Raw genomic sequence first — 288,358 nt, forward strand, 5'->3', positions numbered from 1 at the left:
TTGTCCCGATACTTTACAAAAATTTGGCTTTAAGAATGTACAGTGTACATAAAATATAAAATGCAATCTCCTAGAATTATAAAAATTAGCTTGTCCATCATAACAGCTCATTAATCAATCTCTTTTGTGTAGTAAAAATATAATTAAAGTAAAAAATGTACGACATTAGCTTTGGGTTGCTTAACAAAATATTTCCGTTCCAGTGAAGTGAGAGTTTGTGTTCACATCTACAACACTTCATCTATGACGTCACACACTGGCTGCTAACACGGCTTAGAAACTTTATCTGATACTCTAACGTGACTGGATACGTACTCTTAGCATCAATAAGTTAAGCACAAGATTACAATATTCAGCGTACGAATCTTGGAGAATCTGCTGGACTCAGGGCATTAGTCAGGTGTGTCGATGTACTGTACCCGCTTGGTTGGGTGTACTCTCTACTCCCAAGCACCAGCTGGGAGAGAAATCACAAGGTCCGTCCTCCCGGTCACACACCTGCTTATCTCACACCTGCGTCACACCTGTCCCCGTGGTGTATCTGAAAGTCACATACCTACTAATTCCATAAAAGTGAGTCATGTACATCAAAAACTTATCCATCACCCCTCGTCATCCATCACCCCTCGTCATCCATCACCCCTCGTCATCCATCACCCCTCGTCATCCATCACCCCTCGTCATCCATCACCCCTCGTCATCCATCACCCCTCGTCTCCATCACCCCTCGTCATCCATCACCCCTCGTCATCCATCACCCCTCGTCATCCATCACCCCTCGTCATCCATCACCCCACATCTTACTTGCCTTTCATTGTATGACTAAAATCCTACTAAATAATATCAATGTGGACCTAAATAATAACGTACTCATGTTTTGGGGAAGTCATGCTATCGCCCTTTGTTAAATTTAAGTTAACAGTTGGGTTTGTTAAATAGGCAGGGTGAGCCGATCAAGCTTGTGGGAGGCGAAGGTTTAACTCTTAATTTGACACAGATTATATTATATACAAAATAGGGCAGATAGATGGATATATATTTAATCCACTTGTTACTATTGAATTAACGACGTATATTCAATTGTTCAAATAATCTCTGTAGCATGATTAAGTTCTTATGAAGATTAGGAACTCCCGTTTATTTCATATGATGATTAAATACACTCTAATGCTAACCTTACCTAACAGAATAAAACAGAATCTAACATAACATACCTCCCAAATAGAGTTAGAATGTTTAATTACCAGGTTAAATAATCTTAGCAAATACAATCCATATATCACATTTTGAAATCCTACATACAAATATTTCAAAATAAAGAAAATTAATAAGTATACAAGTAATAAAATAACTGCTCTGGGAAAGATGACAATCCCCTGTGTATATTTCGTTAACTGACACCAGAGAATTATATATCACTTTGTGTATTTGTATTTTCTCTCTCTTTATACATAACTATGATATTACATGTATGAGTAACCATGTGCTATCCTAATAAGCTTAAATAAATAAGCAAACAACCAAAAAACAGGGCACTCATTATACTGCCAGCGGAGTGAGTCAGGTAACCTCCCTCTCTCTGCTCCACATCACCATTCCTCGAACCTTATAGCAACAGCATAAATCCTGTTTTAGGTCCTTGCTTCTCATTTCAGCTCTTTGTTGGTGAAATTGAGATCCTTCGTAGTGTTTGTGTCAGCACATTACAAACTGTCGAGGTCAAATGATCTGTGGGGGTCATGATGGGGTGACCTGTGACACAACCCCTGTGAAAGTTTAATTATGAACACCTGATGTGATGTAAACACGGTCTTTGCTTCAACTATTCCAAGATATGATTATTATTTTATATATATTTGACTTCGAAGATTGATTAACTATAATGGTATTACGTCCTTATTTTGGCATTCGGGTGTATAATTACAAAATGCTGATAGCTGCCATCGTAGACTCAGCTGTAATCTGCTGACCTAGAATTTCCAGTACCATTCGCATACTTTCTCTTTCTCTAGCATCCTAATTATTACCAAATATAGACATTTAGAAGTATCTGCAGGTGTTTTAATACTCAATATACACTAAAAGCTAATTAAAATCACTGGGTATCTATTATTTAGTAGTTAAATGAATGAAATAAGACCATATTGTCAGATAATGAGATGTGAGTGTGAGCGAAACTTTTGGTGGTTGACGTCCGGTTGAGGGAGGTAGATGGCAGCAGCTCCTCGCCCCGGCCTCAGTGCTTAGTCAACACCCGCCGCTCTCCTTGGACTCTTGCTACTTCAACCCCACCACACAAAGGTAAGATATTATTGTATAGATATTACCATGCTATTAATTATCTACTATGGATGTAATTAACCTGTAGGAATATAGATCTAGGGGATAGAAAAGGTATTAGTAAGGTTCAATGTTTTGGGGCGATGTGTCATCTTGATTCCCAAGAGGATGGGGTTCGGGGTGGCGCAGTGCCTCGTGCCACACCCTCTAGCTTTCTCTAAAAGGTGTGCACTTATTGACACTTACCTATTAAATTAATATAAAAATACCGTAAACTTTCCCTAGTTGCTATTATTTCAAAGTTAAAGGTAGTAAAATTTCTAGTTTGTGTCTTAAACATAGCTGGGCCTGTAGTCATGGGGGGTCCTAGTGCTATCTTTGTATCTGCTAATTTGGGTAAAAGTGTAAATAATAAGCTCCACTTTAGTATTATTTTGAAATTATTTATATAATTCATGTTTATATTTAGATATTTGTTATATTATTTCAGTGGTAAAGGTGTAATGTAGGTTTGTATCCTAAATATATGGAATGGTTTGTTTTCTTTTGAGTTGTATTGGAAACATTTGCTTTGATGTTACATATATAGAATTAAAACCGAGGGAGCCGGGAAAAGACTTAAAACTTACCTAAGAAAGGGTAAAGAGATAGTCTATGGCCTCTGTACTGTCTGATTCTATATGGAATGAACCACTGTGCTGCCTAATTTGAATACTGTTAATTTTGCTGTATACGTACAGTAGTGGGAATAGGTACGGCGCCCCTACGTAAAAAATCACACTGAATATTGGTACGGCAGCTGTATAATGGACTGTGTTGTTAATGGTTAGGTTAGGTTACATTAAGTTAGGTTTCATTAGGTTAGGTTACATTAAGTTAGGTTACATTATGTTAGGCAGAAAGAAGACCATCTTAGTAACTATCACTGTGCAGCATTAGACAGCCATGCCAATAAACAGGACGTTTTACACATGGCTGCTGTACCTGTATCCACTGCCTACTATATATTCCGAAGTGGTTCATTCATGCTGAAATCAGACACAGTTCATTGATGGTTTTTGTCAGCATTTCAAAGTATATACTGTAAGTGTTTTGCTGTAAAAAAGGAAGACATTTACGCCCGAAGTTTTAATCACTCTTCCATGAGCAGGGGGTCATCATGTTTCAACCAAAATTAAAAAAAAAAATCGTGAAAGGCACCACTATAGTGCTTAATGGGGAGGTGTGGTGATAAAATTAACTTATTTCAATCAAATTAATTTATAATACTGTATTGGAATTAGTCATTCATTTTACTGCCACACCTCCCCGTCAAGCACTGTAGTGCCTGTGTCCTTTGTGACTTATTTTTAACATTGGTTGAAACACGACGACCGCCGTCCATGGAAGAGGCTGATCATAACTCCGGCTGTTAACCCATATTAAAGCCCTGAGCCTATAATACATTTTCATATTTTTGTGTCAAAGGCTCACAGCCACCACCTTCAGACACCTAGCTGTACATTATGCTGTTGCATTTTGTCCTCTACTTGAGTGTGTTATGGGCCTTGGGCTGTCATTCTGGAGGAAGAGGGATCATTCTTCCATCAATTGTAGTGTACAGTACTGTGTACATTTTAACATACGGTACACTGTTAACCCCTTGTATACGGGGCTCCCTCTGAGCTGAATAAAATCATCTGGCATTAGCCAAATAAGATATTAAAAGTGGCGCCCTGTAGTGAAGGGGTTAATGCCATTAGTCTTTAGGGAGAAGCTTTTGCAAATGGTTGACAGGTACAGTGGTATGAAACCTTTTAGAGGCATGTCCATGGTTATTAGGTTGATGAATCTAATGTAAGTTTCACTGTCAGGAGTGGCCTTGCATTACAGAGCTATTAATCTAGCTGTGACTCCCAACTGCAAGTGTGAGGTGAGGAGGCCTTACAAGGCCCAGCCCTTGTCCTAGACACAAATACTTACACAAAAACGGAAGCTTCAGCCTTCTATTTCTCAGGTCATTTGTGATTAGATGATTGTCACTTAGGATCACTGTTTCTCTTATTTATGGCATCTCCTTGGAGCTTAAGATGATGAGGAAAGCCTTGGGATGATCATTATTTTAATACTATTTCCGTGCTCGTGTGTGTTAGCCACAGATGCCCTTATCGTAGCTCTCCATGTTGCACAGTCTCTTGCAGTCTCTAATCAGCCTCCTAACCACTCATACCTTGCTCTTAATTCAGTGGTGATATGAATACCTGTCCCATTGTTGAGGCTGGGAAAGCTTTACAAGACCTTCCATTTAATTTTCCATGGTCTCTCAATGCTGTTGTGGGTCAATCTTTAATAGAGTACTGTACTGTACTTGGGGTCTCAATAAACCAATTTCCTATTGCCAGGCCTGGAAATATTATTTCACCAGGATGGAATGGGATAATGTTCCTCTTAGAATATCTAGGAAGTTGAATCAGGATGTGTGACTCGGATTGTGAAATAAAATAGTTTTGAAAACTACAGAATCCTTCACCATCATACTGGACTCAATAAGGATCACTCATGGAGTGAAGGTATCCTTAAAAGGGAGAAGGCTGAAGAGGGTTGCTGTTAATATAAACATGCAATACAATTCATACTCTGATCCACCAGTTCAAAAGTGGGTACAAATTAACATCACAAGAAGATTCAGTTGCACCGCTACACACAGGACTGCTCAATACTTGTTCTATTATTGTAGTAGCTAAGTGTTTATTATTATTTTAAACACATTTGGTGTTTACTGCCACAAATTCAGGTTGTTAATTGTATATGTACATTACTGTTCAGTATATGTTTATAATGCAGTGCACATGTGTTTGTTTTCTGATTCAAGTTACTTGAATAACAAGCAAGTTAGTAAACAGAGCCAACATATATGGCATTGTGGTCATTAAATATCCTGATATATTGATCAACTTAGCTTCATAAGGTGTATAACTGAATCCCAGATGTGGGATCTAGTATCAGGCAGATATGATAAGTATTTTTTTCTTTTGGAGTTGTCTGGTATGGACCTTCAGACAAGTTCCATTGGGACGTTTATTGATTACAATCTGGAGAGTATTTAATTCAGGCTGACAGGATTTTGAGAAAGTTATCTCACCAGCAACATATTTCCCCTAAAAGTCTCAACTTAGTTTCTTCCTATTAAACAGTCTGGCCACCCCAAAATTTCATCGCTGTGTGCCTGGCTAGTAGAGGTTTTACTGTACTAGTGAGAACAGTCTGGTTTTGGCGAAAGCTTGCAACTGGAAGGACAGGTTTGGCTCTTGCTACCTGCTGAATAAACATGTACTAGGTGACCAGGATGAGTTAGATGGACTGTAAGAGAGACATGTCTGTTTAGTGGCTACATCACCTCTGAAAATAGAATCCCCAGTATAGAGTCACCTTATACACTAACGAGATCACCTGATTACTTAATTGACCACAACATGTTATATAAGATTTTAGGCAGCATATTTGTGGGTTATTTCCTAATTAATGCTGAGGAATCTAGTTTGGGTTTGGTTAGGTTAGTTTTGAGTTTGTTACAGTATTTTTAAAAAGATTATGAAGCTGCTTGTGGAGTCCATCTTTAATCCTCTTCAGTTTGTTTATTTCTTGAATATTTACAAACTCATTTCCTTTTTTGTATTCATGGGTTTTTGCCACTATTCCTTGCGTGTGTGTGTGTGTGTGTGTGTGTGTGTGTGTTTGAATATCTTTGGAATTTTCTCTAAGTACTGTCAGCCCTGTTGGTATTTTTTATTTATTTTTTTTTTACGGGAATTAGCCCACCCAGGCACAGGTCACTGACCCACATCGGAGCCTGGGGGGCGAAATAATAATAATAATAATAATAATAATAAAGAACCACAAAGAAATACAAAATGAAAAAAAAAATCAAAAGTAAGAAAAACAATTGAGACCCTGCAATTGTGTGTAAATGAGGCAGAAAGTCAGATCAGCAACCTGGGACTTGGTCACAATTTTCGTGATGCCATGTGGCAGCAAGATCTACCATAGACAACACATTCTGCTTCCAATATCTTCCCAGGCGGTAGTACCTCCCTGTTTTGTAGCTGTTAAGAATGTCTGCAGCATTCCCTTGACTGTTTTTCATACCAAATATAAGATTCACTTTTCATTTAATAAATTTACCAAATTCTTGATAGTTCATTGTTCCACTTTTTATTTCCTGTACAGATGACAAAACCTAACACTGTTTTATGTCACTCAGATTGTGTTAGATCTTGTCTATTGGATTAATGACCAGAGATCCATTGTTTAATTTTATTACCGTACCATAAATGCCAAAATACTGTTCACAAATTGTAGTGAAAATCGTAAATACCTGTATATGGTCAAAGAATTTTTGGGCATAGCTAATCAGTAAAGTTTATGAAGAATGTCTTTGACTTCAAGTATATTTATATACACTAAAGCAACTCCATTGGCAGAGCTGTTGTGTGTTAAAACATACCTCTGATGAAGCACACCTTGTATCTTTCAGTCAAAATGTCGTCCCGCAAGGCTGGAAAGAAGACCGTGAAGAAGCGCGCCCAGCGTGCCACTAGCAATGTCTTCGCCATGTTTGATCAGGCCCAGATTCAAGAATTTAAAGAAGCCTTTAACATGATTGACCAAAACCGTGATGGATTTATCGACAAGGATGATCTCCATGACATGCTGGCATCCCTAGGTCAGTGCTAATACAGTCATCAGTTGTTCTAGCCAGTAAAAGAAACTCAATACCATAAAAAGCTGACTCTTTAGTAGAAGCCTTGCAAGAAAAAAATGGTAAGCTTGTAGAATGAGATAAGTGTTTAGGATGTTATGCCATATAATTTAACTGGACATTACTCCTTAGGCAAGAACCCCACCGATGATTATTTGGACAGCATGATGAATGAGGCTCCTGGACCCATCAACTTCACCATGTTCCTCACACTGTTTGGTGATCGCCTCCAGGTTAGTTTATTTGGAATCGTTTATACTAATTAGTTTTCAGGAGTGTAGACTATTTATTACTCTGATTCTCACTGAAATTTAAGTTCCCTGGGATTGAAATTCGGAAAAGTTCCATTTCATCATGTAACCTGCCGTCTGTAGTGATCAAATCGACGTGTGATATTTTTATTCTTCTCCATTATATCAGCCATTACTGTACAACATAGGAAATTTGATAATTGGTTTTCAGAAGACTGGGTTGTTCAGTGGGGGGGCTAGTTGGGTTGTGTTTAGTAGGTGAGATGTCCTGCTTGAGTGAGTTCCAATATTTTTTTAATAGTGGCTTCCATACACCCAGGTCTATTTTTCTAGGTACAGTAATTCACCCACGTAGAGGGTTTTAACGGTTCTTCATTCCCACGCATTATATAATCAAATGAAACTGGATTATTTTATGTAAGACAGTTTGAAAATAGATAGTGATTTCAGGTAGTGATATATACTGTACTTTAGTCATTATTTCAGGACTGATGATTAATAGTTTATTCATTATTATCATCCATTAAATGTATTCTCAATGTTTATCTCTTCACAGGGAACAGATCCCGAGGATGTCATCAAAAATGCATTCGGCTGCTTTGACGAGAACAACCAGGGCTACATTAATGAAGAGCAGCTAAGAGAACTCCTTGTGTCCATGGGCGATCGCTTCTCAGATGAGGACGTAAGTTTTACACACGGTGACTTCTATCCTGGCTCTGTTGTATAGCTAGGAGAATGTACTGTATCAGTGCTTGTATTATATGATGGCTGGGCATTAGTGTGTTGTAGGATCATGGGGTGTAAGGGTATTGTGAAGCCCAGGGGATTAGTAAGTGTATTGTAGGATCATGGAGCTTAAGTTTTCGTATTGCAGAATGGTGAGGCATCGGTCTTTGTTATGTTGGTCGGCCTGAAGCATAGGTATGGCTCTGTGAATATTATGTAATGAAATATGTTTGACCCCCAGTATCTTTTAGGGAGGTTAGCTAGTTTATCCGATTCTGCATAGAACTTTTATTTTATATACCTTGTGTTTGTAATTACATGTCTTAGTAATATTTTTTAATACAATGTCTTAATTATTCTAATATGGAAAAACAGAGCAGGTGACATTAGAAGTGTATGTCTCAAGAATATATTTTTGGGTTGTGGCTGGTCTAGAACTCTCCCGGAAAATATATATTGTGGAGTTTTACGCTTCACCAAGCTCTTCCAAAGAGACTGTTCAAGGTATTATCAACAGTATGAGAAATATACAAAATTGGTTGGAAATTTCAAATGGTTATAACAAAGGTTTTGTGTCTACTTACTTCACTCAGTCTGGGTGGTACTGTTGTTACTAAAGGGGGTCACTATGTACATTTTGGTCTCCATCCATCTGTCACTGGGGAACCCTTTTGTTTTAGATTATTGTATTAGCTAGGAAGGATAGTGGAAAGAGACATTTTCCATTTAAGTTTATTCAGCAAGGACGTGACACGAGGGCACCTGCGTTCATCCTATTTTCTAACTAGATAACGTTGAGGGGGGAGGGGGGGGATGGAACTCACTATACACCCACAAAAACTAAAGAGAAAACATTAGGTACACATCACTCACCGATCCTTCAGTATCGACGGTCGCCGGGCCCCACACAGGAACCTCACACCCACACTTCAACAGCCAAACTGTCTGTCTTTTCCTTACACTCCTATCCTGTTGTTGAGGCCTTTTTCAGTCTCCAATCAGAGTAGGTTTTTTCCAAGGGTCCTTATGTTCTGTAACCCTCATTGGTTGGCACACTGTATGGGCGGGGCTATCTCCATGGCACCCCATATAGGTTATTTCCTTGAGGCTGTATCTAATTGTGTCCATTTGGTCCGACAAGTGCCATAAACATTATAACGGGCTTTCACATGGGTGTATGGGTGCCTGCCTGTGTGGGTGTTCCTGTTTATTACATGGTAAATTAATAGGTCTAAGAACTTGCCCTTAGCTGGTGAGAGGACATTGAGAGAACTGAGAGATTAATAAGAAGAAGAATACATATTGTATTAGACAATATGACACAATAGACGAAGGATTTTGGCAACCCTACTGAGACAACAGAAGCCACAGTGTTCTTTAAAAAATTCATCGACCACCTTAGTAAAGATACAGATAAGCGGTACTGGTAAGTGTAAGAGGAGAACATTTTGTATTTTTTCTTTTTTTATATAACCTGTAATAATATCGGAACCTACTTTTCATTGATTTAACGGGAGAAGAAACTAACCTGCCTTCTTTCGGCAGGTCGACGAAATGTACCGGGAGGCCCCAATCAAGAACTCCATGTTCGACTATGTGGAGTTCACGCGTATCCTGAAGCACGGTGCCAAAGATCTGGAGGACCAGTGATAAGTGAAGAAGCTGGAGTGCTCTCACACTACAGTACATAATAATTAGCTGAATTTTCATTGAGGGAGAGGTGGTGAATGTCAGGTGTTTATAGGGAGGAAATTTTTTTCAGTAAGAGTTTCCTCATAGACTTTTTGTATGCAGAAAGAAATTCAAATATGTTATCTATTTACTGAGTTTTACATCACGTGCAATGTATAAGTTTCTTTACCTTCATTGTTTAATAGTATTTGGATATAATTAATTCAGTTTGTATTGAGAAGTTATATAGTGATGTTCCTACAGTAATGACTGAAAGGGTTAATATGCATAAGCCTCAAATATTTATATAAAAAATTAACTTCCTGCAACATAAAGTGTGATATTTATGAAGTAACTTAATGGTGTAAGTTATATCATGCACAGTTATTATAAAAAACATGTAAAAGTAAGACCTGGACTCTTACAGGGTAATAGTTTCCAGAATATTACATTCACTGAGTACTTTTGAAGGACTAAAAGTGTAAGACTGTTAAAGAAACATTATTTTTACATTTATTTTTTTTTGAGGTTGTCCGAATCTTTTCCGATGCTAGTACAGTACATTTAATCAGGTTGAAATAAGGTGAAAGCACTAGTGACTTAAATACTAGTTGAACAATTGGATGTGCTTGTATACAGTATTGAAAAATCGGTTTCATTCAAGCATCCCTAATGTAATTAATTAGTACTGTGAAACGTGAGCTCACATGTAACTCCTATCGAGGGACTTAATTTGCTTTATATTGTATACAATGATCAGAGTACCAGACCCTGCTTTAACAGCTCTACTTTAATTCATATTAGCTTGCTATTTATTGCATTGAGAAAGTATATCTTCATAATCAAATGACTTATTAGTACTATATAGTGCCTTAGCATGAAAAAATACTAATAGTTACAGAATATTTACAGTTTTGTTAACTAATGTAGAATCCTGCTTGCTATTAATTATTTTTTGCAATGATACGCTAAAGTTTTCATTCCAGTAATGTATTGTATTTGACGTTCCTACTTTTTCATTGTTGAACGAACCATTTTGTTATATTCCCAACTTTTGGATTACATTTTCTATTGTGTGAACTCATTCCAGTGCAAAATTTTATACAAGGATTATACTCCGATCTTTCTAAAATAAATGTAAAATTTTTGATGGGCTTTTATCCTAATGCAACTATGGTATTTTGAAAAAGTCAAATGATTTGCAGACCATTATCAAAGTAATATATATTTTTTTCTTGTGTGTCCTTACCTGGTTTGTATCTCATGTGTGTTTGATATGTGATGCTTGTGTATGGAATGATATTGGTTGACCATGTGAAGTACAGGACAGTACAGTCAGTATGCCCTTAACGTACGTACATACATGTGCTATTACGTATATTTTATAATGGTAACATACATCTGAGTGAACTTAAAGTACACACATCCACAGATACGTACAGTAAATCCTCTGTGTCAAAGTTAGATTGCATCATATTGCTTAACCATCACCAACATATTAAATTGCACTGTTTTAAATTAAAGTACAGTAATGTTGTTTTGACGTGAAGCGATGCAGGACAACCACCATGCTATTCCTGACACCGAACAAAACTATATAGTTTTAACTCTTAATCTATTTTACATACAGTATATGGCACCATCTCCACACAATATTCACAATCATTCGGGGAACAGTGATTGGCACAGCCCCTGAAACTGTGCATATCAGAGAGGACATGACCCATAGCATCCCCTCACACCATACTCTGTTTCACCCTACATTACCCCCCACACCATATTCTCACAGCATCCCCTTCCTGTTATATAAATACTGTAACTTTCATGTAAAGACAATAGAAATTACAACATACACTCAAATTTTGTAGGTAAGCATAAACTTTTTTTTTTTTTCATGGCATCTCTGGCAACAGTTTGTAGCCTCACTCACCCAGTTGAGAGAGAAACACAAAGCAATACACGTCCATGCTCCTGTACACAGCGAGGATGTCACACACTACCATACATATACTTTGACTTAAAATAATAAAATCTTAATACCTCCTGGTTTTTATTTGCACATATGTGGTATTATTTATGCTTGTCAATGCTTGCTTCAAGACTGTAACCCTCTTGATATTAGTTTGATCATTTTTCTTCAAAGTATGACTAAAAATACCACTCTCCATCTTGTCTCCCATTTAATTTATAATGGGGAACACAATCTAATTCACAGTTTCACTTAATATTGTGTTTTCTAGGAATGTATCCACAACATATATACAGTAGAGGACTTACTGTACACTCCCTTGTGTTGAACCCCTACACACCCACACCTAGATGCTCATCACTTAGGGTTTACATTGTATTTTATATTGTTCCTGTACTTTATATCCTACAGTACATTTTAATTAAGACTCGATTTCAGTAACGAGTTCTTCATTTGAGCTGAAACTGCACCCTGACACTATAGTACTGGCAAATTCGTGATATCTGACCCCATTATAATTAATTAAATGCAAATTAGTTATTTTTAATATTACTCGTACCAAAATTTAGGTAACGTCTTAGTGTTGCCAGACCTGGAAAAAGTGCCATACATCATTTGACAACTAGATAATGAACTTGAGTGTTTGTTTCTCCTGTTTACAATTATGAAAGACTAATAAAATTTTAAACAGCTTTGTTACTTCAATAAAATACTGTAATTATCAATGTTTAGAGATAGGAATCCAGGTAAAAAAAATTTAAGGCAAGTTCTGCAATGTACTTGGACTTCTAGCAGCTGCTTAACATACAAGGTTTTCAGGAATGCATGCAGTATAATAAGGCAATGCTGACTGTACAGCATATCATGATTGCTTGAGATGAAAGTGACAGTGATTGAATACAAGTGTGAAATACAGTATTGTGATTGTCTGAGAAGGTAGTTTTTTGTGTGGACTCCTTTTATCTTCAGATGATTAGTACAAGTGACAAGATGTTAATAAAATTAATAAGTGTATGAAATTAAATGAAACCTTCACTTGCTACTAAGAACCTCAGAAGGAAAAATGAGAAGTAATTGTAAAGTAATATATTTAGGCGAGGACAAAGTATCATAAATTCATCCTCAAAAGAGTGTCTATTGGTCCATATAAAATTTATAAGAAAATCACTCCACACTGAGCAATATGACAGCTTGGTGTAATGTGGGGTCTGAGCACATCTCTGAGAGTGTGGGACATGAAAACACCAAGAAGCGTCTTCCACAATATATGGTCGAGGGTAAGCTGTTTAATACAAGATTAAAAAATACCTCATCTACAGTCAATAGCTAAATTATAGTGTAGTTCAGAAGCATTTTTAAATTGTATTTAAAGCAATGGGAGTTTGAATTGTCATGATGGTGTTTCTTGGTGACCAAAGAGTGGTGATTGGTCTGAAAACTTTGCATGATCAGCTTGTGAAGTCTCAATTCATGGTACTGTATATTCTTAAGAGGTAACTTTTGATTCAAACACAACTCGCCACAATCCTTCGCTCAAAGACAGTCACTAATGAGTAACGACTCATGATTCTTCTTTCAACTCCTTACACAATTTATCGCATGACTCATCACATGACCCATAACATGACTTATAAACTATAACATTATATGACCCATTACAGTGGTATTTAGTATCACGGTAACCAAATTTTACCAGGGATGCTGAATATTAATTATGTTGCCCTAGATATGGGGTGCTGTACCTCCACTTCAAGTAAATTCATAAATAATAATTTATGAATTTACTTGATTCATCATTCATTACTCATGACTCCTGTTGTATATATGGCCATACACGATTCATCACGAATGAATCCTCTGACCAGGTGAGGATTCGAAATCTTTCAAGTTAATTACACGCAGGTGTGCACATCCAGGAGATACAGGGTGTTCATAAATGATTATCCTAAAAACAGTATATTCTCATGTTTTAATCAGGGTAATCATTTATGGACACCCTGTATTTCGGTACATTTATAGTCAAAAGTTGCTTAATGACCAGTTAATGTTAATGGATAATGACTAACACACTTGCACATTAACATTACCATAGGTATTTATGATTGCTGAATCCATAATCAATACTAATTAAACAACAGTGCTTAATGTTCACAAATGTGTACATACCCACATACATACTCCACTCGTACACATGGATGTACAAAAACGCAAACAAACAGATACTGCACATCCATTCTCAGTACACACGCAAACACCCCCACACACTTTTCACTGCACACCTGTGGCCACACACCTGGTAACAGACTAGTGCAATATGTGATCAGGGATCCCAACTGAAGAATGATCACCCACACACCACCACCTGGTAAATTGCTATACTTTTGAAGGGATGGTCTTTCCGGGATAAGCCGCCCGAATCACTTCCTGTACTCTTCAATATTTAACGACTAAAGAATCAAGATTATATATTTTTCTTAATTATAGTGGTAGTGTGGGGTATGGGATTGTTTGGTTCACACTCAGGATGGAATGGAGAAAGGAAACTCACAATGTGCTCTCTATATACATGTTGTATTGGATGTACAATGCAGCTTGGTGCTGGGAAGGCAGCATGGTTACAAGCGTGATGTAGAGAGAGCTGGTTGGTGAGGACGCTCAGAGAAGGACAGCTTGTGGGTCGCCATGCTCGCCAGCGGGAGCGAGGGAAGGCCGCCAGGCAGCGGCGGAGGAGGTGTTGCTGGCTGCGGCTGTAGGTAGAAAGAGAGATCACCACGAGGTCAGGTCTTAAATAGCGGGGGTAGGCGTGGCTTAGCAGTTGACCCCCGCTCCGTGGTGTATGGCGGCGCTGGTTGACCTAGACCACGAGGCATACACTGGGCAATTGGTGGGGTCGGCTAGGGAGCGACAAACAGCGTTTGTAGGGGAGAATTCCACTACAGTAGTTATACTCCACAACTTGTAACCTAACCAGAGCAGAATGGCCTAATTATTATTCTAAGCACGAGGTAGGAGACGTGTACAGTTGGCTCCACTCCTGTATTTACCACCTATCGTTGCCACTCCTCTCTCCCTGAAGTGTGAACTCTGAACTCTGACGTGTGAATGCGAAACTGAGTGTAATCGTCTAGCGCTTGCCACATGAAAATACTAAATAAAAAAATGTACCAACAAATTTCCACCAAACAATATTTGCCTATGAACAATGTCCCACCACTTAACACAACACCTAAGAAGTGTGGTGGGGAATTCCACAGCTCAAGTGTCTTCAAGTACCACTACCCGGTAAGGTTAGGTTATTTTAAGATTGTTTAGGTAAACCTTTGTGAAAGATTAATACCAGACCCTCGGCTCTACATATATAAAGTCAGCAGCAAAAAGTATAAAGTGAAGTAAAGTATAACCCTAACAATAAGTGAACAAGGGGCTCATTCATATCTTATCTCCCCGCAGTCATTCCACCTCCTCACTACGTTGAGTGAATCCGGCCAGACACTGATAAAATACTCACACATCTAACTGCTGTACGTATAGCCTGTTTCATTTTAGCCAGCAGTGTGACAGATCATGGGATTAGAAACCTTTATTATGTCTGTCATTGATAATACTTAGAAAATAAAGATATATTTAGTGCCATATTTACGAGCATTTAAGTCGATCGGTTCACCATTGTTCCTCGTGGCTTCTCAAGTTATTCCCAAACATACACACTTCAGGATTATTCAAATTTAACGTCACTGGATTTGATATAATTTAAGCGAAACTGATATATGCTGAGTAGTGTGCAGTACTGTACTAGAAACAATACAAGGTGTACATCAGGATAATATCATTCTTGATTTTCATACTGATTCTCATTATTCTATTGTCCTAGACTCCTATTCCACACCTCCAATACAGTACAACACGAAGAGGCAGATGAAAGAACTCTCTTCGTACTACACTCTTATCTACAGCTCACAGATAGGGTGACTCATTGTATAGAAGTCAGTAATACAGATGCGATTTTGTGTTTGTACGATAAATTAATACTTTCACAAAATCATGGCGAAGAGGATAAAAGTAAAAGTAAAACAAAGAAGCTAGGGGGAGCACCAAGCAGGCACACTCGTCATTTTATTGGATATCTGGTTGACGTTGATTGCATTTTATTTCATTGTCGATTCAGAATTAATAAGACGTCAAGACAGCATCATTATCCCGCTTATTGCTGGGAGAGAGCAAAACCACTGTTGTCAAAGGAAGAATGATAACTTAGGAGGGATATCTAATTTCTTCTTAAAGTGAAAATATATTCGTGATTATTATATGAAAACGAGAAAAACCAGGACTGCTCCGACTTTGTAACTCTCTTTTTAGTTAAGCAGTGATAACACATTAGGCTGCTCACCGCCTCACACTTCTTACGCTATCGCAAAGATGTAATACAAACGCCATGAGCTATACCTGTAAATAACTATAATTAATTACCAACAATTCATAACTCTACCTTTAAGTTACCATATCATCAATGCCAGTTATGAATTAAGGAAGATTATGTACAGAAAGTAAACTGATTTGAATATATCAGTTATGGCAGCCAAGCTCAGCTCCACCCTCCCACTTCCTTTCTCGTCCTGAGTGTTGGCATCACGTCATCACCCACAGCACACTCTCTCTTCATAGCGGCCTCTGACTTCTTTCGTGTATTTTTTTCTTCTTGTAAATGATCATAACACCGCTTTACACACTGCATAGCATAATCTCACTTTCCAATTAGTTTACTGCAAATAGAAATTAATATTCGGGGTACCATGTAGTTTAGTGTTTCTATTTATTTCGTTACAATGGCATAGAATCACCAGGAAATGACTTGCTAGGATCAGAACTGCATCAAGTCATTGAGGTATAGAAGAACTTTTATATTTGTCATTGCCTGTTGTAATGAAGAATAATGTAAATTTTTAAAAGGTCATCAATCAGCGTACCGTCCTTATATCTGAGGGTTGGCGACCACAGTCCTCCACTCTAAACGTTCTCGGACCGTTTTTACCAATTCTCCAAGGTTTGTATATCTCTCTAGGACCCAGTTTATACTTTCATTCATCCATCCTAGACTGTGCTTTCCCCTGGCCCTCCTATCCCAACTTTGCCCATTAATACTTCTGTTAACATTCCCTCCTCCCTAATTGTATGACCAAAGTATGTCATTTTCCCCTTTTCTGTACATTTCAAGATTCTCTTGAGGTTTTTGCTAAACTTGGTACTTGTTCATTTGTTTTCCTGTTAGTGTAGCTTATTCATAGCATTCGCACCACCACTACTACTACAATGCCAGTGTAGGCTAAACTGTCAGAATTTGAGACTGGAGAAGCACAGTTAGTAAGAGTAAGATAAATAATTTTAATGAAAAAAATCATCAAGGTTTACGGGAACTCTTGGGTCACAGGGTAATAACAATAATGACACATACTAATATCTCTATTCTATTCCAGAATGTATACGTGAAAAACTACTGTATGATACTATTAGAGCGCATAGCGTGAAAAATACAGTAGTCAAAGTATTACACTGTATTATTTATGTCTCCCAGACTAAAACATCCTCTTAAACTTGGCGCCAGGAATTGTACTTAAATCCATACGCAAAAACTTTTACCCATCGAATACACAAATATACATATAACGTTATAAAAATCAAGAATACAATATATATAATAATATGGATGTAATTTTAAGCCATATTTTAGGTATATTAGCTTGAGTTAGTGGTATATGGAGGGACTAGTTTGGTGAGCGGCGGTGGAGGGAGAGGAGCCCAAACATCGCGTGAGGTGAAGGACGCCATTCTGAGCCACCCGTGTACACACCTTACTGAGGAGCCGGCCACAACCTGCCATGTCTTACGGAAGAGGCAACAACGAGTGTCGCATTTATGTGGGGAACCTTCCTCCGGACATAAGGACAAAGGATATCGAGGATTTGTTTTATAAATTCGGCAAAATCGTCTTCATAGATTTGAAGAACCGCCGTGGGCCTCCGTTTGCCTTCGTCGAGTTTGAGGACCCAAGGTGAGTGGCGTCTTAAAGATGCTACCCTTCACTATCTCCTGTCAGGCCTCCTTCAACTGTCTCTTTCACTATTTATAACATTAAAAAAAATATCTAGAGGTGTTTTAAATACATGCGATGAGGTTATTGAGTGTGTTTAGTGTAATCCATTGTCCGTGTACACTGTGAGGGTCTGTGTGGCGCGTGGGGGGATGGCTGGAACTATAATTGTTTATCTCCTCTTATAATATCTCTTGTGTGTGTTCCCTTTTAGATGTGTATTACAGTGCTAAATGATGGCGTAATTGTTAATGGTAGCGTTAAGTATAAGCGGTTGATAGTAACAAAACTGATTTAACATTTATTTAGTGGTAATATTTGTGGCGGCATTGTCGGAAATTTTTGTTTGTGAGTCATATTAGTATGGGTGGTTTAAAGTTAAGGCATTGCTGTCACTTAAGTTTCTAGACATAAGTGAAAGTTTTCTATTGGTGCCAGTCGAGTTGTTGTCCAGTCAGCGATCATAATAAACTTCATTATTGGTGACAATGAAGTTAGATCTTAGTGTTGATGTTAATTAAGTTGTCGATTGGGATGTGAAGTGTAAAAAATAAATAATTTAGAGAAAAGGGCGTTTCCATACTCTGAGTTGCTATTTCAAACATTAACCCCTGAATTTACTTGTTTGTTAATAAAATACAACCACAGGTTTCTTTACTAATGACAAATCGTCTCATATCTGCTTGTATAATCGAAGTGGAAATTTGCCTGGCTATTTGACCGGGATCCGTGGGGATTGTGTATGATTTTAATAGGTTTCTGGTCAGTGTGGCTGTGGGCACTACACTAGTCATTACACTATTATATAAATGTTGATTTAGCACTAACTTCATTAATGGTCTTCTGATACACAGATGTCCCACTTCTCTCATGCACATAGGTTACAGTATGTTAAAATTTTAGTAAAATACTCACATGGTATAATAATGTGTAACAATACACATTAAGATTATGCATAATCCACAGTGGTTATGTTAGTAAAAAGAAGGCCATCTTAGTAACGATCATTGTAGTGTCTGCCCTCCATGCATGCACATTAGGCTGCCATACCAATAGACATAGACGTTTTACATACGGCTGTTGTACCTGCATCCTGTGCCTTAAAAATTGGGGGGGGGCCTTGTGTAGCTGCTTCCCCCACTGTGTATTCTTTAAAATAATTAAGTTAAGTTGATAATGTTCCATGTGTGAGTTATGAACACCAAGCTTGTTACAGTGATGTATTTTCTTAATTAAGGCACAGAAGTTGCAGAGGCCACTTGCTGCATTTTAACCAACACACCATTGTACAACCAGGTTATCGTATTATGAGTCTGAGATGTCATAACCGACCTGGTCACCTCTCTATTTCATTGGCTGAGAAAAGACATTCTACTCCCTGATTTCCTTTTCCAATATTTTAAGTGGTGCTACCAGACTCGTGCTGGACTACTTGTAACCCATCAGAACATGTCAAGTCGTACCCAATTACAAGATAACTCTTACCCAATTACGAGACAGTTCGTACACACACACACATATATATATATATATATATATATATATATATATATATATATATATATATATATATATATATATATATATATATATATATATATATATATATATATTATATATATATATATATATATATATATATATATATATATATATATATATATATATATATATATATATATATATATATATATATATATATATATATATATATATATATATATATATATATATATATATATATATATATATATATATATATATATATATATATATATATATACATATATATATATATATATATATATATATATATATATATATATATATATATATATATATATATATATATATATATATACATATATATATATATATATATATATATATATATATATATATATATATATATATATATATATATATATATATATATATATATATATATATATATATATATATATACACACACACACACACACACAAAGCTAAATTGCATGGTATAATTGCATGGTATATAAGTCATGCGTCGCTTAACGTCCTAGATACGTTCTTGGAAACATGACGTTAACCGAATTGGACGTTGTCCGAACTTCACATTGTGGACATTGTATTTATACTTACATCTTGATAAAATCACACAGGGAAAGGGAAACAACGTGTGATTTTATCAAGATTTATCTTATCCACATTTTCGTTGTGGATCTACATGTTATACTTACATGTATGTTGAATATTGCAGTGTACTTGTACTGTACAATATTGACTAAATTTACTTGATAAAGTACACAACTAATGAATCACAGAGGTTAAGAACATAAACCAGTAACATAGGCATTTCTTTTATCTATCAAAACATATTATGGATATATAGTTACTGTACTGTATCATCATATGCCTGGCAGCACAATCTATTTTGTTTAAGAACACGTGATGCATGCATGAGCGCGCCCGCTCTAAGGCCACTTACGTCCGCTACGTCCCGTTGTCTGAACAGGGTTTTTTTTTATCCCCATTATTTTCTTATTTTTATGGGCCACGGACGTATATGCGATCGGACGTTGTTCGGATGGACATAAAGTGACGCATGACTGTATATAGTATACTAATAGGTATGGATTATCTCTTGAATTGGGTGCAAGTAATCTTGGGTACGACTTATCTCGTGAGTTGGGTACGAGATGACCCTAACCCCCACCTGACCTTGGTTAGTCGATACCCATGAAGACCACATGTAGCTCTGTGTGTGTAAGATCAGTCATGTGAATAATATTGATCAAGGAAGGTTAATGGCTTGTTGAAATTTGAAATAATTTTAAATTTTCAGCAAAATAAGAGCAGAAAGCACAGACAATGAGGTGAAACTTAGTCTGTTTAGTTGATCACGTTGAATATGACTTTGGGCAGTTAGTGGAGGAAAGAATACATATCCATATGTTTCCGCTTTTAGTTAGTGTAAAAGGATCAAAGCTCATATTATTAACATTAGCTGTGTTCTGAAGTGTTATAGATTATGGTCATATGGATTGTGATCACTGGCAACTCTACTTGAACAACAACATTTCAGGTGTGGCAATGATTGGACTTGGGATTTTTTGAGAAAGGAAACTTTGGAAAAACAAAATACTGTAAATAAGGTGCAATTCCTTGGGTGGATGTGGGTTACTCAACTTACTCTCAAGGTAAAGAATAACTTTCCTTCCTTATAAAGTAATGTAGGTGTGCAAGATAGGTGAAGTATAAGATAATTGTTTACTCCTGTTCCTGCCTGAACCAGCAACTTGAGGACATTATAAATGCTTTTTTTACCTCATGAGAAGCCCAAAAAGTGGACGATGGTAATGTTTTTGTAATATGCATTTAAAAAAAATCTCGCCTGGATATTTTGTTCATGTTGACTATTTTATCTCTCAATTTTGTAGTCTTAAATTTTATCCTTCAATTGAACAGGGATGCTGAAGATGCTGTGCACTCTCGGGATGGATATGACTATGATGGCTATCGTCTACGAGTGGAATTTCCTCGGAACAGCCTACCTGGAGCTGCCAGGGGAGCTTCTGGAAGGGGCAGAGGCAGAGGACCCCCAGCAAGGAGATCTCAGTACAGAGTACTGGTTACAGGTTAGTCTGGAAAAGTGCAGTACTGTAGCTTCATCTAGTTGTTGTGGGAAAAAGCTTAGACTAAAGTGTGATTTTTTTGTGTCCAACTAGAGACAAGTTTAGAGCATAAGTAAAATTTAAGTAGGAATATTATGCTCACCATTTTAGTATATCTAGTAGTGTAAACCCAAGACTTATTGTTTCCATACTGCTACACAAGGTTCACTGTATGCTACCAAATGTAATTGTCATCATGTGGTTGAGGGGTGTATGCAGTCTGAGTCTTGCTTTAGACATGACTGCCTGCTTTTAGAATGACTACCACCTTATACAGAAATTGATCCCCCAGCCCTAAAATTATTGCAGTCTGGAAAGGTGAGCATGATTTTGTTAAGTAAAATTGTGCCAAAAAATATAGTACAGTGGTCCCTCGGTTAACGAACACAATTCGTTCCAGAGGTCGTTCGTTAACCAAAAATTTTGTTAACCGAAACCATTGTTTCATTGGAATTTTGGGTAATTGGTTCCAGATCACCGAAAATTACATACAAAGTAAAAAAAAATGCAGTAAAGTACATTTACTTTGAGGTGTGTATGTAGAAGGTTCCTGGTTGATGATGATGATGATGGGAATTAGAAGTGGGGGTGGAGGAAAAGGGAGTAGAGAAGGAAGTGGGGGTGGAAGAGAAATCACCCCATGCTTGATGCCGTCATTTCACCCATAAAATTTTACGTTCACTAGGTGTAATTCAAGATTATTTTCTTTAAATCAACACCGCACTATATATTGTCAATATGTTAAATAAATGTTAGAATGACCAATAATTGTACTGTAAAAACAAAAACATAAAAATAGTTTTGTTCAAGAGAGCCACAAGCAAGATGTTACCTCCACTGACCAGAGATACAAACTGACGCCTTGGTGGGCGAGTCAAGTAGCTGATTGGCGCACCAAAAACTAGTTTCCTGTACTGCAATTATGTTAAATAAGTGTTAAAATTACAAAAAAATTTAATATAAAACTTGGAAAATTATTGAATAGTACAACCTTCTTGATATTTACTCAAATGGGGACGAATTTAAGCCCTAGAACCAATTACTGTATTGGCGGACTAATATTCCAGCTGGTGAGCAAGCAAAAACATGTTGACATGATTTTGTAAGATTTTTGTTAACCGAATTGAAGATTCTTATGGAAGTTAATTCGTTAACCGAGGGATCACTGTACTCTACTGTATATCATTAAATTTTCGCCAAAATACGCCAGTTGCCTCTCACACAGGTGCACACTATATGCCACTGTAATACTGTATGCAAGTAACCACATAATTTGTATAAATGTCGTATGAATGTGCTAGTGTGCCTTATGAAAAAAGAAATTACTATACGTATATTGTGGAGTGATGTAATAGAAAATTTAAGAGAGTTGGGGTATATTCTGTGTGGGCGATGTAGAGTATATTCGAGTACAGTAAAGCCTTGAATAACAACGGTAATGTGTCCCCCAATATTGCAGTGTAACGTGAATCATTAATTACCATTGAAATAAGCAATAATAATGAGATGCGTTCCCAAGTGTGACCTTTTCATATCTTTTGCGTGGCTTTTTACCCTCTTTCCCCACAAAGCAATAAAATTGGTGAAAATCCTAACTATATTCTTTAAATAATGTTTATGAATGTACCTTATACAATATAAATCAATAATAATATGCACCGCCATTGTATTCATTAGTGTTTACACCCAGGACAATGTATCTACATAAGAAACTGAAGAACATAAGACCCTGGTTGTAGCTGTAATAAAATTAATGTAAAACAGTACTGTACAGTGGTCCCTCGGTTAACGAACACAATTCGTTCCAGAGGGTCGTTCGTTAACCGAATCCATTGTTTCAATGGGATATTGGGTAATTGGTTCCAGCTCACAGAAAAGTACATACGTACAAAGTAAAAAAAAATGCAGTAAAGTACATTTACTTTGAGGTGTGTATGTAGAAGGTTCCTGGTTGATGATGATGATGGGAATTAGAAGTGGGGGTGGAGAAGGGAGAAGAGAAGGAAGTGGATGTGGAGGAGAAATCACCTTTTGGGGGACCAATGCTTGATGCTGTCATTTCACCAATAAAATTTTACGTTCACTTGGTGCAATTCAAGATTATTTTATTTATATTACACTGCACTGCGCTATATGTTTTCAATATGTTAACTAAATTTCAGAATGACCAATAATTTCAATGTAAAAATGCAAAAATATTCAAGACACCAACAAAATAGATGTCCACTCCACTGTCAACAAAGCCCAACTGACGCCTGGTGGCTGAGTCGAGCGTCTGATGGCCGCACAAAAAACTAGCACCCTGTACTCCATATATTATCAATATGTTAAATAAATGTTAAAATGACAAATAATTTTAATATATAAAATGCAAAAATATTAAAGAGCACAACTTTCTTGGTATTTACTCCACTGGAAACGAATGTAACCATAGAACAGATTACTGAATTGGCAGACTAGCCCATCAGCTGATCAGCTTATGCTCACAACAAAACGTGATGTTCATAAGGATTTCGTTAATCAAAGTTTTGTTCGTTAACCGAATCGAGGATTCTTATGGGAGGTAATTCGTTAATCGAACCGTTCGTTAACCGAGGGACCACTGTATATTTTAAGTAATATTATTTAATGTTAATAAATGGAACAATAAAAGTAGCTAACCACTAATGGCAAAGAAAAAAAGCAAGATGGATTGGGGACGCCAACACATGTAATTGCGTACATGTGAAAACATATCATTATTTCTCTACATAAGAATATGAAAGCAACACTTATTACTGTTCATATATGTTTTAAATAATCCTTGCTAATGTAAAATAAAAATTCTACTCACCAATGGTGGTAAATTCTAAAACATAAGGACAACCAATGATGTGTGAGTTTTTACTCATGATTCGGATTTTCCCCCGAGGGGGCTAGTTTATTGGGCACCCCCTTACATCCTGTGCAAGGTGAAGCGCAGAAGCGTTTACAGTGCCCTTCTGGGAAGAATGCAAAGTTCATACTTGCCTTTATGACTCGTACATTAAGGGCGTAAAAGCCCGAAGGGTCATAGGTTTTGTCAAGTTACATAAAGTGAGAGAATGATGAGTGTGTGGGGGGAAAGTTCCCGGTACATTTCATCTGTTTATAGCAAAGTGTGGCAGGTCCCTAATAATGTCAAGTGCCAGGCCTGTGACTAGGAGGAGGGATATCTGGTCAGGGAGGGAAGAGGTGTTGGTAACAGCTGGGGACCTGTAGGAGGAGGAGGTCATAGAACAAGTGAGGATGTAGTGAGAGAGGGTGTTAGAGTCGGGTTGGCCACAAAGTTTACAAACAGTGCGGCCAGGCTCAGGGTTGCCAATATACTGCCATAGGTACCTGTACCCTAGGCCCAGTCTCATGTATATAATCTGTTGAGATCGAGTCAGGGATTGATACTGTTTGTAGTGGTGGTTGTCGTCACTGGTTACAGCGTCATAGTGGCATAGTGTTATGCTACCCCGTTGTTTCAGGTGTGTCCAATTTTCGTTGAATGCCTCTCGTTGTGTGGCGTGTATGCGAGATTTGAGATGATTCAGGGAGAGGGCGAGAGTGGCTTCAATATCTTCTTCTTGCGTGGCTTCTTTGGCAAGCCGATCAACAGTGTCACAGGCAGTTATTCCTAACTGTGACGGGATCCAAATAAACTTGACACGGATGTCATCAGTTTGTTCTACCCCGGAAACGGCGGCTAGGGTGTGTTGGGCGGCAGGGGAGGGTAATTTGAGCCTTGCTAGTGCAGAAGTGCTGTCACTGATTATAAGGAGGTTCCGGCGTTCAGTGCGAGCATAGGCCGCCCCCTCATGAATGCCCGCGAGGATGGCTATGCTTTCAATATCAGTGGAGGAGGCCCAGTCGTGGACCCTGATTTTCCTGCAGGCCTGGCGCTCAGGAATCCACACAGCTGCTCCAGCGCTGCCCAGCGTGGTAACAGACCCATCACAGTAGACGAGGATAGGAGGGTGGGAGGTCTTTAGAGAAGAGGCGACATCATTAATCTGCTCAAGGCAGTTAAGTTTGAGCATATACCTCAGTTGGGTGGATTTACGACCAGGGAAGGTGTGGGCGACAACATCAACACACGGGGAAGTCCAAAGCGGTAGAGGCGGATGAGTGTACTCGTGAGGGAGAGAGGTCGAGGGTTTACTCATGATGAAGTCATCAGGTTCAACTCTGGTAGAAGCTGTAGCTTTCCATAAAGATGTCATAGTTGTTGCTGAAATTGTTACTGAACCTGAAGTTGCTGATGAAGCTGCTTATGATGCTGAATTTGATGGTTTAGGCCTTCGAATAATAAAGCTGTCAAAAGAACCTTGCACAGTTGCTTTCTTTCCTCATTATACATCTTTATGTAGAATTCATATGCATTTTTCATGTCCGTTAATTTTAATGCTTTGTTCTATCAATGGATCCACTTCAGAAAATATGTTCATTGCTTGCTCCATATAATATCCACAGACCTCTCACCCTCTTCATATCGTTTTAACACCTAGTTTCTCGGCTAAGCTTATATACAGGGTACTTTCTTTTAGCTTTTAAACCAGCACTACCATTACCTGCTCTCTTGCTCATGTTGAATAGGAACACAAAAATGCCGTAAGAAACCTGAGAATGTTTTTCTCCCTTTCCTGTTCAGATGAGTGAAAACAAAGGTCTGCCAGCTGCTACTGTTTATGCTAGTGATGCTGGCATCACCACTCACAAGCCCGGCAGCCTCCGTGCGCAAGGCGTGTTTTTATTTTATTTGCATAATACATATCGGGATTTAGATATTACAGTAAAACCTCGATTAACCAACCACATACGAGGGGAAGGGGCCGACGGATAATCGAAAAGGTCGGTTAATGGTACATAAAGTCTATGGAAGTAAAACACATTTTCAAAGTACCTTTTCCCTAACCTACCTCATTCAAGTCCCTCTATTCATTTTTGTTCATTTGCCATTCATATTTCAATAGAATTTGCTTTAAAACATTAACCACTTTAGTCAATAAATATGAACCAGCACAGAAACCGTGAATAAAAAATGGGAAAGTCAAAGAACATATATCATCAAAAAAATTGTGACCAAGTCCCAGGTTGCTGATCTGACTTTCTGCCTCATTTACACACAATTGCAGGGTCTCAATTGTTTCTCATACTATTGACAACACAACATACCTACAGGTACATTGTTTCTCACTCTTGATTTTTTTTCATTTTTGCATTTCTTTATGGTTCTTTATTACTATTATTATTATTATTATTAGCAGTCCTATATTAACCAGGGTCTTAAATATGAATGGTCGTTAGTAGAACCGTTGTTATCGAAGGCTTTCCTGTACAGTAGTAAGCAGTTTGGCAACAATGATTCACTTGACTACTGTATACCTTAGTGCTCACATTTAATTCTAAGAAGTGTTGACACCCAAAATTTGTAGTTTAGATCACCTTACTCAGTTCTTATATAATGGAGGGATTGTATGTAAAGAAATGGGGTGAAAAAGGTACAAAACTATGTCTGGGTGTGTAGCTGGGGAGAGGAGGTCACGGAGGAGTGCCGGCCGGACTGAAAGGACAACTCTCCCCCCTTATCAACTTGTGATTCCTTTATAATGACAGTATGCACTCTTACCATAATTCCCATATTATTTACGTTCACTTGGTTCCGGGTTAATGAACATTTTCGTAAAATAATAAATTTTTGTGGAAAAAACCACTCGACCCTAGATGAGTTAGTCATACTAAATTCCTGGCAGCTTTGTTTATATAGCACAAACAGCTGATTGCCCACACTGTCCTCACCACAACCTATGTCTTTAATGCAGAACTTATTAAATGATATTGTGTATTTATTAGCATCTAATAAATAATATGGTGTTTTATGCACCTGCACATACGTACACTGGTTTATTAATTAATCAGTTGTCTTATTGTACAAGTCTGCTTACCATATCTTTGCTTCAATAAAAAAAATACTGTATATTTTATGAATATACACTGAAAGTTTGTTCAAGTGTGGTTTTGAGGATCATGGTGCCTTTTATAGTGAAGTTGTAGACCTTTTAAGTTCTAAAATGAATTATATTTCTGCAACACTATCAGTTAAGGGAGACCATTTGCTATTATCTACTCACCCTGTATGATGCTGTAGTGGAAAAAACATTTGTGTGAGTAAAAATCATAGATTTACTTTTTAGTTTATTACCCCAAAAAAGATTCTGTAAGTATACTGTGATCTAATTTGTTCTTTCTATTAACAGAATCTTTGTCAAAAAATTCTTGTGGTAATACTGTAGAAATTTTTATATTTTAGGTTTACCTCCAACTGGCAGCTGGCAAGATTTGAAAGACCACATGAGAGAGGCGGGTGATGTGTGCTATGCTGATGTGTACAAAGATGGCACAGGTGTTGTGGAATTCCTCCGCTATGAGGACATGAAGTATGCCGTTAAGAAGTTAGACGACTCTAAGTTCCGTTCACATGAGGTGAGGACCTGGAACGCAACTCCCGGTTATTTCTATGTTGCAAAGTGTTTATGCATACTGAAACATTTCCCACCTTCTTAGATTGTGGTTGTTTTGTTATGTTATTCACATATTCAGAGTGTGTTAATCCTTCTTCAACTCATCTTTCAGTTAAATCTTGATGATGCTTAAGGAAACTCATTTACCTACCTATTTCATGGTTGTAGTCTGGCAATAACTGAGATATATACGGATGGTTCTACTTTCATCTGTTCTCAAGCATTGCAGGAATGAGTTGTGCTGATAGTTATGGTTTTCTGTAAATCTGAAGAAAAAAAGGCTTGTAAGGCCCATGTTATGTAAAGGGGCAGCTAAGTGTACAAATGTGTGTGTTTTTACGGTGACAGTGATGCCAATACAGTAATGTCAAGCAGTGAGCTCTCATTATTCACCCGCATTGCTGGATCATTTTGTGTTTAGCCTTTAATGGTATCTTACATTGGGTTAGTTTCCAGGCCTTAGAAGCACTCCATGGTGTACCTGGGTTGAGTGTTCATGACCCCAGGTGCATTTAATGACTGGGTGAGCCCAGGTGACTATTGGGTGACCATAATGGCCCCCAAGTGAATAAGTTTAGTTCTTAATGACCCCAGTAGCTCATAGGTTGACCCACGGGAGATAACAGATCATTTCAAAGTTGCTCATGGTGATGCAGAGTGAGACATCAGTGTACTTAATGATGACAAGTATCTAGTAGGTGCTTAAAATGTTTCAAAGTGAGTCACAGCTGCTCCTGGAACCCCCCCCCCCCCAGTGAATCAGTGGGACTTATAACACCTGGTTCTGATGATAACTCCAGGTGACATAAGTTTTAATAATGAACCGAGATGCTCCTAATTACCTTAATGAATCATATGCGTGTGATATATATGTATACACAAGAAAATCAAGTGCATTTAGGGTGTTCATAACGTACCTATTGTTTGTGGCAATAAAGGTCAAGGTCGGTTGGTACTGGCATAAAGTTTTCCCAAAATTATTTCCCTTTCAATTTTATGCTTCTCATTATATATTTTCTATGACCATGAGCTGAATGCCACATACTGTATCTATGAATGCAATTTTATTTATGTGACTGAAATTGTGTGGCTACTGATGTTGGATGTTATTAGTCATTGGGCATAAATTAATCCCATTCAGTGCCATGCTTTGTAATGAATCTGATTCTTTGAGTTCTGATTGTCTGAAGTTTACCTTAAGATTTCATGAATATAAAAGCTTTGAATAATCTCTAGATCGTCGTTTAGAACTGACTTGAGAAAACGAGACTTATTTGTCAATTTTGTTTTATTGCAGGGTGAAAATTCTTACATTCGTGTGAAAGAAGATTATGGAGGATCTAGTCCAGCCTCGGGTGGTGGTGGCGGCGGACGTGGGCGGTCGAGGTCCCGGTCACGCTCACCCAGGGGTTACCGAGGCTCTCCCACTTATTCTCCAGTGCGGCGATCGTACTCACGGTCACCCTCGCGGTCTCGGTCAAGGTCCCGAGAGCGCTATTAAAATGCACTCATTTGGGAGTGGATTACCTGGTTAAAGTCTTGGGTAGAACTGACTTCGGTGAAGAATGTCATAATCCCATGACTGAACCTGGTGAAGTTACCCAATTATGTGATGGGTGCCAAGAATTAAGGCTGCAGCAACCTATTCGGGCTCATCTTAAAATGGAGCACTGGTCTCCATACTGACCTCGGATGTCCTGAGCTGACCTGACATTGTCTCCGGACCCAATACAGCCCTTGGCACTGGACTGGAGGACGTCAGGTCTGCACTGTTGCCAGTCAAACGTCCCACTTGCCCTTTGGTCAACTGGCTGTCCTTATAATTTCAGATATTTCATTGAAAGGTCGTCAAATGTGTGATAGTGTGTGGCACCATTACTCATAACTTACAGTTCTGAAGGATCAAGTTAGTTAGTGAAGTGCCACATTTAAAGAAAGTTTGGACAGCCAGCTAAAAAAAATAGTGGCACATTTGTTTTGTGAAAATGCAGCCTTGTGAATTTTTTTTGTACTTTTTTTACGATTTTTTTATTAATGGTGACTAACAAAGATTTTCAATTTACATAGGTGTATGCAGTCTATTCTGTGGTCATTGTTCAGTATTAAGGAAAGTTTCAATGTCTTCGTATACAAAGGGCAAGTTAAATTTTAGATTTAATGCAATGCTGTATTATGTTTACAAACGATAAATGTTCAGAAGATAACATTGTTTAGTGGCAACTATGCCATTATATATTAAGTTTATTTAGTGGCTGCTATGCCATTTCAGTTTAATTGTTTAAGTACTGTGCTAACTGTTATCTTATGTTTTCACATTCCATTCTGACTCCTCATCTGAACAAACCTTATATCTGATATTTTTCTTAGTATTCATTGTGTAAATACACCTCGTACATTTTAATAAAAATGTTCAATAAAAAATTGTCTTCAACTGGATTTTGTATTGAATGAAGCTTTACCTGTAGGTTATAGACATCGCATTACTCGAGACTAATTGTTTGTTTTTCTCTCTACACAGTCCCGTAGCTAGTAGGCTGCTGCAATATGGCCATCCTTCCTGCCAAATTATCGTAGATTTTGGAAAGCTAGGATTTGAGAAGTGGAGGAGGAGCATTCACAGTGGCATGGACGAGAGGCTCAATCAGGATCAGAGGATCAGGAGGATACAATGCTGCAGCAAGCTAGCAAGGGGAGGAACACACTAATGGATTACTTGGATGACAATGGATGAAATGCTCTCATAAGGATCTCACACTTGGCCTTACCAAGGAGACAAAAGGATTATGCGGGGACAGGTTCTGCGCTTGGAGGAACTCACTGGAGGATCATGGATCACTTGTGGATAAGGATTTGAATCGGTCAAAGGATTCACCAAGTAGCAGAGGACTGGATTTGTGAGTTAAGAATTCACCTTCCCTCCCCTCAATTGCCTGAACTTGATAAATTAAAGTCCCGCCATAGTCCTCTAGTTAGTACAAAGTTAAAGTTGCCAGTCTCTGACATGCATATGAAATCCTCTAGGTTTTTTTTTTTTTTTTTTACTTCATTGGGGTGGTTCAAGGAGAGATTTTGATAAAATATGAGATTTTATTGATCACAGAAATATTTCCTCAGTTACAAATAAGACGTATATTTTATATCGTAAGGGGAATTTGGCAAGGGCGAACGATCTCGGTACTTATTAATCAGATTTTCTTTTCCAGCAGCATTAGCCTTGTGGGACATCTGTTAAACAGCAGTGATTCATCAATAAAATATTTATGTTATTCAGAGTTTCTTTAATTCATGCAAAAATTGGGTGCTCCTCCGTCACTATATAAAAAAACAATACCGATAGCCAGTGTGGCTGTGTCCTAGGTGTACAAGTCTTAGCAGACAGAATATACTACCAAAAATGCTAGACTGACAGAAAATTGTAGTAAAAGTACAAGAATTAAAGCCTTTTTGTATAAAGGTGATATTTAGTATATTAATTTTCCTTAATATGCTATTTATGATGACATAGAAAGGTAGCCTTCGCAGTCACACCATCCCATCCATATCTCGTTCATTTCATGGCAATGCTCGCTAGCTACGTACCTCATATTTGTCTCCTGTAGGCATTAAAAATGTGTTATGTATCCGAAAATGACAATAAACAAAGGTGTTCATCCTCTCTGATCTGATTGAAGACTAGGATAGTTAATTGAAAGTAAACAGTACTGTAAAGCAGGCTGCTACCGTCACAAAATGGGCTGGGGGCAAAAGCATATCCTCGGTAGTGTTGCAATAGATGCCCTTAGCAGCACTCTTGAAAGAATATTTTGGCATTTTTCTGAGAAACCCCTTGGTGTTGAGGGGTTTAGTGTGATAATTTAGATACTCCTACTAGGATTGATGTAGGTAGTGTTTCTGCAGAAACATTATCATTATTTATGGGGTGCAGCGTGATAAACTTGTACTGTAGGTTGCATTTTGATTTCGATCAAATACCAAGACTAATATGCTCATCATATAAAAATTTAAATGGATCTCATTTTGATAAAAAGGCTGGATAATTTTTAGTCCTATGAGTCATTTAACTCACCTTAAACTCTTAATATTGATTACTGTTAATGTATGAATACTAACCCTGCCCCTACAGTCTTGATATCATTGTTATGGTTCAATGTTTTGTTGCTAAGAAGTGAACTTATTTGGTACCCCCTGCCTCTACAGATTGCAGTGTTGCTAAGAGAAGAGTTCATCCCAGCTTATGAAATAATACTGTATCTCCAAGTTCAGCTACTAGTAGGTACTGCTAGATTAACTTATGCAGATTCCCCCCAAAAAGACAAATTATGGTAAATTTATGCCTCTTTTAGGTCTTGATGAATTTTTACAATAAAAAATGAAAATTGATTTGGATACAATTCATAATCTGAATATTTTTCTGACGAGCCTTCAGAACTATTAAGGATTGTTTTTTGTTAGTACAGTAGTGTTGGATTGAAGATATAATTAGTGGAAGATGAGTAATGAAAGTGTATAGTACAGTAGTTATTGGTGGATGGTAGAATGGAGGATAAATATATTGTGATTTAGGGAATGCAGTAGTTTACATTATTAATACATTATAATAAGTGTAACTAGAGTGTATATACAGTACAGGTAAAGAGGGTAATGAGAACTATCAGATGTATTACAACATGCATCCTCTTACCACTTATGATCTCCCACGCCTAACTGAGTGACACTAAGTTGCTAAATGCCACGACTATTATCCATAATATATTAATGATTATTTATGTACAGTACAATAATAAACTACAAAGTGAAATACTGTATACATGCATTATAGATACTGTAGGGTGTCTCAGAAAAATGTCCCTGCCTGCTCCCTCCAACATAGTGTCTCGGTGAACAGGTAGGGTCTTTTTTCTGGAGCACCCAACATACTTTGATTTTAGTACAGTTTTGAAGTAAATCTGATCTTTGAAAAGTTAGAATTTTTTTTATGAGATGTGGGAAAGTTTTAATAGGATTGGATATACTGTAGTACACTCAACTTTTTGCACTGATTTCAAAGATGGTAGTTGAGCTGCTTGCTTACTATGGCATTTTCCAGGGATGCATTATTGTGAATAGGAATAGTGTACCTCTTAAATAGTTGAATTAATTAGGGGAGTGAGATGTTTTTTATTTGGTCATACTTTTGGGGGGATGGGGTGGTCACGGGTAATTAATAGTGGATAATATGTCTTGTCTAAGTTAATTTGGAGTAGCCTCTCAAGTAAGCAATATCTGTAGTCAAGATTTTAATGTAAAAAAAAAAAACTAAGATGGTATATAGTACAGGTGTACGGGGAAACAAAAACACTATTTACAATATCCTAATCTACAATAGTGTGCATTAATGATGCTGATATATTAAGACCACTCCCCTATTTGTGATGTAAACAAACTTACATTAACGATATGCATCGTCCCGCCAACTGGAAAGCATCATTCACTTCATTTGTCAGCCGAGGCGTAATCTACCTGAACGTGGCCATGTGGTGAACTACAGTCCAGGCGTTGTTTCTTCTTGGTTGTGTGTGTAAGATTTAGAGCTTAATGTATATTGGTCATTATCGGTGTTGTTATTTAGCATCTATTTTTTTTTTTTTTTTTTACAGTGAGAGGACACGTTTTACTGTTTTGGTGATTGTGAAGTGGTTTTTATGTTATATGTTATTGTTTTTCCCTTACAGTTACAGGAAATTACAAAGTTTTAGTGTACTGTACTATACAGGTACAGGGGTACTGTGAAGAGCAATGCCAGCTTTAATGACTGAAGTGCTTTTCTTTGCTTTGGTGATTATGCAGTGCTTTGCTCTTTTTGTGACTGTCAACTGAGCAGTGTCTGGAGGTTAAGCAGCATGAGATTCCCCAGAGGCTGTGAGGGAGTCGGAGTGGCATCTCCACTCCACCTGCAAGAGTCCCCTTACCCTCAAAGGGGACATGTGATGCCAACCAGGCTTGTTTTTAATGATGTGGTGAGTGTTGTTTAATTGTGTTGTAGTGCTGGTAGTATTCTGGGAACTTTTTTTTTGGTGAGACATATAGGTGTCTGACTGGCCAGGACCTTGTCCCATTGAACCCCATGTTATAATGAACCTGACCTATGGTATTTCAACCTGTGATTATATAATTTTGCAGTACAGTAAGTCCTTGTCATTCGCGGGGGTTAGATTCCAAGGAATGGCGCAAATAGACAAAACCACAAATAGCAACTATTCTACTTTAGTGCACTACTGTACAGTACAGGTACTCCTCGACTTATGACCTACTTGACTTACAACCACCTGGACATATGACCGCCGCAGTCGTACCAAAATTTTTTCAAATGTATTTTCGAGTCCCGATGTTAGTAATTGCGCTGTGTACTAACAAAATTTTCGTTTGTAATTCCCTTTAAAATGGCTGGCAAGCTTAAAAGTGACAGTTTCGTGGTGCTGAGAAGAAAAAGAGACACCCATTTTAGATTTTCTATGTATTAATTTTGCATTTTCAACTTACGACCAATTCGACTTACAAACTGGATTTGGGTCCCTAACCCTGCCGTAAGTCGGGGACTGTATACCTATACCAACCGACCAGTCGCGGTAGCACTCTTACTCTCGTTTAACTTATCCAGTAATTGAAATTTCTTTGTCTGGGTCATCATTGACTTCTGCCTTTTGCATTTCATTCCACTAGCACTGACACTAGGCAGTCTTTTAGGGGCCATTTCACACAGAAACACTTAAGTTTTGAGAGTACAACACGAGATGCTGCGTCACAGGCAATAGTTGAGTGCAAACAAAGGGAGAGGAGACGCTGCGTAGGGTGACTTGTTGTGCTGCGGGAGAAGGCTCGCAAGCCAACCACCATAGCCACCATCTGCTTACCGTGAATGGCAAGGATCTACTGTACTATCTCTATGTATACTGTATGCCTTATAAATAGAAAAGACAATGCAAGGTATATTTTTTTTTTATGCAAAACTGTGGTGCTGTGGCTGAGTGGATACAGTGTCTTTTGTCCATTTGTGGAGGTGAAAGCTGTCAATTACAGTGTTGGCCATACCATCCTTGTGTATAGAAGGCTTAATATACAGTGTTGCATTCACACTGTCCGTAATGAGCAGTTATGCCTCTGGGACCCATTTTTGCATTTATCTTACACTACTGAGCAATGTCTGGTGTATTCAATATCTTTCACATCCTTGTTCTCTTTTATTTAAATTTTTTATATCATATCCTTCTATTATTTATAGTGGTAACTTGAATGTCTACATTAACATCTTTATAATTTATATTGTTTACTTGGTGTAGTTATATAATTTGCATAAGTATAATGTTGTTGAACAGAACTGGCCATTCATAGCTTTGGGGCTACCAAGTGTTTCAGGCTAAGCAGCTTTTTCTGACATGTTCTCCCACTCAGAAATGTTACAGTACTTTTTTCTAACTAAACATTTCCCTGCAGTTGTATCTCCTGTCTTTATCATTTATCTCTTTGGTAGGAAGAGGGTGTACTGAGTGAGGGTCCCTTCCTAGCCAATAAAAACCTGTTTAGTTTAGTTTTTAATACTGGATAGGTTTGGTTTGTTTCCTGATAGTACAGTATAGGGGAATTAATAACCACAATCTCTCTCATGTGTTTTTTCTTGTCAGTGAGGTTCGCATACATCCTCTTGAGAAACCTTATACAACTAATTGAGAAACATTATACCCAATAGTGTTAAGATATCAAGAGGAATAAAAATCATCAACTGGGTGACTAACAATGTAACAAGAAGTAAATTTTCAGAAATGTTTTATTTGTACATAAACAAAGAAATACAAACTGGATAGGAACATTGACTGTAAAGTTTTGTATTACAGTGTTGTCAGATTTAAAGTACAGTATATATATACAGTGTGGGTGAGGAATAAATGACACGCAGCAATCTTGGTATGGACAATGTGTGTTGTGTAACTACTGTAGTGATTATTCCATGTACAGAATGCATTGATGTTGTGTAGTACAGTATGTATGATGTATTTTTTTTATATGTTGATGTGTAGTATGTATGTTTTATAATGATATATGATGATAATGACAGACTTTTACCCGAGTTTTAATATGTGTCGGTAATTTCTCGCCCACCCTGTATAAAATGCCCCTTAATTAATATATTTTCATTGTAAATAACATCTAGGAAGAGAAGTCTATCAGAATCAATGCAAAAATGGTTTCATCAGTCAAATAAATATGTTGATACAGGTTGACAACCCTTTATCCGAAATTCCGAAAACCGAAGAGCTCTAAAAACCGAAAGTTTTTTGTGGGGCTCTTTTTTTTTTTTTTAACAGGGATTATTAGCTCAGCCAGGCACAGATCACTGACCCACATCGGGGCCTGGGGGACAAAAATGTAATAGTAAAAAGTAAAAGTAAAAATAATAATTATAATAATAATAATTATTCATAGTAAATAAAATTTTTAATAAAAATACACCAAAATAAAAATGATTACAATAATAATAATAATAAAATATAATAATAAAATTAATAATAATAATAATAACAACAATAATACTGTAATAATAAAATAATAATACAGTAAAGAAATACAAGAATGAAAAAAAGATCAAAAGTGAGAAACACGACCTAGACCTATGAATTATTATTATTATAATTTTTATTATATTTTAGACCCCCAGGCCCCAATGTGGGTCAGTGATCTATGCCCGGGTGGGCTAATACACATAAAAAAAAAAAAACCTAACCATTCTGAAAACCGAAAAATTCCGAAAACCGAAATGCCTCTGGCCCCAAGGATTTCGGATAAAGGATTGTCAACCTGTATTAATATTACAGGTATAAAAATGGACATAGCAATCACACAACTGTACCTGTAATCCACTTAGTCTTACTTGATAACATACTATTTGCCACAATGTTGCAACAAATCCTAGACAACTCTTAAATTCAGACCAGGTGATTAGTCTCTGTGACATGCTACAATAGTATACCAGATGATAAAGGCATTTATTAGGCTGACACTATAAAAAAAGGGTTATTTTAGAATTCTCACTAGAGCATTTGAGTTAGTGCATACAGATCTAGTGTGGGAATATGGGGAAAAAACAACGTTGAATTTGATGAATAAGCTGTAGAAAGGCTGTGATCTGTGCAGGTGCTTTGACAAATTAACAGAACTCCCCACATGAGTAAATATGATTTCAGTCAGTTCATTAAATATTGCAGCCATTGTGTTAACCTAAATATTTCACTCTATTATTGTTTGACAAGATTTCTGCATTTCTGTACAAGGATTGAATCTTAAAATGATTATATAGCAAGTTTGTAGCTGCTGGCTGTTAATATGCAGTAAGCCATTTGGTTTTATGAATGCGTGTGTGTGTAGATGATGACAAAATGAGGCTATAACTAACTTTGTGATATCAATTGGTTCTGATTAAACTTGTTCATAATCACAGCTAATCCATCCCAATATGAGAAAATGGTAATAATGATGATGTGCCAACACTGACAGGTGGAATGTCTTGTACAGAGCAGCTGACTTAAGAGTTTTATTGTGTTTAAAATGCCTGAGACACCATTAACCTTCTTAAGTAAGGTAAAACTTTCCTTACAGAAACCACATTCCCCAAATTCATTATTTAGATTCTGTAGGTTTGGGTAACAATCCTCAAACAATATCTTCATGTGTGTTAATCACTAAGTGTGTGAATCTCCCCTCAAAAGAAGACAAACATGATTCCAGACTGATCGAAAGATCAATTAATCCCATCTCGGCTTGTGAAGGTCAAAGTTAAATAAATAGAACCTGAAGTTACCTAAAAAGCTGTGTTTGAAATATGAATGAAAGATTAGTTATCTATTTTACATTAGTTTTCAATGATAGCAAAAATACAAAATCCTACTGAGAAAGTAGCTTTGTTCTTGAATAATAATAATTAACTGATAAAAATTATAACTAACAAAAATAATGACATACTGTAATATTCATATCTCACAGCAATCAACACAGACTAAGCTACCTTTCTGGACATGCTATGAAGTATATAGTGTGTGTGGTGGTGGTTTTATTACTTTATATCTGTTCTTGTAGATGGTCACGACCACTGTCCTCATCAGTTTCAATATCATTGCTGACCTCGGCAATATGACCTCTCTCTTCCATGAGGGGCAGACCCATGCTAGAGCTTCCAGAGCCTGGGGAGGGTGCCTGTATTTTATCTACATCCTCCTGATCGCTCTTTAGCAGTGCTTGTTCCTTTGCCTCCCTCAACAAGTTCTGCAGCTGGTTAGGGTTTGGTTTGGGGAGATCTGCCATGAGAGCAGGATCTAACTCATCTTCTCCAGGTTTTGCATAGGCCATATGTTCCTCAATTGTGTAGCCATAAAGTTGAAAATCCATTTTGTACTTTTTATATAACTCCAGAACTTGTGCCAGAGTGAGTTCAGAGAAGTACTGTCTGCGGACTTCTGGTGTGAGGTTGTAGACAACATAGTCGGTGGTATTGAGTGGACCAATACCAGCTCGCTTCCAAGCCCATTGTACATCATGCCACAGTGTCTCATAGTGTGTTATCATATTGTATCCTATATGGCAGGGTGTGCAGTGGCGCAATGTGGGCCGCCAGGCTTCCTCCAGGTGATGTGTATCATGATCTAATAAAAACCTGATAAACTCTTCGAAGGTCGGCCCTTTGGTGTGTGCTGGCGCCTTACGATAGGTCCGAACAATACGACGTCCGTAGTGCAGGTAGCCATGGGAGTTTTTCTCTGGGTCCTCTAATACTTGGCGATAAGATGACAGAAGTCGGTCAAAGGGGTGACGTGCCATTAAGATCGTCACTGATTTTGCCAAGACAACCGGGTACTTCTCCCATGAGCTTAAGTATGGGAAGTTTTGTTTGGCAATGGCAGCTGGGGGTTCATGTAATCGATATAATTGCTTCTCGTCAAACCTACCCGTAAGCTGGAGGAAGCGACGGGCCAACCACTGTACCCCATTACGAGCTGCTGGGCACACTGCCAGGTGATCTTTCTCTGACACAAACAGTGCTTGGTAAAGTGGAGATTTGGGCATAAAGGCCAGTGTAGCTCTTTCCTCCTCAGTGATATTGGTAGACTCTCCGGTAGACCATAAACCCAAATTCCACCTGACAAGAAATAATTAATGGAGATAAAAAAAATACATTACAGGTGTATTATATTATTCCCTAAATTTCACTAAATACTGACACAAGAGAATGTGCAAATTATTTCCTTTGTTTCCATGATGTATAAAGCGAATTCAGGTCTATGGCCCTACTATTGCAATCGGTGGCAATGCCAAAAAGACTGCAAAATTTCAGAAATAAGGCCTAATGGTGTGACACAAATGTGGATGGTGTAAATCAGACTTGAATAGTGTGGCTTAGGAATGGGTGGTGTGTATTAGGTTTGGTAATAGTCAGTCAGTCTGAAGGATGGAGGTTTATTTTTACCTTCTCATGTGGAACCTGCTCAGACCAGACCTGTAAAGTAGCAAGTTAATATGCTGACTGCCACAGAGTGCTCACTGTCATGTGTACCTCACTTACTGCATTACAATAAAATAAAGAAAAATTTATTCTGAAACTGCACAATGATATCGCCCAGACATACCTTGCACAAGCTTTATGTAGAATGTTGAGGCGTTGACGTTGTTCCTCCTCCATGATGTCATCAGAAGGTGGGGTTACCGGAGTAGTAGTGGTGGTGGTGGTGGTGGTAGTGGTGGTCGTAGATCTCCGTGTAGGTCGTGAGGCGCGGCTATGCCCTCCACCAGCACGTGTCGTCAGGTGTCCGATATTTCTAGAGCCCGGCCGTTGTGTTGCTGATTCCGAGTTGCCGAAGCGACCGAGCGAAAACTTCTTCTGAATTCTGGTGAGGAATCCCTGTGAAGTAATCCAGAGTTAAGAGCATTTGTTCTGGCTGTTACATTAGATTATTTTCCGGTGTCATAATGCAGAACTGATGATGTGATTTCAGTCCATTTGGCATAAGTAAATTTGATTAAATGTGATGATTCTATTTCCCAATTTTTCTGCATCTGATAGGGAAATTATTCACAAGGGCTTTATCTATGTGACCTAGTGATGAACTGTGTGACATAGTGGTGAACTGTGACTAAATATTGTCACCCACACCTAAGACACTGACCCTCACCTGAGACAACCACCTTTACCTGAAAACTCACCTGGGTCATAAAATGGAGGAGACAGATGATAACAATCGTCTGGAGGAGGGCGGGGAGACTCTTGTTCACCTTACGGATAACTCCAGGGAACACCATCTTGCCAGGGACACTCAAATCTGTAGGGGACAACACGGTAACTGACGACGAGCTGGCAAGTTACTGTATATGGACGGGAAGGGGTGATGGAGGAGAAGGTTCGGACGAAAATGCAACTTTAATCTCTCATATTATCAAGTCGAGGAAACATCTATAAGCTTTTATATTATGAAGTCGATGAAATATCTTAAGCTTTTATATGAAGTGGATTTGTGAGTAGTTATTGTGTGTGAAGACAGTTTACTCAATGGAACAGTTATTGTTAAGGTGACTGGTAAAAAATTACAAACATTTAATATGACTGGCAGAGTTACTAATAGTGAATGTAGCTGTACCTATCTCAGTGTAATGCTACCCTCACACACACACACACACACACAAATATATTCAGAATTATATAACGCTATAACAGTATCTTGACCTGTATAATTTTGTCCATTCGTCTCTTATGTTAACACGTTTGCCAAGCTGAACACCTGCTATGATGAGATAAAACGTTATCTCTTGGCTTGGTGTGTCCGTGTCTTGAACAACTTCAAGTAGTGACCCCTGGGCTGATAGTGCAGGTAGGTATTCTCCTTGCTGGCATACTTCTTCCTGACATTTCTTTATTATCTTATAAAGTTTCGAGTCTGGTAGTGGTGGTTGATGGCGTCTCACGTTTTCTTCAGTCGGTACAGGAGTCGGTTTCAAGTTGTGCGTTACCCCACACTAAGAAGACAAGTGACAACATATGACTAAGAAAATAACTCCTTGTTATTCTGTCGACAACAAAAATACATCTACCTCTTCCGACTACTAGATCTTCTACCTCCTCCTTTCTATTACCAACATTGCCGGTCATATGACTCTCTACACAAGGCCCTGACTTGTTCTCAAACTGGTACTGTTAGGAGACGTTTGGTTGGGGTCTGGGCGGCCTTGTGTACTGGACCAAAACAACCTCAGTCCCGAGATATTCCGTTAAGGAGGATTTCAGGAAGGACACTTTCCCGCTTCAGTCCCCGCTACTCCACCTTCCTGCCAAGAAATTACTTGTAGGTAATTTCAGTGTTTATCAACATCTTCGTGACAAGTGTAAAGTACAGTGGTGGAGGTGAACCACTGCATTTGTACTCTAACTTCTCTCTTGAATAACGGCAGCGTTAGATGAGCGACTTGGCACCCTTACATCACTATATACCTGAGGAGGCAACATTTTCAAATATCACGTGGCAAGTTTACGGCAATAACTTACCAATATTTTTTTCTCACATGACTGACGCATCGGGATCCGCTCCTGACAATCGATTCAATTTTAAGACAGCAGATTCGTAGTTACACCCAAAGGCACCAACACAAACTAAGATAAGAAACACAGAAAAATACATGTCCTGCGGTAACAATATCTAACACTTGACCTCTACAACCATCGGTAAGGCAGGAGTTCCACAGTAGACGTTAGCAAGTGAAGCGGAGCCCAGGCACACCGCGTCATTAAGGAAAGCCGGAGGAATTCGCTTCGACTATTCAGAGGTCCCATCTGCTGAGGTCTGCTCCGTTATTACCCGGATCAAAGCCAAACAGTATTATTTCATGTCAGGTTGAGAGATGAAGACAGATTTTTACATCCATTTCAGTTTATTTGTTCCTTTATCCATTATTTCATCAGTTATCACCAAAATCAAGATATAAGATCACTAAGTACACCAGCAACCCTTAACAGACAAACCCAGCGATACTTCTCTTATAACCTTTATTAAATACTGTTTAAGCTTTCTCTTGTAGGACGGGGTGCGGTGGACGAGTGGATACAATGATCAGTTCCTGTCCCAAGAGACGTTGGTTTGAGCCTCCCGTTCACCCTTGATTAGGTAAGATAACTGAATTGTTAAAAGTTGTGTTGTTTATATTAAGACCTTGGCAAAAAAAATTATCTGTAGAAATGGACCCCAAGGAAGTGTGATCATCTACCTACAATTATATCCTGAGTTGACATCAGCCACGCGATGACCCCGACTTCTGGCCCCTCGCTAAGGTCTTCAAAGTAACGTTAATAGAGGGACATTTCTACAGGTTCAATGGGGTAGTGACGTAGGTGTAGAGGGGGGCAGCTCTCACCCCGAGACTGTGGTATGGGGAGGGGTTGACTCGTCCAACAAACACGTCATATCATGAAATCGTGGTTATTAAAAATCCCAAATTGTATTTTATTTATCTAAATATTTTGTAACGGATGGTAGAAAAATGTTTTTAGTGGTGAGGGGGCAAAAAGAATGCTACTATTGTAAAGTTTGGGGGGACCGGTGGTAGAAGCGGTACCGTTCTTGCCTCGCAAGCGAGATGTCACGGGTTCGATTCCCGGGCCGGTGGAAGTTGTTTGGACTTACTTCCTAGCCCCCATTAGTCCCTGTTCACCTAGCAGTAAAGTAAGTACCTATTGTAAGTCGAAAGTTGCGAATTCGTATTCGGGGACAAGTTGTTGGAGCTTCCAATAACTTGACATAAACCACTGACTCTTCAGGCTTCTACGCCCTTAACTCATGAGACATAAAGGCAAGCACGAACTTAGCATGATTCCCTGTTGGGCGCTGTAAACGCTTCTGCGCTTCACCTTGCTCATGGATGTAGGGGAGTGCCCAATAAAAGAAAAAAAATTGTAAAGTTTACATTCTCACCCTAGGTAACGATTTGTTTTCTTCACATAATGTAAATCTGGCTGTGGGACAAGGGTTAAAATAACGTGGAATTTATTAACAAACCGAGAAGTAAGTAGGTTGGACCTCTGAGCCTTTAGCGGTTTTTAAGTCATTAATGAATTTGTTTTGATTTTAGCAGGAACTACTGAGCATGAAACAATCGCTCAGTGTTCGTTCCTGCTATTATCAAACGGTTCAGTGTAAGCCAAGGCCCCAGAAACGCAAGCATGTATATATTTCATGTTATTACAGGGTAACACATAGCCTATACCAATGACAACACCAATATGAATGCTAATAAGAATAAAGATAAAATAGTTATCTTACCTTGTTACAGAAATATTTGTATGGGTAGGATGGAGGGAAGAACGAGTCCACTGTATAGTACCTCCTTCGTGCTGCTCGACGCTGTCTACCCCTCAACCCGGTCACTCAGACACACTCAACATCCTCTTAAAACTCTCGATCGCTAAATAATTGTCCTGTTTTGAACTCCAATACGAATGAAGCCAAGACGCGATCTCTTCACCTACGAGTGTTCCACCTCAACTGAGACACCCGAGGAGTCATGACACACACACACACACACACACCTGTCTTTCCCTGACCCGCACTAACGGTGAAACCTGTTCTCCAGACCGTCCTGCCACGCTCCCCAAGTTGTCTTATATTTTTTCTTCAAAATCCTTCATGTCCTCGTCGTTTCATTTAATTCGTTCGTATGTTATTTTTGCTTACTATCTCCATAACGCTATAATAATGTGTGGCATAAAACGATCTTACCTTAGAGGTACTCAATGTGTGATCATATCATACATAAATCAGGAATATAAATTGCACTTGGCGAAACAGTTTTTATGTAGTCTACCCACAAGACTCTAGCTTTAATATACAGTATTTGTATATTTCAGTAAACGAAAACTACAATTACGGGAAAGAAGAGACCCTAGATGCCTTTAATAGTTCTTATTGTGTAAGCGGCAGGAAGTCGGCAAGTCTCTCTGTGTGTCTTGGGGGCAGCGAACTCTGCTGGTGACGGTCAAGATCATAATGGCAGTGCTGGGTGTATTTTACCGTCCCACAAAACATCGGAATTGACTATGGCTCATACTATCCTTCAATAAGGTTCTCGTTTTTTCATAATGTAAGTTAAATCATGAGAAAGTCAAAAGCTTATTATTGCTACAGTTTGTCAAGAATTACCCTTCGTTTCCTTAAATGTAATAGTACCCTGTACATGAAGGCATTGGTAATATTTTGTCGTCTAGAAAATGAGAATATTTTTGTATTTCATATATTTTAAATTTATTTTAGTGTTAACATTTAATATGTAAATTTACAGTGTACAGTCGCATCGTTTCATCCTTAGAAATTCTTAACAAGGCACTATTACCCGAAAAAAAATATCGTAAAAGAAAAATGAACACGGCTCTATATACTAACTTTATCATGCGAGTGGAGTGAGTTATGTAGCGCGTATGCATGACCCACAAGAAAACCGGACAACAATATTTGGTAGAGAAAAAATATTACCGTTAGAAAGCGACCGCGAGTTGCCAACCCTCAGCGCCTTTGTTTACAGAGAATTTCCGAGAATGTAATTACAAATAAAAGCATTTCAACAACAATTCTTCAATCAGTATCATAAAAAAAGGATCAAACATATTCTAAGAAAATAAATATATGATACACTATTTTATCTGAGTTTGGTTAACAGTTCCCGACTTTTCTAATAAATATACAAACGAAAATGGAAATAAAATAAGATGTCTGGTTAAAGAAAAGTAACTAAATTAAGTAATGTTGAGAAGGTAATGAATTTATTGCTAAAGCTGCGGCCCTTGTGGGATATTATCAACCACAGCCAGCACCACCCACCCACCCTCTGCCTCCTCCTCTCTCTCTATCTCTCTCTGCCGCCCATGACACGTAAAAATTAATGCAAATCAGAAAGGAAACTAAACCGAATGTGATGCCTTTTCAACTAATGATGAACCTCCCTTTTACCCCCTGAGATCAACACCGTCACGTGATCACGTCTGCTCCTTCAGACTTCACCCTCTCACGTCTATCCCTAAGGTACGAGGAAATCATCCTTGGTGTGTACGATGAGAGAGCCAGTCCAGAGATGATCATGGCAACATCTGATAGAGAGAACACCTGGTAATGAGAGAAAGACACTTAATTAACGAGTTTACTACTATTCCGGGCTAAGGCGGGGGCTAATTCCGTTTACCGTTATGAGGTGACGTGTTACCGGTACCTTGATACAACCGTGGGCCCCGGCCAGTTGCTCTCGAGATGCCGTGAAGGATAGTGACGCTCGCTGCTCGGAAACACAAGAAGCTGATTGATATATTTACGTGTTTGTGATAAAGGAAGACGTACAAATTACTTAAAGAAGCCATGTGTTCAAGAAAGTGCAAGAGACATGATGTGAATTAGTTTTATACGAGGAAATAGGAAATAATGACACTGGTGAATAAATTGTGTGTATGTATGAGGAACAGGAAAAGACATGGGTTTACAAAGTGTGTTCATGAGCCTGGAATAAAGATGTAATGAGAGATACAGTTATTATCTCTGTGTTCATCTGAGACATTAAGAGTAAGAAACAGGTTCATGAGGAGGAAAAAGTTGTAAGTTTAATTTTATTATTTTCATGAACATTTGATATTTCGTACTGATTTAATACTTGGTTTTAGTTTAGTTATTTATATTATTACTCCCCCTTACACTAAATACAGATGATAATTTTATACACTTTAGTTCTTTAACATTATTCAACCCTGACGTAAAATACAGCTACATTATTTTATTATTATGAACACACCAGAATACAGAGGTCCAGTCTCTTCATGTTTAACAATAATACCTAAGAATACATGACCACAACTTCCTATTTCCTTTGAATTTAATATAAAATTAGGTGTCCAGTGTACGATTCTGCCCGCAGTGGCCTCCGCCTGTAGCATCACACTTAACACAGCATTCTGTCAACAGGTTTTGGTCGCCTGAGGATGGTGACGTCGGAGATTAAAAAGGTTATCGCCTCCTACAGTCTCTAGTGAAGGATTTAAGGGCTTCAACGGGTTACTTCCTAGCAAGATGTTCCCACGATTAGCTAAGTTCCCCCGCCGTATTATCCTCACCTGTGTGTACATGTACTGTCTTCTGTTTATCCATCGCCTCAATGACGTCCACGAGGTAATCTCTTGTTGTTAGCAGCTGATCCTGTCACTATAATATTTTAAGATAATATAAACACTAATAATGCCTTGACTCTAGTTATTAGCTGGATTTCTCATACTGTAAATAAACGAAAAAATAAAAATCATTAATGTTCCTCCTCCATCAACAGGAATCCAAGGCTCTTAAGGTAGCCCATCTTAAAACTATACACGCCCGCGCCGCCCAAGTAGAAGCTGGGTGTGCTTCTTTCCCACCCAGTCTGACCAAACTACAACAACATGCCAACGACGCCGCCAAAGTCAGCCCTAATCTAGCCGCTCACTACACGGGTCTTCATCTTAAAGCTGCCCTTAAGAATATTATCTACATAAAAAAGCATAACATATCCTGGTGCCTCGTGCCCAAGGTCAGTGTAGGTCAAAGGTTATCAAGAGGTCAGTGTAGGTTAAGGTTATCAAGAGGTCAGTGTAGGTTAAAGGTTATCAAGAGGTCAGTGTAGGTTAAAGGTTATCAAGAGGTCAGTGTAGGTTAAGGTTATCAAGAGGTCAGTATAGGTTAAGGTTATCATGGGTGGTTAGTGTTCTAGAAAACGTATCTATCACTTGTCATATAAGGGGTCACTCTTTTAAATACGGACATTATTAGTCATAGTAATCAGTATTAATTAGCAGGTTAGACCTTATTTTGACCTTTGACCCATGCCATTACAGGTAGCGTCGACGTCGTGGGCCCAGGCTTTACTGGCACTGAGAGGTCAACTTGGAAACGAATACAGTGACCCTCCACTCCAGGTCGTTCTCAGAGAAGCATTCAAGTAAGGTTATATTAGGTCATTCAGTCTTAACATGTAGGTAAGGATGTTTCAGGTCACACTCAGACGACATGATCTTGAGTTTAAGTGTATTTTCGGAGTCATTTATGACCTATGGTCTGTAAGGGTCAGGCGGGGTCATTTACTTGTCCTGGGTGGTCAGGTAAGGTCACTCGAGTCTTTAGGGAACAACATGAAGAGTTTTGGGGTCTAGTTTTGGTGATTTCGGGTTTTATATCTTCATTATTTTGTGTCTATATCCAGTTGGTATTGTGTTGTCTCTGATGTACTGTACGTGTGGCCATATCAAAGTAAGTTCCTCGTGTCATGGAATATTATCAACCAAAAACAAGAACAAATGAACCATTAACTGGCTGAAGCTGGTTTTGCTGTACTGTGATTCTAAATAATAAAAAGAGATCAATTTCTAAGATGCATAATACCAATACAGTACATATTGTTTCCTTACATCATATGATTTTAAAAGTTTTTCCTTCATTCCAGGATGATTGATCCAACACGGGTGAATCAGACCATTAACTCTTCTCTCAAGTTCCTCTTTGTGAGACATCCGTTCCAGCGCCTCGTGTCCGCCTACAGGAATAAGCTGGAAGACTCGTACACGGAACAAGATGGCTCCTACTTTTATAAGAATTACGGTAGAAGCATCGTTCAGAAGTTCAGGAAGAGCCGTAAAAAGATAACAGTCGCCACGAAGCTCACACCGGTTGGAGGAAAGAATCAAGGAGACCAGAATAATGATAACGAAATATTAGACGCAGAGAATGTCATGAAAACGGAGGAGGAAGAAGAATATGTGGAATTTAAGAGAGAACCATCTTTTGAGGAATACGTCGACTATCTCATCAACACAGACGTAGAGAGTTACGACGAGCACTGGAAACCCATCTTCCTGCAGTGTCAAGTGTGCGACTTTCACTACGACTACATCATCAAGTACGAGAACTTCAAGCAGGAGATTGACACTTTCGTGGAGATGCTACAGGAGACTGACAGGTTGCCTCGGAGATTCATCCTTCAGTGGGAGAACCGCGGCGGCACGGATGAGAAAACAACTACAGAGTACCTAAGTCAAGTGAGCCAACACAAAGTATGGCTTCTGTACCAAAAATACCGACAAGACTTTCTGTATTTTGGATACACGATGGGAAATTATACCAAGTAGAAATGTGACCACTTTATACACAAGTACACCGTATACTATTTTTATTATACGAATATGCCTTTATTAAACGCCATTTCAAGTTATAAAATATGCTTTCGTCATTTATGTGATTAACTTACAACTGTGGTGGCCTCAATATGACGGTATAAGTCTATATTTTTCACCAACTCATCTGTTTATACATCCATTCATCAATATTCATTCAGTTATCTATTTACATGTCCATTCATCAGATTATTTAGCCATTTTACCATTTTTGTTTATATGTTTAACTATTTGTACAGTACCAGGGAACGACGATGAAAATATCCGCTATTGAAAGGGTTTGCTTTATGTTTTGTAGCTTAATGGTGAAATATCAGTTACTATGTACTGTATATGTCTAGTGAACTGTCTCAATATATAGATAAACAGAGATATCAGACTTAAACACACTTTTGATAATTAGTAATGTCAAAATTGTGTAAAATAAATACCAGATCAAAAATAAAATTATAATAATGATTTTGATATGGGGAATGAGCAAGTCATCAGTCGAACATTAACTCACGTCTCACAGCCTAAATAATAATACAGTAAATAAGAAAGTACTGTAATTCACATAACCGTGGAAGCCTGTAATTGGCCAGCCAGGGTGTTTATTGTAACGAAATGTGATTCTATGTAAATAATCTTATTCAGATTCTTTAAACATAAAACTTGTATCTTAGTGCAATCTGTGCGTATCAAAAAAGATGTCTTAGTCATAAAAATAATTAGAATTTAATTGTAAATGAAACTAATGGCCATCGTCTACTGTTACAAAAGTCTGCTGCATTTGAGGTTGCCGAGTCCTGGTTCATTTTGTATTGGTTCTGCCCTAGGAAAGTATAGAAGAGGAAGCGTATCTTAGAGCTACACAATGTAGATGGCACTGAAAAAAAATGGCGGGAAAAGAAGCGTCTGCTGTTTGCTTTGACGGCCGCTGGGCATGGTGTGAGTGGCTGGCGGACGTCAGTGACAAGCGTGGCGAGGAGCGTGTATCACTGGTAACGTGTGCGGCACAAGTCAAAACAAGACCTGAGGTTTCAATACTTCCCAAAGGACAAGAAAGGGTAAATAGATTTATTTAGTAAGCGTCACACAAGTTTAAACCATATTTTGTAAAGCAAGCAGAGAAGGTGTGAGTAATACACACGAACTAAGGATCATTTTCAAAAGTACTGTCCACAATATGGCAAAGATGGTTAGCATCAGAAGGACTTTGTGGAGTTGCACCAAATTTTCAGATGTCGTTTGGATGATACTAAGTAAGAAAATCGAAATGACAAGGCACAGAACCTGACCTAACCCACATAACCTAACGTGGTATATTTAGTTTCGGAAATTGAAATTATATTTTTCCAATCTATCGATGTGTTTTACAGCAACCGCAGACTTCCGGAAATTCACTACACTCAATCGATAGAACTATTTTTTCAATGATAATTTCTTATATTACACTTCCGTCGCAAATTGATAATAAGGAAGTTATTGAATTAAAAAATAATAAAATCAGAGCACTTGTTGTCCCTACGCAGTTGCTTAAATTGTCCGTGTTCGTTCGTTTGCTTACTTACGCACATCTGCTGGAGGCGGCCGCCAATCAAATCGGGGGTGGCCGCAGCCAATCAAATCCAATAAAAAATCTCAACGTTTGGTTCAACCAATTAGCGTTCAATATTCGGCGTGGGTGCTAAGATGTGGGACATTTTTAATCAGTTACAACATCAAGCCATAACGTGCTGGGTGCGATTTCGATTATTGGAAGCTTATCGTATTGTTTCATTCTAAAAATAAGGAAACTTTAGAGAATAAAGGAACCCACGACGCATTCTGGTCCCTGACTCGGAGTAGGGTAAGAAATACTCTAACAGCTATTTATAGTCTCGTGGAGGTTGACCATGTGACTAGGGTTATTACGTAGCGTTTGGGGGTCCGGGGTCAAAGCCCCGGCTAGTCACCAGGGGTCAGGGGGCGGAGCCCCCGGTAGGGGGCTTGGTAAGGTTTAGTTTGGTTAGATGGTATAAGTTAGCAAGCACAGAGTACCGGGAATTAAGAACACGCGATCGATAGAACTATTATGAGGGGGGGGGGGGACTAAATCACAACCGAGTGATTATCGACAAAAACGAAGGTCAGATTTGAACTAATCGCATTATAACCCATCAGAGCACCACCTTCCATGGTTGCTGTGATATGTACATTTACCAAATGTAATAGTTAGACAGTAAAAGTAGCATAGAAATTCAATTAAATGCATTTAATTAATGTAAAACATGTAGCACATTTAAATAAAATTAAGTGTTTTGTAGTCTAAGACAAATAAAAAATATATTAACGGAAAAATATTGTCACACATACACACATTTTATATATATATTACTGTATATCGGAGTTTTCGCTAAATATTAATTTTCTATCATAGTCTATCCCTTAAAAAAATACATTCGTTTTCTTTCCTCGGGACGCCTGGCCACTAGATGGCGGGCCAATCGGAGGTCTCAACGCAAAGTAAAAGACGCTTTCTCCTATACTTTCTTTGGTCTGAGTGTAGTTAAAAGACCAAAAACAGAATTCTATCTTGATTTTTAACAGTTAATGAACTAGTGTAATTAATAACCGTATTACACGCTTGAAGACATTGTTGTTGAAGTACAGTAACAACATCAACGACTTCAAACTCCCCCTGCCTCGATGGTGAACTAATGACCTTTATGTGTTGTGATTTCCTGGAAGAATATACATAGAGTTATCTTCCTAGCCCCCATTAGTCCCTGTTCACCTAGCAGTAAAGTAAGTACCTATTGTAAGTCGAAAGTTGCGAATTCGTATTCAGGGACAAGTTGTTGGAGCTTCCAATAACTTGATGACATAAACTACTGATTCTTCAGGCTTCTACGCCCTTGACTCATGAGACATAAGGCAAGCATGAACTTAGCATGCTTCCCTGTTGGGTGCTGTAAACGCTTCTGCGCTTCACCTTACTCATGGATGTAGGGGGGTGCCCAATAAATAATAATAGAAAAAAAATAGTTATCACCTTCTGTGAGTAATAAAGACAACTATTTTTATACCGAATTTCTCGAAGGTCACGGGGGACTAACTGTGTTTGCCGTGAATTAAAACAATAGCATATAGTAACGAGGTATATTTAACATTTTTCAAAACATTTTCGAACAAACAAAATAATATTTCAAGGATATTTATGTTTGATCTGGCGATATTCTATCTTATCATATTATAAATCTGCTAAAATTACGTAGTGTTGATAGTTGTTTTTTTAGTGCTTTACCTACTACTATTTCGCAACATTTCCAAGACCCTTCATCTAGTTGTGAATCTTCAGCTTTACAAGAATCAATAATTGTTACAGTCATAAATCGTTCACCCATGGTTGCATACACAGTATATGATAATTATTTACAATTTAAATTAGCTCAAAAACCCAAACAAATCACTGAAAAAAGACCTATATGGCAACTCGAAGACTTTTATGTTGCCATATACAAGATAATAAATAGTTCAATAAAGTGACATGTAATTCATTCAGAAAATAATATGTATATATAGCAGCAACAATGAACTTAAAAAAAAATCTCGAAAAAAGTACATAGTTTCTTTCACTGTTTCTGTTTAAACGGGAGCGAGTGACGAGTTGGCAGAGGGGTGTACAGTGTATTGCTAGTTGTTGCAATTCTGCTTGGAGAAATTCCTTCACGGTAATTTCCAAATGCATTGTAGTCTATAAGCTGTAGTTTCCTTTTATTTTTAAGTTATTAGACATTTTCAGGTTAAAGTGAAATTATTTAGTTCTGTATCCTGGAAAACGATGATTGATAGACAAGAGAAGTTATTACTTGAATGTGGAAATAATGTGAACTGAAAGAGTGTTATCGTATTGTTTCGTCATCTCGCGAGATAAGACAATCGACAGCGCCAAAGGATATATATATACAGTAAACCCACGACTCAAGAGCAGTGGAGTCATAAGGTCGCCTCTTCTCTTTGTGATGAGTGTCGTGTATTGAACCAGTGCATGAACCGCGCCGCCTCTGCCCTACCCTGCCCTGCCCACCCATAACTTGACCCGCCTACAAATGCCAAATCAACATTCATCATCCGTAACAGTCACAATGAATCACACGGTAAGGTTTTTTTTTTTTACGTAATAATATATCTTAAAATTTACCTTCCCTGATTGTAGATATTAATACGAGGTGAGAAACTCTTGCGTGTTAGATTTACAAAAATTGAGTAGAGTTTCCCTTAGCTGAATGTGCTCTCTCGTTGTTAAATAAAGAAAACTTGACGTACGAATCTTGGACAATTCTGGCTCAGGTTATTTGTTATTTATCTACAATATTTCAACCACGTCTGATTTTTATTTGATATTTTTTTTTAACTAACGAATTCCATGTTAACGACGTCTTTAGCATTAGTTTATACTGTTTTATTTACCTTCTTCATATATAATTATACCATTCCAATGCAATGTGTTTATTTTTTTATCTTGAAGAATTCCCATCACAGCTTATTTCACCTAAATCTTAACCTAACCTAACCTCATCCTCCCAAATAGTGTAAGGGTGTTTAATCTTTAGGTGAAATAAGCTGGGATGGAGATTCAGGTGATTTTTTTTCTTCAAATATGTTCAGAGATTTGGAAATATCAAACCTTAATATATAATTATCTCAAAAGTTTTCGACGTTCTTTTGTTGTTTTTTTACTCTTGTCTTCATATATAAAAGTCGGGTGGGAGGGGTGACAGGCGGGCGATTTCATTTACTCATCCGATACCAAATTTTCACAGTAATGGAAATAGTGATGGTAAAATTTCCAATCATTTTAGTTATATTTCTTACATTTGACTTAACTTCCAAGTGAATAAAATTTAAAGTTGACTGTTCGTCTTCAACTTCTCAAATGCACAAAATTGACGGATGCTGGTAACGTCATTTCCGGTTTTTCAATACAGTAATGATAAAAAACAAATAGACACGCCAACACGGATATTTTTGGGGGTATAATAATTATTTAAATTTTACTCACAGCCAGACTACTACAGTACTTGAACTTAAGCAAAAACTGATATTTCTTATTTTTTTATTTGTTCAGTGGAAGAACCGATTTGGAGGGGACGGGGAGGAGTATTTTGGTTTAACATCTTCGCTAACAAGATTGACGTAAACTCATGTGTAATGAGAACGGTTCAGTTAGCTCTTTGCAGGAGAATATCATGTTTATTTGCTACCAATAATAACAGTTTCATACATAACAGGTGATATACTTACAAATCATAGGTTATTAATTAGTGTGGGCAAGCGAGTTTAGGATAAGCTGTCAGGATGTCCATGAGGATTCATGATGGTGATACTGTGGGGTATGTTTGTTTGGGGTTCACACTCAGGATGGGATGGAGAAAGGAAACTCACAATGTGCTCTCTGTATACATGTTGTATTGGATGTACAATGCAGCTTGGTGCTGGGAAGGCAGCATGGTTACAAGCGTGATGTGAGAGAGCTGGTTGGTGAGGATGCTCAGAGGAGGACCAGCTTGTGGGTCGCCATGCTCTCCGGCGGGAGCGAGGACCGCCAGGCAGGAGGAGGAGGTGTTGCTGGCTGGTTGGTGTAGGTAGAAAAGAGGCAGGTCACCACGAGGTCAGGTCTTTAATAGCGGAGGTAGGCGTGGGTAGATAGTTGACCCCCGCTCCGTGGGCGGCTCTGGTTGACCCAGACCACGAGGCGTACACGGGAATTCGTGGGGTCGGCTACTCAGCGACAAACAGCGTTTGTAGGGGAGAAATCCACTACAATACAAATGACACCTGTGAGTGGGATAGGTGGAATGGGAAGGAGAGGAAAATGAGATGGGGATAGAGGGGCACTAGGCTGTGGTTTGGAGGTTGGCGTGTGATAGGTAGATAGAGGAAAAGAGAAGAATGTGAAAAGAAAGAGATAGGGGGGAGGTGGGTAAGGAATGGCAAAGTTAAAGAAATTGAAGAGAAAGAGTTTGACTGGTTTAGAGACAGCGTGGGTAAAGGTAATGGAGTGGTACTAGTCATGCTTTAACACGCGACCCTTGGAGGCTTTGGGTAAATTATCAGGATGTGTTTTAAAGACACGTGATATAATGAAGTTGTCACATTGATGATATAATAGATCGGGAGGTCTGAACTCTCCGGCTTATTACAATATAATCAAACAAAATATAACGGAAGTTTTACAACACTATATATGCCGAGTTTTCTCGGTTAGGGTACAGCTTCTCTGACATGCCAGATGTGGCTATGTACTGGCCTGCCGGTCCTGACTATTAGTGAGTCTGACTGAAAAGATTCTGATATAGTGTTTGCCAGAGCAGTACCTCCTGTAAAGCTATCATACGTGTTAATGTTCTATATGAAGTTAAGAAATCATTGTGGATTACCGAACTTTGGATATAGTACAGGTATTGTTATCTTCAAGAACATCTTACTCAACGAGGTAGTTATACGTACTGGTAATATAGTAGGTAAGGGGGTGTGAATATTCTGTATATAATAATGTATCACGATATGCTTCAGAGGTGAGCTCACTCGCTGAAATTTTCCTTCCTGAATGGGTGGAGCGTTACGAACTTGCCAGATGTATACGTACTGTATCTGGACAATTACTTCATCTCATTGTCTGTTTCTGCCTTTGTGCTAACCATATCGGTGCTTCTTGTCACAGGGTTTATATTGTCATATATGATGATGCTATCACTCTCAGGTCTTTGTGCGTGTCTCATTTCTTCTAGGCCAGTGTTCGTCTTGTTTTACAAATTGCGTTAGCTGGTCCATGGTCCAAGTCTATATTGTCTTTGTTATATACCGGGATCGACAGAGTGACCCTCAGAACAGGTTAAGTTAGGTTAGCGTTAGGGTGATCATTCTGAAGGTGAAATAAGCTGGATGCGAATCCTGCGGTTATCCAAGTATTTTTTGAACAGTTGTACGAGAACTTATTATTTGTTCTTCATCTCATTGCGATATCAGATGATAATTCATCTTCTCTTGGCGTACTTCTATTGTCTTGTGGAGGAAGTTGAGGCCCCCTTTTCAATGGTACAGTGAAGCCTGTGTCTTCAGCCCACCCACTCTCTGTAATATATAAAACAAGGGGTGTCGTCCCCCCCTCTGTTTAACTCATTAAACTTCTTTTCCAACCCTTCCCTCACGACTATCTGTCGTGACTTTTCTATCCTTCATGTCTGGCTGTGCTTTGAACCCCAGCATGCCTTCCATCCTTTCCCTACTTAACTTAAAAAAAAAAGTACTGCTGGAAGGTACTGGACCGTGACAATAAAGGCAGCCTGACGACGCAAGTGTAACCACTTCGCGACCAGCCACACTTCAGCCTAGAACAACAGTTTAAGGAAATGGAGTAAAAAAAATCTAATTATGGTATTTTATATTTCACGTATTTGAGTTAAGAACTATAAAAATATAGAAAACTACAGTAACTCAGTGGAATAAATATTTAACTTTTATTCACGTCGACAACACAGTTCTGTACACGACAATTTACACAAGACAACATTTGTGTGAGCATTCAATTTATGTTTATTTGTGGCAGATTCATTACTAACAATTATTTAACCAAAAAGTTAAACCTAGGTATAGAAGTCGGACTCTGTGACCCTCTCCCCCCTCACCCCACCTTCCAGGAATGGTCCCGCGGTGTTTCACGTCTTGGTTCTGATCACCACTGTTGACACGTATCAATTTGACCTGTTATCCAGAATCTTGACATGGTCGTATCTGTCTCACGGCATACAGACACAGATGAGGGCTGGCTTACTGGGGAAAAAAATAAATGCTCAAATTACACTGGTTTTAGTACCCTTGAGACTGATTATAGAAGGCGAAATCCACAGTGTAAAGGTGATGGCTATAAACTTTCCTGGTTAAAACTCATTGTAAAATTTGATGGACTAGATTTGAGCGGTTGAATTATGCACGCGGCCGGAGTACGCAGATGGTTTGAATAGCGGGTTTTATATTTTCTTCCTAGAAAATTATAATATTTTATTATTATTAATCCTCTCATTCATTATGTTTTGGTGGTTTTATAATGCTTGGTGATCACACTGTACTGTTTGTTTTCCTGTGGTTGAGTTGACACTTTCCTTGATAAAATTTGCATAAAGGACAATTCGCCAGAGGCCAGTACTTTCTCACGTGGCATTTATAAGAATTTCTGGGCTATTCCATCAACGGATCACTTGATGATTAACCCAAGATTACTCCACCTTAAGATTAACCACCCCAATGCTAACCTAACCTAGCGTAACAACCTAAGCCCAGGTAGAATTAGGGTGCTTGATTACCAGGTGAAATAAACTTGGAGGCTAATCTTTAGGTGATCATAAGTGTAAACAAACTTTTCTTATATTCGTAAGGCGTATCCTATTATAATTAGTCACTCCGCCTCTATCGGTCTATATATAGAGGATGATAACTGTAGATCCATCTCTCTTTAAACACAACAATTAATCTCTCTTCATGTGTTTGTTGTCATGGGCTGCCACAAAAGGTTCCGTTGGCTTGTCTCTTCTGGTGATCTTGTTAAATCTTTCATGTTGGGGCCAGGCCCGGCTCAGGTTCAACTATGAAATATTCACCTCTCGGCCTCAACGTTTTATACGCACCAGCTGCACTAGATTGAAATAACCAGCATTTCTATTGACTGTTGCTTATGGGAGGAGCTGCCGTGTAACCTAGCCTAGCCCACCCTAACCTAACCAATTTGGCGGCGCAGACAAATTTTACCCGAGAAAAATTCCACAAGTCGAAGGCAATAAGAGGAAAATGCTCCACACGACGCACTGCTATCAAGGTATAGTGTAGTCAATATTTCACTTTATCCTCTTTGCCAATTGTCGGCTTACTAGCCTGTCGGTCGGTCAGTCAGGTGTCTGTTACTCACTGTTGACAAGTCCTGGGCATGTACGGGCTCTAGAATGTATCTGAATATGTTTCAGTGTGTGTATCAAATCTGGACCTCAAGGGGCTCATATAACTATCGCAGCATTCTCTTGTAGATTACCCCAATATTTCCCATCTCTTACTCTAAATTCATCAATTATGGCAGTTTTCTGTACTGATTCCTTCTTAAGCTTGAGGCGTATATGCGGATGTGTGGTACACCGTGTACACTGAGTGCGTTTGATCACGTGGTGAGAGAGGAACGTAAGGCGTCTGAGATCACAGCACGATGTGTGTGTGGATCAGGGGGTCCGTGTGAGGACCACGGCTGGCAGACCCCTTTGAATTAGCTCTTGGATAGAAACAAATGCAAGTAATTACGGCATTACTGTTTGGTATCTGCCCGAGAAAAGGATGAAATATTTTATCCCTTATCTGCACATATTAGCTCAGTGCAATACGGCGACAGGAAGCAAGGCGTAATATGCAATAAAATTTAAATGCCAATAATGGTGCAGTAATTACAACCGAGAGCATTATTAACCTCTGAGCAGCTCGTGTTCTTGTTGCCACGAAACGTATAAGAAACATGGAAGGGAAATCTAATAATAAATTATGTTTTCAACGCAGAAACTGGCAAATTTCATCGAAGAATACTGTACCTCATATTCCTGGCTGTAGTAGATGAACAGAGGTGTTAGGTGCAAGCAGCAGCAACAACCTGGTGGATCAAATTGTTTCCGTGGAAACTAGAAACTTGGTAACAAGTATAGCTGCGGGGATTGACAAGAAACCCTGGATATAACATTCAAATACTGTATATATATGTAAAACAGATACAGCGACTATTAAATAATATGAGAGAGAGAGAGAGAGGTAGGTAGGTAGGTAGGTAAGGGGGTTGGGGGGGAAGTGCAATGGCAATCTGATTTGCTCATGTCGTGTTCTTAAGATCTTTCCATCTCACGGAATTGTTGGATTTAGTTATGCAAAGTTTTATAAAATTATATCAGTATTATTACGGTCATATTGTACTGGATATATATCTTTACTAATAACACCTGACTTTGCAAGAGTTTATAATCTTCAAATTTCTCCTTCCGACGACCCGCATGGATTCCAATGTTCACTGTATAGGGGTTAGCTTGCGGATCAATAGCCTGGTGTGTCGACCTGTTTCATGATATTTTAACTCTTACGTGAAATTTTTAGACTTTTTCGTTGCCTATATATATGCTCTATATCATTACCAATAAAAGTATTACTTTTAGTTATCGCAAGACGACGTTCCTGCGCGCCAAAGTTTGATAAAAAATGGGATTCTATGACGTCACATGCCGGGCAGCTTCCCTCTTTTCACACTGAATTATTGATGATTGGTAAATTACGGCATTGTGGGCCGATTTGGGGCTTCACGGAGGCCTCTACTGGAAGCAAACTACATTTCAGTACAAAGTAGTAAGCCTGAAACACGTAGGTCCTTTGTTAACAGTGAAAAAAACCTAGTACTGCCTTCCACCATTCTCAGACATTTTCTATAGATTCTGAAACTGTCCTGCGCCGAATTGGTGTGTCATTACTATTGAAAATTACACAAACTTTTCCCGAAAATACACAATTCAACACTATTTTGTAGTATTGGAATGTATCACCTTGTATTATATAGGTGTTAGAATCTATATAACGATGCGCTTTAGTTTGTGTTTGCTGGAGGGAGCGGTCGAGGTCTGGTCTTGTGTTCCGCCGATCCTCTATAGTTATTTTTGAAGCTGGTCGGGGGAGAGATGCCGCGTCCAACTAGAACTGTAAGTGAGAATTTTACATAGTCCTGTGACTCAGAATAGATTCCCATGAAATTACAAATTGTTCTAGTAATATGAAGCAACATTTGGAATCATCATATCCCTATTTCATACACAGAGAAAGCTAAAATCAGGTAGAGGAATAAGCTGTTATTGAAGCTACAATGTGGATTCATAGCATGTAAACAAAACATTTACATGTGGGAGTTAAGAGACGTCGTATGTGAACTATATCGACTTTGGGGGGTGTAAAGTTCCTCCTCAGTTGGCTATATCTACTGCATTGGTAGGGTACAATAGTGTCAGTTTAAGGTCACAATGGCTTACCTGGGATGCGTAAATAAAAGCCACATATCTTACATCATTACCATGGGATCACGAGCTCCAGTGGACTAGTACGTCATTCCTTAATTGATCTTAAAAATACAATTGGCAAAAAATGTATAACTACAAAATTAAAACACCTACCTGGAATATTACAAATAACAGGTGAGATCTTACCTGGTGGGAGTACATACAGAAAGTGTTCTGAAGGGTCTGACTAATTACCCAAATGTAACCGCAATGAAGTCAAGTAATGGTTCTACATGAATAAATCGGGTTACCAATCACTTCTCGACTAGTATTTGGTGTCACGAAGTAAAAAAAAAATTGGAAAACGTAATTTAATTTGAGTTAATAGATCGAGTGCATGTACCTAACCTAACCTAACCTAACCTCACCTTGACTAGTATTTGGTGTCACGAAGTCACAAAAAATTGGTAAACTTAATTTAATCTGAGTTAATAGATCAAGTGCTTGTACCTAACCTAACACAACACAACCTAACTCAGATTAAAGTAAGTTTTCCAATTTTTTGTGACTTTGTGACACCAAATACTAGTCGAGAAGTGATTAGCAGTCCGATTTATTCATGTAGGACCATTATTTGACTTCATTGCGGCTACATTTGGGTAATTAGTTGGACCGGTTCTAAAGGCTGAAGTTGATGATGGAATGAACATATTTGCAGGTGTGTACTATGACAGCCAGATTTTAGATTTAGACGATTAATATATACCTTAAGTGTAATTATTAAGTTATGCTGGTATTTTAACCACCAGGAATGAGAAAGTTAGTACATACTGAGATTCACACAAATTGGAGAAGTAAAGGAGAGTGTGAATTTTATATTTCCTTTATTCCTTGGCATAGTGTCAGCCAACAGTAATAAATGGGACCATAATGCCATTTGCTGAGGCTGAGTGAAATAGAAAAAATTCCTCTGAACTGTGACATGATTTCAGCATTGCCATAGTTAATATTTTAAAATCTTTCATGGCAAGATTCACTGATTTTATCCTGAAGTTAGATATACAGTTGTGGTTTTTGTTCATTTGCTACATTATGGTGTAATATCCACAATGACATACAGCATAAACAAGGAAAATCTCGCATATTGGTTACACTTTTCCTTGTCTTTCCTTGGATTTGTACTGCAATAATTTTCCTCATATGAGACTGTGGTATTCCCGAGGGTGAAGACACACTGGTCAGTTTGGTAACCACTAACAAGACAGCCAGTCCTATGTTAGTTGTTGCTCGTTCTGGTCGCTTCCGATATCACTTGAGTTATGTTAAATTGTATGTGTTCATTTATCATTACTTTAGGTAGGATGTTTTGTATTTGATATGTCAGTGGTTTGTTCAGCGAAGAGATTTACCATATTGTATTTGGTAAGGCGAGATTGGTGATTCCTGTTGCTTTGAATTGGTGAAGTTATCGTTTCTGTCATCCTCCTATTTTCCGAAGGTCAGAATCATTCAAAATACATCAAAAACCATCGGAAAAACGTAATTTCAACCTCACCAAACCTAATCAAGCTTAACCTAACCTAACGGAACCCACCCTAACCTAACCTAAACCTAAATTCGCTGGATGACCAAAACGACAATGATAGCTTTGAATTTACTTGTATGTAGCGGCAAGTAAGCTTTAGCCTCAGAACCCTTGGTAGATTATTTGAAGAATTTCCACCCCAGCTTATTTCACTTAAAAGACTAACCATTTGGGGTGGGGGAGGATGAGGTTTGGTTAAGTTAGGGTTAGGTTATGTTACTCAGTGATTCGAGTTTATGGAGATTATATTAATTTATTTTTTTCTGTTTTATTGGAGTATAAACAGAGTACTGAGATAGCAAATTGTGTTGTCAAAAGGATTCTACAAAGCAAAAGAAGTTGTATTTTTTAATAAACTGGAACTGTACTGTATTTCATCGTTTTAAGTTTTTAGTTAAATGTGTGTAATTAAACTTGAAATTATCATTGGTTAATTTTTTCTTCTTTGGTAATTTACACAGTTTTTATGGAATTTTAGTCATGTATTAGTTTTTTTGCAATTTTGTTATACTACTGTAAGCTGACTGAGGGTTGCCAAAATGTAAACATACACTCAGCAAATGTGGTTTGTTGAGATTCAGTTACGTATACTGTGATAACATTTCTGTTTATTGCTGCTGTCTAAGACCTGATGTGTACTGGAATTTGCTTATTTTTCTTTAATGACATTTGTGGAGTTTTCTTTAAGTTGAATTGTGTCTTGTATATTGGGCACATTGATTATAAAATTGGTTCTGTGCCTTATAGTTCCTCCTTAAACTTAATGAGATTAATTTAGTGTGAGTTTACTGAATTAAGACTGTACAATGTTTATATCTATATTTCTAAAGTGATTTTTAGGCCCACACCATTAAAAACCTAACCTAACTGAACTTAACCTACCCTAACCAAACCTAACCTAACCTAAAAAAAAAAATTTCCTTTAATGCTGAGAATGCAAATTTAGTATGGGAACAAGAGTAAAATCAACATTCAATTAGACTGTGGCCTCGGTGTCTTTAGTGCTTTACAAAAACCTTCACGACTGCTTCTGATTTTAACGAACAGAACCACCAAGCAGTTCAAAGTATTCTGGTGTTTTCAATTATGGAAGTGCTCCGTGGGCTGTTTATGCTCGAATTACAATAGTTTAGTTATTATTGTTATAGGCCTAATTAGTTTACCATAGAACATGAAACCTTTTGTACTTTATGAAATGGATGAAAAGTGCACAAGGAATATCTATTGTGTAATTGTAGAGTTTATGGTTTTGTTTTCTCATTACTTGTCTTTTACATAGTGTGGAATTCTGTCAGTTCCTTGACCTGGTTCTCAGGTTGTTGGGGTGTAGGGAATGTTATAGAGGAGTTAGAGTTGGTTACTACAGTATAAAAGGTACAATCCTCTTGGTTCTCATATCTGGTAGAAGAGAGAGAGAGAGCACTTTTAGGTTTGAGACAAGGTGAGGAGTTTATTTTTTGGGGAGATTTCTCACTTTTGTTGTTCTGTCTTAACCTGTGTGTAAGAGTTCATGTTGGAAAACCGGACTCCAAGCATTTAGCCCGAGGAAATTCATTACCTGGCTTGGAAGCTAGATAGTGGATCTCAGATTTTTTGTTGGGGGAATCAAGGATTATTTGTAGCTGACAGACCAATTTACACAACAGTCCTTGGTATGGGTGGTGATGGAGATTCTGCTTTAAGTCTTAAGGACAATTGATGACTCCTAGTGTTTAAAGTTGTGTTTGGGGAAAGATAAATAATTTTCTCAGGTTGATAATCTGAAATTTACACACTGTTGAGAGTCATCCATGGCTTCTCTTTCCTCCTTTTTTTGGCAATTGTGTGTGATGGGAAGATGTTTGAATTAATCACTGAGTTAGTTCAAGCCAAGCCAAGCCAAGTCTTTTCTTGGGTAAACAACCTCTGTCTTGGCTGACATAATTTGTTAGTTGTCTGGTTTAGACTCGCATAGAATTGGATTTTCAGGATCAAGCCATTTTTTTTAATGAAATATACAGTACAGTATTGATATTGGGTGTTAAAAAAATCATTCAGTAAATTAGGAAAGCGTTTTAATTATTTTTTCTTCTTAAGTCAAGTAACCGCAGTTTTCAGTCAACGAGGAAGCTATGTAATTGATGGGAATTATTGAAAGATATCTGAAATATAAATGATATTCTGTGTTCTGATGAACACTGCAGTCGTTCATTAGCTACCGGTATATCGGTCATTATTGATCATTGAAAAGGCTGAGTTTGTAGGTCTTGTGAAATGCCATAGCCCTTGCACAGGAGTTCATATATATAGTACAATAGCTGTATCTAATGTTATGGTAAAGTTATCTCTATGGTTGAATTTATTTGAGGCAAGTAACTAATAAATATATATATATATTTTTTTACATTTCAAGTCTTCTAAAGGAAAGGAAAAAGATGTAAGTATTTGTTTCATTTTTCTGAGAATGAAAGTTATGTCACTATCACCAATGTTTTAACAGACTTTTTCTATAATTTTGTGTTGATCATGATTACCTTGTGGCAGCTCTCCATGCTGTACAGTCTCTTGCAGCTTCACTCATCAGGTTTATAACATTGATGTCATTTCCTACAACTTGTCTTCATTTCAGTTTGACGTACCCCTGTGGCTCCTCCTCCATCTGTAGGCTCATGTCCATCTGTAGGCTCATGTCCCATTTGACTACGTACATGTCCCTGTGGCTCTCCTCCCCTCCATCTGTAGGCTCATGTCCCATTTGACTACCCCTGTGGCTCTCCCCCTCCATCTGTAGGCTCATGTCCCATTTGACTGACGCTCCATCTGTAGGCTCATGTCCCATTTGACTGACGTACCCCTGTGGCTCTCCTCCCCTCCATCTGTAGGCTCATGTCCCATTTGACTGACGTACCCCTGTGGCTCTCCTCCCCTCCATCTGTAGGCTCATGTCCCATTTGACTGACGTACCCCTGTGGCTCTCCTCCCCTCCATCTGTAGGCTCATGTCCCATTTGACTGACGTACCCCTGTGGCTCTCCTCCCCTCCATCTTTAGGCTCATATCTCATTTGACCCAATTAATCTCCTCCATTTTCTCCACATGTACAAGCTGTCTTAGTCTGTCTGTATGCAAAAGTTCATCGATACTCTGTACCTAGCCGCCCCCATGGCACCAAACAGGCTTTCCTATCTTTCCTATTCACATTATACATCTATCTCAACATTATGATTTCAACTTGTTCTATCCTTAGTATGTCATTCTTTGTAACTTCTATGTTTCACTCATTCAGGATCATATTTTTCTTATTTCTCGTACCTGCTACATGCATCTTTTCTCAATAAAGGCAACAGCTTCCTAAACCTCTTCCACCAATTCTGTACTGAGCCAGCTTCAGTGCTGATCAAGTCACCCAGGTAGCAGAGCTCTTTGACCCAATCCCAGGGATATATTCCAAATGTCGAGCTTTTGTGACCTAGTTAAGACAACATGCTTACCAACCCATATTGCATAATTGAGGCAGCAACTTCCTACTGTCTGCCATATACACCACTGCACCTCTCTTATAGCTACCCACTTTCCACACTCACTGCACACTATTGACTTGTGTGCTGCCAACACCCTTTTTAAAAAATGATAATCAAGGGCAGCACACACAGCACATAATCTCACGGGCAGTGTAGCATTACTCTCCTTCGGCCTGAGGTATATGCTTGTGGAATATTCTAGAAAGGTTTGCCTAATTTTCAGCGTTGACCTTGTGAGTCGCTACTTGGACGAGGACCATGCATTACATATCCATGGTGTTTCCCAGGAATATAATCCCCGTGGCATTGGAGGGTTTACTGTGTCTATATCCTCTTTCCTCTATTGTGTCAAATTAGTGGTATCTTAGTGTACACACAGTTACATTACATTTTCTTAAGTTAGTGTATTGTATGTAATGTCTTTATATTATTTTTGTGGAGTAAAATGCTGATGAGATTTTTTGTCCCCCAGGCCAGTCAGAAGGCAGGCAACAAATTCAAAGAGGAGAGTGAAAGTAGTGACTCTGATGAATGGGATGAGGAAGAAGATCCAGACAACATGAATGTCCCAGGTAAGTAACTCACTACACTACTGTACACTACACTACACTTATATTTTTGTACTGTAAGTTGTTTTAGAAATATTGGGCAGTGAATTCTATAAAATCTATAGGGCCATATTCCTGCAGACCCACAGATTATAGCTATAATACTGTTTAGTATTTACACTCAAATGATTAGTAAATAAATGTATTCAGATTACTTCAGCTTTATCTCAAATATCAGAATACATCTCTACCTATTCTATATGTGGTATAACTTTTATGTACTGTATAGTATTTACACTGTGGTGGAGGTAGATGACGTGTTTTATCATATATCAAGGCTTCTTGGATGTAATTTGCCCCTAGACAATTTTCGTAAACACCTGACTATGGTAATCCATGGGTGAGTGTAACGGGTAGGCATAGGTGGACGCCTTGGTGCAGAATTTTTATTATATATTTTTTTTTTCACAGCCTCATAGTTTTGTATCATTTTTTGGGTGGCCTCACAGATCAGAATGTCTTTCATCACTTAAGAACGTGCTATCAAGTTATACCAGTACAGGAGGCACACCTGTTTCTGTATGATAATAAAGATGGTGTACCAGTATATATTATCAGCACCACCACCGGTTTGGATTAGCCTTGACGACCTAATGGTATGGTGTGATGGCTGCCATCAAGTACTTTTGAAGCAAGTTTTATAGGTAGATAGGTGCATTTTCTATCACCAACTCACTTTTACAGAGTGGGAACTGGGCAATATAAGAAGGACTACTGTACTTTATTATGTGAGGATTATTCCATTAGATTTTGTACATGAATTGCAGTTTTGATGAGATTTACTGAAGACCATCTTGGTTTACAGGAGGGGGAACAAACTTGGGGGTGCTAAAGGGAGAAGAAAAGCCAGTGAAGAAGGAACCAGGTGGCACCCTCTCCTCCTTAGGTGCCAGCAGCTCAGGTCTCACTCTCCAGTCTCTCCTCTCTGCACCACACACAGACCTCAAGCCCAAGCCTGATCTGCTAAGTGCAGCTCTGTCTTCCTCAGGTAAAGTTGGAAACAAGTTTAAACATTCAAAATTTGTTTATAATGAATATGCTGTAGTCACTCTGTTGCATGGTCTCTTTGCACAAGTTTGTAATTGCATGTTTAATTTTTTATGCCAAAAATTCATGGTTGAACAGATTGAATGGCCAAAGCCTGTGCTTCAGCCCGCACTTAGCCATTCATTGTGGAACCGCTGTTTATCATGGAGGCAAACGTACCAGAATAAAAACAAAGAACATTACTGTACCTTAAACCAGTTAAAAAATATAAAAAGATTGGTAGGCAGCTGTGGTTTGTGTTGCTGTGTAGTTATTTGTCACAGTGGTGATTAACTGAGGTCACCAATTCCTGCCAGTTAGTTACAGCCAAATTTACAAAAAATATTTTTTCAGTGTACACAACTGCATAAGAATATATTGCACATTTCTTTAACCTAACTTGAAGATACATTAAGATTATTTTTAGGTTGTGTTAATGGTCACAGGCAGGGCCCCCTTCCCCTCTACACCATCGTCCTCAAATCTTTATAACCCTCCCATCCTCCCCCCCACACACACATCACACCGTCTCCCATACACCCCCTCCTGAAAATACCCATGGGTATAGCTTAGGCACTTGTTCCTCTTCCTTTGGATCAGAGATGATGACATATTAAATGAAACCTTGGGGAACCTTGCTTATTATTTATACTTTTTTGTAATAGATTCATTATTAATTGTTTAACATGTCTTTATTTACAGGTTTGGAAGGCATGGCTGGTGCTGCTGGGCTACAGAATCGTGCAGCTCTTCAGCAACAGTTACTACAGCGAGGACTTGTCACAAAAGCCGCCTACTCACCAGGGTATCAAGTTCTTCGCCCAGATGGTCACATTCAGCCCAGAGGTGAGTTGTTATTTAACCTTTCTTTGTTACGTATCCTCCGTTCAGAGTAAGGTGGCGCAGTTGTATCTATTATGCATTTGGCCTTGGGAGCAAAGGTACAGTTACTGGAAGATGTATGATCACCACCGAGGGAATAGTGGTCATATCTGCGGAAAATTGTGCGACTTATTAAATTTGTGCGTGAAGACTGTTTCTTTAATCTGTATTCACGTACTACTGTTGGCAAGTCATCTTATGAAGAACAGACAATTTTCTTTGGTGTGTAATTTGATTTTATATGTTGCTGTGGGCAGAAAAATTTAAGACATAGTGAAGTTCACAAGTCAATGAAAAGAATATGATTGCCAGTACTGTATACTATGTTAGATGCAGAGAAATCCAGTTGTGAAAGAGGGATGGGCAAATTATCAAGAGCTTAGGAGTTGTAAAATTGAAAGGAAAAGGATATCTCGTAGAGGAATCACTTATATGTACTATTATTAATAAGAAGCATCCAAGCATTGTACTAGTCTGTTGTTCTCACTTATTTCATTCATCTGAGACACAAACAGTACAAGCAAGTATTCACCTTCATTTACACCAGCTACATGAAAACCATATTTGTAATTTATATTTCTTTTCTCCAGCTAAATTCCACTTAAAATCAGTTGAGGTTTGTGCACGTCTGCTCTGTGTGTTATTCATCTTCACCCTGCAGACAGTATATCGCACCACAAAGTAACAATATATACACAGCGCTCCACAAGAATGCCACCAGAATCTTTGGGCTTTAAATGGTATGAGATAATATTTAAGCCTCGGTAACAACAAAACTTTGAAGACTTCATTGAGAAACTGTATCTGATTATGCTGTATTTGCTTAAACCGGCCTTATCTAGGAATACAGCCTCTTGATATAGATGAGGGCAAATTGGATAGTATGTTCTTCTACCTGTTGTCTCAGCTCTCTACTGTTATACTCTGTACTCGCCTTTATAATTTTTAACCCATTTTTGGAGGTCACTTGTTCCATTAATCCATCCCACACGAAAGGGGAGAAATATACCGGTAGATCGTGAAATTAATTTTCGTTTGTAATGCTTGATGCTCTTCCATTTCGTACCAATTAATTGAAGTTAGATGGACAGATGGCTTGGCATATGTAAGGCTTGGAGAGACATTTGCTTCAGTAGTTTGGTGCTGCAGTTTGGAATGATTACAGTCCAGAGGTGCATGAGGTTTGGGATTACTGACAAGTGCTGCTGCCAGATATATGAAGCAGATACAGTGCGAACGTGTCCCTGATTGGCCCAGCTCGTTGATTTTAAATTATCGTAGCTCTTTTGCATATGTTTTCAGCCCATAAGTGTGTATAATTATATAAATTTCACGTGAAAACCTTAATGGGTATAAAACCTTCAACTTGTCCTGGTGTATAAAAACCCAGAGTGTGTTGTGAATACATTTTGAAAATTACCTCCACCTGCTCATATTAAGTAAATTGAAAAAGTTAACTAGTTTATTTATCAGTTATTGTAGTCTGTAGCACCACCATTTTATGAACATGTAACTTACTGGTATAGGAGTACTTATGTAATTTTAATATCTATGTGTGTGTGTGTGTCTATGTCAGATAAGAAATATTTAACTTCTGTGTGGGGATTATCTCATTCTAATAACTACTGTACAGTACTAGTATCTAGAAGTTTTGAAGCTGTAGTGAGTGTTCAGAGGAGTAAAAACACAGCTGTGACTTTCCTGCCACTTAAGATAATATGAATACATATCACTTTAGTGGCACCTGTTTTATTTTGAAGACAATATTGGGAAAATATTGAACTAGAAGTAATGTTTGATATGTTAATGGTGTAGCGACAGTCATTGTAGATGTTTGAAGGCGTAGAAAACATATGCTATTTCCTTGAAGTGCTGACAGTAGGCTCGGTTACCAAGAGACCTCTTCCATCCCGTTCTTAGTTGGTTTAGAAACACACTCGTTACTAGTTGCTGTCCTGTAGGTTATTGATGAAAGAACGAAGCATGAAATGCCCTTTTTATGTCGGAGGGAAACAAACGAGTAACCTAATTTCCCTCCCCTTTCCCTTGCTGGGACTAGATGTCAATAGGATCTTAGGGAGACCTGGTGTATGAACCTGCATGTATGGCCTAGAAGGATATGAATTATGTGAGCTATGGTTCATTTTTAACCCCTGACTAGGAGCCTCACTAGGCCTTTTGAGTTTGACAAAATGAGAAAATATTGCTTGCTGTGAAAACATTATTGTTTCCTTCCTGTCTTGTGTATCCTGCCATTAAGCCCTTGAGTACGATGATTTTTAACCCCTCAACATCCTTAGTGTACCGTACTCAAGGGGTTAATTCACCGTACTCATGGGTTTAAAGTCATCGTACTCTAGGCATTAAAGTCATCGTAACCGAGTTGACAATCAAGTTCTGTGGTAATAGGTGGACTCTGGTATAAAAATAGGATTGCACACTTTAATCCTTCATATTTGAGAAGGGATTATGGTCCTGTGTGGGTACAGTATCAGCATAAGGAAGCAGGACATTTGTGGAGTATGACATTGGCAAGTGACAAGTACATTATGCTTGGTGTTGATGAAGAAAAGTAGATGTAAGGGAAAAAATAGACAGACTGTGTGTATCTGAGCGAGATGAAAGGACATTAAAAAGTGGGCAAGAAGACTATAGTTACAATAGGCTTTCCAAGTATGGTGCAGTGTGAAGAGAGATGTGACACGACTGAGGTGCTTAATGGAAATATTAATAAGCTACCGTGCAGTAGAGTAAGAGAAGCAGTATTTTACATAATGAATCGTGTCATACAAAAAAATGACATTTAATTCCTCTTTCATTTGTTGTGTTTTACTCACCCTGACATTTTCCTCTTGGCTAAGGGATGGAAGGGCAGGACTGTTTTACTGCACCTAAATAATGTGAACTAATTTAAATAAGGCAGCAGTCATGTGAATACTGTAGAGAAATAAGGGAGGGGTCAGTGACCATTTACCTTTCATTTTAACAGCGGATGTCCCGGTTTCTATGCCAGGTCTTGGTATTGGTTATAATCCAGCACTAACGGCAGGTAACTTTATTAAATTTACGTTTGTGCTGCTTACAGTTATCGGTAGCGGCATGCGTGAGCCAGCTGGCACACAAGTGATGAGACTGATTTCCCAAAGCTTAGTCAAACTCAATCAAAATTTGACTTTTCTTTAGAGCAGAGATCACTGTACTGTATTTCACTGTCCATGTAGGAAGTATAGTACATGATCTGTAGGTCTACTGTAATGCAAACTTGATGGTTCATAAATTTGAGGAAGTCATTTTTCATAAACTTAATATGCCTATACTACCCTCTCTTTAATTTGCTAAACCTTTATTTTTGTAGGTTGATATAGAAGCAGTGCTTTGTTTTTAATCCACTAACATGTTCTTGCTAATAGTACCAATACTGTCGTAGGTTTTTAAGTGTTTCCCTTTGAACTTGTGGAGTGACCTGATGAGAGAACTATGTGTAGAATAAATAAACTGAAAGTGATGTATATCTTTATTTGACATTACTATTAGATGTTGGTGGCTTTCCCTTAACATCACATATTTTGGATAGATTGGGTTGTGTTCTAACATGTGATTAAAATGAATACAGAAGTGGATAATTGATTAAAATTTGAATAACAGTAGAAGGAAGGCTATGAGGTAGACATAAAGCGATCAACTAAGTTTGTTCTCTATTGAGGAATGTGTGTGTGTGAGAGGTGAAGGTATTGTAGTGAGAAAGAATAGATGCCAGGTCGCATTATGTTACATAAAAGTGTGTTTTGACTTTGATAAGCTGCAGATCCTTCTAGTTAGTAATAAATATTGAGGAAAAGATAATTTGAGTGTGAACAGCAAGGAAGAAAGTAAAATCAGATACCACATGACTAAGATTCGTGTCCCATTACATGTTAATCTCTTGTCAGGTTACTCTTGATAATGTAAGGGATATTATTATATTTTTTTTTGTAAATATTTTGAGGTGAGTTTTAAAAGATTGTTAGTTATATAATGTAAATCCATAGTGCTATCCACCATAGTTTTGCTTGATGTTATATAACTTTTAACTCTCGGTCATACTGGCTTGTGTCCCCTTAATTAATTCTTTCATTTTGTTCCAGAGTTTTTCTGTTGACGTTTATATCCCTTGATGTGCTTCTGTCTTTGGGTTCCTATGTATCGTTTTAAATATCTTTACATTCAGACAAAGGTTTCCAAATGTAGTTACCGAACTTCTGAAATCAGAATGTTTTATTATTTTTTTTTTTTTTTTAGTTTCTTGTTGAAATTTGTGTTATTATTATTATTTTTATTTATTTTTTTACATTAATTTGTACTAAGCACTTCACTATGCTTGAGATATCTCTAACTATTTTACTAAGTTGAGTTGAGTGGCAGTAACCAGCCTGGGAGGGGGGTTAAAGGAGACCAAGTAACAGCATTTCACTTATGAAGGTTTATTGAAGCCAAACTCTTGTGTACTTTGGTATTGGGACGAAGAGTTGCTATCCCAAGTCTGTGGTGTTCCAGTATTATACATTTGTATTTGTAGAGGCATCTAGATAAACTGTGACAAAGTTGAGTTTTATAGGTTGAACTTGACTCATGGTTGATCTGGTTGGGGTGGGGGCAGTAAAATTCATTATTACCAGTAAATATTGTTGGAACAGTACACGAACACTGGTGTAAATGCATCCAAATTTAGCCAATGTTCCTTACAGTGGGCCAAGTTCAAAAATTATAAGAGAGATTCTCATTGTCAATTTATATAGTCCATAGAAGCTGAAAATGTGTAAACACAAGTCGCCACGGCCATGTTTTTATTACATATTTTTTACCGTTGAATTTTCATACAGGTAAAAAAAACGAAAATAATAAAAAAAAACTGTAAAACTACATTTCTTAATATGGAGTTTTTTCTTGTGATTTATTTATTTATTTATTTGTTTCCCATTTATGTTTCCTTTTCTCTCACATGATGTAATTTATCCCCAAAACAGCGAGCATGGGAATGATGGGTGGCTTGGGCATGATGGGCGGGAATCCTCTGTCAGCGCAGGGAATGATGCAGTCACTCTTGGCCATGCGAACGCCCGGCTTAGACATGAGTAACCCAGTCCTCGCCCAGCTCATGATGCAACAGGTAAGATAATATGATTCTTGAAGGTGTTTTTAAGTTGGGTGGGGGGGGTTTAGCTTCTCCTTAATCTGGGGGAGGAATTAGCTTCTTCTTAATCTGGGGTAGGGATTAGCTTCTTCTTAATCTGGGGGAGGGATTAGCTTCTCCTTAATCTGTTGAATAATAATAAAAAAAAAGATTTGTAAAGACTGCAGTGAATAGCCCTAGTTGGTACAGGTAGTCTTTCAATATTTCATTAATTGTAGTGTGGATTTTGCTTCATTTATGAATCATTGGTTTTAATGAATGCTTTGATTTGGGTTTGTTATTACAGTTGAAGATTTGTGTTTTTAAGTCCTTTGTTCAGTATAGTTGTGTGTGTGTGTTTTTTTTATATGGGGATTAGCCCACCTGGGCACAGGTCACTGACCCACATCAGGGCCTGGGGGGCGAAAATATAATAATAATTCATATTAAATAAAATTTATAATAAAAATACAAAATTAAAAATAAAATACTGTAATAATAATTCATAGTAAATAAAATTTATAATACAAAATTAAAAATGAAATAATGATAACAATAATAATAACACTAATAATAATGATAATACCTGTAATGATAATAATAAAGAACCATAAAGAAATGCAAAAATGAAAAAAATCAACAATTGAGACCCCGCAATTGTGTGTAAATGAGGCAGAAAGTCAGATCAGCAACCTGGGACTTGGTCACAGTTTTTGTGATGCCATATAGCAGCAGGGACTACCATTAGACAAATGGTAAAATCTTTAGGTGAAATAAGCTGGGGTGGGGATTCTTCAGGTGGTCTCATACAGCCATGTCAACAATGCAGGTCTGTCAAGTGGTCTCACAAGCCTTTCGAAGACTGTCTATAGAGGGGATACATCATACTTTTAATTCTTTGTTGTTTTTTGTGCCTCCTGTTCAGTTGAGTACAGTTGGGTAATCTCATTCTTTCTCTCTTTCTCTACTTCTCATTGTTTTTTTTTGTTTTTCCAGGCAATGAGTATGTCACAAACCGGTGCCCCTCAAGTACAGAAGCTTATGGGAATGTATCCAGGGGTGAGTGTTTTAATTCTTTAGGTGATGTTATTTTTTTTTCCTTTTATGTAAACACAGATACAGATGCTGAGACACACACACTTTAACTCACTCACCTTTTTATTGGCTTAGTAGTTTTGTCTTTCATGAAACTATCTCTTACCATAGCTGACTATAAACTCATAGTCCTCTGGGTACACTCATCTGCTTTAAATCATTGCAGCTTCATTGTTTGCTTCTGGATATTTGTTTGAGATTTATAAACATCCAAGTAAAAGCTTAGTTGATAGGAGTGCATATACTGTACTTCTAACAGTGATGTGATTTGTTGTCTTGTGCCATCTTGGGAATTATTATTGTTTGTTCATGCTTAAAATATCTACCTGAAGAGTGCACAGACGATAGACTATGAGAATGGCTGAAGCAATAGATAAAATAACAACAAGAGTTAACAGTTCAAAGCAGGAATAGCAGGAATTACATTGAGGTTTTGAACAGGGTAATTCCAAGTAGGTGTGTAGGTTCAAGAAAAGTAAGGAGGAGGAGGACTGGTGGTATTAAGAGGTAGGGAGGGTTCATTAAGGTGAAGGGAAGGTCATGTGAGTGGTAGTGGCAAGAAAGGCTTGTCATGTGGTAGTAAGGAGAACTACAGGGAGATGGTGAGGAGAAGGAATGCAAAGATAATGGTTAAAGAATCCAGAAGAGGAGCTGCTAAAAGATGGGCAATGGTTAGGTTAGGTTAGGGTATCATTCAACCATCGTACATTCATTTTATACCCGATACAGTGGGTTAGCTGCCTCACCTCACCTTAGGCTAATCATCCTGGCCTGTTGCAGTTACTAGTTGTGTCCTTTGATAGACATTATGTGCATTTTTGTGAGAGAAATTGTCTAAGGTGGTGACGTCAGTGTGAGAGATGGTTTTATTTTGGGGTCAGCACAAAGGTCATTATGGGTGGTGAATTAGGTCATGGTTGTTTTTGCTGTTTTATGAGCACTTTCTAAGCAAGGTCAGAGTGCACTTTCTAGCACTGCTCAGCCACAGAAGCTAGCCAGTCATGCAGTTGTTTTATTGTGTGTGTTGTAGAGGCTCTTGAATTAAAACAAGATAAACAAAAAATCCTGAAAATGGAAAATCCTTTGAATTCAACAGTACCAAAATCTCACTTAACCAAACTTCTAAATCTGAGAAAATTCCAAGAGTCATATGAGCGATGGACTTCCCTTAAAGGTGGAATTAGGTACAACGCTTTGTTTCCTATTCTCATTTAACACTTACTTTAAATATTTCACTTGCATACAGTAGGGAAGGTGAAGCTGTTTATGCATCAGGTCATTAAAGAGTTTCACTTATTCTTGACTTGAATGATGGGAATGTTAAATCTCCCTTGACCTCAAAACAACTCCTGACCTTGTGTGACAGATCATATAGTATTACCTAGATTCTCTCTGGTTTGGTCTGGTCAGATTGTTTCTATATGTTGGGTTTTGAAATATATGCAATGTTATCTACCAGTTCTTGTAGCCTTGCATCCCTGTTAGTGGGCTAATATGCTCTAAGTGAAGGTGTGTGGGCATCATGGTTTCAGTCATTTTGATTATGTTCTTGTTTTGTTTATATTCAGTACAGGGTAATGCATAATTCTCAATTTTTGGTCTTACAGTGCAAGTCATTGAGCCAGAGTGTGAAAAAGAAAATCTTGACCCTCACAGTTGTTAAGATATCAGGCAGTTTTTAAATTGATCAGTAATTTCCAGAATTCAAATTTATGAAAATGGCATTGTTTAATGTGTTTGGCCAATCATGAATCTTTTAATTAATTTCTCTATTTGTTTAGCGTTTGCTCTGATTGATCTTGGCTGGCGGTGCTGATCTTGAATTTCTGAATTCTTTCACATGCAAACTCAACCCAAACCCATCTTAACCTAGGTTAATCAAACCTAAGTGATCGAATTCAGTAACCTAGGTCATCAGCCTTGATTAATTAGAACAAATACAGTACCTGTACTGAACAAATGGCACGAGTAAGCAAAGATCTGTGACAGGACAAATAACAACTTTGTTTTAAAAAATCCTCTCTTTCCAATTCTGTTCTGTCCTGTACGTACAGTATAATAAAGTGTCTCCCATTTCCAACATTTAGAGCTGTGTGGCTCCTTGAAATTAAAAAAAATAAAAGTAATCATTTAAATTTGATGTTCAGTAAAAGAACTAACCCAGTTTCTTTGATAAAAACTGTGGGAATGCAAATGCAAGATCAAAAACTGCTCCATTTTGCAGAACAAGCAAATGAAACATTAGATTCTGTAATGTAATGGAGGATTTATATTATCACAGAATATTTTTAGGGTGCATTAGAGATTTAAAGCATATTTTGAAGTACTCTCTGGGAATGGATAATTCTTGTCAGGTTAAAGTAGTAGTATACAGTAATTCAGAACATTTTAAATACCTGTAGTGATAACTATTTTCCAGGTAAGGTAATTGGTAGTACCTTTTGAATTATGTATTAAGGTATTTTTTTGACTTGATTTCTCTATTGAACACCTGCTACATGCTACTGAGTTCGGTTACCATCTCCTAATTTAGTAAGAAGAGTGCATGCCATCTAGTAAAGTAATTTAGTAGTTACAGTTGAGAGAAGTGATTGATAGTAGGGATGACTTGCCATGTATACAGTACAGTACTATGTTTGTCTTTACAGTGACTTAGGGTATAACAGATTACTTTGCTGTTACTGCCATGTTATGCGAATTTATTGTACATATATATAGAGAGAGAGAGATACCCAGTGAATTAAGCAGAGATAATCCAGTATTACCATTTGTAGTTTAGAATGTCATTGTCTAACGTCATCTCCTCCCCTAAATAGAGAGTTACAACCCCCTCAGTGACGCTTGTTTCCCTCCCTGTGTTTCATAGCTTGCTAACTTCATGGAAATGATGAAATACTATGCACCCCCTCCACCTCCTCCCCAGGCCCACATGGTAAGTTGCCCTCCATTATAACCTTCCTAATTGACCAGGGTTTTAGGCCCGGCTGTGTGGTGTGGGTACAGCATCTTTCATCTACATAGACAGTCACAACAATTCAATGGATATGTATATTTTTTTAAACAACATTTCATGATTTAGTAATTCAGAAAAATACTGTACCCGGGTAAATCTCGTGCAGAAACTGAACCAGTCATTCCAGTGCTTCTAATCTGTACCACCGACAACAATGGGCCTACCATTGTGTTCTGACATGACAAAGCATTGCGCAAAAAAATCACCGAAATGCATATGTGTACCTTTGTATAAACAGTATATTCTCCTTAGTGCTTGATTGTAGAATGAAGAGCATTGGGTGGCCCATTGCTAACCTGTCTACTTACTTGTGGCTTGAAACTACTGTACTATTGTAGTTCATAACAGGAGTTTTCATCTGCATGTTTAATTAAGGAATTGAAACAGTAATTGTGTTTTCATGGGGTCTTAGTAGAAGTTAGTTTATACCTGAATGCCTTAGAATTATTATCCAGTAAAATGAATGGAAGAAGATGGTGTATCATGTAATATAGCTGTATGATATAGTAGTTGTATGATATAGTAGTTGTATGATATAGTAGTTGTATGATATAGTAGTTGTATGATATAGTAGCTGTATGATATAGTAGTTGTATATCTGTATTTTCTTCCCCATGCTTTGTTAGGTAGGTTTTCTCTGATGGTTTAGTTGATGTATTATAAGACACTTATGGCTGTACCTGTTTATATAAAATTTGGGGACATAATCTGTCTTCAGTAATGGATTTAGAAATTTCCCATAGGCAGCTCTAGTCACTATCGATGTACATGTGTGTGTGCACGTGTGTGTGTTCGGAATATTTTGACATGATTCGACAATTTCAGACTGTGTTTGATAATTATTCATTCATTTTCTGTTCGGTTTGTTCAGATTGTTCCTCATTATTCAAACCATCAAACATACTCAGTTACCATGCCTTGGCTGCCACATAGAATATTCTATTTGTAATTACCTGTACTGTGCAAACAAATATTTTTTTAAATGTTCAAATAGTAATAATAAAGTAGATAATACAGTAATAAATCGATATAACACTTACTGTACACTGTGAGGTGAGCTGGCACAATGTATAGATGATATTCTGAAGTGTAATGTTCACTTTGGTAAATGAAGTAAAATCCCACACTGAAGAAATAAAATACGAAATCTATGAGCTGGTATGGTAGGTCCCTCTTCAACCAACTAATAGAATAAAACAAGGGAGAAGGACAGAGAGCAAAGGTAGGGTGGGGCATAGGGATGATCTTCTGTTCCCAGTTAAGGGTGTGAACTGTGTTAACTCCTTGGTAGCTTTTAAATTAGACTAGTTGCCTGATACATTAAATTATAAATAAGGGATTGAGCCTGAAAAATCTAATTAATAACAAAAGATGGATTGGGGTGACTCAGGTTGTTCTCTTCTCCTGTTGTCTGGTTTGTAGTGTGATGGCAGCATAGGTCACTGAGTTTGTATACAGTATGTGGGAGAGCAGCAAACGAGGATCCACTTTTTGATTAGCTGACACCTGTTACCATTTTTTGAGCTTAGTCCTAGGCAGGCACGTCAGAGATCCCAGAAGCACCGGGTTGTCAAATCATAGACATTGTGACTGTACATGACCTTGGTTGTAATACTGTATAGGATTTCACAGTCAATTTCCTCATATTTAAAGGTTTTGTCTTCTAAAAGAACTTTTAAGAAGTTACCGGTAAGTTTTAAAACACAAATTGTTCCAAATCTTTAGAATTTTTCTGTGTTGTATAAATGCAATTCACTTCCCTTTGGTTATTAATCGTCACTTATTTGTCCTTAATGTTTTTTGTGGACTTTAGAATTTCGTGCAGAAGTATGAATGCAGTTTCATTTGTTCTTTTGTAGTGCTTGCAATGCTTGTTCTTGAGATTATGTTGCATTTATGTGATATGTGTACAGTATGCATGAACCCTTTGCATGTCTTACTTAAATGTGTAATGCAAAATGATTATACTGTACTTGTTGAGCTGTAAAAACCATTGTGAAGCAGTTATTCATATTATAATAGTGAATGTGATTTATAGGATAGAAAAGTGTGGTAGAGTATTACTGTATACTTCTGGTGAGAGACAGTGAGAATTACTGTATCAACCCCATCCCAGATTATGTTAGGTGAAGATGAATAAAGTCGATGAGTCAATGGTGGATGATGGTACTGTATTAATGATGGATAGTTTCAATTTTTGTTTCATCCGAGACTTGGTACTGTACTCATCTTCACTACATATTCAGGAATGGAGTGAACTTGAAACGTGGATGGGCATCTACTGTATATACAGTAATATATATAAAGGGTAATAATCTATTTGTATGTTAGACAAGTTAAAGTATTTATTTTTAATGCTTGTGTACTATTTTGGCAGCTACTGTATAAAAGAATGTCAATGTTAGAATGAATTTTGATTGAAACAAAAGTACATGAGTTAATGGTTATATTAATGACTGATTTGATGGAAGGGATGGATGATAATGGCAGTCCAGTATTCACATAGCCAGGGCCTGTACACACCGATATACTGTATTGTAGTTTCCAACGACATTTTTTTATCAGTTCTGCAAAAAAATATGGTGACAAATTTTTATAGACAGTTCGTATATGTTTGGAAAATCTCCATTGTGGTGGAATGTGCAGCCAAGCATGTGATACTGTGCCAGAACAGTCAGTGTATGTGTTTTGAGAATTGACCACAGAAGGTGAAGTAAAGCAGACAGAAACCCAGTACACCCCTTGAAACTGTTATATGTACAGAATACAGTACAGTACTTGCTACAAACTGAAACAAAGGTTTACAGAGAATTGTGATGCTAAGGTTTAACCAACACTGGCACAGGTATATTCTGGAGCCAGTGCATGCCCAATACTTGCCAACAATCAGTAACAGATATGTGACCTACTACCCAAGCAGCTAACAAACCAACAAATGGCAAAGAGGATAAAGAAAAGTATAAGGTTTACAGAGAATGGCGATGTTGCAGTGTGTGGAACGTTTTACTCAGCTCATCTATGATTTCCCATTTGTTACACCAAGACAAAAGGACTCGGCACTAAGCAAGGCCGTCCTTGTCAATGAAGAACTGAATTCCTGTGGTTGCTGAGGCAAGAGAGAGACTGTTGGTTCACTCTGTACTTATTCCTGCCTGAAAGGACCTCAGTTGCTAAAATTTGGCTAAAGTGACCCTGACCTGACTATGGTATTATGTAGATTTATGTAGGAAGTGTAGGCATATGTAGGAAAAAATATCTTAATTCTGTTTTTTAAGCAACTGAATGTAAGTGAAAAGTGAAGTAGATAAGATATGATTTGTGGGTTGTGGCATAAGTAGTAAGACAAAGGTGTCAGTATTGTTGATAACCACTTGAGGGTGTTCGGGTCCCACACTTTTGCCACTAGATTATGGTACAGGTACTATATTGTAGTATGATAGTCCGTAACAATTTTAGAAGTCATACTTGAACATAACATCGAAAATAAACTATAATGAAATATTTATACATTATTAATTTGCAAATATATACGATTCGTCATTTGATTGTTAATGTAAAGTTTACTTCCTGACGTCATCCATTTACCGATGTGGACTATTTTGCTGGAATTACACATACAGATAACATGTCAGTACTGTATTGACTGGAAAGAGTTATTCTACGTACCAGTGAGCTGCATCTAAATATACAGTACAAAAGTTTGCCGAATGAAGCAAATCCGATTATTGATACATGAATATTTATTGGTACGCACCCATACAATACAAATATCTATTGTGATTTACGTCTGTAATTAGCACCAGCTCATAGTACTGATAACTGCCCTAGTCATTACCTTTACGTATGAAATTAAATATGAATGCAAATTTCATCGCCAGGTAACTTTCTGCCATAACTCGAACCTTCTAGAAAGAACTGCGTCATGTGTACTGGCCACTGGGAGGGCAAATTTACTCTTAAGATTTTTCGTTAATCTCGGCCAAGGTAAAAAAAAAAACAAGGATGTTCTTTGGGGAATAAATAACTTAAAGCCTATTGAATGGGAAACTAATGTATTTCGCATTCTGTATCTACAATTTTACGGTACTCTATTGGAAAAAGTGCCATGTAGAATTATTAACGATGTTATACAAATTTCACTGGGAATCATTATAATATGCGTATATTATAAATGTTACCGGACCAGTACATACATACATACATACCGCACATGTTAAGCTGCAACAGTACATTATGGAAATTTTAAATAATTACCTTCATACAATTTCATGGTACTGTGTGCAGTACTTTAAGTGTTCGGTTCCCAACGAGGCAATAATCTATGACTGCTATATGATATTTACGAACGAGTGTTAGCACTATCCCATTTAATATTATATTTACTACAACTATTAATAAATTAGAATAAACGATTACCGTAACTTTTCAATACATTTTATCTAAAGAAATAAGAATAAACTTTAAAATACTAACGAGCAGTGGAAACATTGGGGGGGATGCCTTTTTTTCTGGTTATTACCGCGTTGGAGTAGTTATTAGTATTTTCGTAATTATAGTATTAAATATATTATTAGCCTTAGGAGAATTATGGCATTGCGAAATTCGTTTATCTGTTGTTGAGAAGAAAAGTGGAGAAATAATGACGGGATGGCAACAGGTGCTTAGCCGACATTAAGAAATGGTATTTGGAAACGTTAAATGACCGACCGGTTCTATTCAACAGTTGTTCGTTAGCCGTGTTGGAAGGTGCTAGTGTGGCAGGAGCTCTTAACATAAAAACCTCTGTCAAATACGAAATCACGAGTGAATTATTGAAGGAGGACATGTAGCAGTGGCTTTTAACAATACCCCTGTGAATCACTAGGCGAATTATTGTTTAATTCGCTGACAAGTTTAAGAGAATTGAATCTAAAATTGAAAATGGAATGAAAACTAAGGAACTTTAACGAGACACTAGTTTTTAAAAGAAAATACAAATGTAGGATAGAAATGACGGTTGATTCCTTGTTAGTACAGGAGGAAACTTAATGTGTGTATATTTCTTAGAGTCCTACTGGATTCCTTTCTCACACGTAGGACACCCGTAGGACATTTTATGGCTCACCTGAAGGATTACCACCACCCCCCCATCTCCGTCCCACCCCAGCTTATTTCACCTAAAGATTAACCAACCTAACGCAATTTTTGGGGTATGAGGTTAGGTTAGGGTGGTTATTCTATAGGTGAAATACTCTGAGGAAGAGATTCTTCAAGTGAAATAATGGGTTTAAAGTCACGAACGCTGGGAACTTAGGAAAATATCAAGATACAGTACTGTTGTATATATGATTTATTACCCAAACGAAGCTAACCTACCCAAGACTTCAGCTTAACCCCAGAAGTAATGTTATACTATAGGGTTAGGTGTAAAATTGCAGTTTCACTACCAATTGTTTTATGACCAGAAGTCGAGGTTTTCCCATGATATTTTGGTGATTAACTCGAAAGTTTAAACGGCTATATTTTTTCTATTAAATTTTTTTTAAAGAGTCCACACAAAATTCTACACAAGAAATATAGAGAGGAGTTTCCATTTTTAGTGCAGTACATGAAACCGAAAAGATCCGCCAAACCAAACCCGGCCAAATTGCTCAACTATGATTACCATTCAGTTATTCTATTGTCGACGGAAGTGGCATTAGAAAAAGTTGTTGCCATTGACGAGATATAACTTCTGGTGACCCCAAAATTGTATTAACATAATTGGGTGTGGAGCTGCAATAATACCAGTTTAGGTAGGTTAGTTTAGTTTTTGTGATTACACCATTTAATGTACAGTATGTACTAGTATATAATATTTTGGAAAGTTCTCGGTCTTGTTGGATGTAAACAAAAATACTGGTCAGTACAGTACGTACAGTCCTATTGTTTATGCCATAACCAGCTGTCTAGGGATTGATTTACACTACATTACAAGGTTGGGGAAAGGAATGCGGTCAAGTGCCCCCTTAGTACAGGCCGATGGGACCCTTGTTCACCTTAGAAACATAACATTTTGACTAATATCGTATGCATTTTGATGTAACACGGTATACTATATAGGAAGTTAATTTTAGGTTAAGGCTTATTCTTGGTAAATATTCAGCTCTCTGTGTTTGATCAGTTGTCAAAAAGTGAAGTCAAATCTTTAATGTGTGAAGATTCTGATTGTGAATTAATATATCAACAGGTGAACCAGGTAGATGTGTGTTGACAATGCCAGTGCCTTTTAAGATCCAATGTGATGGAGTAAGCAATAAAAGAAATCGTGTGTATGGCCTCGAGTCTCTACTTGAAGATGACGATTTACCTGATTTAAATATAGACCCGACCACAGGATCTACCTATACCAAAGCATATTGTGAAATAGATGATGATATCTCTTACCTACATACTTATCAACCTGCCAGGCTTTCTGCCAGTCCTACATATAATGAAAAGGATGATGATGTTTACCAATATGCAAAACAACCCACAAGCCATTCTGCTCAACCCACATTACAACCTACAAGCCATTCATCTCCCTTGGTTTGCAGTGAAGTGAAAGACAGATCTGATCATCAGGAATTAAAAACTGCAGGATTGAATTTAAAAGAAAAATTTGCACCTGAACCAGTATTCTTTGCACTTGAATCTGATGATGATAAAAATGAAGCATGTGCAAAACAATTCCCAAGCCAATCATCCTCTTTGGTCCGTGACAAAGAGGTGGTGGCTCATTCTAATACCAGACGAACTATGTGCCGCACTCCTGGCTACACACATCACCAGAATGACACTGCCAGTCTTGATGAACCTTGCACTGCTAAAAAAGTCATGTCTGAAGAGGAAGTCGTAGATCTGACGGACTTTGGTTATAGTACTAAATCACCTGCCCTGGATGTACCAACAACTTCGACTGTAAAACAAACTGTGCCTGATACCGATATTGTGGTGGTATCCATTTATGATAGTGATGTGGAATTATCTAGTAATGATGAGGAAAATGTATGTGGCAGTGATGTTGTTGATTTAACAAGTGAAGAACCCAATCCTGGAGTAGTAAATGTTCTGGGGTCTCCGATACATAATTTAGATTTGCCGAAAGAATACAGTCGCGCACCAAACAAATGCTCGTCGGGTTTAGACATTGACGGCATTGAAATAATCGAAGAAAAACACAATTCCACACACGCATCACCAGGCAGGAAGGTGAGTAAAGCTTGTAAAAAGGTTTCCAACCGCTTGAAGAGCATTTTACTGACCAATGAGGAGTTAATGGAATCTGTCAACTTCAAGGATATAACGAATAAAGTGAGATCCTCGCTTGGGAAAAAGAGCCGCAAGCGAATTAAAAGTCACATGACGAATCTTCAGCACATTGCTCTATGTGGTTATCTCCAGAATCTTCAACAAGCAACCAGATCAGTGTCAGTGTTGTATGAGAAGTTGAAGTGTTCAATGCACATCGCCAGTCATTCCTCCAAAAAACTGTGTGTACAGTGTGGCTGGCCATTTTCATTGGTTTTGGGTTTTACTCATGCGAAAATACAGTTGCTGATGCTGAAGAAATGCCAAGGTTTACACAGATCAATCCGAACTCTTGTCCTCACTCCATTTTTCTTGAGCCCCGAAGAAATAAGTTGGATAGATTCTACACCTAATCAGTGGTGGTCTTGGCTGACAGGTTATAAAAAGGTAATGATAAAGGTTTCAGTATTTATTTTCATGTCTTAATTACAGTAGTATGGAAACATTGATGATGCTTGTCTGTTTGAGAAGTGTGTGTGTGTGTGCAGGTATTTCTAGCAAATATCATAAAAGCTGGTGTACTCGACTGTTTGGTTCTTCTGTGGATGTATCGACATTTAGAGATGATGATACCATACTGTAGTTGATTCAAATAGTATGTTCCATTGTCTCTTACTTGGTGAAAAATTCTGAACAACCTACTTAAGGAAAAGAATAGCCTAGGTTACAACTTGTAGTTTTAATAGGTGAAGAGATGGAGCCTTCTTGGTCCAAGTTGGCTCTAAAAAAGGGGATATTCTGGATCTGTCTTGATTTCCTTTTGTTCTAGTCATTAACCCTGTTTTCTTCATCCAGTCGTAAACCAATTCCCACTGTCACTAATCACAGTAATTGGTTCATTCTTGATTAATAATAATTAATGGTCTTCATGTTTATCCATGAGTTTTGTTATATATCTGTTGGACAATTTGATCAGCTAGTTTGATAATACAGTTCCATTTTGTAGCACTGTGTGAGTGCAACATGTTAAAAGTACTGTACATTCTACTTTCACTCAATTGTGTTGGTTTGTACAGCTAATTTTTCCCTTTTATTATTATTACCACAAGATACTGTATGTTATAGTTTTGTATATGGTGGTTTAATGCTTGTGTTCTGCCCGATGCTGCTATGAAAATTAGGGATCTGGAATGTGTAGAATAAGTTGGATAGGAACCATTCCCCCAAATTCTGTTATGACTTGTACTTGAGTAAAATAAATAGGTTGTTTTTTTGGCAGGTAATGTTAAGACTTGGCAGTATATGTTGGTACATTATACTGTACTGCATTTGTTTCTGGTTGTTGTATAGTTTTGGAAATGGAATGTTCAGTGTTGGTTATTTTGTGTACAGTATGTTATTTATTTATACATTTTGGCAGTGCATGAATTCTTGGTGTAAAATGAACAAGTTTTCGTACAATTCCTTTGTATCGATGCAGTACTTTCAAAATAATTGCTCTATAACAGATGGGGATGCAAGTAAATCCTCTGATGATGGCTCAACCAACCACAGAGGAGGAAGTGGAAGAGGACGAAGACATGGGGATTGCCGAAACATACTCAGATTACATGCCCTCAAAGTGTAAGTTTTTCGCCTCTTTTGGTCACCCATTGGCAATACGGCACTTATATTATTGAGTCGGTCTTCGGTATATTTGACACGGATAGTTTTTATCGAGCCATCTTGACGTGTGATTTCTTATGGTCTTTGCTCATAAGTATTACTGTTATCTTGTTCTCCCTCAGTGAAGGTTGGAATCAAGCATCCTGACCAGGTCGTAGAAACTGCTTCCATGTCATCAGTGGAGCCTCCCGATGTGTGGTATGAGATGGAAATCCCTGATACCTCAATTGACACAGGAAAACTTTCGGCCTTACAGTTAGAGAGCATTACTTATACCTCACAACAGCACGAACAGTTCCTACCAGATGGAACAAGGGCGGGATTCCTCATAGGTGAGAGCATGTGGCTAACGTGATCAGTCGTTATGTATGAAGCTTTCTGCATTGTATCTCGTATTAAAGGCACTCATTTGATGTGGTTATGGCCTTTGGCTCTTCAATCCTTTTTTTTATTTTCATGCATGAACATTAATATTGTGTGACAGTTTTTCTAAAATTTTGGAGTTTTACTTGCGTGTAGACATCAGTTTTTATGGTTCTTGGGTTTTACCTTTTATAGTTACATGTGAATATTTATTTATAGCGGTCGGTTTTAAGAGACTCGTGTATTTATCCATTACGTGTATGGGTTACAATTTAAGCGAACTCCTTGACATTTGATGGCTGGCAATAATCACACAGTCTGTACAACTCTACCATTACAATTTACTGTATTACCCCTTGGACAGGGTGAGAGCAAAGTAAGTCTTGGTGTTATAAGAGCTTGAAAGAGTAACAATTTGTTTGTAATTTAAACAAGATAAAATAGAATGTTTAGCCACGAGCTTAACTTGAATAATCATTGGAGAAGAATGTTTAGAATGTTCTTTGATATAGTAGTACAGTAATAATTTTTATATTTTATTTGTGATTTTTATTTCAGGTTGAATGTGAATTTATATAAGTGCCTCTACCTTCCCTTCTTATGTGACATATTAATACTGTTTTCTTTTCAGGCGATGGTGCTGGTGTTGGCAAAGGGCGCACGATAGGAGGAATCATTTACGAAAATTATATTAAGGGACGAAAAAAGTCGATTTGGGTCTCTGTGTCTAATGATCTTAAATATGACGCAGAGCGGGACTTAAAAGACATCGGTGCAGGACACATTTCAGTATATTTTCTTAGTAAAATGAAATATGGAAAAATAAACTCAGACCTCAATGGAAATGTGAAGAAAGGAGTGTTATTTTCAACGTATTCAGCTCTCATTGGTGAATCAACTAGCGGGCAGGGAAAATACAAGTCGCGGCTAAAACAGATATTAAATTGGTGTGGTGACGACTTCGATGGCTGTGTAAGTACCTGCCAGTACACTGTTTCACCTGTTGTAAAGCCTTGAAAATGCTTATAAATAATTGTGATAAATGTGTGTTCAAGACCTCTTCTGTAGTATCTGAATATGATGACAAAACAAGAATAAACACAGATTCTCATTTCTTTTGTTGTCATTCGTTCTCTTTTATTGCTGTAGCATATTTTTCTCTATTGATTTTTCCCTTCCACAATAAGATCTCAAGGTATTGGGTTTATCTAGGGACAGTACACCATATAGCATCAGCATCCCCCAAAACCTCCCAGTTCCATGGTTTTTGTCAGCCTTATACACACACACACACCTACCTCTGCTCCCTCATCACGTTTAGGGCACTTCTCACCTAAGTCTCCCATCTCATTGATATCTCCACATCTATCTCTTATTATATACTCTTGATTATATTTACGTGTCTCTCGGTAAGTTATTGTCAGCACTCTTGTCTAACCTTCCATTCACTTCCACATGTTCTCACTTGTATTTTTTTCTACTGTTTCCTATTCTTCTTTATTACTCCACTCAAGCATGTCATTTTTGTCCCTCCTTATGTGTGCTTTTTCCTCTTGCATCCAGAGTTTATGCTTCACACACTATACATATATGATTATGTAGATAGATAGAAGTATTTGTAGTGTTCTGTCTTAGTACAGTATTCCATAACAGGGATTACTTATTCTAGATTGTGTTTGACGAGTGTCATCGTGCCAAGAACCTAAGCCCAGTTGGTTCTGGGAAACCAACCAAAACGGGATTGACGGTGTTGGAATTACAAACAAGGTTGCCCAAAGCACGTGTTGTTTACGCATCTGCGACAGGAGCCTCCGAACCAAAGAACATGGCATATATGGTTCGTTTAGGAATCTGGGGGAAAGGTACTCCATTCCCAGAGTTCACTGACTTTATAAGTGCTGTGGAAAAAAGGTATGTGTAATACAGTACAGGTGCTTCTCTACTTAAGAACGTTCAACTTACAAACTTTCAGAGATACAAACATCATCACTGAGGGGGGTTACCTGCCAGAACAGGTGTTTAATGTGGATGAGACTGGATTATTTTGAAGAAAATTCCAGATAGAACAAGAGGAGAAGAGTGAGCCAGGTTTTAAGGCTGTATTATTCACAATATGTTTGGTATCTACAAGAGTAAAGTTGGACTTACCTCAGGAATGTAACTCGTTCGTAAGTAGAGGAGCACCTGTATATAGTCTTTTGTGTTCTTAGTTCACTGAGGCATAGTCGTAAAATATTTCAGGGATCGGGTTTCATAATAGTAGTTTTAAGACTGAAGAACCTCGTCAGAAAAACTGGCCATTGAAGTTATTTGAAATGAATGAAGGGAATAATGTTTTTTTTTTTTTTTTTTTAGTTATGAGGGAAATAGAATCAAAATCATACTTGGAATTTACAAAAACAAATAGGCGAGTTATTCTGAAAGCTTTATTAATGAAACTTGCAATGGAGTTATATTTATTCAAAGACTTAGCTAGATGCAGGACAGTTCGACTCTTGTTTTCCCGTATACAGTACAGAGGAGATTGTCTGAAGTGAATCACCATACATCCATGCTATCTGGCCAGTCCACTGTTAATGTTGTTAGGTTTTGGGAGGACTTCACCGTCAGAATTAGGTGTAATTGAGCAAACTTGTCTATAGTTCAAGTTTTACCGTACCCTGACACCTTTCCATTACGATTCAATAAGTACCTGCTTTTTAACTCGTTAATTGCAAGAATATGTGTGTGTTTTCTCTCGTGTTTTTTTATTCCTCATAGATTATATACAGTGGTCCCTTGGTTAACGAACACAATTCGTTTCACAGAGTCTTTCGTTAACCGAAAATTTTGTTAACCGAATGCATTGTTTCAATGGGATATTGGGTAATTGGTTCCAGCTCACAGAAAAGTACATACAATGTAAAAGAAAATGCAGTAAAGTACACTTTCTTTGAGGTGTGTATGTAGAAGGTTCCTGGTTGATGATGATGATGGGAATTAGAAGTGGGGGTGGAGGAGAAGGGAGAAGAGAAGGAAGTGGGGATGGAGAAGAAATCACCTTTCAGGGGACCCATGCTTTAAGTTCACTAGGTGTAATTCAAGATTATTTTATTTAAATCAACACTGCACTGCACTGTATATTATCAATATGTTAACTAAATTTCAGAATGGCCAATAATTTTAATGTAAAAATGCAAAAATATTCACGACACCAACAAAATCGATGTTCACTCCATTGTAAACAAAGTCAAACTGATGCCTGGTGGGTGAGTCAAGCGGCTGATAGGCGCACAAAAAACTAGTTCCCTGTACTGCGTATATTATCAATATGTTAACTAAATTTTAAAATGACTAATAATTTTGCTATAAAAAATGCAAAAATATTAGAGCACAACTTTCTTGATATTTACTCCACTGGAAACAAATGTAAACATAGAACAGATTACTGAATTGGCAGACTATCCTTCAGCTGATCAGCTGATGCTCACAACAAAACGTGTTTGTCGTAAAGATTTCGTTAATCGAAGTTTTGTTCGTTAACCGAATTGAAGATCCTTTTGGGAGGTAATTTGTTAACCAAAATTTCGTAAATCGAGCCGTTCGTTGACCGAGGGACCACTGTACAGGGTTCATTTAGCATGTTGTTCTACAATGATAACAGCATTTTGTGAGAGGGAGAACGATTTCATTTTTATTGTAATGTGCGATGTATCTTTGCAGGGGTGTTGGTGCTATGGAAATCGTGGCCATGGATATGAAACTTCGTGGAATGTACATCGCTCGCCAACTTAGTTTTCACGGGGTAACTTTCCGAATAGAAGAAGTCCCATTAGATGAAGATTTTAAACACGTATATGATGAATCTGTGAAGTTGGTGAGTACTGTACTATACTGTACACTGAAACAAGAAAGATTTTTTTCATTATTATAAGTTCCTGTAACACTAATAACCTAAAGTAATTAAAGCAAACTATTGTATTAACTATTTAAACAGCCAATACAAGTCTTCATCAAGGTTGGATTAGAGATGTGAAGTCGTGTAAAATGGCAAATTTGGATGTATTGGTAATTGGGTAGGTAGAAAACTGAAAATGATATTGAATTGTAATTTCTTTTTTGTTAACATCCAAATTTTGATTTTGTATGACTAATAATCTTGTTTTTTTTTTTCCTTCATGACAGTGGGTAGATGCTAGACAAAAGTTCCAGGAAGCATCGGAATTGATAAATGCTGAAAAAGGAATGAAGAAGTCTATGTGGGGGCAGTTCTGGTCCTCCCATCAACGTTTTTTCAAGTACCTGTGTATAGCATCTAAGGTATAGTTGGGGGCGCCTCTTTGTCTCTAAATCTTGGAACTAGTCTGCTGTGTTGACGTTACAGTGTGTTTAATTACGTCTACTAATTCAAAGAGCTACAGTTATGAGACTATTCAGTTTGTTTATAAAGTATTGAAGAATTCCGTGATTTTAACGTAGGATTTTATTTTATTTTTTTCCTTCCCAGGTTGATCATGCAGTCAGATTGGCTCGTGAGGCTGTCAAGACTAATCGGTGTGTAGTGATTGGTTTACAATCTACCGGTGAGGCACGTACATTAGAACAACTGGAAAGGGACGACGGTGAACTCTCAGACTTTGTCTCGACTGCTAAAGGTGAGTGTTTGTGTTTGATCTCTGCTGCTGCCTCTTCCACTGGTTTTTTATTCCTACTCTATGTTGTCTCTCTCACTTTGGAAATTTCCTCATTTAAGCTTGAAAAAAAAAGTGAAGTAAGTGTGTGTGTGTGTGTACTCTTCATTCCACCCATAGTAGATAAGGGGCCATATTGTTGAAGAGAAGTACTGTATCATCATGTCCTCCTCCATTTCATAAGCCACCAGTCTATTTTTACATCCTGTTTTGTTTCTTGACACATCCATGATCAAATCAAACTTCACTGGTTTTGGAATATATTTTAAGCCCCACCATATACCTGGAACACCAAAGCTAATGTTTAATTTATTCCCTTCCTGTATATTTATGAAAAAAGGGAGATTGAAGAAGTTGCATTTCATGAGAATTAGTAATGTGATAACTATTTCAGATGGTTGAATGAAAATACTGTATATATTGTAGTAAGAATTTGTGCATCCAGGAGAGTACAGTATGTTGAAGTTCAGTCAGTGTTGTGCCTTTTGTGATGTGTTTTGTATTTTCCTTTCAGGTGTCTTAGAAACCTTAGTGGAGAAACACTTCCCGGCACCAGACCGAAGTCGCATTAATAAGATCTTGGGAATCTCTGAAACCAGTAAAGAGTTTAAGGATATTATCGATGAAGTGACTGGAAAGACCTCGAAAAGAAAACCAGGTAAAAGTCGTGAACATATGTCATCCTGTGTTGCCCCCATGTTCAGTCGGTCATGTTGTCTTACCCCCACGTCCAGTTTTCCTTTGTTGATTGATAATTTCTATGAAATTTATGTCGGGAATTGTAATTACTGTATTAACGTTGCTCCACAGTACGACAAGCAGCTCAGCGTGCGGCAAAGAGAAGGTTCCGGGAGGCTCACTCGGATAACGACGAGGACTCGGACTTCGAAATGTCAGGTGCAGGATAGCTTTACGTCTTTTGTGTATCATGAGTTATTGTATTTGTGTATTAATTTTATGGGAACTTACGACAGATATCGACTGAAACTAGAAAACAAAATTTACTTCCGTTTTTTGTTTCATTTGCGGTAAAAAAAAATTATCTTTCTCTACTTGTTCGTTCTTCCCAACACAATAAAGATGACTATAAGTGTCTCAGTAAGTTGTCACTTAGGGTGAATTTTTTTTTTTTTTTTAAGATCCTCTGAAGGTAATGCAATGCAAGTATAATATAGAAAATACCATAGATAAACATGTGCACAAACTAACAACACACTTGCTCTCTCACTTGTGCAAACTTTTCTTTATTTTTTAATCTATGAACAAAGTCAGTCAGAAAATGTGCAAAACTGCAAAAAAAAAATCTCAAGGTTTATGAAAGAAAAAATGTGATTTGTTCAAGTCTAATGGAACAGATACTAGTTAATGCTTGACCATTCAGTATCTCTCCATTTCCCAAATATTTACTCTTATTATAACTTTAAGAATATATGTATGAGGGATGCTTTGGATTTATCCTCTAGTATGCAGGAAAGAATACATAGGGAAACATTTTACAAGGACAGTTTTGAGGTAGCCTCTGGAAACCTAGGATATCTCTCCTCCTAATCCATTCTAGCATGTCTTGATCATGGGTTAAATGTTTCATCTCTCATCCCTTTGATATGATAAGCTTATGTTTCTTTTATTGTTCAAGAAACATTTGATATATAGACCGGTTGCATAGTTTCAGTTGTTGGAGGGAACTACCAACTAATTCAGTATTCAATCAATTAGTTATGGCAAATGATATAAGATTTTTTAGGAATGGCTTTATTTCATTTAATTTAATTTTCTTTTGCTCTTAAAATTGGTAAATTGTTTTTAGTGGTCTTTGCGTGAATAATCGAGGTTCAACCGTCTAAATTGTTAAGCACTACTCTCTAATATTCACTCTTTTTCTTGCACTGCAGCCCAGGCCTTAGGTAAATCTTGGATGGCTCACTAATTGGTGTTATTTTGTAGCTCTTGTGTTTTTTCCAGGAAAATAGTTACTTTACAGACTGAAAAGTGCTTATTCTTTGTTTGCAACGTAAATTGTTCAATTATTTTATCATACAAAATTGGGAAGATGCATTGCATGCATTATACATTAGTATGTAAGTCGTCCATATATCATCTACACCTTTAATGTGTGGGGTAAATCATGAGCAGAAACATTCATAAATATTTTCATCCTAGAATATATTAATATGGCTGATGCCTTCCACTAGATTACCCTTAAATTATAATGATGATTCCAGGGGTGTAAAGCCTAAGTGTATTCCCTTTGAGGTGGTCCCCAACCAGTGGTTTGAGGGCTGCATGTGGCCCCCAAACCACTTTTTGTGCCGCTCTAAAAGTTTCACGTTTCCTTTTATATATAAAGTAAGAAAATGAAAGTTAGGTGAGTGAGCCTAGTATTATGATGATGATGATGGGTGACCTAGTTAAGATGGATGTTGTGTTGTTACCAGATGGAAGTAAAAAGGAGTCGAGGGAGTGATGGGGCCTCAGTGTTAGGTCATGGGTTTATACTACTTGCAGGCACACTATTAAACACATATTGTACTGTATAGGGTATGAGGATTTTAGCTTAGGGAGAGGTTAGAGCCTTTGGTTAACTCGACTCCTCACCATAAACGGAGAAATTTGCGCAATGATTACTTCTTTACCACAGTAGAAGAATGCCTCGGACTCGCCAAAAAATATAATATATTCAGTTGACTATCTATACTACTATCCAAAATTATGTGGATGTGGACCCCAGTATTAACTTATTAATTGTGTAAACTTAACCTCCCTGAGTGTAAGAAAAAAGTTGTCAATAAAAGACTGGCTCTGATATCTTTTCACTGATGATCAATTCAGTTTACAAACATTACTCTCCTTGAGCTTGCAGTAGTGTCACCATGAATAAACAAGAGAGGTGTTTTCTTTCTGTAACTGAAAATATCAGCACTGTATTGTAGTTTAGCAAGCTTGGTAATAAAACAAGTACTGGATGCTGTTGGGTATGGTTGCTGGTGAAGGAACAAACTTGTGGTGAACCAGCATTCTATCAATGGTTGGGGTAACTCACTAGCCACTGAATGCTGAGAATCGGGATTAGTACCTACCCGGACGCCCCCCAAGAGGGAGGGGGGACTAGTTCCCTGTTTTCTTATATTCTCGGAAAGAATATATATTACTGTATATATTTTGATGCTAGCAAATACATGGAGGCCTATAGATTGAAGGTTGTGTTTGTGGTAATATTTCTCTTTGGGGGGGTGGGTTAGTAATAGTTTTGACATGCACTGTATCCTCTCCCTGATCTTCTTCTATATGGAGAATTAGAAAAAGTTTTAGGTGTGCTATACTTGGAAATGGTTGTGTAATGAATAAAAGTAGTTTTGAATGAATAAACCTGCATAGAAAAGTAGTTGTTAGTAGTTGGAATGCAGTTATTGCATGGAGAAAAACCCAACAAAATGTATTAATGTAAAGTAGAGATACAGTATGTAATGTATTAGAGTATGATTAGTGGAAATTGTGATTGAAAAATGGAGTAGAATAGTGTGAGTGGAAGGTGTGTTGCCTGCTATTAGCTGTACAGTATTATGTTAAAAAAGGAAATGTGTTCAAAGAATTACAAGGTTGTTAGGTCACCAGTGAATGCCCTTACAAAGTTCAATATGGAAAGCAAGTGAGGTCGTACCGGTGTGTAGAAGTGACTGAGAATTCAAAACAGTACAGTAGGCTCTCGCCAATAACGACTTCCACAATAATGTTTTCGACAATAACGGTAAGTTGCAATAGATACCCATTTTCGATAATAACGTCTGGATTCTCTTGAATAACGGAAGATTTCGCGGGAAGCGTCCGAGCGCATCAATGATAGCGTTTGTTTGCCGCCATGTTGATGATGTTGTCCACTCCACCTCACTCTCACTGTCTCACATGCTCTGTGGAATACAGCGCTGCGCCAACGTGTGAGATTTTCACCTCTATAACCTGTGGTTGCTGGGGTCGGTGATCATTAATGGCTTCCGCATTTTTGCCTGTGGTGGCTAGGGGAGGTGATGGAGGGAGTGATTTGCTACCTGAACGCCCGGGAACTTTTAAAGTGAATGAGAAAAAAGACCCCAAAGCTAAGATACAAAGCCACAAGAAGCGTGCCTACTCGGTAGGGATAAAGAACAGTTTGTTGAGCTCAATGAAAGTGGTGCACGGAACATTGATATTGTGAGGAAATTGAACTGACCTGAGTCTAGAGTGCGAAGAATTAAGATGAACTTAGAGGAGATCAAGAAGAGTATTGCGCTGGCTCAGAAATATTTCGGTAGTGATGGAAATGCGAGGCGAGCTATGAATGATAAAAGTGTTAGAAACAGATTGTTTGTGATAACAGCATTTTCTTGTGAAATGGTTAGCTTGTAGAATGAAAGACAGTGCAAGTGTTAGCGGCCCTCAGATACGGAACAATCATCACACCAAGCACCTCAAAAACTCCCCCAAGCTAAGTGTTATATTACTCAAACTTTATTTTGATGATTGAATAACAATTCTTTTTATTTCTGCTAACAAAAAGTGTTAGGAGGGCTTCAAGGGGAAAAAATGGGTGAAATTCTTGTGGCGGCAGCACCAATAAACCCTCTTTACATGTATTTTAATGTCACACAAATAACGTTTTCGCTAATAACGGTGTTTTTCAGGCACCTATTAGACGTTATTGGTGAGAGCCTGCTGTAACATGATATGAAGGCAAAATGGTGACAAAATTATTTACCAGGGTAGGTGAAACATGTTACAGGTAGTCCTCCATTATCTCAAATTTGCTTATCACAGGTTTGATTATTTTTATGTAAAAATAATGGATTATAGCAACATGTGTACCTTTGTTAGTGCTGTTGTAAGAAAAAACAAACACCATATGGGATGTCATTATATTCCACATAATAGCTACTGTAGTAACCAATAAACTTGAGGTATAATTTCAACATAAAATTGTGTCAAAGTCTCAAAGAGGGATAGGGGGCACAGGTAGAGCCAGCAAGATCTAGTTCCCTCACAGTGCTGGTTCTTGGAGGTTATGCCGTGTAATCTCGCTCACTCCCACAAATTTGGTTGAAAGTTGGATACAGGTTGTCATTCCATGGCTGAAAAGGTGGTTTCTACTTGAGAATTTTAGTTGAAATTTACCAGTTATTGTAATAACTTCACTGTAATGTATTAGTCTTCAGTTGAGATATGAGTTTTATTATTAAATTTGTTTTGAGTCAGATTTAAAGCCATTGTTTCTGAAAGTTGAGAATGGGATCCCTATAACTCATTCCTTCAGCTACAATGGGACTTAACTTGGTAGTAGGGTTTTATGTACCTTGAGAAGTGTTCCTGTCTGATTTTAGGGATTTAAACTTTGAAAACTAACATTATTTGTACTTAAGAGTTAACCACTAGCTTTATAATGTATGTTTTCAATAAAGGGAATGTTAATTTAGGATATGGCATGATGTTTTGATTTTGTGCATGAGCTGCAGAGGATAGTGTTTCATATAGAGATGTTTGTACACCAGCTGCTTAAAGTATCCTTACAGAAGAGTCTGGTGAATTTCAAGATGAACTTCTCGACTCCTGTTGTCATTACGGTTGTCAAATCCTTCGTCCGTTGTCATATTGTCTCGCACAAAATCGTAAAGATACTTTTTGGAGCGAATTTACGTCTGGATGGTTCCAGTTGTAATGTGGGTATTTGATGAAGTGCTGTATAGCTGTCATTTAATGGTGATTGGTGTTATTGAGTGATGACCAGTCCAGTATCTCTTGAAATTTATCTCTGTAATATCTTAAATGTATGTTATTGCATTTTAGGGGACAGTGCTGCTGAAGAGGAAGACGAAGATGCCTACTCGTCTGAGGTTTCATCAGACTTCTCAGGAATTAGTGACTTCGACGATGAAGGTTAGTGTTATTTCGTCATCATTTTTTGCACAGTTTCTTTTAGTTTTAGGTTTATACTGTGCAGTGACGGATGATAAGGGTAATCCGAGGAAATAATGCTTACGTCATTTGGTTGCATTCTTGGTATTTTGCGATTGTTTTGTGTACAATATTTAATTTTTTTAATCGATCAGCAATTCTTAATCATTCATATCTGTTTCAGTATATAACTCATTGATTTATTACCTAATGATTTAATATAGAGAATTATGGTTAGTTGAAAAGGAAATAATGTTTTTTTTTTTCTATCCCTCGTATAGATAGTTGGGGTCGCCCCAAAAAACGCGGAAAAGCAAAAAAACACAAACAAAAGAATGGAAAAGGCCGAGCTGAAAATGGTGACAGACCTCCCCCACCGCCCAAAGATCACGTGGAAAAGGCGAATAAGTTAAAATCGGAACTCTTGAAAGGAATTGAAAACTTAGGCAGAAAACTTCCCCCCAACACACTGGACCAGCTGATTGACGAATTAGGTGGGCCAGAAAATGTTGCCGAAATGACAGGTCGCAAAGGCCGAGTGGTGCAAAGTGATGACGGTCAAGTAATGTACGAGTCTCGATCAGAAGCCGACGTTCCTCTTGAAATTTTGAATATTAGAGGTGTGTGCAATGTTCTTTTATATATAATACATGGGGGTTGGGCATATAAGGGAATATGTTATACACCCTTATTCTCCCTTTAGTCATCACCTATCAGCATTACTCCCTTGAACAAAAACCTGTGTGCCAGTGTGTGTGTGTGCATGCATGGATGTGTGTGTGTTTTTCTCATCCCTCTGGCATTATAGTGGGGAAGGGCTTGAAAGGATAAGGGAGAAATAGAGCTATATGATTTGTTTGTTTTCATAGCTGTTTTTGTTTTTTTTATGGTGACGTATATTTTACCTTATCCTCTAAGTAGCTAATACACTAACAATATTTGTATTCCAACAGAAAAAGAAAGATTTATGGCATCAGAAAAAGATATTGCTATTATCTCCGAGGCTGCAAGTTCAGGTATCTCGCTACAGAGTGATCGCAGAGTTGTCAACCAGAGAAGAAGAGTACACATAACCCTTGAACTACCTTGGTCTGCTGACAGAGCTATTCAACAATTTGGTTAGTTCTCCTAGTTCTTATGAAAGTACGAGATATAATTGATTTGATAACCTTATTAAACCCTTTATTTTTTATTAATGCAAATTAGGGACATGATCAAGTAACATTAAGTTTAGGTACTTTAATTTGTTATAGTTCATGTCACTTTTTACACTTGATTTATACCTCTGCCTCTTTTTTGGCTCCTGTTTACTTTGAGGTGTTTTTACCCTTATTCTATTTTAATCTGAAGAATAAAGCTAATAATAATAATATTAATAAACGGTTTATTAATAGAGTTGCAGCCGGTGGCTGAAAATATACAGACTTACATTTGATTTAGACATAATGATATAATATGCGGTGAATACATTTACAGGGCTGTACAGTAAATAAATCAAGAGTTGTTTATTATTTTAACAATAGATGGGACGGTGCTGTTCTTATATCTATCGGTGCCGGCTCTTATGGGCTGAATTTTGTTGTAGTGGCGGACTGCGCGAGTTGGGTGGGGGGCTGCAGGAGGTGGCGAGGGTGGTGCAGTAGTCCACTGCCAAACCTTTCCAGTGCTTGGTGGTGGAGGTCACTGAGGGATGGCATTTCCAGGGTGGAGAGAGCGGTGGTGTAGCCGGAGTATTCTGCGCCGGGCATGATTCTGCAGGCCCTTTTCTGTACCTTCTCTAGCTGACGTTGGGTGGAGTTGAGAGAAGACGACCAGGCTGGTGACGCATACGTTAGTTTGGGGAGAATAAAGGCGTTGTAGATGGTCCTCAGCTCTGGCGTGAGTGTCCCAAGTGACCTAAGTCTTCGTAGCATGTAGAGACGGTACGAGGCTGCCTTGACTGTGTTATTTACATGGGCCTAAACTATTTGTGTTAAGAATAACAAGCCAAGAAGGATAACCAAACATTGATCATAGCTGGATGAGGGTTTGTTGGTAAAGAGGATTCGTTAGTGGAGGAATGTTGAGAGGTTAGGCCGAGGTGTGTGAGTGGGGATGTCTTGAATAAATGACCTCTCTGTATAGTAAGAGATGGTTTACACTTACTATCCCATAATTTGTTTAATCTTGACTCTTAGAATATTTTTTGGTATTGTTACTTTCAGGGCGAACACACAGAAGTAATCAAGTGAACGCTCCAGAGTACGTGTTCCTTATATCTGAACTTGCAGGAGAGCGAAGGTTTGCTTCTACTGTGGCCAAGAGATTAGAAAGCTTGGTAAGATGATTTTCTTTGTGTACAGTATACTGTTCATTTGTCACGTCACTTTGGAAATATCCTTCCCCCAGAACATTGAGAGTGTGATTCATTCCAAAACATTAACATTTTGTCCAATACGGATCAGTAAAATGTTGACTCAACATCATCGCACCAGGGTGATTAAGTGGTTAGTGAGGGCAATATCTTATCTGTTTATCAAGTTAAACTATCACTGGGATGAATCACTCGCCATAGAACATATCTTGAACTTGTGGGTGTTAACTGATGTGCCTGAAGTTAAGCCAAGCATGTTTTCCGTCTTGTAATTGTCAACATGTGTCCACTTCTGTGTTTATCAGAGAATTTAGGTGAGGTACTCCCTTTGTACCCCATGTTTATCATTTAGTTTTAATGCGGTTATGTTGGTTTTAATAAATATTAAGTGTTTTTAGCCTTCTATAGAACTTTTTAGTATGTTATTAATCATAAACATTGCATTCAGGATGATTTAGAAATCATTTATACTCTTTTTCCATCTAAAAAAAATAATCATTGTGTAAAGGCCAAATTTTAAAACCAACTTTGTTCAGTCACCCAGACTCACCCTACTTGGTTAAAGGCAAAACTAAGTTTAAGTTCATCTAAGTTCATCTTAATGTATGGGGAAGAAAATTACTTTTACAGTTGAAAGTTTTAAAGAATTCTTTAAATTACAATTGGAGAGAGATATAGGAAGTGGCAACTTGGCTCCCTTATAATCAGTCCTGTAAGAAAGCTTATTATCACCACTTTCTGCAATATATAATACTGCAATTCACATCCGTCTAACACCAACATATATTTAAAATGTTTCACTTTCATTGCCATTTGCTCTTACTGTTGCCCTACTGTTTGCAAAGTTTAGGTCCTCCCGATCATGCTGAATCCGAATCTATGGTCCACGGTTCTACAACGCAATAGTTGCGTCCTTGTAAAGCTCTTTTATGTTCACCACCGGCAATTCAATCTCCAGAACGCTTCTTAGAAACATACTTCTTACATTGTCTTTCCATATTCATCGCTAACACAAAAAAATTGGAGAAAACAGTGAAAATCACGGAGCAATCGACAAAATCCGTGCGATTCTACTGATAACATGATGTAAACAGAGTGTGCTGGTGTAAACCGTTATTAGTCCTAGCTGTGAAACATTCTTTTTACTTATTTTTTTCACATTATTCATGGGTAACAGCTAAATTTGCATAAACCCCCCCCAAAATTTACAGAGTACCTCTCAAAACACACTTCACAAACAAATGACCCGAATCAATTGAACATATGAAGTTGAACGTGAACTATATGCATTGCATAACCCTGCGCTACGGTTAAATTGTTGAGGATGGAATCATGTTATAACCAACATTAGTATGCAATACTTTGTGTTTTACAAACAGCGTTCCCCTATTCATCAATCGCGTTACAACGAATTCGCATTAACAGACAACGTGTTGTAGCAGAAAAGACTGTAACTGGTATGAGAGCTGTGACATCATTCAAGACGGTGCCCAGCATTCAGCTGGCTGGATCACGCGTTCAGGTAGTGCTCGCTAAATGAAATCGCGCGAAATATGAGATCTTACAGTACATCATGTTGCTAATTGCTCACCAACAATGGGTTTCCAAGGTGTGATTTTGTCATTGTTGTGTTATTCAGGAAGTAGTTAATTATTTAAGCCCTTTAAATTCCAATTCTGAGAGAAAAGTATATTTCGGTCAAAAAATTACTAAGATATAGGGCTTAATATTTTAGCAGTTTTGGCCAAAAAATAGATTTCGCTGAAAATCTCAGTTTAGGTACTCCCGAGCATGCTGAATCAGAATCTATGGTCCACGGTTCGATTGTGGAGTAATTAGTGGTCGTAACGATGCTTGGAATATTTTAATTACAGTAAGATCTTGTGTTTCGCGAGTAATATCGACTGGAAAATTGCGCCAAACTCAAATACATAACTACAGTCATCCCTTGGTTATCACACCTAATTGGGACCGTGCCGAGTGCGTCATAACGAAAAACAGGATAACGGAAGTACAGAACCTATGGGATTTATTCTAATTTTTTTTTTTTATGGGAATTAATCCACCCAGGCACAGGTCACTGACCCACATCGGGGCCTGGGGGGGGCAAAAATGTAATAATAATAATAATAATAATAATAATAATAATAACTAACAATAATAATAAAGAACCACAAAGAAATACAAAATGAAAAAAATAAATCAAAAGTGAGGAACAATATATGTATGTTGTCTTGTCAATAGTAAGAGAAACAATTGAGACCCTGCAATATTGGTTCCCATTTTATTACCATTTAGACCAGGGGTGTCAAACTCATGGCCCGAAAGCCAAATGTGGCCCTTGGGATGGTCAGGTGTTGCCCACGGGATGACGGTAAAATTTATCATCCCGGGAAATTTTTTAAGAAATTGGTATAATCGTGTTTAATTAGTTAAATGAATTTTACATACTTAAGATCAGACAAACCCAGGTAAGGCAATGTGTGAAGCTGTAAACTTCAATCCTGCAAATATGTGTTATAGCACTTGTGTTGGCCCTGAAGAGGGTAATTAAATAAGAATTGGCCCTCGAAAGGTATCGAGTTTGACACCACTGGTGTAAGACTTACATTTTTGGTGCTTTTGGGCCAAAAATTCGATTTTGCTGAAAATCACAGTATGGATACTCTTGAGCTTGCTGCTTATCAATATGTGGTCCACGATTCGATTGCAGAGAAATTAGTGGCCAAAATGACCCTTGAAAGATTTTACTGACATGGTTTGTGTGTTATTCTGAAGGTACTTAATTAGTTAAACCCCTCAAATTTCAATTCTGAGAAAAAAGTATATTTTGGTCAAAAATTTTGTAAGGTATAAGACTTACATTTTTGGCCAAAAATTAGATTTTGCTGAAAATCACAGTATGGTACTCTTGAGCTTGCTGCTTATGAATATGTGGTCCACGATTCGATTGCAGAGTAATTAGTGGCCAAAATGACCCTTGAAAAATTTTACTGACATTTTTCAATGCTAATTACAGTAGGCTCTCACCAATAACGTTTAGTAGGCGCCTGAAAAACACCGTTATTAGCGAAAACGTTATTTGTGTGACATTAAAATACATGTAAAGAGGGTTTATTGGTGCCGCCGCCACAAGAATTTCACCCATTTTTTTCCCCTTGAAGCCCTCCTAACACTTTTTGTTAGCAGAAATAAAAAGAATTGCTATTCAATCATCAAAATAAAGAGTTTGTGTAATATAACACTTAGCTTGGGGGAGTTTTTGAGGTGCTTAGTGTGATGATTGTTCCGTATCTGAGGGCCGCTAACACTTGAACTTTCTTTCATTCTACAAGCTTACCATTTCACAAGAAAATGCTCTGTTATCACTAACAACCTCTTTCTATTGCCTTTATCATTCATAGCTCGCCTCGCATTTCCATCTACCGAAATGTTTTTAGCCAGCGCAATACTCTTCTTGGTCTCCTCTAAGTTCCTCTTAATATTTCGCACTGTAGACTCAGGACAGTTCAATTTCCTCAGTTTAAAAGTTCCCAGTCATTCAGGTGGCAAATCACTCCCTCCACCACCTCCCCTAGCCCCCACAGGCAAAAATGCGGAAGCCATTATTGATCACCGACCCTAACAACCACTGGTTATAGTGGCGGAAATCTCACACGTGGGCGCAGCGCTGTATTCCACGGAGCGTGTGTGAGAGTGAGGCGGAGTGGACAACTACGTCATCAACATGGCGCAAACAAATGTATCATTGATGCCCTCGGACGCTTCCCGCGAAATTTCCGTTATTCAAGAGAATCCAGACGTTATTATCGAAAATGGGTATCTATTGTAACTTACCCTTATTGTCGAAAACGTTATTGTGGAAGTTGTTATTGGCGAGAGCCTACTGTACTCATCAACTATGGGTTTCCAAGGTGTGATTTATGGCTTGTGTGTTATTCTGAAATTACTTAATTAGTTAAATCCCTCAAATTTCAATTCTGAGAAAAAAGTATATTTTGGTCAAAAATTTTGTAAGGTATTAGACTTACATTTTTGGTCAAAAATTAGATTTTGCTGAAAATCACAGTATGGGTACTCTTGAGCTTGCTGCTTATGAATATGTGGTCTACAATTCGATTTCAAAGTAATTAGTGGCCAAAGTGACCCTTGAAAGATTTTACGGACATTTTTCAATGCTAATTTCTCATCAACTATGGGTTTCCAAGGTGTGATTTATGGTTTGTGTGTTATTCTGAAAGTACTTAATTAGTTAAACCCCTCAAATTTCAATTCTGAAAAAAAAGTATATTTTGGTCAAAAATTTTGTAAGGTATTAGACTTACATTTTTGCCAAAAATTAGATTTTGCTGAAAATCACAGTATGGGTACTCTTGAGCTTGCTGCTTATGAATATGTGGTTTACAATTCGATTGCAGAGTAATTAGTGGCCAAAATGACCCTTGAAAGATTTTACTGACATTTTTCCATGCTAATTACTCATCAACTATGGGTTTCCAAGGTGTGATTTATGGTTTGTGTGTTATTCTGAAAGTACTTAATTAGTTAAACCCCTCAAATTTCAATTCTGAGAAAAAAGTATATTTTGGTCAAAAATTTTGTAAGGTATTAGACTTACATTTTTGGCCAAAAATTAGATTTTGCTGAAAATCACAGTATGGGTACTCTTGAGCTTGCTGCTTATAAATATGTGGTCTACAATTCGATTGCAGAGTAATTAGTGGCCAAAATGACCCTTGAAAGATTTTACTGACATTTTTCAATGCTAATTACTCATCAACTATGGGTTTCCAAGGTGTGATTTATGGTTTGTGTGTTATTCTGAAAGTACTTAATTAGTTAAACCCCTCAAATTTCAATTCTGAGAAAAAAGTATATTTTGGTCAAAAATTTTGTAAGGTATTAGACTTACATTTTTGCCAAAAATTAGATTTTGCTGAAAATCACAGTATGGGTACTCTTGAGCTTGCTGCTTATGAATATGTGGTTTACAATTCGATTGCAGAGTAATTAGTGGCTAAAATAACCTTTGCTGGATGTCGTCACTGTTGTTGTACAGAATACTTCATTTTCCTCATTATCTTCATCATTAGTAGTAATACAGTAATCTTTATTATTTTAATTATTATTATTAATAATATTAAAATCGTTGATGTTTCTATGATTGCGACTTTTTAGTAATAACTTACAAGCACCTCACCAGGCATCACACGCGACTCCACTGCCAGGCGAATACGCGCAGCAACTTTAAACTGTTTTGAGCGCGTTATTTAAGAAATAGGTGAGCTAAATTAGCTTTGGTATTAATTGAACAATCGCGTTATTCCAAAAACACTTAAATCAAACGCGGATAAAACGCGAGTCGCCTGTACTTAATTAGTTAAACCCTGTGTGACCGCCGCCTGTGACCTCACTTGAATTACCCAACCTTAGTTAATTCCCAAGTGATCCACTGCCATATAGCAGCTAAAATATCAAACAGACCGCACCAAACTTGGCTCGTAAAGTCTCACAAGTTAAAATGTTTATATTGTTGTTTATATATACTATACCTGCTTATTTCACTGTTACATATCCATAGTTGCTTACTCTTAGGTGATGAAACAGTAACGAATTGCATGTAATGATTATTCCTTTACTTGCCATAAGCTGGCTGCATCTACCTGAACTGAGGGCCACATTAAATAGAATTTCTCAATCACTCCATGGGCCACACAAACACATGGTCCGGCCCAAGGGTTGCTCGTGCCTGCTGTACAGTATCTTTCTTTATTCCAAAGGTCATTAGTTAACACTAATTACTCAAATTTTATGTTGTGTACCCAGATCCTTAATCAGCTTGTAAAGAAGTACTATACCTCTATGAAATTTGAAAAAATCCATGGTAGGACCCGAAATGCAAGGTATTAGGTCAGTTGTTTATATAGTAAAGAGAGTCTTATGTTTTTAAGTGAATGTATATAATAGCGATTTAAAACTTCGGGCACAGCGAAATTGACGTTTTAAATATTATAAATAAAGTAGTACAATATCTTTAATGTTTTCAAGGGTTATTAATTAACTCTAATTACTAAAAAAAATTTAAGTTGGCTAATATTTAATTTTTTCTTCCCAATTTCTTTAAACAGGGAGCTCTAACTCACGGTGACAGGAGAGCAACAGAATCCCGCGATCTCTCGTCCTTCAACATTGATAACAAATATGGTCGCATGGCCCTGGAGTCGACTATGAAGACGATGATGGGTTATGAACACCCCATAGTTCCTCCCCCAGAAGATTATAAAGGCGATTTCTTCTCTGACATTCAGAATGCCTTGGTTGGGGTAGGGCTAATCCTTAAAGAAGATAGCATACATCAACTGGATAAAGACTACAACAACATGAGCAAATTCTTAAATAGGTAAGGAAAATTCTCGTGGGTTAACATAACATTATATAGGTGGTTAGAGTGGGACAGTGGAGGCAGCCTTTACGTACAAGCATCTGGGGGATGTATTTCAGTACTTTTGGGGGGGGGGGGCTTTAGACCTTTCAGTTGGGGAATTTTTTCCCTTGGTTTTTATGTTTGTATTGTTGATTTTAGTGTTTTATTGTGTTGTTATTAAAAATTTATTCATTTCCGTTGAACTAGACCCATATCCAAAGCAGTAAGACTTCATTCCTGGCAGAAGTATACTGTACTATATGTTACAATTATTATAATGTAAGAAAGATTGATCTAATATATGCTTAAACACAGTACAGGTAGACCACCTCATGTCCGGCAATCAGTAATCCGGTTCCACCGTTGGTTCGGACATAATTTGGCCACCGTAATTTCAAATTTTGTGCCGGTCTCTTCGCCAACCCGCCGCTACTGTTCTGGTGGTGCCACTAGCAGACTCAGCTGTTGGCACGGTGTTTGAGGAGCGGCAAGTTATTCCTCTGTGTTTTTCTTCATTATAAACTGCTCTTATTTAGCCCCAGTCATGTCTTCATTGAATAAAGGAAGTGCTTCTCGTGGCGTAAAGCACAAACACCGTATGTTGTCTGTACAAGATGAGGCCAAACTTCTTAAAAAACTCGATGGTGGCGTGTCCGTTCGCAGCATATGCGACTTGTATAACATTGGCCTTCCACTGTGTATGACAAAAAAACAGAAAGGAAATCTGCTCCAGTTCTTTGCTGATAGTGAATCAAAGAAACAGATGTCCATAAGGAAAGCATTGAAAGATGGAAGATGTTCACAGCTAGATAAAGTGGTTTAAACGCTGCATCAGTGAAGGTGTGGAACTGTCTGGGGAGATGGTAAGAGAGCAAGCAAAATTATTTCATGCAGAATTAGGAATAGATTATGCGTGTGATTATACTGAAGGGTGGCTTCAGCGGTTCAAGCAGCGACATGGGATAAAGTTTTGTGCAGTGTGTGGTGAAAAAAGGTCGGCAGACAAGGAAGCAGCTGCTGCATTTGTGGATGAGTTCGCCAAGTTAGTTTCAGATGAAAATTTAATTCCCGAACAGGTCTACAATGCAGACGAAACCGCCTTATATTGGCGTTGTACTCCCAGGCGAACACTGACTACTGAGGATGCAGAATCACCAACAGGTTATAAAGCATCGAAAGATCGTGTCACTGTGTTGGGCTGCTCTGACGCTGCAGGAACCCACAGGTGTATGCTGTTAGTCATTGGCAAAAGTTTACGCCCCAGAGCTTTCAAATGTATGAAACAGTTTCCAGTTATTTACCGTGCTAACAAAAAGGGATGGATAACAACTGACTTTACATTGGATTGGTTCGAACATTACTTTGTTCCAGCAGTGAGAGCTCATTGTGACTGTTGGTTTGAACGAAAACTAAGATATTGTTGATTTTAGATAACTGTTCTGCACATCCAAAGGCAGAACTCTTGGTGAAGAATAATGTTTACGGTATCTACCTGCCATCTAACTGTACGTCATTAATTCAACCCCTGGACAATGGCATATTACGGTCTTTGAAGTCTAAATATCGCTCCAAGTTTATGAAGTGGCTACTGAGTGCATTTAACTCTGGCAAACCAGTAAAGGAATTTTTGAAAGAATTTAATATGAGAGATGTGATTTATGGAGTTGCTAATGCTTGGCAGTCCGTAGAATCATCAACATTGAAAAACGGATGGCATAATTTGTGGCCAGCTTTAATGTTAAGTTTTGCACCTGGTGAGGAAATTGGAAATGAATTTACAGGATTTAGGGTTTCAAATCAAAATCAGATTGTACGTGAACTGCTTTCTTATGCTTAAGATCTCTGTAATCCTACTGCGGAGGAAGTTGCATCGAGGCTGGATGCAGATAACATTAATGAGTGGATGGGTGTTGATGACAATGAATTAACTGTTCATCATTATACTGACGTTGAAATTGTTCAGATGGTTGTAAATCCAAAGACAAACAACAGTGGGGGAGAAAGTAATGAGGAAGAGGTAGCTGAAAGAATGTCCATTGATAAGTCAGTTGAGCTGACAGGTGAATTGATAAAAGGTCTCGAACAACGCAGTTTTATTGCTGAACATGAAATAATGAATGTTTACATGTTGCAAGAAAAACTAATCAAAGAAAGACCAAAATACATGAGACAGGTTAGCTTGCAGGATATGTTCAGAGAAATCTGCAAGACAGGAGTCAACACTTTTTAGATGAAACACAAGACAGTCTTGATGACCCCCCACTTTCAGACATGTAACTCTGCTTAGTTGTACAATCCAACTCTTTACTTTGGAAGTGGCAATAACCAACCTTCTGATGTAAGTAAATACAGATACATTGTAAGGTATTTTGCCTTACGACGACGGGGTTAGGGACCCAAATCCAGGTTGTGAGTCGAAAATGCTTAAATAATACAGAAAATCTAAAATGGGTGTCTCTTTTTCTTCTCGGCACCACAAAACTTTCACTTTTAAACTTGACAAAATTTTGGTACGGCTGAGGCGGTCGTAAGTCAAGGAGTAGCTGTACTTCAATAAATTTCACTTGCTTTTCATTTGTTCTCTTTTCTTTTTATTATCCAACTTGTACTATTTACAGAGTATTTTAAAGGTAGGGTGAGGTGGTTATGAAGTGGGTTAGAGGTGTTTATTTATTTAATCCTAACCTAACCACCTGTGGTTTGGCAAAATCACTAATCCGGCACTGCTCGGGTCCCAATCAGTCCGGATTTGAGATGGTCAACCTGTATACAGTACAGAAAATTCAAGTTTGATAACCATATATTCAATAAAATTAAGTCTTGCTCTATTATATTTCAAATTATTACAGTAGAGATACATTAGAGGAAAAGTATATGTAGGAGAGAGAGAGAGGTATGGTATATAGCACAATATTTTGACCCTAATTATTCTCCATTCCAGGATATTAGGCATGCCGGTAGAACTACAAAATAGATTATTCAAGTACTTCACAGACACATTAGCTGCTATTATTACTCAGGCGAAACGAACCGGAAAGTTTGATATGGGTATTTTAGGTGAGTTGTATGGCACTTGTTGGTGTAAGTTGTGTTCCATGTACAAAGGCAATTAAGACAGAAATTAACTTCATTCCTATATAACTGATGTCCCCAAGTTCTAAAATAGTGTGGATATTATTTAATAGTGTTCTTGATTAATCTGTATATTGTCTTGTATATGTACATTCCTGTCTAGTAATTTCCTTGCTTGTTAATTCGTCTAGTTTTAGTAATTAACTTTTCTGTATTATAAAATCTGGGTATCAGTCATTTCTATCAGGTTTAACATTGAGAATATGAAAACGGTTTTCTCTTGGCTTTACTTTTCCAGTGAAGCTTTGAATTTAGTGATGATTTACCTGTCATTAATTAAGTTCATCTAAGGATATTAAGAGTTATCTAGTTTTCAGTATAATTTATATGTTTTCAAAGAGTTTAAAGTAACAGTTTGCTTACCCTGAATTGGGACCAAAAAGTTGTTTGTTGTTGTATTAATGGATTTCTTTGTTGTTGTTGCTAGATTTGGGGATAGGTGGTGAAGGCTGTAAAAAGACAAAAACAAAGACCTGGGTTGGTAAACACGTCACAGGAACAGCTAAGACTGAACTCCATAATGTCCTAGTTGAGCGAGGTCTTTCCTGGTCAGAAGTGCAAGAAAAGTGGGCCGAACTCACTGGAGATCTTGAAGGCTTCTACCTCTCTCACCAAGTATGCATCCCATTTTTTCCTAAGTGTGTTCTTAAAAGCCACGAAAGTGTGTATTCAGTATTGTAATGGTGACATCAATAATGCTCTTAAACAGAACAATCTATAACAGTGGCCTCCGAACATGTTGTTTTTGGTATGCAGTATAAGTGTTTAGTCGTTGTGATCCTTTTCCTATTGATTATTAATAGTGTTAGTCTCTTTGTACACTCTGTGTGAATGAGGGAGAGGGGGGAGTATGTACAGTAGTGAATGGCTGTGGAAAACTTATCGGTCATGCCTTTCATTTGGGTGTCTGGAAGTTGATACAGTGAGTTCTGCTATAACGCGTGTTTTGACAACGCGAATTGGCTCTAACGCGATTTATGAATAGAGGAACGATATTTGTATAACGCGAACGCTTGTATGCTGTAACGCGATTTTTGCTTAATATTTCTCCAATTTTGTGGTATTAACTGTGAATATGGTAAAGAAGAATATCTCCAAGAAGCGTTCTGGTGATCGTAAAAGAAAGGCTATAACCCTTGAAGAGAAGCGCGATGTTACCTATCTCAAAATCACCCTTCTCCCCCATCAAGTTATATTCATATTTTTTCAAGGTAAAGTGTTACATTTACTGTATGATTTCATTATTAGATATGAATGTAAAATTTATTTAGACTGTGCTATCCTTTGTGTTAGGCTAAATACTAAATTTTTTTCGATATCAAGTAGTAATCTGCACCTAACCCTATTTTCTCCATAAGCCGTTATTTCTATTATGCGAATTTCTATAACACGATGTTTTACAAGAACACAACTATCGCGTTATAGCAGAACTGACTGTATAGAGAAAGATCATATGTAAGATGGAAGGACAGGAGGAGTGTAAGAATTGTCCCATTGGTGAAGCAGTGGAAGTGAGCCAATTTTTTTATACTTAAGGATTTTTGTCTACTACCTACCCATTTGAGTAGTTACATCTTACCAGGTGACAAAGTTGATGTTTTTGGGGTTTTTTCAACATCATGCCATTAAATAAGGTCTTCTCTTAATTCCAAGTTTTTCACAGGTTCGGAATAACAAGAAAACTGCCGTACTTGCGGTCTTGGAACCATCTCCTGTAAATAAAAAGCGCGACAAGAATTCTCGAATGTTTATTTTATATCGGCCAAACACAGGGATGCAGATGAAGCAAGAGCCTTACTCAGACCTGAAGAAGAAGTACAAGAAAGTAACCCCAGATGAAGCTCAGGAACACTGGGAGGAACAATTCAATTCATCTAGTCACATATGTTCACACGCTTATTGGTGAGTTGGCGGCCTTCCCTGACTGGTAGTGCAATATGTTACTGATACTTAAACACTTGGATTATATACCTCAGGTCATTTCCCATGTAGTGTACGAGTAAATAAGCAACATATTTTAGAATTGATAATCTTGAGGTGAAAGACTTGCCAGTTATGTTGTCTCTTCTTATTGTCATACACAAAACCTCATTGCCATTTTCTGAGAATGAGCGTTGCCTGCATTCTATTATCTCAGAATTTTTTTTTAATCTTGGAGATGCCAAGCATATGTATTGTTTAGAAATACATTTTCACCATTGTATTCTTGAGGATTTAACTTGTACTATGAATGAATTTAATTTTTAGAATGGGTCAATTTGGTGTGTTATGAAGGCTGTATCTCTCAAAACTAATCCTCAATTTAATAGAAGCTGATCCTTTCCCCTAGAATATACAGTAAATCTGTTATTGGGTTGATATATTATTTGGCAGTCATTCCGTTACTAAATGTAGACCTTAATTTCTATTTTATCCATTAATGAAAGTAAATTTAGAGATTCCTTCTTTGGATTTATGATAATGGAGTGTACTTATATATCCTTAATTCTTTAGGCAAGGCAACTGTCGCCGTGTGAACAGTGGGCTGGAGTGTGAGATAGGTTTGAGGCGACGCACATACCATGTTTTATGTGGCTTGGTGTTGAATGTATGGGCACGAGTTGAAGATGTTCTGTCGTGTGCACCACAATCACATTCTTCCAAGATGCAGGTTGTACGACTCAAGACCAGTGACGGCATTAAGCTGGTTGGTAAGTATATACTGTACTTTGTCTAGTATGTGATTTGACTGGGTTGGTGCAAAATCTAATTCAATGTGTTGGAATACTTTGGTGTTTTTGTGTTATTCTGGTTGTACTAAAGTATTTAACACATTTTTTAATAATTCCTAGAGCAGTGGTTCTCAACCTTGTTTGCCCCATGCACCCCTTTCACCATATGTCAGAATGTCATTCCCCCCTCCTTTCCAAGATTGTCTGCCTCAAAAAGTGCATTCCAAATAATATGCATATAATACTGAAAATCCTTTATTTTTTCCATATTAGTATCAGTTTCCCCCCCCCCCTGAAAACCTGAGAGGGGAAATTCCCCCTTGGTTGAGAACCCCTATCCTAGAGAATGGGGTTTTCAAAATATCAATACTGTATAGGTCCTCCTTAACTTATTGTACTGATAAAGGACCTGTGGTTAAAAGCTTAATATTTGGGTAATTACTCATTCTAATGACTTGGGAAATTTTAATTGCTAGTAGTTTTGCAATGCTAATTACATGCCTCCCATGGTTTTTCAATGGCACTCTTTGGTGTTTTGGGTTATTTTTTATGTACTAATGGAGTTAAACATGGGGACTTTTGCGAGTATTAGTCTAGTATGATAAAAGTATGGTAGCATCATAAAAGAAAATGAGCGTGTCTTGATAAGGAATGGTGAAAATCGCTCAAATTACCTTGATTTGAGTAATTCATTGTGAACTCATTTACCCAGCCTGTCACTTAGGCTTAAATTCTCTTACAGTAATAACCAGTTCATGTTTCTCTGATTCATCTTTTTTTTTTTTTTTTATAGCCAGTCAGACCATTCAAGTTGCAGCATATACATTTGATTTAGGTGTAAACTGTCCATGGGGAGTCTGTAACATTCTCATTCATACCTAAATACAGTACCCTGTATGTCCTATAAATTATTGCAGGGGTTTTATTCTTCGGGTGTTGGTTTGTTTTCATCCTGCTGTGGAAGCTGACCAGTGAAACGGAGAAGTTTGCAATAAATGGACATAAGCACTGTATGATGAGATATATTTCCCATCTTAGTACTGTATGACGAGATATATTTCCCATCTTAGTACTGTATGACGAGATATATTTCCCTTCTTAGTACTGTATGATGGGATATATTTTCCCATCGTAGTACTGTATGACGAGATATATTTCCCATCTTAGTACTGTATGATGGGATATATTTTCCCATCTTAGTACTGTATGATGGGATATATTTTCCCATCTTAGTACTGTATGACGAGATATATTTCCCATCTTAGTACTGTATGACGAGATATATTTCCCTTCTTAGTACTGTATGATGGGATATATTTTCCCATCGTAGTACTGTATGACGAGATATATTTCCCATCTTAGTACTGTATGATGGGATATATTTTCCCATCTTAGTACTGTATGATGGGATATATTTTCCCATCTTAGTACTGTATGACGAGATATATTTCCCATCTTAGTACTGTATGACGAGATATATTTCCCATCTTAGTACTGGATGACGAGATATATTTTCCCATCTTGACCTTTGTATACCTTATCACCATAAGACATGTGTTTTGTGGTGCTTCTGAACTTTACATTTTTTTTTCTTTACAGGTACCCTCATTCCAAACAATCTGGTATCACGGCTTTGTGAAGTTATGGAACAAGAAAGTACAGAATCGTTTGAGGAGACCTTTACAGATGAAGACAGCAATGATAGCAAAGACAGCAAGGAGTAGTGACTAATATTCTGAACAGAATTATTTGTGGAATTGGAGGAGAAAGGAATGACTACTTCAGGAGCAGAAAAATAAAAGGAGCAAAAGTAGCATATACAGTATTTGGTTAATGCTTTATGATAGGTGTTATTGAGACTGCAGATTTAGTGCAAAATTATAACAGTGGTGTAAAAATAATATAATTAGATGGATAATTGTAGATACTACTGCAAAGCTGCTACAGACTGACTAGTTCCTTGTCCTGAATTATACAGTACGTTATAGTGTTATCACTATACAATTGAAGTGGTCATATCAGTGCTGTGTTTCTGCTACGTAAGGTCAACCAAATTTTTTTTTTAATCTGAGAAGCTACCATTAACAGGAGCAGTACAGAAAAGTTTCTTTTGCATCTGCAATTTGATTTTATTGCCGAGTATAATTTGATCGTGAAATCATCAGTTATTAGAAAATAGTCAAGTACGTAACTCGGTTTAATTTGGTAAGCAATATTGTTGCAATTATGTGGATGCATAAGGAAGGGATCTTCTGAACTCCTGTATTGCAGTCATTGTGGTAATTTTTTTAGATAATTTGCAGTTAGCCCGGGGCTTCTTGTCCATGGTTTCAGGTTGACTAAATGGCAAAGCTTGAAGAAGATAGCCATTACCCGTAGTATGGGCAAGTGATATTTTCAGGTGAATACCTCTCCGTCGAGAGGATCCGATGGCAATTAATATGGACGTGTAGTGTACCTGCTGTGAAGCCAAGAACCATAATATTAAAGGATTGTGAGCAGATAATGTAGTTATAAATATAGTGGAAAAACTAGTTTTTCATAGATTTTGGCACCCAATAATTTGCAATTGTGTATTAAGTGTGCACAAATTAATGTATGTTACATTTCAAGGTTAGTCTTGAATTATTGAACTATATTTTACCCTTTAGATTTATTTAGCCCTTTGGTCCAATGTTGCACCATGGTAGTCCTGAACTAATTAAAAGGATAGCAACTGAGGAAGGCCTCCTTTTCCCAAAAAATCTAATTTATTTTAAATTATTCTGCACGTGATGTCCTCACATCAGTTACTATTTCAAGGTGACTCGTTTCTAAAAAGTACTTGATGTATATATAATTTGCTTTTTTCTTACCATGTATACTGTATGAACTTGAAGGTATTAATTTACGCAAGTTTTACTGAATGTGCTGTGGAAGAATGATGTTGTAAATTTTATGTCCACAAGATTACCTTCATGATTTAGAATTCACATAGACAAATTATAAAAAAAATATAGCTTTTCAGTCAGTTTCTTCAGTAATTAAATGTAGGCCATGCAGTTATGATCATTTATCGGGTGGGCATTAGCAGTTCGCCCAGATGAGGATGTTGCAGGACATGGTCAGCAGGTACTCGTAATCAGTTTACAGGGCATTTTCCAAAGTATTGTACAACGCGATCTCGTATGACCTGAATGTTCTTTTATGGCCACAATTCTGTAGCTTTGTGTGTGGCTAATATTATATTTGGTTAGTGTCGATACTCCAGTGATTGGCTACAGTGGTTTCCTCTCTGAACACGGGTCTTTTTTTAATCCTATCAGAAACTAAATGGCAGTCAATCTTTTTTAAACTATAAAGTTTTCTCTGCTGCATGTAAGGCTTCAGAGTTTGGGACGTAATATTTCTGGTTGCCAATTTGGCAACAGTGTAGATAGTACAAGTGGTTTCACAAAAGCAGATGCCAGCAGGAGGGTCACCAAATTAAGTGTTATGTAAGTTTTATATGAGGTTATTTATGTGACTGGTAACACCATACATAGATGATAAACCATGGTTTTGTATGTTTGTATAACGGTTCTAGAAAAAATAGAAGTGTTGACAAAGTTAAGTGTCATGTAGCCATCTTTTTGTTTCAATTTTAGTATTATAAAATAGTTGCATTTACAGACATGAGACATATGTTTACCTCTTTCCCCAAAACTAAGGAGCAGCATGTGATGTTGTGTCCTTGAACCCTCCTGTTGACAAAGGCAGTATTTGGTGTTCTTCCATGTGAGTCATTGTGATTAGGTCAGTCATATGCCACTCATACCATACAGTAGTCACATTTCCTTCACCAGTGGGTAATCTAAACATTTATTTTGTAGGTCTAAGCCACATGTAACCCATTATTTCCAGTGAGAAAAGGACTTACTTTCTGAGCAGAAGTATTTCATCAATCACAGTTGGCTTTTTAAGGATGAACAGTCAGGAATAGCCAAATTGCTGTCAGGAACAAATTGGCAAGTATCAGGATTTAGGGTTTTCTTCAGATCTCATTGCTAGACATAATTTATATACACCCGCTCCCCCATTTTGCAATTCATCATGCTGTACATTGTATACGAAATGCCCTCATCAGAAGTGACATCAGCAATGTTTGGCTGATGGAGAAAGAGAAAGTTCTTAGGTTTTTATATAATCGTTATCATTATTCATTTGACTTCCTGAGTTTTAGTGAACATTATTCTCCACCAGCCAATAACAACAAGACATAGTACCAATCTTAGTACTGTACTTACATTGTACTGTACCAAACTGTTAAGTGAATATGTAGCAGTCAATTATACTTGGATATTTGTTTACCTAATTGTATGTTTGCACCTTGAAAACAACTTGCCAAGGTAAGTAATATTATCATTGTTTTATTATTTTTTTAATATCTTCATATTTTAACTGAAATTACACTTTGAGATGCCATTGCATTAAAATACAACAAAAGTATCTTCACAACCAGTTGAACAATACAAATTAATGCAAATTGAGGTTTTGTAGACCTTTTGATAATTTGGAAATACAAACTTTGCTGTTGAAGGCTTGGGCACAAAATGAAAGTGTACATAAATGTCAAATAATATGTCAGTCTTCTTCCTCTGCAAATCAATATAAAAGTCTACCAAGAAATGTATTTGACCCTTGCAGATGGGAATCACATCTGTTGCAGGATGTGTCCATTAAGGGTCAACATTATATTTTACATTAATCATTAAATCTGTCGTGTATAAGATTTCCCACACTAAAAGCAAGATACTGTTTGCAGACGTAACATTTTGATTACCAATAATTTCCACACCTCGGTAGCAACTAGCAAAAAACACTTGTTGAATACTACATATTTTTGTCTTGCCATCACATGATTGAGGTTGAGGCAGTAACCATTTTCTTTTGTAATGAAACTACATGTATTACTGTACTGTATATGTATAAAGAGTGAAGGATTTCCAAGAGGGAGAAATTGTAAAACAATATTAAGGGAAGAAAAGTGTGGAGTCTGAGAAATTGTACATAGTGAGCATGTGTGACCAGACTAAAGTTTTGATAGATGTGTGATAAGTGGTTTTGCAGTATGTAGCCAAAGAAAATAGAGGAATAAGCAACAATCTTTCATAGTAGTAAAGTTCTTTTCCCTGTTAACATTAATGGTCTGCCAAACTCCATGCAATTAGCACTTGCTAAATGTTCACAAAATATTTAATTACTACAAGTCAAACAGTTACTGCACATTATACTAAAATATGAATTATCTTGTAATTTATATTTTTTAATCTTGTGTCCATATTCTTATTGGCATATCCTTTGTGTGTAAAACAAAGAAGCCAATGCCTTCTCAGTGTTCATCCAGTCAACATTAAATACAGTACATGGTATATACAAATGTTAATATATTTTTGTGGACTACGAACATCCTACCTTACACAGTTATGGACAAGCTAACAGCTGAACTTCAAACATTACACTAAAGCCACTTGAAAGCTCCCCTTCATTCACTATGGCATAAAATACTGCACAGAAGCTCCATATACCGTAAGTTGTTTAGGGTACACAATTGTATACCAACTACTGTACAGAGTTGTTCTTGTATTTACAATAGCTGCAACTTAGAAGACTAGGTAGTTCTGAGGAAATGTCTTTTGTTGGGGGCTGTGATAATACATGCAAGTGGAAATGATTAAGGTCAGACAAAATTAGATCAATATTTTTTTTTGTTATTGACAATGAATCGTTTACTTCCCGAGATAGTCAATATTGGTTGTTTGTCTTTGGTTTGGAATAATGATTAACAGTTTGTTAAACCATAGATTATGTTGTTACTGATAATAGAAACTGCAATTTGGATATAATCGGTCACTGAAGATTTGTGTTCATTATAGTACACTAAACCAGAAAATAAGAATTCAAGGTACTCATTTAATCTGTTTGCATTAATATCAAACAGGTGGTAACCAAATATTAAATGAATACCTAAACCATTTGGTTTTCTTTCAAAATTTATATATTTCATTATAATTTGGGAGTTTTCTTGAATCCCCTAATTGATTAGCAAGTTAGGATACAGTAATTTATGAATACCTACCTATATGCATCAATCAGCTTGATTCAAAATACTGTACAGGACAGGGATGTGATTTTTTCTGCATATTTTCAAGTATTGATTTTTGATAGTGAATGGGCATCTATATACTTCATACAAATCTGAGGACAAAAACAAAAGGAGGGGGAGGTTCGTCAATAACCCCCCCCCTCACTTAGCATGGATTTGAACCTGCGGCTCCCGACGAGAATTCCAAGATAGTGTTTATGCTGGAATCTAAGTTCTCTTAGCATTTAACAAAGGTGAGTACTACCAATTAAATTTCTATGCCGAGTTGTACACCGCTTTAGTTTGTATTAAATGCAAGCCTTTTGTTTTATATGTATAACACAAAGTGCTAAAAAAATTTCTGCACAGGTTAATCACATTCTTGTAAGTATTTTTTACTCGCTGACTACTAAGGATTCATATTAGCAAAATCAGATCTACAAGATTATTCCCCAATTACAATGGAATTACTGGACCCTACTGCAGGCTTCAATACTGTATTATAGAAGATTGAAAAACCAAATTATTTTACAAATGATGAATGAGAAGCTGGATATATAAACATCCAGCTACATACAGTACTTCAATGACTAGATGTACTTTGAACTAAAATCACAACCTATTTCTGTATATATATATATATAACACTAATAACAATAAAGACCAGAAAGAAACATTACAATCTACAGGTTTATATTACACGCACACTTACCTACTTGTGGCTGAAAGCAGTCTATTAAATTTAATTACAGATACAGTGGTACTCTTTAATATAAAGCAATTAAACATGATTTATAAACACATTTTAATGTTAAGCTTAAGGACTGTAGTCTACAGGATGTTTCAAGTCACAGTTGGTGAGTAAATTAAATATATTCATTATCCTCGACAATGATTGGGCAAGACCCATTTAACACTAGTGTAGATAATCTTGGTGAATGACTAAACATACCTTCCTCATAAATTACCTGGAACTAATTCTAAAGTTGAGTTTTTATCATTAAATGTCATATACAGTAAACAATTGATGAATATCATAATTTATTTGGGATAAAGATTTTGGCGACTATACATAATCTGTGCAGCAAAATTATTTTTAGACTGCTATCAACTACACACATACTTTGAGAAATGCAGGAGACACCTAAAAACAAAAAGCCTCAGGCAACAAGAAAGCAATATGACTAACTAATGTTACAATACAGTAAAGTACAATACTCTGTACTATACAGCACAAAAATACAAGATAGTACAGCACTGTACAGTAGGTGAACCAAACAACTAAACTATTAGGTCTTATAAGAAGATCGTTCAGATATCTAGATAGTCTGTCCCTTGTAACGACCCTCAAGGGTGAAGTGCTTCCCCACCTGGAGTATTGTCACCGTCTGATCCCGAGATATGCTGGGGACTCAGTTGAATGAAAATGTCCAAAGGAGGGCCACCAGACTGGTGCCTGCACTTCGGTACCTCAGGTACCCAGAGAAATTAGAGCGCCTGTAATTGCATGGCTTACGAATCTACTACAAACGGGCAAGGGGAGACCTAAACGAGGTTTATAAACATCTCGGGGCACTACTCAGTTGAGTGTCCTTACCTGGAGCTGGCGGATGCATGCCCCAAGGTTGAAGCCGCAAGCCCAGAAAACTGTGAGGACAAACTTTTTCAGAGTGCGAGTTGTGAACAGCACAGAGTGTAAGCTCTTTCAAGACCAGACTTGACAAGCAGCTAATGAGCCAATCAGTGGCAAAGAGGTTAAAAATAAAACAGTACAGTATAGCACAATACTTATAACTTAGTCTATCTTAATTAGACAGTCGGGTGGGATACAAGATAATATTCTAGGTTATGACTCGTGAGACAGTCTTCTTGCTCCTCAGATTGTATTTGGACTCAAGTCCCAAACCTTTAAATGGGAATTCGTAAACTAAGTGATAGTTGATGTAATAAGATCAGGAAACTTCCAGTTCTTGCACAGTTTCAGCAACTTTTGCTTGCAGTGTGGTGCATTGGTCATTAGTGACATAGGTGAATTTTATTTACATGGAGGATGTTTGGAGAGTCAAGGTTGCAATTTACCAAATTAACTGTTGAAGAATGGGTTAAACTTTCAGAGAATTATGACCAGCGAGGCATTTCAACTGATTTATAGAAAAGTACAGGTATTATTAGTTTCACTCCCAAAACTGTTGGATGGGGGGGGGATGAGAACTCAAAATTACTCATTTACAAGAGAAATGAAGGTCAAATTTTAACAAATTACACCAAATACCATGGGAAAAGCCTAGATTTCTGGTCAAAAACAAATTGGGAGTGAAACTGCAATTTTACCAAAGTAAAGTACTCTATAGGCCAATGCTTTTCAAACTTTTTGTTCTATGACCCAGTGAAAGATTATCACATACATCTTCAACCCTTTTCCTAGAGGAGTATATCTCATTTCCAACAAGCTAAATTACCCTTATTTGGCATTAATGTTTTAGGTCTCCTGCATCTCTTGGGCATACATACATTTATCTACACATGGAATATAAATGAGATCTGTTATTCAAAAGGTGATTATTTTAGTGAATATTAATACCAGATGGTTCTCAACCATTTACCAGAATCTAAATCATTCAGAACACTAGATTTTGATACCTGTATGTTTGTATTTCATGTGAAGAAATGTGTACAGTACAGGTATTAAAACATTAACAAATATACATGTTCTGACCAATTATGACATTAATAAATAATGCTCACTGTTTAGCTTTTACAGCCATAGTTGATGAGGCAATTGACAAAATGCATTGCTCAGATATAAAATAAGACAATAGTCTACATTATTGCTGTAAGATTGTTCACAGGTGCAATGTACAGTAATAACATTTTCATTGAATCTAATGGTGCATTGTGATTTATCAGTCATGAAACTAAATTATTAAGTGATAACCCCCGTTTAGTTTCTTACGTGTGATAAAAGTGCAGGACGTTATATAGATTGTAGACTTAACTGTGTAAATAGGATCAAACTTCCACTGTTAAAAAAAAACCCTGGTCATATGTAAAAGGTTTCAAACTTATCACAGTACAGTATTGTTAGTACTACTGTACTCAGTGGAGAACAGGAGGGGCTTTTTATCATAAGGTGAGGCTATTGTTGACCACTTATTGTCGTGTGAGAGAAAAGAGCCGGAGTGGAAGTCACAGCAGTCTAGACAAAAGTTGGATGATTTATGGTGAACTGTAAGTACAACTTACAGTAGTTGTGGGCATCCTCTAGTAATTGTTAATGTTAAAAAGTAGTGTTTGTTGGCAGAAGGCCATACTGTCAGTCTGATAACTTTGTGTCAGCTTTATTCCTTTCAAAGGAAGATAAACTGTCAGATTATGTTCTCTGAATCTTCCTGGTCCACAAATGAACATTGGAGTTTTATTTACTATCCCAAGTTCACGTGAATTGTTTTGCAATCAGTTACTTTTGTGTCAATATTTGTTGAGATGTTACAGCAATAGTCTTAAGTATGAGAAGGAAATATAGACAACTGATGTGGTCTCAAGCCTCCTTCCTTGATTTTTAGATCCCCTTTACAGTCGACCCTTGTTTATCTGGATGCTATCTCTATCTGGATCCCATCAACTGAACCATCCACAGCTTACTAGTAGACGACTCCATTGGTATCATCCCTGACAATACTAGAATGATCTAAACTTGTCATTAAGTAACATATATTTCCTATTCATCATCATAAAGTATTTCTATAATATAATTTGAGCATTAAAATGCTTTTAATAGTGTCAGTGTTCAAAAGAAAAAAAAACTGGGGTAATAAGGAAAGCAACATGTGTAGTGAAACGGCCCAATATTGTTCTCAACCATTGTGAAGTCTGCGGTGAGAGGTACTGTATTTGGGAGGAAGGTTGGTTCATAATACCCGACACAGTCGTCAAGATCCCATCAATAACAATGAGATGATGTGCTGTACATGAAGTGTAATGATCACCATTTATAGACAAACTTGGAGTTTCTTGGGAAGAGAGTTAGAATCACATAGTAAGTACACTGTTTAAATTGCACTTTAAGTGCAGAGGCCTGAGACAGAGGAAACAGACCACAATGGAAGACTTACTCTACAGTCTAGAACCAATTTACTTGAATAAATAATCAATTTGTATAGGATATAGAGCACTGTAATATTTTTACATGCTAGTATCATGATTATATACTGTACTGTATAGTATAGTATATCACCATAATAATATACTATACAGTACCAAATATAAACTGTATATCATAATAATATACTGTACATATAGATTTAAGAACTTACAATGATAGTCAGTGTATATTTACAAACATAATATAAATTTAGGACATTCGTACATACTGACAGAAATTACAGTACAGTATATACTGTATAAATGAAATATATAATATATCAATAATCATAACTGTTGGCAGCACATCCCGGCAGTCACGCTCTGATGTCTGGACGATTTCTTTATAAATTATAATTTTCAGGTAAATGAGGGTCGACTGTAGTGCTGTACAGGTATAATGTGGTTGTACTGTTGAGATGTGCAAGTGTCAATACAATGATGAGTAAGTGCAAAGGTGAGGAAGGTGCAAGACTGTGCTCTCTTTGGGCTACTTGTCAAGGCACACTTTTTCAGCTTGGAAGATATGACATCACATTTCAGTAGATTTTGTCACAGCAGTGGGACCTGTTTTCATTGGGTGGTACAGTATACTAATCACACCAACTTCAAATAATACATGGCATCCATCTGAAGTTATAAAAAATTTTACTATCAGGAAGAAAAGCAAAATGAAGATACTTTAAGTCACTTGATAAAATATTAGAGGTAAGAATGCTGCAATATAATTACCTATGTCATTAAACGCATCTACCACCTAACATGTCTTCACAAATGTATAGTATCACACCTCTCAATGAGTACTTTCCTTCCCCTTTTCACTAACATGTAACTTATTGTCTTTACATCTAACTTTACTATTTCATGGAATTACTTTTCTCTGAATATTACTGATCTTAATTGTTGCATAACCTGAGCTTTACCTTAAATACAGTAACACCTTGCTAGCTTCCACCACTTTACTCGGAAACTTCCACTGGCAGGACAGGAGAAAAATTTTACTTGGTTTTCACACTGACTAAAAATGCGCAGGAGTGCAAAACAAGAGGAAATGGCAGTACAAATTATTGAGAAGAGAAGGGCAAATAAAGGAGACCAGAAATAAAGTCAAGAAAAAGGCAAATGAATGCAAAAGGAAAACAGATAAAAGGGTATCACAAGGATATAGATAAGACGCTGTTGTGGAAGGAGATTACTAGGCGGAAAAACCCAAGAAAACAATTGAACATACTGTAGTGGTCAAGAATGAAAGGGGATATTCCACACACAAAAGACAAACAAGAGGGATATGGGAGAATATTTCAATTAACTGAAAAATTTAACAAAGGAGAGATGTGGAGCTACCAGTACCTTGTTTGGAGAGTGTGTGTGTAGGGGAGGGGGGGAGGGTGCTACATTGAAAGAAAAAAGTACAGTACAAGTCACAAGGAGGTGAGACAAGCTGTGAATATGCTAATGAAAGGTTCCAGGAAGCAAAGAATCATTGTAGAAAGATTCAGATTGATAAAAATGCATAAGTGAAAGAATAGATAGCATAACATATTCCCCCAGCAAGAAGGACTAGGTCTATGGTGCTTGTTGGCCCTCCTTAACCTCAGATGCAACATCTCGGTCTAGGTACTACCAAAATGAGAGCTAGAAAAGTATTACTGTAATGTATTTAAGCCTTTTACTGCTACCAGAGTTAAAAGTAAAAAAGTAATGTATAGAACAAGGTGAGCTGATTTACAATGTCACAAAATATGGTCCATGTGTCCAACTAGAAGTAGGTGTACACACTATACCTATCACAATTAGCATATTCTTTGTCAATATCAAGTCTCGATAACATTTACAGTCTTGGTTTACACCCCCACTTTCTTTGAGGGACTTAATCCAAGAAGATGTTGAGTAGCATGAGGTATTTTATTGCAGCTTGCCATGATTAGATTAAAGTATTCATTGCTAATATGACTAAAATCCATCACTTTCTCCATAAAGTAAATAAACTGGTAATGTACAATAGCTAAAACAACTATCTGTGCATACCTTGTGGGAAACAATACAAGACCATGGACGATAAATTTTGGTATATGAGGGCTGTCACTAGTCACACGTAAAATTTTGGAGCATATCGACCCCCACCTGCACAGACAGTTGTTTTAGCTACTGTACATGCTATAATAACTTCTCTGACTTAATGTTCTTTGTGTCTCAAGTCCCACCAATGCCCCTACACCTTTCTTTCCAACCCACTTTATAAAACAGCATTTACATTACTTTCACTTACACTGATTTTTGCCAAGTGCAACATACATAGATATTTTAATTTATTTTTCTCATCAAGAATCCTTCAAAACAATGGATATCTCGTTAACAGAACTCTGGGTAGACGTACAGTGCAGTACTGTATTTGGTTCTAAATACCAGATCCATAATTGTATAATTCATTAGGATTTGGTTTTGAGGTTACAGATGAGAGCATCTCTTCAGATCATGAAATAAACAGCCAGATATGAGAGATGGGTGGAAGGTTATGGTCACCACTGTGCCTGAATTCTAAAACATTGTCAGCATTCTGCCTTACCAGCAATCCCAAATATTATACAGGTATATATACGGTTTATATACTGTATATACACTGAATATAATACTGAACTTTTGGTTGTGGAACACATAATAGTATATTCATTAAGTACAGTATTAAAAAACAGTTACATAACAAAGATCATTATTACATATACAATACAGCACATTAGATAACAATGCACTTCATAAGAACATAGAAAACTAACGCGTACAGAATATAATTACCGTACCAATATAATTTAACAAATAATTTTTAAAACTGAACTTGTCACTGTGAATCATCATCCACCTATGGCATTACAGCTAATATTTACAAGAAACATTACATCTAACAGACTAAAGAAAAACAATATAAAAAATGGAAATTAATATACAAAATTCAGCTTGAGATATATCAATTATTTATACAAGATTTAAATAATTTACATAGTTTAAAACAAGGTGGAGTATAGTTACCATTTTGACTTGTATAGTTGACCCCAAGTCTCCCTCTTACTGCTCCACCTGGGCCTCCTCTTCTGACTCCTGGATCACGTTCTTGTTCTTCTCTGCCTCCAGCTTCTCTTCGTGCGCCTTAATGAACTCTACGACGTGCATGTGTCCAAACTGTTCCGCGTCATCGGCTGGAGTGTGGCCCCATCTAATGATAAGAGATGATCAAGAGTACACAGACTAGAAACAAACCATAAAAAAAGAACACGCACACAAAATGGAATGTCAGTCTCACAGTAAAAATATGGTTATTATACTGTACAGTACTGTGCTTTTCAGCATTTAACCCTATTTCACCATTACAGCTTTCCACATTAACTTGATCCTTTACAAGTGTACACACTCACAGTCTATTAACAAAGCCAGTACAGTATTGTACTCAGGGGCAGATCCAGGAATATCAAAAGGGAGGTGTCCAAGAACTTGTTTTGTTTTTTTATCCTCTTCGCCACTTATCGGCTTGTTAGCCACTTGGGCGATCGGTCACGTTGAGGTGCATAAGCATCTCAGGGGGCACTACTCAAATGAGTGTCCTTACTTGGAGCTGGTGGACGCTCGCCCCACAAGGGGTCACAGCTCAAGATTGAAGAAGCCGCGAGTCCAGAAAACTGTGAGGGCAAACTTTTTCGGAATGAATTGTAAACTCTTGGAACAATCTACCAGAGAGTGTTGTGATGGTGCCGAGTGTGAGCTCTTTCAAGACAAGACTTGACCAACACTGGAGCGGGTTCAGGTACATTCAGGAGCAGGTACTTGCGAACAGTGCGTGACAGAGACGTGACCGATTGCCCGGGAGGCTAGCGAGCCAAGCAGTGGTGAAGAGGATAAAAGTAAATTATTATAACAATAAATACTGACCTATCTTTTGGAGTGGGTGGTACATGACATTTATCCAGGAGGAAGGTGACAGTATCAAGGTGTCCCTCAGCAGCAGCCAGGTGAAGGGCTGTTCTCCCGTCATAGTCGCTCTCGGCCATGTTCAAACCTGCCAGGGCATACCTAAGGAACAATTCTCTCATTAGCTATCACAATTGAAGGATGATGAGACAAAAGAATATGTATGAATGATCATCTCAATATGCCAACAAAATTCCTAAATACTATACAGTGTATACTGTACAGTAGTTGTGTTCTGACCTCACTAGAGGAAAGGTCACGGCAGACTTAGCTCCCGGGGATTAATTGTCAGTAATGGCTAGTGCTACTTGTGAACAGGGCTTTGTCCTTCTCATGGCTGAGCTACTGGCCGAGTTTGTGAAGGTCAAGGAAGAAAACTTGAAATTAGGGAAGTGATAGCGTGGATGAGGGAAGGAGACACGAGACAAGGAAAGCCCGTGTCTGACAAAAACTCAGGCGAATGGAGGGTTGTGATGAGAGGAACGACCAAACTGGTGGTGAGGAAACACACCAAGGATACGACAACAACAGCTAAGTATAAAAACTCCTCTAGTCCTTTGATAGACGAATTGGAAGTTAGCATAGCCAGGGTCAAGGCTGACAAGGAAGGTAAGAAAACCTTAATTGTCAGCGATTCCCAGGTACGGTACCTGGATAGAGCTTTTTGTGGTAAAAATATAAATAGAATGGGGGTGTTTGACAGGATGGACAATATCTTGTCTGGTAATGGGAACAAATCCATTATCTGCCTCAGTGCAGGAGGCAATGATATTGGCCGGTGTAGGAGTGAGGAGCTCCTTGATAAGTTCAAGACAGCTATAGAACGTATTAGGTCGAAGGGAGGGATCCAGGGATCCCTATCATATGTGGTGTCCTGCCTAGAAGGAGAGTTGGCAATGAATGGTTGTCAAGGGCAGTTGGTGTCAACGGCCGTCTTGACACATATTGCAAGTCAATAACAGTCCCATTCATTGACAACTGGGACAACTTCTACGGCAGAAGGGACCTTTATGCTAGGGATGGGGTGCATCTGTCTAGGGCTGGGGTGACAACCCAGGCTGGCTCTCTCGAGAGGGCAGTTCAAAAGATGTCAAAGTTTTTAAACTGCTAGGAGAACATATGACCACAGGGATGGAGGAGACTGCAGTGGGAGCGGGTAAACAAAGTGAAAGGTTGCAGGGAAACAGTGCAAGGAATAATGACAAAACTAAATCAGGCAGGGAGTTAAAACCTAAACGTGACAAAGAGAGGACTTGGATAAGGACTAACTTAAACGTCTACTATGCAAACAGTAGGAATAAGAGAAACAAAATGGATAAATTCAGGGAGTTGGTATGTACCGAAAAAAATCGGTATAAGAGCATTCACCGAAACATGGATAAACTTACTCACGTGAGTTACCTGCCGAATACCAAATTGCAGGTTACAAATTATTCCATACCGATAGGCAGATCAGGAAAGGGGGCAGAGTAGCAATCTATTTAAGGGATAATCTGAAGTGTGAAATAAATAAGGAAATAAAAACTGAACTGAATACATAAACAATTTGGATAGAAATAACCAATGGTACGGAAAAATTAATCGCAGGAGTAATATATAAGACCTCCTAATCCTGATAGAGTTAATGAGCGACTTATTTAGGAAGAAATACGCAGGGCTTCCAGACAAAGTAAAGTCTGTACAGGTATAGTAGGCGATTTTAAATTTAGTTAAATAGATTGGAATGACCTTACGGGTAACTCAGAATCAGAGGATAGCAAATGTAATACCAATTATCAAGAAGGGAGATAGACAACTATCCTCTAACTACCGTCCAATCAGTTTAACAGCAATTGTAGACAAATTATTGAAAGCAATAATTTCAAACTCGTATTCGAAATCACCTGGAGAAGCACAAGTTGATCAATGATTCCCAACATGGCTTCACAAGCGGTCATTCATGTCTAACTAATCTATTAACATTCTTTTCAACCGTTTTCGAATCAGTGGACAACGGGATGGACTATGATGTGGTATATCTTGACCTTAGCAAAGCCTTCGACACATTCCCCACGAAAGGCTAACAAGAAAAGTGGAGGCTCATGGCATTGGAGGATATATTCTAAATGGATTAGGGCGTGGTTACAGGACAGGAAACAGAGAGTGAGCATTAACGGCACTAAATCCGATTGGATTAACATCACTAATGGAGTGCCCCAAGGCTCAGTACTTGGACCATTATTATTCATTATATACATAAACTACATAGATATCGGTGTAGACAGCAACATTAGTACTGTATAAGTAAATTTGCTGATGAGAGTAATACATGGCGTGTAATTAAATCTGACAAGGACTCTGCAAAACTACATGAAGATCTAAAAAAAAAATTTTAATGATCTGAAAAATGGCAGACGAAATTCAATGTGGACAAATGTAAAGTACTTAGTCTAGGAGATGTAAACAGAGAAACCAGATACCAGATGAACAACGATGTTAAAGAGAAATCCGACTGAGAGAAAGATTAAGGAGTAATGATAAGTAGGAATCTTAAGCCAAATAAACTGGGGGTATTTGCTCAAAACAAGGCTAATAAAGTACTTGGGTTCATACAAAGGAGTGTTAGTTACAAAACTAGCGAGGTCATCCTAAAACTATATATTGCGCTTGTGAGACTTTACTTGGATTACACAGTTCAATTCTGGTCATCGCATTACAGAATGGATATAGAATCCCTAGAAAGAATTCAGAGGAGAATGACAAGACTAATCCCAGGCATTAGGAACCTTGAGTACAGAGACAGGTTAAAGAATCTTAATTTGCACTCCCTTGAGAGATGTAGAGTGAGGGGCGATATGATAGAGGTGCATAAATGGAAGTCAGGGCTGAACAAACGGGACAGTACAAATGTACTCAAACTATCCAACCAGGAGCGAACTCAGAACAATGGTTTTAAATTAGACAAATTTAGATTTAGGAATGAGATAGGTAAACATTGGTTTAGAAATATAGTGGATGAGTGGAACAAGTTACCAAACATCATCGTTAACTTGAATACTCTTGATAGGTTCAAATACAGGTTGGATGAATATATGAGCGACAGGGGTTGGGTGTAAATTGGCACACAGTGAGTTTTATAAATGGTCTATATAAGGTCAAACTGTTCACTCGAGATATCATGAAAGCCAAACTACGGCACTTACTTTGGTCTCTTCAGTTTCAACACAATACAGTACCACAAACCTCCTCATTGCTGTGACATCACCAGAACAGGCAGAAAACAGGAGGGAAACAACCTTCTGGCCTCGTGACTCGAACTTCTGCTTGCGTGGGTCCTTCTTGTTGGCAGCGTGACGGAGGTTGTCGTATCGGTGGAAGTTGAACACCTGCACCAATTCCTGCAGATCCATAAATCCATGTTAATCCAGTATAGTACTTCATGTGGGTATTAAACAACATCAACACCGAGAAATATATATTCTTTGATTTTAACAATGAGGACTTCCAGCTCATGAGGGGCTTATAAGAGAAATGGTAATGGGCAAAGTTGAGGGTAGGAGGGGTCAGGGGAAAGCAGAGACGGAGATGAATGTATAAAATTAAAAACTAGGTCCCCATTGAGATGTGACGTATCAGAGGATTGGTAAAAACAGCCAGAGAATGTATACAGTGGAGGACTGTGTTCGCCAACCCTCAGATATAATTGATTTACTTCTCACGACATAAAAAAAAATAGTACTGTATCATTTTCTTTGTGGGAATTAAAGAAATATATAAATATATATTATCTACTTCTTAAACTCATTGCGGCATAAACACTGTTCCTATCATGAGGTGTAAATGAATTAGCCAATAACAGCCATTATTTGTTACTGCATACATACTTCTTTCTCATGTAACAATGGTAAATAGTTTATTTAATTCATTGTTTATTATAAATATACCTCCACCCCCCCCCCCTCAGGTTACACGGTACACGCATGCTACACCGTACACTTGAAGCCGCCCACACCAACCACCAGTCCACCACATTTGCCATCTTTATTTAAATCCTCTGTTGGCTTACATCTCTATCTGCTCAGTTTCTTGAAGTGCAAACTATTAATAGCAAGATTATTATCAACTTCAGAGAGAGAATTTCTATTCTGAGGGTGAAATATAACAGTTTACCGATCTATTTAAGCGACGGATTTGAAGCGCGGGAAAAATAGTCCGATTCACGTCACGCTTATACTAAAAATCTTTGTATATTTGTATCTCCTAAAAGACCAAAACTACTATTTACTACACCATAAAACTAATATTTACACCCCACAATATATGCATCAATACCGTAAGTTATTTAGCTGTACTGTACAGTATCGTGGTTAAACAGCTGCACAAAAATAAATGCCTTACAAAAAATTACACATGTTATTCTTGGACTAATTCATATTTTTTTCTGTAACTCACCAATACATTGAAACTGTCGGGTTAATTTGTGTTTAATATAAACAATTTACAAGGGCGGGTTTCCTTTGGATGGTTATTCCAGGTAAAATTTTGTTTATCGGTACAGTACACACACACACACACACACACACACACACACACACGCACGCACGCACGCACGCACGCACGCACGCACGCACGCACGCACGCACACACTACAGCTATGAGCCAAATATGGTTATAACGTCAAATTATATGCTTAATTTAAGTTAATATATCCTTACTGCTCTGTTAACAACTTGTATTGCCTTTAACAATACCAAATCGTGGGGTAAAAACATGCAAAATACTGCCCACATCTAATGAAACCTAACCTATCTTTGTCTTGGCAATTTTGAATAGTTTCGTGAAAATAAGTGTTTATAATCACACTTATGGCAGTTAAAATCACACTTTGAACACTTTACGGAACTTTATGAAACACCATACGCCTTGAAAATGTCAATAACGGCGTTACAGTACTTACAAAACACGTTGAATGTACAGTACTGCACTGGAAAGATATATATTTGAGACGAAAACGCTGTAGATTAAAGTATTCTTAGTATTGTTTGTTCTATCCCCTCTATACAAAACAATATATAGTTCTGTGGTCGTACTCTACTTAATCTTAAACATTTTTATTTTTTAATTTATTTCTTTGGTGAATTTATATAATATGTGAATGTATGAAACGAAAGTATAAGGGGTAAACTCCTCATGGTAAAGGGAAGCCACACTGTATATAAGAGCATCGGTAAAGGCTGGAGAAATACATGTTATAAACTATCATATAGCATTAGGTTTAAGTTTATAATTTATACATTCACACACCCGAATACTACTCACAATTCGATACACCTAGACTGACTAACTATCCAAAAAAAGAACGCAAAGTATTTAATTAATCTTAAAATACTCCTTGCTGTACTTTACAACTCGAGGGCTATTTTAATGCACCAGCGGGTATAAATGAGACACTTAGGAATGCTTAGAATATTCATCTATTTTAAATGTTCCTACGTCAGAAGGTGTGTGTGTGTGTGTGTGTGTGTTAGGTATGCGGGTACTACTATTATCATTACTTTGCACAACAACCATTTACTATACCACCACTATCACACCTAATAACCACCATTCTTACCTACCACCACTATCTATTAGCATGCCTACTATCTATTTCCTACTACCACGCCCACCTACCATTCATCCACCAATCATAACCACTTCCGCCGAGCACCACCAGAATGCCCACCACCCATCTCTACCTCCCCCACCGCCCACCTACCATTCATTGACCCAACCCGCCACCACAATCGACGCCCACCATTACCATATCCGCTTAGCATTACCACAACCCACCACCACCCTCCTCACCACAGCCCACCACCACCTTCACCACAGCCCACCACCACACTCACCATCATCACCACATCCCACCACCATCATCACCACCCACGAAGCAGCGTCAATCCTGGAGGTGTAGACAACGATACAAAAATTCCGGAGGCTCCCTTAAAACATTTCCTGAGTCACGGGGTTATTTATAATGTTGCTCAGCTGAGGCACCACCACTACCCCTCACCTTCACCCCCCCCTTCTCATCACACCTCCCCTCCTTCCTGCTCTCTCTCTGCCTGTGGAGGCCCCCAGTGATAGACCCTGCTGCTCCCCCACCCAGTGATAGACCTGCCACTCTCACCCCACACTCCAGTGATAGACCTGCCACTCCCCACCCCTCAGTGATGAGCCCTGCACTCCCACCCCACACTCAGTGATGAGCCCTGCTCCCCACCCCACTCCAGTAGGCCTGCCCTCCCCACCCCACACTCAGTGATAGGCTACTTCCTCCCCTCCACACTCCCAGTGATAGGCCCTGCCACTCTCACCCCACCTCCAGTGATAGACCTGCCTCCCCCACCACACTCGTGAGCCTGCCTCCCACCCCACACTCCAGTGATAGACCCTGCCACTCCCCTTCCTCCAGTGATAGGCCCCACCACTCCCCCACCCCACACTCCAGTGATGGGCCTGCTCCCCCCACCCCACACTCCAGTGGAGCCACTGCCACTCCCCCCACCCCACCTCCAGGCTGATAGACCCTGCACTCCCACACACACTCAGTGATGGGCCCTGCCACTCCCCCACCTCCAGTGATGGCTACTGCTCCCCACCCCCACTCCAGTGATAGACCCTGCCACTCCTCTTACCTCCAGTGATAGACCCTGCCACTCACCCCACACTCCAGTGATAGATCTGCCACTCCCCACCCCACCACGCCAGTGATGACCCTGCTCCCCCACACTCCAGTGATAGGCCTGCCACTCCCCAACCTACCACTCCAGTGATGGGCCTCCTCCCACACCCCCACACTGGTGACAGACCCTGCCACTCCCCACCCCACACTCAGTGATCAGACCCTGCCACTCCCCACCCCACCTCCAGTGATGGGCCCTGCCACTCCCCACCCCCACACTCCCGGTGATGGGCCTGCCACTCCCCACCCCCACACTCAGTGATGAACCCTGCCACTCCCCACCTACACTCCAGTGATAGACCCTGCCCTCCCCCCACCATAAACGTCAAGAAACGCCTTAAAATGGACACTTCCCACTTTTATAACCGACAAGAAATACTAAAATGTCGCCAGGAATTACCATAAATGTCATTCTTTTTGGAGCTTTCACGAAAAACATTCAATATAAACATACCTAAGACACTAACATTAACACATTCTATTAAACAAAAACACTGTATTTCACAAGCAAACAATAACAATCATCTAAAGGCACAGTGACGAGATAGATGACTGGATAAATGAACCGACAATGAACCAATCAAAATCGCCCTTACAAGCGGACACAGCAAGAAGATCCAGCGTGTAACATAGGAACTTACCTCCCTATCTCTCACAGAACTTCCCTCCCTATCTCTCACAGAACTTACCTCCCTATCTCCCACAGAACTTACCTCCCTATCTCTCACAGAACTTCCCTCCCTATCTCTCACAGAACTTCCCTCCCTATCTCCCACAGAACTTACCTCCCTATCTCTCACAGAACTTACCTCCCTATCTCTCACAGAACTTACCTCCCTATCTCCCACAGAACTTACCTCCCTATCTCTCACAGAACTTCCCTCCCTATCTCTCACAGAACTTCCCTCCCTATCTCACGCAGAACTTACCTCCCTATCTCACGCAGAACTTACCTCCCTATCTCCCGCAGAACTTACCTCCCTATCTCTCGCAGAACTTACCTCCCTATCTCTCGCAGAACTTACCTCCCTATCTCTCTCACAGAAACCTCCCCATCTCCTAACCCCTTACCTCCTCTCACAGAACTTCCCTCCCTATCTCCTGCCAGAACTCTCCCTATCTCACACAGAACTATCTCCCAGAACTTCCTCCTATCTCACACAGAACTTCCCTCCCTATCTCACACAGAACTTCCCTCCCTCATCTCAGAACTATCTCCTTACCCCTATCTCTCACAGAACCCACCTCCCTCTCTCACAGAACTTAATCTTACCTCCCTATCTCTCACAGAACTTCCCCTCCTTATCTCTCACAGAACTTCCCTCCCTATCTCTTCCTCCCTATCTCTCAGAACTTACCTATCCTCCCTCACAGAACTTACCTCCCCTACCTCCCTCACAGAACTTACCTCCCTATCTCCCCACAGAGAACTTCCCTCCCTATCTCTCAGCAGAACTTACCTCCCTATCTCTCACAGAACTTACCTCCCTATCTCTCACAGAACTTACCTCCCTATCTCTCACAGAACTTACCTCCCTATCTCTCACAGAACTTACCTCCCTATCTCTCACAGTACTTCCCTCCCTATCTCCCACAGAACTTACCTCCCTATCTCCCACAGAACTTACCTCCCTATCTCTCACAGAACTTACCTCCCTATCTCTCACAGAACTTACCTCCCTATCTCTCACAGAACTTACCTCCCTATCTCTCACAGAACTTACCTCCCTATCTCTCACACGGTAAAACTTTCCAACTTACCTCACAGAATTTAAGTCCTCTGACGGAGTTGCCAAGGAGATCAAGGGGAGGAGACCACGTACATATCCCCATCACGTTAGGAATCACCAGCATGATGGCGCCACACACACCTGACTTGGCCGGCAGCCCCACCTACAACAACAATAAACAACATCAATAATAATAATTAGACTCCTGTAATATACCTGTTAATTAGATACCTGTAATATACCTGTTAATTAGATTCCTGTAATATACCTGTTAATTAGAACACTTGTTAGCTCATTGCGTCTGTTTTAACACTTGTAATAAATATCTAAAGACAGAAAGAAAGAAAGGCAGGCAGACAGACAGACACATGGAAAGTGAAAATTATATAGGTATTAATCACAAACTCACTCGCCTGTCCCACACTACCAGGACAAACTGACTTCCTTGGACCTGCAGTGATGTGTGTGTGTATGTGTGTGTGTGTGTGTGTGTGTGTGTGTGTTGAGGGGTAGGAATGTGTTAATGGGTATTGGGAATGGATGTGTAATGTTAAAGGGGCTGGGATGTGTCAAGGAATAGGGATGTGTCAAAGGGGTAGGGATGTGTCAAAGGAGTTGGGATGTGTCAAAGGAGTTGGGATGTGTCAAAGGAGTTGGGATGTGTCAAAGGGGCATTACCAGTCTCCCACAAACCCACCTTGAACGCGAACTGCCCCGAGTAGTCATACATCCCGCAGGAGTGCATGAGGGAGAGCACATCCCGGACGGCGTAAGGCTTCAGCACCTCCTCGCCCGTGGTAGGACAGATCCCGCCGTTCGCCAAAGTCGCCGCCATCACCGCCACACTCTCCGCTGTCACCTCCATCGAGCAGCTCTGTTAAACCAAGAGCAAAACACCCGTTATAATGAAGAATTCTATTTAACGGACTGTATGCAGAGGAAAGTTCGTTATATCGAGGGTCCGTTATTGTGTAGCCTCCATTTAATAAAGTATATAGAGGGAAATCCGTTATATAGAGGTGTCCGTTAATGTGAAGCCTCCATTTAATTAAGTATATAGAGGGAAATCCGTTATATAGAGGTGTCCGTTAAATATGAAACCCCCATGTAACGGATTATATGGACAGAGAAGTTCGTTATATAGAATACTGTATAGTCTCTGTATCCAATCTCACACGTGTTATTTAAGTCAATTAGTTGTTGGCCAATAAACATTATCCTTACAATAAAAATATATACTGTATTTATAGTAATTTTTAAACAATAACAGTAAACACTATATTAACCTACATTTTATCATCTTTACACACAAACACACACCATCACTCTGTTTACTGTACTGTAAGCTTTTCATGCGTTTAAATAATTCCCAAAAGCTTAACTCCTACAAAAAAAAGCATTAAAGCTTATAATCCGAGATCTGGGAAACACTTAACCTACTCTCATGAATATATTATACATTACCAGGTTATAATTATTAATACACACTCGTATAAACCCAGGTAACCAAGCCTCGTATATCATGTGTGTCGCAGGGTATGACACACTGCGCCACTGACCTAAAATATAAACACCGAACACATGTTGACATCGCTTCTTGTGATGGATGGCGGGCCAGGGGAGACGAGCTCAAACTAATAATAATAATAATAATAATAATAATAATAATAATAATAATAATAATAATAATAATAATCCCTTAGCACTACCAGTCAGGATATGAGGATGTAAACAGAAAAGGCAAGAAAGAAGAGACTAAGGAAGATATAAAAATGAGAAGTGATGGAATGGGATGACACTAACGAGAAAAGGAAGATGAAAAAAAGAGGAGAGGAGAAGAAAAAGGAAGAGATGAAAAAGAAAGGAGATGAGAGGAAGGGGGGGATGCGACAAGGGAGGGGGTTAAATACTTGCATGGCTTGGTTGAAGGAAGGGAGGAGGAGGGAATGAGCCGTGAGATATATGACAGTTTAATAAAGAGGTGGGGAAAGAATCTGACTTCCCCCCCACTGTATGTCTGTCTGTATGTGTGTGTGTGTGTGTGTGTGTGTACTAAGGAGGGAAGGAAGGAGGGTACGGAGGGAAGGAGGGTATGAAAGGAGGGAAGATTAGCACGGAGAGGAGGGCACGGAGGGAGGGAAGAGGAGGGTAATGAATGCGTATAACGAACATCTCCCAGCACAAGAATACGACGGGCTTAAGTTAATACAGTATACCACCCTTCACTCCCTCCCTCCTTCCCTTCATTTCCCTCCCTCCCTCCACCCATCCCTGGTGAATAACTGGGTGATGGATTACCGAGAAATTTGACGAGTAACACAATAACTTGGCGAGAAATTACAGAACTAAACGAACGAACGGACATAGTATAACAGACATAACGCAAATCCCTAATAATACAACACCACCACATCCATTTATTCTCACTGCACGAAATAAAATAAGAGACAGACAGATACACAAGTCACCCCGTCATGCGCCAGAATGTCATAACGCGCCAACACACCAGACAACGGCGTCAATGTGCCTTCCTTCTGGGCGCTTCCCTCGAGTCACTTGTTATTTCTGCCTCGACCGTTGTACCGTCATCACACTCACACCTCGAGGAACAGCGCACTTGGCAAGAGGTTATCTCCTTAAACTCGCGTACGAGGATGGCCGACCCTAGGGTCACCTAGGGGTGAATTTGTTTAAGGTGTAGAAGCTGTCGCCAGCACAAAAACCACATCCTGAGTTAACTAAGTTAACGAGCTGCTTGACCCAGTGTCAAGGCATAGTCCGAGAAGGCCGGACAACTCGCCAACTGCACTGGCTAACCATTACCCCGGAACACGATCCGCAAATTGATTAACATCCAGGTTCCCAATTACTGCTGGGTAGACAGAGGCAAATGGCGTAAAGAAACTTGCCATAGTTTCACCCTGCTCGGGGATCGAACCCGGGTCTGCTCGCTTGCGAGGCGAGCGTGCTGACCATTAAACCACAGGTCGCCGACGTTCTCTTGAATGTAAATCGGAAATAAAAGCGTCAAATACATTATATGTTTATAATTTCCAGTTCGTATTATACACACACTATTCTATACACATTAACATCCCATTTATTCAAAGTATTTAATAAGATTTACCCGAGCCAAATTCCTAACACCGACATGTGAAAAGAAACACAATTTTCCACACGCATCGTCACCAGCCTGAGTCACTTAACTAACTTCCTAACTAACTGGCTGCAATATATTATCACCATTTACGGCTTTAACCTGCATGGACAACAATAATATTCACTGGTTAAGGTCGATTTATTACTGTATACTGACAACAAACTGCGACACCCTCCCTCCACCCTACTCTTCCCTCCCTTCCTCCACTCCTCCTAACCCCCCCCCACCCTCCCTCCTTTCTTACCTTCCTCCCTCCACCCTACTCTTCCCTCCCTCCTTCCTTCCCTTACCTCCCTCCACTAACACGATAACCTGCACCCTCCTCTTCACTACGTTGTATTTAAACCAACAACATTATACCTTTAACATTACTAGTATATCGTTCACTCGGTCAACAAGTTTATTAACAAGATGCTCCCAGGAACAGTATTTGATTATAATGATGTTATTCTTGGCTTGTTTATGTTGTGGGGTACAGAGAGAGAGAGAGAGAGAGAGAGAGAGAGAGAGAGTGCCGAGTTAGAGAGAGGATGCCGAGTTAGAGAGAGGTGGGGATGCCGAGTTAAGATGAAGCAATTTTTCACTCAGTTGCCTCTCCATTTGGCGACTTAATTAGACATAACATTGAGATACGCGCCCACCTCCACCCCCCCCTCCCCAAAAAAAAAACTTCATTTAGTTTATACAGGTTAAAAAAAAAAGACCATACAGAACACAGTCAAATGAAGACCTTTTTCCTTAATCCCCAGGTGACTTAACACAAACATCAAGATTATTATATACGACAAAGACCTGAGAAAGTCTTCCTTAATGGCAGTAATATAGAAGGTAAAGATGTACAGTAATATATAATTATGGACAGGTGAGGAGTTACCTTTATATACACGAGCTATATTAATGAACCCTGTGTAATGTAGTTATGATGACTGTTGTTGTTGTAGTTGTTTTTGCAGTTGTTGTAGTTTTAGTTGTTGTAGTAGTTAGTTTTTGTTGCTGTCGTAGTTAATATTATTGTTGTTGTTGTTGTTGTGCTTGTTGTTTCATAGCTACGAGTAAGGAGGTCACACGGGCGGAGCTGACAACAGGGGATGGTGGCACAAGACATGACAACACCACGTTTTCGGCACAAAGTCCTCCTGCCATCAATAACTTGTTCATTTGGCAGATGTGGGAAGTAGGTTAAAATCTCCCACTCCCCTATACCACCCCCACTCCCTATACCCTCCACCACTCCCTATACCACTCCACCCCCCACTCCCTATACCACTCCACCCCCCACTCCCCTATACCCCTCCACCCCCCCTCCCCTATACCACTCCACCCCCCCTATACCCTCCACCCCCACTCCCCTATACCACTCCACCCCCCACTCCCATATGCCACTCCACACTGACAGACGAAGCTTTGATCAAGCCCCTAAACTCTCTCGTGATAATGGGACGTGAAGGAAGCTATCTGTGTGTGTAATAACAAACTAGGGATTTACAGAGCTTGAAATGGCTGAGGCGAGGCGAGGCGAGGTGAGGCGAGACAAGAGAAAGGGGGAGTTAAAGAGAAGAAAGGGAGGGGGTGGGGGGGTGAGTCTATGTTTGTCTTGGGGGAAACACAACCATGACAATACAGGTCGTCACCCCAAGCGTAATTATTCCTGACTAACATTACGAGAGAGAGAGAGAGAGAGAGAGAGAGACTGAACTGCAAACCCATAACTAACACACAGTCAACTATCACGACACACACACACACTACCAATCTACATATATACGCCCACACGAACCCACACACACACACCGCCTATTGCTGCCACAACACACATGATAATAGTTTATAAGGCGCCTCTCCCCCACCAATATTTACATTGGAGGCTAACCAAGTCTCTCTCTCTCTCTCTCTCTCTCTCTCTCTCTCTCTCTCTCTCTCTCTCATCTGTTCTTGGCCTACACAATAATGTTCTACTTCGTCAAATAACTATACAATGTACACAAACACAATATCTCTATGTAAAAACACTGACTAGACCTCAGGTAATAACCCGGAGAAAGAAACAGATATACACTCTTGAGACTAACTGGGTTCTGTTCTAGTACATGGTGGTGAAATATCAAGCAGTTGGTAGACTTCATTTAACGAGTCGAGCGTGTAGGGTCAAGGGTAGACCTGTTTTGTTCTGGTGCTTTCACAAATGAGGGATGATAATGATAATGATAATGATAATAATAATAATAATAATAATAATAATAATAATAAATAAAATATTAATATTATTAGTGAAAACTTCCATATAACGGATTTCTCCAGATAATCCGTTATATGAGGGTTTCACATCTAATCGACACTCAGTATAACGGACTTTCATCTCTGTATAGTTCGTTAGATGGAGGTTTAACATCTAACAGACCCTCGATATAATGGACTGTATTATTATTATTAGGTAAGGGATATCTTCACTAGTGTTTGTTGGTGCGTTAAGCTGCCGCCAATTTCACACAAATTAAAAGGACTGTTTATTCTTTGTTTATATTGTGATGGTGGAGCCCCCTGGCGTCCGTGTTGGCAAGTGTCACCAGTAGTCAACACTATACTCAGTTATTATAGAGTGGTGAGGGAGTGACGGAGGGACGGGAAAGGTCATACTGTTCTACCGCTTCTGGAAGTCTCTGGCATCTGCTTCACGTAAATAATAATAATAATAATAATAATAATAATAATAATAATAATAATAATGGAAGTTTATTACAAAGCCCAAAGGGAAAACTGTTATGGGACGGACGGACGGACAGACATGACCATAAAAAGTGTCGCTAATATTTTGCCTAAACACCAAAGTATCATAGGCAATAATATGATCTATCAGGTGCCAATATATAGCTACAAATACCTCAGGCAGGGAGGCTGGCAGAGACGGAGGTGAGGGAGGGAGGGAAGGCAGTCAGTCAGGCAGGCAGAGGGAGGGAAGGGAGGATGGAAAGAGGCAGGGGAAAAGGCAGGCAGGCAGGCAGGCAGGGAGGAAGAGGCAGGCAGACAGGACCCATAGAGAACGTTTCGAGTCGCTTGCCGGCCGCACAAAATAACCTCATTCACAGTAAACTTTCTCCCTCTATTAAGACATAAATTTTGGTAGACGTACGTGTGTGTGTGTGTGTGTGTGTACCAAGCCCATCCATCTCACCCACACAACTCCATTCCACTCCTCCTCACCACCCATCCTCCTCCGCCCACCCACCATCCTCCTCCTCCACCCACCCATCCTCCTCCTCCTCCGCCCACCCACCCATCCTCCTCCTCCTCCTCCGCCCACCCACCCATCCTCCTCCTCCTCCGCCCACCCACCCACCCATCCTCCTCCTCCACCCACCCACCCACCCATCCTCCTCCTCCTCCTCCGCCCACCCACCCCACCCATCCTCCTCTCTCCTCCACCACCCACCCACCCATCCTCCTCCTCCTCCGCCCCCCACCCACCACCCACCCATCCTCCTCCTCCACCCACCACCCATCCTCCTCCTCCTCCTCCTGCCTCTCTCCTCCCTCACCCACCGAATCACTGACCGCAACCCGCTATTTTACATTATTTTCCCTGTCACTAGTTCCAGGTTACACTCTGGTCCACTATTTAATATATAGCTTACTGTAGCGGAGAGTTGTAGGAGGAAATATAGACTAACTGGGGAGGGGAGGAGGGAGGGAGGAGAGGGATGAAAGAGGAATGAGGGGAGGTACGGAGGAAGGGGAGGAAGAGGGGAGAAAGGGAGAGGAAGGGAAGAAGGAAGGGAAGAGGGGAAGAAGGGGAAGAAGAGGAAGGAAGAGAAGAAGGAAGGGGAAGAAGAGAGGAAGGGGAAGAAAGAGAAGAAGAGAGAAAGAAAGGGAAGAACAGGGGGAAGGGAGAAAAGAAAGTACCTACAGAATATTTACTATACACCAGGGGGTCGAGTTTGTGGGAGGAGGGAGGGAGGCAGAGAGGGGGGGGGGAGGCGGGGAGGGGGAGGCAGGAGGAGGGGGGGCATCCATTCATACCCTAGAAAAAAGGAATTGTTTGACTATGGTATATACTATAACTTGTGGGGCGCACCTATAATGATCTTGGGTACAGTCACATATCTCCTTCATAATGAGCTGCCAAGATGTTTTCTCGACTCTATGGGAACCAGAGAATGTATGCGCACACACACACGTAAGGGGTGGGGACGTGGGTGAGGGGTGGGGGACGTGGGTGAGGGTGTGGTGCGTGGGCGTGGGTGAGGGGTGGGGACGTGGGTGACGTGGGTGGGGACGTGGTGAGAGGTGGGGGGTGGGGGACGTGGTGAAGGGTGGGGGACGTGGGTGAGGGGTGGGGACGTGGGACGTGGGGTGAAGGGTGGGGACGTGGGTGAAGGGTGGGGGATGTGGGTGAGAGGTGGGGGACGTGGGTGAAGGGTGGGGAACGTGGGTGGAACGTGGGTGAGGGTGGGGACGTGGGTGAGGTGAGGACGTGGGTGAGGGATGGGGGACGTGGGTGAGGGACGTGGGTGAAGGGTGGAGGACGTGGGTGAAGGGTGGAGGACGTGGGTGAAGGGTGGAGGACGTGGGTGAAGGGTGGGGGACGTGGGTGAAGGGTGGGGGACGTGGGTGAGGGGGTGGGGGGACGTGGGTGAGGGGTGGGGGACGTGGGTGAAGGGTGGGGGACGCGGGTGAAGGGTGGGGACGCGGGTAAAGGGTGGAGGACGTGGGTGAGGATGGGGGACGTGGGTGAAGGTGGGGACGTGGGTGAGGGGGGGACGTGGGTGAGGGGTGGGGGACGTGGGTGAGGGTGAGGGACGTGGGTGAGGGGCGGGGTGGGTGGGGGCGGGGGAAGTGGGTGAGGGCGGGGGACGTGGGTGAGGGGCGGGGGACGTGGGTGTACTAAAGATGCAAGGTGTGGGAAGGTGTTTTTACAGTGGTGGCGAGGCATTCAACAGTGGGGTATTTTCCTCCTCCCCAAAACGTACTTAGTGACCCTGGCGGCCCGTCACAGCCCCTCTTAATGAACCTTGTGTTGTTATGCTGGGGCGTGGCGACTCCCCCTGTCTCTTACGCCTGACACAAGAACCCAGACGTATGGAGGTGTAGGGTGGGTAGTGGGGAGAGGGAGGGAAGGGGTGTAGGTGGACGAGGGAAAGGAAGGGGTGGAGGAAGGAAGGGTCGATAGCAGAGGGAGAGGGAGGAGGAAGGGTCGATAGCAGAGGGAGAGGGAGGAGGAAGAGACGGTAGTGAGGTAAGGTGGCAGTGGGCGAATATTGGCGATAATTACTCAAAGTTCCTTCACACAGCTTGTACTAGGGGACACACACACGTACGTTAGGTTAGCGTAAGGGTGATTAATCTTCAGAAGATTCCTAGAAAGGTGCAGATAATTTTGTTCTTCATAAAACACAGAACGAATGGGAAGAGGTTCATCAGGTAAGCTTGTGGTTGCAGTACAATGTATATTAACACTACTGTATTACAACCACAAGCTAGAGTTGACCTAAATTGACCTCTTGGTGTGACCTGGAGTGAGTGTAGAGGTCAGCTGAGGGGGCGGTGTGAAGGGGCAGTGAAGGTCATGTACTAAGATGCCAACACGTTACAGTGCATTAGCAAGTCTTGCCTCATGGAATGCGAGAGTTGTTGTTGCTGCCACATAAACCAGCCTGACCGTCCCTAGTATACCTCGACCCTTCACTTATTTCCAATCCCTGTGTATTAATTAAGGACTAAAGACTTGATGATGATGATGATGATGTGTGATAGAGCCCAGACACCCCCCCCCTCCCTCCTTCCTTCCCCCTCAACTTTCGTCTGGTTCAGTTGACACAGGGTTGAGGGTCGTGTCATGTGTGTGTCGTGGCACTTATTTACAGGGCACGATCTCAGACGACTACTAGAGACGACCTCCTCGACTCCAGTGCTTGACAAAAGAGAAACAACTACGAAGAGTTAAAATATAGCCAGTGTGTTGGTGGGTGCAGGTGGGGGAGGCATGTCTCTCTCCCCCGCCCACCCACTACACCCTTCCCTTCCTCAACCCACCAACCTCCCACACTTGCAACTCCCACGCATCCCCCTCCCTCTCAAACGTGGTGGTTGGGAGGGGAGAAGGCATTAGAACATAAGAATGGAGGAAACTGCAGCGGGCCTATTGACCCACACTGGGCAGTCCTATTTACACCCAACCCCTATTGCCCATATATCCACCCAACCAATGTTTGAAGCTATCCAGCGTATTCGAGTTAATGATGAGATTTGGTAACTTGTTCCACTCGTCCACTACTCTATTTCCAAACCAGTGTTTACCTATCTCGCGCCTAAATATAAATTTGTCTAATTTAAAACCAATACTACGAGTTCGCTTCTGGTTGGATAGTTTGAGTACATTTGTTATATCGCCTTTGTTTAGCCCTGACTTCCATTTATACTACACCATCATATCGCCCCTCACTCTACGTCTAAGATGCTTTAACCTGTCCCTGTATTCAAGGTTCCTAATGCCCGGGATTAGTCTTGTCATTCTCCTCTGAATTATTTCTAGGAATTCTATATTCATTCTGTAGTACGGTGACCAGAACTGCGTAATCCAAGTGAGGTCTCACAAGCGCAAGATTGTTGACTTGACTTCAGATTCTACTTATCATTACTCCTGAATCTTTCTCACAGTTGGATTTCTCTATAAGATCGTTGTTCATCTGGTATCTGGGTTCTCTGTTTACATCCCCTAGACTAAGTACTTAACACTTGTCCACATTAAATTTCATCTGCCATGTTTCAGACCATGCAAACAATTTGTTTAGATCCTGCAGTTTGGATATTTATGTCCATATCTATGTACAGTCGAGGTCAGGGTCCGTTAGATGCGACCCTCTCCATCTAGCGGGATATATGGAGAGAGGTCCGTTATATGAAGAGAAGTCCGTTATATGGAGAGAAGTCCGTTATATGGAGAGAGGTCCGTTATATGGAGAGAAGTCCGTTATATGGAGAGAGGTCCGTTATATGGGGAGAGGTCCGTTATATGAAGAGAAGTCCGTTATATGGAGAGAGGTCCGTTATATGGAGAGAAGTCCGTTATATGGAGGTGTCACTGTATATACTCGACATGATCATTCCACATCACAATACTCTCCGGCAGTAGGTACACGTGTAGGTAGTTGACCCACTGTGTTAAAGACTTAAATCATTAATGCACAAAACATGTCTCTGCCCCCCGAACTCAAGTACTTCTCCTTCACAACGCCTTCTTTGCCTCCCTCCTTTCCTTCCTTCCTTCCTTCCTTCCTCCTCCCTCTTCATTTAGTAATCTGTGTTGTTTACTGTCGTTGGCGGTGACAGGGACTACAAGGGCTGTTGCATCTAGTCGTAAAATTTACCCACAAAAAATATTAATTCTTTACCATGAAGAAAATCCCTCGACAGCCACAGTACGTATCACCAGTTGTGTACATATTAATTTCATCTGCACCTCAGGGATGGGAAAAGGGAAATGCGTGTTTGTTTGTAGATGCGTGTGTTTCCCTGTAGAGTTTATGGGGTATAATTGAGAGAGAGAGAGAGAGAGAGAGAGAGAGAGAGAGAGAGAGAGATGAAAAAGTTAACGACCATAATAGAGAGATTTTGGACACACCTTCGTCAGGGAGGTTATGGCAGGAGCTGTAAGGGCTCCTCCAGCAGGCATCACGGACAGACTGGATAGATATTACACCATGTTGTTTTACCTCTGTTGGGTGTATAAACCAGTTGGGTCTTTATATAAGCTGGTGGGGGACATTAGCAGGTGGGAGGGGGTAAAGGGGTGTGTGTGCTCTCTCTCTCTCTCTCTCTCTCTCTCTCTCTCTCTCTCTCTCTCCGAGGCAACTTGCTTGATGCTTCACGGTAGGAGGAAGAGAGTTGAACACACTCGTAAAATACCAGAAGCAGAGATCATAAGTCTTAAGTGTCTTGGAGAGGCCCTTCTTGAGTCCGTGTGGCGAGGTTCTCCTGTTTGTTGACACTTGAAACATCCGGGCAGGGAAAGACACTGACCATTTATAACACACTTGTTGATACCCGTACCATCACCAAAGGTCGACCCAGGCTTGACGGTGGGAAGGTTTGGGTTTACTTTAAGTCCGTGTGTGTGTGTGTGTGTGTGTGTGTGTGTGTGTGTGTGTGTGTGTGTGTGTGTGTGTGGTGTGTGTGGTGTGTGTGTGTGTGTGTGTGTGTGTGTGTGTGTGTGTGTGTGTGTGTGTGTGTGTGTGTGGTGTGTGTGTGTGTGTGTGTGTGTGTGTGTGTGTGTGTGTGTGTGTGTGTGTGTGTGTGTGTGTGTGTGGGGTATGTGTGTGGGGTGTGTGTGGGGTGTGTGTGTGTGTGTGTGTGTGGTGTGTGTGTGTGTGGTGTGTGTGTGAGCGTCCTATTACCAACTGAATAACATAACCAATCCAGCGTTAACACAAACTAGAGTAAAGTCATGGAACTATTCACTGTTATTTGAACTTAGAATAAAATAAACAAATATTAACCAGGTGTCCCATATTCCGGCTAAGTCAACTTCAGCTTCAAACAACAAGTTTCAGAGTTTCATTTCTCAGTTACTGTAGTCGTTTCAATGTTTGTTTGTTTACTCAGCTCAACTCTGAACATCCCAGACGTGTAAAAATTGCTCTGTGGATTGAGACATTGCGCCATTTGCAAGGTATGTGACGTACGTGTGTGTGTGTTAGAGAGAGCTAGAGATTTGGCAGCAACGCCCTGACCCATCTCTTCCGGACACGTGGCAATGTGGGTTTTGTTTACCTTGCCCCCCCTAGGTCGTACTGTCGATGAGTGAGTGACTTGTCCAAAACACTGAGGCAATTTAACCCCAACAAACTTTATCTCCACCCTCCCTCTCTCCCCTTTCCCTTGATGAGACTTACCTTAAACAATGTTATAAGAGAACAGTACAGGGAGAGGTAGTAGTGAACATAAGAACATAGTGAACATAAGAACTGCAATATTCTATCTAACTTAAGATTGAGATAGAACACTCAGTAGAGTCATTTACCCTATGGACTTAAGTCTATGTGTAAGCCAAGTCAATCGATGTACTTAAAATCCTGTTCTATGTTTTTATTATGGTTGGGTGAGGCGCGACGGGTCATTTACATACTTTATGATCATTTACCAAAGCCAGACACTAATGTAGGGCGCCCTCAGTCGACCCAGCTGCAGAGAGAGAGACTTACAACAACCTGTCCATCACATCAACCTTCTCCACTCATGACAGTCCGGTGGCTTAGGGCCAATGATTTGACACCATCGCGACACGTTATACCATCAGTAAATCAAACCCGACACACACACACACACACACACACACACACACACACACGTACGTTGTTTAACTCGTTGTGGGTGACATAAGGGAGTGAGGTGTCCGGGGATAGGTAGTTTTTAGGTCAAGGTGTGGGTGTAGCAAGGTCAAAGGTCACATGGTGTAAATATGACCTAACACCAGTAGTAATATTGACAACAGGAAGTGGACTTGATCACACGTAATCAAAACACCTGCACAAAATCCAAGATGGCCACCAATCCACCCAATTTGTTTTCAGTGCTGGAGAAACAAATTATTTCCCTTATTTCCAGTTCGACGAAGAGAAACAGCTACCAAGAGAAAGACAGTGGACTAAGACAAGGACAGTGAACTAAAACAAGGACAGTGATCTAAGACAAGGACAGTGAACTAAAACAAGGACAGTGATCTAAGACAAGGACAGTGAACTAAAACAAGGACAGTGATCTAAGACAAGGACAGTGAACTAAAACAAGGACAGTGATCTAAGACAAGGACAGTGGACTAAGACAGACAGCTACTCAGACAAAACCAACAAAATCTTTACAGGTGACGGTGATTTAAAATATTCAGCAGTAGTAAGATGATTCACAAAGCATCAAATTCTCTATCTGTGTTTCTCCACTACTAAAACGGCGGCGGCCTTACGAGAGGAGTCTTGTACCTTATTAAACCTTTCTTACACAACCTAACCTAACCTGCCAAATTACTACACTCAAAAGGACCATAATAATTAAACCTTCACTTCCTCTTTGCATTGGGCTGGGTGTACAACTCTCTCTCTCTCTCTCTCTGCTGTACAAACTTGGCATTAGTTAGTAAAACTGGAGCCTCCCTTTTGGAATTAGTTTTTAAACCTGGCTATCAACAGCAACAGCAGCAGCAGCTGTGAGTAGCGAAGCAACTGCTTTGAACCAACATAACAAACCGACACTCCAATCACCTGAATGCTGTGATGCGAGAATATCTTCACTATAAGGAGGAGGCAGAGGCAGGGGTGGAGCGGAGGAGGAGGTGGGGGGTGGGAGGTGCTCTTGAACACACAAGTTAGGAGTCTTCTGTTACCAAGAGATCTTTACACGTATAGCGAGGATTACTGTGTGTGTGTGTGTGTGTGTGTGTGTGTGTGTGTGTGTGGTCTCCATGCACTGCCACCCACTAACACACAAGACCTATCACTGACATAATATAACAACACCTCCCCCTTCTCCTCCAAACACAACTACTGTATTGTACCTGATGTGACTTGAACTACAGCCGTGCCAGAGATAAAACACACAACCTTGACGTCAATATAAGCCATCTCCAACAAATTAAAAGAATAAAGGAGAAACTAAGGGAACAGCCCAACACTGTACCTCACTCTTATGGGAGAAACACCACACTTATTCCTCATGAGCCCAGTGTGTGTGTGTGTGTGTGTGTGTGTGTGTGTGTACAGTGTGTGTGTGTGTGTGTGTTTCTTGAGCCACGACCCTTACACCTGTGATTGGTTTAATGTGGCCTGGTGGCTCTCTTTATGCAGAACTACAACGAGAGAGAGAGAGAGAGAGAGAGAGGACTATTATATAAAAAAAAACACAACACAAAAGTAAATCGACAATGGACACTTACAATGGTTAGGTTAGGTTAGGCGAGTCATTACCCCTCTGAGGTACTGCTACATGCTTCTTCCTCCTCCATCCCTAACACCTGCCCCTAACAAACACGGTCCCCGGTAGATGGCTGTGTGGTCTCCGCACGGGCTGTAGCGACATTGAAAGGTTCTGACACCTAATCTAACCTAACCAAACCTAAGCTAAGCTAACCTAACCAATCCTAACCTATCTTGACCTGACGTAACCTACCCTTACCTAACCAAACCAAACCTAACCAAACTGTCGCTCCGTTACCTAATGCACATCAGAATAAAGTCAATCTCACTAATAAATAAATAAATAAATAAATAAAAATTATATATATATATATATATATATATATATATATATATATATATATATATATATATATATATATATATATATAAAGCCTAACCAGTTGTTTTCAGAATGACTTAACAGCCCATTAAACTCTTGTGAACTTTGAACAAACAAACTTGGCACACTGTTCACCACCTCATATAGATTGATGGCATGTTCAGTATGGCCGCCACCTTGGGTGTGAGCCTGTGTGACCTTGACCTTGATGACGTATAGCTCAGGTCACTGCTGGAGGAGGATGATGTCTGTCTGTCTCTCGTGTGTGTGTGTGTGTACACACACAGCCAGCCACCCAACAGGAGTCACATTACAGTATCCGGCGCGCCACACACACACACGGTGGGGGAACATTATGACACAAACTAGTGGCACTTCCGCAATGTTGGCGTGCCTTTAGTGCCACCCCCACTAACTACACCTTAACCACACTGTACTGTAGTCACCTTAAGAGCCATTAAGTGCCTCTTTAAACCATTAAATTATAATAGCACTTTAGTTTACCCTTTATCCAAACCACCAACGAGCAATTAGTCCAAATTTCGTGTCATTAATTCAAACTTTTTTTCTCATGGTTAGGTTAGGCTAGGTTAGGTCAGGTTGGATTAGGTTAGGCTAGGTTAGGTCAGGTTGGATTAGGTTAGGCTAGGTCAGGTCAGGTTGGATTAGGTTAGGCTAGGTTAGGTCAGGTTGGGTATATTATACAGTCATCCACTCTCCTTCTGAACCACGAACCCTGAGAGATTCAGACTCGTGAATCCGAAGCATTTATGAACAGAATAACAGTGTCCATTACTTCGGGTTCACGGATCTGAATCTCGGGGGTTCGTGTGCTTCAGAAGGAGAGACAACAGCACTTATGTAGATGACTGTACAATATATCCAACCTAACCTAACCTAACCTAATCCATTCGTAACCAAACAACAAAACCAAGCACTACCATTATGCCACACAACACACCATTAAACACCACGACACACCATTAAACACAATGCCTTAATCACCTCTTCTTGTAGAACGTGATATAAAGTGTTAACAAAGTACAAAGTAATTAGCCAACACGTGTCTCTTAATTATTATTTGTCTACCTTGTGTGTGTAGCAGCGACCTTGTGGTGACAGCGGGGGAAGCCAACACACTTATACTTGTTACTTTGGAATGAGATACATACAGTGGTCGCCGAGGGTAGCATACAGACATAGATATACATACAGTACATACACACACACACACCCCCCACACACACACACACTTGGAGGGATGGAGGAGGGGGAGGAAGGAAGGAGAAGGAGAGTAGGAAGGAAGGAAGGAGGGAGAAGGAAGGAGTACGGGGAAGAGTAAGGAGAAGTGTCGGCGGGTCCGTGAAAAAGATAATTATATTTCACACTTAAGATTTAAAAATTAATATGACTCTTTAGCCCGAGGGGGAAGAATGTTGGCTAGTGTCAGGGGAGGGGTGAAGGAGGTGGGGGAGGTTGGGGGACGAGGGAGGTGTGGTGGGGAGGTGGGGGGAGGTGGGGTGACCAGAACTAAGATGGACTAGAAACGTTTGGAATCCTTTGTATATAAGGTATTGGTCTGGTATTCATAGTGTGTGTGAGGTGTGTGTGTGTGTGCCTGGTTGAGCATTATGTGTTAAGGTGGGAGGGAGTGGAGGGGAGGGGAAAAAGGAAGAGACGGTAAGGAGGGGAGAGGAGGCGTGAGAGGGGAGAAAGAGGGAAGCAGGGAGGGGGGTGGTAGGGAAGAGGAAGGAGTTAGGGTGAAGGAGGAGCAGGACAAGGAGGAGGTGAGAGGGGGGTGAGACAGCGTGTGTGACTGTCCGAGGCCAGGCCCAACAAATCTTAGTTATTGTGTAATACTTCTCTCTCTCTCTCTCTCTCTCTCTCCGTGTAGTGAACTTTACAGAGAAAATTAATACCAAGTTAACACAGGTGATTGTTCATAACCCACTGGGACAATCACGTGTTATTGCATCACACACACATCCTCCCCACGTAGAGTATTAACCTGCGGTATATTCTCACCCGTATACATCAAACCAGCGTATGAGTCAGGTGTTGTGGGGATGGGGTGAGCTGGCCTGTGTTATTCTATTATAGTTCCCCGCACACACACACACACACACACACACACATAAACACACACATAAACACACACATAAACACACACACACACACACACACACGGTAACCCAAAAAAAAACTGACGGTCATTACGAGTCTGCGAAGGAAAAAAGAAAAAGAAAGCAAAAGAACTCGAGCTCGTGAAAGAAATGAAAGAAATACCAAAGGCCTTCAAAGATATTAGGAGAGAGAGAGAGAGAGAGAGAGAGAGAGAGAGAGAGAGAGAGAGAGAGAGAATATCCACTCAAACAAAACAAAGTTCACAAAACACCATCTTCATAAAACTCCGAAATATTTTCCATTTTTTCTCACATTTCTTTTGTTTTGGCGATAAATTTGTGTTTAAACGTTAAATACATAAACAAAATACATACACCATAATGAAACAAATAAAAATAATAAAAGAATAACGTTAATAAAGTAAATAAAAGACCAATTTTCCTCTTATTAAAACAAAACTCAGGTGGGAAAAAATGGTTTAAAATGCCCCAAGGTGCTAAGGTAATGTCTGACAGGTGATAGGCAGTTGAGGATGATTGATGAGGGTGTAAATGGGTGCTGAGAGAGAGAGAGAGAGAGAGAGAGAGAGAGAGAGACATTAATACTCGATAGTATATTAAGACGTACTCATTCCACCTCTCCACATAACCACACGGCGGCCACAAGTAATGGCACGCACACGCACACACAGTAAAAACAAACTTGCCAGGCATAAATAACACGCTACCTGTATTACCAACGTACCCAAGCTGACAACCTTCCCTTCCTCCTCCCCTGTCATCCCTAAACCCTTCCCTTGTACCTCATCCTAACTCCCACTCACCTTGTACCTCATCCCTAACTCTCCCACTCACCTTGTACCTCATCCCTAACTCCCCCCCACTCACCTTGTACCTCATCCCTAACTCCCACTCACCTTGTACCTCATCCCTAACTCCCACTCACCTTGTACCTCATCCCTAACTCCCCCACTACCTTGTACCTCATCCCCACCCCCCACTCACCTTTTCTCCAGATCTGTACCCAAAATGCCCACTCCAATCCCCTCCCCCCCACCATACCACTCCACCACAATGCTCATAAACACATAGTAGTGATGATGAAGAGGAGGAAGACAAGAAGAGGAGGAAGACGAGAAGAGGAGGAAGACGAGAAGAGGAGGAGGAGGACAGAAGAGGAAGACAGGAGGAGGAGGAGGCGGCCAGCACTCCACACAGAACAATACACACTTGAACACCTCTACCATCCAGCCTTGGCAAGAGTATCGTGTCTATATAATCACTTAGTTGTGTGTAAACATTATGACAGCAGCCGGGACAACTTCTAGTCTAAACAGGTTATGACTCTAAGCATCTGATTCTCTCTTTCTTTATTCTGATTCTCTCTTTCTTTATCCTGATTCTCTCTTTCTTTATCCTGATTCTCTTTCTTAATCCTGATCTCTTTTTCTTTTATCCTGATTCTCTTTTCTTTATCCTGATTCTCTTTCTTTATCCTGATTCTCTCTTTCTTTATCCTGATTCTCTTTTCTTTATCCTGATTCTTTCTTTATCCTGATTTCTTTTCTTATCCTGATTCTCTTTTTATCCTGATTCTCTTTCTTTATCCTGACTTCTCTCTTTTCTTTATTGGTTTATATATAAGGTGTCTTAGAATTAGTTCACCAGCCTTCTTGCCTCCTCTCTCCTCAGTGTCTCAGGAGCAAATTGAGGGAGTCAGGAGCAGGCAGGAAGGAGGGAGTGGAGTGAGTCAGGGAGCAGGCAGGGGAGTTGTGGTTCGCACGTAGGGAGTCAGGGAGCAGGCAGGGAAGGAGTCAGAGAGCAGGCAAGAAGGGAATCAGGGAGCAGGCAAGGAGGGAGTCAGAGAGCAGGCAAGAAGGGAATCAGGGAGCAGGCAAGGAGGGAGTCAGGGAGCAGGAAAGAAGGGAGGCAGGGAGGGAGCAAGCATGGGGGGGGGATAGGGAGCAGGGAGGGAGGGAGGGAAGCAAGGACATTTTTCTGGGACACTATATAATGTATTCGTAAACAGATACGCTAAGATATTACAAAAATCACTGGTATGGTTTTGTGTTTTAGTTATTTTGTAAAGGGGTGATTCATGAGGTCATTTTATATGTCGGGTCAATCTCTCTCTCTGAGCCGCCTCGAAGAAGACTTGACTTAAACCAGGAATTAACCCTAAAGACAATCAATCCTTCTTTCTGTCGAACGTAAACAAACACCAGGCTGTCACACTGCACAAAGCCTGACGAGCCCCTGTAAACGTACTAGTGAAAGAGACCCCTACAGCTATCTCTTCGCACCTGTGTGAGAGAACCTCATCTTCGTCAGTAGTTTAGCCTTATTATACGTCTACAGTACAGCATCCTCTATCATTCTTTTGACCGGAGTGCCTCAAGGTTGGAAAATTCTGGGAGAGTCACCGTCGAAGTGTATGCCCTTGGCCATGGGTTCAGGACGGTGGGTATTGTGGGCAAGAGGGGGGAAACAAGCCTGATGGGAGAGGTTTTTTGGGGGTGTGGGGGGGGAGGGGGGGAGTTAGATGGGGATTTTTTGGGGGAGTTAAAAGGGGAATAGGGAAGCCTGATGGGAAGTTTTCATGTCTAGGGAAATATTATTAATTGCACTACCCCACTCCTCTTGTTGGGTTGGCAAGACACACATACACATAAAATAATAACAACAATCAATAATAACAGCAATAATAACACCACCAATAAACACCCAATAACAAAAGTAAAGCTACACATCTTCTACAGCAGCCACTTCGTCGTGTCCACTACTGCAGGAGAGTTCTGGTATGCTCTTATAAGATCCCCTGATGGCTGGAGGTGTTGACAGTGGTGCGGCAGCTACTAGGAAATAGATCATCACTGAAGTATATTTACGATGTTAGAGTAGGAATGAGCCACTGGGCATTGCCAACCACTGTCTGTCTGTCTGTCTACCTATCTACCTGTTTATCTTTCTGTCTCTCTCTGTGTCTGTCTGTCTGTCTACCTGTTTATCTTTCTGTCTCTCTCTGTGTCTGTCTGTCTGTCTTCCTGCTAAAATTTGATGAGTTCAATGAGTATTTTCTTTGAGGTCATTGGAGTGTGTTGTCTAGTAATGAAAAAGGTGTCATCCATTACACACACACACACACACACACACACACACACACACACACACACACACACCACTGAGTCACGTGATCGGAAAAATGATGTGGGGTGGTCATGTGGCACCGCTACTCTATATACGGATCTGCCACCCACCCACCCACCCACATACCGCTCCCGTCCACCCACCCACCCACATACCGCTCTCGTCCACCCACTCACTCACTCACTCACTCACATACCGCTCCTATTCATCTACCCACATACTTCACCCACCCACTAACACACCATCCCACATACCGCCCACCTCACCCGCACTCCCTCACACCCGGCGACAGAGGCTTAGCAATTCACACGAGGTAGCTGGATAACGACAATACCAGACTACAATAAACTTAGCAAAAGGCAAAGAACCTGACTCTAGCAAAAAAGGCAAATTTAACCTGACCTAGCAAAGGCAAATAACCTGACCTAGCAAAAAAGGCGCGAATAACCTGACCAGCAAAGTGAATAACCTGACCTAGCAAAAGGCGAATAACCTGACCTAGCAAAAAAGGTTAATAACCCTGACTTAGCGAATAACCTGACCAAGCAAAGGCGAATAACCCGACCTAGCAAAGGCGAATAACCTGACGGCAAAAAGGCGAATAACCTGACCCAGCAAAAAAGGCGAATAACCTGACCCAGCAAAAAAGGCGAATAACCTGACCTGACCTAGCAAAAAGGCGAATAACCTGACCTAGCAAAAAGGCGAATAACCTGACCTAGCAAAAAGGCGAATAACCTGACCTGACCTAATAAAAAGGCGAATAACCTAATCCAACCGTACTCAACCTCCAGACCAGTCCAACCCCTCTCCCTCCCATCCCTAGATTCTCCTCCTTCCTAATCTCTACCCCTTCTCCCCACCTCCCATCCCAGCCCCCCATCCTACAGAACCCTCCTCTCAGCGCCCGCCTCACTACCCCTGACCCATTGCCCCGCCTAATGGGGGTGATTGAAGTAGCGAATGAGTCACCCCCACAAACGACAGTAAGGGGAGGGGGGAGAGGGAGGGAGGGGGGGAGGAGGGAGGGAGGGGGGAGGAGGTAGGTTTCACTACAGGAAGCCTGGCCAACCCCCACCTTGATATATTTTGGGCGGTAGGAGGAGTGTGGTGGGGGGAGGGGGGGGTGGGGAGTAGGGGAGAGAGGAAGCTGAAGGAGAGGGTGGTGGGGAGAGGAGAGGGTGGTGGGGGGGCGCAGAGAGGATGAGGAAGAGAGGAAGGGGGGAACGGAGGAGATCGGGGGAGGTGAGGGGAGCTGGGGAGGGGAAACGAGAAGGAGAAGAGGGGGGAGGAGCCAAGCTGGGTAGTATATAAGAGGAGGGAAGACGCCGCAAATACTAGTTTATCCGGTGCAGTCGACACAGACCCTCGCCACCATGGTAGGTAATGCGCTTAAGGTAGTGATCCATGCTGGCCCCCCTACTAGTGTACTTACTGTTCGTGGTTACTCCAAGTGTACGTGGCAGTGATGGTACGTGGTTACTCGAGTGTACGTGGAGGACAAGAGGCAGTTGTTTACGTGGTTACTCAAGTGTACGTGATTACTAAAGTCTACGTGGGGGAAAAAAGGCAGTGTTGTACGTGGTTAATCAAGTGTACGTGGCAGTGGTACGTGGTTACTCAAAGTCTACTTGGGGGGAAAAGAGGCAGTGTTGTACGTGGAAGGACAAGCAGCAGTGTACGTGGTCACTCAAGTCTACGTGGAAGAGATAACAAGTAATAACAAAGGACAAGTAAGCAAGCAAAAAAGCAAAGTACCGCTGTGTACGTGATAAGAGCTAAACAAAATGTACGTGTCCGTGGATAGTTACGCACGCCGGAAAAAAGAGAAAAGTCCTATACCTGTCCGTTTGGATGTACTGTGTACGTGAGAGGGAGAGGAGCGGGGGTGTGCGTGCGGATACAACGTACATGGGCATGACTATAGTCTGTGGATACGTGGATACAGTATAGTGTGTGGATTCCTAAGACATACATAAGGGTAAACGACTCAACAACCCGTGTCAATAACCTGCTAGTTTCTGAGTTACAACACATGGTAGTTGTGAGAGGTTGTAATCTGAGAAATTCCATGGAGTATAAAATGAACCACCCAGTGCGTTTACCGGGGCTCATCAGGTCAGGTTAGGTCAGGAATACACCCACAGAATTATGAAGTGTATTTACGAAACCTTCTGTATGCAGGGGTGCGGGTGCGGATAGATTAGTGTATTATATTATCTTTAAGTCAATGGTTATGTGTGTGTGTGTGTGTGTGTACCATTTATGTATGTACGTGTTGTATCTGCGTACTTACATATTAATACCATGCAAGCAGAGGTTTCAAGTACATGTATATAAATAAATCCTTCACACACACACACACACACACACACACACACACACACACACAGGTAATAATTAACCTGATCTATTTTTTCCCGTCACTCAGCAAAGAAGTGGCGGACCCTGGCGGTGATTGGTGGTGGTGATAGTGGTGGTGGTGAAGTGGTGGTGGTGAAGTGGTGGTGGTGAAGTGGTGGTATTTGGCAGGGTGGAAGGCTGTTGTTGTTCATTTAGGAAGAAAAAGTAGGTGGTAAAAAATATTGTCCTCATTATTCAAGTCACCTTTGTAGTAAGAGAGCAGTACGAGAAATACATACATACATACATACATACAATAGACATTCAATCATACATACATACATACATACAAGAGACATTCAATCATACATACATACATAAAATTATTGTGTTGCTAACCAATTATTAATAACGTTAAGGTATTTCAGATCACCAGAGGATGGATATTTAATTTCAAATACCCTCGAAATATTTATGCTGTCCTGTCCTAACCTAACCTAACCAAACCAAGCCAAGCCTAACCTAACCTAACCTAACCTAACCTCAAAATATTTATGCTGTCCGTACAAAAAAAAATCTCTGACTGGGTGAATCACCTCCTGTTTAACTGTAGTGAAGATCTCAATAATGTACAAGACCATTTAAGTCATTTTGTGTCGGTATGGAGTTAAGACCTGAGTGGGTGAGGGAGCTACTGAGGTGTCTCGATTAGTAATTAAAGGGCATCATGTGTGTTTTAGAGAGAGAGAGAGAGAGAGAGAGAGAGAGAGAGAGAGAGAGAGAGAGAGAGACTATTCCTCCGCCCACTAGCGTTAACAAAACCCACACCACACTTCGTCACTACACTATACCATGTGTCACTACACCCACCATGCCCGCTCGCCCGCCCAAACATCACACTACCTTATCACACCCGGAAGCCGCCGCCCCGCGCCCCTCACCACCCCCCCTCCACCCGATAGAGAGCGTGAAGGGCGCCCTGTGAGACTACCACCAAGCTGGAACACGGAACACAGACTAAGAGGATGAAGGAACACGGAACACAGACTAAGAGGACATTAAGACCACGACTCAAGAGGAGGAGATGGCCTGCAGGGGTAGTGGCCTAGGGGTGATGATGGTAGTGGCCTAGGGGGTGATGATGGTAGGGTTTAGGGGGGGGGTGGGCGATGGTAGTATTTAGGGGTGATGATGGTAGGGCCTAGGGGGTGATGGGGATGAAAGGCCTAGTGATGATGGTAGTAGGCCTAGTGATGATGGTAGGGCCTAGGGGGTGATGATGGTAGTGGCCTGGGGGGGTGGAGTTAGGGTGGTGGTACAGGGTGGAAGGGGGGGCAGTGGTGGGGGCAAGGTTACCAAAACACCCAAAGACTAAAAATAATAAAAACAGCGCCAGCACGAGCGACCAACAACGCTCTGAGCCTGCTCACTCTGCCGCGATGTTTTTAAAATCACAAGAACCATCTCATTGTCGGTTGTGTATATTCCAGGTATATAAATATTAATAATAATAGCATAATAATAATATAATAATAGTAATAATTAAAAAACAATAATAATAATAATAATAGTATAGTAATAACAGTATAATAATGATAGTATAACAGTAACGGTAAAAATAATAGTAACGCTAATGAAAATAAGAAAATAACAAATCCGTGGTATAATTTTACCATCGCCAATAATACAAAAACACAGAGGCCACTTTCAGTCAGTCATTTATCAAGCAACTTTATAAACACCAACAAAACAACTTATAGAACGTTATATAACAGCCAGCGAGAGACTACGGGTAAATAAATATAACCCCGACCACTCAAGGGCTTCTCCAGCAGGCACTAACCACCATCTTCAGCACCTTCATCATCCTTGTTCAGCTTTCACCGTCAGTACGAATGAAGGAAGTGGGGGGGTTGACGTCTTCCTCCAAACGCTACCCAAGGATCTCTCTCTCTCTCTCTCTCTCTCTCTCTCTCTCTCGCTCTCTCGGCCAGAACATCTTCACTACAGCCACAAGTATAATATAGTATTTACTGAAGAGGCTTTGCAAGGTCACTGATTACCGTGTGGGGGGCAGCCAACCGTCAACAGCTGCGGGGCGTTACACACACACACACACACACACACACACACACACACACACACACACACACGTCAGCAAATCAAATGACATCAAATTGCCACACGTGTCATATTGATGTCACTGGCTGTCAACGTTTGGTTATAACTTGCGTATGACAGATGCGCTTACATAACCAAACCTGACCTGACCAAACGTAACCAAACGTAACCAAACCTGACCTGACCTACCCTGACCTGACCTACCCTGACCTGACCTAGCCTAACCAAAAATGACCTAACCTAAGCTCGGTGCGAGTCATGAGATAAGTAGTGTCCAAGTGGCGAGATGAAACATATGAATCAAGTGTCCAAGTGATGACACATGAATCAAGTGATGAAATGACACAAGAATCAAGTGTCCAAGTGATGAGACACATGACTCAAGTGATGAAATGAAACATGAATCAAGTGGCCAGGTGATGAGACACGAATCAAGTGATGAAATGAGACACAGGAATCAAATGTCCAAGTGGTGAGAAACATGAATCAAGTGTCCAGGTTGATTGGGAGGGGGAGGGAGAGGAGGTAGGGAGTGAGGAAAGCATGGAGGGAAGGGTGATAGGGGAGGGGAAGGGTAGGGGAGGGAGGGTGGTAGGGGAGGGAGGGTGGTAGGGGAGGGGAGGTGTAGGGGAGGGGAGGGTGATAGGGGAGGGGAGGGGGTGGGGAGGGAGGGGTGGTAGAGGGAGGTGGTGGGAGGGGAGGGTGATAAGGGAGGGAGGGTGGTAGGGGAGGGGGGAGGAGAGGAGGTAAGGAGGAGGAAAGGATAGGTATGGAGAGAGGGTAGGACGAAGGAGGGGAAGGAGAGGGAGGTAGAGAATGAGAGAAGGAAAGAGGAAGGGAAGGAGGGAAGGAGGTAGGGGAGGTAGGGAAGGAAGGGAAGGAGGTAGGGAGGGAGGCGCACCTTTGGCCCAGTCTGCTGTGGGTTTTTTTTACAGCACGACACCTGCCTACTACCTGGCGGCATACGAGGGCGAGAGAAGATGGAGAGGACGAGAAGAGGGAGAAAAGCAAATAGGGAGGGAGAACGGGGTGAGGGGAGAGTGATGAGAGGGGAAATATGAGAAGGTGATGATGGTGATGATGTGTGGATAGATGCGAGTGAGGAGAGGGGAATGAGGGGGGAGGGAGAGGAGGGAGGGGATGGAGAGGGTAGGTGAGGAAAGATAGTGAAGGAAGAGTTAGAAGTGAGAAGTAGGGGAAAGGGTAGAAAGAAATGCATAAAGGAGAGGGAAAGTAGCGAGAGGAGAAAGAGAGGGACGAAAGGGGGAAAGAAAGGAATGAAGGAGAGAGAGAGAGAGAGAGAATGACCTAGGCAGGCAGCAAGTGTTACCAGGCGACTTAGTCTCTCACCTGTGCTGGAGGTTATTTCCGTTCTGACGAGCTCAGACGGAGGAAGGGGAAGTAATGTCTGGGGAGGGGGAGGAGCGGGAGACGTAATGTCTGGGAATGGGGTGGGGGATGTCTGGAAGGAGGGGGGGGGGGCAACACCTTTCTCAGTCGGTCGATAAACAAAGGACAGTTTCAGGAAGCCTAATACTGTACAGACATTCATAGAGCTGACTGACGCACTTCAAATACCATACTATATAATAATTCCCTCCTTCCTACCTAGACAAGAAATGCCAACCTGACGCTAACCTGTGGCACCATGACCCACTTCTCTGACACCTGCTGGAGGAGTGTGGCAGCTGCTACTGACGAAGAGACAGCTCCTCCACCACCCACCTACCCCACCCCCCTCCCAGAGATAAATCAACTATATATATATATATATATATATATATATATATATATATATATATATATATATATATATATATATATATGTGTGTGTGTGTGTGTGTGTGTGTGTGTGTGCGTGTGGAAAATATTAATATAAGCATTAAATAACAACAACAATAACAATAAGAACAGTCATAATAATAAAAATAATAATCTGGCAACCCGTCAAAAATACAAAGCCTATCATTAATAAACTATAATTTATCATAAAAAGTTTATTTAAAAATAATATATAAAAAAATCCCCAAGGTTCTCTGATATTTTTTTCCAACATTACTATTTCCATAACGAGAAAAAATCAAATCGTTCACACACACACTTCAATTACAAGTAACCTTAACCCAGTGAAAAAATAAAATAAAATAAAAAATCCAGGAAAAACACCATTAATTTTTTCTTCACATACGACACTAACTCCTCCAGCTGCGTAAAATATACAACAAAACATAAATAATATACAAAATAATAATACTAATGCAATCATATAAACAATTATTAATTAATATTTTCTTCATTTCTTAATTTTTACTACACTGCCAACCACCCCAATGAAAATGTCTTAAGTTATATAGAGTACTGCAATATATAGCTATATTATAACACACAAGACTAAAAAAAATATATACTTTCACCTCATTTAGATAATTAATGTCTTGAAAATTCCCCGTCACAACCAACCAACCTTTCCGTCTTTCTCTTTACTGTCTCAAGTTTTTAGTCTTCCGCTAGCTGTCTTGTCTGGTGTTCGTAAATAATATATTCCTGGCAGCTGGTATTCCTCCTCTTATTAGGTAAAACGTGAATTAATCTGACCTCAAGCGTTTTGATAATTCACGGAAGAAATGTAGGAATATGCCGATTGAAAAATAGTTCCAAATTTTCGAATTAATCTAAAACTGGTATAATAATAATGATATATATAATGTTCTTATTTTGTTACTTCAAAGTTGGTCATTGATAACGATAATAAAAATATAAAAAAGAAATGGATGTCTTCTTTACAAACATCAAATTGAAAAAAAATGCCGTTTTAAAAGACCTCCGTCAACTTTACTACCGCTCATATTCTGACCAATTCACAGTCGCTTCACAGTCAGGCTATCAACTTTGTAAACTTTGTAAACATTAATAAATACATAATGTCCAAACAACAGTAACTATAAAGTAAAATTATGAGAGTGCGGAAGGAAAAAGACGAGTGGTGGTCGTGGTGGAGGGCGCCAACCGTTCGCCACCACCTGACAACCCGCCACCAACACGCGCGCTTCTTTGTCATCTCCAGACCGAGGAAAAACCTTGCTGGGGAGGACGAGGAATTTTCCCCACCCCGGACTCCTTACTCTCCCCTCTCTATCAAGCGTCTATAGACTTTAATTGTTTTACCTCGACCTAGATTTCCTTACAATGGGAATGGAGGCAGATTCTTCTTACAGAGATGTTAAGATGAAAAACAGTATCTAGGCTATGGTTTCAATACTATTCTACTCATCTGTTTCTATTCCAATACCTTGCTGCCTCACAGACGATGGCTACAATTAATAAGCTCAATAAAACATTTGAAAGTGAAAATGCTAAAACCTACTTAAACTTTACACCCTAAACTGGAACTGCATGGCATGTCCCTCCAGTATCGAACTTATTTACGTATATTTTGTTTTATATTTTCAAACTCTTATGCAAAATCATAAGCTAGAACTGCAGATATGTACAGCTGTTCACTAACCTAACAGTCCGCTACACATAAGTGTTATTAGCTAAATAAACCCACAAGTAAAATAAAAAAACTTCAAGAGGACAACAAGCAAGCCAAACTCAGGTCCTGGGCGTCCCTAAATACTCGTGTTGCTAAGAGCAGCCAACAAAATCCTGCAGTCACATTAACGGCCGCCTTATAAAATATCTGGCGGGCCCGACAAGACGCTGCCGCTCTCCAGTTCGTTGGCCGACCAAACTAGATTTCCTTTCAAGTATCAGACAAAAAGGCACAATCTGCTAACATGACGCACCTTGAATCTGATCCATCATGGGGTAACGGGGAGGTACAGGCTGGCACAGAACTAACCTAATTACCCACCAACGACATAATTATGCCCAAATCTGAGTAAAACGAAGGAGGGAGAGAAGGGCGGGAAAAAATGCGGCATCCTGGCACCTTCCCAAGATAGCTGCAGTGTTGCCAATGCATCCCTACCACACAGAACTAAACCACTGAATACTGAAATTTATTCTAGTAGCTTACTGCCGAAACTGTTACACCTGTCAACACACACTCATTTTCCCTTTGGCTACAGCTCGTTTTTATACCCAAACCACATAATAATAGTAATAAATTTCGATTGCCCTGTGTGAAGGTCGCGGACGTGTCGCAGATGAACGAATTTTCCCGCCAGAACTTGGAAAGGGAGAAGGGAGGAGGTGGAGGAGCGCGTCTGATTTAAGGCCAACCAAAATAACTAGAAAATAAGAAGATACAATGACTTACACAAAGGAGGAAGTAGTAAACAGATGAAAGAACTGAGTAAAATGGGACATAACGTGGAAAGGAAAATTACTCAAGAAAATGGCAGGACATGTAGAAGAAAGAGATAAAGGAAGAAGATATGCTAAGAATAAGACAAAGTTACGTGAATACAAGGCTAGTGAGGTGAGGAGTTAGTAGCACTTGAGGTGAGGGATGGAGGAGGTGAGAGATTGGGGTTAACTTTGAATAGGATTGTGTTAAATGAGATTAGTCAATTTAGTTAAAAAAAATAAATAAATAAATAAATAAAACAACCAAACCAAGCCAAGACATTCTGGGTTACAGCTTCCGCTACCTAAAGTGTTACAGAGAGAGAGAGAGAGAGAGAGAGAGAGAGAAAACGAATTTGGGAGTCAGAAAAGGGGAACCTCGTCTAGCCTAATCTAACCATAACCAAATTATAACCTAAGCTAACCTAACCATAATCTAACCTACCCTAACCCGACCAAAACTGACTCCTCCCGCACCTCCCCCAGACACGGCGGAAACATTTCTTAAAAGCCGTGTACTATAAGAGACAGATCTTGCTCCCTCGTCACAAACAGCAGTTCACACATCATCAAAACTGTCAACACACCTAAAAAAAAAACACGGTTATTAAACCTCTAGTGGCGGTGGTGATGTGAAGTAGCGTAGTAGTGAGTAGTGGTAATGGTGAAGTAGTGGTGGTGAAGTAGTGGTGAAGACGTGAAGTGGTACTGAAGTAGTGGTGAAGTGGCAGCAGTTTAGTAATGGTGGTATAGTAGTAGTAGTGGTGGTTAAGTACTGTAGTGGTGTATAGTGATAGTGATGAAGTATTCCCCAACTGCTAACAAAAATTTCTTTTTGGACTAGAAAAAAAACTTCCACAAGACACATCCATAAATAACGTGTGTGTGTGTGTGTGTGTGTGTGTGTGTGTGTGTTGGGTATAAGCCTTCCTATAACCGCTCTGGTGGTCTTAGAGTAAACACACTTTTATTAATAACTTAGGACTGAACACCCTAGGAGGGCTTTATCGTTATACAGAACCCGGCACAACCTTCGTCTTCCTCACCGTGAATGACAGGCGACGACGATACAGGCAGAATATATAACCTGTCCTATCCTAATCTAACATAATTTCACCTAACCTATCCTAATTTCGCCTACAGTAGTTCTTCGTTTCCTACCTTCGAGAATACCGCAACATTGACGGGAAAAAAATGGCATTTGCGTAACATTTTCTCGAGACTTCCGTGCGCGGCGAGGAAGGAAGCTGACGTTACACATCCGAGAGGCGGAAATTGTGGCAGTCAACGGGTGGGGGGTTGAGAGGGGCGGGGATGAGATGCACACAATCAACAAGCCATTGGACAGTGGTTTTACACAGGTGAGAAATACTGTACTCTCAAAAACATGGAAGAATGTACAATGTAACTTATTATGAACAAGACATTCTATTCGTTTTGGAGTGTGTATGTGTGGGGGAGGGGGGAGGGGTATGCGATTTTGTGTGCGTACTTATGCTGTATGTTTTACTTGTATATGTTTATGCAGTGCGTTTGTGTATGTGTGTATGTTTATGTAGTGCGCTTGTGTATGCGTGTACTGTATACGTTCGCACATGTACGTAATTTGCTGTGTAGGTAACGCGTTTTTTTTAATCGGGACTTTTAGGCTGTTCTTGTCAGCATTTTCCACGTCTTCGCTTAACAGAATTTCCGGCCACTTTGTTAATGTTGACCCAGAGACCTCTAGCTGGTTAGCCCGACACACACTGGGTGCCTTCGTTCCCTTTACGAGTGAAAGTCTATGTACAAAATTAATTAACTACTTGAGTTCATGCATGTTTATGTATACAGTACGGAAGTGGTCTGAGCGTGAATGTCTTAATATTTCTACATCTACAGTAAACTGTTTGTGTAAGTGTTCGTGTAGACATAAATGTCCCGGATATGTATGTGTTTATGTGTACACGTGTGCGTAAGGAGATAGGTGGTGAGGCTACGCGACACCGTGGGGGGCGGGGTATCAGATAGAGGGCGAGAAACACGTCTGGCCTGCCACTACTGCCGAGATATGTTCTCCATCTGCCGCCCCCATCACTGAACACTATACTAGACTTCCATATTCAATCTATTCATATACACCTGGTCTCTTTCTAGTTCCACCTGTGGTTGTTGAGTGATAATCTCCCTTTGTTCAAAATGTTCAAATAACATCTATGAAAATGTTTACCTATAAATAATAAATGTGTTATTTGTTACAGGCTGACATAGAGCTTCCTCCAATTGACGACGAGCAGATGCAGGGTGAGTGACGTGTTTCGGGTTTGTTTACATTTACCTGACGGCCCCTCCCTCTATTCTCAACTGTCCAAATATATGCTGTAACAATCCACCCATCTACTGTTTATCAACGTATCTATCTATATATCTACCTACATACCAAATAACCATTCCATCTATAGATCTACATATCCATCCTGATAAATATGTGGTCAATATAAGCGCTGAGAGAAGGGTGGCCGACCCTCTCTAAGAGCAGGTAAAAATAACGAAAATTTGAGACATTAAATGGCACATCAAAAGACTTTAATTATGTAGAGTATTTTGTTGGGCAAGTTATTTATCAAAACTTTCCCCAGTAGGTAAGCTTGTAAGTACAGATGTATGTAGCCTAGCCATACAATATGTCACTTTCTGAAGCCTCCCACCCACCCCTCTCTCCATCCCTCCCTCCCACCCTCCCTCCCTATATTCATCCCTCTATCCATCCCTTCCTTCCTTCCTTCCCTCCCCTCCATCCATCCATCCCTCCCTTCCTTCCCCTCCCTCCATCCTTCCTTCCTTCCTTCCTCCTCCCCCTCCTCCCTCCCTCCCTCCAGCCTCCCTTCCTTCCTCCAGCCATACCTCCCTTCCTTCCTCCAGCCATACCTTCCTTCCTCCAGCCATACCTCCCTTCCTTCCCTCCAGCTTCCTCCAGCCATACCTCCTTCCTCCATCCATCCATCCATCCATCTCTCCTCCTCCCTCCCTCCCTCCCCCTCCTCCCCTCCCTCCTCCATCCATCCATCCATCCATCTCCTCCCTCCCTCCATCCATCCATCCCTTCCTCCATCCATCCCTTCCTCCATTCACCCAATTCTTCGTCCCTCTCTTCACCCTTTCCTCACTCCCTCTCTCTCACCCACCCCATGCCCCTCTCCCCTCCCTCCCAAATAAATTCAGTACATGGCATCACGTTTATAATACCATCATCACATAACATAACTTCCTGTAACTATACAGTACACCAAAATCTGTAACAACATACTGTATATGAATACTCTTACTGATTCCTCTCATCTCTCCCTTGTGTGCAGTGTTGAAGAGGGCCTTTGACAGCTTCGACTCAGACAAGAAGGGAGCCATCTCGACAGAAATCGTGGGTACCATTCTCAGGATGATGGGTCAGACCGTCAACCGCCAGATCCTTAGCCAAGTCATCGAGGAAGTTGATGTTGACGGTCAGTGTTACTCCGGCTCCAGTTTCCTCATGCCTTACTTTCTCTTGCGTCCTTCCCGATGCCTTACTTTCTCTTGCCTCTTTGCCAATGCCTTACTTTCTCTTGCCTCCTTCCTGATACTTCAGTTCCTCAATGCTATAGAAGTTCCTCAATCATACTTCTGAATTCACCCTTCCCAGTAATGTTTAGTATTACGGTTTCTCTTGATACTGTAATTTTTCCCATTTGTTTCATTTTTTAGTCACAGAGAGAGAGCGAGAGAGAGAGAGAGACTAAAATTATGTTTCTTCCTCCAAATAAACGTCATCTAACCACTCCCTAGCCTTATTTACCATGGTAGTGTTCAAAATTATCTATGGTTGAATCTCCTCCGCCTCCCCATACACCTCCAAGATCTACATCCACAGGTTTACCACAACTTTCTATTTTGTGTTTCTACGCCTACAAGACTGATGACCGGTACTGTGTCGGGTTACAGGTTCGGGAGAGCTGGAGTTCAATGAGTTCGTGATGCTGGCTGTCAAGTTCATGAATGAGGAGGACGAGGAGGAGCTCAAGAAGGAACTTTACGAGGCCTTCAGACTATACGACAAGGATGGTTAGTTTTAACAGCTCTCTCAAGTGCCTACGTTAAGAGTCCCTCCAGGAGATAAGAAACAATGTAATTTATGACTGAATATCGGCATAATCTTAAGCGTAATTTAAGAAATATCTTTGTGCCAGAAGTTATGAAGGGTTAAAAAAAAAAAGGCACAAATGTTTGAGGCCGAGTCATGCCGCTATTCTTCATTATTTACTGATAGACGGATGCATAATACACAACACATTTACACTGATGGTATATTTTCCCTTTACTCTCCCTTAATGGACAGAGCGTAGTGAGAGCAGTGAAGTTCTTTATAATACTGTATAGTAGTTCAAAGACAGCCTTTAATTACTGTATATTATAAAAAAAGTGACACCAAATTACAACAAACATATCAGATACTGTGCAAGGATTACTGCAACAAGCCAAACAACAGTCTTACCAACACACAAAAACACTCCAGCAAACAAACACTGAAGCTACTCCCAGTAATCATCACCTTTCATTATGACTCTAAAGCCACATAAACACTACAGCCATGTCCTCAAGCCACAAAAATATAACCAGGGCCTTCCACCGGTAGGCCAAGGATTCATCCCCACCAAGGTGCTGCGCGAGATCTTACACGAGCTGGACGACAAGCTCACCGAAGAGGAACTCGATGGCATCGTTGACGAGATTGATCAAGATGGCTCTGGCACCGTTGATTTTGATGGCGAGTGTCTTCTCCTCTGATGTACCTTTGTTTTTGTTTTGAATTGATATATCATATTTAGTGAGCTGTCAGGAGGCCATATTTTCACAATTAACATAATGTTGTCATGATGCTGTTGTTCATCTTATGATTTACTCTATGTATTATGGGAAGACCTAACTCAATTACTCATACTATATGTTGCTTTATGGCTCTGAACTTGTAACTTATGTAGAAGAAATTTACTGTGTGAAGTTTCCATCTGACTTTAAAGTGAAAAATGCTGGAGAAATTCATATACTGTATACCTGACATTCAATTAATTTTTTCCCCCACAGAATTCATGGACATGATGACAGGTTAAACGCCCCACCCCGTACATCAGTCACTCCCCCACGACCTCATTGCTACGTCATCATTTCGTTACGCAACATTATAAGACCACACAGCTTCACAGGTGCCATCCTGGGGTTGTTTATGAATGGATTTACCATCTAAGTGTTATGTCCCTTGGACTCGAGTTATTTAAATTAGAATCCATCGGAGTCAAATTTCATCCCCGATAGATCACTCCGCCATCTTCTTTTAGCTAGTTGTAAGAGATTAACCTCATTAGTCAAACAGTTCCTCAAAATGGTCCTTCCCTTCGTAAAGTTCCAGTACAAAAGAGTCCATAAGATATACTGTGATTGAATCGTTGATGAATATTTTATAATTTTTATACACATCTAACTTTAAGTTGCGGTGGCTCATATATCCCATCTTATTTTGCTAAAGTGCCTCGGTTCATTAGCTTAGCTGTCGCGTCTTGTTACAGCGTTTTTTGTCTCTGTTGGTACGTGTCTCTGTCCTGTATACGGTGGTGCCATTGTCCCCTTACATATAACCCATAGTGGTGCTGTTGGTGACTTGTAATGGTACCCTACTGGATCCACTTATTACCATGGTCCCATAGTTGTTATTCCTATCATTCCCTTCAATGTTGCCTTATGTTTCCCTGTCTAGAGTGGTGTCACATGTTCCCAGTTCCCTCATAGTGGTGCCACATATTCCTAGTTCCCCCAGAGATGTGCCACATGTTCCCAGTTCCTCGGTGGCACCACATGTTCCCAGTTCCTCAGTGGCACCACATGTTCCCAGTTCCTTCAGTGGCACCCAACGTGTTCCTGCCCCTCCACACCTCACCTCTGTAAGCTTGTGATGTCATGTTACTGGTAAGAGAAGTCGAAGGTTCTTGTAAGAAAATAAAGAAAATTTACCGATATCTTCTTGTAATTCCACACGTCCTTTACATATTCCTCAAAAAGATACAAAAATAATACTAAACCTAATGCAAGTTAACGGCTTTGCTATCTTATTTGGTTAAAGCCAGACGATGTTACTCAGCAGGGATGGGAGCCCATAAACAAGGGGTTAAGATGATAAACTTTCAACAACAAAAATCATAACAAGGTCTGAATTCTCACAAACTTCATCCACGATATTGATGAGATTTTCCAAAACAAGGCAACAGCATTAAATGCCAGAATAGGAACCTGGTGTACTAACAGAAATCACCCTAATAGCCTACAACACTACTAAGCTCCTATAACTATTAACTTCCTTTAACATTTACAAACTTTTCTCAAGCAACGTGTAAGAAGGATGTGGTTATTTATGCTAGACAGGACCTTAGAGCTAGCCAGGTAAGGGGAAGATACAAGGGGAAGATATTTTTGAAGAACCAAAATGGTGTAAAATTAAACTGAAAGCAGGATACTTACTCACCGAGACCAAAAATGAAAAGGACCTGAGTGAGCATGTTGACAACAAACTGAAGTTCTCAAACCTTTGTGTGAAAGTGAATGAACCAAGTAGTACTGTAAGTCTTATACGATGGCCATTCAGCTATCTAGATGGAGGTGTGCTTCCCCATTTGGAGTACTCTCACCCTGTCTGGGACCGACATATGCTACAGGCTGTCAGTTGACTGAAAACGTCCAGAGGGCCACCAGACTGGTGTCTACACTGCAGCACCTCAGTTACCCAGAGATTAGAATGCCTGCAGCTGCCTATCTTATACTATAGGTGGGAAGAGGGTGACTTAATAGAAGTCTATAAGAACCTCAGATGACATAACTCTGACAAGTGTTCATACATGGAACTAACAGAATGACCCCCCAACTAGAGGTAACAACTTCAAACTGAAGAAGCCATAGCTTCAGGAAATTACCGGGGCAAACTTTACCGGAGTGAGGGTTATGAACTGTTGAAACAACCTGCTAGAGTGTTGTGACGGCACCGAGTGTGAGCTCTTCAAGACCAGACTTGACCAACACTGGCACAAGTTCAGATGCATTCTGGAGCCAGTACATGCCCAATAATTGCCAACAGTGTGTAACAGTCATGACCAACCAACCAAGTGGCTATAAGGCCAATCAGTAGCAAAGAGGACAAGGGAAAATATACTTTACAGCATTTTCAATCCATAAAATGTACACTATTTCATAATAAACAATAAATGTATCACTGATAAAAACTTACCTTCTTCCTGCAACACTAGAAGATTACTGTATCCTATGTCTGCAACACTCATGACGAAAACAGGAAAATTCTTAAATCTAATAAAACCTCATGAATATCCATCAACTCTCTAAGTCCTGACATGATACAAGTCCATGTACATTACCTCAAACCCTTATCCACTGTTACAAGAATTTTGTTGTAATACGGTACAGGTCATTCTCACAAAACTAACAGAAACAAGCGTGAGCTCCTTTCAGGCCAGACTTGACCAACACTGGCACATGTTCAGGGACATTCAGGAGCCCATACATGCCCAGTACTTGCCAACAGTGTGCAACAGAGGAAGGACGAACCATCCGACCACCCAGTAAGCCGACAAGCGTCAAACAGAATAAAGTAAAGTAAAAGTTATACAACCACAGACCTGGAAGTAGAGATCCAACGAGGCCATCAGGTCACACTTCTCGGGGAAGCACTTGTTCTCTCTCATGTAGTATCCTAGTGAGTAGTTTCTATCTGCATGTTCTCGCTCGGACAGGAATGTACCATTACTGAAACCCACGTTCTCCCCGCCTGCCAGACGCTGTGGGGACGTAACAAAGGGAAGGAGTTATGCTTACAGGTTATTTTTAATAGTAAAACACTTCACATTTTCAGAATTGTTAGAATAATGCTGCTTACCATCATTTGTACACCTGCAATGTCTATGTACAGTAGTATACATTGTTTGTACAGGTATACCTGCAACTAAATACATTGTACAGTGTATGTTTGTATTCCTTCTGTACAGACTGAACCAAAGTAATGTGTATGAGATTTTACTGAATATCTATCTATCTATCCATACAACAATAGTAAATAGTCAGGCAATACAACCAAGGGGCCAACAAAGCCATTTTTGTAGAACAAACAAAGTACAGTACTACATTATGTATAGTCTTCACTATGATTTATATTAAGTAATTATCATCAATAATAAACACTTATAATAACACTTGGTAGAGTAGGTCAGCAGATACCTAAACAAGTAGCAACAAAAATTTAAAAATACACCGTAATTTATTTTCTTTACATCTAGTATTAAATTCTTTCCAGCCTGCAGAATCACTGAAAGAATGTGCTGTACAGTCAACAGTTAAATATCCTGTCGCCTCTCTTGCCGCTCCATGAACCCCAAGATTCAGACTCGTGAATCCTAAGCATCCATGGACAGAATAATGCATGTGTCTACTGCTTCGGGTTCATGAGTCTGAATCTCTGGGGTTCGTGGAGCAGGAGGAGAGGCGACAGGACTTTTGACTGTATATCATGAAAGAAGCACTGAAAGAAGTGCAGTTCATGATGTGATTTATAGAATCACTTAAAGACCATATTAAAAAAAATAAATAAAAAATTACAAATATGGTAACGTGGAGGACATTCACTAACCTTGAAATACTGTTGGACGAAATCAAACTTTTCTGAGGAGGACATACCCGGTTTAACGAGACTGTGTAGGAGAGCGTTTACAACTATAGAGCCAGCATTAACCAGGGGATTGTGTGGCTTATCTGTGAACAAAATGAAAGAGCAGAATGTTATGAGTTTAAAATATATACAGAGAAAAGGAGAAATTTTTACTGAAATCTCTTTTTATGACGGAGCCAATACCCAGGGAGTGTACCGGTAACTATTATCCTTGTCTCCAGAGAGGAAGGGCTGGTATCAATTGTACTTTGACATGTGCAGTGAAAAAGATAAAACAACAAAACTAAATTAAAAGTTGTCTAAATAATGGCTTTTGTAGACAGACTAAATTTCATATGCAAATTTATAAGCAGAATTACAAATGAAGGCTGATTGGTGTAACTACTGTACTGCATCTTCAAATGGACGAGGCATTACTAGTCTCCCACCCATTAACTTAATCCATTCTTTTCTCATTTAGCTGTTATCGTCAGTATAATTTCTTCTCCAAATTAATACAGTACATAAATAATAAACAAGTCCTACAGCTTCAATTCACTCTCTTTCAAACATTTTCTTTTAGTAAACAACAAAGCTTTATTATTATTATTACTGTATTATCATTATGGTATCAGAAAAGTAGATTTTATTATGTATAACTACCTTAAGAAAATGTAAAACAGTATCACAAAAACAGATGGGCAGGTATTGTACTTCTCTACACATGACATCACTTACCATTGTAATCCAAGACGATGGCGTTGAACATGCGACCACTGGGTTCCGTACCAACATATTTGTGCACCGTCTCATTACCCAACTCATTAAGTGCGATGCCATACGTCACAGGTTTACTGAGGGCAAGGCAGGAATAGGGGTTTAAGTCAGATAAATAATACAGAATATCTTGAAATAATATAAATTGCTTACGGTAATAAAACTACAGTGGGTTCTGCTATAACGCATGTTTTGATAACGCGAATTTGCTCTAACGCGATTTATGAATAGAGGAACGATATTTGTATAACGCGAACGCTTGTTTGCTGTAACGCGATTTTTGCTTACTATTTCTCCAATTTTGTGGTATTAACTGTGAATATGGTAAAGAAGAATATCTCCAAGAAGTGTTCTGGTGATCGAATTCCCGGTGATGATCGTAAAAGAAAGGATATAACACTTGAAGAGAAGCTCGATGTTATCAACCTCAAAATCACCCTTCTCCCCCATCGTTATATTCATATTTTTTCAAGGTAAAGTGTTACATTTACTGTATGATTTCATTATTAGATATGAATGTAACATTTATTTAGACTGTGCTATCCTTTGTGTTAGGCTAACTACTAATTTTTTTTCGATTTCGAGTGGTAATCTGCACCTAACCCTATTTTCTCCATAAGCCCTGTTATTTCTATTACACGATTTTCTATAACACGATGTTTTACAAGAACACAACTATCGTGTTATAGCAGAACTGACTGTATCCCAGATTTTCTAGGACGGAGTAGGTCAAAGTCCCAGTAAAAGGAAAAATATATATACTATTATCAGCTATACTTTCAATTCAAAAGTACTATGCTTAAACTGGAGAAACTTTAAACTACCAGTACTGTAATTATTCAGTTAGTGTCAGCCCCAAAGACAGATCGAGGAGCATTGGTGTTTATCCCATTGACTTTGGCTGATAATTAATGAGCTGAGGCTGACTTTAGATTATTAGATATTTATAAAACACGAAAAATACATCAGCGAAAATACTCCAGTAATTAAAACCGTCAACTAACCTGCAGGACTGCATTGTGAAATTGATATTTGTGTCGCCAACCTCATACCGCTGGCCATCTACCGAGCACACAGCCACACCAAAATGGTCCGGGCTAAATCTTGCCAGCTGGGGAATGTATGATGCTACCTGCAACAGCACAATGCACTTTATATCATGTCCGTAATACATGTATACCAACTTACACTAGTTTTCATTTATTCAAGAGGAGCATTTGTAGTATAATTCAAATATAAATATCCATAATAAAAGACAATTGAACATCCAAATTCCTTTCCATAAACATGAATTCAAAGCGTAAAAATAAAGGAATTCACCGATATCGATTTCACGCAGGACAGATAATTGTAAATAATTGTAAAAAAAAAAAAAGATAAAAGTGACGTCAGAGTAAAAAAGCCACTTCCATAAAAGCATTCTCAACTAGATAAAAAAAATACCTCGACACACCACTCTCGACTTACACAAGGCCTCTGTTCCATAAAACCGGCCATAAACCCATCTTTGGTAAATCAACCGGTGCCTATACAGGTACTCCCCGACTTACAACCTACTAGACTTACGTCCAGCCGCACTTACGATCTGCCTCAGTCGTACCAAAATGTGGTCAAATTATGTATTTTTGAGTCCCAAAGTCAGCACCCAGACAAAATTTTCATCTGTAATTCACTTTAAAATGGCTAGCAAGCTTAAAAGTGAGTGTTTTGTGGTGCTGAGAAGAAAAAGAGACCCAAATTTTCGATTTTCTATGCGTTATTTAAGCTTTTCCGACTTACAACCATTTCGACTTACGACCTGGATGTCGGTCCCTAACCCCGTCATAAGTTGTGGAGTACCTGTATGGTATTATGACTTAGATAAACACCAAATTCAGACTTAAAAGTACAAAAGGAATCACCACAGATACCAAGCTTAAGACATACAGTACATTTTATGCAAATGCAGAGTAAAATATCAAAAAAAGTCATGCACTGATTAACCAGCCAAAAATATGAGAGCAAAATTGTAATAATTGCCTGTTAAGTTTAGGTAAATATAAGACATGACAGGTAGCTACATGTACTGTACACTGGTATATTTACATATATTTTAAATTATTGCTTTCTTTACCAGATCATACATCATTCCCTTCTCTCCTAGACAAGACCGGTTGCACAATCTGCTAACAAACTGACCAGTGGCAAAGACGGTAAAGTAAAGTAAAATTAAGTACTGTAAAGTTTTCTGAGATACCTGTACATATTGGAGGATCTGTATCTATACAATTTAATAATTTACTTTGGAAAAAAATAAACAAATAAATAAATAAATAAATAAATAAACCACCATACAGTACATTTACAGAATTGCGTTAAAACCCAAGTACTGTACAGGGTATATATCTACTCCTTATTCAGTCGTATTGGTCAACCTCAGATTTTTTGGGGGGACAATCAGTTCCCAAAACCACGAATAATTGTAGGCTGTGCTGTACCATATTCTTATACTAAAACACACAACCACCTTCTCTGCTACAGTACCATATACTCCCCAAAGCTCAACTCATTTGCATTTATAACTCCTGTCTACCGATATACATAAAACTCTCAGTAACATTACGTACAATCGGAGTCAAAAGTTCACTCCAGCCCAAGAGTGAAGCAGCATCGACTCCAAATGAGATGAAACGGTCAGGGTTAAGTCAGTTCGGAGATTCATTCCCGTGATTCAATTTTACCGCGGAGAGTGAATCTCTTGTCTTTGGCTGTACCTCCATTCCATCATCACTATTCCTCAGGCATATATCTTTAAATGTTTCTCTTGCTTTGTATACATTAACTATCAACTGTCTATTTACTATATGTCTGAGTATCTCATCACCAACAGACATACTTAAAAAATATAATATGGCTGTCTGCTTTATAGTTTAGTGTCAGACTGCGTGTTTATTCCTCTGTATCAAATATAAGAGTAAAATGTGAAAATGCTTCCTCTAATGTACCATCTCATCTTTAGAATTTTACATGGTATTGTGGAAAATTTATTCATCTTCACTATCAATATAACAAGTATGGTAGAATTTTGTTTTTATAATACATGTAATTAACTCAAGGTTTATTTTGATAACCCAGACAGCATCAAGCTACTCTATGTTAAATAAACTGTCACAAAAATTCTTGCAATAATGTACAGTCACGGAAAAAAGTCCTGTCAGTCATCTGAGACCTCATGCCTTATAAGGCCCATGGATGTGTGACGTCTCAGGGTTCATGGATGGGACGAAAAATTGACAGGATTTTTTCCATGAATGTACAGTACTTGCAGTGATCAGGAGCATCAAGTGTAGTAATGATAAATGTGTACTGTATAAGACCATAATATTTTGTCAAACATTAGCGAGGAATAAATCTGTGTCAGTGCTGCAGATATATAACAGAACTGTTTATAAGGAGAAGAGGATGGTTATATATTAACTCCTTAAGCTTTACCACCATATGTATTCTGTACGGTCCACGGCTGATTTACTTCTGCGTGTAGATACAGTGAACAAGAATTATACTAACATCAACAAATACATTTAAGGAGCAGATGTGTTAACTCTTCAGTAAACAGTTCAAGGTGATGAAGATATTGTAGGTATTACTGTACAATTACACTGACAAAACTAATCACTTTTTCCAACAGCAACATTCAAATGACACATGGGAACAAAAATAACAGTTCAGTGACAGAATCTTTAAGGGAGTGACACTTGTGAAAATCATACCAACAATTATCCCATTTAATCATCCTTTATGACACCATTAATTCAAAGTCACATAATAATGGAGATTTTTTTAAGGTATAAACAACACGAGGATAAGCCTCTTGGAATTAGACAGAGGTGATACAAAAGCCAAGCAGTGCTGGGTATTACTAGCTCACTTGATGCTCTTACCTTGCCAACAGCGTAAATCTTTGCAGCATAAACAATGTGAAAAAAGCACAGCTGTTAATGCAATCAAATTTCAAGCAAGTTTTTTATCCTTAATTATGTTGAACAAGACACCACTATACATTGTACTGTATTTAAGTATTTATGAAAGATGAGGAATTCTTCCCCTAAAATCTAATGCAGGAACCAATCCAGGTTTTCATTTACACTTTTACTGTACAATATAGTTTTAAATTTCAAGACTGACTGTACAGTAATTTTCCCTATTATGTCACTGATACCCAGCTGTTAACGTCCTTATTATGTATGAGCACCTTCTTATACTGTGTAAAGTTTTGATTGTATTGCAGATAAAACAAGACTGATGAGAAGTACAACATAGGAAGCAATTGATTTTTGTGTTAAGTTACAACAAGACAGCACACGGCAACACATAGTCATCTAGGATACATTACTGATCATGATTAATGGAAATAATTACAGTAGTGTATATGTACAGTAATGTAGATACTCTGGTAAATTATTTTACTATAGACTAAAGACAATGACAAGACAGAGGCAGAATATTTTAGTCAAGACACCTGACACAAAGGTATGGAAAGATTACAGATATATTTCTCAATGTATGTCTGCTTTTTACTTTTCATTTAATAACTGCAAGGTGTTGGATATGTCTTGACCTACATTATCCATCCAAGTCATTACACATCCATTTCACTAGTCTCATTTCAGCCTATGTATGTCATCCATATCTGAATGGGATGGCAAAATCAAAGATGGAAATCATCCACGTGGGGCGACACCTGTATAGTTTCCTGACTGCTTTATCACCCTTCCTATACACTGACCTAACCAAGAGACTTGCCTTATTCTGTACAATACCTCATGATTTACAGACCACTTGTAGACATTGGTGTTATGAGGAAACATTCGTGTAAAGGGGGAGAGCACACTCAACACATGGAAGGTAACATTTATAAGTACAATAAAATCAAGATAAAAATATTCTAATTAATTATTGCAAACATAAGGAACATACTCTGTACCACCAAGTTTACTGGGAAGGAGCTTCAGGTTTTGGTAAAAATATTGTGAAGCATTAAACAGTTTTTGTTCTAATTTTTTTTTTGTGTACCCGTAATGATTACAGTATGTTGACACTATCTATGCAGTCGCTCTCTCAACTCCCAAAACTTGACTACTTATCAAATATATTCAGTCATGACTATGTACAGGCAAGTAAAACAACACACACACACACTAAGTATATTCAGGAAGGGAGTAATAATTGTTGTATACCATATAAAAGTTAATAAAAAACATGGATTATACCAAGTTTGTTTGTTATTTAGCTCATGATGCTGAAAACTTCGGACACCAGGAGGAATATATCTACCCCACATAGACATATTCCTGGTACAATGAAAGACAAATGTTGTGTCGTGAAATTTGGTGAAAACATATGCTGAAGGGCTAAACCTTTGGTGCACTCTGCCTTGTGGTAGGGGGTTCTCGTAATGTTTCACGAGTTATATTTAATTTTCGGACAAAACCGCGACACGACTCTTGTCTTTGATTGCACGATATATTTATACATTTAACACTTAAAGACTACATACTGTGCACTAATGGCAAGAGAATTAAAACCAACATGCAAGTAAAAAAAAAAAAATAATAATAATAATAATAATAATAATAATAATAATTATAATAATAATAATAATAATAATAATAATAATAATAATAATAATAATAAATAAATAAAACTAACTAACCTTCCCTACTGTGAGAGCCTTGGCAGACCAATAGAATTCTTCGATGTATGAATTGAAGTCGTGCCATTCGGGGACGACAAACTGGTGTCTAAGAGCCCGAGAGATCAGCACAATGTTGTCTTGGATCACTCTGAAAGGAATTAAGAGATCTTTAGAAAGGATGGCTGGAACTAAGGGGGAAAAAAAAACACAAAATACTGTATGTCTCGAGAAGATATAAAGGTTTACAGCATTTCTTATCTGCATGTAATGACACAATGTTCACAATTCTGTACAGGGTAGGGAGCCTGTTATGTAAATGTTAGGGAAGTTAGTATGTATATTCATTTGACTTTGATTTAGTAATTGTTTAAAAGGGTGACGTGCTTCCCCTCTTCTCATCAGATCAGCTTAGTAATCCAGTGTTATTATCAGGTGGCTTTGGTCCTTGTTAGTCAAGTGTTGGAGTGTGGGAATCCTCAATCAGGTCAAGAGAGGGAACTGTGGATGAATATTTGCCATGAACTCAGGGGATTTGCTGCCTCATGATGGGAGGGATTCTGATCGAGTTTGAGAACTGTACCGCTAATCCTATACTTTTTATTATCAAGAGCAGAATAATGTATCCAGTTCTTAAGTGGAGGATAAGGAATGGCATCTGTTTAATATTAGGGGTAAGAAATAATGATGATAATAAACACATGAATACCTGTACCTATAGGGAATTATCCTCCCTAAATTAACGAGACAGGTAGACAGGTGAGACCAGTGACTTCAGGTAACAAGTATGTACAGTGGCTGGTGTGTTTAAGGAGATGTGGCAACTGTGTTGGTTTACACTGTATTAAAACTCCCAGGATGACCCTAAGGAACATCACAATAGTAGCCTGACTAAGGATGTTTGATAAGTCTTCCTGACAGAGTTGCCACATCTCACAAAATGCACCAGCCACTGTACCAGCTCTAAGTGCAGGAAACTGTACATCTTGACACCTTACAAAGACAGGAAATACAGTGAAAGCGGTAAAGAAAACATGAACTGGAAAAAAAATATTATAAATCTAATGAATGAACAGTGTGATCACTTAATACCTAATTATTAGGATGAAAAAACTACTGAAGAACTTTACACATTATGTTAAAAGGAAATATAATTATTGTTAACTAGGATTTGAATAATGAAATATGTAAACTAAGAACAATGCTGAAGTTCTTAATCGGGGAATTTTGAATCAGTGTAGTCCAAGGTAAATGGGCAATACAGTAAGACAGGTACAGCAGTATGCCATAAATTTCAACCAGAGAAACGCCTTCTTGAGGTTTCAGAAAGACGTACAGTACACAAACATTACAGCATACACTAATAGGCCTATAGCTTATACTAGTAGGCCTATAGCTTATACTAGTAGGCCTATAGCTTATACTAATAGGCCTATAGCTTATACTAGTAGGCCTATAGCTTATACTAGGCAAGCACAAGTAGTAATTTTCTCAGGTACTAATAAAGAAGTCACAAACTGCTGTAGGTAAGCAAAGATTGTAAGCAACATTATTAAACAGATCTCATACAATACAAAGCAAAAGTATACAACTAATAACACCCAGAAGACAAAAGACCATTATAACTAAGTCCTCCATTGCATAATCCAGTAATCACCACCAGAGATTAAAACACCCTTGCAGTGCTCCCAAGCTGTGCAATAGATGTAATGAAACAATAAACACCATCAACATGCATCACCCAAATACAGTGAACACACCATAACAAGACAGTTTAAAAGCACAATATCATAAAGCATTGTCATACCTCTTTAATACAAAATAAACTTCTTCACACTGACATCCCCCACAAGGTTTTTTACCCTTCAGTGTGGAATCATTGCAAAGTACATACACCATCGTAATGTAGAGAATAATGAGAATATTTGCCATAAACTAACTAGAAGAAGACCTGTTACTAGCAAGAACGCACACGCACACACACGCACACTACAGTATTGACTATCCACAACACTTACATATAGGGGCATCCACAGTTAGTTGAAGACAGGGAGGTGAAACTTACACAAACAAATGTAAATTATCAACAAATCATACATCACCATGAACAATACACACCCATACTACTGGGGAGTCAATTGTATGTCTTAAGTTACTGTACAGTCCCTATATACTGACTAATTTCTATAATATCTAACTGGTTTAATTACTTTAGCTATATCATCTAAGTGGTTTAATTAATTTGGCTATATTATCTAAGTGGTTTAATTAATTTGGCTATAACATCTAATTGGCTTAATTAATTGGACTATAACATCTAACTGATTTAATTTCTTTGGCTATAACATCTAAGTGGTTTAATTAATTTGGCTATACAGTATTATCTAAGTGGTTTAATTTTTTTGGCTATAACATCTAAGTGGTTTAATTAATTTGGCTGTAACACCTAACTGGTTTAATTAATTTGACTACAGTATATCATCTTGCTGGTTTAATCATTCTGGCTCCATCATCACCAATGGTTCTTATACTAAACATCAATTCAATATCAGCACATGATCTTTTGTGTTTAGTCATATACTGTAACACCACTTATCATCCCCACATGTTTTAATACCCTGTACACCCATAAAATCATCCTTTACCCATCGACTCGTTTTTTTTATTTCCAGTTTAACGCCAAGTCTCCAGAACAGTGAGTGATCCCCCTAATACAACTGGCATCTTGAAGAGAGATTTAGGATTAGTGTGAGATTCTATTGTTTCTCGTCAATGCTTTACTATGAAGGCAATCCAGAGACGTGACTGACTGCCCAAGCAGCTAACGAGCCAATCAGTGGCGAAGATGATAAATGTAAAAAGTAAATGTGAAAAAATAATACAGTAGTAAAAATAATGATCAAATAAAACAGGACCAGAGGAAATTATAAGTATATAAAAAAAAACAATTGAGAATTACACGTATAAAAGAAGACGTTGAAAATCTACACAGTCAATGACTGATAGATGAAGTTCCCTCTGATCGCCTCTCTCTATATACATCCATAATATACACAGTACAGTACAATGATTTGGTTCTGAACAAGTTTTTGGTTCTAAATTTCTCTGGCGAAGATAAAAAGACTGATACTCCTTGACTGTAGGATGTCCATGGCATATGACATTTTGTAGGGGGACAACTTCACACACAAGTAAATGAACACATCATACAGTACCAACATGCCTAGCAATATTTTCTCAGAGATGGACTAAGGGAAGGAACTTGTGTTAGTGTGTCCTCTGCTGGGTTATAGTATTGATAAGTGACCTTTATTCTGGGTAAAGTTGTCTAGTACATAACAGAGAAATGGATAATTTGGCTGTATAATAAGTGGGTGTCTGTATGTTGTGTGCAGCGGCTGAGTGGATGGGTACAGTACCTAACTTTACACTACAGGAGAGTGAAGATGATGTGCAGTTCTGACCAGTCTACCTTCTTGCATACCAAAAGTTTAGTAACTATCCATACTGTCCCTAACAAGCAGTAGCCATGCCTGTGGGTACACTTATACTTTCAATATCCTGAGGGTTTGTGCTGAACAAAAACAATTAATGAAACTTAATTCATCTTTCTGTCATGAGATTTAGTTTCTTGTGATATGGTACAAAGCCTACAGGTTACCCGACCTATGTTTATATAGTCGTTTTTTTTTTACCTTTTGTCTAAAGAATACAGTTCACCCCATGATTTCTGAACACATTTATGAATCACCCTGTACAGTATATTTGCTAAGGATAAGTTATAACAAAGACCATGTGCTGATAATGATTAATTAATAAATTTATATATTTTTTGAATGTATACATTTGCATGAGTGTTTGAGTAGTGAGAGCCTGCATCAGTATAGAGTAATGTAGTGTCTTATGCCGTGTCAATATGGTTCCTCGGAAAATAGCCCTTATGTACTTATATCATCAATGCTGTCATTACACTGATAAAAACATGGATGAAAAATCTATCAATGTTGGAGTTTTTTGTCAAATTTTACAGGAATTACAAAATAACTGAATTGTGAGACTTGGAAAGAAAAGAAGTGCAAGAACTCCTGACCACATTAGCACATGTAAAGTATTCTGTACCAGATAAGTGAAATGATCCAGAGGAAAAAGGAAATAATTAAAATAAATGACAAGCCCTGACTGCTATACAACCTATGAAGGAATAATGAACTTGAAAACTGTTTAACTAAAAAAATATAATTTACTTGAGAACATTCATAATAAGTACCTGATTAAATTTATACCATTCAGATACCTAGAAGCATGGAACTATTCCCAGTAAACACAGACTTCATATAAAGCTTGGTTGTAGGGAAACACAGACAACATCCAGTGCTAAGGGAGTACAGAACACAAATTAGGGAACTCTTGATTTGTTCTTTGAAAAGTACAACTAGGGATGATGGGATTAAAATAATATAGTAGAGTATATTGTAGTCTGAATTGGTAATCGAGATTTTGGGGGAATAATCAAGAACCCAAAAGAGAAATCACTAAACACAAAAGTCCCTTTCACTAGTGACTTTACAGAGGCTCGTATGCGAGTTTCGTTCTGTCGAATGTAAACAAACAATGCTGCCACACTACACAAAACTTGACGAGCCCCTGTAAAAGCACTAGTGAAGGGGACTGTATATTATGCATGGCAGGCAAACTCCTTTCTGCATTTACTTTATAAAATACAGCCAGGGATTATGAAGAACCAAAAAATATGATGTTTCCTACAGATATTTTTTTTCACTTGAGGAGAATAAAGTGGAAAATCATTACTCGTCAAGACAAGTACCAGGACTCCTGAACTAAAAAATTATACAGTACAGACTTGAAGGAACCTCTACTGTAGGCATAAGAGGGATTGAAGATAAACTGTCTATAGTATGCCACTCCTCGACATACGACCGCCACAGTCGTACCAAATTTTTTTCAAATTGCGTATTTTCGAGTCCCGACGTTAGTGATTGCGTTGTGTACTGACAAAATTTTCGTTTGTAATCCCCTTTAAAATGGCTGGCAAGCTTAAAAGTGAGAGTTTCGTGGTGCTGAGAAGAAAAAGAGACACCCATTTTAGATTTTCTACGTATTATTTTCGCATTTTCGACTTACGACCAATTCGACTTATGACCTGGATGTCGGTCCCTAACCCCGTCATAAGTCGGGGACTGACTGTATATAGTTTTCTGGCTTATTAATCTTAGTTTCAGGGAAGTCAAGCAGAAAAAAAAGAGAAACAGGTTACCAGACAAAATATGACAAAAACATGTACCATAGGTTATGGCAAGAAAGGAAACTCACTACAGACTACACACAAAAGCAGCATCTAGGCTTTATGGAGATTCAGATATTATTACTGTACAATGCTTTGGGTTATTCCTTATTAATAGAGAAATCAAAAAGGGTAAAAAGGTTAAAAAGTATTAAGAGAAATCAAAGGGGCTAAAAGGGCAGAGAGTGGACAGATGACTTACAGACAGAACAGTTAATGACACTATCCCTCCAACTCAAGCAGCCAAGGGGTACAAATATCACTCCAACCTTTTTATAGTGTTCTAAAAGTCACTCCTTCACTACATATCCATAATCCACTCCTAAATATACATACATAAAACATACATATTCAGATCTGGATAAATAATGAAAACAAACACAAAACTTTCATAAATCATTTGCAAATCAAGTACCACAATTATTCTCTCCAACTGAAACACACAATGTCAATTCTGAGGCATTATTTGACTATCAACTTACACTACCACTAAAAATCAACACCTAGAGACAAGTGAACAAAATGTACGACAATCAATGATATACTTGTACATAAGGGCTACTGTATAGATAATAATGCTCTCCTCTACTCGAGTGTCCTTTTCTAATACTGAATATAAATTACATCTATGGGTTAAATACTATATAAGAATTAATCTAAATAATATCCTAATCTGGAACTCAAAAGTCAGTTACAAATATCATACTTTACCTAATATTGTATCTGAATATCCTCTCCATTGCATAGTACAGTAGATGAAAATTGAATATGGAAGCAATCAAAAAGCTTTCCACTTACTGTACTAATAAAAATGGTATGTTTCCCCTGCAAAGCTAAGGTCATAAATTGTTTCATATGAGTTTGCCCAATGCTTGTTCAGTATCTGGCTTACACTAAACAGGGTATGGAACTGTATTTATTCTTATTCATCACAAACAATTTATGGATATCTAACCTGCATTAATACTTAAAATCGTAATTGCCCAAGCGGCTAATGAGCCGATCAGTGGCGAAGAGGATAAAAGTAAATGATTAAAGCTCAAAGTTCAACCTATTTACAGGTATCTATGTGCAAGATACCTGTAATATTCTTCTATCTCATTAGTGGTTACTTTACATAGCTAACAAGCAAACACAAAGCAGATTAAATGAGCAAGATACAGACAAAAGGCATATCAGGAGTTAGCAGCAGCAGTAGGAGTATGTTAACAAGCCGGCAAGATACCAGTGAAAGGGGTCATCTCTCTTAAAAACTTGTAGTACAGTACAGTATGTCGTGTATAATATGCCTGATAATCAGCTCTGAATTTAGATGAGCCACATGTGCTTGTAGCTTCTAAGATACTGCAGCAGGATAACATCTCCACACTCGGTTGGAGAATCGGAGTTTATTAATGATCTAAATTTAACCAACAATTTGAGAAGGATGTCTAATTGGGTTAATCCTATGTTTTGTGTGTTGTATGCTGCCCTACTTAAGAACATGCAGTTGTATATATGAGAACAAGCAGTAATGTGCCATGGTAAAAATCCTTCTAAGTCATGTAGGTTGATGCATACTTCTTGAACTGTTCTCTGTTGAGCCTTCTTGAGGTAGGAGATGTGATGGGCGGGGCGCGACGCGGGGATCCATTCGTCGAGTTCGATGACGGACTCTGGGAGCGTGACCGCCGATCCCTGGCCATTATAACATTACTCATCACCATAGCACCACTTTAGGCACGGCATATCGTCATCTACACTTTCCAGGTAATGCAGACAGACACTTGACCACAGTTTAAGATCACCTTTCTGATACAGCCTTGGGGGATATTACAGAAACTGACAGCAACTTTTTGAACGGATGCACGGAAAACTAATCTGGCACTTTGAAACGGAGAACAAATCAATGCCACAACACTTGACTTTTTCTCCAGTGTTTTCCATTGCCATATTAATTTTGTTGCATTTTTTCAAGAAGATATTTTGAGTTAAATATTAGAAACTTCAGACAAACAATTTACCTTTAATAATTTACAGTATAATTATAGTTAAATATGAGGAAGATCTACAGTGGCATTCAATAATTTCTAACGCTCAGCCAGACTATAATTTCTTTCTTTGCGAACCTGAACTATATCAATTACTGCTTCAAAATTATATAAAAATCAAACTTAAAACAACAGAATATGGAAGTTAAAAATTTAGATTATGTAGAAAAATTAATTAATAATGATACATGGGAGAAATTTATCCTGTAAGGTAACCAAATAGTCCCAGGGTATTTAGCAAATGAAGTGAGGATAAGGAAAATTTTACTTTCATGCTAACAGTCATCATCTTTTAGCCTGTAGTAATAAGTAGTACATGATGATAGTTTACCATTATTATGACCCTTTTCTACCACTGTAAACCTTTTTTGTCACGATTACTAAACATAAAGAAGCAATATTAACCCCTTATGTACAGGGTTCTTACTGTGCTGGATAAAATCATTCGGCAACAAATAAAACTTTTAAAATAGCGTCCCTGTAGTGAAGGGGTTACTAGCTCCTCTAACCCCTTGTGTACAGGGCTGCCTCTGAGGTTAATAAAATCGTCTGATATTACACCAAATAAAATATCAAAAGTAGTGTCCCCGTAGTGAAGGGGTTAACCAGAATCAAAGATGAACATTACATAATAAGTGATCTGAACGTTGAAAATTTGGTATTAATATTACGTCAAGAACTCAATGCTATGTTAATAAACTATTCATTATTTAGGAACTAGATTCTAAAAGATAGAAGATAAAAAAGAATTACATCATTAATCTTTAAGAAAGAAGAAATCAGAGACAATGCTAAAGAATAAAACCACAGAGCAGCGACTACTGTTTTTAATGTGACGGATGAGATGGCAAGTTAGTATACAGACTCCCCCCCAAAAAAGTATCATTGCCTATGGGGTCAATGTTCGTGGTTGGTGAGCAGTGTTAGTCCACTAGTTTCAGAACAGTTGGTACAGTTGACCAATATGACCAGTAATTGAATTTAATGGCCGAGATATTATATAAACCCATATGTCGTGTATATTTGAGGGCTGTCAAATGTTGGGGGAACAGGCATACCAACATATGACGATACACTGGTGAATATATCAAAAGCATTTCGTCCAGCGCTTCAATTAGTAAGCAGAAAAAGTAACAACACTTTTCTGGGGGGAACTGTACAGGCATTCATCACTGTCATATAAAGTACACATGAATTAACTGTATATCACACATGCAGACAAAACTTACACCTGAACTATGTGTGGTCATGCAATATACATCATAATCTTCATACTCTTGTGCCTTCTCAGTTAAGAGAATTCTGTACTTACAACAAAAGCTAGACTCACCATTGCAGCACTTCTAATACTATACTATAACACTTTCTGAAGATGTTAGTGCCATGTATTGTTAGGTGGTTATATTGTACTACATTAAACTACACGACCCCTGACGAATAGCTGTACTACCACATAAATAACTAATAACAATGACCCAATAATAATCTATGAATGGCCTCATCATGTTCCCATAAAACATACAACTAACAACAGATAAAACAGATTTCCCCCAATTTACAACAAACAGTAATCAACTTCTATGTTATTATCGACTCCGTATCTGTATTTTTCTGGCTAAATAAAGTGTATCAATATGTCGAAGTCTATTATTAAACCACAATGACACACTAGAAAAAGGTATTTTACTCAATACCTCAAGTGAATCTTATATACTGTTGTGCATCTTCAGCTCAGATGCCCTACACTGATCAGAGCAGACATACACTGATCAGAGCAGACATACACTGATCAGAGCAGACATACACTGATCAGAGCAGACATACACTGATCAGAGCAGACATACACTGATCAGAGCAGACATACACTGATCAAAGCAGACATACACTGATCAAAGCAGACATACACTGATCAAAGCAGACATACACTGATCAGAGCAGACATGACTCAATTTTTAAAGCCCCATTTGAGCAGATTTCATTTTAACAACACAATAGCTACCTTTCCCTAAATCAGAACTCTAACCTAAAACATCTGTGTGGTTTGAATGGCACCCAAAAGTAAGCTCATTTACGACCAACAGACTTGACCAACACTAACGCAGGTACAGATACATTCAGGAACCAGTACATGTTCATAGTTACCATTAATATGACTTCTTATAATCTTATTTTTTTACTCATTTTAACTACTGTCTCATTCTTAAATACTATACGAAGTACCATCTCTACCATTACCACCATAAGTCATATATTTATCCACACACTTAACAACATCACCCAAGTCTAATTCCTGCCCCTGGTTACCTAAGATGGCCATACATTACTAAACACAAACCACGACCATCTACTAATCCACTCTTTATTCTCCTTCCTTCCATCACATATACTATTTTCCCTTTCCCAAACCAAGGAATTTTCTTCTTTCCCTCGACTTAAATCTCAAGGCCAATCTTAAGTTATCGACATTAATTAAGTCCTCATTATCTTCAACAGCACCTACCACCCATTCTATTATATAACTTTTCAAAAATAATAAATACCCCATAAAGTTACTTGTAATTTCGATCTATTTAACCAACTGCTCTTCAAGGCTTCCATAACGGGGCCTTTAAATTCTAATGACACTTATAGTACAATATACTCAGCCAACAGTGCAGGTCTGCCATCCACCCCGATACCTCTTAAACGTTCCCTTCTCGAGCATGAGGGTACTGAAGGAGGTGTCCTTAGGGTTGTCTAGTGTAGCGTGAACCTCCATCAGATTGCTCCTCAGTTCAGCTAGGCGTGGGTCAGACTTCCTCAGCCCTGTTTCTGTTAGTGCCTGCAGAAACAAACATGTATTAATTCTTGAAAGTAAATTAGAGTATACAGCTTTTTTTTCTCTCTCTATTTATATTTATTTGGGTATATTTAATTTTTACAACTATTAATTTTAAACGGATTAAGTAATTCAGATGTGACCATCAGAGATACAAGCAAGTGTGAATGTGAGGTAAATAGGACCAAACTACAGTACTGCAGCCGGAATTGACACACAAAGCATTATAAATTATAAATAAAATTAAGGTTTTTTATCAATTTTGTTTAGTGGCTTTAACCTCGTAAGGATTAATATTAGATTAAGTCTGATACAGCCACTGACCTGAGAAAATGGGGGGGGGGGGACTTAGGATAACGATAACATGTTTCTTAAACCAAAGTTGTCCTGTTAAACACTTGAATTTTTTTATTCTAAGCACAGTGAAAAAATAATTATCCAAATCAACAGTCATTCAAAATTTATACAGCTAAGAGGCCGATCGGTGGCGAAGAGGAAAGTAAAGTATTTTAACCTTTCCCGCATGATGACGCGACTCACGGCAGGTTTATAAGACCAACTCCACGGTGACACAAATCGAGTCCTCATACTTCAAAAAAATCGCCCCAAATTAAGTTTTCAACAGAATTGCGTCAAATTTTGATGCATATTAGTAGCAAGTAAGTTCTATAAAATAAACTAATTGGCAACTTTCGAAGCCCATAAGAAAGGAAGAACGGAACGATAAATGCGCAGTACTTTCTCAGCAGTTAGTGAACAGCCCATTTGTTTTCTACCTTCACCTGCACTTCCCTCTTCTAACTTTACCTTCCTTTCTCATCTCCTTTCATCTTCAGAGTCTATTAGGCTCCCTTCCCTTCATTGACAGCAGCAGACAGACCGTGAGTGTGAGACGCGTCCATCTAAATTTTCATAACTCCATGCAGGCAGCCTTAACATTATCCTGGATTACAGTGCTTACCCTAGTGGAGAAGTGAAGAGATGGTTGTGAAATGTAATATTTTTTTTTCATATTTACAGAGAAATTGTTCAGTTTTCAAAAGCCGTTACCATATCAGGCTATACAACCTTGTTATAGTGACAATGTCTCGAAAAGTCTCTGAAAGATGGTTTTCAAGACATGAATTTTATCAGTACCATTCTCTTCGTTACATTGTTGGCTACAAGATGCAATATAATTTATATCAATATAAAATACACATAAATAATAAAAAAAGATAAAAGAAAATATTTACCATTTGAGAATCGTTTTTCTTTCTATTATTATTATTGCGTTGGAAAGCTCATAAAATTCCTCTTCTTGCAGTGTATAGTACATTACAGTACTTTAAAATTTGGCTCAGATAATTTTGAGCTACGAGGTTGTGAACGTATTGGTGTGTATTTTTTTCTCATGTTTATTGGAAGTAAAGCAAAATAGCTATATACTTGTACTGTATTATTCCCTTTTCTTTGGCTTATGCTGCAGAGCGATCAGTTACGAAGCCAAAGATATATCGTTTATGACATGAAAAACAATTTTTGGGGGGAAATTGATAAAGCAAAAAAAAAATATTCACAGTGCACTGTCTCGCCTGCCCTGGGGGCCTCAGAGATGTGATCTTGGAACAGGAAAACTAAAAACTTATCTCGTGCGCAAGATGTCCTGAAAATAGATGGGACAGTGTACGTATAGGCCTACAGCTGTAATGCACTGATAAATAATAAATCACATTATTTATAAAATTGTATTAAATGATACTTACAAAAGTGGCGAATACCGAAAAGGATAAAGAAAAGTAAAATATGTAACTAAAATTGATCTTGATTCGAAGAAAATACAATCATACTGACGTTTATTACACACATACAGATATGCAAAATACATACTGGACAAGCATACACACATACAAAGACACAAATTCTCAGATAAAAACAACCACACACACTGTACAGTACACAGCAAGACCCACACAAAACACAGGCACATAGGATATCAAAGGCTTAGTATTTCAGAGTGTTTGTATAAGCCCTTCCTCTAATGGACCGTCAGGCCTGTGTGGAGGTGACACACACACACACACACACACACACACACACACACACACACACACACACACACACACACCTATCTTCAGTACACTGGTGATTTAAAAACAATACTACTTTCTGATTTTAGCTAGAATGAACCACTGAGCAATACAATAGTTACAGTAGTAAAGTTTGGTACAGTTGAGTGATGTTAGTAAATTAGCCTCTAGCTAACTCCTTGACAAGAGGGACATCGAATGGAGAAATGACATGCAACGTTTAGTGAACACAAGTTTACGATGGAGTTAATGATATAAATAAGGGTTTTGTTCCTGTGGGTAATTTATAGTCAAACCTTTCTCACAAAAATATTAATAACCTAAATTAATTACTATGTTAAATTAATTGTTTATTTATGATATACTGTATGACAATGAGGGGCGGTAATAATCAGGATTTTGTTTGCCTCATTCGTGTCCCCGACGTAAAGAGACTGGCAGTTCTTATATGACAAGCTTCCCTGGAGCTCGTCACTAATGATTACTCTTCTGGCCTTGTTCACCTTCCCTGTTGCTTTGATTAATTATGAAAGAAACCTCGCCTGAAAGAATGACTGAACTTCACAACCTGGGAATGAGTGAGTTGGAGATTAGGATAGAGAACCACGAATCGACTCGCCTACCAAAGAGAGGCAGATATTTTACAAGAGGAAAATTATCTACCTAATGATACAGCTATTATCATAATGTACCTTAAAATGGATCTTTATTAAGTTAGTTAGTCGATCAATAACTCACGCAGGGAACCATCTGATCATGAGTACCATATAGATTACTGCTAAAAAAAATATCCTATTCTTGTCTTGTGTTGTCTTTCGTTTGCAACTTTATGTAACTTGTATGATTTTTATGAAACTAAAATATTTTAATATTTTGTACGCATCGTAATTCTGTCCTTGACCACAAGATGATAAAGCAGCTGGCCTCAAAAATAAACCAGAAAAGAGACTGGCTTGAAGAGATCTCCTTTGTCCAGTTCCCGCCGCGGTGACTTCTTATGGAGACAATCCTACTACGGTAGTGAAAATCTGACATCGCCATTAAAGGCTTACAGTTACCAGACCAACAAACACACAGATTGTTCAAAATTAGAGTAAGTTGAAGGAGCAACATAAATTACCACCTGTTAGGGAAAAACATCAACAACAATACTAGGAACTTGAAACATTACTCGGTAAATATTTTCCTGCCAGAAATGCATCTTAATAGATCTCTCGCCATCAGAAGGTGTATGAATGATGGTTCCTCACTCTGGCAGTTTATTATTTACTTTCTGAACTTATTTTCCCCCGACTTCTAACAAGGAGATTCAAATATAACTAAGACATAATAATAATCATCTTGCAGTTCAATTTCTTTCTTCATAACTTCAGTCTTTAACTCTCCCGTAAGGCATCGCTGGTAGTAAGAACAGTAACACACTACAGTACTCACCGCTAGGAACCTTCCCATGTGAACTGTATCGTCTGTTTCATCCTTGAACATATCAAACAGCTGGTCCTCCACATTGATGGGCGTCACCCTGTAGAAGAGGTTAAGTGGGTCATACGCTTTTAGTATTATTATTATTATTATGAGTGTTTATTATTGTTTTAGTTATTATATTATTATTATCAATATTATCATTATTGCTGTTGTTACTATTATCATATGTTGTTACTATATTATTATCGTTGTATAATAATAATAATAATAATAATAATAATAGTAGTAGTAGTAGAGATTGTTGTTGTAGAATAATAATAGTACAGTAGTAGTCGTAGTAATAAGGGAATATATACATAACCAATAATAAACCAAACCATAAAAACTTGCCAAACTAAACCTAAACGCAGCTGCCCTACAGTATTACACCGTTAACTTATAGGTTAGGTTAGGTTGTTAATGGTGAATAATCAGTCAACAATTATCAACCAACATTTACCCATCCTCACCCTCGGGAATTAAAACCCCCTACAATACCTGAAAACAATCTATTTATCACAAGTACAGCGGGAAAACATACGAATTGTAAAAGGCTCGTACCCTTCCCCTTTAAGCTATACAGGAGTCGCCCAAGCAAGCCACCAACACCGTAGTTATATGTCTAAAAATAAATAAATAAATAAATAAAAAACTGACCAATATTATTAGTATTCGCAACAACAAACCCTGCTAACCTTCCTGCTACAGACGTCATAAATATAGATTTCACCATCATCAATAGCCCGGATTGTGATACGTGGCTGGTAATACTATGTTGAGATGGATGCGTTAGCTGTGACTATCTGATGGCTAGACTTCTCCCGGGTGCCATTACAGTATATGCAAATTTTGAAGCAGTTTTTTATTTAGTTAGTTTATTTTTTACGACCGGGTTAAGTTCCTATCGCCAACGTAATATTTACAGAGTGGGTACTAGGTTTTATTAATAAGTGGTGAGAGAGAGGATTTTAACGGGGGGGGAGATATCAATGGGGTATTAAGATAACGAGAGAGCTGGGCTGGGCTGGGAAGCAAAATATGGACAAATTAAAAAAAAAAAAAGTAAAGTTGTGTCATTAATGGGTTGTTTTCATGTTTCTTATACCTCCTGTTCCTCTTCTCTTCTCCCTCTCCTCTACCTTCCCTCCTCCTCCCTTTCCTCACCTTCTCTTCTTCCTCCGTTCTCTATACCCTCCCTCCTCCTCTCAATGTCACCTCACTCTTACCGGGATTAACTAATGCTGTTACGAAGCTCTCCTGAACGACCCAAGATTTGCTGTTGATAGCCAGTTAGTTCTTGACGACGCCAGACCCCTTAGTGTGGAGAGAGAGAGAGAGAGAGAGAGAGAGAGAGAGAGAGAGAGATGAAAGGTAGAAGGATGAAAGAAAAATAAAGAGAAAGTAAAGAAAAAAAGAAAGCCAGGCAGCCTCTTCATCAAAAAATATAATCCCCACCTTAACTTTTCAGCCCCGGCCTGTGTAAGCTTCTCAGAGCCTTGATGTATAATACTCTCTCTCTCTCTCTCTCTCTCTCATACTTTCTCTTGACCTAATTTTTTATCTCTTTCTATTCCTTTCTATCTCTCACTTTCTATCTCTCACTTTATCTTATTTTCTACCTCTCACTTTCTTTTACGTTATCTTACTCTCTCACTTTCTCTTACTCTTGTTTGCTCTTTCTCTCTCTCTCTTGCCTTTTACTCTTTCCCTCTTACTCTCTCACTTCCCTCACACAGTTTTAATCAATCAATTTTCTCTCAATTTCCTCCTTTAGTCTTGTTTATATCTTGAGGAGGAGAGAGACCTGTCAATTCTTCAGGTCCCCGTAGTCAACATAGGTCTCCAGGTCCCCGTAGTCAACATAGATCTCCAGGTCCCCGTAGTCAACATAGGTCTCCAGGTCCCCGTAGTCAACATAGGTCTCCAGGTCCCCAAGTAGTTAACACAGGTCAACAGAGGACGTCAACACAGGCCCCTCCTACTCATCAACACGGGTACCAGGTCATCAACACAGGTACCAGGTCATCAACACAAGTACCAGGTCAACACAGGTATGCCCTCATCAACACAGGTACCAGGTCATCAAGACAGGTACCAGATCATCAAGACAGGTACCAGGTCATCAAGACAGGTACCAGATCATCAAGACAGGTACCAGGTCATCAAGACAGGTACCAGATCATCAAGACAGGTACCAGGTCATCAACACAGGTACCAGGTCATCAACACAAGTACCAGGTCAACACAGGTATGTCCTCATCAACACAGGTACCAGGTCATCAACACAGGTACCAGGTCATCAACACAAGTACCAGGTCAACACAGGTATGCCCTCATCAACACAGGTACCAGGTCATCAACACAAGTACCAGGTCAACACAGGTCCGCAGGCATTTCCCTCCATCAACACAGGTCTACAGGTCCCCAATTCGTCAAGATAGGTCCCCAGGTCATCAAGACAGGTCCCAGGACGTCAACTAGTACCTAATGTCTTGAGGTTCCTCCGTAATATGGCGTAAAACCCTGCCACCAACGAGCGACACCCGCCTGCCATTGTCTGGGTCGGCGGGACACTAAAGTTGTCCTTCCACACGATCGCTGTGGCGTGGAGTGATGTGGTGTGGGGCGGTGTAGGGAAGGGAAGGGAAGGGAAGATTTTAGGAGCTCTATAAACCGTGTAGGTGACACTTTCAAGTTATCAAGGACATATAATTCTGTTGGGTGATCCACTGGAGGCGTCAAGTGGACAACTGAGCGTAACAGATCCTACTAGAGCCTGAGAGAGAGAGAGAGAGAGAGAGAGAGAGAGAGAGCCTTGAAACTATCCCACCTCCTCAAACTTCACCTGACGAAGTAGACTCGGGTAATCCTCCATGAGCCGCCTGAAGTCTCTACAGAATAATAAGGAGAGATCACCTCCAGAGCCGCGGTTGGTATCATTACTGCTCTAGGGGATCTACGAGGAACTAACAAGAACAGTCACCCATTTATAGGCCTCCGTTAGCCTCCGTCAGTCCCTCAGCCAACGTCAGCCTCTCTCTCCGTCAGCCCCTCAGCCTCCGTCAGCCCCTCAGCCTCCGTCAGCCCCTCAACCTCCGTCAGCCCCTCAACCTCCGTCAGTCCCTCAGCCTCCGTCAGTCAGCCTCCGTCAGCCCCCTCAGCCTCCGTCAGCCTCAGCCTCCGTCAGCCCCTCAGCCTGTCAGCCTCAGCCTCCGTCAGCCCCTCAGCCTCCGTCAGCCCCTCAGCCTCCGTCAGCCCCTCAGCCTCCGTCAGCCCCTCAGCCTCCGTCAGCCCCTCAGCCTCCGTCAGCCCCCTCACAAAACCAGGGACGACCCAAGACGATCATCAACCACAAGAAAGTTAAGAGTCGACGCGAGACAAGAAGCTCGCCAAGTCTGTTGAGTGTCGAGAGGCAAACCTGAAGGACATACTTAAATACTTCCTAGTGTTTACAGGAGTCAGGAGGAGGACGACGACGAGGAAGAGAAGGATGAGAAAGAGTAGGAAGATGTGTGCTGAACGAGGACCCCATGTTTATACAGCGTGACGTAATACCGCCCACTAAGCTTACCACACACACACAACTTCTGACGATCCTTGGGGTAAGCGCACACACACACACACCAGGATTAAACAAGTCACCCATCACATTCTTGCATATCAGAATACCACACACGCGTGATAGTGAAACAAGGCAAAGAAACACCGCAGTTTATGTATGCACACGTCCACCTCCCCCCCCCGCACACACACCACTCACTCCTACCCCCCCACACACACAGCACTCACTCCCACCTCCCCCCCACACACACACACCCCACTCACTCCCACCTCCCCCCACACACACCACTCTCCTCCCTCCCGGACACATAAGGACACGTGTAGAAGTGTCCAATACAATATATTCAAGACAAAGAAAATTGACACATATGAACTATAGACTTTTTGGAACATTGAATTTAACCCAACCCAACCTAACCTAACCCAACCCAACCCAACCCAACCCGACCTACCCAACCCGACCCAACCCAACCTAACCCAACCCAACCTAACCCAACCCAACCCAACCCACGTAAGACAGATCAACCCCGCCGTGTTGTGGGTTGAACACTGGATCATCTTTTGTCATTTAAGAAGGGGGAGTGGGTGGAATCTGGGGGGTTAGTTCGTGTTTAAGCGGATCTGTTGGGTGAATCCACTTCTCACTCCACTGTGACTATAACACTCACCCCCCTCCCCTCTACTCGTAAACCCGACCTAACTTAAACTATCTTAGGATCCTATGACGTAGATAAACATTAACCTAACTAATTTATTATTTACAAACAAACCAATTAGTAACCCCAGAAAATTTACCTTCAAAAAAATTAAATACAAAAATCTCTGCACTTGTGACCGCGGCATCGATGGGATAAAATGAACTCAAACTGGCGTAAACATCACCTAACGAGCTACACAATACGGCGCCTAATGAACAGAACACACAAGGGCTATATTTATTTAACATCGAGCAACTACTTAGGGGTAAATTACACGCACAGTCACGTAGTTGATTCTAATATTCATTCAATCGATTAATTGACGGTAAAATAAACGAGACATTATGTAAAGGAACGAAACACGTTATTAGAGCAATTGGTTAGTTAGGTTAGCTTAAGTTAGGTGAGGTTAGCTTAAGTTAGGTGAGGTTAGCTTAAGTTAGGTTAGGTTAGCTTAGCTTAAGTTAGGATAGGTTAGCTTAAGTTAGGTTAGGTTTGCGTCAGGTCAAGTTCCATATTAAAGAAACCTCCACACAGCTAATGACTGATTAACCCAGAGAACATCCAGGTCAGGTCAGGTCACTGTTGTGTAGTGTATAAGAGGAGGAAGGTCGGGGTCAGTAAAGGTGATAGGAGGGAAGAGAGGTCATTCATTACCTTGGCTCTCTCTCTCTACTCCTGTCTGTCTGTCTCTCTCTCTCTTCTCCTTCCTCTCTCTCTCTCTTCCTTACGGTGTCTCTCTCTCTCTCTTCTGACGTATAAGATAAGTGTACTGACGCAGAGTAAGTAACTACCCGGCCACTCTACCAAACTCCTCTTTACATTTCTCTTACTATAAATATTCTGCCTATATGTAATATCCTCTTCTGGTGAGCTTTGTCTTTAACTCACACACACACACACACACTGCCACACCCCCCCCACACACACACACACCACACCTGCCTCCCCCACACACACACCCACACACCCTCCCCACACCCCCACACACACACACACCACACCTGCCTCCCCCCACACACACACCACACCTGCCTCCCCACACACACACATTCACTACATTAAAAACATTCCCATGACGTTACATATCATAAAATATCAGTTATCAAAACATCTACTTAACTTAACTTAACTTAACTTAACTTAACCTAACCTAACCTAACCTAACCTAACCTGCTGTTTATTATTTCATCGAGTATGTAATTATAGTTTTATCATTTATCAGTAAGAAATATTTAAGATAATAAATAACTCCAATATTAAATGCTTTATACAACAGACGCGCCTCTCGTAAGAACCAATGGCTGAGCAACGATGTAGGAAGTCAACCAATGAGAGGAGAGATCGTTACACACTCGACCACTCAGAACGCTGGATACTCAACACACCCGCTGCCCAGGAGAAGCTTCCATATGTCGCAAGGTGGCACAGTTACATCAACATATTTAGTGGTATCTTAATTACACGTCAGACTGGTTATTACAGCAAGATTTAATTCACACTAATATTTGTTTATGAACTCTTACTGTATTCCATTACTGTAATACTAATATGATAATAAAAATAATTTGTATAACGAATAACTAAAAGTACTACAAATTTCATGTTCTAAAAAACGTCTCCCCCCCCCTCAGTACTGTATAAAACCAACAATAGAACCAGCGCCAGCACGAGCAGTCGCCAACGCCCAGTGATCCACTTCACCCATCACTGACACGCTTTCGTAGGCACTGGTGCTCTAGTAATTTAATGGCTCAAAATACTAATCACACACACACACACACACACACACACACACACACACGTGCTACCAATTAAATCCAGCAAGGGCAAACCCCATCGCTTGGCATTCGCTTTCACCCCGCAAAGTGACGCAGTTAACGAAGCTACGCCAGGCGAACTATCACCCACCTGCCAATAGTGATACTCGCTTAAGCCAGAGAAAGAGTTGCTACCTGGATATAATGTCTCAGGTGAATACTAACACGGTAAAGGACTAATTATAATTCTGATCACAGGTGTACCACGAGGGACGGCGGCCTGTACACACACTGCCTAACAACACACAAGTACAGGCGAGAGAAGAGGGAGACAGACAAGAAGAAGAGAAGAGGGAGACAGACAAGAAGAAGAGAAGAGGGAGACAGACGGAAAACGAGAGAAGGGAAAATACAGAAGTGCAGAGACAAATATATAAAGAGAGAGAGAGAGAGAGAGAGAGAGAGAGAGAGAGCAATACTTGGGACAAATATACAAAGAAGGAAAATGAAAGTAACAGATGAATAAATAGGAAAAAATTACTAAAAGATGAATAAGAGACAAACAGACAAACAAACACATAAAGCTAAAAATATAATATAAAACACAAACTATTTCAAGCTCAAGGTAACATATGCATACGGGTTATCCAACAGAGCAAGACAATGCTTTACCACAACACCGGTACACAGAGGTCAATAAGGTTCAATATTGTACTCTTAACACCCCCTTCGGTCTAATGATGCAACATCCTAGCATTGTTGCAACGTTGTCTCAATGCGGTGCCAGACTAACAAATGTGCAGACAAGAGTAGATGTTGTGGTGGTGGTGATGTGGTGGTGGTGATGTGGTGGTGGTGGTAGTAGTGGTGGTAGTGATGGTGGTAGTGTAGTGGTAGTGGTGGTGGTGCCGGTAGTAGTGGTGATGGTGTCAGTAGTAGTAGTGGTGGTGGTGGTGGTGGTGGTGGTGGTGGTAATTGTGGTAAGGGGATCATTAGTCTGGCTTCAGCGTCATAATGGAAGGTAACCTGTCTCCTTGACCGTGTGTGTGTGTGTGTGTGTGTCTGTGTCAAATATTCACAACACGAACCGGAAATCATTACGTAAACAGAATAGATATTTAAAACTCGACTAGTGAATTGTTTACACAGAGCTCCTAACATCAAGAATACAAACAAATAAACAAACACACTGACATATTTACACCACATTATCATATCTTTGTTGTTTAATTTCATCAGGTAACACAGACCAGGTATTTCTTTTCTTGGCTATTCTTTCATTTCTTAATTTTCCTCTTCAACATATTCTTCTTATTCTTCGTTCTTGGGATTTTGTTTTCTTATTTTTCTTCCTTTCTTTTCCTAATTCTCTCTTCTCTGTCTTCCTTTCTTTACTCTGCTGTTCGCTGGGTCATGTTTGGTCGAGCAGCATTTACACACACGCTTGTTGCAGGCTAGTATTATAGGTCAGTCAGACTTCTTGGCACGAGAAAGAGAGAGACTGTGTGTGTGTGTATACAGGGGAGGGGGTGGTAAGAATGAGGAGAGGGGGAAGTGAGAGTAAACGGAGGAATGAGGTAAAAGCGAGGAGAGGAGGGAGTTAAGAACGAGGGGGTGAAAGGAAAGGAAAGGAAGGGAGAGAAGGAGGAGGAGAGATGAATGAAGGGAGATATAAAAGTAAGGGGGGAAGAATGAGGGGAGACAAATAAGAGGAAGGGAGAAATGAAAGAGGGGAGAGGAGGAATAAATGAGGGGAGAGAGAGAGGGGAACAAAAGATAATCAATCCCTCGCCTCACCCCCACTAGTACAGTAGGTAGACACGCAGTCGCCAAGCCTAGTACACCTCCCCTCTTCCCCCTTCCCTCCCTCTCCTCTTCCCCTCACACCCCTCCCCCTCCCTCTCCTCTTCCCCCCTCCCTCTCCTCTTCCCCTCACACCCCTCCCCTCCCTCTCCTCTTCCCCTCACACCCCTCCCCCTCTCCGACCTTGACATACATTCACCTTAACGTCCGCATTGGCCTTGGTTACTGGGGTCTCTCTCTCTCTCAAGTAGGATAGCGAAGTGGGTAGTAGGATGGGATGGGATGGGATGGGATAGGATGGGATGGGAATAGTGAGATAATGACGATAAAAACAAACAAGAACGTGTAGCTTCATGTAGATATAAAAGTAAAACAAACAAACAGAGATCACGTTCACATCTATCAAAAAACATCCCAACACCACACATCAAAACAACAACACCATCTCCTAAAACAAACACAATATATCCTTTAAACTGTCTACACGTAAACAACATCACCAATTTTAGTTAAACAGATGATCTTAAACTGTTCTATAATTCACCATAAAGAGACTTAGTGAAGATAGTTTATTAATGAATGGGATATTACTAACTCTTGCCTAAACCACATCTACTACAACATACTCTTAGAACACAAGTCAGCTTTATCTCAGCTTATTCAGGATTAGAACGTTTATGTAGGTTAAAACAGTGTAAGAATGTATTAAAGATTAAGTATTTTTTTTTAGTAAGAATTGGGTGATAGTCTATTTTGTCTCTGTAACTCGGGAACCATTGGGTGATAGTCTATTTTGTCTCTGTAACTCGGGAACCATTGGGTGATAGTCTATTTTGTCTCTGTAACTCGGGAACTCTTTCAGTGCCTTCTGTTGTGACGTCTGCAGTATAAGCGGCCATATGACTACTCCTGGGAAAGTGCAGGACGCAAGGTAGATAGTAGCGAAGGACTAATCACGAGGCGCGTGGTATAGTGGCGGCCAAGTGCCAAGGACAGGTGCCAAGAACAAGTGCCAAGTGGGGCAGAAGATTCACTATGGGCTGCCAGCTTGGTCATTACCGCGTATAGAGACAAGTTTCTCAAAAGATTATCACTACTATTAAAATTTCACCTTCAGGTACAAACACATACTACTGACGAGGCCACTTGATCTGTAAGGTGGACAAGACAGTCAAAGGTGTGTCGGAATTTCAATCAGAATTTTATGAGAGCCACGACAAAACTAATTAAGTTATTCTTGGAAACCCGAGCGTCCTGACCCAAGCAACCACCGGTGTAGGTGTTCTTGTTCCTCTACCCAGGTAATGAGACAATCTTATTCCACAACAGTATTTCTGGCTCCTACTACTACCACTATTACTACTACTACTACACTAAATATTGATAACACTAAACTAACTACCACTACTACTTCTAATTACTACTATTCTACTACAATACTAACACTACAATAATAATAATAATAATAATAATAATAATAATAATAATAATAATAATAATAATACATTCTTAACAGGCACTCGTACCCTATGACCACCACCCCCCCCAACGGAGCTCAGGGAGGGGGGGGGGCACCTGTCACATTCTTATATGACGGCAGCAGTTGAAGTCATTATTGTCTCCGGCCGAGGGAGGACCATTCTTCTGTTGTTGGCACATGTTTAGACCTTCTGCAGTAGTGTTCATGGTGTGGTGACTATATTTAATGACTGGCTACGCCTCCCTCACTAGTAACTATATCATATTGTTAACCTCCAATGTGGTATGACTGTAAACCCTCTCAATACCGGACTTCTCAATAAACCCTCTCAATACCGGACTTCTAAAATTAATGGATACAGTAAACCCTCTCAATAGTGGACTCCTCAATACAGTAATGGATACAGTAAACCCTCTCAATAGTGGACTCCTCAATACAGTAATGGATACAGTAAACCCTCTCAATAACAGGGAGGGAGGGAGGATGGGAGGGAAGGAGAAGAGGAAGGGGGAGGGAATGAAGGAAGGAAGGAAGGAAGGAAGGACCTGGGTGTAAAAGGTTGAAGACGGCACCAAAGAGAGTCACGGTGTTGTCTTGGCCAGCAGCGGGGGAAGTATTACTGTACCCCACACACACGTGACTGCTCTTCTCTCACAGTTTCCATCTGTCTACGGCCCTCTCAATATATATTTATGTCTCTATTTATTCACATGTTTCTCTAGTTCTTCCTTTAAAACACACACAGTTGCTGACCACCAAAATTATTACTATTTACTAACCAATTCCAAAAGATCGTATCATTTAACATAACCAACTTTCACTCTTCCCCACACGCTATCTATACTCTGTGTGTGTGTGTGTGTATGTGTGTGTGTATGTGTGTGTGTGTGTGTGTTTGTGGGTGTGTGTGTAACAGATGGAGGTCGTGTTTATGTTTATTATTGTAACCAACAAATAAAACCCACAGTGTCCTTTGTTTACAAGAGTCAGCTGATGTAGTACGTCACATGAGAAATAATTTTAGCAATCAGCTGATGGAGCCCAGAGTGGTTTGTTTACATTAATCAGCTGATGGATACCTTATGGGTGTTTGTATACGGTAATCAGCCGAGTCTCAAGACATGCTCCTGAAAGACATGGGGGGGATGGGGAGGGGGGATGAGGAGGGGGGGATGGGAGGGGAGGGGAGGGAGGGGGGGCATTGTATTACTTGAAGGGAGAGAAAAAATGGAGGGTCTGACGGGTGGGGTGACATCATACTCTCCACACACATGGCCACACACACCACATGGCCACACACACCACATGGCCACACGCACCACATGGCCACACACACACCACATGGCCACACGCACCACATGGCCACATGACCAAACACATATTCCCCTTTCAGGCCACTTTGTTACCTTCCTACCACGACTCTTATCAATGTTATCTCCACTACCCACGCCCTCAACACAACCCACGGCCCACACACACTACCCACGCCCTTCAACACACCACTACCCACGCCCTTCCACACACAACCCACGGCCCACAACACACTACCCACGCCCTTCCACACACAACCCACGGCCCACAACACACTACCCACGCCCTTCAAAACACAACCCACGGCCCACAACACAACACTACCCACAACACACTACCCACGCCCCTCAACACAAGCCGCCAACACTCAACATGAAATCAAAACACGTTATCCCAGTGATCATTCCATCTGCCCCACATGAGGTGATCTGTGGACAAAGGCGGCGTCTCTTATCAGTGTATTTCCCGGTGGTTAAGAATTGCTATTGACGGAGATAAGAAGGATAAGAGCCTTCCTTTTATCCTCACGGCGGGCTACAGTGTATGTCAGGGCTAGTGTATGTTCCTCTTTCCCCGATATCTTTCTTTCTCCCCCTCCTCCCCCTTCCTATTTCCATGACCCTCACCCCTCTTTAGTTTCCTGTTCCTTTCCCCCCAACCAACTTCCCTCCCTTACCTCCCCCCCTTCCCACATAGTCTCCCTCACAGCTCATTACTCCACCACCACACACTTGACAGCAGCTCGTCCACGTCTGAGGCACTTCACGGGACGCTCTCACACTTAACCTGTAATGGGAGACGTATTACCGTGTCTGAGACGAGGAGATGAGGCCAGTGGTGGTGAAGGAAATGGTGGTCCAGGTGTGTGTGTGTGTGTGTGTGTGTGTGTGTGTGTGAATTCTCTCTATCTGTCTCTCTCTGTTAGTCTATGTAAATTTATTCTCTCTCTCAATACCCATCGCAAATTTTCTCCCCCTTTAACACACTAAACTACCATTAACCCTCAACTTACACCCTCCAGCCAACACAGTTCAAGGTACTGCTCAAGAGTATGCAACTAAGATGTCGAGGAGGAGCAAATACAGCGAAATAAACATGTAAACGAATGCTAACATAAACTAACCTAACATAACATAACATAACCTAACCCAACCTAATCCGACTTAATCCGACTTCATGACTGGAAACTTTGTTTAATCCAATCAATTAGGTTAGGTAATCTCAATCATCATATGCCAGGCAGTGTCGTATGTCCAAACAGACCAGAGAGAGAGAGAGAGAGAGAGAGAGAGAGAGAGAGGGAAGGAAGGAAGGAAGGAAGGAAATTTCTTACACTTCATAACTTATTCACTAATTTAAGGAGCTTATAATGTACTACTAAACGCAACTAAGAAAACAGAAATCACTTACGTAGTATGCAAGAACCTGCGGACAATTGAGAATAAAAATCATTAGATGGCATACAGGTAACACAACAATATAGGTAACAACAATAACACTATATCAAAACAACTGAGAAATAGAGAGCGAGAGAGAGAGAGAAGGAAAGTGAGAAAAAGTAGAGAGAAACGAAAGACACTCACGCTTCATCCTCACAGTCGACGGAGATGCAGATGCTGTCCCGCCAAGACGAATCTGACTCCTGGAAGAAAAACAAAAGAACATCTGAGAAAAACAAGCATCTATAAAGACACTTATAGAATACATAAATATAGATACCATCAGATACGACGCGCGCGCACACACACACACACGTCACCTTCAAATATAAAAATTAAGGGAGAGAGAGAGAGAGAGAGAGAGAGAGAGAGAGAGAGAGAGAGAGAGAGAGAGAGACTACCTTCAAACATCAAAACCAGGGCAAAAAAATAAGAGACAGACAGACAAAAGAGACGGAAACAAACAGACAGACACACAAGTCCCCTACAAAACCACAATTAAACACCAACTTACAAACATACAGTACACACATGACCGTTAATACACACTTTTCCCACGTTAATGTTCACACACTACACCACAAAGGGGTCAAACTGGCCTCAGATATAAACAAAGCCAGTGAAGAGACGGTCCTTGATGCCAGGCGTGTGCGTGTGTGTTAACTGCCACTTACATCACCCATACACTCACTCACAGCATAAACTTCACTTCCACCACGAGAAACTTCAACCAGTTTCTACGTTGTCAAATATATGTTATTTACACAAACTCAAAACACAACATTCAACCATAACATTTAAACATAATAAATAACAACTCCACATACCACAAAATAAAAATCACACAATCAACATTCAATAATAAACAAAGAATATTATGCAAATTCTACACAAACTTAATGTATAGGGTAACTAATTAACTATGTACGACTTCAAGAAAGCCTTATCAAAATACAGGAATATCACCAATACGATTTTGTATGTTTATTTAATAATAATACACAATACAGCATCATGCACACATCATGCAGTATGGCCCAGTTGCATGATAATCCATTAAATAGAATTACCAAGATGACATTTTTAATTCTCAGGTGTTTATATTGGCGGATGAGGTAAGATGTTGTAGAATTAAGTCAAATAATAATAATAATAATAATAATAATAATAATAATAATAATAATAGTAATAATAATAATGATAATGATAATGATAATAATAATAATAATAATAATAATCTCTGGGTTTTCTAGAAGGTTCATTGCCCTGCCTTAGGAATATATTTGGTAGTGAAATAACAGACTGATGAAACCTGTCGCGCATCAAGAAAAAAATCGGCTTCGAAACTTGTGTCCGAGGATTGCCGCGGCTAGACTCTCAAAAAACTTAAATCAATAATTATCCTCATGCATCTAATTGGTGTATATAAAGCAACGAGACAAAGCTAGCGACTAATAATATGACGTAAACACTTCCCTGACTTGTGAAAATTTTAAAATCTGTAAACATCCAAGTCGACAATATATCGTGTTATAGCTCTAATAAATTTTTACCATCATGTATATAAAACACTTATAAAGGAAAAATATGTAGAATCATAAACATAATGGTGGTAAAAATCTTAAAATTGTTGGGAAAAATAATACTTTTTTTTTCCCGCTCGTTTTGTTTAGTCATGGTAACAAATTCTTGAATGTGTCAGAAGGCACGAGAGGCCGCGGGGATTTAGTCCTTTTTATTTATTTACCAATTTAAAATTCTTTTCATATGGACAAGTTTTATATAAAAATAAAACAACATCTTTAATAATGGTTTTATTATCAGTATTTTTTATTTAAAGTTGATACGAATTTAATATATTTTGATTTCTCAGATTTTAGGAGAATTCTTTGTATATTTTACTTATTTTAATCTATTTTAATCATATTTATTCTTGCTGCTATTATTATTATTATTATTATTATGCAGCAACTTATTTAATATTCTTACGGTGTGTGTGTGGCAAGACACCTTATTGTAACGTCTTGTCGTGTGTGTTCCGTCAGCACGTACTGAATCATTAACAGTGAAAAGTTTTAAAAAATTAGAAGCTTCATCTCATCTTTCTCTCGAGTGTCTTAACAATTTTTAGAAGTATTTTTTTTGCCATACTTTTTTTCCATCTGCTTTGAACTTTTTTTTATATGGTTGTCAGTCGAGGTATACAGAATATGCTTTATAAACACCTATTGTGATTTTCAATTATTTTTAGAAATATACCAACAAAATAATAAAGTTAAATATTATCACCATTTTTCTCAAATATTTCAACAAAATACTGCATTAACTAAAAGAATAAATAAATAAACAGGAAAATAATGAGACTCGCTATTTAGTTGTATAAATGAACTTTCACTAATTCCCTGTGACCTCTCAACTTCCTCAGTCTCAGAGGCACAGAAGGCACCAGTAATACAATATTCACATGAGTGTAGGACCCTCACGTCGCGACTCAAAAAGCCTCATACGAATGAAAATATCAACAGCGGCTTTTTTTTTACAAAGTAACCATCTTGGTGAGCGGTCGCCGCGCGCTCACTTTAGTGTAATCTCCTCCCATTGTTGTCACGGTGAATGAGTCTTCAGCTACGTGGGACTCTGGTGGGCCATAATGCTGGGTCACGCAGATAGCAACAAACAGGAATTTCCCTGACATGATCTTGTCGGCCTCCAGAGATAAATCTCTGATTTTGTGGAAGCTCACACGTGAAGAGAACAGCGGCCTGGGTAACAACAACACACACACTCACTCACTCTTGCTTCACTACCTCTGGCACGCAGTAAACACCACGAGTTTACAACATATACTTATACTGTATTATATATACAGGTATTTATTTATCTTGATAAAATCACACACATACATCTAAATACCTACAAAAAAAAACTTTAATACTAACGAAAATTAGTTCTCTAAATATTCAAGTTTGATCTTAATTATTTAACGTAAAAAAAAGGAAACGGAAAACCACTTTTTTTTAAGAATTAGTTGTAACGTTTTAACAAGATGGTCTTTGCCCCATACGATGTGATGACGTCAGCGGAAGTCAGGGCTGGGAACACCCGTCTGAAAAATGAAGCCGATATATTATACTCATTTATTATTTCAATCTCTAATCGCACTATATAACTGTAAAAAAAATTAATTTTATAATAATTCAACGCAAGAAAATCATTATATTTTATTAAATGCAAATTCTGTAAAATTAGGAGTATGGGTGAAACTACATCTAGTTCAAGTTGTCTAACGTGTCAGGGGAGTAGCGTCTTGGCTGCTTCAGGGTTAATGCACTTATTTTGAGTTCATTAAAAAATAAACCACATTATCGAATTTACATATAAGAATTTACATTGTACAATGTAAAAATTTGATGTAATAAAACCGACCTTTAACTAAACTGAAGCAATTTTACCTGGTCATCCAATTTACGATAGATCTCTAAGCAGGAATTAGAAAACCGAATTACTGACATAATTGCAGTGAAGAAGTTGTTTTGGCGCGTAATTCAAACTAATCTAAATTTACACTACAAGTACACCTTTAATTTTTATTTTTAAGCTAACTAATTTATGAATAGTTATTGTTATCGCCGCTGGCTTCAGCTACAGTGCTGGCGTGTGATGCCAATAAATCTTTCGACCTGTGACCTCGCCAGATGTAGAAGTGTTTACAGACAAGTCCTGGTTCTGCTGAGTGGACTGTCTTAGACTGGTGGCGGTGGCTGCCCGCCCCTCCATGAGACAGATCGCCCTCTCTAGTGATGCTGTGAAGACCAGCCTTCTGTCCGAGAATTTGTGCTGGGACGATTTACGCAATACTGTTTTCTCTTGTAACAACATACTGATCTGCATTGACCCGCACTTGTAAGTACAGCCTAAGTGATGACATACCCCTCGGTACTGAAATATTGTTGAATAATTACGCCTACTCGTTTCTGCCTAACCTGGAGTAATACGACAATGCAGAATGAAGCGAAGCTGAGATTAATAGAGTTATGAACTTTGTGTTATGTCAGTATGTTTAATAAATTGTAATTAAGATAAAATTGTGTGAGACTAACTAATTATGTATCAGATGAATCACCTTGTAATATTATGAACGCCTTCTCCTCTGCAGGTTTTGACCACATCAATAAATCGTGAATGCGTCAAGAGACGGGTTTCAATCATTCCCTTCGACTTGCCCGTAACCTGAACGTCCTTAACTAAGGCGTTTACAGTAATAATAATATTACCAAGATAAATACGGCTTGAGTTGATCTTCCAAACCAGAGAACATAACAGCTTTAGTTAAATATTAATAGTTACTGGTCACGTACTTGGCCCCTCCCTTGCTTATCCTGTCAGTCATGGCTGATAAAAACATCCTGTAACCAAGTCTCTTTCTCTCACACTTGGAATAATTCTCTCACCTTTCATACATCTACCATTCTCTCCCATTCTCACCTCTCACAAATTATACTCTACCGATTTGTCTGTTTCACGTTCGTACGCACAAAAAAAAAATCCTCGCTCGTTCCGCCGCTGATGTTTCCCGTCCATTATTGGCTAACATCCTCCCTCACTCTCGCTCTCTGCCTAATCCCATCCCTTTCCTCTCCTCACTTCAAACTCTCTTTCTTTATTCTCTTTATTTAATTCCTCTATTCGTTCCAGCGTTCTTATCCCATTTTTTCCTTTGGCATTTATTATTGTTATCATTCTACATAATTTATTGATAACTGTCTAGTCTTCAAGATGTCTAGTCTTCAAGTAAAATAAGCTGGGATGTCTAATCTTCAAGTAAAATAAACTGGGGTGTCTAGTCTTCAAGTAAAATAAGCTGGGATGTCTAATCTTCAAGTAAAATAAGCTGGGATGTCTAATCTTCAAGTAAAATAAGCTGGGATGTCTAATCTTCAAGTAAAATAAGCCGGGATGTCTAATCTTCAAGTAAAATAAGCAAGTAAAATAAGCTGGGATGTCTAATCTTCAAGTAAAATAAATGTCTAATCTTCCGATGTCTAATCTTCAAGTAAAATAAGCCGGGATTTAATCTTCAAGTAAAATAAGCTGGGATGTCTAATCTTCAAGTAAAATAAGCTGGGATGTCTAATCTTCAAGTAAAATAAGCTGGGATGTCTAATCTTCAAGTAAAATAAGCCGGGATGTCTAATCTTCAAGTAAAATAAGCTGGGGCGTCTAATCTCCTAGTGAAAATAAGCTGCAGGTGTCTAGTCTTCAAGTAAAATAAGCTGGGATGTCTAATCTTCAAGTAAAATAAACTGGGGTTTGGTTAGGTTAGGTTTGGCTAGGCTATTACGAACGCTGTCTAGTCGGAGGCGTTTCAAGGCCTTAGGACGCTGACGAAGTGGATGATTTCGAGCCGAGAGTTGATTAATATTGATGGTTTCGGACAGGTTCTTCAATTCTGAGTGAGAGCTGATGAATATTGATGTCTTCAATATTCTCGACTCCTGGACATGATGGGAGTGGAAGCTTCGAGAAGAGAATATGTTTTGCTTGATTTCAGAACACCCTCCCTAAAGAACCCTTACAAATCCAGTTACAAAAATATTTAATAATACGAGTTACAAAAAATTATAATACCAGTTACGAAAATACTTGATAATACCAGGTAAAACAAAAAAAACATTAATACTTGCAAAAAAATGTCGTTAATATCAGGTAATACCAGTTAAAAATTCCTTAATATCAAGTAAGAATCCTTAATACCAGCATAAAAATCCATGATACCAGCCAAAAATTCCTTATTAATACCAATTTTAAAATATTTCCCACTACAGTATATTTCGTGCACATGACTATTCTAGACTTCCAACTTAATTCTGGTTTTAAAAATAGACAAATATATGAATAAAACTCGAGGGTGAAACAAATGAACACCCAAGGACAGCAGAGAGAGATAAGATAAGCGGTGTGTCTATATATATATCTGTGTGTCTGTCTCTGTCTCTCTCCCTCACACAGTCTCTCCCCCACTGTCTCTCTCTCTCTCTCTCTCTCCCCACTGTCTCTCCCCTCACACAGTCTCCCCCACTGTCTCTCCCCACTGTCTCTCCCCCACTCTCTCTCCTCAGTCTCTCTCCCCCACACTCTCTCTCTCTCTCTCTCTCTCTCTCTCTCTCCACCGCGGCGCTTGAAGTAAAAATCTAATTATTGGAGGACGTGTCCATGGGGGTTAATTTCCTGCTTTGCTAATCACAGGAGCTGGTCCGCCTGCCACAACACCCTGATTCCTCCCTTACATCCTCGAGGAATAACTAACCTAACCAAACCCAACGCAAGCAAACCTAACCAAACCAAACCCAACCAAACTCAATCTAACCTAACCAAACCCAACGTAAGCAAACATAACCTAACCCAACGCAAGCAAACCTAACCTAACCAAACCCAACCAAACTCAATCTAACCAAACCAAACGCAAGCAAACCAAACCTAACACAAGCAAACCTAACCCAACTCAACCTAACAAGGATTAAATATTTCTTAGTCTTACAAATAACACTTGGCTTTAACTCTTGAGATTTCTCGTATCTTTCGTTTCCTGTGGCAATCTTGCGTTCGCTTAGTACACAGTGGTAATGTTGACTCGTTAAAAATGGCTCTGTCGTAGGCCTAGAGAGAACCGATAATTGACTCTTAGAAGTAAAACACAAAGAAACGAAGTAAAACACAAAGAAACGAAGCAAGAAAGTTTGAGAAGCGAGGTTCGTGGGTCAGTACCGCCATATAATTAGGTTAGATGGACGTTCGTGGGTCAGTACCGCCATATAATTAGGTTAGATGGACGTTCTGGATCGAGGTCAATTCGATGGGGTGGGGAGGTTAGGTTAGGTTATCTCCCCAAACTTGCCAGAGTGAGATGGGGGAGAGGAGAAAAGAAGAAGAGAGAAAGAAGAGAGAGAATATGACGAGCAGCTTAAAGTCAGTGGGAAGTGTAAATGAGAACCAGGTAATATAATTGCCTCGCCCGACAACAGGTGATGTGGTTATACTCAACATGTCTTCAACCTTTCAATTTACACCTCCTTGACTATGAATCGTGAGGTGATAAACGTCCAATTTACACCCTTATGTACCCCTGTGTGTGTGTGCGCGTCTGTGTGTGTGTGTGTGTGTCTGTGTGTGTGTGTGTGTGTGCGTCTGTGTGTGTGTCTGTGTGTCTGTCTGTGTGTGTGTGTCTGTCTGTGTATGTCTGTCTGTCTGTCTGTCTGTGTGTGTGTGTGTCTGTGTGTGTGTCTGTGTGTGTGTGTGTGTTTATAGTGTGCCCAACACACCTCCTTACCTATAATTAAAGCTAATCCTAACCTTTCTACATCTAACTAGACCCCTCCTCCTCCTCCATCCTCTATCCTCCTTCTCTCCCTCCCTCTTCTCCCCTCCTCCCTCCCCCTCTATCCTCTCCCCCCTCCCCTCTATCTCGGCCTTCTCCGTCCTCTAAAAATTAATATGATTCTTGTTGGGTCACCAAGCACCTCCTCATCCCCCCCCCCTCACACGTTACTCATGAATCTGTAAGTTTCCGTGCTCGAGGTTTATGAGGTGGGGAATGTAGGGGTAGTAGTAGTAAAGAGGGTAGTAGTGGTGTTAGTAGGGGTGGTGGTGGTGGTGGTTGGAGTAGTGGTGGTGGTGGTTGGAAGTAGTGGTGAGTGGTTATTAGAGCAGGGGTGGTGAGTGGTTGCAACAGGGGGTGAGTGGTGGTAGTAGGGGAGTGGTGGCAGATGTGGTTGGAGTAGTGGTGGTGGTTGTTAGGCAGGAGTGGTGGTGGTTGTTAGAGCAGGGGTGGTGGTGGTTGTTAGAGCAGGGAATTGGTGGTGGTTGTTAGAGCAGGGGTGGTGGTGGTTGTTAGAGCAGGGGTGGTGAGTGGTTTGTTAGAGCAGGGGTGGTGGTGGTTGGAGCAGGGTGAGAGTAGTGCGGGTGGTAGTAGTGCAGGTAGTGGTAGTGGTGGTAGGGACACAGGTGGTAATGGTGGCAGGAATGATACTAACCATACACATATTACCAGACAACCATCCGAGAATCATTAAAACCCAACATAAACAATTACATCAAATATGAATCAGACTCCTGAACAAAAATAGATCAAATGTCGTCTATATTTAGGACTGGACGCCATCTTGAGACCACACACACACACACACACACACACACACTGACACACACACACACACACACACACCACACACACACACACACACACACACACACTGACACCAAAGTTTCTAAGAGATTTACACAAGAAGTTTTAACAAGACAACAGTTTGTTTTGAGAAGTCGGAAATATTTAAAGTATCCAAGCAGACGTATATGGTTGTGTCACCCCCCCCCGCCCATCCCCAGAACACCTAGGATCGCCCCCCCCCTGCTACGCCCATCCCCAGAACACCCTAGGATCGCCCCCCTCTCCCTACGCCCATCCCCAGAACACCCTAGGATCCCCCCCTACCCCCCCCCACCCAGGACCAAAAGGAAGCCCACACAGATGACGTATCATTCCACTATAAAGAACACCGCTTAAATAGGGTTAGGCTAGTCCCTTGTTGGCCGCCCTGCTGTCAAAAGGTGCCTCCTCCTCCTCCTCGACTCAAACATGTCCTCGTTACTGAGAGTCTTTCCAGGTTATATGTCTCTCTCTCTCCCCTCCCTTATCCCTGTCTTTCTTATCTTTATCTCTTTTCTTTCCCTTACTCCTCCCTCCTCTCTCTCTCTCTCTCTCTCTCTCTCTCTCCCTCCCTCTCCTATGATTCAGGACCGAGTCTCTTGTATGGATGACCTACTTCTCTCACCCCCCCTCACTCTTTCACCTCCAAACACCATGACCCAGATGTGTTGTCCGTCTGTCTGTTCTAAGGAGTCTCCCGTCACATTCTCACTATCTCGTTTAAAGATCTGTCTGTCTCTCTGTCTGTCTGTCTGTTCTAAGGAGTCTCCCGTCACATTCTCACTATCTCGTTTAAAGATCTGTCTGTCTCTCTGTCTGTCTGTCTGTTCTAAGGAGTCTCCCGTCACATTCTCACTATCTCGTTTAAAGATCTGTCTGTCTCTCTGTCTGTCTCTAAGCTTCCCGTCCTATCCTCATTGACTCAGGTGTTCAAAATTCACGACAAACTCCTGTGTTTGTTGTCAGTCTGCCTTAGTGTTTGCTGTCTGTCTGTGTGCGGTGGCAGTGCCCCCCTCTCAGACCACCACCTCCAGCTTGGTAATAAACCGTAGAGGTGACCGCCCACACTGTTCCCTGATGAAGAACGTCCATGGAGAGAGAGAGGAGACATCCCCAGCAGCGAGAACCACCATATACCCCAAAAAAATCACCTGAAGGCAAGAGAACTGATCATCTGCAGCAGGTGACGACGCAGCACCAGCAGGAGGAAGAGAAAAGGAGGAGGGGGAGGAGGAGAAGGGGGTTGGAGGAGAAGGGGGAGGAGGAGAAGGGGAGGAGAGGGAGGAAGAGGAGGAGGGGGAAGGAGGGGGTAAAGGGGGGTCTATATTGCCTACTTCAGGAGCAGCAGCAGCAGGTGGGTCAATAGTGGGCAAAGGCAAGGCCACGTATCCCCACACACAGGGCAGCTTTACTCAGTCCCCCACACTGTTGTCTTTAAATCCTTCCACGGTGATCTAAGACTCATTCACGGGGTCACGTAACACCTGTCCACCGGGCCATGACACCTGTTCACCGGGTCATGACACCTGTACACGGGGCCATGACACCTGTGCACGGGGCCATGACAGGTATGTGGTGCAGGTATAGGTGTGTGGTGCAGGTACAAGTGTGGTACAGGTGTGTGGTGTGGTACAGGTATGTGGTGCAGGTACAGGTGTGTGGTGCAGGTATAGGTGTGTGGTACAGGTGTGTGGTGTGGTACAGGTGTGTGGTACAGGTGAGGATCAATAGAGGCTGCGGCAGTGCTTCACCCGGCAGACAGGTACAGCCCTCTCTCCTCTCCTACACCACTCATAACTGACACCTGTGGTAATTGAACACAAACCTCTATAAATATCAATTATAATAAACTAAAGAATAAGTTATAATACAGTAATAACAATAATAAATAATAATAACCACAATAATAACAAGGAATAAGAATAATAAGAAAATTAAGAATAAAGAAGACGGAAGAATAAGGAATAAAGAAGAAATTCACCATTCTTGTCATATACCACTGTACCAAAAACTCAAATATTCCTCCCTCCACCATCCACTACCTCTGAGAGAGAAAGAAAAGCTTAAAATAATGGATAAGCTTGTGGTGCTGTCGAGTGGTGTTGACATACAAGACACCATTCAAGGGTCGTGCAGCTGTAATGGACCAATACAGCCTGGACTGGCGAGTGTAACCATTAACTGTACTGTATCGTTCATCCCACTTTCATTGTGTAAAAGAAAACGGAGTGAAAGTGGTTAATATATACCGAACAGCATATTTAAAGGCACTGGGGATATAACACACTATATTCTAATTACACCTAGATGGACTTTGCATGATCGAAAACGAGAACCAATAATCTTTAGGATATTAGATAAGCTCGTTACCCACTCAGCCATCAGCCCCCCCCCCCCCTAAATTTGTATTAGAATATTTTGTTTACTGTACTTTATCTTTACATTTCCCCCTTCATTTTGCAACTTTTTATTTATTTTTTTTCTTAATTTCCCAAAATCTGGAGAATCGTGCAAGTGGAAAATATTCGGTTTAGGGAGAGAGTTCTCTTTGTAAAAGGAAATGTATTCGAGTAACTGGAATTCTCACTCGACCAGAACCGGCAACTCAACATATTAATCCAGTTAAGAGAGATTTTACGGTATATTTTTATAGTTATGACTAATTTATCTTTTAACCTTGTCAAGTTAAAATAATAATAATAATTAATTTTGGAGTTGAATTAAAAAAACACATTTGCTTTAATACACACACACACACACACCATAATATATCCACACCTCATACACAATAACACACACACACAACACATCCAGACAAGAAAGAAAAAAAACTACCTAGAATTTACTGAAAACACCAACAAATAAGACCACGAAAGACGCTCCCGCACTCATGTTCCAATAATATAACACACTTACCTAGATCATTTCCTCGCTCAATGCTTCGGTAACGTCGACGCCAAAAACCCTCGGTAAAAATGGGACCGTGACTTGTATTTAAACACACCTATTAACAATTATGAAACCCGTAACTAAACTTTTCACCTAAGGCAATGAATGGGGAGGTTTACAAAAAAAAATCGGTACAAGTAAAGAAAAAATCGGGTAAGAAAGAATCGGGTTATGAAACATGGTGTAGCCTAGCCTAATGGGAGTCTCCTCATAGTGACAGCATGTGAGGTAACGCCCCGAGCCTACACAAGACTTATTTATATACCGAGGACACAATAATGAACATTCTAGCCATGAGACAAAACCTTTTACATTAGATCAACAATTTATCCTCAAATAACAACCTGCAAGTCGCGTTTAGAAGCAGAGAATTAAACTCCTGTGAGAAAAGATAGCCAAGTGTACGGCATTTATATTCCTATTACATACATATAGCGTTTATAAGAACCAGCACTTGGCTCCAGTTTAAAATCTTCCGCAAACTGATGACGTGAAAACCCATCGCGCTTAAGACATGTAGAAGTACTAACCAGTTTTCAAACTATATTTATTTTCACAATTTTAATATAAGAAAAAAGCGAGTCAATTAAAATATATGAAAATTACTCCGGGTATGAATTTCTTACAAAGTGAAGATGTAAATCCCACCACGGCGCTGAACTACACCCACCTGGGACCTCCCCTTCAGAACTCTCAGCCGCATCTATTGATTTTCATGAGTGATGCGCTGTGAGATATCTTCCTGACACACTTATATTTCCCAGACGTGGTTTAGACTGTGGTAAAAAATTAGGATTCCGGTTTCATGGCAGGTGTTCATGATGTGATATATTAATTCAACAAACTTCTCTATTATTAAGCCGTATATCCTAGTTTGGATTTCAACCGACCGTAAACAGTCATTACACATTAAGATTTCATGTCAAGATTTGATGTTAACTGTCATTTTTAATTTAAGCTGAGAATGATGGATGCTTTACAGTTTTAATATTTTTTGAAGTGCAATTATCTGGGCAAAGGGATCCTCTAATTACTGTTCCCTAAAAATGTTTACAGTAGCTTCCGGCAGCGAGATTAATGGACGTGTACACATGACGCGGCTTAATACTTAAAATCATTCCTACATAAATCATAACTTATCATCATCATCATCTACACTATTTATCTTGCAGGAACCTCAAATATGAAAATTATGCTAACACTAAATTACAAGTTTTATAACATACTAGGACCTCATTCAGTACAGTTTATCGTGTATGTTTTAACACACTAGTATCATCAAAATGTTCCCTACAGTGTCTTAGTTACGGATTATAGTTAAATTTATATTCATATTTATTATTAAGGTGAAGGAATCATAAATTAATGAAGATGCCAATTTGATGGTTGTCTTGAACACTACCAGTCTGTTTTGAAACGGTTATATAATTAATCTCCCAACGGTTGTGTTATCAATGTTAACTTGTGTTGTAGATATTTTTTTTTTTACAATAGGTCGATGTAGTCTGCGCTATTCCATTCTGTTATGATTCCTTCACCTGCAAAAGAAAAAATACTAATTATCCTATGGCGCGGGAGTCATGAGACCAACCATGGTGTAATAAACAGGGGACACATATACCCTGAAATAGATTTTACTTACAATGGCAGGTGCTTTTGTGGTGCTCTAGGTCATCTACACAGGCTAGTTACAACATGCAAAGTGGATGGTGAGCACTTAATCAATTTCATTAGCAGTGATATATTTTATCTTCTACGTCAGCTTGCTGTTCAACGCAAAATTGGATACTTATGAACACTATATACAAAACTGTGTGGCTTTGCAATTCACTATAAAAAAAAGCGCGCGTTTTTCTCATCTGAGATGCCCGCTGACCTACATACATTCATTATTTCAAATTGAATATTAACCGTTAAACTCAGGTAGTAAATTCACGCTTTCAGATGATGCATTTAATATAAACTTATTTTTACCCACAATAAGGCATATTAAGACCAATTATTTATCACTTATATTACATTATGCAAAAACTAACACTTTAAAGATCAGAATCACAATGACATATTACACGGCCGTCAGCAGAGGCGGGAAATATGACTGAGAACTTCATATTTTTCCCGCCTCTGCTAACGTCCGTGTAATATTTCAATGGGATTCTAATCTTTTATTTTTTTTGCATAATGTATTATTACTTATACGTGATTTGGCTTAGTATGCCTTATTGTGGGCTTAGTATGCCTTATTGTGGGTAAAAATAAGTATATATATTAAATGCATCCTCCGAAAGAGTGAATTTGCTACCAGAGTTTAACAGTTAATATTCATGTATGAGATTACTGGTAAACTTCCTACGTTCTCATGTTTGAAATAATGAATGTATGCCTGTACCTTTATATAATTTAGCTAAATATCTTTCTCATCAGAAACGGTCATCCCAAAGATTATGAATAAACTCATTTAGAAATACATCGTTACTTCAGGACGAAATCGGACAGGTTTGCAACAGCCAATCAACTCTAATTCTTGAGAAGACGGCGGGGCATCCTTTCTCAACTGGGAATAACGCACTATAACTGGTTTCACATTTTAAAATTACAATCAGGACAAGATATAAAAGTACTCTATTACCAAGAAAATCGTCCAAAATAGCCACCCCCCAGAAATAAATGATTTGGCGAATAAATAAAAACATGCAAAAAAGCAATAATGATAACCGTAAGATATATAAAATAAAACATTTCGAGCGGGTTACACCAGCAGGGTTAAAAAATGTGGCAGCGGATGGTGCTAGGCTAGGCACTGTGCTACCCTGGTACGCCGACGTTCCGACCCAGACGTTTTATCCTACTAAAGTTGGGTAAGGTTAGGTTAGGTTAAAGGATGATGAGTAAGGAAACGCCCTGGCCGAAACGTCTTAAGCTGAAAATATCAAAGTCAACACACAAGGCTTAAACGTCCTGGGCCAAAACGTGGTCTGGGTCACCAACAAGCGGATTATAAAATTCTGCGTCAAAGAATGCGTTTTATTTATTTGCACATTACCTCTGAAGATTCTTCCTCACGACAGCCGTTGCCACTACTCAACTGAGAAGAAAAAAAATAAGAAAGTGAGGATGATGATAAGATGCACCCAGAAAGTAATACAAAAGTTAAAAGGAAAATAAATTGAGTCAATCAGTACGGCGTGTTGTCTTTCCAGTTACCAACACTTGGGAAAGGTACTGCGCTCCTTGGCAAATAGCACGAATTACTCCTACACAAGTCACCTTCTGGTCGCCATAATACTCTAAAGGAATTTTTGCTATCATGAGAAATAATCAATTGTATTGGTATATTTATCAGACTCGGAATTTAAAAAAAAATAAATAAATTGCTGCAGTTAAATGCAATTGGTTGTATTCCTTTTTTAAGTTATTTTACATGAATGTAAATATTACATTTTATTTTTCCACTTTCAAGCATCTCCTAACATACTTCTACTGTTACACTTGTAGGGTCAAAACACACACACTTCAACATAAGAGAGGCTGGCTGTTCAGACTGAGTATCCTTCACTCCTTTGGCAACATTCCTGTCTCGGACTAACCCATCTTAATACCTTCATTCCTAAAAGTTTGTTATAGTTTTAATCTAGCTGAACTAATATCATTTATTCTGTTCGGGCCATTTTCACCAATCGATTTCTGTTTTCTAGGTTCGGTTATGTTAAGTTACCCTAAGTATGGGTACAATTCTACGATTTATATATTCCAGTGGGAAAAAAATTATCTAGTTATGAAAACAAAGTGGCCGCCAAACAAGCTAAAATGGTAAACTATTTCTAACAAACCAAACCAAACCTAAACAGACGATCCAACCATAATAGAAATGTAATCAACCAGGACTCTCGTGTATACATGTGGCTGGCTGTCGTGAAGTGCGCCTGAGAGCTACAGTACTTACATGTTATCATAAAGTATAGCGGTATATTCAATATACATCGGCCAACAATTCACATGGCGGCAGGTGACGGAATGGAGGAGGCAGCGGTGTACTTTACAACTCAAAAGCTTTAAAGAAAATGTTTTTGCCAGAGCTCTCGGTCATGTGTTCAAATTACAGGTTCCTATATCAATATGTTCCTGATTTATCACCTAGACAAGCAAAACAACAGATTACTTCCCGTTAAGAACAAATCACGAGAAAAAAATGCTCACTAGTGTATCTAAATGTCAGCTTCCTAACTCACAAGGCGCCTGAGATATCGTCCAGACCACAATGAAAACCGGCTTCCTGTAGGGGTGGAGTGTGAGGCTCGTGGGATGTACATTGTATACAAGGTAACTAAATCTATTTTGGGTTGATAGCGACAGCAAATGGAGTTTTTTTTCCCAGATCATTCTAGATTTGAAAATGATGTATTCAATATGCACTGAACGTGTTTTCTATACAACACAGTTTATACTAGACCTATAAGGAACTGTACTTACTCTCTTTCACTTCACTATGACCTATAACTGATTGAGAAAACGACAAAGGAAAAATTTATCGATTTTCAACACGTTTTACTCGTAATATTTACATGCCAGGAACACAACCTTTAATCAATATTGACACCATAACTTCTATTTGCATTACACCTGTCTAAACATTATGAGCGAATTCCTGAAAGGTTTTAACAGAACGTATTTTATTCTCGTTATTGTTTTGTACAGTGTAGAGGACCCAAGAAATTTTTTGACGCATGTTCATCTTTTACCACAAGACATGACTAGGCTACCCGTATTATCTGGTCTATTATTGTCTATCTATGTTTATACTGGCACAAAAATACATACACAAGCATGCATCGTCAAACAACACAATTACCGGTACAAATATACCACAAAGACATGTACTGTATACACGCAAAGGCATTATTAGAAAACACACTATTGGAAGCAGTGTTGTCTAATGGTAGACCCTGCTGCCATATGGCATCACAAAAATTTTGACCAAGTCCCAGGTTGCTCATCTGACTTTCTACCTCATTTACACACAATTACATGATCTCAATTGTTTCTCTTACTATTGACAACACAACATACATACAGTATATCGTTTCATCACTCTTGATTTATTTTATTTTCGTTGTTTTTATCTATGGTTTTTTTTATTATTTTTAGTTATAATTTTTATCGATTTTTATTAATTATTATTATTATTATTATTATTACATTTTCGCCCCCCAGGCCCTGATGTGGGTCAGTGACCTGTGCTCGGGTGGGCTAATCCCCATAAAAAAAATGTACTTTATTTGGTGAGAACTTTTCATTTTTGTGTAAGTTATGTCCAAGAATACCATAAGAATGACTCCAAAATATTTCCACAATATTTGGCATAGAAAGTTTTCAAGTTGTCATCCAATAGTGACCTTTATGGGCAACCGTTGTAAGTCAAAAGTCAGATGAATAATTAACAAGGATCATACTATGTAACCAAGCAGCTATTTTATTTTATTTACCAGGTATAGCAAAGGTTATAGACTGATTCGGGTAGATTAAATTTTATTTCATTTTGATAATTTTTTTGAGCTAGTCGGTGACCAGTTTTTCATTAAGTACTGGACAGGTTGGTGAACAGTGTCACGTTACATATTGGGGCGACAGTTGTTTCTTGTCAACGAAAGCCCGTGTCTTAGATATTACTAAATGCCTGTTAGTAACTATGTTTAACTGATCAATCAATTAGCAGAAAATCAGTTTTGGGATACCCGTTATGACCCAATAATTATATTTAAGTAATAAGAGTACCAATGATCGACGTGAGTCTCGATCCATTATTGACAACAGCTCACAAGAACTGCTGAGCTCACCCTGGGCCAAGTTGAGACACGCTGCCGATTGTAAGTGGGGAGAGTTTCACTGTTTGACAAGTTGCTGGCTGTCTTGGTGTTCCTACAGACTTCCAGAGTATTATTGTGGCATTTTATAAAATTCTCTCTGACGTCTCATTATTTCCCTTGGTTCCTAAAGTATTATTATTATTACTATTATTATTATTATCATTTTTATTGTATTGGTATTCTAGAACTAATTATTTCTCTATAACTGAACCGACTATACCCTGCAGGTCTGCCACATCCAGCTGTCTCACGCAGTCTAAGGTTATAATCGCTTTAAACAACAGAGCATCACATGGCAGAAAGGTCACCAGGTATCCGTTCCTTCTCTCTCTCCTACCTACGTACATCTTCCCCCATAGTCAATCCTCTTGTCTATCCACCCCTGACCATCCACGCCCTCCATCACTACCCTAGTCCCCCCCCCACCCCGCCCCAACATCTGTAGCAGACGTAATCTTGACCACCATTAACGGCCCGGGAACGATGGCACAGCGAGTATAAGAATGAGCTCTTAACTATATAGGGAAATTATAACTGGGGGAAAAAGTTCACATTTATGACACCGCAACCATCAGCAGAGAGTTTTAAGAGAGTTTATTTTCGTTTAATGCGTCCGTCCATCCGGTTAAAAGTTTTTTCCTAGACTGGACCATATGGAAACGAAATTGTCATGTCTGAAAAACGGATTCAATTTTCGGGGTCGCGCCTCGAAAGCCGATATACTGTATAACTATAATTTGTTAGTTATTGATGAGGTTCTGTGGTATATTTAGAAAATTTATTCCTTTTCGAAATCATGGCTAAAAAAACTGATTGGTTTTACTCCAAATCATAACGAGAAAACGGATTAATTTGTCTAAAACCCTGATGAGAAAAATGGATTAGGAAAGAATGGCTAAACAATGAATCCTATTTTTTAAATCATGGATAGAAACTTCAGTAAAATTTCCCAAACCAAGATAGAAAAAACAAAATACTTTTCAATTATAAATACAAAAAGATATTCAACAGAACTAAACTAAAAAACGGTATCTAAGAATTTTTCAACGTTACGAATCAACGGTTGACGCACCTATGCAAATTACAGGCGCTGGGAGCTGACGTGACGCGTAATCATTTAAAACTCGGAGATCACGAAGGCTTGTCAGGAACCAGCTGGTGAAGCACGACAGGGGGACTGCGTACAACAGAATCGATGATGATGCTAACCGGTGTGTAAACTATGTGGATAATACCGGTAAATACTTGTATGTTGAATAACCTAGTTCGTTCTCTCTTCGTCTCTCTACCATTTATATTACATACAGTTTCTCTCTACCTACTTTATATTCAAGGGCTGTATACCGTATATAGTCTTTGGTATATTTTGCCAGTTGTCAACACATCGACCACAGAGCCACCTCAGCATCTCAGACGTGTTAGTATTGCCTCTATGTCCCAGGTGACCCAAAGAGGTGTATTCGGTGGACTACAAAACCCGCCAGCACCCTATATTGATCGGTTCAAACTCTGTCTGTTTGTGGTCGCTCATTACCGTCTATAATTTTTATCCGATCTTTACTAGATTTACAAAGCTCGTGGATTTTTTTTTTATCATTACCGTATTATATTTTAGGGTAATTATTCTTTTTTTACTGGTAAAGATTCAGAGTTCTCAGAAACTTCTAAAGGTTGTCAAAGGATGCTTAATCTGAGGTCTGAGGCGACATTGAGAATACATAAACAAAGGTGGATCTAGGAGGCGGCCAGAGGACTAAGGACCTCCTGCAATTTTAATATTTATAAATACTGTGGAAGTTATTTTTGCATATTTCCACTAAGAATCTGTGACTTTTAAATATTTGAACTGACAACTTGCCAACAATAGCAACTCACAGCCTCGACGTGAACAAGACATAAAGGATTCATATCTGCTTCCGACTAAGAATTTAAATTAAATATCTGAATTACTGAATAAAATTACAATGTCAAAACTTAAAAAACACCTTATACACTGAAAAAACTAGATATATTTTATGAAAACTTGATATATTCCACCAATATAATAAATTTCCAATATTTATATAGTATTTCTTAATCATTGATCCCTTTACGTACGGTCAGCTGGATCTGTGAATAACTCCTGGTATCAACTGCTTCATAAAACAAAACGAAAACATAAAATTACGATAAACAAAATTAAACCTTAGTCTCATAATTATAAGGAAAGTAATAACACACATTTAAACAATAACAATGGTCACTTACAACCAGCACCATCACCACCAAGCTACAGTTGCATAACACGTAAAATAAGCAAGAGGAATTGGAACTTTCTCAAATCTTGTGACAAAAGCAGAAAATTCCGGCAGGGTCTGCTATTCGTCCTATTTATAGTTGACCTGCTTAACACTCGTGTGGAGGAGACAGGGGCTCGCTTCACTATTTTTTTTTTCCGTATTTTTATTTATCGAGTAAGCAATACGTAGTCAGTTTGACCCTAATTGCCAACAAACTAGCTAAAAACTACGATGGTGTCTTTGTCTCATTGGACTGCCTAGTAACTCAGTAATGTCCAGTGCATAGTATTGGTTTCTACGAATATTTATCCTACCATTGGCAACGCGTTTCACAGTTGCTGCCAATGCTACACTGGACCTCAACCGTATCTCATTACTCTATGCCCCTAAATTAACAATACGAAATTGATATAAAAATTATATGGATTAGTTATTATGATCAGGCAATAAGTCTTCTTTTAATATGGAGGATAATTATGCCGCATCAAATGTAATACTCACCGTAGTGTAACAGTGCGTGAGTAACTAATCTTGCTAGGTGTTGCCTAGATTGTTTAACCTCATCTGTAAACTTAAGATTTTTGTTGTCGAAATTCACCTTTTTGTAGTACTATTATCACTCGTCTACAATTTATAGTAGTATAGATAGTATTGTATCGCCAATTGTACAAATTTACGTTATTTCAAGGGGTTTTCTTTTTAATTCCTCGCAAAAAGAGGTTTCTAGTTCATTAAGTTCACGCACTGACCAATTTTACCGAAAGCATGAATTAGATGCGAAAATATAATAAAAAAAATTAGATGCGAAAATTCACATTCCACGTTTTGTTAATCTATGGGGATTGAGCCCAGGACGGTAATCAATGGTGAGACCCAATGTCTGCCACCTTGCCATACATCGCCAAGCATGTTTCCATACAAGTAACATAGCCTTAACCTATCATGGCATAACCAATTTTGAGTCATCACCACAATGATTTGTTTTCCAAAGATATACCTGTATATACTGAAGAAGGCACTTGCGAAATCGTGAGAAAACGGGATCTAGGACAAATGGCCTGGCGGTATTCATTACATTACATATTGTAAGCTTAAATACTGTACTAAAAACAACTGATCTTATACAACAAACAATTTTTTTATCATTAACAATACGTCTCTAAACTACAACATGTAAAAAAAATACAGCGGTGATGCCACGATATAATTAATGGACAGTACATGTGACTGACTCAGTTCGTTATCACCCAATCACATTTCCATACATCATACATAACCGACTTTAAGACCAATTAGCCTGCACTCAAGATAGGTACACACACACACCAGCATCAAATTGATCCCATGATACTCAACTTTAAGCCACTAATAACAGAGATCAGAAGCCATCTATCAGGGCCAGCGGGTCTGACAGTCAGGCTTGGAGAAGTTCGGTGATGACGCAACAAACGGGTCGATAGCCGGGGCTCTCCTGTGAGGTTTCGACGAAGATGCTGCGTACAGTTGAACCATTGATGAATTTAACGCGAGATGTTTCTGCATGTTTTTAATAGCTGTTGTAAATGTTAGGTTATGGCTCCTAAGCAATGTGGTAAAATTCAAGCACCAATGATCTTTGACGGTATTTTCTCGCCCTTATTTCACTGAAGCTCCTAAGTATTTTCCATAAGCTAATTGATGAAAATATGTTAAATAAAAAAATTACAAATATTATCAACGGCATTGAGGACAACATGACAAACGTATTCCATTGCCTTACGTCCGTACAGTGTTAACTAAAACATCGTAGCAATACTGAATGTTATTCGGTGAAATGTGTTCATAGTGTCTGACTTATTTCTGTATTATGGCGTCAGGTTACGTAAATAATGTGCGCCCAAAGAATCATAGTCTATGGATATGACAATACTCATTTCACTCGCTCTTACAACATACAGGGTTTTCTCTATTTTACTTCAGAACTTTTGATTTTAATTCTTCAAACTCAAAAACGGATATTTAATAACCAAACGCCTGTCCGGACGTAGCAAGGAATGAACACCAAACTGACAACCAGTTTTGAGAGTATTCCACACTACGTATTCATGAAATCAACTAACATCGATAATCGTAACAATTTTGAACAATATTTCCCTACATACAAATCAGCATAAACAGTTATACCATAAAATCATGCAATCTACAATTTTATATCTAAAATGTAAACAGAATAGCCAAGACAATATTTACTGTATCTATTAAAATAAATACAATATCCTAACACCGAAATATGAATTCAGAAAAAATAAATATTCTTAACTCATGCTTGGTCCTGGCCTGGGTCTGCCATTAGCGTCGGGACAACTAGGGTGACTATTAGCACCCACTACAACAGCGTGGGGCCCGCTTTAACGTGCTATATAACATGCATTTACTTCTCATTGAACAATATAATACACACAATATATATATATATATATATATATATATATATATATATATATATATATATATATATATATATGACCCGAAACAATAGCAACTGGGTCAATGGTTCGATGGGTAATGATGCTTAAAGTGCTTGTTACGTAAGTTCATCCTGGTAACTTCTCCCCAACCATCTCCCCGCCACCCATCACCCCCTCCTAACTTTTCCCCAACCATCTCCCCGCCACCCGGTACCCCCATACACTGATCTTACCTCAGCAACCAATGGCACCTGCAGAAGTTAGACCCACCCCCTAATGAAACGTCCTTTTCATATTGCACTAAAACCGCCATAGCATAAACATTAGAATTGGGTAAGCGGTAGTGACTTGCCTCTTAGGAATTAATCTTTAAAATGGTTGCCAAGCAGAAACAAAACAACCCAGACCTGTTATTGTGGCAGTTATTATTTACCCCCAAACAGATGAAATCCTAGAGACGGCGACCCTGCCTACCAACCAACCCACCAAATTTTACTCATTTAACAAAACTTACCTATAAATATATCGTAAAACTGAATATATCCTGTAAACCTAACCTACCCAACATCCCAGCAACCTTTTTCCCCAATTACCCAACATGTTATCAAGCTAACCCTAACAGCCCACGATACCGGCCCCAACTAACCCACCAGAGACATTATCCCAACAAATCATTACGCTAATCACTTACCTCAGTCGATGATCATGGCGGTAATTAGGAGAAGTGTGTGGGTGTTTGGAGGGAAGGAGAAAAGTACGAGTTTGTGGTGGGTTATTGAGGTGGGTTGGTGGGTTATTGAGGTGGGTTGGTTGGTTATTGAAACGGGGTGGTGGGTTATTGAAGTTATTGAGGTGGGTTGGTGGGTTATTGATGGTGGGTTATTGAGTGAGGTGGGTTGGTGAGTTATTGAGGTGGGTTGGTGGGTTATTGAGGTGGGTTGGTGGGTTATTGAGGTGGGTTGGTGGGTTACTGAGAGGGGCGTGGAAGGAGGATGGGGGTGGGTATCTGTGGATGGTGGGAATGAAAATGTGTGCTTTGAGTAGCCGAGTAGAAGAGTGTGCTGACATGTGTGTTTGATAGACTACAGTATACATGCAGGTGGTCGACACATGTGGGGCGGCAAGGTGCACTCACACCCTGCTTGGTGCACTGTGGTGGTGAGGAAGTGGTGCACCCCTCCCCCCCCCCAGGAGGGAGATTACTACAACCACTTACTCTAGAGGTATAGAGGTAACGACATGCAGCGGCGGTCACAGCAGGGGGCCCCACGCCCCTTGAGGTCAGCAGAATATAAGGCATGCACTGTAGATGGGCGCGGAGAGGGGCGGCGTGGGCATGGCCGAGGGCGTAGCTAAGACAAGGCCAGCCCATGGGAACTACCCTTCGCACGGCACGACCAACCTGATCCATGATGTGTGGGCGGGAGGGTGGGCGGGCGGGCGGGCTGGATGAGGGGAGCCTGAGGACAGGCCTACACCTGTACCCTAATGCGGGTACCTGGGAAGGAGCTTAGTAGGGCGTGACTGTTAGTCCACACAGGTCAGTCTTGGCCAAGCCGGGGTGGGATATGAATACTTGACAGCGTAATTGGTACAATTTTTAATGCCTTTAGTAAGCTTAATGCGATATTTATATGGAGTGGCACTAATTTGTACAACTAGGAATGATCTTGATAAAGGTTTATTCACTCTGCACTTCGCATATATCACTTGAAACCGGCGACCAGATGTTCTCGTCCAACAATGAATGTGATCGAGTGATGAGTGCTCGAGGGAACAGCGTTATGCCTCACAACACACGCCAGTGACTGAACCAACGACATGGCAGCAGACTACATGCACCGCGCAGACGGGGTAGACGTTTTTCCGTATTAGTTGCCAAGTCTCGGCGCACACACCAATATAACTCCCATGTTGTGATTTGTATTTTAAAGTCTAACATATTTTAAGATAAGTAAAAAAATTCTCGAACTAAGATTTTGTTGTGCTAACGTAACTTTAATCAATACCAGCATATTAAACATATTTTATCCCGAACATCTACCTCTACAATATTCCAAACTGTTGTACTGCAAATGGTGGTGTCTGGAGTCTGTTGCACCTTGCCTTCTGGGAGTTGGCTAAAAAAAAAAAAAAGTGCTGACTCCTTGGTCAGAAACTTATCACAGAAGCAAGAATAAATATTACATATTGATCGACGAAACACAATGTAATTATTTTCCAAATTGTATTGACTGGCATTACAACTACGCAGCGTTATTGGCTGCGGAAGTGTGAAGAATATTAAAAGTAAAATTTTCGATACATGTTAGTAGAAATTTGCCTTCAAATCATTGTAAAGGAATCGCTTATGTTTTAATTTCTTGTCATCAGTCTCACCACGCACGAAGAAAATTAAGCGAACGAATTGTTCTGAAAATTTACTGAACATTTTGAAAATTCCTTCCATTCTTCAGGAGTAAACCGCTTGTTTAACTGTGTATTAACACTCGCTCATTACTAAATGGTATTTCCGATACGGTAAAGCAAGAAGGGGAGGTTATCAATTAAATTTTCTAGTTCGCAAAAGACATGAATTACTTATCGACGTTTAAAACAAGACAGTAATCAATCGTCATCAAATATAAATTATTCAAAAAGAACAACAAAAACAGCGAAAAAATACAATGTCCAAAGTTAGACAACGAAGATCTGCAGCTCATCAGATATTGACAAACCCGAGGCGTCTGGCAGCCTGACAAAATCAATTCCGACACTCCTCGTTCATTCATTGTTGACACACGCATTTTTCTAACGAAATCCCACTCTGATTAAAGCGGTAAGCTACACAAGTACAGTGCAGTACAGTTCTGTTAAACCCTCTCAGTGAACCTGTTAGTATCAGTCTGTGGACTGTACTGTATATTTATTTAGACACACCAAAGGCTTGTTTTTATTTGGGTGTTTCATCTACTTTACAGTTGTTATTAAAAACCGTTTATCATTTATTTCCATAACCAACTTTTTTATACGGTACACAGTAATCGAAAATCTTTATTTGGCTACAGCTAAACCTTCTGAACCTTGCGTGACTGATTCAGATTCCCCCCCTCCCCCCCAGCGCGTCTGAGGATTTAGATTGCTGGGCTAGTTTATTGGGCACCCCCTTACATCCTGTGCAAGGTGAAGCGCAGAAGCGTTTACAGCGCCCATCTGGGAAGCATGCTAAGTTCATGCTTGCCTTTTTGACTCATGCATGAAGGGCGTAAAAGCCTGAAGGGTCATGGGTTTTGTCAGCAAGTTACATAAAGTGACAGAATGATGAGTGTGTGGGGAAAATTTCCATGTACAATTTATTTGTTTATGGCAAAGTGTGGCAGGTCCCTAGTAATGTCAAGTGACCAGGCCTGTCTCTAGGAGGAGAGATATCTGGTCAGGAAGGAAGAGGTGTTGGTAACGGCTAGGGACCTGTAGGAGGTCATAGGGCAAGTGAGGATGTAGTGAGAGAGGGTGTGAGAGTCGGTTGACCACAAAGTTTACAAACAGTGCGGTGAGGCTCAGGGTTGCCAATGTACTAGGCGTGGCGAAGTACAGTGGGGGTGGAGGTGATATGGTGTGGTGGGGCAGGTACAGTAGGGGTGGAGGGAGGCACATAGGCAATATTGAGGGACATACCTTTTAGTGTGATTGTGATGGCGTGTGCGTCGACATGCCGGTGGGGTACAGGTAGCCGGGGATGGTGTCCTCAGGTCCAATAGGTAGCCCTGGTGGAGACAGCACAGACACAGTAGCGGGCGCGGCTTGTGGTGGGTGGAGGACAGGTTGAGGCACCACGTGTCGTGAAGACGAGGCAGAACTTCGCTCGGGGGCAGCAGGACACACCAGGGCAGGCCCGGTAGGCGCTGCACCAGTAGTGAAGGCCGCCGGTGGTGGAGTAGGCCGTGGGCAGGGGGGGCTCACAGGAGGACTACCAGCTTGTGTCAAACCAGAAGAGAGGAGTGACTGGGTGGCAGGAGTAGGTGGGAGATGGTGGTACAGAGTGTAGCGAAGAGTTGTTCAATACGGTTGGTAAATTCTTGGAAGAGGGATATGATCTGTGTCATGTCACTGACGGGGGGTTGTGGGGGGGCACCGGTGGGAGCACAAGGCCTGACAGCCTCAGAGTAGAGACGGGGAGGTGGCCCAGTAGTAGTTGAGTTAGGAGACGGCCGGGACTGCTGTGTTGCAGCCAGGTGAAGCCAGGCAAGGGCAGGTGTTGTTGAAGGTGTTGCTGGAGACAGAGGGAACGCAGAGGGAGGCGGCCCGGTAGACTGGGGGGCGTTGTGGTAGACGCAGCCTTCGGGGAGGCTTTTCCCCTGGGACAGACGAGCGATTGGGGCATTGCCGTGAGTCAGCATTGTGCCGGCCGCCACAGTTACAACACCTGGGATCAACTACATAGCCCACACCACCCCTATTAAGGTGGTCTTTGATTTTCTGGGCACAGGCGACGGAGTTATGGTTACGTGAACAGAAGTGACATCTGGGACGATCACGACGACAGCAGGCAGTGAAGGTGTGACCCCAATCAGAACAGATAACACAAAATGCAGGCCCGGGGTGGAGGGAGGATTGGGTCAAGGGCGTAGAAGCCTGAAGAGTCAGTGGTTTATGTCATCAAGTTATTGGAAGCTCCAACAACTCCCTGAATACGAATTCGCAGCTTTCGACTTATTCCTTACCTGGAGCTGGCGAACGCTCGCCCCACAAAGGGTCGCAGCTCAAGGTTGAAGAAGCCGCAAGTCCAGAAAACTGTGAGGGCGAACGTTTTCGGAATGAGAGTTGTGAACTCGTGGAACAATCTGCCAGAGAGTGTTGTGACGGCACCGAGTGTGAGCTGTTTCAAGACCAGAGTTGACCAACACTGGAGCAGGTTCAGATATATTCAGGAGCCATTGCATGCCCAGTATCTGCCAAGAGTGCGTAATAGAGACGTGACCGATCGCCCAAGCGGCTAGCGAGCCGATCAGTGGCGTAGAGGATAAAAGTAAAAAAGTAAAAGTGTGATTGAGGCCCCCGTTGCAGAATATGTAAGTGAGCTTACGTTCACCGTGAGTATGTTAGGATGGAATAGTGTTCCTCAAAGTTTATACAAACAAATTACGGGATAATTTATATTCTTCGGAGAACTGTACTTTAATTCTACCTGTCGTTATCACCTTAATTGAAAGCCCCTGTTAAAGTTGGTTGCCATTGTATTGTATATTGATTAACGATATCAAATTCCCATGGTTCACTATGCTACTGTTTGATTATATGTATTTTCATCCAACAATCAGGGATATAGTTCTGTTTATGGTAACTGTGTAAATAGTCATTGTCCTCGGGGAAAATAAGCACTGAACTACTATAGAAAAGGAGTATGCAAAAGAACTGTCATTTCAACTGATTAATGTTATGGCTTAACATATATCTTTAGCTATACTTAAAATAAACACAGGAAATCTTCCCTACTATGATTGGTTAATGCATATTTTATCATAGTGTTTTTAAGGAAAAGTGGAAATAATAAGCTTTTTTTACGGTTTTCACGGATTATCATTGGTTTTATCGACTTAGTGTTTGTAATTATATACCTGGACTCACTATGTATATACTGAAACAATTATAGAGAATAAATATATTTGTCTATAACTTGTTTGAGCAGAATGTAAACAAACACAGCAGCAGAAGACAACCTGCAGACGACGCCTTAGTTCACACTCACATAATTCCATCTAACTCAAATTAATACAGAGAAACTAAACACACAAATTGATTATATTTAGTCTAATTTAAGTATTAATAACTGATATAAATGATAGTATAAATAAAAGAGAAACATTTGATCATCATTGGCTATCACTTGACGGGTGTTTACCTCAGCAGTCGGGCGGTCACCTTCACCCTCTCAACAGTTTTTACTACTGAACAAACAGGTTAGAGGATATACTAATGTTCTATCCTGTGATTATAATGCTGAATAACTGTAGATGTGATTTTTTTAACTGTGTGATTATAGGATTAGATGTGTGGGTGTGGATGAGGGAATTGAGATTGGTTTCATGGCAGACGAAAGTATAGTGATTTGCTTTCTCCTCTTGTTAGTGATTGATAATGAACTAACACCATATTGTCCTGTGATTAACCTTATAGTGGTATCTTTTATAACAAATAATAGAAGTGACAGTTATAATAAGACTATTTATATTAGTTTTTTTTTAATATACAGATTATTCACATGAAAGTCAGTTTTAAGGCCAGATGAATCTTAATTGTCAGCTGTTAGTGTGAGGTATCCAAGCCACTGGTATCTCAAGTCATTTATGTAAAAGAATTCATTAGGTTACACAAAACAAAAATAGATAAATCATTACCACAGGAGAATCACTAAATTAGTTGTTTTGGGGGAGACAAGTGAAAGGTAATTGGATGACAGCTTGTTCATGGTGTTCACTTTCATTTATGTTTTTGTTGTAGCTTAAAGGAGAAAAGTTGCTCTAGTATCTGAGTTTATTTACATAACTGTTAGGTTGTCTTGATTTTTTTTTTTTGATAATGTGAGTTTTCAGGTCATGAGAACGTCTGTGGCTATTTTTGTCATTAGTATGTTGGAATCACTAGTTACAATGGGCATTCTCTACAATATATCTCTCTTCTTGACTTATCTCTCAAGAAAAGGTGATAAAATAAGATACAGGTATAGTAATTTTTTATTATATGTATTATTAAACATCAATAGCTAAAAAAATATGCTCATGAAAATCAAGGAAAAAGAAGAAAAAAATACTGGAATGAGGACAACTAGCATCTGTGTGTGTACAGTACTATACGTCACATGAAAAAGGAAAATTTAATCAAACCAACTGACCTACCTAACTTTATCTCTCGAACGCCAGTCGGTTTTCTTCAACACGGAGAGAGCCTCGTCTACTACGGGGTAGCTACCTAAGATATGTTTTAAGATCATTGGGTTAGGTAGATCTTGTTTTGGTAGTTTGTTTTCTCTTTTATACAAAGGTTTTTTTATGGTTTACACATGAACAGATGTTAAATGTGGCGGGTGACAGGTGTCCAGGTGTGCTCTCACGAGGTTAAGACTTGACTTTTTCAATAAAACTAAATTCTGTAAAGGATGAAATATTAAGATGATTCTAGATGATGGCAATAATTTTCCTTCAGTTAAGCAATTGGTGTAAGTGATAAGTGACACTGCAATTAAAGTAAACTATTACCCAGGAAGGAATTTCTGTAGTAGGTAGTGGTACCAGTGTTGGAGCTGTGAAAAAAAAAACTTTGAAATAACAGTAATGTACCGGACTTAGGAAACGCCAAACAGATATTACTCCTCAGGCAATCAGTGAACTATATCAGGATTTAACAGGTACAAACTACAGAATATTTGGTACTCAACTTTCGGCAATACTCAGTGGTTTCTATTAGCTAAAAATCAAACGTATAATAGTTTAGTGATGGTGTTTGTCGGTTTGCTTAACATGATGCTGTGACTCATAGTGGGGCAGCCATCCGCTAGCTCCAGATATGAACGCTTGATTGAGTATGGCGTTTAAGGACTTTATAAACGTCTACCAAATCTTCCCTTACTATATACTGTCGTAACATAAACTAGGCAATTGAAGATGATGTAATCTCTCTTGGTATGTGATGTACTTAAGTGCCGGCACTAGTTTGGTGACCCTCCTTTGGATGTTTTCGATCAATTATCATTCATTAGCAAATCTCAAGGACCCAGAAAGAGTAATAATATTCCCAGTGGGGGAGCACCATAGTTTTGAAGAGCCTTATAATGGACGAACCATATAGGTACAGAATATCAAAGATCTTCATATAGGTCCTTCAAGTTTATTGGTATGAATCACCGACTCACAGTAATCGGAGAACTTAAGTTTGTTGTCAGCATAGACATTTACCATAGATCATTTGGTTTCAGTTTATGGAGTTTCTTCTCCTTAGACCAGTGATATGTCTCCCTGTTATTGGTACGACCGAGCTGCATCCTCTTGTAACGCTGAGTCTGTACCTTTGAAATATTCATAGTCACAACATCTTCACAGGTTTTGCAGAATGGAACTAGAATGTGCTGTCCAGAAGTATGCATGGGGTGTAAAGGGATCAAAGAGCAGTGTTGCTCAGCTAGCCAAAGCTGTTCAGCCAGACCTGGAAGTACCAGATGATGAACCTTTTGCTGAGCTGTGGATGGGCACACACTCTAGTGGTCCATCTGTTATTAAAGGTACAGTATTGTGTTATTTTATGATACTGTGAGACTGATTATTACATTACCCTAATATCAGGTTACCCTATTAATTATTTAGAAATTGAAACACTTCCTATTGCTTCACTATATGATACTTAGTTGCTTGTTGCTCAGGGGTTAAACTTGTCTCTTCCTAGTGTTTCTAAGCTTTTTCCCTCGATCTCCAGCCAGTGGATATATGAGGCGTCCTGCATCGTAAGGTGCTTTTAGGCCATCCGGGTGAAACCCATTTTTTTTTTTTTTTGGAAAACACTATTTTTGGCCTAGCTCTATATGATGGTAGTTGATAAGATCTCCTTACTAAACTGTAAATAAGGTTTAAAGCCCTTTGAAAATAGGGTAGAACATCAATTTGTGGCAGACAGGAAATTATGGGCTTGGCTTTCGCGTTGTAAGGTACTCTCATCCTGTCAGTGAGTGAGAGGAGCGGGCGGCCAATCACAGCTGCCAGCCTACAGCCTCCTCCCCCGTCGCAGCAAATGGCAGTGAGTGTCTGCTATCTACGCCCCTCCAGCGGGAGGGATCTACACTCTGATATCGATTAAAGTAAAAAAAAGCCATAAGCGGGTGGGAGTTTTGTTGCTTCAAGTCAACATTGCAACAACCCAGTACATTACTTCATGACGTACCATCTGCGAGTACAGTCCTTTAACTTCAAAATGCATAAAAGATTAATGCTGTATCTCTGAAACAACAGATTTATGCATGTTTGAAGTTGGAAAAACTTTAAAAGCAGTTTTCTCGGTTTCAAATTTGGGCGCAAATAACCCATACGATGCGAGGCGCCTCATATTCAGTAGTGTTTTGCAAGATTGTCCCTGTGTTTTTTACATTCCTTGTACAGTAGCTAAAATAACTATCTGTGCAGGTGGGGGTCGATATGCTCCGAAATTTTACGTGTAACTAGTGACAGCCCCCATATACTAAAATTTATCGTCCATGGTCTCATATTGTTTCCCACAAAGTATACACAGATAGTTGTTTTAGCTACTGTGCATGTGTGCAGTATATATATATTTTTTTAAAGAACTGCTTTATTTGGTTCATACCATTTATTGATTTATCTTTAACCTCTCAACTCCAGAAATTTCACTTGATAAATTATTTTTTGTAGAATTTTGACGATGCTTTTTACAAATTTATATTGAAATCGGATAACGTCAGACTCTATCAAAATGTATTCATACGAAAATCTACATTAATACAGGGACATTATTGTTGAAACATTATAAAATATTCTGGAAAGTGTTCTCTTTGACTTTTGCCTCAGCTACTGGTGAAACTCTTGGAAGTTACATCAGCAAGCAGCCGGAGGTGTTGGGTGGCCCGGTCATTGATAAGTTTGGTGAACAACTCCCCTTCTTGTTCAAGGTGCTGAGTGTTAACCAAGCGCTCTCTATTCAGGCTCATCCCAACAAGGTCAGTAACACAGGGAACAAACATCCTTCTTACTCTACTTTTATGTTATTAGAGAAAGTTAGATTTATGGGATTTAGAATATATTATTATTGTTTAGATTAATGATGATAGTGTTCAGTGTTTTATCATTAAAGCTTTTTTTCCTGGAGTAATCACTTACATATTACATACCGTTTTATAGAACCATGCAGAGCAGCTTCACAGAGAGCGCCCAGATGTGTACAAGGACCCCAATCACAAACCTGAAATGGCCATCGCCCTTACCCCCTTCCAAGCTCTGTGTGGCTTCAGAACTGCACAACAAATTATAAAACATTTTAAAGGTTAATGTCTGATATTTTAGTTAATGATATACCCGGTAATGTCTTAATGTAAGTTTATTCTAATGAAGATGAGGTAATTTTACAAGATTTGGGTAAGAATCTCCATCAGGGGGAATGTTATTTTTGTACTCACTTCATGCAGCCTGTGAACCAAGAAGCCATTAAATTTGGTGTTAATAATTAGTAAACATTAACTCTTGTCATCGTCTGTATATTGGTGGTGCTGTGGGATACTAATCATAAAAACAATTTCTCCATCACAGAACTCCCTGAGCTACGGAAAGTAGTAGGAGAGGAAGCAGCTGAGAAATTTATTGAGGACCATTCGGAAGAGAATCTTAAAACCTGTTTTTCTGCTATGATGAATTCACCGAAGGATATAATTGCTTCTGCTCTAAGTGATCAGTTGCAACGATTCTCCGAGATGGGTGAGTAGTACTGTACTGTACTCGATGTGTAACCACTTAGTATCAGAGTGTTGGGAAGTGTTGTAGATAGAAGCTTTTAAATTCTCCAATTGACATAGATGATGATGATTTCACTCATTTGTACTTTACCAACACTATATTGTACAAATAAAAGACTAATATTTTTTTATTGAATAAGTATGTTCATATTGTGTAGACTCGGTCGTGTTTACTTATCCAAATACTTAGGCTACTTGAAACAATCTTCACAACAGATGCCTCAAAGGGTGGTGAGCTTCTTCATGACCTCTTTCTGACCCTACATGAAAAGTATCCTGGTGATGTGGGCTGCTTCTCCATATACCTGCTGAACTACCTTACTCTTCAGCCTGGAGAAGCAATGTTTCTTGGTCCCAATGTAATCCATGCTTACTTGCTTGGAGGTGAGTACATACAATATATGTGTGGTCTTGTGTGGGGGGGGGGTTATATGTATTAGACTATGGTTAGGATTAAGTCATTTGTTATATGGCATTATTGTATTAATTATAGAGGCAGCATAAGGTATAAGGACAACCATTAGTTCAATTCATGAATTAAATTAAAGCCATTTTTCCTACATAAGTACAGGGGATACAGGTATCTCATAATATACAATACAGTATTTTACTTTTCATCTCTTACTCTGCAGATTGTATCGAGTGTATGGCCTGCTCCGATAATGTCGTACGTGCCGGTTTGACCCCCAAGTATCAGGACGTAGAGACCTTGGTGAACATGCTGGAGTATGGGATGGTATCAGCCGAGTCCAGAAATTTTGAAGGGTTTAAAATGGACGGCTACACGACCATGTATAATCCTCCAGTGCCTGATTTTGCCGTTGATAAGATTGAGGTAAGTTTTAGTTTACCGTCATAATCGGGTAAACCAAGTAACAGGTGCAGTGTATGGTAAACCTCTGCTAAACTGGAATTCACTTAAACTGAAATCTGGATAAACCTGACCCAATCTGGCTTCATAGGTTTAGGAGAAATTAAAAAAAAAAAATTAATATTCATATTTTTAGTAACAATAATATGGCATCCTTAGACATTGCTTATTAACGCTGCTGTACTGTACATGATCCATTTGGACTTCCCCCCCCACAAACAATGGATAATAACTAAATAGTTGTTATAGGAATAAATTCTGTTCTGGTTCACTCGCTCACCACTCTTGATAGTTACTCATTCATGTGGCTCCTTGATCACCCTGGGAGATACTGTGCACCCTAGTCCTGTGTTTACTGAAGTTAGGCTCACATCACATTGTAGGATTCGTTTGCTCTATTTTTATTGTGTTTTAGTGTAGTAGTTCATTCATTTTCCTCACTATGTTGGCCCACCCTGGTAAGATGGTGAGTGTAAGTGGTAATGATGATGGAGTAAGGCCAAAACATGTGTGTAAGCATATAAGCATTGTAGATAAACTGAAAATAATAGGTTCCTGATTTTGTCTGGCTAATACCACTTGACAATAGCCATCCCAAGTCCAATTAGCAACCCATTCACTCAACACCTGAGCCTTGGGCCTTTGGGGGTTGTAAACAGGTTAGCCTTTACTGTTTTTTTTTTATTGTGTTTTCATTTTTTTGTTTGTGTTTGTTGCCTGGGGCCAAGTAAGAGAAGATCCAGGTTCCCTTAAGGTTATATTCCAGGTCAAAAGTATAGCATGTTATCTCGCCCAGTTTGCCTGATCTGAGGCCATGTGGCAATTGTTTAGATAATCTGACAATTGGTTAGCTATGGTGGGATTGTTACAAAAGGGAATTTGATACTGTTTCAATATATTTTATGTATTTAATCTACATGTAGGCATTTAATATGGCATCAGTACTCATTCCAGAAATTTATAAGGTTCTCTGCCTGGAAAACAAACAGTTTAATGAACGTGCTTGACCCTGCTATGGATTTTATGTCATACAAATTTCATAAACATTTGGCACAGTATAAAGTACTATACTGTACTACGGTATTTCTTTCATGGAATTTCCTTGAACAGCAGGTGTAGAGGCAGTGGTAGACAACATGTATTGCTGTACAACGCTTAACTTCAGAAAAGTGGGTAATTTCATTGTATTGTTAATTAGAATGGGTAGAAACTGAGTGTTGTAGATCATTAATCAGGTGTTAGAGGTGTACAATATGTTTTAATTAATGATAATGGCAACTGATAATTGAACATTGCATAGAGGAGGAGTTGGAGATCCAGTGTGTGTTGTTGGATGGGCAAAAAGTTGACTGGGATATGATGTAAGTCTGCACAGTGGACTCGGTTAAACTTTTGTAATGGTGAGGACAAGAATGAATATAGTAGAAATTAATAACTTACAGAGTATTGTTGGAATAAAGACAACAAATAGAGAAGAGGATGATGATGATGATGTGAGAATGATATCTGTAGTAAAGAATCATCCAGAAACATGCATGGTTGAAAGTTGGTTTGAGATGATGGGAATTAAAGGTTCATGTCATCTTTATGTTTAATTCAAGCTAGATTAACATAAGAGGGAGAGGCAGGCAATGCAGAAACTAGTTTGAGTCGGTAACTCAGTAGAGAAGCATAGCAGTCTATGGGAGCCAGGTACTGACAACAGCATGTATAGATACCGGTACAGTAGTTATGTTTTCTGTTATGTAATGTATGTGAGATTATTGACTAGACCGTGAAGGGTGCGGTGTGGATTCATTATATTTCCTACAGGTACCTGCTGGAGTGGAACAGTACACTCTGAGGCCAATGGAATCTGCTAGCATTGTGTTGGTAGTGGAGGGCAGCGCTGGAGATGTGGAAGTCAACCCAGCATCCCTAGGGGAGGTGCCTCATGCTACTAGTTTGGAACGTGGGTCGGTTGTATTTCTAGCTGCTGGACAGTCTTTGGCATTAAAACCCAGACCCGGGTCACGCCTCCTTGCCTTCCGTGCTTTATGTATTCTCTAAGTTCCAGAAAATTGTTGTTTGTGTAAATGGCTTTGAGATTAATTTATGAATTAACTATATATATATATATATATATATATATATATATATATATATATATATATATATATATATATATATATATATATATATATATATATATATATATATATATATATATATATATATATATATATATATATATATATATATATATATATATATATATATATATATATATATATATATATATATATATATATATATATATATATATATATATATATACATATACATATATATATATACTGTTGAAATTATAAATGATGAATATTTTACAGAGTAGTGATGGTTGTTATATGATGCTTTGGAAGAATTAAAACTAATGAATTGTTAAAAGTGTTATTGTCTCATAGTAATTTAATTATGATAAGTGAATACATTAATAATTATGGAAAGCAGGACATGTTTCTGCTCTCTTTAAACTTCCAGCTATCATCAGTGATACTGTAGTTACATAATTTACATATCTGTTTATCTTACCAATCTTATTACCATAATCAACAGTCTGTTTTTTTAAGACATTCTTATCTTGATACAAATAGTCAAAATAAGTTCATATCATTTCAAAAGTTATTCAATGGGATGTAATTTTGAATATTTTTATTTGTAATTTCTGCAGGCAAATATAAAAAGTGAGATATGACCATTAGGATTACATTAATATGTTGTTGCAGTTTCTAGTTTGAGTGTAGATCAGATTCATGTACAGTGGAACATCGAAAATCTGGGATGGTTGGCACCAAGCTGTTGTCAGGTTTTGGAATTTGCCGGTTCTTAGAAACCTAAAATGTACGAGGGACCAGAATGTTAGCGTAATATTGTGAAATTTATCAGTATTGTTTTATCTACTAAATATATTTTTTTGTGTTACTTAACATATGTGTAGAAAATATAATTTTTTACAGAAATAGGTTTTCAAAATATACCGGGTATTTATTTATTTAACGTACTTACATTGAAGATTTTCCCTGTCTCCACTTCCAAAGTAAACAGGTGAAGATGTAGGCAAGACAAGTACATGATGAAGGGCTGTGAGGAGTGTCTGGGTCAGTGGGGGTGAAGGCAGCAGGGGCGATATCTATTACTGGTTTTTTTCAGGGCCGCTACAGTCATCACTGGGTAGTGGTCTCTTATTAAAGCCATCATGAGGGCAATAAATCTCAGAATTTGTCATTGAAATGACTGGAGATTTGCCACCATAAGCTCATCATTTATCATCATTATGACCATTTTACACCCATTTTCCATCCATGCATGGGCTAGCCTTGAGTATCTGTTGTTGTGGGTCTCAATTGCCATCAGGCAAATTTGAAATGAATTTTATAGCAGGATATTATTCCTGGTGCCAACCCACTTTTACAAAGTGGGAACTGGTCATTATATGCATTACTTCCAAGTGCCCTCTTAGCTGGCAAGGCAAGGTTGTTACTCCCTGAGGTAATCACAGATTACCTGTCTACTTACAAAGCCTGAGGTGGGGAGCATCCTTGCATCCATCTGTCCCAACCTTGTGTACAGTACAGTGATGTAGTAGAGACTGACCCCAAGACCACACACAAACAACACCATTCCCTGTATTACCCTTTATGGATCACCTGAAATTCCCCCTAGTATTCCCTTGAAGTGAAGTTTGCCTTTCAGCTTAACCAGCCTGTGAAGTTATCGGGGGGGGGGGGGCTAATCTTTAGGTGATACATAAAGGGTAAAATGGGAATGGTCTTGGGGTCGGTCTCTACTGCATCACTGTACTGGACACAATATCTCCTGACCAGGTATATGGATATTAACCAGGCTGGCAGGAACTGGAAACAATTGATGATTGACAGTGTGAGCAACCACAGCTCTGGGCAATAGAGGTGTTTCAAACTCTGGGATATTTGCTGGCTTTCAGAGAGAATTGAATAATTTGAAAATAAAGTATTGCTGACTTTTGGAATGCTGGATTTTCGACATTCCACTGTATAAGTTATGCCAATACCTTCTGGACTCAGTTTTCAAAGCAGCTTTAAAGGATCATTTTGTAAAACAAACTTTGGGCCTTCATTCACCAGCAAAAATAATTGGGAGGGAAAGGTCATGGAACCTCCAGTAATAAAGATGCTCCTTCCTATTAATTTTTGGTCAACATTCTGTGATATGAAAGTCTAGAAAACAATTACCAATATGGTTCACGTTTGTTTTAGGTAGAAGCCTTCACTGCTTGGCTTGGCAGATAAGATTTGGGTTAGATGCCTCACTTCTTAGGTAATGACAGACCGGTGCTTGGACAATGTTCATCACATGTATTTTGTAAATTACACAATACTATATTTTATATGCATAAGGGAGAGGCGGGTGAGTATGCACATTATATTTCGGTAGAGTTTTAACCCGCAAAAATTTTAAATATACTTTTTCACGTGTACCATCTAGTAATCTCGGAAGTCACCATATTGTGTATTTAGGTCATGGAGAATGAAACAATGCTGATAGAAAATTTACCTGCAATAAATTATAATCTTACACAAAGGATGTTAAGTGACTTTTGGTGGGGTGAGTTGAGGATAAAAATCATTGATGAGTACAGTAATCAGATTTGGTGATTTTTATGAATGAAATCTAACGGAAAGACTTAATTTTGATTACCTAAAATACAAGAAAAAATTAAATTGTGGGGAACATTTGGTTGATGGGTGAAGTAAACATTACTTTATCCAGTGTAGTAGATGTGAAGCGTAAACCACGTAAATTTAATTTTATACGGTACATGTCCATATTTATTTTGTTAACTAATAGGCTTTTTTGTAGCCCAATGCAATGGACTACATTATGCAGGTACTGTAACTTACATTTATACGAGAATTTAACCAAAATCTATTGAGAAAAACTGAAAATGGGAAAAAAAAATTTGCTAAAAACTTGTAATGGTCTTTTCATAGGGACGTCATACAGCTCCCCAAATGACTATGAACAGCCACCGAGAGACACAGAGATGATGGTACAGATTGAGAGACCCACTAGTACTTGTGCATATTTACCCTCCCTTCTCTTCTACTTGTTTTAATATTTTAATCTAAATGTAAAGGTGAAGCCTTGACATGAAGAGTGGTTCAGTATTTAATGAAGCCAAAGTCAGATTGTAGCATATAAAGATATTAACCAGTATACTCAGTTTCTTTAGTTTTATTTAGTACTAATATATATATATATATACCGGTATACAGTACTATATATATGAACACTCATGCAAAGGGTAATATAATGCTCTTCTTCCACTGTTCATGATATTTGAGTTTTATTCCCAGGATCATAGAGGATTGGTTTACTTTATTGACTGTGATGCACAAAACTCATGTGAAGGCCCTGGGTAATGGTAGACTCTCAGCGGAGGATACCAGCCAGCACGGTGGGAGCTAAGAGAGTTATTACCTTAAGGTTCGTTCAGATACTGACTCTAGATATCGTCTGGCTTCTATTTATTTTTGTTTTAAATTTCCTCTTGCCTTAATTAAGATAGATAATTAAATATTCTTCATAAGATATAATGCTTTAAAGCAAAAAAAGTATTGTAGGAAACAAAGCCTTAAAACATTATCAATAGCTGTAATCACCACAGAACGATTCTTCACTGACATCAAAAAACGTAGTTTACCTTTTACGTGTTTGAGGAAAGTATATTTAATCGATATATGTTAGTTGTGAAGATTTTATAAGAGAGATGAAAGATTTAGGACTAATACATGTAGTGGGTAGTGCACCTTGTGTAGACTGGAGATTACTCGTCCCTTATGTTTGTAAGTGTGTTGGGTGGACATACTATTGTTTCCAGTATTCTTTACGTTCAGTAGTAGCAGTTAAAGGACAATTTTTAATACTCTTTAAATTTTCTTTTATTGGTAAACCATAACTCATGCCATTTTTATTTGGTAAATATCACCATAGTTCTACTCAACGAATATTTGCTTCATTTTATGGTGTTGTGTCCCTTAATTATGGTAGTTTTATATTATATTGTAGAAGGCCCTGTATAAGTTATTGAGAGGGAGGAGGTGAAGAAGCTTCCTGTAACCTGCTGTTGATGTAGCGTTTAACGGTGTGATATACTCCAACGCGCTACACGACGCAGTAATTGCAAATCAAGAAGCACAGAGAGAAGTTGTAGTTCATGTGGATTATCACCAGCGGTAAAAGTCTATGCAAATGTAGATAACCAGATTAAACTTCTGTGTAAGACAATATCTATTGATAATACAATGAATACAATACCAGTTGTATGTGTGTACAATTATACATATTAAAATTGTTTAGCGAGAATTCAAGAGATATATGAAATACAGCTGTATGCATTGTGCTGCTAGCATGGAAGATGTGGTAGTTCTTCTGGCTGACAGCAGTGTTTTATGGATATGTATGGTGTGCATATTTTCCTTATATTTTGTGATAAACTGTCTGTACATTAGGCCATGTGATTAATTATTAAAGCTGTGTTTTTGTACGGTTCTTAGAATTGGTTAGTCTCAATTGTTCATGAGAGTACAGTACTACCTTGGGAAAAGCCAAAATTGAATCCTTCTACCCCTGATGGTTTCCCTCTAACCACATGTAGTACATCACACACCACTAGTGGGCTGCCAATGTTGTCAAACTCATAAAGTCTCTTTTTATTGTTGTCCTGTTCTTCTACTTATGTTTTTTCCTGCTTCACTACATCTATTTTCCCTCTTGCATCTATTTGCTGAATCAGTGCTGATCCTCTTTTATACAGTATCTGCATATGTCATAAATTATTTCCTGCATTCAGAGAAGGATAGTGCTTGCAGAATGTTCCCCAAACATTTCAGCTGCTGATGCTCTTCAACCGATTCATATAAGAAATACGACAAAAGTACTCAAATTACTAGGCCGAGTGTCATGTACTGTACATTGGTTTTCACGTCAAACAATTGAAGAAGTTACCAACTGCTTGCACCTGAAATAAACAGACGAAAAAAATGATAAGTAACCTCTGTTATGCACACAGGGGAAGATGTGATCAACCCAAAATTTAAATAAAGCAACAACAGTAAGGAGGAGAGAAGAATGACTGGGATGAGAAAATATTACTCTTTGGGAGACTTGTGTAGGTTTGAAGATCGAACAGTAAACCATCAGGTACTGTATTAAGCAATATCAGGACGACGACACTCCTTTCCCCCATCAAGCGTTTCATTATGTGACTGAGGCCAATCAATATATCATTTAAGCTTATTACCTCTACACATTATTGCTCAGCACAAGCTAGTGGTAACTGCTCAACCTATGTGATAGCCAAGCTAGTGTACAAGATATATGCTGTAAATGTTTCGTGTTATTTCTAGGTTTTTGATTTTTGGTAATGAATATGGTTGGTAACTAAAATTTGTGGGGAAGATTGTGGTTATACCATCCTGTTTACGGAAAGTGTGTTCATGATAAAAAAAAAGATAACACTTATGGATGATTGAATTGGCTTGATGCAGAAAACGTAACTTCTATATTCTTACTCTTTATAGCACTAATCTCTTATTAAAAAAATGGTCGTGTTTAATGGTAATTACTTAAAAGCAGAAAATTATCGCAAATATAAATACTTAATTTTTCAATAATTTATGGTTAATCTTTTCCCTTTGACTGAAATTCTTGTCAGTGATGTGAATAAATCTATCCATTTACCCATCAGCTTGTAAAATCCCAGATAATGCACAATTATCCTGAAATTTAAAGGAGATACTTACCTATCCTATCTCACCTGGTCTTTGATGCATAAATCCAGGCCTGTGTGCATGATATCAAGGGAAGGTTTGTAAAATTCCCTCACTGGTCAATAATGCCAAGTTATGAGGGCATGGGAAGGCCAAACTTTGTGCCTAGGTGAATAGCACATGTTTCCCACAACAGTACAGTAGTTCTAATACACACTGAATCATGGATGCAAGTTGGTTAAGGTACCTTTGCAGCGAGGTATATATTAGATTGTTAAAAGAAAGTACTGTATTCATCGTAGGTCATTATGGGAGAAAAAAAAAAACTCCACCAAAGTTATTATTTGTTTGATCTGATTATTATCTGTGATGCCTTGTTCCCTCTCAGATTTGAGGGGTTGCCACATGTAGCTTCTCCACGGCTCTGCATTGATTGGTGGCATTGGCACCATAACATTTGAGCTATATTCTAGATCTATTAGGACATAAGACATACAGAATAACTTTAAAGGGTAAATTGGGTAGTCAAATGTAGGCTTCAGGCATTGATTAAACTTAAATAATGCAATGGTGTTTCATTAAATACTACTAACATGGTGTTAATCATAAAGAAATATGCAAAATATTAACACTGAACTTTATTTAACATTTATACATGGTCACAGTACACTGAACAAAGCAAAACTTGTATATTAAAAGCATACTAACAGCCTTATAAGTAATTTATGACCAACAACAGAGACAAAATTAGTCTTTGGTTTGATTAAATACTAATGTGTATCAGAATCTTTTAAAAAAATAACATAGGGATTCTTGATAAAGTAGGTTCTTGTCTTATATAATATTATCAAGGGAATTTTCTTTTTAACAATAATAAATCCATCCTATGTATAAATTAGAGCAAAGTAAATTTTGTTTCTTCAGTTTATGTAAATAATGTACAGTACAGTACAGTCAAAGCTCAAAGAATCCAAATACCTTGACCAAATATTGTGGGGATTTCCAAGTTACGTACTGTATACTGTATGTAATCTACCGTATATATACAGATAATGCAAGGAGACATAAATAAAATATAAAGAGGTGATACATAGTTTTATCACTAGGTAATAAGTATGTATGTGCATGTCACCATTATAACTCATGAATATAAAAAAGAAAAGATTTAATAGGAGGCAAACTCATGCTTAAATGTTACTCAGCATTTTAAATCAGGGAACTGCAGATTTGTTAAAGTTAGGAATTTTAGGATTTTTGAGCTTTCACTGTGTGGCTTTCAAATAAAATTGTGAAAGATATATAACGACATATTTACAGATAATTTTTGTATTCAGTATATCCACTACACTAGAAGAAATGTATACATTATAATTATGTATACAACAGTAAGACCTTAGAGCTTCAGTGGTCTCAGAAATCTAACACTTTTGAATACCGGTAACATAGAAAATTTAAATATATCGGCTTGGTCCTTCTTGATCACAGTAAAAAAAAATAAAACTAGAGAAAAATCTTATGATAAGAATGGCCCAAGCGCTAAACAGGATGAACAGTGAATTAATAAATAATGAAACACTGTACAATAGAAAGGCAATTATCCATATTTCAACATATGGAAGATTTGGTCATACAGTACTGTAGTTTTTTTATCCTGATTTAATTACATACAACAGTACATACACAGTACAATAGAGCCATGAAATTTTTACTGTCCTCAAGCAGAACGCCAGCGCTGTACCGTATACAGAGGCAGAAGAGTGCTCGGGAAATAAAGAATCAATTTTGATCGTGGTATTCACTCAATGTAAAACTTAATACTGTACTTTGTAAAGTATAGCCCACTCAAGACTGAGTCCAAATTACTGTTACTGTTTAATCATTTAATACAATATATTAAAATACATTAATAATACAATGAACTGTTAATCCAAAGTTTATATGTAGAGCCTTGCAGGTGTTCATCAGTGCAAGCTGCCAGCCGGTGGATTTTGTTCATAATTAATGAGAGTTGACTAGGAGTGATTTTTATGGCTACCATCCGAGTTCCATAATAAGAAAATACATTAAAAGAGTAAAAAAAAAAATTTTGCTTTTAACTTAACTTAAGGTTTACTATGAAACTACGGGATTTAAATTTTGACAAACACTTCATTGTGTTGAATAACCAGGTACAGAACAGTGTTGTATTTTCACGGATTATCAATGCTGCCTCAACAGAAATTGTGTAATACCCTGTACTGTTATACCTGAAAATTTTAAATACATAATGTAATACAGTAGTAGGTCCAATTAAGGTTTGAGGTCATCTAGGTAGTAATCCTATTTTTTTCAGCATAATTATTATACCCTGTATTGAAACATAAAATAGAGAAGAACCTGAGAAACAAAATTCTTTCAGATGGTTTTTGAAAAAAAAAAAATAAATAAATAAAATAACCGTTCAGCAACATGAACCTCTCGGTGTGACATGAACAGTGGAGATCCTTGTTATCCATATTGATTTTAACAGTACAGTACTGTACTGTACTTTAAGTTGAGTAAAGTTGCTTCAGTACAATAAACTTTTTCTCTCCTCCAAGTAGGCAAGACCGAAGAGCCTCCATGCCATTATATTTTGACCTATGGCCTTCTTTGCTTCATTTCTGGAGGATTAACTTCAATCTGAACTTTCTTCATGTAAAAAAAAATGGACAACGATCGAATCTGGCCGTCAAAAAACTGCATTACAATTTATTATCTGTTTCCTCTTTGACTCAGTCTAACTAAGCCTAAACGTGAAAGACTAAGTTTTTGAGAACAATGTAAAGAAAAAAAAAATCAGATTTATGCAGCCACAAAATACTATTCAACACTAGAACAAGGGTTGGTAAAACTAGCACAATTGATTTTATTTTCCGATTTGCGGCGGTTGTTATCGGTTGGGACAGGGATGCGGAACAACTGGCCCTGTGGCATACACATACACAGTTTATACTGGCCTCGGACATTAGCCTTATCTACGTTGTCAACGAGAGGAAGTGTATTGACGTCCACCATGATGCCAGATTCAGTCTCCAGTAAAATTGAACCATTGATGCTCTTAACATATATATCTTGATCAGCTGACCATGTCAACTTTCCTCCATCAAAGGACATTCCTTCATTTCCTTTCAGTCGAATCTGAAAAGAAAGTAGATTTAATTAAATTATGGTTAAGAACTTGTTGGTAAGAGTCCCAAGCCAACCATACAGTAATGAACTATCCTCCTGTGAAAGTGAAATTTTGGAATTAACACAACTAACCATACAATTTTAAACCATGCAGAGTGAAGGCAAGGTGCATCTTAAACTTACCGTAGAATCGGAGCGTATCTTCAGGTCTGAGAAAGTAGGGCTGGTAATCCTGGCAGTACGGCTTCTTTTAACATTGAGATTCTTGACACCTTGAGGTAAGCCAAAGTTTGGGTAGTTGGTGGAGAAAACTGTACTGCCTGAGTGTGGGTCAACCACCTGTAAAATATAGTACAGTGCAGTGTTTGAGATTGTATCGATAATATACACAAGAAAATCCTTTCCTATTTAAAATAAAATGTACTTTAATTTTATTTGTCAAGTTCCTAAACTAACAATGAATAACTGAATTTAAAGTACAGTACATACCGGTACTTAATTTTTATTACTTATTTCAAGTAAATTTTTTTTTTTATTGAGGTAATACAGAATCTAATCAAATTCTTTGCAGGAACAACAAAGAGAAATGGTAAGATTTGTTGGGGTTTATTGATGAACTTACCTGGAAGCTGTCAACACTACGTATCTCCGTCCTATCAGGGCTGACATTCAGTACAGGAGGAGTATTGGAAGTCATTAAGGTAAGAGAAACCTGAAAATAAGATAATTTACAGTACATTTAGAAAATCACTTAAATTTGCCCTGGTACTAAACAAGAGTTACCTGTATAGACACAACTAAGCTCTGTTATGGAGTAGAACTATCCAAAGAATTAACTGTTTTGTGGAGGTGGACGACTGAATGAAGACTTGGTACTGAAAACCCAGGTATAGTTGACAGTGGATAAGACCTGTTCACCCAAGCTACTTTAACACCGAGTGATAAAAAGTCTGCATCCTAGAATTGTCATAATTTTTTAGTGTGTGACCCATCCAAGATAAAGGTGAGACAGAGTTACAGCCCGTAGACTTGATGAATAAATTAATAAACCTCCTTAAACTAAATCTAATCTATAAAATACAGTAAATACAACAATGCCGACCAGTCAATGAAGAACAATGCTTTCATCTCATTAATAATATAAACCAAACATTAATTACATATATACTGTACTGTAGTTGTCTGTGTCAGGGAGAGGCTGTTACCATAAAAAATCAGGTCTTAAAGTCATGAAATTTGCACAAAGACTACAAAACAAACCTTGCTGTTGTCTCCCTGGATAGAAAATGGCGTATCAGAGTAACTATATATCAGTCCGTCCCTCTTGTCTACGTTGCCCAAGTCTGCACGGCCATAGAACTTGGTTGTCCTGTGAAGGCAAAAAGTTACGAGTGTACTGCAAAAAATTTTCTGCTCGATACGACTTAATTATTGGTTAGAAAATCAACATGAGTATACACTAGGCATTTTGGAACCCAGATTTTAAGGTCAGATATAAATTTTAGAGTTGGTATTTTAGCCATGAGAAAAACTGTAGAGAGGCCCCATATAAATACTCACCTAGCTTCAAGAGACCCCATATACTCACTCAGTTCCAGGAAGAAACTCGATACTTTCCATGCCATAACCAAGTCTCAGAACTCCCATGGCAAAGAAAGTAAGAAGAAGGTTCCCACAGGCCAACAGGAGAAGTACCACTACCAGGCCCCAGAAGAACCCACTCTCCCCATGCTGAGCCTCACTTCGTTTTGGCGTTGTCTCTCGTTCACAGCTGTAGGTGACAAGACACTGATATTTAATGCAACAAAGTGAAAGATATAAAGAAATCTCACTGTTCATTATTATATGTTAAATATCAATTTGAAGTGGTCATTTGAAAGCATTAATGGTAGATGATCTAATTAAATCCTTCTTCTGTATACTAAAAAGGTAACTGTCTTCATTAATAAGCAATGTAAATAGTACTTCTCTTAAGATAACTCAATTTTGTAACAAGAAAACTTAATATTCTGTTGGGGTGTGTCATTAGTAAGGTGAATTTTATTATATACTACACTGCCATAGCTTTTGTGTCTGGCTGGCTTGAGACAATTAGGCCACCAAGTGAAAGATAGCTGGCAATAAAGGCAGCATTGTTGTATTCCTTATGTATTATATTGTATCATAAATCTGTCTGTTTGTGTCAGAAGTTGTGCTGAATATAGCCTCTGTAAGGTACACTTTAAACAAAAACTTCTCGAACACTTGGGCACGATGGACGTGAGAATGAGCTGAATGGGACTTTATCATCTAGGAATGGTTTCAGAATCTAAGTTTATTTATCAGATTGCATCGTATTTATATCGTTCAAGAATTTTTTTAGTGATGGTACATATTCCTGGTCTCATTATATCTCCAAAACCCTCCTTCCTCTCATTAGCCAGTGTGACAGTCAGGAAGAAGGGATAAGCTTTGATGCCAACAGGAAATGCAGTATGGCAGAATATATCAGCTTCTGTGATGTATAATGATTCTTAAAACTTTCTCTCACTACTCTCCATGAAGAAAAACTACTGCTTCCAAATTCTGTATCTTAATTAGTGCTATACAAGTACAGGCAGTCCCTGACTTACGACGGGGCTAGGGACCCAAATCCAGGTCGTAAGTCGAATTGGTCGTAAGTCGAAAATGCAAAAATAATACATAGAAAATCTAAAATGGGTGTCTCTTGTCCTTCTCAGCACCACGAAACTCCCATTTTTAAGCTTGCCAGCCATTTTAAAGGGAATTACAAACAAAAATTTTGTCAGTACACAGAGCAATCACTAATGTCGGGACTCGAAAATACGTAATTTGAAAAATTTTTGGTATGACTGGGGCGGTCATATGTCCAGGTGGTCGTAAGTCAAGTAGGTCGTAAGTCAAGGAGTACCTGTATTTAAATGATGAATATTTACTGATTCATTAGTTTAATCCAAGTCACTAATATCATATCTACTAAACTTAGATTAGTGTGTGTTGTGTGTTTTAGGTTAGGTTAGGTTAAGTTAGGAATTCCCGATCAATTCTTTATTCTTGATGACTTGCCTGGTCGTGTGTGTGGTGGATCGTGCCGTTAGAGTCGCCCGTTCCAAGGTGCTGGTGGCTAAAGAGGTGCTGTCCGCAAGTAGTGAAGCAGCGGCCGAGTCTCCCATCTTCAAGTTACATTAAAGTACTGCGGTAAATATGATTAAAGGAATTACAAGAGAATTTTTAAAACATCAGCAGATAAAATACTAAATAATTAAAGTTTAATGGTGGCTGTATAATAAAATTCACGAGATAAACTGATAATCACAAACTGTACAAAAATATGATGACAATTATGTTTTATTTTTGTATAATACTATGAACTAATACTACAACACAGAGAAACAATTATAATACAAGACTCGTTTTCATAGTCTTGTTTTTAAATTAATTATTGAATACCCAATAAATTAGACTTTAATAAATAAATACAGATAATTGGAGAGAATAAATGATTATCCTGTATTTCTTAACCACATTAACAGCCATAAGTCTTCACATTACATACTTCAACCATTCTTCTTAATTTCCATATATTTTTAGGGTAATATATAGCTTTATTTTAGATACTTATTAAATAATGTCATGTATATTATATTTCAATTTATATGTTTTAAAAGTATGTTGTTCCATGTATTAACAGTATCTCTCTAGTTATCACGAAAAAGCTATCTTCATATTTTAATTAACACCTATTAGGAGAAATATATAGTATCATAAGTCTGACCTTAATGTATCTGTAGTTTTCTTGTTCCTTTCTTCATAAAATAATCAAGAATAAAATAATTCCTGTAGCCTAAGGATGAGACGAGCGACTAGATGTGGAAGCCGAAGTTACAGTCACTTGTCCCAATGTATTGACGAAATTTTATATCTATATTATTCTTTGATTTTAATTGAATTATATTTTCCAATCTTCAAGATAAATTTAATATATGTATTGTAAAAATTATAAATCAATGAATTATTATGTATATTTTTGTACTATGCAGATAAATATAATTTAATCCTAATTTGACCAATGAAATGAGACACAAGAAAAAGTGTCGTCTGCTGTAAATAAATATCTCTATTATGAAGTAAATAACCTTCAATTCTTACAGTTATACTCACCTTATGTTTATAATAAATTATATTACACATTTTTATTGTGTTATATCAAATTGTAATTGATTTTTACACATTTTTATTCGTAAATACATAGAGCAGAAGCTTTTATAAACTTACAAAATATATTGACAGAAATAACAAACTGAATCATAAATAAACTAGAAGTAATATTTTTATTTTTATTTAATAACATTTAAATATAAAATAAATTTCTTTAGGCGGGGTAAAGGTTTGTGGTTTAATTTTATATTACAGAAATATTTTAGAATTCAGTGTGTTGATGTTTTCTCTGTGTTAAGGAAGGAGACAGTTACCCGCCTTAACTACCCAACTACCCAACTACCACAAGACTGGGGGAGTTATAAGAGTCATGTGATGCACTTCATTACTCTACCAGACCGTCTTGTATTAGGTAAACCTGTTAATTGTATTATAGTTGTGTTTGGTGGTTAAATCATTAACTTGAAGCCATTTTATCCTCTTATATTATCTTAAGGTTAATTTTCTCTACTTTATATAGTTATTGGTATATTATCTATTATAAATTATCAACGTAGATATTCTTTTCTTGATATAAACGTAATTATTTATTAGTTATCTGTTAAACTTATTCGTGGATGTTTAATTGGTTGTTAGTGATTGGTGTATTGGTTCTGTGAGGTATAACGAGGTAGTACTGTAGTTCTTATTAGGAGTGCTCCCTAACTACCTTCTGTAGGATATATCACCATCAAAGATCAATGTTTTCTTATCCTGCAAAATGGAAAAATAATACACCAAGAATTTGTTTTGCTTAATGGTTGTGTTAGGTTAGGTTAGGTTAGGTTAGGTTGAAGTTATGGTTTTCTGATGGTTTTTAAAATTGCTGAAGAATTTTTATGTCATCAATCTATATACAGTACAGGAGACGTGGTCAAGGTCCCTCTGTCTGCCATGTTTAAACGGTTCTTTCAGGGATGGTAAAAATTTTTATTTATCCTTATTGGGATAAAAACGAATATTAACAGGGCAACTTGACCTAACCTAACCTAACCTAACCTATTCTATTAATGCCTAGAAGAAAATTGATTCCTAACTAAAAAAAAGAATCCTGGTGGTAATGGTAAAAAACATCTAAATACCTATTGGGATATAAATGAATATTAACCCACTTTCTATTATAGGAGATTAACATACAAGATATATAACTGTTAGGTTTGGTAGGTTAGTTTGGTTGATTTAACAATGATGAATTATAAAATATACCATTGTCTGGTACTTAAGGAATGTTAACAGTTTCCTGTAGTTTCCGAGATGGATTGTCGATAATTTATTGTACCAAACCTAACCTAACCTAAGATACTAAAATTGTATTGTACTTTAATATTCTAAAATGAAAGAAAAAGTAATAGCACACAACAGCTTCTGTTATTATGAGCCATTTTAGCAAAAATATTCTATAATGGAGAATTTTTTTTCCTAACTTTCAAATATTAGTAAAAGTTTGGAGAAATTGCAACTTCCTTACTTTTGTTTTTCTGAATTTTCATATTGAAGACGAACAATGGTAGACCCACCATCTCTTTGCGTCACCATTAATGTGTTGTATCGGACGTTAATGCTTACGTTCCTCACTTGCGAAGAACTGACAGCAAGGACCGACCATTTTTGTATAAACTATATTTACTTGACAAAAACTAAATGAAAACCAAAGATAGAAAGGCGGAATTCCTTCTCCTTTTATTTGGTTATATGAAAGGTAAGAAACAAGTTTTCATCGATTGAATTTTTGTCATAAGTTGCTGCATCTCACGAGTCAGTGCTCTAAACTGTTACCAAAAGGTTTATTGAAGAAAAATTATTTTGGTAATATTTAAGGAAAAGGTTCAGGATTATCCAGCCACCTATTGAAAAATATTTTTTAAACCAAACTCATTTTTACCTCAAGACTGAAGCAAATTAAATTGAGAAACAGCATTTTTTGGATTCAGGTTTTGGTGCTAGCATAGCATGTGGTCTAACCTAACCTAACCGTATCTTATCTAACCTAAATAACTTGTAGACTGCACGCAATAGTAGCGCCCAGGTTTTTCCTTCATTTTACTTGTTGATAAACTAAGCTTAATAACTAACTTAGCCCCCAAAAAAAGAATTTGCCAAACTCGGTGAAACTTCTTGACAAAATTAAACAATGGTGTACAGTGGAGTCTCCCAGCAACACGAGTTAAGGACCGCCAGGGCCAGTCTTACCACATAGACGCGTTACAGTGTACAGTAGTTATTGAGAGATCACATTTGCACGGTTAGATAAATCTCATTGGAGTAAATTTAAGTTATGTATTGTTTCATCACTGAGAATTCTATGTATGAGGATTTTGACTTTTATGAAATAGGTAAAAATACTGTAGTACATTACTCTGTATTGTATTTCTCTAAAAGTTTATGACAAATTTTGGTAATATCAAGTATGATATTTGTTAAGTTATTGGTTAATACAGGTTTGTGATGGGTATGATTTTTCCTTCTATAAACTGTACTGCAAAAGTTATTAAGTTGATTGATTTAATTAAGTTATTATGTGTTAGAGGTGTGAAGAGTTTCCTCCATGAAGGTTGATGATGGTAAATAAACCATCACGGTCTACTTAATCACTAATGAACTTAACATTCATCAGAGGTCTTTTTAATTTCAGTGTCTGGCAGCAACGCTCTGAGGAATATAACAGCTTTGCCAGAGACTTGAACAATGCTGTATACTAAGTAATTGATGCCATGTTTGTGTGTTAGCCACTGTGAGGTGCATCAAGGCTGATTGCTCTCTCCCATTACTTAATTATTTCTGGAATTTATTTTTAGTTTTTGTTGAGCACCCAGGTAGTGAAGATCCAGCCTTCTCATGTACAGTAGTTGTAAAGCAAGAGGCTTGAAGACAGGAGTCCCTCAGCAGGAGTACATTGGGCACAAATAGTACTGTATAATGAAGTGATGTCTCCCTTAGCTGGAACAATTGGTGCAGAGCACTTCCGGGAATGAGAGGTTTCTGGGTAACGAAACAACTTTCAAAGCCGTAAAAAATCCTTTTTCCTCTGAATTTTCCTGAATTATCCGGGTACCAGGAAGATTTTCTCGGAAGTTCCAGAAATTGCACGTTACACCATCTCGAACCGGAAAGAAATCCCCCAGCCCCAAAAATTTTCCGGGTACCGTAATTTTCCCGATATTGGAATTTTTTTCGGAATATCCGGAAAATGTGCTCCTCAGAAAATCTTAACCAAAGCCAGAATTTTCTGGAAAATTCCGGCTTTGGGAACGATTTTCCCCCAAATTTCAATTCTGGTTAAGAGGATTTCCGGCTAATGGAGATATTGTACTGTATTACTACAGTATATAGTTTTATGGGACCTAGAAACTGTTGTTCATCTACTTTTCAGTGATAGACATAAGCACAGTAATTGTTTATAAATTGTACAGTACTGGATACAAATGGATAAGGAGAACAGCTTATCATGAAAAGTTGATGGAGATTTAGCCACTGGCTGCTTGAGAATGAGAAGGCCGAGATCTGTACAAATTGGTATCATTGAAATGAAGAGAACATAAAAAACATGAAATTTAAATTTGATTGTTTTTGGTTTTTCTACAAAAATGTTCTCATTAGATTTTATTTTCAGGAGTTTAGGTAGAGATAGTGATTAGAGATTTTTTTATATGACTTGGAATCTGCCGTTTCTCATGACATGAGATTACAACTTATCTATCCAGTTTTATAGACAAGAAAGGAAATGTTAGATTACTGTTAAGAGTTTCTTGAAGGCAAACAAGGTTTTTAATTCGTCAACCGGGACTTACTCCAAGGTCTTTTATCCAGGAGGGATCACAAGGGGATACTCAGCTACTTTGTATTGCATCCATTGAAGCCACAAAGAGCTGTTTGCTAATTTGAGCTCACAGTATGTTATTGATTCTGAGGCAGGATCTCCTGACTCAGCTAGAACTCCTATTACTAGAGGGTAGCTATGATGAGCCCCTGAGAGCTGTGAGTCTTATATTCATGCATCCCAAGACCTACAAAGGCTATAAATAGGCCTCAGGCATGATTGTTTTTCATTCCCCAATTGCTCTTCCTGTTGATGGAATGTCTCAGTCGGCTCTGTGAGTTTGGATGTAAAATGGTGATGAGGGAGCACAGTACAGTACTTATTTGAGCTTAGAGTTGTTGTCATGTATTATTATGTATTGTACTGGATATAGCTACAGGTATAGGTATTAATTATGTTGCCAGTAACTTGTATTACTTTGTCCCTAGGTATTGTAATAATGTGATTAATCTGTTGATTTACTGTGCTTTCTTTAATGCTAGACCAAGAATTGATGTTAAGTTGGTCTAGGTGAAGGGACATGGTCTGGTTATCTAAGTGACTGTGTTGCTTAGACTTTCATCTTACTCTGGTTGCCAGCTTGGCAGTGGTTGGGTCCCTAGTTAGCCTATACTACACTACTTTACATTCTATACTCTGTAGACTTTTTAAAACCAGCCCACAACTGTTCATGGTGTTGGCATTATGGAGTCATCATGAAAATTGGCCTATGTTGCTGTCTCATGAGAGACTGTATACCTGTATGATGTACACAGTATGTTTGTTATATACTGTAGTACAAGCTGTGAGCATTGTATTAAATTCAAAATTTATACAGTATACATTCGTGCATTAAACTGAATAGCTATCATTTAGATGAAACTTTACTGTACAGGTACAGAATATTGTCCTTGAAGGGACGACAATTTGGTTGACATAATCTGTTACATAAATTGAAATATAGTACATACAAGACTTATTGAAAATTTTTCTTCACAATGATACCATTTTTTGTAAGATTTTTCTTATTTATAGATAAGAATTGGATGTTAATGCCAGAATAATTATGTATTGGTGACAGTAAAGTTGTGATGGATTGTGTATCTGCATGTGCTTCTGAGAAATGGTGGTACTCGATTAATGTTCAGTTACAAAGGCTTCCTGAACAAAGACATAGAACTCTTGTTTATCTTCCATGATGTTGCATGATCTTCACTACAGTAGTGAGTCTATGAGCACTTGTGTGTCATTAACTGTGAAGTTTTCTCTTTATTTCTGGGGGACACAGTAACTACCAGAAACTGTCATACACACAGAAAACATTTTATAAACAGCTGTTTCTTGTAGATTTAGTTCATGAAAATTTTGTAAATGAAATGGCTGATACTGTAACTCATTTGAAACTAATACATGATTCATAATACAGTACAAAAGTTACAAATATGGATACACTGTAATACCTATTAAATCGAAGGAAAAAATGAACTTGGTAAATAACATTAAAATGAATAATGGACAACTGCATATACAATACTACCACACCTGACTTTATTTATTACCAGTGATCATTTTGAGTTAGTCTTGTGTTGCTATATAATCTCAATATGGAGACAAGTGTAGATAGTTTATTGTCAGATTCTAGTTCAGTGTTGTAGAAGAATGTGACATTTGTTGTGACGCATCATTGGCCACCTCAGTATCAGTGGGAAAGACTACCTCACCTCATGCAGCATGCCCACACTGCACCTTGATGTATTAGCCATAGTTTGTATGGTTAATCTCATCAGTTTATAGTCTACAAGTTATTCTCTATGTAGCTACAGTTTAAACCAAGGAAGAGAATGTAGTATACATAGCTTCTTGAAATACTGAATTATTGTGTATTAATTTATACTGCTGTTGATAAGTCATTCTCTTTGTACGGTTACCCACTTAAGTCTTGTTGCCTCTCCCGCTGCTTCACGAACCCCAAGATTCAGACTCATGAACCCGAAGCAGTAGACACTGATGCATTGTCCTGTCCATAAATGCTTCGGATTCACAGTCTGAATCCCCGGGGATTGGTGGCTCAGGAGGAGACGCGACATGACTTATGTGGGTGACGGTACAGTTTAAAGGAGACAAGAGAGTGTTTGCATCTTTGTGAAATACAGAACTGTTGTGTAAGATTTAGAAACAAACTGTGCTGTACAAGTGAAGAATTGGATGTTACCAGAAATTAATTTGAGAAACAAGGAGATTCAATGTTTCATGTGTGAAAGATGTGTCATTTACTCAGTGATGTATAGTGTGGTTACCAAGGAAGGGATTTGTGGATGAACAGAATATGTGATTGGATCAGATGGAATGGGCTTCAGTACTGTATAATGGAGAGTGCGGGTGAGGTATGACGGAGAAATGGATCCTTGAGAGGAGGTGTAAAGATGGATGCTTATAGAGATTTCTAGTAACTGCAAATACTGTACAGGTATGCAGAGAATATTTGTTGTAGCTGATCTTACACAAAGCATCAACCATTTTTGAAGAATAAGGGAAAGTATTGTAATGACTAGGTACGATGTCTCACTCATCCTGTTAATGTTTTCTTTCCACCAGTATGGAAGGTCGGACAGAAACGATGATGAATCTTCGAGTTGGGCAGACAGGCGTTGGCAGGGTTGCCGCCGGGGATGATGGGGTCGTGGTCAGTGGGGAGACCTCCATCGGGGGTCCTCCCTCCCCGACGGGTCTACGCTACACCTCGGACAAACACCCCAAGCTGGCCCTGGCGAACATCAACATGCTGCAGAAAAGACGAGAATTGTGTGATGTTGTACTCATAGTTGGAGGCCGCAAGATATTTGCTCACAGGTTTGTATCGCCATCGCATTCTAGTGCTTTATTAAGTTTATTACCTGCAGAATGAGATGGAACTAGTATAGTGATACATTACTTATTTATTGGTTATTTCTCAATTTTATTTTATCAAGTTTCAAAATTATTGACAATTTTCTAAATGAAGCTATGATAGTGACCTTGATTATATTTTACAAGGCTATATGTTACAGGTGTACAAGATATCTGGCACTTGGCACTTGTTAGTTCCTGACCTTAAGCTGTGAATGTTTGTAATACAGTACTCCTTTTGAGGGGCTGTGGTGCACCTGAGAAGTATTACTGTACTTATCAGTAGGTGAGGTCCAGCGGGTAATGTTGAAGTATTAGACACTGAGGATGATACACAGGTTACTTAGTTTCAGGCTCAACTATGACATAGGATTCAAGGATTAATCCCATATTTTATAAGAAAGAGCACAGTTCATACAGAAACAATTACACTTCTACTTTGGATGAAAACATTAAGAAATATTCCACATCGGTAGCATAATGTTTTGTATTGTAAGTTTTAGGATTACATATTTTTATTTCTTTGGCAATTTATTTCACAAAACTCCCTTTATTTCTCCTATTCAGAGTGATCTTATCTGCATGCAGCCCATATTTCCATGCAATGTTTACATCTGAGCTTCTTGAGGCAAGACAGACTGAGGTGCCCATTCGTGATATTGATGAGCATGCAGTAGACTTGCTGGTCAATTTCTGTTACACTTCAGAAATCACCATAGAAGAGTCCAATGTACAAACACTACTTCCTGCAGGTAAACACTTGTGACGTACTCCTGAATATATGACTAAATGTTTTATTACCATGTAGAGAGAAAAGCACACAGAGATCTTAAATTTTACACCCGACCAGAGAATGTTGTACCAAGTGAGCTGAAGATAAACAATAACAAAAATTTTCCTTACTTGATTTTGCTTATAGTGATATTTTTTATTGATTGATCCATTCAGTTATGTGTGGAAGGTGAGTACTGCATCAGAGTAGGTGGGTGGGTGGGTGGTGAGTGTGTAAAAGAGGAATTTAAAACAACAGAGGCATTGATTACTTTAGTAAGTTGTTGGCTGTAATACACCGTGCTCTTGTACCAGATAATTCAAAATCTAGAAAATCTTCATAGTGCTTTAATATTATTATCCCTTACCTGGTGGCCATCAGCAGTTGACATTTCATGTTTCTTGCATTCCGTTTTTATGCACCTGTATGCAGAGTATTAAACTTCAACTTAGAAAATTGTATGTTATGTTGTTAACCTCGTATACGCCCAGGTATAGAAAATTAAATCAAATGATGACGTACACATGTCAAATATGAACACAGTTGTAACTTAGAAATTTTTATATTATGTGGTTTATTCACATAATTATATCCCCAGTTAATTAGTGAACCTTCTTAAATTCCAATTCCTAGAGAAAAGTATACACATATCCTTTTTTCACCCATTAACCCTCATTATTTGGCACAAGTGAACTACACTGTATGTAGTTTGCTAATTCTATAATGGGCTCCTGCCAACTCAACTATTTTTGTTCACATCAAGTTTGTATTACAATAAATATGTGGTGCTCACATCCTGATTGTTTTGGTTGCTAATTAATCCCTTCAGTACGATGTCTTCTTATCTATTTTATTCTGGCTACTGCCAAACGATTTTATTCATGTGGGGACGTTCCATCTCATAGTCAAGGGGTTAAACAAAACTTCGCTGCTTCTATAAGATATAGATTGAAACATTCAAAATCTGTATGTTCATAAATGCCCCTTTTGTGAAGGAACCTCTAACTTAGAACATGAATTCATCCTCCTCTCATCCTATTGTAACGTTAGTTTTTTCATCTGGCTAGTGCTAGACTATTACATCCAGTTGATGAAACCCCGTCAGTATTGTTAAAGTAATATCATGCATTGTAATCTGTCCCAACTGATAAACACTTGCCATCTTCACACCCAGCTCCCCCACCCCACTCTCCCTCACACACAGTAAGATGTCTACCCTCACATATCTCTCTCCTTTCCTTCCCTCTTACTAGCATATGCTTCGAATTCACACTTCAGAGTTCAGGGTTCACAACCCTCAGGGAGAGAGAGGATTGGCAACGCTAGGTGGTAAACGTGGGGGTGGAGCCAACTGTACTGTACACACTTACCTCAGAGTTATATTCTCCCCTCCCCCACAGCGTGTTTACTGCAGATGCAAGAGATACAAGATGTATGTTGTGAGTTCCTCAAGCAACAGTTGCATCCCTCTAACTGCCTTGGGATCCGTGCATTCGCTGACACCCACTCCTGCAGGGACCTCCTCCGGATAGCTGATAAGTTCACCCAACATAACTTCCAAGAGGTGAGAATTTTCTATATATAAACAACAACAAAAATAATCCTGAATGATGGCAGGGAAATACATAACTGGCTAGAGTTGTTATAAAGCATAAAGGATTATATTTTAAGGTTAAGGAATAATAAAGTGAAAATTTTATTGCTCTTGGGTTCAAAATGGATAGTTACAAAAGTGTGTTTATGTATTTTTATTTATTTATTTTTATACTTTTGGCAGAGAGGTTTTGGGGGATGGTTTTGTAGTGGACTAAACCAGATTTAATATTGCGTGACCTTACTGTAGAATGGGAACATCATAGCAGAATATGCCCCCAATTGCAACCTTGAGAGATTATGTTATGGAAATTGAAAGAAGAATCTGTGTTATTCATAATATTGGCTGGTCTATGACATAATAAGGAAAGATTAATAAACATGAGAAAATAAAAAAAAATATTCAAATGTCTACCTTGATTTTACAGGTAATGGAAAGTGAAGAATTTATGGAATTACCTGTGAATCAGTTAATGGATATTATCTCAAGTGATGAGCTCAATGTCCGGTCAGAGGAGCAAGTGTTCAGTGCTGTCATGGCCTGGGTGAAATATAATGTCACAGAGAGAAGACCTTATCTTGCACAGGTAAGTTGTGTTGAGGGGAGTTATATATTTTGTTTCAGTTCAATACACACTTGGTAATGATGTGTATGAATGTATTATGTGAGTTATATTGTGGTAAGTTCACTAGGAGAGCAATATGTAAATCACATTATTAGATGAGAAATTCCATATATCTTAGAGTCACACTATTGGATAAACTTATACTACAGACAGGCTGGGGGGTTAACATTGTAGAATATTGATATTATAATTCTTGTGTTGCCTCAGTCAATATATCCTTTCAGGTTTTGGAACATGTTCGACTACCACTGCTCAGTCCAAAGTTCCTAGTGGGCACCGTTGGCTCTGATCTTCTCATAAAGAGTGACGAGGTAAGTTACATGTGCTACTGTTTTCATGCTTTTGACATAAAGGATTTTGTCTGATTTCCTCATGGAGTTATGACCCGGTCTTGCCAGCCATTCCCACCCTGTGAGTTGGTGTTAGGAAGGGCATCCAGCCATAAAACTTTGCTTCAACATGCCTGATGGTAATTGGATCATCAGAGCTCTATTCATCCTTTGGTCTCTGCTGGATTTTCAGGGCTGTCAAACAGAACCCTAAACACTACAATCACGAAGAACTATTTGTTGATGAATTTGAAGCAAACAGGCATAAGTCAGTCATTTGTCTACTATGATGAGATGTATCAAGTAACACATGTATATGGAGCAAGTAACATGATCACTAGATTAGGATATAAGTACCTCTGGCAGTATGCCCTTCAAGTAGATGTGAACAAAACTATATATAAAGTGTGTGGACAGACATTTGACCACACACCCCAACACTACACTTTAGACTGTGAGAAAATAGAACCTTTTTGGCACAGGTACAAACATAATGTGTGTACAATGGCACAGCACTCTGTCTCTGATGGCAAGATAATTGATATATTAAAACTGTATCCACATTTTGTACCGAGTAGGTGAGTAAATACCGGTGTTTATCTCTGTTGTTCATTTCTAGGCTTGTCGTGATCTGGTTGATGAAGCAAAAAATTATCTCCTGTTGCCTCAAGAGCGGCCCCTCATGCAGGGTCCTCGCACCAGGCCAAGAAAGCCAATTAAAACCGGGGAGGTCCTTTTTGCAGGTAAGATGATGGGGTTACGTGAGTTTTTATCGTAAGTCTTTGGAATTTAGAAAAACTTTTCATCTTAAATTGGATAAAGTATTCACTTATTTGTCAAGCTTCAAGTAAGATAGACATAAAGTCATATTAGGTTCATATGGTCTTTCCAGGACTCATTATTCATTTTCTTGCCATCAAGTTATGTGTCATTTGACTTGTGATATATTGGACTCAGAACTCCCCCCCCCGAGCTGTTGTTCCTGCCATCTCCTTTAATACACAGGTTCAATTTGCTTATTTGTGTTTTATGGCTTCAGCAGTTTGTGGGGCTTCACGTTTTTGGTAGTTATAAGCGACATACTGAATCCTTGACCAGGTAGTCTAGCATTCTTGTCTGGTCGTTATATTTTGGTGGTTTGGAAAAAATACTAAATAATGATCCTATAGAAATCCTCTTTTATGTGAAACGGTTGTGTATGTTTTAGATTGGATAAGTGAAATAGATTTGAAAAATGAACTAAGAGTAATTCAGAGGAGTTAAAATTTTCGAATAGTCCTTGTGATGATTCTCTTCGGTCTTTTGCAATAGAATTGTTGTATGCAGCACTTAGCAGATACACAGATTCACAATTACATAACAGTATTGGGGAGAAACAAATTAAATCAGAAGAGTCAGTACAGCACGTGCCATCATATTTTACATATTTGTAATCACCATGTTTTATTTATTTACTTTTCAGTCGGCGGATGGTGTAGTGGAGATGCCATAGCCTCTGTTGAGAGGTTCGAGCCCACAACCTGTGAGTGGCGCATGGTAGCACCCATGAGTAAGAGGCGCTGTGGGGTGGGTGTGGCTGTGTTGTCCGACCTGCTCTACGCTGTGGGGGGACATGATGGACAGTCTTACCTTAATAGTGTTGAGAGGTGAGTTCCCAGTCATTTAATTTAGACACCTCAAGGATAAATACGAAATTAAGTACAGTAAGGGTTTATTAAGGGAAAAAGTTGCCCTTGTTAGAACAGTTTGGAGAGTGAATATAGTATATGTAAGAATAAGGTGTTAATGAGTGTTTGACATGATAGAATGAGGAGTTAATGGGTGACACAAGGTATTTGTAGATGATTTTTTGTGTGTGTGTGTGTGTGTGTGTGTGTTTGGGAGCCCTGTTGATATAAACTGCAGATAACATATAAAGAATAGAATAATGTACTGTATGCTAGATATATATAAATTTTAAAATGTTTAGTGATATCTGTATGGTTGCTGGCAAAAAATGAAATTATAATAAAAATAACATTCTTTCGTGCAGGTACGACCCACAAACTAACCAGTGGCTGTGTGAGGTGGCCCCAACAAGCACCTGCCGTACCAGCGTGGGTGTGGCGGTGTTGGACGGGTATCTGTATGCTGTTGGCGGACAAGATGGTGTGTCTTGTCTTAATGTGGTGGAAAGGTGAGTTGATAAAGAATCTATTTGTCCTTACTGTTCCTGTAATAATCTTGACTACCTATCATATACATCCAGTGGTGTTATATGCTAGGTTGGAGACAGTCTATATGTTATGGGAAGGACAAGGGAGGGAGGTCTACTCTAATTGGGTGGCATGAAGGCTCTATTTTTTTAATGGACACCCTTCAGAGATGAGCTAGCCAGAGGAGTGAGATATTGTCGGTAAGATAAAAGATACACTGACAACAATAATTATACAGGATGCTGGTAGGATTATTTAGCTGTAAATTAAAGAAATATTTTAGTGTGCTGTAATTTGGGTTTGTTTTTTCTTAAAGGTATGACCCCCAGAGTAACCGGTGGACAAAGGTTGCATCCATGAACACAAGACGATTAGGAGTGGCTGTCGCTGTTCTTGGTGGATTTCTGTATGCTGTAGGGGGATCAGATGGCCAGAGTCCTCTTAACACAGGTATTATTAGAAGATGGAAAATTTTGTAAGCAATGTGTGTGTGTGTGTGTGTGTGTTGTGCAGCATACTATGTGGCTGTTCATGTGCTCAAAACCCATAATTGAATTTCTAGAATACGAGGTCTTAGATTCACTGATTAATGTTCCACTCTTGCCACTCTCCTTGATCTTCTCTGACTATCACCAATAGTCCATAAACTAGATTCACTAAGTCCAAGGGCAGGCTTAATATCAGCTGGACATTCACCTCTCTCATAATATTTGAGTATTGTACACCCATCTTAACCTCAGTGGTGATGGCCCTGACGCTTAGCAGTGTCATCTTTTCATTAGCTCGAGAATGACTAGACCACGTTAGATGATCAATATTACCCATATGTATTTGTAATAGTTGGCCTCTGTATGTGTCGGCAAAGGTCCCTTCATCCAAACAGTACTGTTTTCACGACTGCAGTGTGTTTCATCCTCAAAAGGAGACTTAAGATTAGAACGTTAGAATACTTAGCTTTATTCGGCCTATCAGTAACCTCTAATATATTTATTATACCAGGAAATATTGACCATTTTAATTTCAGTCGAGCGCTACGACCCAAAGATGAACAAGTGGGCGATGATGCCGGCAATGAGTACTCGTCGGAAACACCTAGGCTGCGCAGTGTACAACAATATGATCTATGCCGTTGGTGGGAGGGACGACTGTACCGAACTGTCCAGTGCCGAGCGTTATAACCCCCACACCAACCAGTGGAGTCCTATTGTTGCGATGACATCAAGACGAAGTGGAGTAAGTCATGATAATTGTCCTGTTTTTTCTCTCTTCGTGTCTGTGTTCTCAGTCAAGTCATCATATTGTTTAAATCTTTTGTTACTTCATATCCTGTTATTTAACCTGTTGTTTTTTTCAAATTGATTACAGTAGTTATTATTATTTAGTCTTTAATTGATTATGGATGAAAGTATTTATTATATCATGTTGAAAATAAAGATAAAACAGCAATTATCTTCAGCTCGTCGTGAAAGCATTACCGTAACAGTAAGTGGAAAGAATTTTGATTTTTTCACAGCCAGACCATGGAGGATCAGTTATTCATATATTGACAGTTTGTTTTATTTTTTATTCATACCTTTTTTTTTAGGTTAATGTATGTGCTATTATGTATGATCTTTTGTTGTTTTATTTTTATTTATACTGTACTTTTTTGTAAGTTGGCATTTGTGCTATTTTGAATGAGCTTTTGTCAGTTTGTATATACAGTACAGTGGTCCCTCGATTAATGAGCACAATTGGTTCCACAGAATCAGACGTTAACTGTAGCTATTATTTCAATGGGATATTGGTTCTAACTCACAGAAAAGTATACATACAAATTATTATATGCCAGTAATAGAATTAATAAAACATTAAATATAAACTAATTACAGTACTGTACTGTACAGTAATATATAAAAAACAATAGAATATTGTATTTTAATTTACTTTGAGGTGTGTATGTCGTATTCCCGGCGCCTTTGTTTACATAGCGGCAGCACAAACAGCTGATTGTAGACAGTCGTTGATGACATGCCACATTCTTTACAGAGTGCATTAAATTTCTGCACTGTATATTATCAATATGTTAACTAAATTTCAGAATGACCAATAATTTTAATATAAAAAATGCAAAAATGTTCAAGAGCACAACATTCTTGATATTTACTCCACTGGAAACGAATGTAAGCATAAAACCGATTACTGTATTGGCGGACTAGCCGATCAGCTGATGCACACACCAAGGCGTGTTTCTCGTAAGGCTGTAGTTAATAGAAGCTGTACTCGTTAATAGAACTGAAAATCCTTATGGGAGCTAATTCATTAACCAAAATCTCGTAAATTGAACCGCTCGTTGATGGAGGGATAACTGTATGTACTTTTTTCTAGGTTGGTGTATGTGATTTTCTATGTCTTTGGTTTTGCAGGTTGGCTTAGCGGTAGTCAATGGAATGCTGTACGCTGTCGGTGGTTTTGACGGAACGACCTACCTCAAAACCATCGAGGTGTACGACCCAGATCAGAACCACTGGCGGTTGTGTGGCTCCATGAACTACCGTCGCTTGGGCGGTGGCGTAGGCGTCGTCAAGCTTCCACACAACGAGGCCCATCTCTGGTGATTAAACGAAGGGCTAGAATTCTGGCTTGGGGTAACTGTCAGTGGAAAATTAGGTATTGGAAATAGTGGACTTTAAGGTATCAGAGTTATTGGAAAGGAGTACAATACAGTAGTGTGTTTCAGATGTTGTTACTGTAATCATGTTAATAAGTGTATATTTAATATGGTAATTAACCTATAATGCATCATAACCTATCAAATAATAATAAGAAACTGACTAAGCAACTTTTGTGTGTGTATACATAGTTAATACTATATAAGAAGTATTATACACGTGAAAGTTGTTTCGATATTACTGTAGGCGAGTATTAACTACAAGTCGGTGATGCAAAAAACAAACAAAAACACAAGGTTCGAGTTGTGTGTGTGTAGATTATGATGGTTGAGTTCAGGAAAGGAAGAGTAAGATTAGTAAAAACAACTAAATTTCTCTGATAACCAGGAAGATCGACAGACTCCCAGATTTTATGCTAGAATTCTGCCTGTTCATATCACAGACTAACAAACATATGACGAAAACAATAATTAGTATAATGTGGACCAGAAATCGTGGACCATGGAGCATCGTCCACGGCCAAATCCTTATAACTCACCCTAAGATCACAACAAAGATTATATTTTAAGTTATCCAAATGTCTGGTGTTGTGAGCTTGGATGTATCGTACAAGCACTCAGCGTTATGTGAGGGATTTATGATAGATGACCATTACAAGTCAGTGATTATATTGTAACATGACCTGAATATCGAGGGCTGTATTGATTTAATTTCAAGTTCATGATTTGAGCTCAATAACAGCCAATAATATGGCTTTATTTGAAAATTTATTTTATTATAATGAAATTTTATTTAATTTTTATACAGTAAGGCCCTTCCATCCTTTCATTTAAATCAATATTTTTTCTACTTATTTTATAGTTTTCATCTAGTTAAGGAAGTAAAGGATAAATAAAACTCATCAATTGTACCGTTGTCCCTCTTAAGAGTTTTCCATTGTCTTGGGGATGAATGTGCCAATCTTTCCTATTGAGTGAGAGTAGAGACCAGTTGCAACCTTATTTCATCATAAATTGAAAAACAAAAATTAACAAAAGCATTTCTTCCCATTTATGAAAACCTGTGGAAGTTGTCAGGTGATTTTCTCGAGTATTAATGCTGGGTGGACGGTATGGTTGTGACGAGAGTGCTGAAGGGGCGGAGCTGACCTTTTTGTGGGTGATAGTTGATCTCTGCCGTATATTCCTTGGGTTTTTGTTCATGTGTCTCTATACTGTTGGCCCACTAGTATACAGCAGGGTGGCTTATGTGGAACCTGTGCCATAGTCATTGTAGATTTTTAGTTATCTGTGATGGGACACTGCCTTCCTTCACACATTCATAATTAACACCTTTATTATTATTATTATTATTATTATTATTATTATTATTATTATTATTATTATTTGTGTTTCTCCTGCCACATTACCATTAGTACTTCCAGTTCATTTTATTTTTCATTACTTCTTTCTTCATTTTATTGCCTTTGGTGAAATATAAACTAAGTCTTGTAAAGTTGCACTTGCTGTCACTGTCCTTTTCTCATATGTCACTGAAAAGAAAATCCACGCTGGCTTATTTTATACGCACGTTAATGGGGGATTTCCTGTCTTAGAAATAATGGATTATTCTATTATTTGTATCTCTGTCTTTTCCTCCCCTTCAACACCCCGCACCTACTGCCCCAGAACTATTTTTCCTCGCACAAACGGCCATCAGACAGTTCAACATCCTCGTTTCACTAAGAGGCAGTCAATTAAAAGATCGATTTATTCTGAATGGTTTATTTTATCTCGGTATTGAATAAGAATCTCAGACGCAGTAGTTTTATTATTAGTATCTCCTGTGTTGTTGGTTACATATACATACATCTCCATCATAGCTGCCGGGCGTATATATGCTTGCTTTCATTTCTTCCATTTCTTTTTTTTTTTTTAATTTAGGTTTTAGTTGTACTGTTTGTCACAATTGTTGATGTGATTTTTAACATTTAAAGCATCTTTTAATTGTTTTCCATCTTTTATTTGTGTTTTGCTACAGTATATTTTTAAGTACTCTTTATAACTGTCATCCCTTCTCTGTGTAGGTTATGAGGTGTTTCTTTGTGTGTAAGTTCATTTTCATACCTTGTCTGGGCTTCATCCATCCCCACGGTCCTTTCTTAATAACTATTGCTAATATATTCTCCAGGTCCATAAACATCACAAACTCTAGTTTCTGCTTTTCAGTAAATTTTAGAGGATGAGATATTCACAGGGCTGTGTTCATTTATAATTCCCCCATACTAGAATGTTACTTTTTCTGTTTCATTTACCCTCTGTGTATCCACCCTGCTGTATATATATATCTCCAATATTTACTTCTGTTTGTGATGGAAGCTTCACTCTTTTACTCCTTTAACTAGCACCCATCCAGTTCCTTGGAGAGTCAAACTCATGAATCTGAAGCATTTAAGGACAGAATAATGAATCGGTCTCCTGCTTCGGGTTCATGAGTATGAATCTTGGGGTTGGTGGTTCAGGAGGAGAGGCAATCGGACTTTTGTATTTGACTGTACATTATCTTCCTCTCATCCTCAAACTACTGTACCTGTACTTCAGAATCATCTCATTCCTTTCAGTCATTAGGTTCATCACTTCCAAAAGGTATTTACTCTACTCAAGTCACCTGAAGGTCTGAGTGAGGAGCAGATACCGTTAAATACCTTTCTGAGTAAGACGATACAAACACTAGACCTTAATGTTGGTGAGCTGAACATGCTACTTATGTTCAATACATTTTTACACACTGGACTATAGTGGCTGAACACTGACCCGACACTTACCCAACACATAAGTATGATTACATCCCCAAACATTAACCACTTTTTATCGTAGAAGAACAGATAGTTTTAATTATGGAATATGAGAATGAAGTTGTGAATTTGATTTTGGGGGGGACTTTACAATATATGGATAATGATACAATGTTTTCTCTGAGATACAGCAGAGAGGTGGGAGAAGTTCAGAAGGATTTGTTACTAGTATGGTACAGTACCTCATTTATTTCTTAGTAATATTGCTATCCCTATTACACCAATTTACTGAATGTATGATATATATTTACAAGGGTTCCATCATATACTGTATATCCCTCCAGGTAAATCACTTTTCAGGGTTCCTCTGATGTAGTTAATATGTCTTTTGAGTTACCATTTATACCAGAGGAGTTGTCTTGTTTGCATCATCCTCGTGCTTATAGGGGATTATCAGACAGATATTTACTCTTATGTTCCAAGTAATTGCAACTAAAAATATAAACTACGGTACAGTATATGTATGGGTATATAAATTTCATATTGTTCCCATTAAACCTATTAAAGATACTGAAAAATGACTCTACAGACCATTGATGTATTTAATAACTACTGTCGGAGTTACTGAACTGAAATTCCATATTAAAAATTATGATAATCTTTAACAGGATCTAAGTAGTATTAAAGTAACAACACAGTTATTGATGATATATGTTTATGAATACTTACCTGGTGTGAAGTAACATAAAGGGCAAGTAATTCAGAAGAGATCTTGTACAATGTTTTAAAGGGGAAGACTCAGGAGGATTTTTTTAATTATGTTCAGATGATATGCTTCTCTGGTCACAACAAAATATTCTGAAGCTTTACTCGGAGGTGCACAAAACGTTGGCCACATCTTGGATTTTACTCTCATTAAAATAAGCTCTTGGTTGGGTGATAAACATGTTATAATGAGGTGTACAATGTGTAGGGTTAATTAAACATGATAGTACTGCACAGGTAGTTTTGATTATTTAAATGTTTCAACGAATAAGAGTTAAGTTTCGCAAAGCATTCGTGGAAGAGGAAAGTTTGCCTTGTGTAAAGAAGAGCTGCGTTAATGTGAAAAGTAGTGTTTACTGTAGTGTATGTGCGTGCATTTTGATCTGTAGAATTGTGTTATTTTGTAGATGTTTTTTGCTCAATAATTAATAGTTGTCATTTTGCTGCCATGTGTTCCTTGCTACAGTAATGAAGGCTACAGGTACGTGAATTTGTAGAATGTCATAACTATAGGGACCATTGATGCTGGGTGGAAAAGTTGGGAGAACAATATTATGTAGAAACTTGGAGGGATGCCAAACTACATTTAATTACAATGTACAATGATGTACCATGCAGTCATTACATTATACAGGAAGAGAAGGAGAGTAATATGTACAGTAACTCTTGACTTATGATTCAGAAGAAAGTATTATTTCATCATATAATGCACTGGTAAGAGTATAAGTATGATGATTATAAGTCCTTGTCATGATACTCTCACAAGTTCATAATTATGTTTCATCCAGCTATTTTCCTCTTCTTTGTTTTGTGTTGTGTGCTCAATTAAATTATTTGTCAGAAAGATGGTAGCACACAGTATATACAGTACCTTATTGGTTAGTGTATTGTACATGCTTACTGCGCTTCTCTGCATTGGTATTGTTCCTCAAAAAGTCGTTTGTCAAGAGGAGAGTTACCTACCTGTATGCACAAATGCTCCTCTGAATATAATTGACTGTCATATGTAAAATGTCATCATTTTTTTGCATAGAAGCTGCAAGTAGACCAAAACGGGATGAAGTTTTACACAATGTATTAGTGAAGCATAAGATATGTTTTTTTGGATTGTTTAGTATAATGATTGGTTTGCAGATGGGGGTATATGTGCAGCACCAGCAGTTATAGTACAGTAGACTAATAATTATTCATATATTATCCAAGGTTAAGAAATAAAATACCATTATTTTGATATTTTTGGAGGTTCACAGTCATGTATGGTTTATCAAATAGTAAAGTAAAATGCCACAAATATGAAATTTTTTGGATAAGAGGCCTATTGTATATATAGAAATTTATATCAATACATAAATAAGTGCTAATATGAATAAATAACTACATACAGTACTATTTCATAAAGAACAACTAGCTATGATGAGAAATAGGTACTGCATACTCTCACACAGACAAGAGCAGAGAATGAAAAGTGCCAGAACAATTGCCGCAGAGCACTTCTGGGAATGAAAGATTTCTGGATAACATGGCGACTCTCAAAGCCTGAAAAACCCCCTCATCCCCAGAATTTTCCGTGTAACGAAAAATTTTATGAGAAGCTCCTGAGTGATGCAATATTTCATCTCTCAGAGCCGGAAAAAAATCCCTCATCCCCGGAATTTTCTGGGTAACAGAAAAATATTCACAGAAGTTCCAGAAATTCCACATTACATGTACATCATCTCTCGAACCTGGAAAAAATCCCCCATCCCTGAAATTTTTTTAGGTAATGGGAAAATTTTCTCAGAATTTTCCAGTTAATGTGCCCCTCGGAAACTCGTTCCCAAAGCCAGAAGTTTCTGGAAAATTCCGGCTTTGGGAACGATTTTCCGAGAAAATTTCAATTCCAGTTACAAGTACAGTAACAGAGAGTTCCGGGTTTGAGGGATTCCGGCTAACGGAGATATTACTTTAACATACAATGGTGGCTGTGTTTATAATGGACAGTCCTCTAGTGCTTAAGCTGACAAAAAATATAGTCGAGATATTTATGCTTCAGGCTTTTTATTTAACATTAAATATCCATTACTATACTGGAACTCAAAAATATGCAAAATAATGTCCAAAATTTCAGCTGAGTTGAGTGGAGATGCTGCTTGGTACTGTACTGTATTGGTAAAGTCTGAGGAGCCATCACTCAGTTGATTGTGTGAATCCTTGATTGATCTGAAAAGTGTCATTTTACACTTTGTTAACATTAATCAGAAAATTGAGCAAACTGTGATCTCGTGCTGTGCATATTATGGTATTATTGAAATTTTTTAATTATTTAATTTTTGATTGTTTTATTTGGGTTTTTGATAATGAAAATTGTGCCCTAACTGATACTCCAGGAATGTAACTAATTTTCCTCTCCCCTTAGTTCATTGGTTTGGTTATCCATAAGTAACCCAGGAGCATAACCCCTGAATAATGAAGCGTGTACTGTAAATAATTAGGAATTAACCAGAGTGTTATTTCCAGGTAAAATTAGCAGTTTTCATTATGGTAAATACTGTGTCGTTTATAACGTGTAAACCATTTTGGCTACTTCAGTTTTAATTAATTTAATGGGATATGCACGGTACAGTATTATGTGTTGCATTCACCACCTGAAGACTTGTGTATGATTCTTGGTTCAGACAAATTTGGCAGTTTTTCTTGCAGGTTTTTATGTTACAAGACACCCAGTAATATGAAGCCTCCTATTCACATGCCCAGGTTAGCAAACATACTGCTTGGGGATCCATATTTGTGTATCTTGCAATCCAGACAGCCAAATTAATGAGGCCTCGCTTCATGTGCAGGTCGTTGAACAGGTCAGAATTGGGCTGTGTTCAGTATCACTCAAAATAATAAGTGTATAATGGTCCCCCGAGAAGTGAGATATAAAATAGAATAGCAATACTATATTAAGAAGCCCTTGATTGATTAATTTAAAGTAGTGACTTGATTTTTTATTTAATCCATATAGTAGTCTAAAAGTAAACAAAAGAACAACATAGCAGGCACAGTAATCGTTCATCCATTCTAAATTTCTGGGTTATTTTGTCGTATTGGATATTGAAAGGTTGGGAGCGAAATAGTTGCTTATTAATTTAAAGTCTTAGGAAAATGTAAGTTGGAGAATGTAGCTTACCTTCATTACATGTTCAATGCTTGTGCGTCATATATGAATTTTTTTTTTTTTTTAGGTTGGTTCAGTATTATGCTCTATGTGATTTACCTCTCCAAGGCAGGAATCTTGTTTTTACACATCTCCTGAGTAGTCTATGTGATAAGCTTAATGCAAAACTCTGGTGTAGTACTATAACACAGTGCCACAAGAGCCGAAAAAGCCTGCCTGTCAGTCAGCTTTTTAGTGTGGGTTTATCTGTTTATATAAATAGACTTGTACATATATACAGTACTATATATATACATACTATGTCAATTGTGAATATTTTGATAAATCTATATAAGGATACTAATGTGAGTAGGTATGGTAGATGAAATGCTTTAATGGCTGTAGCGTAGAGTTTTCTGCTTATTGAGTGAATAAATGAAGAAATATTTCCAGAATGTGTGAGAGAGAAAGAGTGAGTGTGTAAAGGTAGAGCAAGATTATCTAAATAGTATGGAAGATTTGGTAGTTTGGTGAAGATGGGTTCCTTAGATGGTGTATGTACTGTACTGTGTTTTATGGCTGATTGATGTTAGTACAGTAAAGATATGTTTCTGGGATAAGAAAATGGATTAAGTTAATGTTTGCAAAGGATTTTTCAAGGAAGTTTTTATTTTTTTATTTTTCAGAAGAAGTTGAGAATATTTTTGTTTTGTATTTTTTCTGAGGATTCTAAACACTGAGGTGAATGTTTAGTTAATGATATAAATCCCATCTAATTAAATTAAAAAAAAAAAGTGTGGCTGGTCATAGATAAACTTTTTGGATGTACTGTATATGGTTGGTGTGTCATTGATACCTGTATACAGGGTAGACACCAAAGAGTAAGAAAATAATGGTAACATCAGCGCCATGAAGTAAATCTGTCGAACATGTATTTAATTTTTAGCAATTTTCATTTGTGTATGGGGACTCCTCTCTCCTGAATTAAATATTAAGTGTCTCCCCACATCGAAGGGTTTATGGGAGATAGTGTACTAACCACTTATGTATGGGTCATCTCTCTCTGCTGAATGAAATCGTCAGGCGTTAAGTCAAATTAAATACCCTGTATATGAAAGTGGCGTCCCCGTAGTGAAGGGGTTAAATCAAATGAGTCGGTAATATACCCAAACAGAGATTTTTAGTTAATTTAATTTTGTGAAATAAAAGATTGTCACATCAGCTGATCAGGACATGAGCACACACAGCCACAAAAACAGTAACTGATAATTTTTACCAGATTCCTCCCTTTTTGTAGGATGGGTCTAATAATATCTAAACTTTCATGAATTTTTATATTATTTTATATTTCCTGATGAATGACACAGTTTTCAGATGGTGAAGTAATTTTACAATAGTTATTTTAAATCAATCTTAATTATTTATATTGCACTGACATAATAAAACAATGTATTGTTACCAAAGTTGGAACTAAATATTTTAGGTTGAAGAGATGATTTTATTTTTATTGAGTTTATAATGGCCAGTGCATCTTTTCATTACCTTAACCTGCACAGACATCTCTTCAGTGTATGTGGAAGGATAGAAATTTAGAATGGCCAATACCAGGTAGTTTTAGTTGGAATAAAATAATAGTAAGAATAACAATACCACACGAAGCCAAATACTTCAAATTCCTTCCTTGCGAAAACTGGCCACTTATCTCACAGAAAGTCACGAAGCTGTGATGATATTTTGTAACGTTAAGTTGACATAGAAGAGAAGTTTGGTTTGTTAACTTTGAGTGCTATCAGCAAGAGAGGTTCAAATTCATAGCATTTGTTTCATCGCCCATCAAACTCGTGGAGAAGCAATACAATAATGATTCGCAATAGATAAGTATGATATTGAGTCATATACAGTACAGTATAGGTATGCCTTGACCTTATGTCCAATAAGTAATGAAAATATACTTGACCTGACCCTAACCTTAAGAAATGTTAAGAAGTATTATTTCAGTCATCATGTAATTGTGGACATTCAGATGTTTAATTTGCTCACCAGACTGTGATTGTGTTCCTCCTGTAATTGTTTTTCTAGAGAGACGAGCAATAACATTATATATATACAGCATATTATAGTATAGTACAGTATACTGGGTATATGATTCAGCTTTTGTTCCACTACACATTAATACAGTATTACAAACATTAGTCGCCTGTCATACTTTTTTGCAGATAGTCGTACATTCATTTATTATAAGAAAGAGTTTTAGTGTTGGCTTCTGTTTTGGTTATTAGGTAAAAAATTTCCTCATAATACAAGTAATATTACAGCAGTGAATTCTGAAAATATTGTACACTGTAGTTGGATTTCTCTCTAATTGCTAATGCTCAATGAAAGTGTAATTAGTGAATGGAATTTGAGTTGTGTGGACATGTCATCTATGCATGTTTATTGCTGTATGGGTCAAGACTCTAGTATGTGTGGGTTGATATGAGTTATGGTATGGTCATCAAGAAGTGATATGATAGACATTTATTTTTTAGTTTCACTACTTCTGAAGTGTATAAGAATACTTTAGTGCAAAAAAAATTACTTTGTGGAGATCCTTTCAGAGTTTTATATATTAAAGAAAAAGATTGAATTATGTGTTGCAGCATTATTACAATCCATTAAGTGTGTGTCATTAGATTTAGTTTTCTTTAAAAATGTCAAAATTTATCTTCTCTTAATGGATTGTACTGTACTACAAATATGCTTGCATGTCATGGACCACACTCTCAGTATATGGTTTGGTGTAAATTTGTGTGGCAGTGTTCAAGTGTTGGTAAATACAGTAGAATTTTTGTATGTGTGGTACTCTATTGTACAGTGCAATATGACTGGCCAGTCACTGGTCCTATTTTGTGACGAGCACTGCAGGTGTCCTGAACACTAACAATGGACACATTCACTGTTGTAGAAGATATTGAACATACAGTACTGTATTATTTTTTCAAGTGCATGATTTTTGCAGGTGATCTGTATATATGCTGTTTAACATGATTCACACTACCAGTATTTTGAATGGGTAGTAACTTGTAACACAATAGTTATATCATTGTTTTATGTTCGGGTGATTTTTTTAGTTTTACAATAACTAGAATCATTAAATAAATTGTGTAGTAATTTTTGATCCATAGGAATTTTAAATATTTGAGACTGCTTTGCCTAAAGATGAATGAGACTATCACAGGCAGAATAATGTGACCAAATATACTACTGCTACTGCCTGTGTATCAGTCTGTTTGTGCTGTGCCACTTGATAGCGACTTCATTACTTTTTGAATCTCAACATTCCAGTTCTTAAAAACTTGTAGATACTGTATTCCATTTAAGAGTTAACTTTCTTAGGAAAATTAAAAAAAAAAAATATTTGGACGGGAATAAGGTGTGTGTGTGTGTATGGCATAATAATCAGACCTCTTTTTTTATGTTCAATAAACTGTTGTACTCATATATTGTGCCTTATTTCTCACACACAGTCAGATATAATAGAGGAGTAAATTAAAGGTGGGGAGGATTTAGTAACAGATGCATATTCACTCTTCCACTTCCACTGGTACTGTACTGTATTGTAAATTCTCTTTGTACTGTAAACTATAAGTATGTATCAACCATTGCTTAAATTTGCTTAATATTTGTCACCACCATTTCGGGATATATATTTTCCAGGATAATGTCAGAGGACCTCTGCACGACATTATGATTACATTAAAAAATAAATAAAATAAATTAGCTGTACAGCTAATTCTATTTAAAAAAATTTCACAAAGATTTCAATGTTGCTTTAATTTAAGACAGTGTGATATCCATTCCGTTTCTCTAATTAGGAATGCACCGCAGCACAGAGGGACACGGCAATGGAGACATGCCGAGGAGATCAAAATAACCAGATGAAAACGTGACATGGGTAAGAGCAAGTAAGTTTAGCAGTAATCATGATGGATGATATGGACTATCTTTACCAGCTGTGGATAAAAGACCAGACTTGACGTGATGCCTCCCTGTTCACCCTCATCATCAAAGAGAAGGTTTTTACTTTACTTTTATCCTCTTCGCCACTGATCGGCTTGTTAGCCGCTTGGGCGATCGGTCACGTCTCTTTTCATTTATATTCTTCACCAAAAGATCGGCTCGCTAGCCGCCCGGGCGATCGGTCACGTCTCTGTCACGCACTGTTGGCAAATACTGGGTATGCACCGGCTCCTGAATGTACCTGAACCCGCTCCAGTGTTGGTCAAGTCTTCTCTTGAAAGAGCTCACACTTGGTGCCGTCACAACACTCTCTGGTAGATTGTTCCAAGAGTTTACAACCCTCACTCCGAAAAAGTTTGCCCTCACGGTTTTCTGGACTTGCGGCTTCTTCAATCTTGAGCTGTGACCCCTTGTGGGGCGAGCGTCCGCCAGCTCCAAGTAAGGACACTCAACGAGTAGTGCCCCCTGAGATGCTTATAAACCTCAACTAGGTCCCCCCTTGCCCGTCTGTAGTATAAGCTAGGCAAGTTCAGGCGCTCCAATCTCTCAGGGTAGCTGAGGTGCCGAAGTGCAGGCACCAGTCTGGTGGCCCTCCTTTGAACATTTTCAACCAACTGACAGTCCCTAGCATATCTCGGGGACCAGATGGGGTGACAGTACTCCAGATGGGGAAGCACTTCACTCCTGAAGATCGTCACGAGGGACGGACCGTCTAGATATCTGAACGACCTTCTTATAAGACCCAATAATTTATTTGCCTGATTTACCTTCTTCTCACAATGGCCCGAGAACTTCAGCTCATTGTCAACATACACACCTAGGTCCTTCTCACACACAGTCTCAACTAGTACATTTTCTTCATCCCGTTGGGACATATGGATACGCCTCCTTACCGTTGGTACGCCCCAGGTGCATCCTCTTACACTTCGTGACATTGAATCTCAGCAGCCATTCCTTCGACCATTCCTGGAGCCCACAGAGGTCCTTCTGCAGCTCTTCACAGTCCGCTTGGTTCTTAATTTCCCGAAATAACTTGCCATCATCGGCAAACATTTGTATGGAGGAGTGTACAACGTCAGGCATATCGTTTATGAAACAAACAAACAACAGCGGGCCCAATACACTACCCTGCGGTACCCCACTTGTTACAGGTACAGATGACGATTTCGTGCCATTAATCACCACACATTGCTTGCGGTCATGTAGAAAGTCTTCTATCCACGCTAGGACATTTCCCCGAATTCCGTACCCTTCTAGTTTGATTTTCAGCCTTTCGTGGGGTACACTGTCAAAAGCCTTGGCAAAATCTAGGTAAATATTGTCGATATTACCACCCCGTTCTAGAATATGGGTCCAAATATCCAATACCTTGAGCAATTGTGTCAAGCAAGAGCGCCCCGGCATAAAACCGTGTTGGCAATCTTTTACAAGGTTGTTTCGTAGTAGATGTTCCATCGCGGCATCTCTGATAATACTCTCAAGTACTTTACATATTATGCTGGTCAGGCTCACCGGTCTATAGTTGTTCGTGGAGTGACTATCGCCCTTCTTGAAGATAGGACTCACATAAGCCACTTTCCATTCACTGGGGACCATTTGTTCATCCAGGCATTTACAAAACAGAATCTTCAGGGGCTCTGCAAGCTCGTTGCACAGCTCTCTTAGCACTCTAGGATGCACCATGTCAGGTCCAGGACTCTTATGGACCTTTAGCCTGGACAGTTTATTTCTAATACCCTCTTCTGTGAACACAATGTGGGTCAGTGCTGTGTCGAACCGTCTGTCCTCAAACGCAGGAAGGTTAGTTGCATCCTCTCTTGTGAACACTGAGGAAAAGAAGCTGTTCAATGCCTCAGCTTTATCCTGGTCAGAATCTGCGTAACTACCATCTTCAAGCCTCAGGTCTGATACTCCTACTCGCGTTTTCAATTTCGACTTTGCATAGCGGTAAAACGCCTTTGGGTTTGACTTGACCTCGCGTGCAACCAGCCTTTGGAACTCCTTTTCAGCCCTCCTACACTCTATCTTTGCTTGGTTTCTGGCTCTTGCATACATCCTCCTGTCTTGCTCATCGTTTGACCCAACCCACGTCTTGAATTTCTGGGTTTTCTTCTTAATTTTGTCGACCGCCGCATGGTTCATGTGTAGGGATCCCCTCGTATTCCTAGAAGCACTGGGTTTGGTCTTGGGTATATATTTATCGATCAAATGGGTCATTTTACTAGTTATGATATTCAGCGTAGTGTCTGCGTTCTTGTACCTTAATAAGTCAGGCCAGTTGATACCCCTCATCTCTTCCCTCATCCCATTGTAATTTCCCTTGTAATATTTGCACCTTGGCCTGGCCTTATCTTGAACTAGGTAACAGTTAAATCTGAATGACAACACTGTATGGTGACTGGTGCCAACTGGGGCAAGGTGTTCCAGTTTGGCCACCATACCCTCCTCGTTTGTTATGATGAGGTCAAGTGGCTTGGGTGTTTGCTCCCCTCTTTGTGGGAAGACTGCAGGAGTGACAGCACACCTGTTCAGAAAACTCTTGTGAGTGACTTTAAAGGCCAGTTTTGGGTGGTTTGGTTTGAGAGGTTCAAGTGTCTGGCAAATCTATACAACTTGAAGCTGATTGGGGAAGCTGCAAGTGCCACCACCCAAGCTGTGTTAACGTTCCCAGAACTCCTCAAGAGAAAATACGGGAAGGTGGCTACTCGCCCAAGTAATTCATCAACATTGACGAAACTGGGCTGTTCTGGAAGAGGATGCCGTCACGTAACTTCATTGCTCAGGAGGACAAGACTGCACCTAGTTTCATAATAGCCAAGGAGAGGGTCAACCTCTTGCTTGGTGATTACTCGCCTACTATAGGTTTCCAAAGTACGATTTTTGTGTTAATTACCCCGCAATCGAATCGTGGACCATATATTCAAAATCAGAATGCTCTGGAGTGCCAATAATGTGATTTTTAACACAATCAAATTTTTGGTTCAAAGCTGACGAAAAGGTAAGTCTTACACCTTGGTAATTTTTTACCCAAAATATAATTTTTTCACAGATTGAAATTTAAGGGGTTTAACTAATTAAGTACTTTCAGAATAACACAAACCATAAATCACACCTTGGAAACCGATAGTTGATGAGTAATTAGCATTGAAAAATGTCAGTAAAATCTTTCAAGGGTCATTTTGGCCACTAATTATTCTGCAATCGAATCGTGGACCACATATTCATAAGCAGCAAGCTCAAGAGTACCCATACTGTGATTTTCAGCAAAATCAAATTTTTGGCCAAAAATCACCAAAAATGTAAGTCTTATACCTTACAAAATTTTTGACCAAAATATACTTTTTTCTCACAATTGAAATTTAAGGGGTTTAACTAATTAAGTACTTACAGAATAACACATTAACACCAAAATCGTACTTTGGAAACCCATAGTAGACGAGTAATTAGCATTGAAAAATGTAATTAAATTTTATCCAAAGGTTATTACAGCCACTAATTACCCCGCAATCGAATCGTGAACCATAGGTTGGGAATCATCATGCTGGTGGAGTGAAGGTGGAGTGTAGGTAGAGGGGAGGTAGAAGTGGAAGGATAAGACACTCAGCTGCAGAAGAAAATGATGTTTAGTGTTTTGCTGAGCTTGGGGGAGACGTGCAGGGGCGACACCAGGCACAGGAAAGGAAGCGTCTGTGTAGCTGATTTTTAACAATATTTATTATACGAAAGATAGATTTTATTGTATGTATTAATATTATTTGACGTAGTTTATCGTTATATATTTGTCTATGTTATTCTAAAGTGAATTATGTATATTTTGTTATGCCTTAAAGGAATAGTAAATTATTTCTTATTTATGTCTACGTTAGGTTATAGAATATGCTAAATATCCTCACCAAAACGATAATGTATCATCCCTGTTCAGTTGGGTCCTCACAAGGGAGCAGAGAGCAGGAAGGTTCACTACATACCAATGATATACGCGCCCTCTAGGCTGTGGAGGCTACTGCTATATTCTCAGGGGAAATTATCACATTTCTCTATATGGGTGTATGTCATTCACTGTGACAGGTCTATTTTTCTTATGGTTTATATTATTAAAACACGTTTGTTTGTTTTTTTCATAAAGTCTTGTTAAACTTGAAGATGATTAAGAGGGGGTAAGGTAAATACAAATTTTGACAGTACTCAACATATTATGATATATACACATAACTGGGCAGTGACTGTGATGACAACCTTTTGTTATCCGGCATAAAATTCTTCTGGTTTACTATCAATACTGTGGTGATGGTGAAGGATCTTTTCCAGTTTATTATACACAACAGCTGATAGATCATGATGACTCACTGATGTTAGGTCTACGTTAACTCACTCGTGGTACAGTGACCCGTGAACCACTGTAAACTGGGCTCCTGGAGAACCCAAATTTATTTAAATCATCTTCCACATTACAACCCAAAGTTTTGCGGGACACAGTAAAAAGAATAAAATTTTGTGTAAAATGTGTTAATATACTTTTTTTCCTTTTCTGGTCGGACACATTTAATGACAACTGCTGTGTCTCGCCCCCAGCCAGGAAGGTGTTTATATTTTATTCTCATATCTATAATAAACTCCATACGTCTTCATACAATAATAATAAAAACTAATGGAGGCAACTTTATACCCCAAGGCGTCCCCATTTCACTAAACTATGAACGGGTACATAGCTTTACAGTTGGGGATGTAGAATCGGTCGAGTACAGTGCCAGCCATATTGTATCCAGAAAAGTTTAATCTACAAGAGGTGTATCAGAGTTGCCTCAGAATGGCCGCCCAGCCTACGGTCAACACTCACTTGTTCCACACAGTTAATGAAATGAGATGGCCTGAGGGTGTTGGGGGCGAAGGGTGTGGCTTGATGGTGGTGGTGAGGTTAGGTTAGGTTAGCGTTAGGTTAGGTTAGCGTTAGGTTAGCGTTAGGTTAGGTTAGGTTAGGTTAGCGTTAGGTTAGGTTAGGTTATGTTAGGTTAGCGTTTGGTTAGGTTATGTTAGGTTAGCGTTAGGTTATGTTAGGTTAGCGTTAGGTTATGTTAGGTTAGCGTTAGGGTGGTTAATCATTAGGTGGAATAAAGGCCTCCGTGTTTTTCATATCATACACTTCGGTCATCCGTAAACTCATCACCTAAACAACTATACACTATTAGATACAACGCCCGTAATGGTGATTGAAACATACACTAACAAATAACTTAACCCAACTATTACACTCTTGTATAATATGCCAATTAAAATATAATATATCCGTGTTATAGTCTAGTATAACCATTCCAGTATCGTTTAATGGTGCTACTGTTTCACTGACGCGCCATTATATAAATCGTTTACCTGAACAATGCGGACGACGCTGGCTGCTCCACTAACCTCACGTGATTAAAACTATATTGTATTCACTTTGTCGTTGGTGTTTATGATGTTATTAACTGTGCTTCAACAACTAAGGTCTTTAAGCGCGTAACAAGATTAGTAATTACACTGGTTCACTGTGTGGCGGCTATACTTTACGTCTCTCTCATCATGTTGCTGTGGCGTTGTCTGCACTCTTGTATAACTGGTCTTAAAAACCTTTACGTAGATCACCAACAAATTCTTCCTACTAGCTTATTTTAACTAATTTAATCATCCTCACGCTAACCTATCTTAACCTAACCTATCTTAACCTAACCTATCTTAACCTAACCTATCTTAACCTAACCTATCTTAACCTAACCTAGCTTAACCTAACCTATCTTAACCTAACCTATCTTAACCTAACCTATCTTAACCTAACCTATCTTAACCTATTTTAGCGTGTTTTCAGATACTTGTCTTCCTTGTCCCCTACCCATATCCCCTCTTTTCCCTTCTCCTCAACCCACATTCCTTCGTCCTTCTCCCACCACTCACACCCTTCATCCACCTTCCCTTCCCTTCACCCTTTATCCATTCCTCCCTCTACCCTCCCCCCTCTACCCTCCCTCCCGTCGTCCATCACAAGGCAACTACAATTAAGATCTGTGAGAGACATGACCGTCACACATACAGCTTATTAGAGGACCCGTCAACACAGCTTAACCCCCCCCCCCAACCCACCCGAATTCTCAAAGCTTTGGATGTTAAGGTTTGAACTTTATGACGTAAATAATAGGATAAGAGAAGGCATCCAGTTATAGTACAGTCTCAGTGTAATTTGGGGACCATATTTGTTACCCATCTCGTCGTATAGTGGAGTTAAAGGCGTTCATTATGTCAAGGAAATTATTAAACATATATGTCCTGGATAGTTGCCTTACTGAGTTGCTTTATCCCCCTTAGTCAGGTTAGGATAAGTTAAGATAGTTTGGGTTAGGGTATAATCAAAGAATAGGTAGTTCTTGTTCCTTTAATAAGTGATCATTTATAAATAACGTTAAACATTTATTTTCTTTATGTTTCCAAAACCTTTCCATACTAATGTGTTGAGGGGTGAAGCGTTGACTTTACACCTTGGCTGACCACCGATTTATTGTATGTCTCGGGGAGGTGGTTCATTCCCTTAGTTCCCTCCTGGTTCACCGATCTTTATGTTGTTTTACTGAGCTGGTTCATTCCCTTAGTTCCCTCCTGGTTCACTAACTCGCACACACACTCCATAAATGGCTCACCAGTCCTTCACCTTTCCTCTGATTGGTCGGCAAGGCATATCACCGCTCCTAATTGGTTGACAACAATAATGTCGCAACCAATCTTAACGCTCGACTGAGGACCGAGACACAGGCCACCTCGCTTTGATGTCGTGGGGACCGGGCGGCCTGACTACATCACCCTCTATGGGAAAAATTAATTTCCCAGCCAATGGCGCCAAAGTCCAAACAATAATGGAATATGACGACTGAACTCCGGAATGTTGTGCCTGTTCTCAATTGGCTAACATGTTCCTATGCTGGCGTCCTTAATTGGATATTTAATATGTCGTAATTGTGTTTGTTTCCATAATTTCAGCGTCGAATACAAGTGAATGGTGTATAATACTGTACACTGTGCGAGGTACATCATATATATATATATATATATATATATATATATATATATATATATATATATATATATATATATATATATATATATATATATATATATATATATATATATATATGAAAATGGGTGTAATTTGATAACGAGTTGGGAAGGGTTACGTGACTGAGACTAATTATTATTATTATTGGCTAAGAGAGAGAGAGTCAATAATGAACGTGTCAGCACACTTAACCACACACACACACACCTCGACCCAATAACCACAAATCGTAAAAATCGTTCTTGTTCACACTTTTACAAATACTTAAAAGTCGTCTATTAAATATTTTTCCACTCCACTAACGTAACCAATCGAAGGCGAGGAAAAGACTTGTTATTTTATTTGTATTTTTGGGTTTATAAAGTTTTCGTGGGGTGGCGGATGGGAGGGGAGGGGAGGAGAGGGGGAGAGGAAGGGGGGGGTGAGGGGGAGGGAAAGGGGTAAGGGGAGGGTAGGGTAAGCAGAAAAACGAAGGGAGTGTTTTTTTATACGTATAAGGAAAGTGTTTTAAAGTAATCAGAATTATCAATATTGTTTATATACATTTGTTGCTTAAGTAAGATGTTGAATTCAGTTTGCAATCATAATTTTACACACACACACACACACACAAACACACACACACACACCTTTTCTCTGAGAATTTTTGGCCCCAACTACACATGACACATACATACATACATACATACACCGTACTCTCATTATCATAAAAATTCACTCAAGAAAACACCACACTTAGCACACAAACACACGGGAGGTAAAAAAAAAACATTTGACAAACAAGAGTGTCGAGGGATTGGTCACTGTTGTTTGTATATGCTGATGATGATGTTCGTAGGGAAGGGAAGGGGAGGGAAGGGGAGGGGAGGGAAGGGAAGGGAAGGATAGTCTTTCAGTGTTTTAGTAAGAAAAGAATCCATAAGAGTTCCTAAATAATGACACAAAAAATAAACACACGTATCAGTTACCTTAGAGAGAGAAAACAGAAAGACTAAAAACCAAAACAAAAGAGTAGCGAGTGTTGTGAAGATGGCGGGAAACTCTTGGCGGGAAAACTCGGTCACCAACGTAAATAAACACAAAGTTGTGTTGTGTGGGGGAGGGGGACGATAATTACTTCTCAGAAATAAATCTTCTCTATGGGGGGTAGGTACCTGGGGGTGATTAGGGGATACGTTCTAATCATATCTCTGGGGAAATATATTTTCTCTAGGGATAAAGGAAGAATGAAGTGTTGATGATATGGCGAAGGAATTTAATAGAATCGAACTTTGATGTAACTTAATACCATATATGTTTTGAATTTATATTTGTGAGAGATCGACCATTATTAATTACGTCATATTAGGAATTTATTTAATATGAAAACAAAGAAACGTAATTTAGACTTTTAGTTATATAATAAGGTTTAGAGGAATAATTGTAAATATTGTAATGGTTATAATTGACGGTATAGGAGGGTCAGACAAGAGGAAAATAAATGAAATTGAAAGAAAAATAAAAGATATGAACACAAAAGAAGCATTTTAAACAGTACAAAGAAAATATAAACAAATAAACACGACAAAAGGGAAAATAAACAAAGAAATGAGGTTAAAAGGTTAAGAAAAGGAAGAATAAAGGTTAAAAAGAGAAGAGAAAGGGTTAAGAAAAAGGGAGAGAAAAGGTGATTTTTTTTAAGACTCAAGACTACACAGGCCAGCACTGAGGGAACGAAAGATACGCGCGGGTCAGTAAGTTTTACTCTGTGAGGACAAGACGATAACCTTGTGTAATTAGTGTAAGGTTACGTACTGTAGCTGAGAGAGAGAGAGAGAGAGAGAGAGAGAGAGAGAGTATTAGCTCCCTTACTATATCTCCTTCACTTTGGAGCCCAGACGCCATATTTTATTTTACAGATGACAAAAATGGGTCGTTTTTTCCCCAAGTGAACGACTCTACTGATGACCTCTAGTGACCTGGTGTGACCTGGTGACCTAGTTACAAACAATAATAATAATAATAATAATAATAACACTATTACTACTACTACTGCTACTACCGTACTAATAATAATAAACAGGTTGAACTCTCTCATAGCATCATCAGTTAATTAAAAACAAATTGTATTAGGTTAACATGAGTATACATTGTCATCCATGAATACAGAATATATTATAATAATTCAGTATACTTGAGGTTAAAAATACATATAACTGAATCTCTAGACGAGGAGGCTGTAGCAAGACCCGGAGATAGTGTACATTATCCCAGGTAAAGAACTGGTGTTATGTCCGGGTCGTGTGGAAGAGACCTCAGTGCCACACATTGCTATTAACATCAACCTCTCGTCTCACACTCGGTTACCTATATATTTCGACAAGGATACAATGCTTTAAACAGTGTAGGAGAGGGAGGAGAGGTGTGTGAGAGGGAGGAGAGGTGTGTGAGAGGGATGGTGTGTGTGTAGGTGAGTGGGGTGGATAGGCAGCAAGTTAGGCAGGGCGGGTGGGGCGAGCACATCTTGTTAAGTTTGTGCAGCCAGCCAACAATGACATTGTTAGCGGCGCCTCGGCCTCCTTCCCGCTGCAGTTCGTTTCGTCTCAGAGTGTTCCGGGTTATACCTTCCAGCGCACCACCTCCTCGCGCGCCACCAAAACACGTACGTTATTTCTTATTTCCTGGTTATATAGATAAAATGGCGTAGTTTAAAGATACGTCTGTGGTTGTTGAGTAAAGTTAAGGAATTTTAGAGCATAATTAGAGTGAGTTTGGAGGTAAAGGAGAGGGCTAGCGGCGGTAATAATGTGCGGTGTGCGGCAGAGCTTGTGGCAAACCAACTGCAGCCAGGGACACATTCTGCGGCTTCTCTCATATTTTCTGTCATTTCTGAAAAAAAAAATTAATTGGTTTTGTTTAGAAACAGAGGCGCGGCATCTTTAAAAAAAAAACCCTCCAGCAACAGTAATATTCTCATCTACATAAAATTCAAACGGACTCAGAGAGAACTTGAGAGAGAGAGACTTTTTACGGAACGCTGACTACACAATACACACACACACACATGTACGCACACACGCAGAACGCCAGCCAGGGTGTACGCGAGCAATTTCAGCGTAGCCTTAGGTAGAGGAGAGAGAGAGGTGGATAGGAGAGAGGGAGGTGGATAGGAGAGAGGGAGGTGGATAGGAGGCAGACGTAAAGTGGAAATATTTGCGGGACAGGAAATAAGGTGTGTGACTGTAATACCTTCCAGAGAGAGAGAGAGAGAGAGAGAGAGAGAGTAGGATGGAGCTGCCAGAATGTGGAGGGAGACGAAGGGAGGAGATGAAAGAGAGAGAGAGAGAGAGAGAGAGAGAGATGAAAGGAACAGGGAGACGGAAGGAACAGAGACAGGGAAAAAAGGAGGAAGGAAGGAAAAAAGAAAATCACCAAAGCAATTTTCCTGTAACACAAACACACAGGACAGACGCAGGCTAGAGTTAACGATACTTCACCCTCTATAGATGACAGCAGGTACACTGGACGATGGCGGGGATGAATCCACCTTTATCATCAGTGTAAACAACTCAGCTTCTGATTACAGCGTCAGCCAGAACACAGTGAATAGTCTCCAAGATCACTCCACCAACCAACCATACCACCATCAACCATACCAAGACCATGTCACCATCAACCATACCACCGTCAATCATACCAAGACCATGTCCCACCTCTGGTCCACCACCAACCATACCACCATCAACCATACCCTGACCACATCCCTCCATCACTGGGCCCCAACACCAAGCTCCTCGGCGTCACTAAACAGTACACGTCAGTACCATCGTCAGTTCTTCCTGCTGTAGTCTCCACCTCCTCCCGAGTCCCTGTGTGTCTCAGGTCATTAATGTTTACACAACGTTCCTACTTCCTAACCTAACCTAACCTAACCTAACCTCTTATTTTACTCATATGCTTAGAAATTAACATTGGATAAATTAAAACTATACATACACAATGTTATAAAACCCGGAACAAAAATATACCCCCAAATAAAATAAAAGATTCCACATTTCAACAACGATACGAAACGAGCAAAAAAACAAATAATATCACTTAAAAAAAATAGCAATAGAGTTTTAGATTTTTATATATATTTTTTTTTCCGGAGGAGGAAGAAAGTTTGTGAAAGTTATAATTCCTGGGTTGAGTGGTGGTCCCGTCTCGAGTTTTGTCAGGGTGACTCATTAGGGGATACAGTGTGTTGCGTTTTTTTTACCAGGACGAGCTTGAGCCTGAGTTGCAGACAGTGTGAGAGGGGGTGAAGCTGTGACTGTCTTTTAAGTGAATTATTATTAAGAGTTTGGTGTTGGTGGTGGTGCTGTTATTATTATTATTATTATTATTATTAATATTATTATTATTATTATTATTATTATTATTATTATTGAGTGAGTAGGTCAGACACACACACACACACGTCTTGTTGAATTAACCCAAAGGAAAATAATATCAAATTACTATCTCTTGTTCTAAGGTCACCAGTTGATGATACGGTTAGTACAGTGGTCGGTAGGCGCCAACCCTCAGAACTATAAGACTAATAATTGATAGATCGAATTTACTATATTATCCGTGAAAGTAAACATGAGTAATTTTAAATGTTTTCAAAAGTCTTATAATATACTATTTGAAATTTCTAGTACATTGAGGGGTGTACATATAGAGCTGAAGACGCATTTAGTTATTTTTAAAACTATGTAATTAATTCCCTCTAAGATATTAAATATTTTAAATGAAATAAATAAAAAGTTGAATTGATGATATTTTGATAATAAATTGACAGAAGAAGAAGAAGAAGAAGAAGAAGAAGAAGACGAAGAAGAAGAAGAAGAAGACGAAGAAGAAGAAGAAGAAGAAGAAGAAGAAGAAGAAGAAGAAGACGAAGAAGAAGACGAAGAAGAAGAAGAAGAAGAAGAAGAAGGAGAAGAAGAAGACGAAGAAGAAGAACCCGGAACACAAAATTGACTACGTGCAAAATTCAGAGTCCAATCAGGCAGTGGAGACAGAGGCTGACCATTATATGTATTA

General features: G+C 38.8%; 10 protein-coding genes across 30 annotated transcripts; 7 read left to right on the forward strand and 3 right to left on the reverse strand.

Annotated features, from left to right (window-relative positions):
- Positions 1-2,151: 2,151 nt before the first annotated feature.
- Positions 2,152-10,817, forward strand: LOC121868454 (myosin regulatory light chain sqh). The gene is made up of 5 exons (XM_042369102.1): positions 2,152-2,301; positions 6,794-6,982; positions 7,151-7,251; positions 7,826-7,954; positions 9,544-10,817. The coding sequence occupies exons 2-5, from the start codon at positions 6,799-6,801 to the stop codon at positions 9,646-9,648; spliced, it is 519 nt and encodes a 172-aa protein (XP_042225036.1). The 5' UTR covers positions 2,152-2,301; positions 6,794-6,798; the 3' UTR covers positions 9,649-10,817.
- A 6,576-nt stretch (positions 10,818-17,393) lies between these two features.
- On the forward strand, positions 17,394-31,172 carry LOC121868461 (serine/arginine-rich splicing factor 1B-like). 5 transcript variants are annotated; one of them, XM_042369141.1, is made up of 6 exons: positions 17,394-17,684; positions 21,174-21,343; positions 27,696-27,868; positions 29,201-29,668; positions 30,425-30,800; positions 31,110-31,172. In XM_042369141.1, the coding sequence occupies exons 1-4, from the start codon at positions 17,512-17,514 to the stop codon at positions 29,405-29,407; spliced, it is 723 nt and encodes a 240-aa protein (XP_042225075.1). In that variant the 5' UTR covers positions 17,394-17,511; the 3' UTR covers positions 29,408-29,668; positions 30,425-30,800; positions 31,110-31,172. The 5 variants fall into 5 exon arrangements, with proteins under 5 accessions (XP_042225075.1, XP_042225066.1, XP_042225050.1 ...); XM_042369132.1 differs by having other exon boundaries at positions 31,113-31,172; XM_042369116.1 differs by having other exon boundaries at positions 30,425-31,172.
- A 5,495-nt stretch (positions 31,173-36,667) lies between these two features.
- On the reverse strand, positions 36,668-43,518 carry LOC121868555 (carbohydrate sulfotransferase 10-like). Its single transcript, XM_042369296.1, has 4 exons — positions 43,230-43,518; positions 40,129-40,244; positions 39,555-39,826; positions 36,668-39,067 (listed from the first exon to the last, which is right to left on the reverse strand). Exons 2-4 carry the CDS (start codon positions 40,222-40,224, stop codon positions 37,993-37,995), a joined length of 1,443 nt encoding a protein of 480 aa, XP_042225230.1. The 5' UTR covers positions 40,225-40,244; positions 43,230-43,518; the 3' UTR covers positions 36,668-37,992.
- Positions 42,059-48,595, forward strand: LOC121868561 (carbohydrate sulfotransferase 11-like). 2 transcript variants are annotated; one of them, XM_042369318.1, is made up of 5 exons: positions 42,059-42,077; positions 45,906-46,109; positions 46,264-46,500; positions 46,805-46,908; positions 47,410-48,595. In XM_042369318.1, exons 2-5 carry the CDS (start codon positions 46,011-46,013, stop codon positions 48,089-48,091), a joined length of 1,122 nt encoding a protein of 373 aa, XP_042225252.1. In that variant the 5' UTR covers positions 42,059-42,077; positions 45,906-46,010; the 3' UTR covers positions 48,092-48,595. The 2 variants fall into 2 exon arrangements, with proteins under 2 accessions (XP_042225252.1, XP_042225243.1); XM_042369309.1 differs by lacking the exon at positions 42,059-42,077 and adding an exon at positions 45,174-45,541.
- A 239-nt stretch (positions 48,596-48,834) lies between these two features.
- LOC121868490 (protein strawberry notch homolog 1-like) lies at positions 48,835-114,827 on the forward strand. 7 transcript variants are annotated; one of them, XM_042369198.1, is made up of 28 exons: positions 58,788-58,866; positions 63,135-63,158; positions 64,714-64,813; positions 65,655-65,837; positions 66,578-66,721; positions 69,747-69,806; positions 71,761-71,903; positions 72,903-72,965; positions 75,868-75,933; positions 84,771-84,885; positions 85,050-85,259; positions 85,922-86,262; positions 86,960-87,201; positions 88,993-89,146; positions 89,455-89,589; positions 89,777-89,924; positions 90,475-90,618; positions 90,771-90,857; positions 95,772-95,861; positions 96,161-96,499; positions 96,833-96,997; positions 98,084-98,196; positions 104,361-104,632; positions 107,598-107,713; positions 108,216-108,403; positions 109,452-109,690; positions 110,282-110,478; positions 112,099-114,827. In XM_042369198.1, the coding sequence occupies exons 1-28, from the start codon at positions 58,846-58,848 to the stop codon at positions 112,221-112,223; spliced, it is 4,224 nt and encodes a 1,407-aa protein (XP_042225132.1). In that variant the 5' UTR covers positions 58,788-58,845; the 3' UTR covers positions 112,224-114,827. The 7 variants fall into 7 exon arrangements, with proteins under 7 accessions (XP_042225099.1, XP_042225113.1, XP_042225106.1 ...); XM_042369165.1 differs by lacking the exons at positions 58,788-58,866; positions 63,135-63,158 and adding an exon at positions 48,835-49,185; XM_042369188.1 differs by lacking the exons at positions 58,788-58,866; positions 63,135-63,158 and adding an exon at positions 52,141-52,257.
- Positions 114,828-114,882: 55 nt separating this feature from the next.
- On the reverse strand, positions 114,883-226,052 carry LOC121868529 (glutaminase kidney isoform, mitochondrial-like). Of its 8 annotated transcripts, none has more exons than XM_042369237.1 (18): positions 225,454-226,052; positions 202,640-202,698; positions 202,467-202,481; positions 190,414-190,501; positions 186,771-186,913; positions 183,623-183,739; positions 176,782-176,911; positions 175,010-175,027; positions 172,094-172,221; positions 171,051-171,166; positions 170,295-170,416; positions 169,291-169,449; positions 133,833-134,009; positions 133,167-133,298; positions 127,922-128,076; positions 124,661-124,801; positions 123,767-123,950; positions 114,883-121,309 (listed from the first exon to the last, which is right to left on the reverse strand). In XM_042369237.1, exons 1-17 carry the CDS (start codon positions 225,646-225,648, stop codon positions 123,803-123,805), a joined length of 2,043 nt encoding a protein of 680 aa, XP_042225171.1. In that variant the 5' UTR covers positions 225,649-226,052; the 3' UTR covers positions 114,883-121,309; positions 123,767-123,802. The 8 variants fall into 8 exon arrangements, with proteins under 8 accessions (XP_042225171.1, XP_042225162.1, XP_042225207.1 ...); XM_042369228.1 differs by having other exon boundaries at positions 114,883-121,372; XM_042369273.1 differs by having other exon boundaries at positions 114,883-123,950; positions 225,640-226,052.
- Positions 154,189-167,623, forward strand: LOC121868573 (troponin C, isotype gamma-like). Its single transcript, XM_042369331.1, has 6 exons — positions 154,189-154,224; positions 163,843-163,885; positions 164,938-165,081; positions 165,560-165,679; positions 166,251-166,382; positions 166,700-167,623. The coding sequence occupies exons 1-6, from the start codon at positions 154,222-154,224 to the stop codon at positions 166,723-166,725; spliced, it is 468 nt and encodes a 155-aa protein (XP_042225265.1). The 5' UTR covers positions 154,189-154,221; the 3' UTR covers positions 166,726-167,623.
- A 3,855-nt stretch (positions 226,053-229,907) lies between the features above and the next one.
- LOC121868580 (mannose-6-phosphate isomerase-like) lies at positions 229,908-237,703 on the forward strand. The gene is made up of 8 exons (XM_042369343.1): positions 229,908-230,173; positions 232,310-232,488; positions 233,783-233,931; positions 234,113-234,254; positions 234,518-234,682; positions 234,937-235,104; positions 235,353-235,555; positions 237,404-237,703. The coding sequence occupies exons 2-8, from the start codon at positions 232,320-232,322 to the stop codon at positions 237,638-237,640; spliced, it is 1,233 nt and encodes a 410-aa protein (XP_042225277.1). The 5' UTR covers positions 229,908-230,173; positions 232,310-232,319; the 3' UTR covers positions 237,641-237,703.
- A 6,301-nt stretch (positions 237,704-244,004) lies between these two features.
- On the reverse strand, positions 244,005-250,419 carry LOC121868584 (beta-sarcoglycan-like). 2 transcript variants are annotated; one of them, XM_042369362.1, is made up of 7 exons: positions 250,307-250,419; positions 249,598-249,704; positions 248,120-248,302; positions 247,792-247,900; positions 247,154-247,243; positions 246,715-246,870; positions 244,005-246,540 (listed from the first exon to the last, which is right to left on the reverse strand). In XM_042369362.1, exons 2-7 carry the CDS (start codon positions 249,702-249,704, stop codon positions 246,223-246,225), a joined length of 963 nt encoding a protein of 320 aa, XP_042225296.1. In that variant the 5' UTR covers positions 250,307-250,419; the 3' UTR covers positions 244,005-246,222. The 2 variants fall into 2 exon arrangements, with proteins under 2 accessions (XP_042225296.1, XP_042225289.1); XM_042369355.1 differs by having other exon boundaries at positions 249,598-249,724.
- Positions 250,420-250,957: 538 nt separating this feature from the next.
- Positions 250,958-269,348, forward strand: LOC121868594 (kelch-like protein diablo). Of its 2 annotated transcripts, XM_042369377.1 has the most exons (13): positions 250,958-251,101; positions 253,361-253,427; positions 257,120-257,374; positions 257,978-258,162; positions 259,583-259,746; positions 260,204-260,362; positions 260,626-260,712; positions 261,350-261,473; positions 262,193-262,376; positions 262,763-262,906; positions 263,242-263,375; positions 263,950-264,158; positions 265,331-269,348. In XM_042369377.1, exons 2-13 carry the CDS (start codon positions 253,414-253,416, stop codon positions 265,520-265,522), a joined length of 1,851 nt encoding a protein of 616 aa, XP_042225311.1. In that variant the 5' UTR covers positions 250,958-251,101; positions 253,361-253,413; the 3' UTR covers positions 265,523-269,348. The 2 variants fall into 2 exon arrangements, with proteins under 2 accessions (XP_042225311.1, XP_042225320.1); XM_042369386.1 differs by lacking the exon at positions 253,361-253,427.
- Positions 269,349-288,358: the final 19,010 nt, after the last annotated feature.

The sequence above is a fragment of the Homarus americanus genome, unplaced genomic scaffold, assembly GCF_018991925.1.
Source record: "Homarus americanus isolate GMGI-L3 unplaced genomic scaffold, GMGI_Hamer_2.0 scaffold32583, whole genome shotgun sequence".
Lineage (NCBI taxonomy): Eukaryota > Metazoa > Arthropoda > Malacostraca > Decapoda > Nephropidae > Homarus > Homarus americanus.

Bases quoted from the DNA above. Each gene is read 5' to 3' on its own strand.
- LOC121868454 (XM_042369102.1), top strand. From the start codon at position 6,799: ATGTCGTCCCGCAAGGCTGGAAAGAAGACCGTGAAGAAGCGCGCCCAG. The intron at 6,983-7,150 runs GTCAGTGCTAAT...ATTACTCCTTAG, and splicing joins TGACATGCTGGCATCCCTAG to GCAAGAACCCCACCGATGAT. The intron at 7,252-7,825 runs GTTAGTTTATTT...ATCTCTTCACAG, and splicing joins TGTTTGGTGATCGCCTCCAG to GGAACAGATCCCGAGGATGT.
- LOC121868461 (XM_042369116.1), top strand. From the start codon at position 17,512: ATGTCTTACGGAAGAGGCAACAACGAGTGTCGCATTTATGTGGGGAAC. The intron at 17,685-21,173 runs GTGAGTGGCGTC...TCAATTGAACAG, and splicing joins GTCGAGTTTGAGGACCCAAG to GGATGCTGAAGATGCTGTGC. The intron at 21,344-27,695 runs GTTAGTCTGGAA...TTTATATTTTAG, and splicing joins GTACAGAGTACTGGTTACAG to GTTTACCTCCAACTGGCAGC.
- LOC121868555 (XM_042369296.1), bottom strand. From the start codon at position 40,224: ATGGTGTTCCCTGGAGTTATCCGTAAGGTGAACAAGAGTCTCCCCGCC. The intron at 39,827-40,128 runs GTGAGTTTTCAG...ATTACTTCACAG, and splicing joins TCCTCCATTTTATGACCCAG to GGATTCCTCACCAGAATTCA. The intron at 39,068-39,554 runs GTATGTCTGGGC...ATTTCTTGTCAG, and splicing joins CTACATAAAGCTTGTGCAAG to GTGGAATTTGGGTTTATGGT.
- LOC121868561 (XM_042369318.1), top strand. From the start codon at position 46,011: ATGTTCCCACGATTAGCTAAGTTCCCCCGCCGTATTATCCTCACCTGT. The intron at 46,110-46,263 runs GTAATCTCTTGT...CTCCATCAACAG, and splicing joins GCCTCAATGACGTCCACGAG to GAATCCAAGGCTCTTAAGGT. The intron at 46,909-47,409 runs GTAAGGTTATAT...CCTTCATTCCAG, and splicing joins GTTCTCAGAGAAGCATTCAA to GATGATTGATCCAACACGGG.
- LOC121868490 (XM_042369157.1), top strand. From the start codon at position 82,249: ATGCCAGTGCCTTTTAAGATCCAATGTGATGGAGTAAGCAATAAAAGA. The intron at 89,147-89,454 runs GTGAGTACTGTA...CCTTCATGACAG, and splicing joins ATGATGAATCTGTGAAGTTG to TGGGTAGATGCTAGACAAAA. The intron at 110,479-112,098 runs GTAAGTATATAC...TTTTCTTTACAG, and splicing joins TGACGGCATTAAGCTGGTTG to GTACCCTCATTCCAAACAAT.
- LOC121868573 (XM_042369331.1), top strand. The intron at 163,886-164,937 runs GTGAGTGACGTG...CCTTGTGTGCAG, and splicing joins TGACGACGAGCAGATGCAGG to TGTTGAAGAGGGCCTTTGAC. The intron at 166,383-166,699 runs GCGAGTGTCTTC...TTTCCCCCACAG, and splicing joins TGGCACCGTTGATTTTGATG to AATTCATGGACATGATGACA.
- LOC121868529 (XM_042369237.1), bottom strand. From the start codon at position 225,648: ATGGATCAGGTTGGTCGTGCCGTGCGAAGGGTAGTTCCCATGGGCTGG. The intron at 169,450-170,294 runs GTTAGTGAATGT...ACGTCCCCACAG, and splicing joins TCGTCCAACAGTATTTCAAG to CGTCTGGCAGGCGGGGAGAA. The intron at 133,299-133,832 runs GTGGGTTTGTGG...TTGTTGTTGTAG, and splicing joins CGGGGCAGTTCGCGTTCAAG to GTGGGGCTGCCGGCCAAGTC.
- LOC121868580 (XM_042369343.1), top strand. From the start codon at position 232,320: ATGGAACTAGAATGTGCTGTCCAGAAGTATGCATGGGGTGTAAAGGGA. The intron at 233,932-234,112 runs GTCAGTAACACA...ACCGTTTTATAG, and splicing joins TTCAGGCTCATCCCAACAAG to AACCATGCAGAGCAGCTTCA. The intron at 234,255-234,517 runs GTTAATGTCTGA...TCTCCATCACAG, and splicing joins AATTATAAAACATTTTAAAG to AACTCCCTGAGCTACGGAAA.
- LOC121868584 (XM_042369362.1), bottom strand. From the start codon at position 249,704: ATGGGAGACTCGGCCGCTGCTTCACTACTTGCGGACAGCACCTCTTTA. The intron at 248,303-249,597 runs GCAAGTCATCAA...TGTCACCTACAG, and splicing joins TCCACCACACACACGACCAG to CTGTGAACGAGAGACAACGC. The intron at 246,541-246,714 runs GTAAGTTTAAGA...CTTTCTTTTCAG, and splicing joins AGATACGCTCCGATTCTACG to ATTCGACTGAAAGGAAATGA.
- LOC121868594 (XM_042369377.1), top strand. The intron at 260,713-261,349 runs GTAAGTTACATG...GTTCATTTCTAG, and splicing joins TTCTCATAAAGAGTGACGAG to GCTTGTCGTGATCTGGTTGA. The intron at 261,474-262,192 runs GTAAGATGATGG...TTTACTTTTCAG, and splicing joins CGGGGAGGTCCTTTTTGCAG to TCGGCGGATGGTGTAGTGGA.